Source organism: Opisthocomus hoazin, chromosome 2 (assembly GCF_030867145.1).
Source record: "Opisthocomus hoazin isolate bOpiHoa1 chromosome 2, bOpiHoa1.hap1, whole genome shotgun sequence".
Taxonomy (NCBI): domain Eukaryota; kingdom Metazoa; phylum Chordata; class Aves; order Opisthocomiformes; family Opisthocomidae; genus Opisthocomus; species Opisthocomus hoazin.
In genome coordinates this window covers 79,787,090-80,075,447 of record NC_134415.1, presented here as the reverse complement: position 1 = coordinate 80,075,447, position 288,358 = coordinate 79,787,090, and the positions used below count along the sequence as shown (strand labels likewise).

Genomic DNA, 288,358 nt, shown 5'->3' with positions numbered 1-288,358 from the left:
CACAAAAAAAAAAAATGATATTAATAAAATGCAACACGAGAGCAAAGTGTTGGAGGGGATGGAAATTTTTCTGTTTTGTCACCGTTGTTATTAATGCCGCAGATAAGTTTGCAGGCTTCAAACCAGCCAAATCCCCACTGCTTTGGGAGCAAGATTTGCTCAGTTATGGATTACAGAGTTCTTTGGACTGTGCTCTTTGAAGGGCTTATTTGACAACCTTGAATTTAAAGTTTAATTTAAAGGGTCTTGAATTTTTGTTTAAAACATACAGCTGGTCTGTAGGGCAGCTTAACTTCTGGCCAAAAGCAAGGGAGGATACAACCCTGACAAGCCGTCAGGCAATCCAGAGCAAGGAGCACAAATGGTCTCCCGCCTCCTGTCGCTGCTTCTCCGACTTTTTTGAACCATGGGCCACCGCCAATCTCCAAAATTTTTTTTTTTACATACAAATCTTTTTCGTTGTGTCTTCCACCCCCCTGTGAGCTCTTTTCATCAGTATTCTGATATTTGTCTTTCACCTGTTTTATATCGATTATCTTTCAACCCTTCCCTGTGCCGCTGTTCTCACAGCCTCCTCTCAGCAGGAACCAACCCCAGAAGCGGGAGTGCAGCTTTTGGGGCAGGCGGTGGCACAGCGAGAGGCGTGGGGCCAGGGCTTTGATGACCGGCTGGGAAGCAGCCTGGCACCCAGGGCTTGGACAGGGGTTTTTCAGTGCTGGATTAGCCCCTAGCTCATCCAGTCTCCTGGGTGAAAGGGCTTTGCTTGCCTGCCTCCAGACTAGCTGGGTATTTTTCTATGCCGCATACATAAATTTTACGCTTGGCCACCTGAATTCACATCCGAAATGCCAGCAGCCATGCCAAAGCCCTGCCCCGCTGTCTGCTGGGGGCTCCTCTTCTCCCAACGATGCTGGTTGGGGTTGTGGATGCCCATCGCCATCCATGCAGATTTGGGGAACAGGTGTGGGAACAGCCCTTATCCCCAGGGTAATCTCTGTCACCCCTCGTGGATGCCCGAACACCCCGGAAGAGGGACTGACCCACCAGCTCTTGTCCAACTGCCCCGACCACTTTGGACCGAGGACAAACCCGGCAATGACCTGGGCTCTCCTGGCGAGGGACGAGCATCCTGGAGGGTTGCCACCCACGCAGGAGCGTGCCGGATCCTGACCTCGTGCCATCGCCCCTCCCTGGCACACCCAGCTCTGCAGCCCTGCGTCGGGCAGGCTGGCACACGGCGCTCCACTGCTCCCCATGCACCAACAACGCTAATAAAGTCCCACAGATTGTCATTTTATTTCAGACATTAACCTATAATTTAAATAATTTGATTCTTTAAACAATTACATTCAATTACCTTCAGTTTTCCATGAAATCAGAAAGCATTCAGGGTAAGTGAGAAAGGAAATTAAATATCCCGAAACACCCTAAGTCTGTGCAGCCCTACCTGCTATTTGGGCAGAAGATGAGCGGGGCCGAGGGGTGGGTGGCTTGGAGCACTTCTTTCTCCCACCAGCAAATGCCTGGCTGTGGGGGTGACGTTCACCCTGTCAGTCACCACCGCACAAAAAGCAGCAGCAGGGCTTTCGGGGCAGCTGCCTGCCTGGGTTATGCCCTGTATGCTATTTTTCCCTGCATCTTTATTAGGCATTTCAGTTTAACAAGATTTTTATCAATAAATCTTCCCAGATGCTGAATCAATCTCGTGACACCCGCCCCGACCCTCTTCAACCCCCACCCCGTGCTTGTGTAGACATAGTTGGTTAAGGTATGATGGGGTCTGGTTTAAGGGACTGAATTTAAACAATTACCTTAATTACAAGAGCGGTTTCATCTTTCAAGCAAGCAGGTCTCCAGGGAGGACAGCGGCCAAGAAGTCATTTAGACTCGTGAGCCTTTGAAAGCAGCGGTGAGAGGGGCTGTGACTCCAGCCACCACCACCGCTCCCCACTTGCACCCCAGCTCCTTCCCACTCGCCCGGCGGAGGAGGCGAGGTGGGATGGCAGCGCCTGGGAGAGCAAGGAACCCCCAGGTTGCCGAAGCCCCACACCACCTGCCAGTTGCCCCCTGCCCAGCCCATCCCTGGAGGTCGCCTTTCGTTTAGGCACTCCCAAATAAAAGCCTGGCAGCAGCCTGGATGGGCAAGTGGTGGCAGAGCTGGGTTCCCATTCTGCTCAGACCCCCACCCAGCCCAGTCTGTGCCCACTGGCCACCCCGCAGCCCCCTTTGCCCCCAGGGTGGGCTCCGGACCGGCTCTGCCTCCTCCATCCCCCGGCGTGGTGGCCCCTGCAAGGTCACCCAGCCACCTCCCCGCCCCGATTCCCTGCTCGCTTGAGGACATGATTATTTCCCAAATCACTAAACATCAGGAGTGGCGTTGTAATTTGCTTGGTTCTTTATTACATTTATTGATTTTAAAATATTTTAACGGTTCATTTATTGCTGTGTTAAAGAGCTCAGAAAGGCAATAAAGTCACACGGCATCCTGAGTGATAAAAGAAAGAATCCTTTGAGCTGCAGAAATCGTGCCTTCTCCCTTTCCCTCTGGGTTTCTTTCAAGTAAAAAAAGCAAGAGCGACAGTACCCAAAAAACCGAGTGCCTGGGCAAGATCCCCACACCCACAGCAGGCAGGTAGAATAAGGTGTAATAAGCCCTAGTCAGAACCCTGGAGTAGCAAAGCAACCTGCCGCAGAGAGGAAAAGAAGAAAGCTTATTCATCCCCCTTGGCTGAGACACTTGATACACACGGTCATTTTTCATAGTTTGGTTGATGTGGCTGAGGTGACTGGCCATGGACCATGTCTGTCTGTCCAGTATCGGCAGTGATGCTAGAACAGTGACAGCCCTCCAGGTCCAGCGCAAGGAGGTTGTGTTGATGCCACCTGGGGTGTACCACACTAACTTGCTCATCTGCAATTTTTTTCTTCTGAGACTCCCCTGAGACCCAGCGTACAGTGATCTCCTGGGGCAGCACCAAAGCAGCCAGAGTGCGGGGCTCCTGCTCCATGGTGCTCCAGACGCATGGTGCTGCTCTGGTGCAGCATCTGCACCCCTCAGGGAGGTGGCTCTGGTGCTGGCACAGGCAAAAGCTGTGGGGTGCAGGGGAAGGAGCCCCGTTTTCCCCTCCAGCCCCTGGCTCCACGCCCAGCCTCATGGATGTCTCCCTGTAGGGTAAAAGCCTCGATGGTCAGCATCTGGGTGCAGGCGGCAGCTTCACCCATGGTGCTGGCAGCCTGGCAAACCCTCCTGAGAAAGGAGAGAAGCGGCAGAGGGATGGTCCAGCAGAGACACGATGCCAGCCTAGGCCTCTGCGCTGGCAAACGTCGCTGTACGGCTGGCAGAGCTCCTGCTGACTCCCGAATCGGCATCTCTGGAGGCTGTTCCCAGAACGGACACGCTGCCACGGCATGGCACAGCCCAGCGTCTTCGTTTGTCACTAACTCGGAGATGCTGGGCAGAGGGGCTGGCTGCAGGAACGCTGAGATGGCTGGCAATTACGACGTCTCGTCTACGGAAAGATGAAGGAAGAGTTAGGAGTAGTTTTTGCATGATTTTCTGCTGCTGATTACACGAGAAGTGCCTGACGAGGGTACGGCTGAATGAGAAACTCTTTGCCGAGTACGCACCAGAACTGTTATTTGTGAGGCAGCACATGGAAACACTCGCTCTTTCTCGTAAGAACTACCATAATACTCAGGCAGAGGGTTTTCATGCGGGCAGTGTGTTTCCCCCCTGCCGCAAACACTGTAACCACACCACAGCCGTAACCAGCACCGTGCTCCCTCGGGCTGGCCGGGGCAGACCCAGGAGTGACCTTGCAGCGGACGCAGCCCATCTCCCTCCCTCCCATGCCCGGAACACAGGGCATGGCACGAAAGGTGCTTCTCCTCGCAGCGATGCTCACGGGATGGAGCAGGGAGCTTGGGTGCAATTCGGGCGTGTGTTTTACGGCAGCTTGTACCTTGCAGAGTCCCAGAGGAAAAATTCAATCGTCCTTTTACCACTGTGGAAATCAAAATGCAGCAAAATTCAACAACAACAAAAAAAGCAAAATGCATTTAAAGAACGTTTTGGTTTATCCTAAAAGGATATCTTTCCTAAATGGGTTTTTCTCTGATTCTGGGAAATTTCCAGGAGTTGATTCACCAGCCTATCTCTTACGTTTTGCCTTTTGTGTAGCGAGGGCTTCTGAGCTGGGAAGTGTTATCAGCCGACAAAAGGAATCTATTTTAATAAATACAATATCATAGTACAATAATAAATTCAATGAATAGCTCAATGAAATTATAACGGAAGCAGCAATCTAAACATTTCCTATTTCGAGCATCTTTCTCGAATAACTTGGCTCAAACAGCCTCCACTTTCTGCAGTAGAGATAACTGGTCTGAGCAGTAATTAAAAAAAAATCCTCCAGATGAGGGGCTTTGTTCCTTGGATTACTCTGCTGGTTTCACAGCCGTTTCCATCCCAGGGCCCCCCCCAGGCACTAGGCCAATTAAACCCCTACAGCCCGGCAGCAGCCGGCAGCTCCCCGCTCCGCAGCGGGAGCCTGCAGCCAGCAAAGCTTGTTCCCGCGCGAGGTGCCGCCGGATTCCATCGATCGGGTCCCATTCGGCATGCGGGTGGCGCAGACGCCCGCGCTCCGCTCCCCTGCGTGCCTGGCCCTGCTGCACGGACGCTATTAAACGATGAGCAACGGCACGCCATTTTTTTGGCAGAGGGGAGGATTAAATGGGGCTCTTCTCCCCCTCCAGCATCCGCCACAGTGCATTTTGTGCTGTTGTGTGGGCCCTTCCCCCTCAGATCAGGGCAGGATTGCACTCTCTGCTGCTGCCCCCTTGGGCTTGGAAAACTGCTCTGGCATTAGGAAAGTAGATGTTATTCCCCTCCTGAAAAACACAGCCCTCCTGAGAGCACGTTAGAACAGAAATCAGGGGGGAAATAGCGCTGAAGATGCTAGGCGGGTGATGACAACGGCCGATGCAGGTCACACCTGAGGGGGATGAAGGCCTAGGAAGCCCTTCGCAGCCAGGGATTCAGCCTCAAAATTTTGGTGTCCAAACATTAACGACTGAAGCAGGGAGAATAACCATGCTTCCACCACAGGTCCTGCCCAGCAGCCCCAGCATGGCCACGTCGCACCGAAAGCCTCTCTTCCCCAGACTGAACACTCGCTCGCACACCACGAAGCGAGGGAGACACGGTGCGACGGTGCCGTCGCCTGACCCCAGCATCGCACTAGGTGGGGCGGGCTCAGCCGCCACCCTCCAGCAAAACTCATCAGAGAGAAAGCCATTAGCCACAATGGCACATTATAAAACTTTCTACAAATGTCCAACTCCAGCAGATTTGATTTTTCTCCATAGCTAAAAAAGCAATAAAATATGTCTCTGTATAAGCTGTGTTTGCATACTCATTTTCCTGAAATCAGCAGAAAAAATAAAATCAGTCACTATACAAATTCACTGGAATTATCTCTTTTTTTTCTCTTGGCAAGCGCTATTTTTAGCCAATATGCATGCACAGTCATACTATAGCATAGCCATTTTTTAAAATTACATATGCCAACATAGTTTATAGATTTTAATTAGCCAGGGAGTTGGATAGCCATCAGCAGACAGGAGCTGTATCTTGTTTGCATACAAACTCAGTCGAGAAACTTTCCCACACAGCATCTGCTTGTAGAACCGAGGAGGAGCAGACCCTCTCCAGCAGCCAAACCCTGGCACAGTTTAGAGCCTGTTGAACGGCAATCATGATCCAAGGGCTCACACGCCACAGCTCTTCACTCGGAGGAGAGAAGGAGGGCCTGGGTGACAGAAGGTACTTCAGCGACGAGCATGGGTTTAGGAACCTAAAAGCAAGCACTCCAATTCTCAAAAACCTGATGGATGGGCATGAGGGATGGGTGTCCCTCCTTTATCAGTGTATCAAAATGCCACATCAGACACTGGTCGCAGAGGCCGGTTTCTGCCCAGGGCATGCCATGCATACCCCTAAGCTGGAGCCGATACACAGACGCCTCTCCATAAACACGTTGGCGGTCCCGTGAGAGACGCAGGGAGCCCCAGCACGCTGCCGATGGGTGCGATACCCACCAGCGGAGCCGGGGAGCAGGGCTGCCCTGCTGTCGGACTGAAATGCAGCCGCGCAGCCACCCCGGCTGGCTGCGGCACCAACGCATACGTTCGCCTCACTAACAAACAGACACCAGCTACGTCTCTTGGCCATACGCCACTTCTCTTAAAAGAAAAATACTATCAGAGATCAGAAATACATCAAATTTTCATCATTATTCTAGCTTCTGAGGATCATCTGTATCTGGATTTTATTTTACTGGTAGTGGTGGAAGTACTTTAGTATATTTTAGCCCCAAAGCACCCCAAAGTTGCCTGAAATCCAGATTCCCAGGACAGGCTCTGTTGTCCTAAATCCACATGTAACTCTGCAATGACTTATCAGATCCTGTCATGGGCGAGCAATTAGTTGACCTAGCAAAGCAGGCTTAAACTTTGCAAGTGGCCTCTGCTCTGTGACAGAGATGGGACAAACTTGCTTTCCAGCTGTGGAATAGCTGCCAACAGAAAAAAAGGAAAAAAAAAACAGAACCAAAACATACTTTCCAGTCATTGTATGAGCTGGCTGATTAATTGCTCACATGCTAAACTTCAGATATCATATTGTGGTTATAATAAAACTAATCTAATTTTAGCGGTGATATTTTTTAAATAAAAGGCTTGATTCTAGGGTTTTCGTTCTATTTTGCCTCCTCTGCTGTTTTGACACTTCCATCATTTTTGAGGCTGGCATGATGTGCATACCAAAAAGCCTTGCCTGTGTCTAACAAGCTGAATTGTTTTATTATTGCCTAGCCTACAACCTCACATCTACAGAGACCTGGATTACAAAGGCTGGTGTCAGCCTCTGTGTTGGTGCCATTGTAATATTTAACACTGAGCACTTACATAAAGATTCAAAGCAGCGTGGTGATTAGTTGCCGTCGTTCCTGCGAGTCTCCCCGGCTCACATTTGACCGAGAGGGCCATGCTTCCCTTTTAAGAGATGTCGGGGTTTGAACAATATCGCTCTGTTTTTTGTTTTAATTGGCTTTTAGCAGCGAGTGCGGAAGACGCGGGGCTGGGCAGGGCTGGCTGGGCAGTGTGCGGGCAGCTCACACTGACCTGCGGCTGCAGCCTGGCGCTGACGCCCCAGTGACACCTCGCAGGCACCACTCAAGGCATCTCCATCAATGGTCTTCTGGAAGACAAAGTTAAAGACACGCCAGGCAGGGCTGGCTTTGCGTTGATGCTGCAAGAAGGGAACGGACTGGACAAACTAAGTTGCATTCACCCTGATTATTTCTCTTTTAAGCCCCCTGCTTCTGATTAGCTCATAATGGACATGGTCTCCCTTGCCTCACCACCCAGCCCTCTCTTGACTTCAATGCTTGGCTTTCTCTCATTGCTTACAAGGTGCTCAATGCAGCGCCATGTCTGTTGCTGTGTGCCCGACGTGCCCAGCAGAGCCAGCTCTGGTGTCACCACAGGGGTGACGAACATCATCGGGTGAGGAGCAGCAGTGCCCAGCCATCCCCCATGGACACCCTCTTCCCGAAAGCAACAGCCCTTCAGGTGGTGTGGGCCCATCGTCCTGACGTCCACGGCTACCGGGCAAAAATGTGAACAGGAGAAGAGGTTCTTCACTCGTTCAAAACAGCCCAACCTCCCACTCTGGGACCCAGGGGCAGAGGGTCTCTGGGGGGGACAGGGCAGGGGACAAGCAGGTGACATGAGCCACTTGCACCCCCCTGCGAGGTCTGGCCCCAGCTGCCCTGCCTGATCACCTTCGAGTCTTTTAAGCTTGCTGAGAGATGGGCCAGACGTTTTAAAGGCGGTTTTTGCCAATAAATGAAGAGCCAGTGTATAGAAGTCTCTGTATTTTAAATCACCAGTAACTTTTAGCGTACATACTATATATTAAATGTGAATTTGAATGTAAAATATAATGGGGCAGCTTTTCATCATCTGAATGAATTATTCAGCCCCCATTGCAATGAATGAGGAAAAAAAAAAGGAGGGATCAAATACACCTAACAAATCTACATCAGGAGGGAACCATAAAAAGATACAACCAAGATAAAACCTTATGTGAGGAAGTTAACTGCAAAGAGTAAATCCTCATAGCTTAAGGAAGAAGTACCTGTATGCAGCAGTCCCTTCTGCCACGTGACGTTTAAGAGAAGCTAACGATGTAAATGAAGTTGCTCAGATTGCCTTGTGATGGGAAGCTGCCACCCATGTGCTGGTTAACCATGAGCCAGCAGTGTGCCCTGGTTGCCAAGAAGGCCAATGGGATCCTGGAGTGCATCAAGAAGAGTGTGGCCAGCAGGTCGAGGGAGGTTCTTCTCCCCCCTCTACTCTGCCCTGGTGAGGCTGCATCTGGAGTACTGTGTCCAGTTCTGAGCTCCCCAGTTCAAGAAAGATGAGGAGCTACTGGAGAGAGTCCAGCGGAGGGCTACAAGGATGGTGAGGGGACTGGAACATCTCTCCTACGAGGAAAGGCTGAGGGAGCTGGGCTTGTTCAGCCTGAAGAAGAGAAGGCTGAAAGGGGACCTTATAAATGCCTAAAAATATCTTAAAGGTGGGTGTCAGGAGGATGGGGCCAAGCTCTTTTCAGTGGTGCCCAGTGACAGGACAAGGGGCAACGGGCACAAACTGAGGCACAGGAAGTTCCGTCTGAACATGAGGAAGAACTTCTTCACTTTGAGGGTGACGGAGCACTGGAACAGGCTGCCCAGAGGGGTTGTGGAGTCTCCTTCTCTGGAGATACTCAAGACCCGCCTGGACAAGGTCCTGTGCAGCCTGCTGTAGGCGACCCTGCTTCGGCAGGGGGGTTGGACTAGATGACCCACAGAGGTCCCTTCCAACCCCTACCATTCAGTGATTCTGTGATGTACTGTACATGGGCCCAAGAGAGCCACGGGCTCTCCTGCATCTGAATTGATCTGGAAGGATCTGCACATCTGGGCAGCTCGAGCGGACCAAATGCCCAGTGCAAAACAAAGCAAGAACTATCACATTTCATTTGTTCACTTTAAGCGACCAAAGTGATTGTCACCTGGGCCTCCAAATCTCGCCACCCTGTCATGGACAGTGTATATTTTACAGCCATTATAACCTAATCTCAGCTAATGTGATTTACACATAGTAATTAATGGAGCTTCAGCTGTAAGGAAATTAGTCATTCGATTTGAGTTTAATTTACTGCACACGCATATATTAGAAAGCACAAATTCCATAGCTGTGATCTGGGCATGGAGAAAGGGCTGCGTGCTGGGAAGGAAAAAATAAAACGCCCAATAATACACCACTGGCCTTCCACACCTCCCGCTCTCACGAAGGGTCCCCTCGATGGCACGCATGTAAATCCAGGCATCTCAGTATGGATGCTTGGAGGGATGAAGGCAAAGTCCTGGCTGCCACTGCTATCCTATTTCCCAGCGGTGGGAAACATCAGCCCGGAGTGTTAGTGGGTATGGCCAGATTCCAATCCCTGTGTACGCTTGGGCTGTGTTTCGATCAGAGAGAGCAGAGTGGGTTGGCAGGGTATAATGGTACAAGGTATGAAGGCTACAAAAGATGCTGTATCTGTGGCATACATGTGAACAACTCCAGTTATGGAAAACCATGCCTAAAAGCCAGGACAACCTTTCACAGCAAGAACAGCATTTTATTTTCAGCAACCTTAACAGTAGCCTCATACCAGCCTAGCCTTTGGACCATCTAACAACTGTGCCCAAGCAAAGCCAAAAGCAATGCCTGGGATCCTCACTGGCCCGTGTGAGACCGGGAATGTCCCAGCAGCATCAGGGCTCTCCCAGCCCAGGGACTGCCCTGCAGGAGACACCCACAAGATGTCCAGCTTTTCTAGGATTTCTCCCCAGAGTATATAAATGCCTCCAGCTTTGTGCCATGAAGCATCTAGCTATGTAGCTTGCATAAAAACGAAAGCACTCACACTCTATTTTGAAGTAAAGGTGGACGAGTTAAAAACAATTGCTTAAGGTGATCCACGTCGTCTGCTTTGTGCCATCACATTCCACACATGCAATGTAACTGTAACGTCCTCCCTATCTAATTATTACAGCATATATGTGGAACAGTTATACACAGTGAAAATTTGAAAATGCTTCTTAATTCAGCACACATCTGAAATTAAATTCTAGTTAGAGTACAATCTATTGTGCTAATTAGATTTATTAATAATTTTCATTGCCAGTAACTGTTCCATTATTAAACTGAATGATAAATACAAACAATTTTGGCAGAAGATTATTTCTACCAACTAAATAGTGTCTGTGTGGGCTCAAATTGCATCGCAAAACAAAACATTGACAGGAAAGAAATGAATTGCAAGCTGTGAACATCACCCAGATGTACAGTGTGTACAAACTTGGTATCCCGTCTAGTTCAATACTGAGCACGAGTCACCCAAAGTAATTTCTTCTGACTCGCTAAGGCCCCAACACAGCGCAGCCAGCAAAGCACCTGCTTACCTTACTGAACAGCAATGAATTTAAGCACACGCTCAACCTCTAATCCAGCACCCGGGTGCTCTACCAAGTCTCTTACAAACCCTAAGAAAAGCAAGCGCCATTGCCCTGTGCAGATTTTAAAGATGATACGGCCAGGGGCATCTTTAAACATGTCTCTGCCCAGAATGGAAAATTTGAGGCACGCTGCAGATACAGGCAGCTGCCCACAAGGCACCCCAGGTACCCCAAAAGTCAGCTCTTCGAGGCACGGGCATCCTCACGGCAGAACCACCTAGCACATTTCACTTTGCAGAGCTTAAAAAACAGCTGAATTGCAGATATTTTCACGATGTCCACCTTACATAAACGCTTTTCCAAAAATTAATGCAAAGCAACGCTTAAGGCACAAAATGGACTCATTAACGCTTCAATTCCTGCTACAAAAGGAAGCTCTATCTGCCTTTCTCTGCCAGGTTTTTATTTTTAAATAATTTAGTAATAATAATTTAAATAATTCCAATCTTAAAATGGGTTTCTTTCAGCAGTTTTTAAGTGAAGAGTCAGCGAAGAGTTTGGGGGGGAAAAACCCAAGGATAAACAGATATAAAAACGGGGGGGGAATGCATATGTAACAGCAGAGTTTCTTTAGAAGAAAATCAACCGATAAAAGAAACCTCCGCCTCCGCCTTCCCCCTGCAGAACGCGGGCAGCCCAGCCCAGCCCCGCAGCCGAGAGCCGGCCAGGCGTCGCCGCGGCAAGGCGCGCCCGTGCCTCCCTCTGCCGGAGAAGGCCCCAGCCTTCCCCCCTCGCAAGACGCCTGCAGCTCAGACAGCTCATCGGCGTGCTCCAGGAGTGTAACTTTTCTCGCCATCCTGCAGCAGACCAGAAAAAAAAAAGTGAAGTTTCTTCCAATATTAACCAACCACTGTCAACATTAGGGGGGAGGTGCAGCAGGGTTAAATGATTTCACACAAAAACCAAACCAAACCCTCTTCTATAACTTGTTCCTTTCACCTACGCGTGTCTGCTTCAAATTCATCCCATATTTCAACAAGTGGAGTTTATCTGTCCTAAATCTAATTCCTGGTTAGTTCCATTTGGTAACTACAAGTCACCGCATCCCGTGTCCATACACAGTTGCATCACCCTCCTGCCTCTTCTAGCCAAATTCAGTATTTTTCTCCCCTTGGAAGGGGCTTCTGCAAGCCCTGAAGGTACCTGCAGCATCTCTGCTTGGGTGAACAGTCCAGCTGTGCACACACCTACTCTGATCTAGAACAAAAGGCTACCATATATAGTAGATGTAGTAGTATACATACAGAGTATGACAGCAGAAGCACAAAAATAAACCTACTCACACTGAAATTACACTAGATGCTTCCAAATTATGCTTGGGCCACTACTGCATAGGGCATGCAGCAGCAAAATAGATTTTATTTCTAGGACTTCTCTACTCTTCAGTTGCTATTCCAGAGTTTCAGAGGAGTTAGGTGTAAAATTGGTTGAATTAATTCCTAAACCCCATCAAAAAGCAAGACATACACAACAGCGAACACAAAATGTTGCCTTTTCCTGTAGTTTTACCCATCCTGGTAACTGTTATTCAAGAGGCAGTTACTGAGTCTGTCAATGACAGTTCAAATTGTTCTTCAAAAAAACGGTTTTTAATCGCCACATCACACAACTAACAGTTCAGTAATGTAATAACACTCATGAGCTGTGCATCTGCAGTTGGTGTTTTTAATTGTGTGAAGCTCTTAAACACATCCTCAGCCCCATTTCTGCATCTGTCTTGGAAGGCATTGTAAAATGGTGCAGACCTACATATAGCTGATATTTTTAGGAGAGATTATGAAGATTTCCAGTACCACTGCAATTGTTTTCCTCACATCTTCTGTGAAATTACCTTGACTATTCAGGAGAGGTGTTACACTTAGCCTTTGTTAGCTCAATAGAATTATCCTTGGATTGCAGACTTCCAGTGTCATCCCAGCTGTCAGCTTCCATCTTTGAAAAGAAAACACTTCAGTGTTCAGACCAGGGACATGGACATGATTCTTTTTTTTTTTTTTTTTTTTAAATCACTTCAATGCAGTCACATCTTGCAAGTACACACCTCGACTTTCAACATAAAATTCAGGGATCAGTAGTCAGAGCACTCCCCCCACCCCTCCCATACTCTTATTACCAATTCTATCTCCTAACTATAATCACTTCCCAACTTTTAACAACCTCGGAAGTTCACTATGAATTGTTCTGTCAGAACAATTAAAACTTTAGCATTCATTTTGTCTACCTGATAATAAGGAGTTGGTGACTCTTCCTCAAGCATTTCTCTCATCGGCGCAGTATTTGGCTTGAAAGCCTACGGAATGCAACTAGTGCTTTTTTTAGTGTTGTTTCTCTACTGTAGTTTGCAAACAGCAACTGGAGTTAAAAGGCGTCAAGTGTACAAGCTGTTTAATTTAAAACTAGTCTTCATTCTTGAGTTTGAACGCCTGACCCTGCTTATGCTTTACAAGAGCTTTTCCTGGATGACATGAACTTCAGAAGTACTTCGAAAGATACCATAATCTCATTTAGAACATTTTCAAATTTTATTCGCAACTATTGTCATTACAAAGAATATAACAATGTAAATTTGCATTGAAAGTGACAACCCTTTCTAATAAACAAGGTCACAAATTAGTGTGCAACTATTCTGGGCTTTGGGCAATTCTCATAAGATGGAAATTTTCCCACATGACAATTTGTCATGTTTTACAGCATTGCATTTTCATAGTTCAATATATAGGAACAGAAATACATCTGCTCCTAACTTGCAGAATGTTCGTAAGCATTTCTGAAATATGGAAATACAACTTTTAATTAAATCACTTTCATTTGTTTTATTGAGAGGAAGAAAAGGAAGAATTCACCCATGGCTTTTGTCAAGTCATGCAATACACTAACAGCCCTGATTCTCTCCTCCCTGGAATTATTCTCTAAATAGACTTGTTTATTTAAAAACAGGAGTAGGGATAGAATCACTGTCTTGTTTACAGCCCTGCAGGAGACTGAGGTAAAAAAAAAAAAAACCCACACTCAGAGATGCACACTATTACAAACGCAAACAGCCAAATTGTCCAGTTTATTGATGGGAATTCAAAACTGATACAAAACATGCCCTCTTTGCATGTCGTACTTTACCCTTAAATGTTTCCGACAGTGTCAGGTAGATTGAGAATTAAGAATATACTTCAGCTTTCAACGTGTACCTTTCATAAAGGCATTACGCAAAAGCCACCAACTTATGTAACAGATGGTCCCAAAATTGCTTTCAGACGTTTTGTTTATCAAAAGACTCAGATCTTCCACTGATCTGATGAAATACAGGCTTAAAAATGTTTTAAGCCATTAATAAATATCCTATGGCAGAGTCAAGAAAGTTTATGATTTCCAGTATAATCTTGGGCATAAAAAGGCAACAGTCCTAAAAAAGCAGCCCTCCAGAATATATGGAATGTGGCAATGGATATGATGCCAATTCATAATGATTTCGTTAAGTAAAACAGATTTTTAAAGCTATGAATGATGTGAGCAGTATCACAGCAAAATATTTAATGAATACCACAGAACCAATCAAGTTTAAAAGTTGAGCAGATGTTGTTTCAATCAACAGAGATTTGTAATGTCAAATATACCAAAATGTTTTCTAAAATAAATTCCTAATGCAGAAAAATTGATTTAAAGTTTGCTCCTAGCTAATAGTACCTTTTATTTAAATTGGACCCTAAACTGATCAGACAATACATAGCCCACACTTTCAGACATTTATAATAAAAAAGCTTTTATTTTCAATTGAAACAAACGCACCATCCTGCACTTGAAGGCTATAATGAGCCATAAGCATATTCCAAGGTGTATCAATGGCAACAGATTTGTTTCACCTCCACTGAGAAGTTATATAATGCACTCTTAATTGGTAAAGAAAAATTAAACTCTGCCTTCTCAAAGCTTCTGTACTGTGTTTCTTGATTACTGTACAGTTCCACAGTCAGACCAAGACTTTGCAGTGTGTGCAGATACTGTAGTCAATCAATAGTATTGTTTAATCATCATCTTCCTCCTCTTCCTCTTCCTCCTCAAAACTGTCTTCAAAGCCCTCACTGTCTTCCTGGTCCTCATCACCTTCTATTGCTGTATCCCATTGTGGATGATTTTCTGGCACTGGTTTTGCTTCATGAACTTCCAGCTGTAATTGGATAAAGAAAAAGAAAGAAAAGAAGGGGCAAAAGGGTTACAGACAATACCCACCAATTTGGGGGGGAAAAAAAACCACAACAAAAAAAAAACAGTGACACCACACGGAACTGACAGTATAAAAACAGAAGAAAACAAAACCAACAACTGCTTCCAGAAATAAAGTACACCAGATTTTTCTCATTAACTGGATGTATCTAGGACCAAGGGCAGGGAAATGGCATGCCAGACCTCAAGGTATAAAGCCAGAGCCAACCACACTGCAGAAACTGAATAACTATGAGAAAACATGTATCAAAATATGCAGGCAGTGGAAAGCATCGCAAGCTTCAGTCCCATGTAATCCATCATAAAATTGTCACTACTGTCATCACGCAGAAACTACTTCTAAGTCCCTCCTTGCCACTGTTTTAAAATTAGGACAGCTTGAATTCTTAAAGAGAACACGAATTTTGGGGTTTTAATAGTCATATGAAGTAGCTTTCAATATAATACAAATATATAACGCAATTAAACATCACCTTCAATGGTTTAATCTGGTCCAATCCCATATATGAATCCGATCTTAAATAAACTGTGTACTGATAGTTTCCAGGCTTGCCTGGTGCTGGGAACTTCAGCTCTACCTACAAAACAGAATTCATAACATAAGTTCTTACCGCTTTCAAGTGAGACATTAAAACAAGTACCTGAGCACTCTTATGAGCAATAAATACTACTACAGAATAAAGGGGTTTTTTTCTTGAAAAGTTTGTTTTGTTTTAGAGATTTAAAAAGAATAAAATACCCACAGAAAAGAGACAGAATACCCAAGCACAATACCTTCCATGAAAGACGAATAATCATGGAGTTGCATTTTACTGTGAATTAGACCAAAGTCATTCTACATTAAGTACACAATTTCACCCTGTTGTATGCTTCCGAAATCTCAAAAGCCCAAACAGGTTAAAATATTTAGTCCGCTGAAAATACTGGTTTAACTCTACTGTTATTTGAAATTGAACATAAAATCTGCTTTGAAAGAACAAAATACATCAAATCTCCATTTTTCAGAAAAGCAAAGAACACAGCCAAAGGTTACAGTCTCAGAAAGGTTCATATGAGCTGAGACTAATTAACTTGTCACAGCCTCTGCTTTACAGAAAAAGAACACTTAGTATTTCTCACACATTTGAATAACTTTAAGAATGATCATTGTGTATGAATACTGGTTTTCATCATCTTTTGATATCAGGGGAAAAACACACATTCAGCAAAGAAACTTGAAAAGTCTTCTTGAATCATTTTTTCTGTCTCCATTATCAATTTTCACAGTTAAAATGCTCTTCTCTACTTTTATCAAGACCATAAAATTTGTTTTCCATCTTAAGAGATAAGTATGAAAAAATTAAAATCAAAATTTATTTGCATACCGTGAGATACTTCAGTACAGCTTTGTAACACCCCAAAAGAAAATGCTTCAAGTACTTTACCTCTTCTTTATCTTTTAGTGTACAAACGTGATATGGCATACATATTAGCATCTGCTCCTTCCGATCTGCAATATACAGCCACCACCATTCTTGTTTTTCCTTTCATAAAAAGAAAAAAAAACAACAGGATTATTAAAGTCATATAAAATGATGTCCCTACACTTCGTAACAGGTAATTATGATTCACTGGTCCTTATAATACAAAGGAGGTGGTTTGTGGGGCTTTTGGTGTGCCTTTTTTTTTTTAAATTCTTGGATGTGTATGAAATATATAGTACATACTACATGTTGAACACAAACAGGTTATCACAAGTAGCTGTTGGTCTCCAAAGGCTTCATTCCGTATATTCAGCCGAAGCTACCATGAGAGACATGGAATAATTCAGAAGAATTGTGTCCACTGAGGATTAATGAGCAACTTCATGGAATATAATACTAGCTTAGGTCCTTCAACAGAAATCCAGCCTGGATAAAAAGGTCAGCATATAAAGCAAGGCATGCCACGAGACAGACAAAGTACTCTCTCCAGTAAACAATCTTTTTCAGGAAAGTATGTTTTGCCTCACTTCTCTCCCCCTCCAGAAAGTGGGAATCTCCTTAATGTTGGAATTTGGACATACCAAGCGAGATTTCACTTCACGGGAGCATGAACCGCAGGCAAATACTGGTATTTTTAAAGCACAGCCAACAACTGCTGCCTATCACACGGAGCTTTCCAAATAGCTACAGGTCTCAAAGGTCTTGCCACTGCAGGCACTAAAGCAGAGTTCCTAAACTAAATGAAATTAAATGAGTGCAGTCCTTCAGAAAAGGCAAAAACACTGCACAAAAATAAGTTTATCCCTCAACTGGAATCAGATTCAGGCTGCAGCACAGTTCAGCAGCATAGACAGAACCATTCTCAAATGGGAAAAGACCACAGCTCTTCAACATCAGCTGCTCTTCCTTTAACTACTATTCCTTTTGCTTAACCCTCTGGCACACGTTTTAGGCAAAATCCACTTTGTTTTAGTGGAAGCTGAAACCTTTCTAATGCAAAGAAGTTAGTTTAGAACTGCAAAGCAAGTTTCCGTTCCTTTACCTTCTTAAGTCTTTTCTTAAAAAAAGGGGGGGTAAGGGGGAAAGACAAGACAACTTCATATTTATTTATCAAGAAGTATTTTAGTAGATAGGTAATAGTCATAACAACATAATCCTCCTCTTAGGGAAAAACCCACACCTTTCACACAACCCAAATGTTACACTGTTGAACTGTGTTGCAAAATTTTTACACTCACCCCTGATGGTCTGGTAACTGATCACGTTTATAATGGACTGGAGCCCTAAAAAGTGCATCTTAGTTACAAGTCGAGTTCCAAATCAGGAGGCCAATTTCTATGTATTTACACCAACAAGAATCGGGTAATTGCTTCAGAGCCACATGAAAGTGGCGGTTTCGTTTTGTTTCACTTTTAATCTAACAGCATTAGAAAGACTGAATGAAAGGATCCAGTGGACTTCAACACCACCACTGAGCCCCTTCCAAATTCCACAGGTGGGAAGCAAATGCTATTAACATCTAGAATTTGAAGCACTTCTGTCTCTACTAAAAGAGTCAGAAGTTCAGTAGTTTTGGTGTGCCATTTTGTTTTCTGTTAAACACTTCAGAAGCCAATGTTTGGTGATCTGAAATTTAAATAATGCAAGCTGAAAAATTACAAAAGCTAAATTAACTCATTTTCTCTTTTGAAGTGACTAGTTGTTATCCTAGTAATAATCATCACCATCTCACTGAAATATTCAGCTAACAAACTACAGATTTACAATGGCAAGACACACCAGCAACCAAGGCACCCCAATTACCACTGTTGAGTCCCAGAGCAGAGGAGTGTAAAATTAATGTTATGTTATTAACAGTATGTTAATACCCATTTTATAGCGTATAAAAGTAAAAGCAACTGCATCACAGTAAAACAACAGCATTTCTTCACAGATCTAGAATAATACACTGAGAACAGGACAAAAACCTATTCATATACAATTTAAGACCAGAATTTATAGAATTATAAGAAGTCCTTTTTACATCTATTCCAAGTTATGTTCTTTACGAAAAAACTGTCCCATGTGATTACAAGGCATAAGTTATTTTATCTGCAAGTTTCAACAATAAATATACTGTCAATCTGCTTGACAGCTATAGCAAAGAAGAATCTTATGTAGTCAAAGTGTTTATTTCCTAGCCAAGGGGCCTCTAGGAATAGAAGGATAAACAGTATAAATAGTACAGACGAACAAGAACTACAGAAGCTAGATCTGTTACAGAAATGGCTACTCACCATTCTGGGCCTATAAGGACTCTGACTATAGAAAAAAGGATCTGCATTTGTATCAATACCTTATTTTTGATGTTACCAAAACACTGTGATGACTTACTATACATTATGTATGTTTCCATCACTCTCAATGGCAAGGAATCATTTTTTTTTAGAACAATGATTAAAACCGTCAAATGGATTTCCACAAAAACTGGTAAAAATAACAGCCAAAGGGTGAAAGCAATACCAGAACAAGTGACATTCATTGCTCTAATGCTCAAAGGAATCTACAAAGTAAACTCTTTAGAAGTAAAGCTCCTGACCCCAAAGTACCAATGCTTTTTTATAGAAAAGACAACTGCGCAGGAGTGTCATTTTACTCTCTCTTATTGGGTGGAATTTAAAGTTTATGGCTGTGAGAATCTGGCAAGCTAACAGGCAAGTGGGCAAAATGCCCTTTAACAGATGGGTGCAAGGTTTGGCGTGCCAGGGAACCAGTATGTTCATGAAATTGGAACACCAGCGCCGGTTTCTACCTAAAAATGTCAAAACTACAATCTGTGCAGTTTCTGGATCCATGGATGCAGGAGCAGAAGATAATTATTTAGGAACCTGCACAGATTAAAGATGCATCTCTGGCAGAGTAATCAACTGCCCCAAAACTTAGATGAAACAGTGTTAGGGCTACCTCCTGAGAACGAGTATATTAGGCTCAGCTACACTCAAACATCTGTAAATTCTGGAAATTTTAACTACAGCACTTCATCCTTAACTCTGCATCTCAGAACTGACCATAATCACAATACACATAATACTCTAAATCACAGATGAAAAAAACCACCCAGAGTACTATGGGTTTTGATCTTCAGACACTGCAAATCAACTCCATCTGAACAAACTCCAACTGCAGCTACAGTACCAAGTACAGCTGCATTCAACTTTCAGAAAATCAGCGAAGAGAGGCTGGAGAATTTACATCTGCAGTACCATGAGATAATACATGTGTATCATTCAACTTCAAGCACCGAGTTCAGCCCTAGACTTTTTTTTTTTTTTAGCACAGTGCTGTATTTAGGTCTTACCATCATCAGCTTGACTACACAGCTGAAGCTTAAGCAGCTTTGTACAGGGTAGGTATAAGCAAGCCTCCAAAGGAACCTTCAGTGCAGTAAAAAAGAAGTGTGAATACTTAGCACCCCCATGGCACTGGGCATAGCACGAACTCACTGTCTCCGCTTAGACTGACGATCAAAGCCAGCTGCCTTCACAGCAAGGAGGTATTAAGACTCTGTTGCATATTTGATGTGATCCAAGGCAGCCAGAAGAGCAGAATGCCAGTACACCTTTTTCTGTTATGCTGGTGCACTGCTGGCAGCTCTATGGAGAGATTGGAGGGTACCTAACAACGTCAGCAAAATACAGCCTTAAGATCAGCCATCACAAAACTAGATGTTGTGAGGCCACACAACTCCCAGGCCTTCAGGAAAACAATTCCTTTGGTTTATTGGTACATCTTGTCTGGCTCCTAGGCAACAGGTCTTGCTTCCTATACTTTGCTTTCTAACAATGGCAGAATCAGGTAAAAACAGGAGGAAGAGTATGAGGAGGGCCACGAAGATGATCAGATGGCTGGAGTACCTCTCCTATGAAAACAGGCTGAGAGAGTTGGGGCTGTTCAGCCTGGAGAAGAGAAGGCTCCAGGGTGACTTTACAGCAGCCTTCCAGTACCTGAAGGGGCCTACAGGAAGGACAGAGAGGGGCTTTTCACAAGGGTGTGTTGTGATAGGACAAGGGGGAATGGCTGTAAACTAAAAGAAGGCAGATTTAAATTAGATATTAGGAAGAAATTCTTCACCATGAGGGTGGTGAAACACTGGCCCAGGTTGCCCAGAGAAGCTGTGGCTGCCCCCTCCCTGGCAATGTCCAAGGCCAGGTTGGATGGAGCTCTGAGCAGCCTGGTCTAGTGGAAGATATCCCTGCCCATGGCAGAGGGGGTGGAACCAGATGATCATTAAGGTCCCTTCCAACCCAAACCATTCTATGATCGCAAGTAAGGGGACAGTGGAGTATGTTTTGCACATGCAATAAGCTGTACAGCATATAGACATAAAGAGCCTGGGGGACTGAGAAGGGGGAGCAAATATACACAGTGTCTTGCTTTTTTCTCATGTTTGTTCTTCCCCGTCTCAGTTGTCTCCTTTAAACCATAAGAGAAAGCACAAGCCTTGTGTCCCGCCTCCCTGTTATTGGAGATGGCACGACAATACAGTAGAGGTCCTGAATTTGCTTCCTTGCTGTCTGACTATGGAACTAAGCAAACCCTCTGAAACACTGGCCTGGAAAGAAACTGTGATCAAATACTCCTTCCTCCTCACTCCAGTCTGGTCACCTCCCAAAGACCTAACTACTTTGCTAATAACACAAAACCCACGCTTTGAAATTTCCCATCTTTTTCAAGATTTCATGGCCGCAATAGGTTCTCAGACACCTGTTGAGTGGTTAGCAATTTGTGTAAGTAACAACTGATATATCGGAACATACGGTCAACAACAAAGGCTGCTGTGGAGACACCTCAACCAAACTACTATACTGAGTCACCACTCTCAAATATGTCCCTTTCTGATGCCCATCCATACCTGACCTTGTATTTTTGAGCTCTACAGGAAAGCTTGGCTTCTGCCACCCCCAGACTACACTGTGGTAAAAAGAGACAGCGTTGCCAGTCCTCTCTTTCTTACTCAGCTCCACGCTCTGCTGCCACCACATTTGGCGTTGAGACTTGAAGCCAAGCAGCAAGCCAGAACAATGTGCTGATGCAAATTTGACCCTCAAACTCTCCTGTCACTACTGCTAACACAGGAGGGGTCAGGACCTCCGCCACTCCCAGGCGCATGCAGTTAGATAAAGAGCATGTAATACTCTACCCTTAACTCTATATTAGAGCCACTGCTGTGCTTTCACGTTCTGCAGTAAAAAAAAAAAAAAAGAGAGAGAAAAGGACTATAAATTAGATCCCTATATATATGAAAGGTTTCATTCTGAATCTATCTATCATGTAGCAGATCAGCAGAAAAAAAAAACTTTAGCATTATTGCCATCAAAAAGGAACCTTAAATTCTATACAAGTCTGCAAGTCTCTGGGGACTGGATAGAAAGCAGAATACATTAAAAGTTTGTAGGAAAGTATCAGAGTTTAAGAGGATTTTATAATTTTAAAATGAAGTTTAGCAATTTTCTCAAGTATTAGGCTTACTTTAAAAGCCTAGTATTTGCAGTCAAAATATACAAAGAGCAATTAATTTGTATTATATTAACTCTCATGTTTCACAACTGTAATGTTTTCTATTACTGACCTCAGGAAAAAAAAGACTGTAAACAGGATGCGTTATCTTTGACTTCGTTTCAAGAAGGGCTCGTTCCTTTCTCTGTATACTTTGCTGTAATTCTTGCCACTCCTGTCAAAGGCAAGTTTAAAGAGTTACTGTGCACCAGCCATCTTTTGCATTGAAAAACCCAGACATTTTAGCCCATGGAAATGATACCCATATGACAAGTTCTTGTGCTACACTACACATTATAAAAGGGAAAGACATGTAGAAATTCAGTCATACAGCATGATTAAAAGAAAAAAAAAAATCAAGCAACAGTAAAACTGAAGAGACCATTTATGTAAATATTAAAAAAAAACAACCCCTAACCACAGATCTGCAGGGCTTGCACACATTCTTCAAAACTCACTTCTACAGCACTGCCTACAAACACTCACTACCTGAGCTACAAGAGCCCCAATTACAAGCTTGGTGATCCTTTTCCCATCAGAACTTTTTTCTCACCCTGTACAGGACTTCCAGCTATCATTCTCAAGTTTTCCATGATAAGACCTGTGGTGCAGAAATCATCTACCACCACAATGCCTCATTCTCAATTACAATTACAGTTTTGAATGACTAACTTAATAATTAATGGTTACTAGAGTTTAGTAAGCACATGTGCAAGTTTCATTCAATTACTGCGTGCTTATAGTATGCATTATGCAGTGTGCAACAGCCACTGCATGTAAAGAACAAAGTTCAAAGGAGAGACTTTATCTCACAAGATGTGCAGCAGCTAGTAACCAAATTAAGCTGAAAGAAACATTACAATCTTTCCCTAATGTTATTTTATGTCACGTCTTCAAGTTTTCTGTCTGTGCTGCAAAGACCCTTCATTGCTCTCTCTGAAACAGACTTGCAATGACAAAGCTCTTATGACAGAATGAGATCTTAAAACCTCTGAAGAACTGATATTACTCCCTCATGCTAGTGTTGCCTAGCCTGAGGGGATGCTAGAGGATTAAAATGCATTTTCTCTCAAAACCCCAGAGGCAACATCACCCTTCAAGAAAAAGTAAGGCTTACAGCTTCATCATCTTTGTTTTGCTTCTCATCTTGTTCTTTGTCAGAGTCTCTGTCACTTCCATCATCTTTTTCACTTTGAGAGTCCCTGTTTGTTTCTTCTTCTTCAGACTCACTTCCTTTATCAGAAATCTCCTCCTCCTCTTCCTTCGCAACTACTTCCTAACGGGAAAGAAAAAAAAACAAAAAAACAAAACAACCTCTAACTTAGTTTCTCCACATTACTGCAGCATTCACAGCACCTGTCTTCAGGTCATAGCCCTTATTTCTTATTTTCATCGACACTCTTCTTGTGTCACAGAGTATGGCTACAGTGCAGATTAATGCTTTTCACCTCATGTGCAAAGAGGAGCAGGGAAGCAATTTTCCTTCTCCATACAGCATCCACAACACAACTAGGAGAAAACAGTACTTGATTTTGAGGTCACATTTCAAAAACTCATAAGAAAATTAGAGAAAATACAATATAATACCTACAACATAGCCCATGAGGTGAAGAAAACACCATGCAGTCAGAGCATAAAAGGTACTTAAGCTACTAAACTTACCAGAAGCAAGTCTGATTTCAGTTTTTTCCTTTAAAGGAACAGGAGATTGCACAGAACAACAACAAGAGCTAGTAAGAAGTGACTATGAAGTTAGATGTCTAAAGTAGTTGGGAACAACTTTCAGCAGGCCACTGGAAACATTACTGTGGTGGTTCACTGATTACTTTACTGGTAATTTTTAAATGTAAAGAAAGAAATGCTATTTTAGTAGATATGCTTTACAAAAGCATAGAATGAAATGTAACAAACAGATACAAAAAACCTGTCAGATTAGGAATGATGAGCTGAACACATATAAAAATATCAATGAATCTATGAGCTACCCCATTAGCTTGTTTTTGCTTCTGTTGCTTCGGTGGCTGCAATGAAGGTGGCACAGGTTTCTTTTTCAAGGGTTTCTTTTTCTTTGATTTTGAGGCTTTCTTGGTTCCTTTATTCTTCTGCTGCCATCCTTTGCTCTTGACTTTGTTGGCATCTCCTTGCTGTAGGAAAGCAGTATTACAATATTTATTTTGTTCATTAAATTTCAGACATTCACTGAACTTCAAGCATTTTAAGCTGAGAAACAAAGTTAGAAAGCACAGCTCTAGAGACACTTCAGCAGGCATTTCTGAAAAAAAATAATGCTTGAGAAGCACACAATTAGCAAGTCAAGATCTGAAAGAAAGTTCTCTTCAGCTAGCAGGAGGATCATTCATTCTTCACTTACCCCATCTTCTGTTGGTTGCTCTTCCGCTGTGCATATAGACTGTTCCTTTTCAAACACTTCCTGGGTAGAGAAAGATGTGAAAACTATTAATGCCTCTCTGTACCAAAAGAGCAAATTATTGTTTTATGTTTGAATTTAATCACCTGAATCAGGTCTGAAGGTTTTATTCATTATGGCAAATTCTTTTATCAGTGACAAACACAACAGGGGGTTAACAGATCAAAATTAAACACTATTTCGAACATTTGGTCTATGATTTTTCCATCACTAACATTATAAAGAAATTCAGTAACAATATGTCATCTTGTTCCAAAGAATCTATTTGTTTCATAAAGCATAGAAATCCTGTATCACAAAAGCAAGCAGGAGTAAAATGCAAATTCTATTCCAGTTTCCAGAGCATTAAAAACTTCAACAGCTGCACTGCTACTCAGGGACACAGGACAACAAGTCAAACCAGAAATATGAAACGTTAAGACATAACACAATGTTAGTATTATGTAGACCAGAACATCTCTATGCAAATGGAATTTTTTCATGCATTTCTTTCTTCAAAACTTACTGTATGCCATTTAAAAAAAAAAAAATCACTCATAAGGAGCTGTCACATAAAGATGGCAAATATGAGATATCACCACAAAAAAAGCACCATATAAAAGGCTAGCTCTATTTTTTAGGTCATGTATCTCAACACCAGACTGCCTAGGGGAGTTCACATCGAAAACATATTAAATGAGTTTTCTGTAAGCTGTCAGATGTTTTAATTAATTTCTAAGTACAGTTCATTAAGCTCACAATTTTCGGTTTCCTTCATTTTTAATATCCAGCATAGCGATACGGTGATTTTACTTTCTACCTGCTGCATCCTCAGTTATCACTCGGATGATGCCTTCTGAAATTCCACAGCATGAACGCATGGTACTTGTGTACATACACAGACTGCTTTCTGCTGAACTGGCTTCAACAGCTAGTCTGATCCTCAACCGTAATACTCACACTCGTATGCCTTAGAGGCATAACTCATACCTTCTGTTTACTTAAACAATTATCTGAATAGTACAGATGCAAAAACTGACACTGTAAGCTTTGTTAGGTTATGTTAGGTAAAAGTTTGTTTAGTTTCTGTGCATTAAGTTTTTTGCTCAAAGAAAGTCGTTACTGCTTTTAAGCTAAAAAATATGCACAAACCAGAGGTTTAACTGCTAGGGTGTAGTGTTATTTTGGTTACGCCAACATTGATACCCATTCAGCAGTCCACTTTCTTCATGGGGCACTGGTGTACCTCCTTTATATTAAGTTATGTATATTCTGCATTCTGCTGCACTGAGTTTCTTTCATAAAAATGTCTAAAACGCTCAAGAGATTTGTAACATTATGAGCCCACATAAAGTGAAATCAAACACTGTCCTAAGAACTTGAGTGAATACTTTATTCTAGTTCAAGAACTAAGTTTCTGAATGTTTCTTTTCCTGTTATTTACAAACCTCAGGGCAGTATCACTTGCCATATTCTTTTACTGTTCCCTAGACAACTGCAACGGGTCAGACTGAACTTTGGTTTGATTCCAGGAAAACTTTCTCATTCAGAAACAAAAACATCGGAGAGGATTAAGAGCACAAGTTCTCAATTTCAAATCTTAATTTTACAGTTATATCTACAGAACACTATGCTGGCTTGCAAAGAAGCAATGCCTGTTTATTAGCATATACTTGCAGTTACCCTGAAACAACAAGTATTCTTAATACTTACCGCCATGGTCTGTCTTGTCAGTGTAACCAGAACAGTGACAAGAGAACCTACTGTAATATTGTTGCTGTCTTCATCATCCAAAACTAAAGTAAAAAGAAAAATAGAAAAATCTATTAAACTTCAAGACTTTTTTCCATTAAACATTGTTACGTCTAAATATATGCATACAAATCCCATAATTTTTTAACAAAAAATAATTTCAAAATATTATCTAACAAGTCTCTTACAACCTCAAATATACTATCAGGATGAAGGCTGGTAATTCAGCAAACTATAAAACAGCAACATTGAGTTTGAAATTTTAATTGCATGAAAGTTAGAAAATTCAAAGTTATAGCTGCTGTGGGAACCATAACTCTGTAATATTGCACATTATATATTAAAGCATAAAACTTTGGAAATATGAAATACCACACATGACCAAAGGGACCCTGTTATATTTGCTCTGGGAATCGTAACTTTGATTTTCCTGACTTTCATATGATTAACGACTCAATTTCAATGCCACATTAACAACCATGCATTTAATTCTTTTTTAAGTAGAAGGCAAAGGAAAATAAAAGAACAGCAATGATTATTTTAACTAAAACATCAAACATAAAACTCACAGGAAAGCCACTGAGGAGTTTACATCTCCAGTCTACGAACTGAAGAATGTCCCAGGTTGGGGAGGAATATAATTATAACTCAGTGTAGAAATTTTTACTTATCCCCCCTCCTACCTCCAAGAAGGCAGTTTCACTATTCACTAGTTTTATACGCATGTTTTATCTAACAGTAATACCAAGCTAAACAGAAAAGCGTATGCATTGTTTAATCCTCCATATCACACCTGAGTGCATTTGTGGGACAAATGAAGACTACAGGCAGAAAAGGGCTGCCTGACAAAATATGGGAAGGTACTCCATGACTGAATTTTAAGTAGATTGACAGGACTCCATACAATCCTGTGCTACAATAAGTCTTTTGTTTGTTTGTTTTTAAAAACACACACACAAACAATATTTAGAAATACCAAGCTTAACAGACATGTGCTTCCTTAACAGATATTTCCATTAACACTTGTGCTTCTCGGCGGACTACGCATAAGCCAAACTACAAATTGAGTTACCCAAACAAAATATATCACATTTTGAATTTGATCATTGCAACCACAGTAACAATATAAATTAGAAACAAGCATTAGAACAACCTTTCAAACATCTCCCATGTACTAGCACTGATCTTCTACAAAGGACAGGTGACCACAGAACCGTTTCACTTTCCACTGAAAGGCTGCCTAACAGCAACTGCTTAGCAATGCGCCTCATCTTCAGAGAGGAAGAGCACTATACATTCATTGCAACAGTGCACACAAAAGGTAGCTAAGCACAGCATGGACAACTTCTGCCAGACATAAAAACTGTACAAGGATTATCACAAAGGAACCCATGAATATGTAGTCATTAGGGTCTCCAACTCGAAATCTCCGAAGAACTCTCTATGCTGGAGTCAGCCCAGCACAAATCCTGGAAGAAGCACAACTTTTTAAGATAGCTAATAAAAGTGGTATTTCAACTAGAATTCCACATTGCTCATGAAATATTAAATGAACAGACGAAACAGCAGATAAGCTCCTGTAGGAGAAACTACTGCTGGCTTGGGAGTCTGTGAAATGTTTCAATATACTTTATCTCCTCACGACTATAAATCTCGTGTACAAGAGCCCAGCACTCAAAAAAGCGTGTTATTTCCAGGCCACAAATAACAGTGAGTTGTGTTTCAGCATCCTCCAAAAGCTTACTGCCATCAGACTATCAAAATGTCAGAGAAGCAACATACACAGACCAAAAGGACCTCCCACTCACCCTGTGGTTTTATATCCATAGTGACGTACGGAAAGCTGCCAAGGACAGCCATAACTTCATCGTACTTCTTATCTTCTAGGAAGTGCAGTAAATTGCGACGATCAGAACCTTTCAAACTCACCAAATCCTGAATACTTTTGATTTTATACTGAATTGAGAAAGAAAAGAAAAAAGGAAGTCACACGGCAGCAGAGAACACAGTCTGCAAAAACTCTTGACAATACATCGCTTGTGTCCCCACATTACTAATACATATACATCATGTGATTTGTTCTTATAAAAACCATGTTTTAGGAAACCAGCAAGCATATATTCTGAGAAACAATAAAACAAAGAGGTTGCATGCAAACCTACTAAACAGCACTGCTTTGAACACTGGTGTGTTCCATACTATGGCATCCCTTAGAAACTGAATACATTTCTTATAAAACTATTACTTCAGCCAGCTTTTTCAGAAAGCTGAGCCAAGAAATTTACTAATTGGGTTCTTTATTTAGAGTACTTCACTATTTTGAGATTTACATTAGCAGGAACGAATAAGTTACTTTTTTTTTTCTTTTAATACTGAATTGCAAGTAAATCTAAACTCATACCTTTTAGGATCTGAAGAGCAGAGTGAAAAGGATAAAACAAACACAGATTTGTCTGAATAGCTGATTATTTCAGCCCATTAGAAATTTTATTTCTATTTTATTTATGCGTATTTTATTTAAATCAACTTCATGCATCTAGGTAGACTGATCACACCGCCACTCTAGGGGACTGTATTTTTGAAATGGGAATGCTGTACAAACAAGCCTTATAAACTGGTCTCAACCCTCTTTCAGCGGAAGGACAGGTGGGATTACAAGATTGCCAAATTCTTGATTTCTGTACTTTGTTACACTGCACATGCCAAAAAAATATATCTAAAATTGTGTACTTTTTTTGTATGCTCCCTGTAGTTTAGGGCTAGATAAAGGATAAGTGTTTGATGATACCTACAAGGGAATGATTCTTTTACTTCATCCAAAGGAAAAGACTACTTAATTGATGAACAAGCATCTTCAAAGGAGATTAAAAAAAAAAAAATGCAGTACTGAAGAATTCTTTATCGTCACATTAACACAGAAACATGTAGATGCCACCGAAGGCTGTGGTTAAAGCTAAACAAAACTTCCATTAGATAAAAGAATATTTTTAAGATTGATAAGAATTATCCATTGTAATAAGACTATCACAAAAGTCAACAGCTTCTACTAGCAGATAACTGCTTGTTTCTAACCAGGCATTCTTAGAAGATATACTACAGTCAAACAAGCAAGCAGGTTTGAATACAGTGATACTGTCAGTGCAACAGGAATGAAGACACACATACAGGTATTCAGATGATTCTTTTTTGTCCTTACAATTCTACAAATACCAAACACTTATCCAGCTACAACTACATAGCAATAGCTTTTTAAAGTATCCTCTTTCATGCATAAAGGATCACAAAACCTGAAATACTTCCCACAGTAATTGATTTTTTTATTTTTATGAGCTCCTCTGTGCTACCTTCCCAACAGATTTTAATCAAATAGATTAAGAATGATGTAAAGCCAACCAAAGGAAAAAAAAAAATGTCCCAGTAGGATATTCCAGCTACATTCTGGAGAAATGTTGTTTTAAGTAGGAGATAACACCCTGTAATAAGGAAACTGTTTCTTCTGTTTGCGAGGTCAACGTAAACTGATCTTTTACACTTATAAGATCTCTGATCTTAATTCCCTCCTCTTGAGATGGACTTTAAAGAAACACATATCTAGGAAGTATTGTACTGAATCCCTGAAAAAATAAATATGTTTTTATTCTCTCAGTTAAATCATTACTTTGTGTGCTTCTAGGCCAAGGAAGTAACAGAAAACATTTTAAGTCGTTACCAAGTATCATTCATATTTTTATACCTTTTTGTGATTGGAGACCCGCCTAAGGTTGTCCTCTTCAATGTGAGGCAGCTGCAAAAGGGGAGACTTGAACTGCTGGAGTCCCTGGACAGTCATCTGTGAAAGCTTCATGCAGTTTTCCAAAGATCCCAAAGATGGAGCACGGAACTCCCTTTCTTGGGGAGAACGAAACAGATAACAATTTTAAATTTTTTTTTCTTCTTACTCTTTTACAATGTATACTTACACTATAGACTACAGAAAACCTTGTTTTCAGTCAAGCAAAAGAAAGAGGCATCTTAAAACATTCAGCATAATTAACCAGGCTGCCTTTTTACTCTCACTGCAGTCACATAGCTCAGACATTTTCTCCCCTCTATTTAGGCTATCATAGCTGAACACTAAAAAAGGGAAAGACCTCCACCTAACATTGTCTCGGGGAACAACAGCACAATGTATCTCTGCAATTATTATAGACAAAAACTCCACCAGTTAAGCTTAAAATAAAAAAGGTGGCATCAAAAACTTCTTGTTTTAAATTTGTATATTTTATATATATATGTGTGTGCATATAACATGTTTAGCTCTACTTCGTAACTGTATCATTAAATATAGCCTATCACTAAACATTAATCTTCTAAGACACAATACATTATTTAAGATTTTCATCTTGAGAGATGAACATAAAGGTAGCAGCCTATTACATGCAAGAAAAAAACTGTAAGTATAACTGAAGCTAAGCAGAGCATATATTATGTGAGAAGGCAGTAAGAATAGCTGCAAAAATATCACAGGCATGGGTTTTGTAAGTAAACCTAAAGGTTAAAAAGGGTGTCTGAGCTAACACCTATTTGTCCTTTCTTTCAGAAATTACCTATAATTCGTATAATACTCTAAAGTTCAAAGAGATACCATAATTTTGATTATGTACAGTGTAGAAGATAGAGAAGGATCAAGTCTTAACCAGAAGAGAGCCAAAGGAAAAAAAAGTCATTTAACACTTTTCATTATGTCTGTAAAGAAACTAAAAAGCGCAGCAGACAGGTTTCCACATACTGCTATTTAACTTTGTTAGACAATCATCCATTCATAAACAAGACTTCTCAAAATCCTCTTTAGAAAACTCATTTCAGAATTCCCCTGCAGCTCAAAAGCTGCTGCAAGTCTGGAATTGGCAGTGTTTGGGTCACTCTATCTATACTTTATTGTGAAACAGAAAAATAAGCCATATGCTCTTCAGAGAACCAAGAGGAATTTAAGCTAGTGAAGGCAATTTTAAGTATGTATTACAAAAGGCATCTGTAATTTATGATGCCTGCTATTTCATTTAAGATTCAGTGTTATGTGTTTCCCTATACTTTAAAACCTTTTCTGAGAAACCATCAACCTTTGATTGCCTTGAGTGTTACAGGTATATGCAGGGGGCCCACAAGAAAGCTGGAGAGGGACTTTTTTTACAAGAGCATGTAGTGACAGGACAAGGGATAAAGGCTTCAAGCTGAGAGTGCAGATTTAGATTAAATGTAAGGAAGAAATTCTTTACTCTCTGGGTGCTGAGGTACTGGGACAAGTTGTCTGGAGCAGCTGTGGCTGCCCCCTCCCTGGAAATGTTCTAGATGAAGCTGGATGGGGCTTTGAGCAACCTCGTCTAGCAGAAGGTGTCTTTGCCCATGGCAGGGGGGTTGGAACTAGGTGATCTACAAGGTCCTTTCCAACCCAAACCATTCTGTGATATTCTGCATATGACCATGAAGTATGAAAACAAATATCTGTGTGTGTGCATGCACAATATACTCATATATGTACACAAATACGTATATTTGGTACGGATGTATTTGGCTGGTATCAGTGTATTTGGGACACTACACCAGGGGCACAGAGGCATCTTTCAATAGATGGATTAGACAGATGGTCAGAAGGAATATGCCCACTGCGCTAGGGCTGTGTAATCGACCTTCTCACACTACCAAGGCAATTAAAGATGTGGGTAAAAGCAGATTTACTTACACCTGGGCAAGAAGGCTGACAGGCTGTAACCTCCACCTGACCAAAAGGGTATCAAAGCTAAAATTGCTGAATGTTAAGTGCAAATGGCCGCGTATTTTGATAAAGAGCAAGTTTAAGTTAATTTTGAAACACTTTAGAGAAAATATGAAAGCATAATAAATCTGGCCACAAAACCCCACATTTGGTGTCTTCAGTATGTTTTCTTTCCTTTACATCACTACCTTGCTGCAAATACGCAGCTACTAGGGCATGTTAAATGCACATGGAAGATCACTTCTTCACCTCTGCTCCACCTGCCCCTCTCCCTTCAAATGGCCCCTTTCTTCATAATATTTATAGCTTGATGTAATTAATCAGCTATCAAATCAAATTATATAGCAGAACTTTTTAACTCAGTGTATTAATAAGTACTGTGAAGATTATACACAATGCAAAGAGGAAAAACCCATGTGAATGTAACTATCCAGCCAGACATATTGATAACTAAAAAAGGTGTAACTTCTACCTTAAAAAAAAAAAAAATGGAAGGACTAATCTCCCAACTAAATAGCACAAAAATTACTTTCTATCTTACCTATCTTCCACCTCCCCTGCAATTTTTTTGGCTGCTGCTAAGGGAAGTCATGGGATTTTTTTTAAATAAAAAACCCCACGCTGCAAACCAAGTCAATAAAAGAATCCTAAATATTCTCTGACAAACTGGCTTTTGCAGGAAATTCACCTAGAGCTTTGAGACCACAAAGCACTAGTCAGAGTAGGAATTCTTCTCTTTCTTAAAGCATTGACTCATCATCCATATGACAGTAGAAAAATATTTTAACAAAGTTGGAGAATATTCTTTTGATTTCCTGAAAATAACACAGGACTTTATATTCCCCAAGAGTGGATGTGAGTATAGCTTCTAACACCACCCAAGTGCCCCAGCCACAAAATGAATGTCATTACTGCACATATTTTGACAGCTTCTACTTGTGAAAGTGCACAGGACAAGATGACCTTTAATCTAAGGTCATAAAGTCATCCAAAACATATGACATTAAAGCAGTCAATCACAAATTTAAATGAAAATCCTAGTTGCTTGTGAAGGAGTGGTATGCACCTGGGTGAAACCACAACCTCTATATTACACTGCAGCTTCCAGCCTGAATTAGCAAGCCTACTTCGACCTGACAGCTGAACTGATGCCTAACCTTCCTGCAGATGGTTACTAGAGCACATTCCGTGTTTTCGGCAGCAAACTCCTCACTTGGCAGGGCAGCTATCTACTTACCATACTTAAGAATGATCTCAAAGAAGCCATCATGACAATTTAGACCCCCTGATGACCAATTACCAGTTAATCATCACAAAACAATAGAAGCAAGCACGGGACACCACAGAGCAAAGCACATTTTCAGGGAGCTGCACGTAAAAAGAAAGCCTCACAGACCATGAAGAAAGCATGCAAGAGAGACATTTTATGTAAAGGTAGCTCACAACTGCCACTTTGTGCACCAAACTGGAAAAAGCTCAGCAGTAACTAAAAACTGACTGGACTGAAACAAAGAATAACAATTTTGTTTTTATGAAAGCAAATCAAAACTGTTCCTTGCAAATAACCAACCCAAATAATAATGAATCTAAACTCATCTGCAAAGAACAACAACTCTGTGAAGGATTAAGAAGTAACCATGATCAAATGATTTTTATGCCCAACCTACACTCATTCTTTCATATTGATTGTTTCTAAAGGGGTCTGCTAAGAAAGGCAGTGTCCCATGGCTTTTACGGGGATGCATAAGTAGCTTGAGGTATCACTTTTTACTGTCTAGGGAGGCAAGATGTTTGTCCCTGTGCAGGGCTCAGACAGCAGAACTTCATAAATCTCATTCTGTGATGTGCTGTCCTCGGTGTTGTTCAGTCTTTCTTGCATCTCCTTCAAGAACAGCTGATACTGGACCAACCATTGAATGCTATATAGACATTTTTTAAATTAACTAGGAAAATGAAGTGCCAAGATTCTGAAGATTCATCCAAGGTGCTTTTCGTCAAAAGACTTGATTACAAAGCATGCATAAATGGTTACAGATATTTTTAATCTAGTAGTAATAATAATACAGGATATTTGAAAGACATAAGTGAACGCAATGCAAAATGAGGCTCCCCATCCCACCATCAATGTAGGTTTCACAAAGTAAGATGTGACCACAAAGTATTTCTTCAGATATTAACACACACCATCATCCTTGTATTTTCACATATCAGGACTGCTGAACATCTATGGTTAATTATAGCTTGTGATAGTTTTATGTACCCTGTCAAGGCTGATTTAAGTAAAAATTAGAACTAAAGCCAGAAACATCCGCAGTTACCTTTTAAGCTACTTAAAATTATGTTAAGATGACAAGTACACAAACTTAAGCAAAACAGTCTCTCAAAAATTTCAACACCTATCTTTAAATTTACCCCTACCTTAACAAAAAAAAAAAAAGAAAATAAAAAAAAAAAAACAATGACATCTTTTCAATTTCCAGTTGTTTCCCAACAGTCAGCAGAGGGCAAAATTCTCTCTACCAGCACGATCATCAAAAATAAGGTCAACATTTTAAACTTTCTAAGCAATAAGTAGCAAAACCGGTGATTTTCCTTTAGACCAAAGACCAAAATTCTGAAACAGATTACATTCAAATCCTCAAATTCATTATTGTTGCCCTGATGGACAACTGTTCAGCATCACTTTCCCTTTAATGCTCTGTGCCGAGAGCACGGGCAGTGAGAGCAAATGTTTGGTACAAATTTCTGAACATTGCCATTTTAAAACTTTGGAAATAATTTTGAGAAAACCTGCTAAAGAAATACCAAACAAATACTCAGCTATACCTATGATACACTTCTATTTCCAAATCTATGAAAATAGCTTATACCATACATAATGACAGCTATAAATTTTCAACGACTTTCACAGATTCGTTGAGGTTGGAATAAATCATGATAATCTCTAGAAATCGTTAGTAGTAGAGGTGGTTTAGGTCTGTTTTCTTAATAACCATCACTTCTATTTCACATGCAAATAGAAAATCAGTTTACACTACTGTCTTCCAAAATACTGTTTATTTTAATTTAAGCTAAAATCTAAATCTTCTGGAACTTTAACACAGTTTATTAAATACACTGCATCTATAAGTCATCAATTTACTGTCAAATAAAAAGGTATCTCCATGTACATAGAGAACTAGAGGAGAACAACACAGCTGCCTGGAGGTCATTCAAGTTGCAAAGTGCATCACATACTCTGTTACGTATCTTATTTCAGCTTTTACAAGAGCTATAGGTGTTTGTCATTTTTCAAAGACTTCCAGATCTGTTGCATAAAAAAGCTTCTGGCTGTATTATTCTGTTTCATTTTGCACAAGAGAAAACAACTATTTGCTAGTTGACTAACATATGCGTATGCCATCTTAAAAGACATCTTCCAGAGGTTTGAAATATCGTTACAAAAAACCTATCCAGACTAAAAAAAAACATACACCTACATTTGGCATAAGCAAGGGCTTATAAACAAGTAAAAAGATGTTTTTATTCACGTGTTTTTCATAATTAGCTATAATATGTGGACTTGGTCTGGCTAAGCTAGCAAAACTTAAAAAAAAAAAAAAGAACAACAAAAAACCCCCAAGACCCCCCCCTTCCAAAATAGCTACTTAGCTTTTTATGAAATAAATTATTAAACTAATGAAAGTTTCACAGCGCATATTTGCAACTTTGCCACAGTGCTAGTCTGGAGAATATTCACAAAAACATACCCACAGTGGAGGTCGTGACATTATATTCATTAATAAATATAATCTAATGTTAGGTGAAGTTACTTCTACAATGAAAAATATGGCTACTGTTTACTTCCAGGTTTCAAGTTTTCTCCCCAGCAGTCTCACAGACTAGTAAAGATAGAGTTTGAAAGAGAACTAGAAATACAAAACACCCTTATCTGCTCATGTCCCCTCTCTCGTATTTTATTTGGTTGTAGAACACCAGCATCACTTGCAATAGCACTGGGAAAGATCTTCCCCAAACCCGTTTTTGTTAGGAGGCTATCAATGCTTATTAAAGGAGTTTTGGTCAAGTAAAGATCACCCAGTAAGTAGTATCTGATAGTACACAAAATGGCCACCAGTTCAGCATTAAAAAAATGCCTTGCCTATGTTCGTTGCAATCACAGAATCACAGAATCACAGAATAGTAGGGGTTGGACGGGACCTCTGTGGGTCATCTAGTCCAACCCCCCTGCCGAAGCAGGGTCACCTATAGCAGGCTGCACAGGACCTTGTCCAGGCGGGTCTTGAATATCTCCAGAGCAGGAGACTCCACAACCTCCCTGGGCAGCCTGTTCCAGGGCTCCGTCACCCTCAGAGGGAAGAAGTTCTTCCTCATGTTCAGACGGAACTTCCTGTGCTTCAGTTTGTGCCCATTGCCCCTTGTCCTGTCGCTGGGCACCACTGAAAAGAGTCTGGCCCCATCCTCTTGACACCCACCCTGAAGATATTTATAAGCATTTATTAGGTCCCCTCGCAGCCCTCTCCTTCAGGCTGAACAAGCCCAGCTCCCTCAGCCTCTCCTCGTAGTGGAGATGCTCCAGTCCCCTCACCATCCTTGTAGCCCTCCGCTGGACTCTCTCCAGTAGCTCTTCATCTTTCTTGAACTGGGGAGCCCAGAACTGGACACAGTACTCCAGATGGGGCCTCACTAGGGCAGTGTAGAGGGGAAGGAGAACCTCCCTCGTCCTGCTGGCCACACTCTTCTTGATGCACCCCAGGATCCCATTGGCCTTCTTGGCAGCCAGGGCACACTGCTGGCTCATGGTTAACCTGTCGTCCACCAGGACACCCAGGTCCCTCTCCACAAAGCTGCTCTCCAGCAGGTCCACCCCAAGCCTGTACTGGTGCATGAGGTTGTTCCTCCCCAGGTGCAGGACCCTGCATTTGCCCTTGTTGAACCTCATCAGGTTCCTCTCTGCCCAGCTTTCCAGCCTATCCAGGTCACGCTGAATGGCAGCACAGCCTTCCGGTGTGTCTACCACACCTCTCAGTTTGGTGTCATCAGCAAACTTGCTGAGGGTACATTCTAACTCTTCATCCAGGTCATTGATGAAGAAGTTAAACAAGACTGGGCCCAGTACTGACCCCTGGGGGACACCACTTGTTACCAGCCTCCAACTAGACTCAGCGCCGCTGATGACAACCCTCTGAGTTCTGCCATTCAGCCAGTTCTCAATCCACTTCACCGACCACTCATCCAGCCCACACCTCCTCAGCTTCCCTAGGAGGATATCATGGGAGACTGTGTCGAAAGCCTTGCTGAAGTCAAGGTAGACAACATCCACGGCTCTCCCTTCGTCTACCCAGCCAGTCATGCCATCGTAGAAAGCTATCAGATTGGTCAGGCATGATTTCCCCTTGGTGAATCCATGCTGACTACTCCTGATAACCTTCCTTTCTTCTACTTGCTTGATGATGGCCTCCAGGATAAGCTGCTCCATCACCTTTCCCGGGATGGAGGTGAGGCTGACCGGCCTGTAGTTCCCTGGGTCCTCCTTCTTGCCCTTTTTGAAGACTGGAGTGACACTGGCCTTTCTCCAGTCCTCGGGCACCTCTCCTGTCCTCCAGGACCTCTCAAAGATGATGGAGAGTGGCTCAGCAATGACATCCACCAGCTCTCTCAGCACTCGTGGGTGCATTCCATTGGGGCCCATGGATTTGTGGACATCCAGATCGCTTAAGCGATCCCTCACCCAGTCCTCCTCGACCAAGGGAAAGTCGTCCTCTTTGTAGGCTTCTTCTCTTACCTCCGGGGCCTGGGATGCCTGAGGGCCAGTCTTAGCACTGAAGACTGAAGCAAAGAAGGCATTCAGTAGCTCTGCCTTCTTCGCATCCTCCGTCACCAGGACACCCGCCTCATTCAGCAGCGGCCCCACATTGTCCCTAGCCTTTCTTTTGCTGCTGATGTAGTTGAAGAAGCCCTTCTTGTCGTTTTTGACATCCCTTGCCAGCTTTAATTCCAGGTGGGCCTTGGCCTTCCTCGTCACAATAAAGGAATGAGATCCAAGCCTTTGTTGCTTTACACTGCAAACAACTATCTTCAGCGCAATTGCCTTTTTACAGTAAAAATAAAAAAGCTTAAATATTCCATCTCAATTAAATTGTAATTTCTATAGCAATTGCGGCAAAGCACCTGCCCCTACAAGTCCAGAAAAAACTACAGGCATATGATCCTTTGTGCTAATTGTAGTGACAATTTTTCTCACCACCCGACAACCAATTCGCAGTTGGTCCCCGTGTAGCAACCACAGAATCCATAAATCACGAACTCTGTTATATTCCCCCAAAAATTCGAACCCTCGGACAAGCGAGAATTCGAACTCACCAGAACAAGAGCAGCAGATAGCGTCCTGCCCCCTGGACAACCCCCGTTTATAAACTGAGCACGATGTCCATGGCAAGGAATATTTCCACCGGCCAGCTTCGGCTGGCTGCCTGGCTGCGCTCCCTCCCAGCTCCTGCACACCTCCTCGTTAGCTGAATATGGGCCTAGAGAAAGTCCTTGATTTCAACTAAAAACATCAGTGTTATCAACATTCTTTTTATACTAAATCCAAGACACAGCAGCTACTGGGAGGAAAATTAACTCTATCCCAGCCAATACCAGGACACTAGTTCTAATTCTACAGTTTCTTTTCTTACCTTCCCGACTTCGAGCCATTATTATTAGTTGGCAGATCACATTAATCATTTCTTGAAGTAGTGCAGGACTCTTTTTCAGGATAAACTGCTGATCTGCAAGACATAACTGGCTGCAATTACGCTACACTTCTATTAGGGAAAAAGGAACAGTTTACATGAATTGGACATTTAATGGTGTGGTCTTAATTTCTGTTCATTCTTGTATTCTTGAAAATACCACTTTATTCTCATTGGCACATCCGTCACATTCACTAACAAACCAGGAAAGAGCAAGTACTAAGAGGGAACACAAATTCTGTACACCAGGTAAGCAGCTTCCAACAGTAAATGAAGAAGTATTTCTTAGATTGATCTAAAAAAGCAACAGGATGGCACAGACAACTTACCAGTCTCGTTAAAATAGCATGAATTCTTTAGGTAATCACAGGTTAAAAAAAAAAAATTAATTCTAAGTGAAACACCATTTTTGGGAAAGACATGATATGTAAAATCCTAACTAATTTTGAATACAGATCTGCAAAGCTGTAAGTATAAACAGTAACTAAAGTAGCAAGGAAGCTAAGACATTTTTTGTAATTATTTAAAATTGGTAATTTTTCTTTTGAAAGAAACTGGAAAGTTTGACTCGAAGCATCTTCACTGGTTTGTTGGTGGTTTTTATTTGTTCGGGTTTTTTTATTTACATTAAAATCTAGAATATCAAGTTTTCCAGTCAGCCTCAGAAACCATGAGTTTCAAGGTTGAAACTTAAGAACCAAGCTTAGAAACCTTTCAGTTTGTATATTCACAAGTATGAAAAATTGCAAAACACAAACTAAAGCTCATATGTAACCAATATTTACATTTCTAATCTTGTCATCTTTTCTTCACAGTGGGCTAAGAAACTCCAAAAATAATCATGCATGGAAATGTTAGAGAGCAATATTAAGCTTATCTTGGATTTCTTTACTCTGAAAAGCAAATATACTCACACGTTTAGCTTTTTATTCTATTACAAAGAGAAAAATATTTATCAAAGTCACATTTGCAGCCAAAAAGCACTAAAAAGTAGGATATCAGTATTACACAGCTGTCACGAGAATGAGTAAATGCTAAGTAAACGTTTTAAAGCATCATTAAAGTCAAAAAACTAAGTACACTGCATAAAGATTACTGAGCAGAGCCATGCAACTCTTTAACAGACAAGAATTATGAGTAGTGTAGCATGCAACATGTTGCTCTGTTTCCAACAATATCCAATTAGGTGAGAAGCCATTACCTTCTTCAAGGACCTCAGGAACTTTCATCCTGGCAAGATGAGTCAACAGCAGAACTCTGGCTTTCAGGCTGTAAGGGCAGGTGAGTGGAGGCTCATTCTTCTTTAAATTTATGCCACCAATTTCTCTGATTAGCTAAAATAAAATAGTTAAGCACAAATAGCTGTTTTAGTGCTGAAGAGAAACAAATACAGGAGGAGCAGAGTTTGTCAGTAAAAAAGTATACACTGATAAAAGCAAGCCCTTAAGTAACTTTTCCCTGGAAAGTTCTGTAGAGATGAACATAACCTGTCTTTATTCATAACCCAGGTCCAAAAAGTGTCTTTAAATGCCTTGTTTCAATGTTGGAGTGAGGGGGCAAGTCAAGATTTGCACCCAAGAAACTTGCCTCAAATCGCACTGAGTAAATTTGTGTTAATAGATAAATATTTTAAAAATCTGATTTTATTGCCAAGGTTTACTAGATTCAGTCATATTTCTAAGCTACGTATATTAAACAATACGCACCAGCAACAGCATCACCTTGAGACCTTTCACCCATCTAAGACCCAGCCACCTTCCTCAGAAATAGTCTCAGGTATCACAGGAAGGAGGGTTGTAAGCCTGAAGTCCTTGGTAGGCTGAAGATCAAGTATTTCAACTTGCTGATAAACAGCATCAACTTGAAAAAAAATGGAGTGTTCTTTACTGAGGATGACCTCTCTCGATCCTGACTAGACCAAGACGCACAGTTCAAACAGGTGTCTCTCACCTGAATTTGTTGAAGACCCTGGAGGGAGAAGCTGCAAAGCTGAGTAACAGAAACTCACAGTTTGTAGGAATCAATACGTGGCCCAGAAGCTTCACTTTTTAGGTCAGTAAGTCACCTGAGCAGAGACTGAGTTTCCAAAATCTCCAGCTACAAAGGGAAGTTAGGATATCAACAGCAAGGCTACACTGACCTTTGACCAGTCTTTCCCTACAACTGAAAAAAGATCTTCTAATAAGAAGTTCCTTATAAGCACATTCTGGTATAACACCAGACCAAGAAGAGGAAAACTCTAATAAGAAAACTTTTATAAAAAGTATCTATTATGGGCTTATGATAAAACAGTGAAATAAAAATGGGAACCATGATCATGGCCCCAGAAGCAGGATACATTAAAAAATTATGAACAATACCCTGCTGCATTGATGCTTCGGAGACTTGTACTGCCATATACTTGGGGAAGAAAAAAAAAAAAAAAGAACACAGATGACACTGATTATTGGAGCTTCAGAAATGGAACAAAACTCAATAGTGTAAAATGCAAGGTCATGCACCTGCGTACTAACAAGAGCTGCAGCTCAAAGATGGAAGCTTGTTAGCTGAAAAACAGAGGTATATAAGACAAGAAATACAGAAAATGTAGTGATCCCACACTAGTCGTATTAAACTACCACGTGAAACATTTGTTGAAAACAGCACGCTGAAAGTTATTCCCTACAGAAATATAGGAATAGCAGTGCTGCCGACTAAGTCACTGCTAAGACTTAACATGGAATACTGCGGACAATTACAAGCAGATAAAGTAAAGGATAATGTAAAATTTAGAAATATACCAACTGGGAACAGTGCTCGATTCAGAACGTAGCAGGATGAGGGAAATGAAGAGCCTTTTGGGAAAGAGGGGATTAAGAGACAGCAGCTTTTCTATGTTAGCAAAATAAAGGCAAAAAGACAACAAATGGGCTATTGCTTCTGCCTATAAAATGCATTAAGGATATACACAGCAAGAATCATTTAGATTCAAGAATAAACGATGACAAAAAACACAGATATAAACTAGTCACAAACAAGACTCCTAACCACTAGAACAGCAAGCTCTGGAACAGCTTCTCAGTAGGATATGGTTAAAGGAGGCTTGACTGCCTTTTAAATAAAGAACGACTAAATGTAAAGGGCTTGCACAATGCCAATGCTTGCAACAGCATGGGACAAGAACGGATGATCAAGGTGATGCTTCCTAGTCAGATGCTCTCACTGCTGAAAAAGAAAACTTGCATAACCACAATTCCAGCTCCTCCAAAAGTCCACAAGATAATAAGGAATTTGTAAAAGAGACAAAGACAATTAAGTAAAGAAGTATCTCAGTCTATTTTCTTTATATTTAGGACATGAAAGTATGTTTACAACTTGAAAATTCAATTGTGTGCATGCAAACGTTAAATCTGCGAGACTACTCCCCTCATTTTGCAAACTCAAAACATTTTAATTGGAGCATTTTGTATACTGTGCTTTAAACTTCTTAAACCCAAAGTGTTAGTTTCTAATACATAAGACTTCCTAAAACTCTGCTAGCAATAATTATTTGCCACAGTACGCATCATGGCACCTCTGCTGGGAAGACTGAGTGGAAACAAAAATAAAAAGCAACCAGAGGAGAACTGATATTCACAGAGGAATCTTTATAATATTTAGAGCCATTATTAGTTCAGACATCAGATAATAATTTAATTTCAGTATTAACATATTTAACCAGATCTGTGTTAATGATTTAAAAGAACTTTATCAAACAGTGATGATCTCCTTATATCAATACTCAAAATTTGTCAGGACTGACACTAATTCTTTGTGTAGTTCATCCCTCCCCAAAAACCCAACTGAGCAATCTATATACTAAACTGATTCCATTTAAGCTAAGCATTATCACCAGTTAATGTTATCTTTCTTTAAAAAAAAAATCAAGTGTAGCCTCTCATTCCTATTTATTAAGATGCAGTTGCATTTCAACAAAATTAATGGCTTGAGAACTTCAATTCTGTCAGCTGGTCACCTAGAAGCATCATCTCCTTCTCCCCTTGAAGGGGTCAGTTATTTATAAAACATCTCTTGATGTAACTAACCTGTGGTATCTGGATGTTGTCTGCTGGTCTGCTCGTAGCATCTTTATTGTACTGAGGATCAAATTCGGATGCCCCTGCTAAAACCATGATAAGCCCTGCAAAGATAATTGGAGGCAGACAGAGAAAATGTCAGTAACATTCTATGCCACTGAATGATTTCTTCAGAACCCTCAGCCTTAAAACTTATTCCCAGTCTTCCCCCTACAACCATGAATATCCATGTTCTCTATTTAGTGGATCCGTTACTACCACCACAGGGCAATGGAGGCAAGAACCAATGCTTGGCACAAGAGAAGAGAGATCACTCAAAGCTCCATTCTGCAAGGCATCAAGTCCAGCTTTTGACTCTAAATGTCTTCACAGAGACATAGTTGAGGCTTCTTTAGGAGTGGCAGACGTCACTGCACAGCAGTTTGACTACTTCTGCAGGCTCACAGAACCACTCCTCTCAGCAATTCATGTGCCTGCGGTGGCACCACAATGTGTGTACTGTAGGGGGAGGCAGGAAGGATAAAATTTCAACTCAATTTTCTGTTCAGTCAGCACTGAAAATTCCCCCCAAAAATCTTTTAATTATTAGAAAAGCAGTCCAATAAATACCCCTGCAAGCAAATCTCATGAAGAAAATGGACTGATCTTTTCCTAATCTGATTAGGAAAATCCATACTACCTCAAAATATTCTGTTGTGTAAATAAAATGAAAGACCTACACAACAGGGTATTTTGGCCCCATTATGAGCTTTCTGCTCACTAACATATCAGACCCCACAGACAACAAAAGAAAGCTCACCCCATCATTTGCTCCAGCTACAGTAACTTTTTTTTCCAGCAAATTACTCAAGCTTCTTTTTTAAATTTTGAGCAAGTTCTCTTCTGAGCAAGCTGAAGTTATTTTTGCCTTCTTATAGTGCTCAGTGAATTCCACCTACTAACAATTAGTCTGGTTCCCCAAGCATCAATTCTCATTTCCGTTCTCAATTCTCTATGTACTTCCCGAGCGCAGCATATCGAAGAGTTTCAGACAACTATAAATACTTCCCTATTATTTAAGGACCACAACAGTGAATCATCAAGAAAGTTTATTAAAGTCACTTCTCTTGAAACCTAAAAAATATCTAACACAAGGCAAGTCATGCAGATTTGTCTCACTGTTTCCCTAGCCTGGTTTGGTTACATCTGCCCACGCTTAAGCCTGGAGTTTGGCACTGGTACCTTACACCACTGTGGAATTCACAACCAAGAAAAGCCTTACCTGCTCACTGTGTGGTTTGTCTAAGCCACCTCAGCTGCGCCTCATTTTTCATTCAGACAGCACAACAGACCTCAGGGGAAAAACCTGACCTGCCACTGACCCCAGGACTCCCTGAAAGTGTGAAGGCCTTAAATAAGGCCTCTTAAACTCTGGGTTAATTTTTCAACGAATCTATAGGAGAGAGAAGGCAAGCCTCAAAGCTATGGTTCTGAGTAAGATTCAACATGAAATACTCCACTGTTGACAAGTTTGGAGAAAGAAGAGAACAGGTTTGCAGTGATCCCCTTGAATTTCCAAGTCTCACCTACTCTCCCATTACTCCTTTCTCACCTCTTTGGAGAGGGGAAAAAGCATAACAGTATGACAAGGTGAAGAGTATAAACTGGTCTGAATTAATCCCACACACATAAATCCATGTGTGCTGTGACTAGAATTCAAATGTATTTCCATACTTTTATCTCCTAGACATCTTTATCTCTTATCTGAGAAACATTTCTGTTCAGCAGGAAAGGGATGTATCGAGAGTGGATGCTTCCAGCAACCTTCCAGTAAATCTAAAGCTGAACAACAGTGCAATTCAAAGGAATAAGAGAATATATTTCTGAATCTTTTTAGAGGGTTTTGGTTTTTTTTTTTTCATTCTGCAATTTAGTAAAAAAATCAGTCTAGAACTAACTAGTACCGTGCTAATTCTTCAGGCCCATGACAGCCAAAAGATCCAGTTCTGCACCAACATAATTCATCTACAGATTTCCCAACAAAAAGGGTTTTTTTATTCCTTTAAAAGTGAGCAGACAACAAAAATAAGTGTATCAAAAACTATAAACAAGTAACAAAGTAACATGAAATAGACAAGGAACAAAATTTTTAAACAGAAATTTAGCTATAACATGACAAGTAAGCATAGAGAACCAGAAATGCTATTTCATTCTTTGGTGATAAGACAAATGTTATGACAGCCCCTAGAAAATACAGATAGAGCCTGCACTCCTAGTGGCCATGTAGTAACTCAGGACTACAGGCAGGTCAGGATATTTTTCCAAACATACAACAGCCTTTCTTGTGCCTTTTTTTTTTTTTTTAAACACATAGGTAGACAGACATCAATATAATTCTGTGTAACACCCTCCCCAAAGACTTAAGTCTTCTTATAGAGTACTTGTCACCTGCAGAAAAATGAAGTTTTTAAAAACATTCTAAGAGAACCAGAAACATTATTTTAACCTAACAAAGGTTTACAAAGCAGAAGCATTTTAACATCAGCAGATTGACATTTCCAGATGAAAACATCAACATTTCAAGGTGCCTTTTACTTACGTTTCATGTCCATGTTCCGTGTTTTATAGACAAAGTATGTATATATTTGAGTTGTCCGAATGAGAATCTGATCTCCACTATATCTTATTGATCGGTACCACCAAGAACCCTGAGACATTTAACAAGAACAAACTGATGTTAGCTACGATGCAGCATCAAAACAGCTACATTGGATCACCTCATGTCTGTTCACAACCAGGTAACTCAGCCCAGCTGACTTTACGTTAAGGTCAACTGAATTTCAGAAAGGAGAATGAAACAAAAATCTTTGCCAACAAAATTTTAAAAGCACACCAATATATTAATCTGTGAGAATGTAATGTTAAAATTTTTTACATTATCTCTAGCCTACACAAATCCCCTCAACACATGCACACACGTACACACTGCTTTAATTTTAACATTGTCTTAGTGAATCTGCTAAACAGTAAATCCACTGGATCTACCACTTTCCATATACGTAGTAACTCCTTATTGTGCAACACAGCATTCAAATCAAATTCAGTTTAGGCAGACTGAGGCCAACCCAAGAACAAAATAAGACATTTCTGTCATTATAAGAAAATTTGCAGAAAATAATTCAAGTCATCTAATCAGAACTTGCTTTCAGAAGGGGAATCAGGAGGAGGCCCAGTGCCCTTGCTGCAAATTTGCAGAACTAAGCCATACACCTTCAGGTTGACAGGAAAAGTTTTCCAAACCTTCAGAAACACTCCAATAACTCCCTCATTACAATTACACCAGTGTCTTCAAATCATGGAACTCACTGTGTGGTTATTGTACTCTATAATATATTAAGAAAAACACTGTACTGGGTTATAAACTGCAGTATGCTCATAAAACTCCTTGTAAGCAAAGCCCACTAACATGACAAAAAAAGAAAAATATACATCTCAATCTATTGTAAAGTTTACCATAACTGAAAAGCAACAAGCAGTAAAGTAGTAAGTGATGCTTACCACTATTAATTCAACAGGCAACAGTGTTAATTCCCCTATGACAGCAAGAACTCTAATTTACTTCATTATTTGGTAAACACTGTAGGACTGGCTCCCCACAAACTTTTATTTTTAAAAATAAATTAGGTTTCATTCTTACATGAATAGACGAACCCTGACACAAAATAGTACATAACTCTCTGAGGTATTTCTGGAGAAAAATTTAGATTATAATCCCATAGCTATCAATTTTTTTCTGGAAGAAAAATATAACTACAGCCAGTCCAAATCTACATGAAAGAGGCTGCCCTAACTGCTTTTGCAGATACAGCTCATCTGTCTCACCTTAGGTACAGAACATTATTTAGGTCAGCGGAGGTCTAGGAAGAATTACGTATCAGTATTTTCTTTTTTATTGATCTGGATTCAGAGTGTGGAAACTAGCCTTGCTTTATTTTAGATGCCTATCTCAGATATAGGATGACTACACTGTAGTTAACTTCGTCTTCTTTATTGATGCATAAAAGAGAAACAGGCCCATTAAAGGCATGAATCATCTTGTATGTCTACTTTAGAATGAAATGATAAAATAACTTGCTCCATAAAAATGACTATTCCTCTTCACTGACTATAAAAGAAATTTACAGTGACAAGTCTGAATGCAGAAGTCTACATCTGGTACAGGAGCAAGAGGCAGCAGATTATTTTTTTTTCCTCTGCTCATGACTTTTCTTCATAACAACAGAAAGGATGTTTACTTTCACTTGAGCTATGATAAACCCAGTATAAATCACTAAAAGTACACGTATACAAAAAAGCATCAACAGATGCCAACTGAAACCTAAAAGAAAAGATGGGAAAAATAGGTAGACACTGTACCCTGGATTTTAGGCTTAAGTCAACAACTTGTTGAAATCACCACATCTAGTTTTCTACACTAAATCTTCCATTGTGCAGAAAGACTCCCAAAGAGAAGCGATAATGCCTGCCTGAGCCTCTGCACGCAGAGATGCAAGCAGTTGCCAAGACCCCAGGACACTTTCTCAAATGAAAATCTTCTTCTCAAGGGCATGAAGGTTTCCAGGTGTCAATTTTCCGAGTTTCTCTTCATGCCATACATCAAATGCACAATCACTGGATAAGGGACAGTGTTCAAAAGCAATACTGTAGGGCAAGCCCAAGCCCTGAAACACCACTCACCTAGCCAACTGACTCCTCACACAGTGTGTGGAGTACCAAAGATCAACAAAAACTGAAGTTATGAAAACAAAAGGAGCCAGGAGAAATCAAAGCAACAACCTGTTCCACATGCAGTAATCATTCTGGTACAGCCCTCTCTCTATCATGGCACTGCATTTTGGGGGGAAACTCTACAGCAGCTATGCATTGCCCATAACAAAAAAAAAAAAAAAACCACTTTTTTTTTTTTTAGGGAAAAATAAAGCTTGCTCGCTCCCTCTCTCCATGAAAGGCAAGAATGAGCAACTCATGTCTAAAACAGCTTTGTTTACAGCTTGGTTACAGAGGGTAGAATCTTAATCAGATAATACTTACCACAACAACTGGAAGAATAACCATAAATGCTAACCCGTATACAAGCAAAACCTAGAGAAAAATTATGAAACACAATGCATTAGGCACTTCAGTTATTTAATATCACTCTTGCTTAATCTTTATTCTGAAATACAGTCAAGTAGTATTACCACAAGCCTACTACAAATTAATGCAAGCTTATTGCATATTACTTGTAATTTGTTCTTCAGAAATAATGACAAGTACTATAATCAGCTGGCTAGTGTTTAAATAAGGAGTATCAGTTTAGTGTAATCTTTTACATCATCCACGTTTTGTCTCAGGTGGGTTTCTTTAAAAATTAAGGAGTTGGCAGCTATACTGTGATGCAGTGGAGAGAGGTGACAACCGCATTAAAACAAGTCAAGCGGGTAAGCCAAACACCTTACAGCAACAAACACAACAGAAGGAACACTTAGACACTGTATGACTACAGCATCACTAGCAAACCAAAGGGCACTACAGAAGCCCAGCGAACAAACAGTTCTATATGTGTTTCCTTGCAACCGCAAACACACAATTTGCAGCATGGGTGACTACAGTACCACCTCATTGTCACTGCAATAAGTCTTCCAAGCATACTGATACTTCACTCTCAAAGGTTAGCTTTAAGGTACTCTAACACTTTTGACTCCTGAAATTTGCTTCAAAGATGTACGTTTGGACCAAAATATTATTAACTATGTGTATTGACCAAGATGTGCAGTATTAAGCACAAACATTTTAAGGTGAACACTTGAAAGTTCATGTTAAAATCCTGAGCTAAGCAAGCTGACTCACCAAAATTGAATTTTTCTGATCCACAATCCAAGCTGGCAAAGCTATACCGAAGCTTGTAGCTGTAGAGTGAAAGAAAAGAAAGTCACTATAAAATATTAAGGGTTTGTTTCAAAGTCACATTAAGTCTAACAAACAAAAAACAAAAAAAAAACCCTACCACCCAACAACAAAATCACCAACCCACAAAAAAATCCTCACATTTATCACTTCAAAAAGCAAAATTCTAACAAATTCAGCAAAATCAAAAAACAAATTAGAAATACACTCAAGTATGCAATAAAATAACAAGACCTAAATGCAACACCTGAAATACCAAAGATTTTAGCTTAATATCTTGCAGCAAAGTAGATATGAGTTTTATTTATTTTTATATATATATATATACAAAAGAGATACATATTTCACAGATAGAAAGATTTACAAGCTTTGCCTTGCAGAGTTTTCAGCAGTTTAAATACATATATCAGTAAATACATGAACTGCAAGAAAACTGTCTGAGCAAATGAATTCTATGGAAAAAGTTTTCTTAGTTTGTAACTTTCGGCAAGTGTTCTAAGCCATAAATTAAAAAAACAGAACCCTCTGGCAGTTCAAATTTCTGTGTGATTGGTAAGAAAGAGAAAGGAACACTTTTCAATCCAAAAGGAGTTAGGCTGCAAAAAATAGAAGGCATTCTCTAACAGTAAGAACTATAGTACACAGATCTGAATACAGAGTAGCATAAAATGGCTTGTCTTCAAACACTTTAGCAGTAATAAATTGAACTTTGCAAACGCTACCTATCCCAACACACTAAAAGTTCTAGGAAATCCAGGAAAAAAAAAAGACTACAAATTTCTAGGGCCTGCTTTAAAAAAAAAAAAAAAAAAAACCACCACACAAGCAAACTAGCAGGTATCAGTGAGGAGTACTGCCTTAAATAAGGACAGACCAGGATCCCCTATGCACTTAGATACTACTCGCATACTGTCTCCAACAGACTGCGACAGTCCCCAATTCAGTCAACCAGTTGCTATGCACAAGCCTAACATGACTTCTATGCAGTTAACTTGGAAACTACTATCTGTTGAGACTCAAACGTCTGACCAGATTCACACACCTCAAGCTTAGGAGTTCAACAGAATAACACCCAGTGAATTTACCACATTAAGTTAGGCGAAATGCCCTGCTCTGGAGAAGAGTCAGGAGACACTTCCCGACCTGTTAATGGTTATGGATTTTTAGAAGAATCTACCAAAAATGTTAATATGTCTTTTACTGCTGGTATCAATTTCAGTTTCCCACAATATTTTTAACCCTTAGGACTGTAGCTTCAAACTGTTCCAGAACAGTAGTTGTTCAGTACAATGCTCTTTCTCTTCTGGCCTGAGAGGCTCCTTGCCCCCATCCATCCTGGCCAAGCTGCAGTGCTAGCAAACACCAAGGGGAAAGAGTCTACTAAAACTGCCCTACATTAATAAAGTGTATCTTTTCACTTTCCAGGTCCCCTCATCTGCTTTTAAACACTCTCCAGATGATTTTTCACATTCAGTATTTTACTTTTAGTAATGGAGCAAGTCATGCCGAAGACCAGAAAATCTTGTTTGCCTGTCTCTAACGTCCATGCTGCTCCAGTTGGATAGAGAGGGACACTGCTTGCTGTTCCTCCGCGCTGGGCAGAGGGTGAGAGGTACCTCAACTAACTTGGTTAGACATGTCTAACACCAGATGTGTTTCCTCTCATCCGAGAATATACTTCTATAAGGGACTGTCTCCATTCTTTGACCACACAGAACTAAAGAACTAGAATACATAATTTGGATACACATCTTTACATTGCAAGCATCTAAATTAAAAGAAGGTGAAGTTAACTAAATGAGAAAGCTCGTCACACTTCAATGTGGAACAAGCTTACAGAACAGAGGATGGGAGAGAGAAAATTTTGTGCTGCTTCCCACTCTTCAGATGAAGCAACGATATGACATCTAGAAGCGGAGAACTCCAATTCCACCGTAGTTTGACTTAGGGTTTCAGAACAGCAGAAGGCTTCGCAGTCATAGTACAAACTGCTGCCCTACCAAAGAACCATTTCACTTCACCCTTCAGGAATCCAGAGTCCCTTTTAAGTTTGTGAAAGCTGTCCCTGAGCCAACTGTGCACAAGGATCTTCATGCCTTTAAATCCTCAGCTTTTGACTGAGTTATCTTTTGAAGTCACAGCTTCAGGTCCATTCAAGGACACTAACATACTGCCTAACCCGAAATCCTGTGCCTTGGCAACACTAACTTAATAGCTCATGGATGCCAAAAACAGTTTAGCATCCTAGGAAAGGTCCTAAGAAAGTTATTTGTACATATACCAAGCTTAAATTTACAGTGCCATTTTGCTGATACTGTAACAGCGTTTCTGAAGCAAGACCGTTATCTGCATTTTGCTTCAAGTGGGACAGAGTCCTCCTACTTGCCTGGCCAGCAAACCAAGAGAAGCTAGAAGCTGAAAGTAGTTTGCTATCGCTATAAAACACAGTGGTTAAAGAAACTGAACCACCACCTTAGCCCATCAGAAATGCCTTAGTCAGACTGCGATCTAGTTGGCACAGTTGTGTTTTTGAAAGGAGAGGGAATAATTGTTTCATTGAAATACTGCTTCAGGGGCTGGGGCTTTCTCCCATTTAATATTAATTTCCCATGTTGGATGGCTATATTTCAGAAGAAGAATTTCCAGCACAGAGTTCCCTCATGTCATCCTGTAACTTAATTTTGAAGTTACAAATTCCATTTATTACTTCCAAGCTGCCCTTAACTCATTCCATGTAGACATGCAGTATAACTTAGGGAGAACAAAAAATGTTTTTACAAATACATCAACAATAAAAAGAAGGCCAAGGAGAGTCTCCATTCCTTATTGGATGTGAGGGGGAATATTGTCAACAAGGATGAGAAAAAGGCTGAGGTACTTAATGCCTCCTTTGCCTCAGTCTTTAATAGTCAGACCAGTTATTCCCAAGGTAGTCAGTCCCCAGTGCTGGAAGATAGGGAAGGAGAGTAGAATAAACCTCCCACAATCCAGAAGGAAGCAGTTAATGACCTGCTGTGCCACCTGAACACTTAGTAGTCTATGGGGCCAGATGGGATCCATCCAAGAGTGCTGAGGGAACTGACCGAGGAGCTGGTCAAACCACTCTCCATCATCTGTCAGCAGTCCTGGCTAACAGGGGAGGTCCCAGATGACTGGAGGATCACCAGTGTAACACCCATCTACAAGAAGGGCCAGAAGGAGGATCCCGGGAACTACAGGCCTGTCAAGCTGGACCTCGGCGCTGGGGAAGATTACGCAGCAATTCAACTTGAGTGCTCTGACCGGGCATGTGAAGGACAGCCAGGGGATCAGGCCCAGCCAGCATGGGTTCATGAAAGGCAGGTCCTGCTTGACCAACCTGATCTCCTTCTATGACCAGGTGACCCACCTAGTGGATGAGGGAAAGGCTGTGGGTGTTGTCTATCTGGACTTTAGTAAGGCCTTTGGCACTGTTCCCCACAGCATCCTCCTGGAGAAAGTAGCTGCCCATGGTTCGGATGGGTGTACTCTTCACTGGATAAAGAACTGGCTGAACGGCCGAGCACAGAGAGTGGTGGTGAATGGAGTTAAATCCAGCTGGCAGCAGGTCACAAGTGATGTTCCCCAGGGCTCAGTTTTGGGGCCAGTCTTGTTTAATATCTTTATCAGTGATCTGGATGAGGGGATTGAGTGCTCCCTCAGTAAGTGTGCAGATGACACCAAGCTGGGTGGGAGTATCGATCTGCTTGAGGGTAGGAAGGGTCTGCAGAGCGATCTGGACAGGCTGGATCAATGGGCCAAGGCCAACTGTATGAGGTTCAACAAGGCCAAATGTTGGGTCCTGCACTTCAGTCACAACAGCTCCATGCAACGCTGCAGGCTTGGGGAGGAGTGGCTGGAAAGCTGCCCAGCAGAAAATGACCTTGGGGTGTTGGTTGACAGCCGGCTGAACATGAGCCAGCAGTGTGCCCAGGTGGCCAAGAAGGCCAGCGGCATCCTGGCTTGTGTCAGGAATAGCGTGGCCAGAGGAGTAAGGAGGTGATCGTGCCCCTGTACTCGACACTGGTGAGGCTGCACCTCAAGTACTGTGTTCAGTCTTGGGCCCCTCACTACAAGAAGGACATTGAGGTACTGGAGCGTGTCCAGAGAAGGGCAACGAGGCTGGTGAGGGGTCTAGAGAACAAGTCTTATGAGGAGTGGCTGAAGGAACTGGGGCTGTTTAGTCTGGAGAAGAGGAGACTAGGGGGGGACCTTACCGCTCTCTAACTACATGAAAGAAGGTTGTAGTGAGGCAGGTGTTGGTCTCTTCTCCCAGGTAACTAGCAATAGGACTAGAGGCAATGGCCTCAAGTTGTGTCAGGGGAGGTTTAGATTAGATATTAAGAAAAATTTCTTAACTGAAAGAGTGGTCAGGCATTGGAACAGGCTGCCCAGGGAGGTGGTGGAGTTCCCATCCCTGGAGGTGTTTCACAAATGTGTAGATGTGGCACTTCAGCATATAGTTCAGTAGGCATGGTGTTGTTGGGTGGATGGTTGGACTTGATGATCTCAGAGGTCTTTTCCAACCTACGATTCTATGATTAGTCCCATTAACTGCAGAGCATCAAGAAGGCACTATCTAAAGAGGCCTGTCCTAACAGATGGCAAGTTTTCTTTTTGCATGTAATGAGCATCAGAAGTAGCCAGAAATACACAATATTCTTCCTCACAACTAGTCCACTTAAACAATGGTCACAAAGATGTTATGCAAGTAACTCACGCAACTGTAAATAGGAGCGAACAAACAAACGTATTAGCTTTCAGTCTTAAAATTGTTTTAGTTTGGATCATCTACTGTAAAACTTTACTACACCGTCATCAGGATGATTTCTGTGTAGCTACCTGCCCATGAATAATCTACCAGCATAGGGATTATCACCAGGACTCCTCAAGATGAAGGCAGCACAGAGCTACACTCAAACAGGACTGCTTCCAGCATACGGAACACAGATGTGTATACAGTATTTATTTCAATACATACATACCCTCGTGCACATCACTTCGAAGTGTGTTTACTGCATTATGGCTAGTGGTTAATTTTTCAACATACATCCATAGTATCTGATTCTAAATACCAAAAAGTGTTTAAAATTGGCAAGTTTCTGATGAGTAATAGTCTACTTTTTGCCTATACCTCCTTTTAATATCGGCCAGTCTCTCCAGATACTTACTGAAGCTGACTAATTAAAAAAAACACCCTTCTCTTTTTTTCTCCCCAGTAACAAGTTTGAGAAATATAAAAGCAAACTCTCTTCTGCCTTTTCCTCCCATTGCCACCCCAGAGCCAGTTTCACAGAACTGATCAAACGCACTGTTTCTAATCACAGGAAAAAGATACTCTATATACGTTAAGATCCGAGTGCTTCTCTAATTCTCAGATATCGCACAGCTCAATGCACAGAAGTTACAGGACTTGTATTATTCATAATTGATACCTTGTGGGCCATCTGGATTACCAAATTCTTCCCAATTTTTTCGTGATTCTTCATCAGTTAAGCTAGGTTGAAGAAGAGATATTAAGTTAATACAGAAGTGAAGAAATTTCTCTAAATCATTAACATACCGAAACTTTACAACATGGCATTTACACTGTCCTTCAGCGGTGGTTTGACAAGCTAACAGCTTCTGCTATTGTCTGTATGAAATCTGTTATGAAACAATACTGCTGTATTCCTTCACGATACACTTGCAAATTCTTTTAGCGCTCTGACAGCAGAAGAGATCAGACACAGAAGGTGCACCCTCATATTGGAGATGGAACAATCACATCTCCCTTTTCTTGAGTGACCCATCAGCAAAGAGCACTTCTCAATGCCAGGTTACAGTACAGCAAATTTTGAAAGACAAAGGTTGAAAACAGTATCATTTTTTGGAAGAAAGGTCAATATGCAAAATGAGTTCATACAGCAGAAGTTGTCCATAGGAGCTTATTCTAGATTTTTAGCCTTTGACAGGACGTGTTTGTTTGATTGTTACTTTTTCCTGGAACTCCGCAGTTTCATATGTAATAAGAGAGAAATAAATTAAGACATCATCTCCTCAATCTTACAGTTTCTATGCCTGTTCTGTAATGACAGCTTCTTGGCAATAATATACCACCTCAAACAAAATCCCTGTTACTACAGGGAAGAATACTGCTTTAAGAAACAGAACATTACGCATTCACTATATGGAACATTTTGTCTCACAGAAGAAACCCAGTGAGTCAGACACCTCCTGATCACTTCTAAGTCTCACACTTGTTAACAAGCAGACTCATTGAACAGGTAGCTTTTATCTTCTTTCAAGACAGCATGGCTAAGGAACTTCACCGTCATTTACTTCAAAACATGCCTCTGCCACAGCCCTTGCACTAGGGTTTGAAGTATCAGACTATATCACCAAGCATTTGAGTGCTAGTTTGCAAAGTAAAGACATGAGATGTTTCAGGAGTTCAGAAAGCAATACCAGAATATCCTATGAAAGTCTCTTCAACAGTGATGCAGATGTGTTTAAGCAGAAAGCATAATTTCAAAACTGCTCAGGTAAGCATGGTGTTGGTTCGCCTTCTCACCTGACTCCAAACAGGAATCTCAAATAGCCAGTAGGGTCAATCACATAGACAACTGACTTAAAAGCGGAAATCACCAACTTGCTAGGTTCTCTGATGATGTGACAGACTCAACAAGCCCCTACACTGGAACAAGGCTCAGAGGAGACCGGCAAAGGCGACGTGCTGTGAAACTCAGGCTGACCACAGTGACTCACCGCAGCTGTTGCAAAGACACTGACTATTCACAGCACAAAGGGGACCTCTGTTTTAGATAAACCCCTATCAACAGTTGAGCGGATCAACTGGTGGTATAAAGGTTTCTTCTAGAGTTCATTACAAAAGCATGAATGTCCCCCTGAGTTTGCCAGACCAGCACGGAAGGAGCGTATGCCTCGCTCAGACCAACCGGAGTATAAAAACTAGACAACTAACAAAAGAATTCCGAAGAAAACAATGGACTCAAGCTGGCTTCAACCCACATCTGGCTTCCTGGTGCCTGGGGATGCCCAGCATAGTGACAGTAAGAGTATTAGAGAGACAGGTAATGGGAATCACATGGGTATTGTGATTGAACCGTGTACTGCAATTGCTATATTTTGCTAGGTCTAACTTACAAAATATACTAAAAATACAATACAAATGTACCACTCTGCTAAATCAGAAATCCCATGTATCATCACCTGTCTACAGATAAGCAAATTTGATATTAAACATTACACATTCCACACGTGAAATATCTAGAAGAACCTGGTCAGAGACTCTCATGGACGATCATTGAGAGTAGAAGAGAACATAAAACTGTATCAACATTCCGTGTATGAACAACATTACAAAACCCAAACCCACATCTTGATTATGGAAAAATTCCATAAAAAGGGATTTTCTTTATACAGAATTCTAGTATCACACATCACCTCTCAGATCAAAAAAAACAAAAAAAGCTATAAGCAGAGGTAAGGCCAAAAACTACTGTGGAGGAAAACAGGATTTGACAATTCAGCTTTTAAGAACTACACGGATAATATGATAGTCACCGAGTCAAAAATCAAGACTGCAAGGCAAGTGCAAATGAAAATGCATGTAGGGGAGCCAAGAGAAAACCAAGTCAGAACCAGAACGAAACATCTTTGTCGCTAGATGGGAACCAAATTACAATACTGTGTCTCAATCTTTGGCTTTATCACCAGGTGAAATTCACAGTATATTTTTTTCTCTAAGCAACACTCCAGAATTACTGCAACAGGGGCGGTTGGTTGAAAACCACAACACCCATTTTGTTCTTTGTCATCTTTAAGATTTAGTATGTACCACACTTGGAAACTCTTCCTAGCTGACACGGAAGTTTAATGCAAAGATCTTACAGTATTCTGACAGTTGCTAAACAATTAAGTTATCCTTCCTAACTTGTACAGAGTAAGTATGCACTGAACTGAGACACGTTTTGACTTTCTTTACATATCCAGACAGATTTTCCCTGGCTGCTTAGCTCATCCTTGCTGTTAGCTTAAAGGTTTCCCTCTCCATAATATCAAGATCCCATTTTTTTACAGGAAAACAAAAAAACAAACAAAAAACAACAGCAAAAAAAACTTACGCTGCATAGGCCTTAGCAATCCTCATGAACATAACTTCATCTCCTCCTTTATCTGGATGGTATTTTAGCGATAGTGCACGGTACTGTTTCTTAATTTCCAATACACTTGCTCCCTTAGAAAGGAAAGTTTTCAGTTATTAATAAATACCTTAAATCAACTCTTCTTTATCTATATTCTAAAGCACACTGTGCAATATTTCGCTGAACCATTCATTGAACTAAAGAATTATGATCTAACGTGTGATCATGAAACTACATATGTATTTCATGGAAACATGATTATGTTTTTCTATAACATTTTTATAACCACTATATTTTTAAATCAAGTTAGAAGTCACAGTCTAATAAAGAGACATTCAAATGACTATTATTTTCTTCTGGATTACCTTGTTCACCCAGTCACAGAAAAAAAAAAAAACAAGTTAAGGCCTTCTCATCTGTTTGACAAATCCTGTCTTCTCCTAAACATATTCAAGAATACAAGGAATTCTCACGTGCAATGTTCTTCTATTTAAGTAAGAGTTCATAGATCAAGTGTGATGGTTCACTTGCAGCTTGTAGGTAGAAATAATCTGTCAGCCACCAGAAACAGTGGCTTGCCCTGCCACTTAAGAATGTCTTTAACTGGAATCAACCTACTCATGAATTATTTCAAACTTCTTGAACCAAGGGAATACATCACCTATACCTAAGAAAGAGCTCAATCTTTATTCTACTGCAGCACTTTGTGAAACGCCACCGACACAACCCTCTGTGTATTAACTTTCAGGTTAAACTGTGAACTTCCCTACACAAGAAAATCCACATTATAAAGTTTTTCTAGTGAGCTATCTGCTACGTTTCACAGAACCATGGGAGTTTTCAACATTTCATGGTAGAGAGGCCTAGCATGCTGACCTTAACTGAATAATAAACACACAATAATTTTTTTTTAAAGATGATGGTACAGTTTCAATAGATTTAAACCATAAATTAAACTACCCTGGGGCTTCATTTGCTGTTACTTATCTCTCTTTATACAATGTGTCTTATTTTCCAACACTGTTTTTCAACTGCATGCCTGCCTCATTTAATACACAGGATGAATTTACTCCATAGTAAGTTAGACTTCAAGTAAAACCAGCCATTTTAAGACTAGATGAAGAATGTTAAATGAGCAACAGAAGCTGGGAAGTGGAGGGTGGGGTGGGAAGGAAGCAGAGGCTGGAAAGGAAGAGGTGAGTTTTCATGGCTCACAAGGATGCTGCCCATAACAAGAAAAATACCGCTTTCTTCTCTCTGCCACAGAGGTTGCACATGACTCCTGGTAAGCTGGTAACAAGCTTTCCATCTGTCACTAATTGCTTACTCCTCGTTTTCAAAAGCTAGGCTACAGAGGTTAGGCCTGACTTACAGAAGTGCTTAGCAGCCTAGCACAGTTGGTATCAGTCAGCACTCTGCTTGGAACACAGAACCTCCCTATATTAACTACTTACAGAAAAACATTAAGGCCCCAACTGTCTTACTTAAAGAAACCAAAATTATGATCAGTTTTGAGGTTCATCTTTCTGCCTTGGTTCCCACCTGTAAAATGGCAGTAGGGATACTTACTCAATAAATCAGTAATATTATCTGAGTGCCTTATGTATTAGTGAATTTAAGTGATGCGCTCTAAAAAGAGCTATTCTATGTTCAAAACAAAGTGCTGATACTTTATATAAAATAGGGTGCACGTACACTATCTGATTTCATCCATGTTCTCCTCTGGAGAAAAACACCTCTTGTTATATGCCGATATGCTAACATAAGATATAAAAAACAAAAAAAAATCTTGGCCACAGGGTGGATGTAAAGGAGCAAATCAATTCTTGGCTACCAAAACTTTCAAGTGCTTGTCTGCAACTGTTCAGGTTTTTTAAGCTTGGGGTTTTTTGGGTTTTTTTAACATCAAAATTTCCATTATCTAACAACACTTCAACATCTGTATCGCTTCAACATCAGCAAGGCTGGCAACGACTCCAAGGGCTCCACTTGAACGGTAACAGAAGTAAGCTGTTAACTTTTATGGAGTCCAAACTAAAAGTTTTTCACTGAGATTTAACAGACATCCTGTGATAGCACAGAAATACAAACAATAAACACACTCTGGAATCTTGGACTCTATTTTGAGCCCTACTTCAACTGCTGTATCTTCACGCATCCATCTCTTCATGCCACTCGTAACACCTCTGGCTTTAATTCAACTTGTTCTTACAACAATATGCTCCATCTCTCTATCAGTTCTCAGAGCATTCCCCTATTGCTTTCTTCGCCTGGGTAAGTTGCATGTGTCTTGAGCATGCGTACAAGTTTTAATTAAGAAATGTTAAGTTACAGTTCACTACATACATACTCTTTTCCCCTCAGGACTGTTGACTGTAGAAATTTGCGAAAGACGACAAAAGAAAATCCTCTGATGACCTAATCCCTAGCCGGACTTGTTTAACTAAAGTTAACAGAGATACATGAACATTTAAACTGCACAGTTCCAACAGATACCCTTCAATAGCAAACATTTATCCTGTTCCTGTGCATCAGTGAGAGAAGGCAACTTGGCAATCAAGTCATTGACAGAGGAACTGAGCAGAGGGTGAATTTAAATAACTTGCCTCCACACATGACAGGCGGGTCTTGTTCAACCTGTCTAGCTAGAAGCAGGCTGGAGTCACATATCTGCTATAATGGCTTTCTTTGCATAGAAAAGCATTGCCAGTGATGCCTATCCTTACATGGACAAGCCACGTCACTAACTGAAAGAGATGTAGTAATTAATGATCATATACCTATTAAGCTCTCCCACACTAACAACAGACATCAAGTTTAGTCAAAACAGGTACATTCAAAGTTCTTCCATATTCTTGTGTTGAGCTGTATTCACGCTATGCTTCCTTAGGCTGGAGAGTAAAACTCAGACTTCAGAACTGAAGAGATGACTCTACTGTTACTCAAAAGAGGAGCTTTCTATCAGGAAATCACTACCACAAGCAGAGACCTTGCCTGAGGTATTGTGGTTAATATTAAGAAAAGAGTTTGACAAGACTAAGTAAGAGTTTAAGAGATGTCCAGAAGGTCTATTTGCCTCCTCAGGATATGTAGCTTCTTACATCTATTCTGAATCAGACCTTCAATATAAATAAAACACTGCATCTGTTTTCTAGATAAACACTCTTTTTTTTCCAGTTTAATAAACCGATTGGCTGGTATCACTATTCAGAATTTGTTGTTTGCATTCACAGATGCAACTGAGATTCAAGGTAACCTTAAGTACATCAAAATATGCATCACCAACACCCTTTAGCAAAACCTTTCATTTACAAGAGAAATATTGCTGTACAACTGTAAATGACATGAATCCACATTCTCGTTTATACAGTTTATTCAGCATCTCTAAAAATTACTATTGAGAGGATTTTCACAGGGTGTACAAGGCAGAATGACTTTATTTCCCTGTACCAAGAGAGGAAAACAATACCACAGTAAGATTCAAAATAGATTAAAAACATCTACCTCACTATATTAAGAAAGTCATTAGAATTTTGAAGGAGTTAGACACAAGTTATAAATTAGTACAGATATAAGCAAAGAATATCTAAAGACTGACTTTACAATGAGCAGCAGTAACTTTCAGATGCCAAAAAAGAACAAAACCACTAGATACATTCACTAAAGCTAAAATGTTTAAAAAACAAGTCTTATATTTGACCTCCAGACATAAAATACAGTTACAGTAGTACAGACTAGTGAAAGATGCTACTACTTACAGGATCCAAATGTAAAACCTCATAAGGGTTGTATTCTTGATACTCTCGGTCCGTTTTGGAAACTTTGTATGCAAGAAACAAAAATAACGCCCAGCCAGCAAGGAGGACTATTTTCCTGTTTGGAAGAAAGAACTTTCTAAATGTACAAATCCACTATCTCTAGTATAATACTTCAAATAACCTAAGAAGCCATTTGTTATCAGTCTTGAAGACATAATATTAAAACAGCTAGAAGCACTAAAGCCATTTTAAAGCAGGTATGAATGTTTCAGTTATAACATCACCTTTGACACAAATGAGACAGCCGCTCTGGCTTCTAATTAATTTCTTCACTTTTTTTTTTAATCTCTTTTTAAACACAAGCAAGCCACTATCAAAGACCATTCCGTTCTTTAACTCTCTGTCCTCAGCAGATATACAACAATATTTTCTGTTTTTAAAGGATGACTTTAACCTGATCCTAGACAAAGTCAATGTTAAAAACACAAAAAGCTGAAACAGATGAAAAACTGACAGCAAAATATTTTGAGGTCGGAAGTAATAAATAAAGAACTGAAGGATATAAAACTTCAAACAAACAAATTATTACTACTGCATATTTGAATGTATATGTTTACGTATTAAATGTTTAAATCAAAAGACATTGCTAGCACCACTAATTTCAGTGAGGGAGGAACAAATAAATGCATTGTTTACTGACTTATTAGTTCTGAGGTTCAATGGTTTCATTTAGCACGTATTTTCTGAAGGACAAACAGCATCCATCTTGATTTCAAGACCTACTAGATAATAATGATTAACTACTAATTATTCAGGTACAGCAGATTGCAAATGTCTCTTCTGTGACACAAAAGCCACTATTATATAACTAATTCCAGCCGCTTTGATTACAAAAAAATGTATTTTTATAAAAATAAAAATGTAGGAATTGCATTAATGGAAAGTCATGCAAATCAAACATACTTACTTTACTGTAGGAATTATGTTTTGCTGTGGTTTTAACAGTCGCAAACGATACCACAAGCATCTTCCATATACATTTCTTATATTCTTTAATCGAATTTGCTCTGTAAAAATAAAAAGACAGATTCTGATTAACCAATCTGACAAAAAGCAGAATGATAAACATGCTCACTTCATCCTGGAGTAGGTAGTGCAAGGTCAGTTGGAGGACTAACAAAAGGTCCAGCAACACTGGAGGAAAGAACGTTTTTTTATCCATTAAGTGACACTGCACATCCATAAACACAAATTGGTCAGATTATTCTCAGCTACCTAAAAGGAATCCATTCTATTTTTCACTTGCCAACACAGCAACCACTCATGAACGCAGTTTTTGCCTGGCTCATGTGCACCTGTAAATTTTACTTCTGCCATCTTTTACTCAACTCCAACAAGTCTCCCATTTCAGTATGTCAGCTACTGGGTGCAGGAAAAACAAGCCAACAAAAAAAAACATAAAAAACCCAACCCACATGCAAAACAGTGTTTGTACACAACTAAAGAGTGCAGCTAGAGCAACAGCTGCTTCCTCAATTAAAAACATGATGCATTTTCCCCCTCTTTGCAACATCTGCTTTTTGTAAGCAGATTTAGGTTTTTCCTGTTGAAGGAGAAAAGGAAGGAAGAGTAAGATAATAGCTACCTGTAAGCCATGTAGGTCAGTAGTACGAGCCCTTGACAAGTGAGTATACACCTTAAGGAGAAACTAGCCAACAAGATTTCCTCCCGTGTCCTTCCAGGACAGGATATTCACACTGGCAGCATCACCATGGCAAGGCATGGAAGCTCTCTCTATTAAGAGAGTTTTAGTTGTACTTCAGAGTTAATAAAGACCAACTTAGTCTCGGTCATATAAGTCTTTTATGCCAAGAAAAATATGGTGGAAAGCAATCATCTTGTAGAGAATTTCTGTAAACACTTAAATTATATGTTATCGAGTGACTTCAGTCCTGCTTATCTTTTAAGTAACTTGTCTTTCATAGACTATGCAGTCTGGCCTGCAACACTTCTAACGTGAGGAGGTCACTATAATTACCTTACCTGCAAAAGAAAAAGATCACTTGGCCCTTTTCAGACTAAAGCAGAATGAACTAAGAAGGAAAAAAAAAAAATCATCCTGTCTCAATACATTTAGATATTGCTGGTGAAGAAAGTGACTAAATTTGCCAATTTAAAAGAATTTTGTGAATTATCTAAATGCAAGAATATATTAACAACTTTGATCCAAAGCACACATCAATCACCCTAAAAAAGTCTTAAATCTCAACTTTGCACTTTTAACAAGGCGATGCCCTCATCTTAATTAAAATAGCAGTTATGATACATGGAAACATTTTTCTTTGGCAAATTTCTAAAAGGTGATTGTGGAATACAGTGACGACGCCTGTTTGGTGATTCTGAAGATACTGGGAGGTGGTAGATAGTGCTCAGGGATCTACTTCAACCTCTAAACAAGCAGGAAGTGTGTTCGATGAAACATCTAGAACTTCACTTTGCAGTCACCAAACTATGTGAGGCCGGAAACGCATGACCATAAATGCCAATATTGTGCACCACATCAACCACAAGTTCAGATTTAACCTGGATCAGACGTGAGCACAGGTCGGTATTTCAAACTCTGGTTGATTTGGCAGAAATAGAGAGTAGGAACACAGACGCTACTCAGCCACCCACAAACTAGTAAAGCAGACAAATATCAAAGCTTGCAGAGGACAAGGTACCAGAACAAGGCTATCAGCTTATTCTGAACTACTTAATTCTGTAAAGTATATCTTCCCCAAAACTCAACATGACATTGAACAGCTTGATGCCGAGAAGATGAGATTACTAGTCCATCACCCCCAAAGAGGGAGAGATGGAGATAAGGGAGGATAATTCAATCCCTTACATTTGATGCAACTCTTGCAGGGCTTCAAAACAAGCTTCCAAATTTGCCTCACAATCTTGTGCAACAGATAAACCGCAAAGTATTCTGCGGTTCTCCTGATCTGCAAAGATTGTTCAGGTACTTAAAACAGGTACTAAACATGAAACTTTCTAAACAAAAAGGATATGACTTATATTTGGTTAAGTAACTGCCCACTTAGTTTGACTTGTGTAAGGCTTTAGAAAGCACTGTGAAGGAAAAATTCAGAAGACAATGAAAACAGGGTTAAAATGCAACACTGACTCCCTACGGGTAGAATACAAATTAACTTGGCATTTTCTCTTCGCAATTTTTTTTTCTTTTAAGACAAAAATTGTGGGAGTCCTCTATTGGTTCAGAACTTGATCCACCACAACTAGAAGTGAGCTAATTGTAACTCAGAATTAAACTCCAATTTTTAATGCAAAACTAAGAGAAATTACCAGTATATAAAACTGGCATTTCAAAAAAAGCTGATGACATTTAAGACTAGACAGACAATTAAGTTGCAAGGATGGAAGCACGCTGCTACAGAAACAGGGAAGAAAATGTTCCAGGGGATTTAAAGAGTCACTGGACAACTACGAGCCATAGCATGATGCTTTTACGACAAAGTCACCGATGAACAAATCGGGCACCACAAGCCTCACAGAAGACACACATGCTTATGTTCAGCATAAATCGCTCATTTCAAATATTGTCAAAAAATTCAGCTGTGCAGTGCTGAAGCAAGATGAAGCCAACCCCTAAGTTCAACCCCACCAACCCAGCCCAGGTACCCGATCCAATCCGTACCATGGCCCCACAGACATTTCTGCAGCACAACCAAGGGGCAATGCCATGTGGCAACTGTCTCAACTGACTACACCGCCTAAAGAAATACCTAGAACTAATGTGAAAACAGATTACCGGTGCTCTTGAAACAGAAGGTGACTAAGAGAACTTTGTTTATGTAATCCTGTAAAACTAAGCCTAACAGGATATGACTTCTTTTAGTGTTTTTGCTAGGATGTTTTTAACTAACTGCTGTGCCTTGTCTTTAAAAATCCATGCCATCCTGTGACACAACACCCCAGTTCTCAAACCTGCCTACTGTCCAGCCCTGCAAGCACTAGATCACCCTCTCCTTTCCCCACTCTACATCCTCACTGCATGAACAGCCAATACCCTTCACCTCACCATGCCAAAAAGCTTCCAGAGGGCCCTCAGGGGAAGGCACCACGGAAAAAAGAAAAATAGTTGTGCAAGGTATACTAAAGAGTTGGCATAAGGTCAAATAAAGACTGATCACGGGGGAAAATGAGGCTAGAAAATAAAGGTTTTTTGAAATAACCAGAGAGCTGAGGTTTTGGAACAGCCTTCCAATAACAGCTGCAGGAGCCACATTTTGTGAATAGTCTGACAATAGTACCAAGAAAAAACAAAAAACAAGGCAAGTGGTGTGAGTAAAAATTAAGCCCTTTGTATAGGTAAACAGCACACACCTAAGTCAGTACCAAAGCAAAAGCACCTCATTAATTTTTTTCCAATCTTGGGATGGCAATTGTCTCATTTGATTAACCACCACAAAAGGAAACAGGGCACTAAAAAGATGAATGATTGTTTATAGTTACTTTGTCAGGAACATAAAGAAAGAATTAAATCCTTCACAAGCTGAGGCTAAATTCCAGATATTCAAATTATTCGGAGCTACCCTGCGGCACTTCCTCTGTTACATGTCATCATTAACACATATGAACTTGTGGAATTCAACAACAGGCAGCTACTTGAGAAAAAGGAGGACGACGACAGACATCATCACTCTCACCTTAGGCAGAAAGCCACTGGCAAAACATCACCCCGAGTAGAAAGCTATATTCCTGCTGCATCCAGGAAAAACAGCCTTCCTGTTTACTTACAGACAATGTATGTGATTGCACCAAAGAAAATACTTATCTTGTTAGGAAAAAATTAGTTGCAGGAGGGAAGGAAAAAAACAAAAAAAAAAAAAAAAAAAGGAGAAAAGGCTAGCAAGAGCCAGAATACCAGATAATTACAGGGCTTCACAAAAGCAGCAATGTATTCCTAATGAGCAAGTTGCAGATAAATCGGGTCGTTTTTTGATTTGCCTTCCTCTCCCAAGGAGCTTGCTTTCACACAAGTGGATCTGCTGTGCCACAGACCTGGTACCCTGCCCTTGCAATATCTTGCAGACCCGGAGCATGCAGGAGCAAAAACAGTACATGCTGCTCAGGGTAAAGCTTTGCAGTGAAATGGGAATTGTACTTTCTTTGGATTTTAGCTCCGGAATCCTTGCTCTGTCAGGGAAAGAGGTTCAAAGTCTGAAAAGCAGATGAGAGTTCTCAGTTTCTGCTCGCTCGAGATCACGGCTGCCCATTAAAGCAGGAGCTCTTCAAACACCGCCCTTTGATATGGGATTACAGGGAGCCCGGGGGGTGGGGGGGGGGGGGGTGGGGGGCGGGGAGGTGTAAGCTTTTTCTCTAGTCAAAACAACTTCTCATTTGACAGGTAAACCCCTTAACAATACTGAATCTCTCCTATGGTTTTTAAAATAGGTATTGAACAGCCTTGCAAAGCAAAGGTGTAATGCATCTGTCGGCTTTTGACTTAATCTCACTAACAGTAACCCACGCATCAAGGCATTGTTAAAGCACCCCATCAGGCAAGGACGTAGAGTGCCATTTCATTTCTGTAAATAATCTGGGCCAGCATCCCATGCTTCTTCCATTCCCCCACAAATTGTTATGCATGCATCCACACCTCTTGAGATTCACAAGCAATTTTTCATCAGTACAACTCTCTTATTTTCAGAGGGTTCTGACAAGCGTTTATTATAGTATCTTAACAAATATATACAAAAATCCAGCCAAAACTACATCTTAACACACTATTCAAATTCAAGAAATAAAACAATTACTGGTACAAAAGGAAACGTGAGTGCCAACTCTTTCAATTATTCAGAAAGAGCTAGTCAGGTCCTCCAGCGATACTAGTAGCTATTTTAATGAAATACTGTCTAAAACTTTTAGACAAAATAAAAATCCTGACCCTAGCACAGCTAGGCTATTAAATGGCAACAGAAGTTTATTTGTACACTAATCTGCTTACTACTTTTGGATGAAAGTTAGATAATTGGCAAGTATTGTAGACTTTTGGATCCTTAAAGGTAGCTCTCCATCTGGCTACAGACCTCAAGCAGAGAATGACTAAAGATGACTGCTCTAAGTTTGAGATGCCGTCAACTTTACATTGAATCCAAAGATGTATGCAACATCTGAATGACAAGCTCAAAGCAATTAGTAAAAAAGGATAAAAAATGAAAAAGACGACTATATTTTATCTTTTTTTCTTTTATTTGGCAACAAAAGGTTTTTTCCTTTGTATTTCAGGCAACAATACAGGTATCAGTAGAGAATGCTTAAGTAAACAATTGACTTTTCTTCATCAGAACTCACATATGCCTCTTCAATATCCAAGTCTTTAGAGAGAGCAATTTTAGGATGAACAAGCCAGATGTGCCTGCTTTTTTTGGGTAGGTAACTGAGACCACAGAGTTCTTGGGTATCACAGAACAGCTGAACATTTGAGGTTGGAAGACACCTCTCTGGAGGCCACCTAATCCAACCCTACTGCTCAGAGGAGGGTCAACAAAGCAGGCTGCCCAGGGCTCTGGCTGCAGGCTTTTGAATGCCCTCAAGGACAGAGACCCTGCAGTCTCTCCAAGCAACTTGTTCTAGTCTTTGATAAACCTCACAGGGCAAAAAATGTTTCTCATGTCCGTGATCATTCACCCATCAGACGATGGCCGAGGAACACTGGGCACACAAACACAGAACGAAGCTGATCATAAGGTGTATTCACTGTTTCCACAGATTACATACAACCTGTGGCCTACAATTCAGCCATGCCTGACTTAAGTTTGGGTTTGATGTTCACCGATACCCATACCTTACTTACTGGCACACACACTGCCTTTCTGCACTTCTCCCCTACCCACTCATCATAAGAATAAAAAGTCTTTGGCTTCTGATACAAATAACGTCTTCAAAAACCAAGGCTTTGATAAAATGCAGCGACTGCATGTTGTTTTACCACGCTCCAATCACTACCTGGGCAGTACTACCGATGGCAAGTGAAGCAGACCTGTTTCCACCTGCACGCAAGGAACACAAAGTATGCCGGCAACACGGGCACAGCCAGGCAGCTCAGGAACACAAGCGCTTCTGCTGCCAGAAGAATCTGTGACACACATGCTGGCAGGACTGCACAAAACATGTTAAAAACAGCACCACAGAAAAGAATGAACCACTTCTGTGGGCAGTGACAAGGTTGCACCAGATAACCTGGCTATGACAAGACATCAAAAGAAAGATCTGGGATACAAATCATTTTGGGGTGAACACCATCAAGCAACACAAATATAACAGCACTGGAAGAGTTTTTGTTTCAGTTTTAGTAACCCGTGTAGGATAACCTCATCTAGCCATTACTTCAGACCAACTCCTTTCTGACAGTGAAGCACAAGTGGTCTTCACTGTTCTGCTACCAAAAGTGCTGGAGAAGTCATATATAGCTGTTCCTGAAGGAACAGGAGGATCCATTTTATCCTTAGGAATGCCTGACAAACGATCCCTACCTAGGCCTAACCTTTTTGTTTCAGGTTCTAGAGGGTCCAAAAAGTGCCCTGAAAGAAAACCTAACGGAGATGCTTTTTCATTTTTTACATCCTCCTGAGGAAACAGACAAGATCACACATTTATTGGAGATGGGCAAGTCTGGAAGAGATGGAAAGGAAAGAGGTACACCTGGAATTATACAGAAAAGTTTTAGTCATCAGAATCTTGTTTCAGCTGCAAATAACACAGGTCAGCTTTAAGAACAAATACCACAAAATAAGACTTTAGGTATTAGTACTTTTATCAAAAGTATATAAAAGTTTAAAAAGATCATACAGTCAATTTTTAGGACAACCAAAAACTAACAAAAACCCTAATATCCAGAATAAATGATTTCCATCACTCTACCTCAAACAGCAGGGAAGAACAGAAGTACATTCTAGCCTCCTGCGTCCTTTCCGCCTTCAGGCTACTAAGAAAAGCAAAGGTAGCAAGTCTGAAATACAGCCCCAGCAGATTCTATCAGAAACAGAAGTATGAGGAGGTGCGTATGAATTCAACATTCTTCCCACCAGATGCAGACAATTCACCCAAAGGAGAATGCTGCTTGGTTGCAAAAGAAAGGGACTTCTTTCAGCAAGGAACACGGAGTGACAGAGTTCTGCAGCCTAGGAAATGCCAAGATGACTTTAAAGATAGACTTTCACAAAACTTCCTTGCAGGATGTCATACTCTCTTTACCCGTCATGGAAACTTCTACCTGTGGAACAGATCAAGACATGCAAGTAATACCCCTAGCATGTCAGTCTTGAGTGAAGGTTATGACCCAAGGGTACGGCAGCTCTCAGCATTAAACCTGTTCTGTTACAACTGAGGGCGACAGGCTCAGCTGAAACACCGCTCTTGAGAGTTTCCGATTTCACTGGGGTTTATTCAGAGTTCTATGGTTTTAATCCTCTAAAGCGTGCACTACATAGGCTCCTGTTTCCTTTCAACAGCTTTATATCTGTACATGCGAAAGCTGAAGTCTTGTCCTTTTTCCTACTTCATTAATCAGAAATTAAACAATGGTATGGACAATTTATTTACTGAGGTCTTGAATTGAGGCTCTGAGCAAATTTACTTTTTTAATCACCGAACCATTTCTCAGATAACAGCTGAATACAAGTATGAAAACACTACCCTAATGCCTTACTAGGCCATTTTTGTTTAACTCTGCTGACATTTTCCCTGATAATTATTGCAAAACACACTCCACATGGATATAGTATGGTATCCGGGAATAATCTAAAAATCACAGGATTTAGAGAAAAACTTATGCTTACTTTCAAAAGAAGCCACTGACAAACACTGATAACAGTGTTTTGAAGCAGTAACCCATCTTCCCCAGCAACTAAGAGGCAGGATTCAAACTCGCAGTAACTCACAAAGTCAGCAACTCCTCTGAAGTACTACATAATTTCAAACCTCATCATAACAGGACTGACTTTTGGCGTAAAACCCCAAATTATGAGGCATGAAGCAAATTAAATTGATTTAAAAGCATTCTAAAGTGCAGCTGCTTAAATGCCAAAGCCTTCAAATGACCACTAGCTTTTCAGTGAAGATTACTTTTTTTTTTTTCCAAACCGGAAAGCATTTTTCAGGACTTTCAACTGACAATATCAGTGTAGAATTAGGTGATCTGAATAGATGCTTTCTAATTTTAATGTCTATTACGGTAAGAATTGTCCTCATTAGCCCAAGTTTATCAATAAAGATCAGGTCCAAGTTAGCCTCTCCAGTAAAGTGTTTATAGCTGAATAATCTGATCCTAGTTGTTTTCAAAGAGATTTTTTCTGTCTAGTAAATATTCATAGAAATAATCAAAAAACATCACTAAAAGAGGGTAGATGTAGATTAGATGTGAGAAGGAAATTCTTTACTCTGAGGGTGGTGAGGCACTGGAACAGGCTGCCCGGAGAAGCTGTGGCTGCCCCCTCCCTGGAAGCGTCCAAGGCCAGGTTGGATGGAGCTCTGAGCATCCTGGTCTAGTGGAAGGTGTCCCTGCCCATGGCAGAAGAGTTGGAACTAGACTGTCTACAAGGTCCCTTCCAACCCAAACCATTTTATCATTCCATGATCATGTGTTCTGAGTAACATGTTGTTGTTAACTATTAAAACTCCAAGCAACTAATAAACTACAGAATGTCCTGTGAAAGACCTAAAGAGCAAGGCTGCTTCTTTTCTGGACCGTGTTTTGCATCAACTAGATTAAGCGTGAGAGGGACAAAAAGTAATCTAACTTGTTATTCCCACACTGTTCTACACATATTTGCTGACCAAAAGATAGCATTTGTTATGAACAACTTGAATAGGCAGTAACATAAGGTGATTCAACATCCTGAAAGTTAACTTATTTTCAGAGTTTACTTACTTGGACTTTCTGTTTACAGTCAGCCTCACTGGTCTCGGGGCACAGTTCCACATTACATTACTTCCAATCAAGCCACTTCCAAAACTTCTCCTTCCTATTAGTATGCTGTCTCATTTGTGCTGACAAAACTGTCAGTGGGACTAACCTTACTAACTTTAAAGCTACGTCACCTAAATTATCTAGTTTATATAGTAGGGCTGGACCTACAAGTGCATCGGCAAAACTTTAATGGCATTTGAGAGGAATGAGGAAACTCTATTTTAATATGAAACAACATCCACAAGTCAAGGTTAACACTTTTAGATGACATCAACAACAACTCCCAAGAGTTACACATCCTTAATTACTAGCTTTAGTTTATCAAATTGGCATGGAGAGGAAACCAGAACACATTCAATCCAAAACAAATGCAGACAAAAGCTACTTAGCATTCCAGCAATCACTAAAAATGCCTGTATTCGGTATTGTTCCGACGCACACCCTGAAGCAACTATAATAAAGAACAGAATTAGTGGACACAGGGATAAGCACCATACATCCATTTATCGTATCGAAGAGGAGACCTTACCAACACGCTCTGTGGTGTCCAAACAGCTTTTGAAAGATTTCTCTTAGAAGTCTTTCAGGACAAGCATCTAACTACTGCAAGAACGTGACTAGTAGACAGAGCGAATGGCCAATCCTCACAGCAGAAGGAAATCACCAGGAGTTCTGCACAAATCTTTGTTGGAACTACAACACTCACATTTCACTACTAAGTAAGCTGGTGTCGTGGTTTAGCCTGGCTGGATGCCAGGTGCCCACCAAGACTGCTCTATCACTCCTCCTCCTCAGCTTAACAGGGGAGCAAAAATAGGACGAAAGGCTCATGGGTCAAGATAAGGACAAGCAGAGATCACTCACCAATTACCATCATGGGCAAAACAGACTGAATTTGGGGAAATTAATATAATTTATCATCAATCAAATCGAAGTAGGATAATGAGACAAAACCAACCCCTACAAAACACCTTCCCCCCACCCCTCCATTCTTCCCAGGCTTAATTTCACTCCCGTATTTTCTACCTCCTCCCCTCAAGCAGCACACGGGGATTGGTAATGGGGGTTACGGTCAGTTCATCACACGTTGTCTCTGCCGCTCCTTCCTCCTCAGGAGGACGACTCCTCACATTCCGCCCATGCTCCAGCATCAGGTCCCTCTCCTGGGAGACAGTCCTCCACAAACTTCTTTAACATGAGTCCTTCCCACAGGCTGCAGCTCTTCACAAACTGCCCCAGCGTGGGTCCCTCCCATGGGGTGCAGTCCTTCAGGAACAGGCTGCTCCAGCGTGGGTCCCCCATGGGGTCACAAGCCCTGACAGCAAACTTGCTCGGGCATGGGCTCCTCTCTCCACAGGTCTGCAGATCCTGGAAGGAGCCTGCTCCAGCACGGGGCTTCCCACGGTGTCACAGCCTCCTTCGGGCATCCACCTGGTCCGGCGTGAGGTCCCTTCCACGGGCTACAAGTGGATCTCTGTTCCACCGTGGACCTCCATGGACTGCAGGGCGACAGCCTGCCTCACCATGGTCTTCATCACAGGCTGCAGGGGCACTTCTGCTCCGGTGCCTTGAATACCTCCTCTCCCTCCTTCTCTGACCTTGGTGTCTGCAGAGTTGTTTCTTTCACATCGTCTCACTCCTCTATCCTGCTGCAAATGTCCTTATACAATTTCCCCCCCCCCCCCTTTCGTAAATACCTTATCACAGAGGTGCTACCACCATCGCTGATGGGCTCGGCCTTGGCAAGCAGTGGGTCCACGCTGGAGCCAGCTGGCACTGCCTCTATCGAACATTGGGAAAGTTTCTGTCAGCTTCTCACAGAAATCACCTCTGCAGCCGCAGCCCCAGCTCCAGCTCCACCCCCCACCCCCCCCCAAACCTTGCCATGCAAACCCAACACACCTGGGTAAAGGGGTGAACAGCAAAATAAAGCTTCTGGATAGTATTAACTTATTCTGGGTAATAACGGCAAGTGTATCCTGAAAAACGGTAAAGAGCAAGTAAGTGGACTACAGAATGGCACAAGGAATTCAAGGTATGAAAACGTGAAGAGCAGTGAGGACTACCCTAATAGATACAAGGATGAGCTTGGGGCTAACCATTACCTCTCAGAAGTGTGATCGTGGTGTTGTGAGAAACTGTTCTATGAAAACCTCAGCTGAATGCTTATAACTTATAAAGAGCAAAGCAACTGCTTAGTGCATCCCTGTGACGAAAGGAAGCAAACATTATTCCACCACATAAGCTTAAGGTATGTGCAGCCTTCAGTATGATGCACAGTCCTAGTCACCACCTCTCAAAGATGGGCAACTAGAAAACATTCAATTAGGGTGAACAAGGACCAAACGTATAAGATTTATGGCCAAAATATAACCTACAAATCTTTCAGCTGGGAGAAAGAGAAAAGTGCAAGGAGAGGTAACAGAAGGCTGTAAAAAACCTAAGTCACAGCCAGGACAGAGAGGACTGAATGTTCATTGCCTCTCCCAGTAAAGCAAATAAGGATCATCAAATAAAATCAGAAGCAGATGCGAAACAAAGGTGATTCCTTGCAGTGTGGGCAGCACAGCTGGTGAACTCCTCGCCATAGGATGGTACAGATGCTATGCTAAAAGACAGTCATTGAACTGAAAACCACTGGAACCTGGGAGAATATGCAAAGGACGCATCATTTATGCTTGTCCTGTTACTCCCTCCTTAAGACATACATTTTTGTAATATCATGTAAAGACACCTGAACTGATCCAGGATATACATTTTCATTTCTAAAAACAAAAATTGATATTTGACACTTTATTGGTAAGCCTTTGTAGAAGTCACAATGCTAGCAAATATCCTAGCCTCAAATAGTTCAATCAGACAACCAAGATAAAGGCATCTTTTAAATCTCAAACGTATCACCTCCAACAGAGATGTATTTAGAATGCTTGTAAGTAATTTTCTGTACAAGGGAAATAATGTGAAAATCTAAAATCACCTCTTCAATCTTCTCCATTGTGCACTTGTTTAAAAACTGGTGCAGATACAGATCTTTTTCCTCAGGAAAGAAATGAGGTACCCATTTTGGGCTTCTGCCTACTCTTGATATGGTCCAGCCAGCACAACATCCCTCACCACAAAACAGACACATACGTGGCAGGTCCTGGCTAACAACTGAGGGAAAGGACTACAAATCCCTCAGTGGCAGAAGGCAGCACCGCAGAGTGAAAGGACACAGCAGCAGCCCCAGTCCAGACTTGTTCAAATGGCTGCAGATCTTCACCCTTCTTCACACACATGAATTTAAAGAACAAAACAAAAAAGCTACACCAGAATCCTCCCTTTGTAATCGCTGTTGATCTCATTCCTCATTGTCTACCTTGCTCCTCTGTCAAATTCCTGCTCCTCCAGCAATGATGGTTTTGCATCTCATGAAACCATAACTGAACCATCACACTTTACCCTTGAATATATCAGGTTAAATCACACTAACTTGAATTCTCCAATAGTCAGCCTGTACATCCTGGTAGTTCAGTGTCACCTACATAAGTAGTCCAGATATCCTTGCAGCAAGTAAAAAGTGAAGAACAAGGTATATAATAAAACTTTTACAGCACTGTTTTCATAAGCTTTCACAACAAAGGCTGAATTTAAAAAAAAAAAAATAGAAGCAGCTTTATTTTCATGTACATGTAATGAGATAAAGTTCTTGTAATAGCTTGATCTTCATCTTGCAACAAAAAGCTTTTCAGAATTAAGTGCTCTGGACAGTCTTGAAGCTACTCAACTAATCTCTAATACAGGGTTATTAATTTTATTTTACTGCTATGAGGCTACAATGCTTATCATAAGATTACAATACTTAAAAAATCCATTAAAAGACATGTCTTTCTTCCAAATCACAGAGCAGTTTAGATAACTGTCCAAAAGCTTTGTTTTGAAAAGTATTTTGAGAGATAATTGCTAGGCACTACTAATGACATCTCATGTTTGCCCTTTCTGCAAATGTTTCTGACAAAAAACCCTACTGCTTCAAAACAGCAACATAGCAAAAAATTAACAAAATAGTATTAAGTATCACCACTATATTATATTCTCCCTTTTAATAGCCACCTAAGAAATTGTATTTTTCTGAAATTCAAATGGTTTAAGTTAACCATAGTACATTCAATCTCTGAATACCTCAAAAAAGATCAATTTTGTATGTAATAACAGTTCTTAAAAGCATAACCGAGTTTCACTGACTCTTCTCCCACTTCCTGACACAATGCTCAAAGGTTATATTAACAGGAAAGGATAAACACACACACACCAGCACAAAATGCTTATATTCACAGGTATCAAGTTTTCACACCTGTGCTCATCCACCACATAAGCATCAGTAGCAAGCACGGCACCCTGTGTTTTCATCTTGTCCTTATATCCTGTTCCTTACCAGCATTCTGTACTTTCATCCTGTACTATCAAATGCCAAAATGCTGTGAAATCCTTTTGAGGTACAGTTAATGAGATTTTAACGAGCTGTGAGCAAGGACAAGGGTCACAGTCAACCCACTCCAACCAATCTTATCTCACCAGAGGATTAAAAGCAATACGGAAGAATCTTACCCCAGAGAGGGAGCAGCAGCACGAGGCAGTACCGAGATGGCCTTCCTCTCCTCCCCTAGCTGCTGTAAGGTACAAGTGATCATGACTCCGTTACAAATGAAAACAGAAGAAATGCTGCCTGCACTCTCTACATCAGCTTGAGTCACATCCAAGTTGCAAACTCACTGTTAGTTCTGAAAGAGCCAAATGAACTTTACAGTCTCAGCTCCTCTACTTCCATCTTAAAGCAGGGGATTAACACAGATCTCTGAAGACAGACTCAAAATCTACAGATGAAAAATGCACCAAAACATGACAGAGAAACCTTCATATTTACACTCCTGCATTGCGATACCCAGTAAAGTGGGCAGACATACAGAGAAGTACAGTTCCTAATACAATAAACATTTGCAGACGGACTTTCTCAGGAGGTTTTGAACATGGGTGCCAAGTACTACCTATCTATCGTAGTAGGCAAAAAATCCTACTGCTTCAAAATAGCAATACGGTAAAGAATCAACAAAATAGTATCACCATTATATTCTATGGTCCCTTTTAATAGTCACCTAATAAGCTATATTTTTAAAGTATTTCTGTACTTTGCCCAGCCTCAATACAAAAAGCCTGGACTAGAACAACGGTTCTCAAACTGTCTATGCTCCTTCCTAGAGACACAGTATCTTCAAAGATTAGCAGGGCCTTATTTAAGCAGATTTTAAATTCTTCTTTGGATTAGCCCAGTGTTCTTCAAGAGAATTTTAGCTACATCTCAGAAACAGAAACATGTGAGCGGAGGGTGAAGGGGAAAAAGGTTAGTGAGCAACCCGACAACATATAGCTGGGGGGCAGATGGGACTGACAAAAAAACACCACCACACATTTTATAGGGATTTCTATCACAATGAAACTAAACAGCATTTGTCCACCTCATATCAATATTTTTCCCTAGATACAAAAATGCCATAGCTCATCTTTTTTTTTCTCCATTCATACAGTAGGTTTTTTCTGTTCTTATACTTCAAGAATGAAGAGCTAAGTTCCAAGCAGACTATCTCCTACAGCCTCTTTTCTCTCATAGAAGGGACAGAGAGAAAAATTTCATTAATGTTATCCCTGCATTCACAGCTATTATTCCTTTGGGGTTTTGAACTGTTTTCAACATCTCGTTTTGTTCAAGTTATTGTAAAAGACTTGGGGGAGAGACTTCTATTCTTTCCAGAAGCTTTACAACACATTATGAACACCCAGTGCTCTAAAACAGGGTAATTTGTTTAATGTAGACCTAAATCAACTTAAAAAATGGACAGAACAACAAGCTTTCACAGATATGTGCACTTAACTACAAAGCACACCACAATCTATGACCACCTGTTTCAGCGCAGCTTTATAATGATGTGTCTCAATCCAGCAGCACGGGTATAAGTCAAAACGTACACAAAGATCAGCAAACACATCAGCACTGTGCAACAACTGGCACATTACCCACCTAAATTCATTTACTTCTTGCTCTCCCTTTCCTTTCTAGATGCTGATTTTTAATCCACACAAGCCTACAGTGAAACTGGTCCAAAACAAGTCCAATAACATGAAGATACTTCGATGGGCACTTATCCACCCCTAATTGCCGAGAAAAACACAACTTTTCTTCAACTCTTACAATTAACTTTTTGAAAAACAGCTTAAAAATTCTCCTTTCAGAAAATACTTTTTAGTTAAGAAATGAACATACACTAGAGCAACTTTTTAGCAACCATATTTTCTCTTCCAAATCAAGTCCTTGCAATAGTTTTCCTCACACTAATTATAGTTAAGTTATAACAACATTTACTCAAAACACAAGTAATCCACAAAAAGTATGAACTTGTTTTTTTTAATAATAAAACACATATACACACTTACACATTTTAAAGATAAGAAGTCAAGGATAAACAACATGGCAGTTTCACCACCACCACCACCACATGAAGCCACCACCACCTGAGGAACCAGGCTTCTCCGCTCCCAGCTCAGTCACATCCTGCACCATCCCAGACATTCACAGAGTGAATCCTACCCAGAAACTAATACACATTAAAAGTAATGCATAAAAAAGCACCAAATATTCCTTTCAACTCAACTGAGTTTCTTCCAGTCCCCCACACTGCCCAGGTGCTCTATTTAGCACAGGGGAGGGGGAGAAACACAAGACTTGCTCTATTAGAGCACTGTTACCTTGAAGCAGTTATGAAACTGCAGCCCAAGACACAAAGCTAAACAATTAACCTTTTAGGAGAGCCTTATTAGCTCGACAAGGAACACCAAGGAGATAAAAGCCATTGGGACAAATCCATTCTACAAAGTCAATTACCTGTTTGTTTGGTTTATCAAAGCCAAGGTAATGAAATTATAGGACAGTTCACAGGGTGACTACCACAACACAGCAAAACCCTCCCAAATATAAATATTGATCCCTGCTGCAGGCTGCGGCAAAGCTTCATACAGACTCTCTCCGAATGCCTGGAGAAAGCAGGTTTAGACACCCAGGAAATAAAAGCAGCTCAAATTTTACCCATGACTTGAGAGAGACAACAAGCTAAATCATGCTGTCCTTCAAGACAGCAGTATTGAAAAGGCCTTTGAAAGTTTATTTTAAAAAGTACAAAGAACAAAGTCTTAATGGCTTGCCAAAAAAAACCTATCCTGGTAAAAATCTGACATTAGGTAACACATTTTGAGTTTTCTCAAAGCAGTAAAGCAGTACAGATCTGTTCTTACATTCCAATCTTCATTACAGCAAAAACAAACACCGAACTTTTTTTTTCCTTTAATTTACTCTGTGGGCATTTACTACAAAACTACAGTACAAATCCTAAAATGTTACGGACCATCAGCAATTCCCAGACTTCTGGTGCTAAACCTCACTCAAAGAGAGCTGCGAAACATTTTGCACTCTCGCTCCTCTCCCTCCGCCAGTGCTCTCTAGGGTATCAAGTACCAGCAACCCACAGCAGTGCATCTGCAGAAGGAAGCAGCAGGCACCGAAGGCTCAACCTCCACGCTATCAGCGTTTTGCTCTCGCTTCAGACTAGCTCTAGTCTGCTCTCACAAATCAACGTGGCTGAAGCACATCTTCCAACCTAGCATTTACCAAAAAAGGAATCTGCTCTGTGTCTTTCGGGTGCTCTGGTTCACTTTGCAAAAGGGTCTTAAAGTGAGGACGACAGGCGTATGATTTGCTTCACAAAAGTTTGCTCTGAACCAGTCTTCTCACTCCCAACAGGCTGGAACAGCTACCTAGACCACCTGGACCTCACCATCTCTGCCCAAGGCCACAAAGGCATCACCATGCTGGACTCTCTGGCTCAGATAGGACAAAACACAATTCCAGAACAAAAATGCTAGCTGGTCCTACACGGAGAGGGCAGAGGCTTAGCAGAGCTTATTCGGTCTCACTCTGTACTGTGCCTCACTGGTTGGAAAACCTGCTCTAAATTAGTATCAAACTAAACATCTCTCATCAAAGTCTAGATATTCCTGCTCATTACTAGGAATCAGAAGCTAGTAGTGCTGGAAAATGTCTCTTCTGAAGACACAGGCCTTCTCTAGGCTTCTGAGGTTGTAAGCGTGTTTTTGTTTTGGTTTCTTGGGGTTTTTTTAGTGAACTATTCTGAAAACAAGAAGACATGGCTAAACAATCAGTACTTTGCATCATCGCAAGGTTTTAATTTATTCCTGAAATCCAGTTCAAATGCTAGAACAGGTACGGTCAAATACATATGAAGTTGTGTGAAGACTATTCAGAGGATGTTGCTGGAAACGAGTCATGCAAAAGCCATACATTTAAACAACTACAACAGCACAATGAAGTATGCGGGCACTCCAGCAGTCCTGAAGGGGATCTGCGCAACACCTCAGCTCTTCATGCAAAAAGAGCCTGCAGAACAGAACTCAACCAGGAAACTGCAGGCACACTATTAAACCATTTGCTAAAAAATGGACTATACTCACACTTTAAAATCCATTAAGACAATTATGAGGCAGAAATCATTCTTTCATTTCCATTCATTGCCATGCCTGGTGATTTTCACTTAGTTGACTCATTTTTGTACCAACAGTGTAGTAAGATTTACCTTGTATTTTGGAAAGTAGGATTTCATGCAGCTTTGCAACATTCTAGTACTAATTGCAGATCGATACGCAGCCGGCCCTCCACACACACGAGAACACTGGCAAGAGGGAGAAATGAGTCATGTTTAATGGCAGGCCTACTTGGAAACTGGGTACAATCCATACAGCCATGTAGCCATATTCCAAATTTACTTTTTTTATTTCCTGTCATTCTGTAAGACTAGTAAAGTGTTTCCAAGTTTGACAGCATTTCTGCTGCTTTTACTGCCGCTGTCAGTCCCTTGAAATTGCAAAGTCCACAGCACTGAGTGTCACTGCTGGCCATACCATTCCACACAGCTCAACCAAGTCACAGCAGTTTGCCAAGAAGCAGCTACTAAGGAGGAGGCAAAACATTATTCAAGGGAAAGAGCAGTTTTCTCCCCCATTGCCTCCCACCCTTAACCAGAACTAAAATCTTGAGTTTTGGAGAAAGGTTACAGAAGTAGAGGTATCTCCTCTCTCTGATCCCCTACTCCTCAAAAACTATACAAAGATTACAAAATGTCTTCAACAACAGTAACTCCTCCCTCTTGCAACAGTCAGGACTCAACAAGACAAGGCAGAGAAACCTTTCTTCCCAACAGAAAGAACCAACTCCTCAGCCATACAACAGGTAGTATCCAGAGAGCAGGGACCAGTCCTCCGAAGAGGTTCCCCAGCTAGTGCCCTGTCAGAAGCCCGAGGCATGTTGGTCAGCAACCAAGACTGTAAACAGCTGTGATTTAGCACCAAACCAGCATCTGTTCCACCTTTTTTTTTTTCCTACTTACTCCTTACTAGAGGGTATACGAGTAAGACTTCATTATTCGGTATTTCTTTTATATCTTATAAGTTAAACTGAAGCCATTCAGAATGGCATACAAAAACACTAAATAACCACCAGGTATTGAAAGATGCAGCGAACAAAAGGGATTCTCCTCAGCTTGCAAAGCACCAGTGTTCTTCGAAGGTCAGCAGTTTCAGCGAGGGGAGTCTGCATGTAGCATCCCCAGTTCTAACAAGCATTTACTGTCCTGCCTTTAAGCGCAATTTCTACAGTCTTTTTAATCTCAAAACTGCAGCTGAAATTGTGTTCCTGGCAGCCCAAATACCAACATGCCCTCTCCCTCCAAAAACCAAGGGATGAAGAGAGGACGAAGAGAGAAGTGACTGTGGAAACGAAATTCGGAAGCATTCAGAGAAACTTTCTAACGCTGCTTGAGCCGCCAAACACCACCCCACGGGCAGGCACAGAAACCCAGCGCTCGGGACGCTGCGGGGCTCCCAACGGGAGAAAACTAAAGTCCCCATCTTCCCCCCTCGCCGTGACCCGACGGCACCGCAAAAGCAGAGCCTGGCCACTCCTCCTCTTCGGCCCCGACTCCGAAACAAGCGTTCAACAGTCCGCCCCTTCCCCACGGCGACAACTCAGGCCCCCCGCCCCGAAACACCCCCGGGGAGACAGGAAAAAAAGAAAAAGAAACCCCTGACCCAAGCGCCAGACCCCGGCGCAGCCATGACTCTGCAGGAGCAGCGGCGCCGAGCCCAGCGCGCCTCCGGGGAGGCGGGCTCGGACCCCCCCACCCCCCCGGGGACCGCCAAATGGCCCCCGGGCCCGCGCTCCCCGCAGGGCCGGCCGGCCGCTCCAGGCGGGGCGGGGCGGAGCGGGGACGGTGCGGGCCCGGCGCGGCGGGAGGCACGGCCCGGCCCGGCCCTGCGCGGGGGGTACCGGGGGACGGGTACGCCCGCGGCGGGAGGCGGAGGCGCAGGCCCGGCCCGGACGAGAGGGCCGCTCACCGGCGTGCTGGTCCCGCGGCCACAGGTAGTAGGTGGCGGGGATGACGATGAGCCCGACGAAGCTGGTGAGGAAGTAGAAGAACGTGTTGCCGCTGTCGTCGTACTGGAACTGCTGGCCCGCCATGGCGGCTCGGCTCGGCGCCGCGCCGACCGCCCCAACCCCGCCGCCGGCGGCCCGGTCTCGCCGCCCCGGCTCCCGCGGGGCCGAGCCAGCCGCTCCGGGATCCCGCGAGAACGGGCGCTCGCTCGCCCCCCCGCCTCCCGCCCGGCCGCCGCTGCGGAAGGAGACGTGTCACTCCGCAGCCACCATAGCTATGGTGGCGTCACCGGCGGCGCGCGCGCGCGCCCCCGCCCGGCCGCTGATTGGCCCCGCCGACAGCCCCGCCCCTCGCGTCCACCCGGCGCCGGCGAGAGGCGCCTGAGGGGAGCCGGGGGCGCGCGGGCCCGGCCCGGCCCGGCCCGGCCCCTTCCGTTCCGTTCCGTTCTCTCGCGTCCCCGTCCCGGCCCCCGTTCCCGTCCCCGTCCCCGTCCCGAGGGGTGCCTCGACCGCCGGGAGGGCCTGCGGGGAGCGGGATGCTGACCCCGCCTTTCCCCCGGGGCCGCCGCCTCTTCCCCGCGAGATGGCGCCCGTGCCGCGGGGTAGCGCCCCGACGCCTCCCGCCGTTCCCTGGCCCTCACCCCGACGCCGGGTCGGTGTCACCGGGGGCGGTGCGGCCTGGAGGCGGCGGGCGGGGTCCGTTATCGTGTAAGAACTTGGGTAAGGAAAGTAGTTCAGACACACGAAGTCCTCAGGATTTGGAGGGTGGACACTGAACCGCCGTGTGAGGGCAGATGTTTAAAATGCATCTTAATTCTGAATTCGGTTGCAGGAATGATCGCGCTCTGCAAGAGGATGTGACCCTAAAGGTGTGAAATCAAAAGGCAGATGCTGTGTTGGCATTCACCACACGGTTAATGGCAAGTTCCCTCTCTGAAGCAGAGGAGGCTGCTCATCGTGCTCGTGCATGAGGGCATGCCCATCTCTGCAGCGTCACTGCTCAGTGTACGGCCACTCGGAAGTGCGGCCTCGTAAATCTCAGTTTCAGTACTTGTAAGTTCAGAGTATGGGAAAACATGACACAGAAGGTGTGATGGCGTCACATGCAAGGGAGGCGTGAGGCATACCTTCAGGAGGGGAAGGGAGTGCTGTCCCAACATTAAGGAAGACTCTGATGTGGGACATGGAGAGAAAGATCGTAACCGATGAGTGGCAGCAAATGTCCTGCTGCCATGACATGGTAATCTACAGATGGAAGAAATCTCTTCAGTTTTTCTGGGAAAGGATTTTGTGTTAATTAAAAAGTTATTAAAAAATATATTTTTTTCATTGATGCTCTCTGTAGTTGTTCCCAGTTAGATCCTTCATAGGCAAAGTTTAAGATATTTACTTGTATGTCTTTTGCTATATGCACGGCCTTTGAGTATTGTACCCCCTCCTCAGTGATGACAGCTGTTGCAGTAGCTGTTTTGGAAGATACCTGAATGCATGAAACTCACCTCGCTCTGTGGGTTTCTAGTCCTCAATGTTTCACAGTGAGGCAGTGAAAAGCTTCTGTACAGTAAAAAAGATGCAAGAGAAGTAAAAACTTGCACATGTACTTAGCCCAGCTTTGTAGGCAGAGGAAATGCTCTTTCTGCAACTGTATTCATTGCTGAGTCCATTACTTCTGTCAGATAAAAGGGCAGAGCTCTCAAAGACAACTGTTAAGTTCTTACAGGTTTTGTGAAAGGAACCTGTTAGATGAAGAAGGCTGGTGGGTGCGCCAGCTTGAAGGCCCAGCAGTGGGTGAGCTGAGATCTTACTACACTCTGTAATCCACATGGTAGAGGGTGTAAGTGCCTTGTAGAAGACCTCTGGTCGATGTGTTCAGCCGATCACAGGAGCCGATCAGGAGGAAAGCGGGCATCTCACGTTGCAGACGATGAGACTGCATCTCAATGCTTTTGGTTTGGAGCCCAGTTATGGATTTTCTGTCAGTTGTTGGCACCATCACTCCTTTACCCTGTTGGCTCACGAGGGGGTTGCCTGTGGCATTAACTGACCTGGTGACAGAGTCCTAGAGGGCTTCTCGGCCTCATCCATCTGCGCTCTCCCCCTGCCAACCTGTTCCAGCTGTTAGCCAGGAGCCACTGGAAGGGATGGCCTGAGAAAAACAATTCCTGTCGCCAGCTCTGGTAGTGCTGGGCTCCCCAGACAGGAGGTGGGTTGCCCAGTAATTGAATAGCAGGAGCAGGGGGCATTCTAGCATAAACCCCAACGGTTTATTTGAGTGCCATTCGTTACATACACGATTTCTCATAAACAGTGACGGTGCTCCCTTGCTTCCCAGGGGAAAGGGAGAAGCGATGTTGCTTTTGCCACTCGTGACCTGTCTGGAAGGTCGTCCAGGTAAAACCAGCTCCATGTGACTGGGTTTCAGGGGCAGCTGGGTCCACTGGAGGCAAAGATGGCATTGTAGGAACTCCCCAGTAGATAACCATTCCTAAACTAGAGGAATTTGATCTTCCCAAAATGCTCTCAAAATACTTTAAGAACCCATTGTGTCGACTCACGAAAGCACCCTTTTTTGCGACACAGCACTGTCATGCTACTAGCAGTCGTGGTGGGCCCTTGCACGTGGGCAGGGCCTGCACAAATGGGTTACTGCAGCGGTGGGGGCTGCCCCTGGCATCTCACGGCACACTTCTGCGGTCCGCATGGCTTCGCTGCAGCACCCTGCACCGGGCTCAGATTGCTCGGTGCTGTGCGCGTGGTCATTTGCACAGTGGTTTCATGGTCACCAGTATCTCTCATGCACATCCACTGGTGATGCATCCGGTCTCATGGGAGATTGTCAGCTGCTGACCACTTCTACCAAGCATGCACCTTCAGGCTTTTATCAAGGGGATGTTACAAAATTGCAGCCTGCTGAGTTCAATCCTACCTGAATTCCTAGCCACACAAGCCAGAGACTCAAATTGCTGGCAGGAGAAAGAGTGCTTTGATAAGATCCCACAATCTCTGTGGAAGAAAAGCAACAACAAACCCGGTAAGGTACCACAGATGACAGTCAGACTAGTTTAGCGGGTAGGAATGGTGCAATTTAGAACATTTCGGCTGTAACAGGTAGGTAGGTGCCAAACGGATTTTATGATTGTGAAATGGAAATGACAATCTAGCAGATACGCCTACAGCTGTGGGAACTTGTGTCCCTGGTGGCATGACCTTGCTGATCTCCTGTGAGGGGGTGGACTGCCTTCCCGCAGGTGATGGAGTCTGGAGAGCAGGCATTTCCAGAGGTAGGGACTGGCCGGCAGATGGATTTACGGAAATTACGAGTGCCAGTTGCCATAACACAGTTCGATTAATTTCTGCTGAATCAATAAGCTGAAAAGAGATTATTCGAGAAAGTCCTTTTTATTCATAGCACTACCGCTCGAGCTGCCTGCCTCCGAACACAGAAATCCCTGGGCAATTCCACCCTTGCAATCCAAGTTCCCCACCCCTCCCTCGCGCGGCAGTTCGGACCAATTGTAATATTGAGGTCTGGGGTCTTCTTGATTTTTATGGGGTTGGTTGGCTTGCTGTTTCGTTGGTAAGCGGTTGCTAAGTGGTCATCTTCTGTACAGTGGGGCTATATCCTGTTGCACATCCTCTTAGGTCGGTTTCAGCTAGTTCTGTAGTTAGCTATTCAGCATGTTGTAATACAGTTGTTACAGTTCATGTACCGCAATCTATAGGCTTTGCCTACTCTAGCTATTAATGCTTAAGCTGCTAGCGCTAAGTTTTGGCTAACTTTTTCTACAACAGCCCTCCCTTTCCTTTTGTTAACATTCCTGTTATCATTCGGGAACAGAATATCTGTAGCCTCTACGGTGTGAGCACAGCTGAGTACAGCAAAAGTTACAACACTGAATACAAACAAACAGTATTACAAAGATCATTATAAAAATTAATAACCCATAAAGAATTTGTTTTGCCCAAGCTCCTAAATCTGATACCCAGGAGGTGAGCAAAGACCGTACATTTTGGAATCCTGCTGAAGTATTGTCCAATTGTACTTTATGCATTAATTTTGCTTGTTACAACTTTTAGTTGAATTTTGCTTGTTAGAACTTCCGGACATCATCTGAAATAATTCCAGTCTGTTCAACGTACATGCAGCAACTGGTATAAACAATTGTACATACTCCCCCTTGGGAAGCCAACGAAGTATCTAATGCCATCCTATTTTGCAGTGGCATTTTGGAGAGTTGCAAAACCTCTTCTTGTAATGCCGTGATTGCATCAGCGGTATTATTGCCAAGGGTTTCTGTTGCCGCTGAAATGTTAGCGAAGGACTTTTCTAGTTTGCTTGCTCCCAACCAGGGAAGAAACCATCTAGCGAGGGAGTGGAATGTGGTCAGCCCTTCTGTTATTGGATTACTGTGTTTGATCCTACGAACAAATGTTCATAACCACGATCCTGATTCCCAAGTCACGTTTGAGAACACAGAAATATTAGGAGTAATGGCTCCTAAGGTACAAGTTCCTGACCAACCTCCTGGCAATGTTTTGTGAGCTCTCTTACCACATACCCAAAACCAACCTTTTCCCTCAGGTACAGGCCAAGGTGTATTGGACAAGTCCCCAAGAATTCCCGCTATTCCTATTTTCGTTGTTTGGTTACAGTCGTTAAAGCTGCCCACAAGGGCAGTAGCACTGTATAGGAGCTGAAGGTGACTGGGGAGGGCCTGACGTTTTACACGTGTTGCGTATTTGCTCTTTACTCCTGGGATTACCATCTCGCATTGTTGTGAGTCAATGTGGTCTCGATGGAAAGTAGTTACTTGGTAGAGGGATGCCTCTGGGTGGCTTGGGAGGTGAGTACCTATCCAACAGTTGGTTTTCTTAGTAATTTGGACTATGGTTTGTGACAAGTTAAAACAAAGGTTTTCTCTCCACTTGTAATGGGGCTGTACAGGCTTAGATGTTCCCTTTACCTGTGTAGTAGGCACAGCGAATGTTAGCAGCTTCATCCACAAGATCTCCATAATCTTTGCTATAAGGGTGATATATATATTGTGTCCAGTTCTGGGCTCCCCACTTCAAGAAAGATGAGGAGCTACTGGAGAGAGTCCAGCGGAGGGCTACAAAGATGATGAGGGGACTGGAGCACCTCTCCTACGAGGAGAGGCTGAGGGAGCTGGGCTTGTTCAGCCTGAAGAAGAGAAGGCTGCGAGGGGACCTAATAAATGCTTATAAATATCTGAAGGGTGGGTGTCAGGAGGACGGGACCAGACTCTTTCCAGTGGTGCCCAGCAACAGGACAAGGGGCAACAGGCACAAACTGAGGCATAGGAAGTTCCGTCTGAACATGAGGAAGAACTTCTTCCCTCTGAGGGTGACGGAGCACTGGAACAGGCTGCCCAGGGAGGTTGTGGAGTCTCCTTCTCTGGAGATATTCAAGACCTGCCTGGACAAGGTCCTGTGCAGCCTGCTGTAGGTGACCCTGCTTTGGCAGGGGGGTTGGACTAGATGAGCCACAGAGGTCCCTTCCAACCCCGAACATTCTGTGATATATACCAAGAGGGGTAAAACCCCTTATTAACAGTCTCAGATGGTCCACTTAACCAGGCGTCTGGGGAGTCCTGCGTCCAGGTAGCTCTGGAAAAGAAACAAAAATGACACAAATTCAGAACTCTCTTGTCCTCAGGTAACATGTGAGTGACAGATCCAGGCTTCCTTCCCTGTAACTTTTACAGCAAAGTAAGAACTTAATAAGACAGTATATGACCCCTCCCACCTGGGTTCCTGTTTAGATTTACAGGAAAATACTTTTATTTAAACTTTACCCCCAGGCTGCAAATCGTGTACCTGGGTCTCTGGAGGAGTGGGTTGGTACCACTGAGTATGCTTCCTTTTAATTTTGAAACTTTCTTGTGAATTTAGAACATAGTGTGTTAAACGCTCGTCTCCATTCAGGAGGCTGGTTTTGGCACAGATACAAGCTCTCAGTATAGCTAAATGTCTCCCAAAAAGAGCTTAGGTGGGCGATAGCCCTAAGGGTTGCCTTGGGGCATTCCAAATGCCCCATAAGGCTAAATTTAATGCTTCTGGCCATTTTAGCCCTGTATGTGTGCAATTTTTTGCTGTTCTCTCCTTAATAGTTCCCTTAATTCTTTTTACTTGCCCAGATGCTTGAGGGTGATAAGGAGCGTGCAATCATTTTTCCATCCCTAAACTCTTACAAAGTCAGTTGATCGTTTCTGCACTGAAATGCAACCCTCTGTCTGATGCAGTAGAGTCTGGTCCTCCATACCTAGGAATAATTTCTTTAAGGAGAGCTTTTCTTACTCCTCCGGTATCTGCTTTTCTTGTTGGGAAAGCCTCTACCCATCCTGGTAATTGGTCTGCTATCACTAGCAAATGTTTATGTCCACGCACTGCAGGCATATCAGCATAATCTGTTTGCAGTCTTTGGAATGGGAAAAACGCCCATGGTCAATTTCCTGCTTCGTGCGCAGGTTTTATATTTGAAAATTACTGCCAGGTAGGACAGATGTTAATACTTTTAGCAGCTGCATAGATACCTGGGGCTGCCCGTACTTGCTGTACTTGATTAGCCACTGCTTCCATTCCTCCGTGAGCTTTATCATGGAACCACCTAGTCATAGTCATCAGGTATTTGTTCGGTAAGACAGGTTTTCCCCCCTATTGTCCATATTCCGTCTTCATCTTCCACTGCTTCCCACTTTTTCCACTGTTTCTTTTCTTCACTTGTCACGTCTGATTGGTATAATTCTTTTAGATGGTCAACATCGGGCCATGAGCTCTTCTTCAAAGTAACTGCCATAATCTTTACCACGGTTGACGAGCCGCGGCTTTCGCTGCTGCATCAGCTAAGGCATTCTCTTTGCTGATTGCGGCAGTGTCCCTTGTATGGGCTGGACAGTGAACCACAGCAGTCTCTTTGGGAAGTTGAATTGCATCCAAGAAGTCCCAGATTTCTGGTCCGTTAGCCACAGCTTTTGCCGAGGAGGTGAGAAACCCCCGTTCTTTCCACAATCTACCTGTTGCATGGCATAAGCCAGAAGCACACCTTGAATCTGTATAGGTGGTTACTCGCCTTCCACTTTCCGGGCGAGCTGCCTGCACTAACGGAATTAACTCTGCCCCTTGAGCACGAACCGTTGCTGGAAGGGGTCTGGTGTCTACAAGCTGCTGTTTGTCCGCAATTGCACAGCCAGCCTTTCGTTGCCCGTGTAAATAGCAGGACAATCCATCTGTGAATAAAACAAGATCTGGGTTTTGTAAGGGGAGGTCGGTGAGATCTGCTTTTGGCTTACCAATGTTCTGGATTACTATGTCACATCCAGGACGCTCCTCCCCTTCTCCAGGTATTGGTAGTCCTGTTGCTGCGTTCAATGTATTACACCTATTTAGAGTCACATTGTCTGCATTTAAAAGAGTTCGTTTGCATTGATGTGCACGTTTGGGAGACAAGGCTTGTGTCGCCTGTTGCTTGAGAAGTGATTCAACTTCATGTGGCACATACAGATTGTAATTGGGTGCCCTAATACTAAAGATTTACTTTTTTTCCATAATTGTAGCTGCCTCTGCCACTGGTCTAATGCATGTTGGAGCTCCAGCTGCCACCCGATCCAGCTGAGCAGAATCATATGCCACAGGTCTTTGATGAGGTCCTAATTTCTGCGTTAACACTCTACTAGCCACCCCTTTTCATTTGTGTATATACAGATCGAAAGGTTTTGTGTAGTCTGGAAGTCCTAAAGCTGGAGCCAAAGCCAAGGCCCTTTTATAGCTCTAAAGGCTTTTTCCCGTTCTGACCCCAATGTAATGGGTTCTATTTCTTCTTTTTTTGTTGCCTCTGTCAGAGATTTGGTTAGTTCCCCTAATCCTGGTATCCTCGGTTGGCAACAAACAACTGCACCCAAAAACCCTCGTAGCTGTTTTTTGAAACTGGCCGAGGCGTTTCAGTTACAGCTTTTTCTGGCTCTGTTACCCCAATGTCCTTCCTTCCTTTAAGATGAATCCCAGATATTTCACTTCCTTTTGATGCTGCTGGAGCTTGGATGTAGATGCACGATGTCCCTTGGTTGCTAAGATAGTACACAAATATACAGTATTTTTTAAACAGTTATTACAATTTCTACTAGCTGTTAGTAAATCATCTACATATTGCACTAGAACCGATCTGCCAGGCAGCTCAATATCTTTTCAATCTTCTTTTAATATCCGAGAAAATGTGGTGGGACTCCCAGTAAACCCCTGCGGAAGGCGAGTCCACGTCAACTGTCGTCTCTTCCAAGCAAAAGCAAACAAGAGTTGGCTTTCTTCACCTGTGGGAATACTGGAGAACGCGGCGGTCAGGTCAGTCGCAGCGAAACGCGTTGCCCAGTGTGGTGTTTGTGAGAGGATGGCAGAGGGGTCTGGTGCTGCGGGGCGTGGGACGGTAACGTGGTGGCTAATTGCGCTCGAGTCTTGGACGAATCCTAACTCAGATTCTCCATCTTTACCCGCTCTGTTGTTTCTTCCCGGTAACACGAGGGTGTTGTGTGGGGATTCGCGCATCGTCGAGACCCCTCGTGGGGTCTGTTTTGGGGTGCTCCCCCCCTCCTCCCGGGGCAGGGTGACAGCAGAGGGCGCTCCTCCCCTTGGTTTTACGGATCTCGGTCGTGAGGGACCTTATAAATGCCTAAAAAATATCTTCAGGGTGGGAGTCAAGAGGATGGGGCCAGACTCTTTTCAGTGGTGCCCAGCGACAGGACCAGGGGCAACAGGCACAAACTGAAGCATAGAAAGTTCCAGCTGAACATGAGGAAGAACTTCTTCCCTCTGAGGGTGACGGAGCACTGGAACAGGCTGCCCAGAGGGGTTGTGGAGTCTCCTTCTCTGGAGATATTCAAGACCCGCCTGGACGAGGTCCTGTGCAGCCTGCTGTAGGTGACCCTGCTTTGGCAGGGGGGTTGGACTAGATGAGCCACAGAGGTCCCTTCCAGCCCCTAACATTCTGTGATTCTGTGGTTCTGTGAGGGCGTTGGCGGTCCCCCGTGTGTGCCCCGCTCACCCCACAGCTCCTTGGGCACCGCTTCCAGGGGTCTGGGCATCTCTAGGGTGGGATCCCGGGCTTCAGATACCACACGTGGCCCCTGCGACCATCAGATCAGCACCCCTGGGTGACAGATGTGCGTCCTGGGTTTGGAGGAGATCCCCTCCCAGTAAACAAGCTGGGGGTTCTTCTGCTATTATTACAAATCTTCCCCACACCCCTTTATTTGGTATTGTTAATAGTAATGGTTTATTTAAAACATGTTCTCCTTTTCCCTTCACCCCTTGAATTAATACCTTGTCCTGTGATATGGATCCCTTCAATATAAAATTTAAAGCTGATAGTGTTGCTCCTGTGTCAACTAAAAATTCAACTTCTTTTCCTTCTGTTTTCCCAGTTATATGTGCCTTACGATTCAGCTGAGCTTTCTACATCCCATAGACTCCAATTTCCACAGAATCCTCTGAGTCCTCTGCTTCCAGTTATTGCAGATTACTTCTTGATTCCTGTCGTACACCCCCCATGGCCAGTTCCCTTTGAGGACCCCTCGGATGAAGTGGGCATCCTCTTTGCCCATGACCAGGTTTTCCGCTGTAATGACACCTTTCCTCCCAGTTATTTCCAAGTCTTCTCATTCCTCTTTCAAATTTCTGGTCTGACCTACCTCTTCCCCTGTTTTGTTCCCTTGGAGGGGGGAAATCCTCTTCCTCGCCCTCTTAGTTGTAAACTCTGTGCCAGTGCTGCCACTAAAAGACAAGCTTCTTGCTGCTTTTCCTGTTTCTTTTCCTTCGCAAGTTCAGTTCTATGTTTTTCCTCCCGTCTATTGAACACAAATGCCTCCACAGTGAGGATCTTCTGTAATGTCTCCCTTTGCCACCCAGCCATGTGTTCTTTAAAATATTTCTGTATATCTGGGGCAGCTTGATCAACAAATACACTTGCCACTAGTTCATTGTTGAAGTTCTACATGGTCATTCCTCCATATTTTACTAAAGCTCACTGTAATCATCCCCAGTAGTCGCTAGGGTGTTCATCTAACCTCTGCCTACGTTCCTGTACGTTCGTCCAGTTCACTCCCAATTCTCCACAAGCTCTGATAGCTTCCACTGAATTCCAAATGCTGTCTGACAGTTGGCTCTGTCTCCTGCATTATTATAATCCCAATTTGGATCATTTGCTGGCCAAGGATTCCTGTTTCCCCCAGCCTGTCGCGTCAGTTCTGCATTCTTTTCAGTCTTTTTACCCCTTTTATCAGATCGAAATAACTCCTTCAGTAATATCTGAGTATCCCCCCCATGATGTATTACATCCAGTACAAATGTTTGAAAATAGTTGAGCACACCAATCCGCATCTTCCCTCCATCTAGGCATTTTACTCCTCCACATGGCTAAATTTCCTGGATTCCAGGGTTGATTAGTAAACACACGCAATACCGGTGGAGGAGCATTAGGTCCCCCACTGCAGGCTGGATCGCAGCTGGATTTGGAAGAACATTAGCAGAAGCAGTAGCTGGAGAAGCAGCAGAAGCAGTAGCAAAAGATGGGTGAGAAGAAAGCAGAGAGTGGGGTGCACAGGGAAGAGCAGATTCCACAAGTGTATCTGTTGGATGACTTACAACTGCTGCAGCTGGAGTCATAACTCGGGTTCTCTGTGAACTTTTCTGACCACCTTCTTTGTGGTGGTCATATGCCCAATGGTCCCATACATACCAAAAATCCATTTAATAAGGTTTTTCATCTTCCAGAATATGTCACAGTAAAGTTAATTTCTTTTGGTCAAAGGATCCTTCAGTGGGCCACCCCCCATCCAGTCATCACCGGCCATTCCTCCTGGCACAATGCTGTTGTTTGTTTCTTTGATGGACTTGCAGTGCCATCAATTTTCTAGCACCTCAGCTGAGGGTGTCCCCTTCTCTATGCTGGGTATGTTTCCCACATCTGTATGCCAAATTCATGCGCCTTACGCTGATCAGGCTGTGCACACCTCTCCTAGCACTCTTCTGACCTAGGACTTGAACCCACTCGAACCCAGGGTATCCAGAATTCAATATTTATATTCAGAATTTGAACACTCACCGGCTGGTGCCTCCCCTTCCCAAAGTTCCCGGGAGAACTCACCCGATACCAGCAGCTGGGCATTTGGAGACAAGAGGGTGTGACATCCCACGGTGGTTGCATAGAGTCCCATCTGCATCGCCAGACTGCTATGGAAATTACGAATGCCAGTCGCCATAACAGGGTTCAACTCTAGGTTTCCCCTGAATCAATAAGCCGAAAAGAGATTCTTCTATAAAGTCCTTTTTATTCATAGCATTACAGCCCGAGCTTCCTGCCTCCGAACACAGAAATCCCTGGGCAATTCCACCCTTGCAATGCAAGTTCCCCACCCCTCCCTCGCGCGATGGTTCGGACCAATTGTAATATTGAGGTCTGGGGTCTTCCTGCTTTTTATGGGTTTGATTGGCTTGCTGTTTCGTTACTAAGTGGTTGCTAAGTGGTCATCTTCTTATACAGTGTACAGTGGGCCTATGTCATGTTGCACATCCTCTTAGGTCGGTTTTGACCAGTTCTATATTTAACTTTTCGGCATGTTGTGATACGGTTGTTACAGTTCCATATGCCACAATCTATAGGCTTTGTCTACTCTAACTATTAATGTTCAAGCGGCTAGCGCTAAGTTTTGACTAACTTTTTCTAAGCACTGGCAATCCAGCACAGCGCTGGGAGGTTCTCCAGCTCACGCCGTTGCCAAACAAGTCTGATAAGAAGGTGATGGATTTCCGATGATTTGCCAGTTTTGGAGGTATATTAGTTTCCAGCAAGATGCAATGTGACGTTATATAAGTCTGGCATATCTGGGTCATTAGACCAACGAAGGAAAAAGGCTCTTAGTGTGTGTAGGTGAGAAAGAGAGACGATAACAGATTTGCATGGCATATTTCATTGAGATGGGCATTACTAACAAAATAGCTCTTTGTAAGAGCTTCAGAAGCACCTGTAGCTGTGGAAAAGCTGCAGGCGTGAGAAAAGCAGCAGCATTGGCACTGTGCGTGTAGCTGGGATCCACTCCGGCTGCCCAGCGGCATTGGGTGGCCAGGCAGATCCCTGCCTTGTTCTGCTCCTGGTCCGCTCTGCAGGCAGTGTCACACGAGAGCCTTTGTGTTTGGCCCAGCTGTTTTAGAAATGTTCTTCCTCCGTGTCTGTCTTGTGACACAAGATGGTCCACTCAATTAGTTCCAGCCAGCAGAAGTTGCATGTGACCAACCTGAAGAGCCGTGAACTAAAAAAGACACTCTCATGAAGAGAAATACATGATGGGAGGGAAGGTGCCTGCAGGTGGTTCCACTAGGGCAGGTGAGTGCCTGCACCCACTTCCCTGCAAACACCACTGCCCTTCTCGGCGGCACTTTTTATTGCTGCTATTTTATTTATTTCTAGCAGAGAAACCAGATGCAAATTCATGGCCCAGTGAGGCACCCTGGGACCACAGTGGACCTGTCCTCTTCAGATTTGCATGCTGGTTTTGATGGGAATAAAACTAGCAGTTGCCCAGAGCCGTAGAGGAGTTGAGCTGTACAATACATCCAACATGACCATACAAGGAAGAAAGGTCCCACATTCTCTTCTTGGGGTGCCCAGAAGGGTGTAACTCCCTCTGGTTGGAATTAACCACATTCTTGCATCCCCCAATGTCCAATTTGCTTCCAAACAGAGTAAGAAAAGATATTGAGCATATTCTCCTTGGTGTGCTTCATAACACTTTGGTGTGATTTCCACAAAAACTTCTGTAGTAAGTTGTCTGACACTCCTGACTAGGTGTGAGGATTTGACCAGACCGACAGCAATGGGATGGGGGAGGCGGGGGAGAAGCGCTGAAGGGCAGTGGTGTGGAAATCCGTAGGATGGGGGAACAGAGCTTTCCTGAGCGGTGTGTTGAGTACTGCAGAACTTCACATGTTGGGTAGTTACAGACCACAAGAAATTGTTGGTTTTTTTTTTTTCTGAGAGGTGACAAATTCAGGAAAAAAGTACTAGAGCAAGTTGCTGGCAGATTGTATCTCAGTTGTGTAGAGCTTAGTGGCAGCCCAAAACCCCACAACCCTCCTGAACAAAGTGTGGTGCCCGAAGAGCCAGAGGAGTGGGATGATGAGCTCATCTGTGACATCTGGGCTGTCATTCCCTGGAGTCTTACCCTTAGCAGAAAATCCAACAACGGAGTTACAACAGGAATCGATTGGTTGGCGTTTTGGCCAACGGAGGTGCAAGGGAGTCATCGTAGGGGTGCAATAGTGAAGCTGAGCAGTGCTTTAGGGGTTGAGGTTTTCCACTGACCTAGGTCCAAAATGCTGTCCATTCTCCTCTTTCTTCTTTCTCTTTTCTGATCTTTCTCTCTTCCTCTCTTTCTTTCTCTCTTTCTCTCTCTCCTTTTCTCAACCTTTCCCTCAGCCTCACACGGGGAGCAGCAGTGAGGGTTTTGCCCTTGAGGAGGTGCAGGCTTTGCCGCAGGGCTTCACAGGCACCAGAACAGAGCACTAACACTGGGAATACAAATGATGAAAGCTGGAGCACGGCTGCTGCTTCTCTGGAAATTAATAAGTGTTGCGGTTAAATCCAGCAACTGGGACTCAGGGGTGTTATGAGGATAGGCACAACAAAGATGCAGTAAGTGGATTATCTGAAAAGTCCTTTCCCCCCCCCTGCTTTTTCCTTTGAGTTTTCCATTTCTGTTTAAATTTACTATTTTATGTCATATTTTTAAACATGGCCTAAAAATGATATAATAGCACTGCCTTTAGAAGTGGAAAATAATTTGTGAATTATGCTTACTACTTGGCATTCAGAGCTCTTCGAACAATATCTGTTTTGATAGTTGACCTTGCAAATCGGGGAAGACAGAAGTAAGTCACAAAGATTCCTGCGGGTTTCACTATTTTCCAAGCTGATTAAGAAGCTTAGAGCTCAACTGGTCTTTGCACAGAAACTCACAAAATACCTTTTCTTTTTAAAGGGTTGTCACCACCTAATTCATCTTACCTCTGATTTCGCATTAGAGGTGTTGTTTACTCCTCTGCTGCTCAGAAAATGCTCAGGAAGTGTGATATTATGGTCTGTGCCACAAGCCCGCTCCGAGGTACAGCAGCTCAGCCCAGCGTAACGCTGCCGTCTGTTCGCCATGGCTGGGCTTTGGTAACGAATATTGTTTGAATGTTTAAGAAGGGCTTTCCCTGCCATTTTATTTATTCCTCAATAATCTCAATCATGCTGCCAGTGATCAAGTGAAATTCCCATTGACACCATTGCCTGCCCGCTACCGGTGCAAGATCTGCCCAAGAAATAGCTGCAAACCCGTGAATGCAGTGTTATGCACAGGGGCTTGTGCTGGCTTCCAGAGAGTTTTTATCAGCTTTCACTGATTTATAATTAACTGGAATTCTCCGGTTTACTTTGTCTTTTGCTTATTTTTAAGGGGCAAGAGTGTCTGGGTTTAGATTAAAGTGTCAGAAAGCAAAGGATAAAAATTGTTTTTCATTAAGATTAGAAAGCAATATCAAAGAGAAGTCATGGCAAAAATAAAAGGGACTTTAAAAATAGTACCTACTGGCTGAACTGATCTACACCTCCTGTTTGTGGCTAAGGCAGATGGTATATATGGTATAGATGGTATGGCTCGTTGGTATACACCCTTGATTCAGAAAGTGGAGCTGGAGGAGGCGCAGGGAAGGGCAACTGAAATGGCCAAGGAGATCACCTTACGGTCGGTTGCCTTACAGGGATCGAGGAAGCAGGCTGGGACTCCGCAGAGGAGGTGGCTGAGGAAGGACATATTGGACGTCTACAAAGCTTTGGCAACAGCAGACAAGCAGAAGAGCTGCTTGCAGATATTGCAACATCGGCATGGGGGAAACTGGAAGAAACTAGTAAAATATTGGTTTACCATACAGGCAGTAGTGAACTCTTGTTGCTGGCAGCTGCGTGAGGCTGGGGCAGTCAGACAGTACCACGAAGTTGATAAAGGGGTTAGATGGCCTGTAGATCCATGGCTGGATACTAGAAGGAGTAGGCCAGGACATACCCCTGAACATCCCTACCACAGCAGCACCAGGTACAGCAGAGAACAGGAGCAACGTGCTATTGGAGGTGGCGAGGCTCTGTGCTCCCTCCTGTTTGCCTCTCCTGGTACCGCTGCCCAGTGAAAGTAGCACTGTGTGCTTATGCTTCTGCACACCCACTGACTTCAGCCCACTTCTGGCAGAGAGGTTTCTGTGCTTCAAGAAGCTCCTTTTTTCCATGAACAGCCTTCTTGTCTGCAGTGGAATCAACAACCTCTTGAGTACACGTTGACTTTTGTGATTCTGTGTCAGAAATGTCCAGCCCGAGGCAATTTCCACTTGGTTCCAACCATCCCAGTTGAGACCTTTCCTGCAACAGGAATTGGCTGCAGGATCAGCCTGGCCACACGTGCTTGAACGCTGCTCACAGTGAGAGGTGGGAGTCTACAACAAATGAGGATGGGTTGAAGTCTATTCTGTAAGTGGTGGAGCTCAGGAGCGCTCAGAAACCATCCTGCTGGGTCGCAGCAGCAGCCCAGGCTGTGACGCTCCTGGTACGGGGCAGCTGCAGCGGTGAGATTTACTGGTGAGGAGCTGAGGCAACTTGTGAACAGACAGAACATCAGCAACCTACAGCTGAGCACTTCTGGGCACGGTGAGTGCCCGCCTCAGTTGGGTACCCAGAGCATCAGGAGCAAGACGGCCTTCGGTGCCAGACTCTGATATTCTGCTGGAATAACGATCACGGGTGAGTCAGGCGCAGAAGGCACGGAGCGCAGGTGAGTGTCTCAATCGGAGGGATTCAGCCTGACCTAGGGGGGACAGGGATGCGCACACCTTTGCTATGGCTAGGGCCAAGCCACGGCTCCAGGAGGTCCTGGCCACCAAGTGACCCACGCCAGGTCAGCAGGTACACGGTGGCTTCAGCCCAGCTAACCACGACTCACAGCTGCGATGGGGATGGCATGCCCAGACAACGGGCAGCTTTACTGCTCGGTGGAGGTGTGTTTTCAAGCTTTTTTTTTTAACCTTGATGTCTGCCAACCTGTGTGAAGTAAAGACCTCTAAAAACACCATTATGTGTTTTCATATTTATTTTCCCTTCACTGATTTCCAGTTTGCCTTTTTTATTCCTCCCCCCTCCTTCTTTAACTGTCAGGCTGACAAACACAAAGCTGTTTTCTGTTCTCCATCTTATATGTCAGGCACCAGGTGATACAGCACTGTAAACCAAATGCAGAGGCTGTGCAAGCATAATGAAGGGAATAATGTAATTCTGCAGAGCTTTTATTATCATTCCTCATGAAAGCACTGTACTTCGTGACAGAGATCTGCGACCACAACCTTTTCAAACATGGGCTACTATAAAGAGCTCTTACTTAGATGAGGTGAGGATGTGAGCCTGATTTGTACGATGCCATCATATCGTAATGACATTGATTCCATTACCAGTATTTATTTTCTAAGCTTTTCCATATACAGGTCATTTACCTCTTTAAACTACCATAGCAAATGGAAGGGCTGTGTTCAGTGCCACATCTGCAGCTGGACGTGGGCTCCTCCTTCTCCTCGGCATAGCATGTACCCCGCGCCCTGAACTGCACCGAGCGTTTCACGTTATTCTTTCAGATGTGTAATGCTCTGCATTTTGCTGCAACAAGATAATTTTCTGAATTAGTAAGAGAAATGGAAAATGTGCCCACACATGTTTTTTGTGTGCTCCTAAAACCTACGTAGAATTGATTGAGCGGATTTTTAAAGACCCATGCAAGGACCTTTAGCGCTGTTCTCCAGCTCTGTCAAAGGACTAACAAGAGACCGCCACTATGCTGAGACTTTGTATGATGTTATATTGATTTTTTTTCACAGCTGAGCTATATATTTCCAAACACCAGGGTTTCTAATGCAAATGCTACAGCCTTTCACTGTAGCAACTTAGAGGAGCAATGCTATGATTTTAATAAAGCTGTCAGATTAAGTGACTGCATGGTTACACCGTGATATTAATACACGTTCTTAACTGTCAATTAGTTAACTGGCTAATAGAAAGAGCCTAGCTTATAGGATTTTACTAATGAATATAATGCTTTGTTTCTGGGCAAAACATATGCTTTGGATATATAATTAGAAAAAGCCCCCCCTGCCTCCCCCATCGAGAGAGCATGTGCAGCTGAATAAAGGAGCTCATTATACCTGCGAGGGGTCAAAGTCTGTGGATCTGTAGCTTATGGTATTATGACAGATTACAAAATCACTCTATTATGTTAGTCAATCTGTTTCCAAGCACAAGCTAGCAGGGAGCAGGGCACTAGAACCTCCCGAGCAGGGCGCTCGTTGGCTTTCCGCGGAGGTCTTATGATGGGTCAGCTGGCGGTGACACCACCTCTGACAGCTCACATGTCAGCCCTTCCCTGCCTGACTTCTGCCTTTGTTGTCGCAGAGCCTCTTCACCGACAATCAATCCCTGCTTCAGGTTGCAAAGAGCTCCCAGTAAGAGCTGAAACAAATTTGAAATCCGTGGGTAGCCCTCACTTGTGCTAATGAAAGGGAAAAACAGAGCACTTATGCTCCAGCTGGCCTCTCTCAGGCTCTCTCCTTAAAAAAAAAGATTTAAAAAGTTTGTAAGTAGAGAGGGGAGCAGATAAACAGCAACAGCTGGTAGGGAAAGCATTGGGTTCAGCTTTGGTGCATTTGTCGGTTTAAAAGGAAAAAAGTAATTCGTATGTGGCATAAAGAGATTTCAGACATGATAGAGATCCTAAGAAATATTTGACTTTCTTAATCTTCCAGGGAAATTATCCTGCAGTCTTATTCAGTCAACGCAGCATAAAATTCTTTGGTACCGAGGGGAAAGAAAATCCTCTTGTATTCGAGAAACACATCAGTAGTCAGCACTGTGGGCACACACGTTTTTGATGGATCCTACTGACGGTGGGTGGTTCCACCGCTGCCTTGGGCTGGTTCTTTCACCATCTCACGAGTCTGGCACCAGGGCCAGGAGGGCCCCAGCACACAGAAGGACCGGGAGGTAAACCAGAACCGGCAGGCTGGCTTAGGTAGCCCCCGAGGACTGGAACTAATGAAGCCACATCTGTGCCTGTGGCCAGAGGATGGTGGTGCCCAGGAAGATGCAAAGTCTGACCGAAGCTTTCCCTGCAGCTGGGACTTGCACAGGCTCTGTCGTGTGGGATTTTGTCATGGCTAGCTGACAGCAAGGTCAGGCTGCAGCCTTTCTGAGGGGTAACTTCCAGGTAATTTCTTTTCTCAGCTGCCCTTACCATGAAACTTGTAGGAACTCATTTCTCTTTGCATCGTCTTCCCGCAGGCCAGTTTGATTAAGAGTTGCCAAGAGGTTCAAAAGCTGGGAGGGCACAATCTGCATTCACACCCCGTGAGCACGCAAGTTTGCTTTCCACAGGAAGCCAAGCTTAGAAATGCGCTTGCCCTGTCCTTCATTGAAGGCTTTTTTTGTTGAAATACCATGTTGAGAACACACTTTTGACCATCTCCTGTTTACAATAAGATCCAGGTGTCACACAGCAGCAGCAGCAATAGCAGCAGCAGCTTCTCTCATTGTTAAAAAGGGACCTGAGTTAGGGCTGGCCCCAAAATGGAGGAGTGCTGCCATGCAGGGGCCCCCATGTTCACCTTGGGTTGGAGTCAGCAAGCATTTTAAGGAGCTTTTTGGCTCACCCTGAAGCAGACGCAGGACTTCCAGCTGCTGCACAGCAGACTGCCCAGACCTCCGGGGACCACAGCAGGAGCTTTGACACCAAACCCACACCACTTCCTCCCTGGAGGCACCTGAATTTGGAGCCAGGTGCCACCAGAAATACACTGCAGCAGAGCCACAGCATCAGGAGAAGGAGCCACAGCCACCGGAGGACACAGAGTGGCCAAGAAGATATTTTTGTCGGATGATGTTGGACACCACCGTGTCCCAGCAAGGAGCTGGGCACAGGTTCTGACGCCCAGCAGCTCCTTCTCAGCACCTTCCTGGAGCAGCCAAGTTAACTTTCAGAGGTGCCCCTGCAAAAATGTATAACTGGGAAGTTCAGCGTAAACTCACCATGGGGTGACTGGCTCTACGTGGCCCTGCTTGGGCAGGGCTTGGACCAGATGACCTCCAGAGGTCCCTTCCAACCTCAACTATTCTGTGGTTCTGTGATAGTGTGAGGAGGACCAGCGTATATTTGACGTATATAACAATACTGAGATGTGGATTCATTTCATAGCTTGCATGAAGGGCTACGATTCTGGAATCAAACCACCATTGGAGTGATGATGATGAATCTTCAATGCCACCCCGCAACTCCAGGAGCTGTGCCAGCTGTCCTACCCTGGGCACACATCTGTGAAGGGGTGGACCACTGCTGGGACACCCAGCCCTGAGCAACCCATGCACGGCTCTAAGCTCCTGCTTCCCCGCCACGTGCCTTCCCATTTCAGCAGCAATTTCCTCGGCATCGCGGTTCCCTGGGCTCCTCGGTGGTTCCTGGTCAGCAAGCACCCAGGCTGGTGGTACATAGCCATGCCAAGTGGCTGTGGTTGTTCTGGGGACCAGTAAAACCATCAACGTTAACACCTCCCACCAGCTCCTCCTGGCTGCACCCAAGGAGCTTCCTTGGCTTGTTTGGTGTTCACCAAGTGTCCACGCCAGCCCTGCTCCTGATAATAAACTTCACTGCAGCTGCAAACCACCCTCGTAATTTCAGTGTTGCCTTTTTCAGTATCCTCCAAATCAGCTGGAAAAGCTCTGAAGTAAAACACAGAGTGAAAAAATCAAAGTAGGAAACCTCTTGCCTTCTCTTTGAACCATCGGCTCAGGTGAGGTGGGTAAGAATTTCCCATAACTGAGCTTTGCTGTTATTATAACAAGACTTGAAGGGAACTTCTCCTTTACTGGAGAGCAACCTTCCCTGGCAAACACCAGGAAGTCAGAATCGGAATATTCGAAGCAAAACGAGGTTTTGAATGAAGCTTCCCAGGTTTTTAGAAGGACGTGAGGGGGTTTTTCCTCTTAATCATCTCAAAGATGAACACTCTGACAGCCTCTTTCTCTTTGAGATAATATCTATTTTATTTCAGGAGCTAGCTTTTCTTCTCAAATACATCAACAGATTTTTCAAACGCATTTATTCCATTTCTTTGCAGAAGGTACAGCATTACTGGTCATACGAACATCGTAATCCCCAGAGGCTGAATCCAGGCATGGCGAAAGTCAGTTCATGTCCCTGGAGCTCAGCAGAGGGCCATTAGCTTGCACCGGGCAACAACTTGGCCCGTACACTCTGATGTGTTTTGGCTAGCAGCCACGGAGTTCATGACTTTTATATGTTTCAACAAAAGGCGTTGAAAAGAGCTTTTGATATGGTTATTCGGTGAAAGAGATCAAACGTTTCCCCTTTGCATTAATCCTTTTCATGTTTTCAGTATATAAACTAAATTTTTAAAACCTCATCCTGCAGGTGTTCAGGCACATGATTTGAGAAACAGATATTTGGGGCGTGTGTGCTGCTGGGGCAACTGCAGAAGAGAAATGGCAGAGGTTTAGGAAACCACGACCAGCACAGAGAACGTGAACTGAAAATGACGAGTCCTACCCATTGTGCAAGAACTGGCAGGCACAGTGGCGCCTGGCTCCCGTACTAGAGATAACCCACTATGGCAACCCTTATCTTCTCAATTCGGCTTTGCGCTTAAGCTCATCTCTGTAAAGCTAAGGCTGCCCAGGACGTGTGTTCCAACCACACAAGACATGTATCTTGGGTGGGTGCCTCTGAAACTGGTGGGCACAGGAGGGTATGTCGGAGAGTCGGGAGAGACTGAACTCGTTTACCCACCCTTCAGCACTTGTTTTCCAACCTCTGTGGTCCCTCTGAGAGCCCCAGACAGGGCTGGTTTGGACAAGGACAGCTATTGTACATGTGCAGGGCTTTACTGCTGTTAATGAAAGCTGCCCCCAAAATAAGATTTACTTCTAAGAAATAACAAAACCCAGGCAGGCAGTCATACTCTCTTCATCTTTCCTGTTTTTTTGATTTCGTTTTAAATGACCTCTAAAATATTTTCCCATTAAAGCAAGGTCTATTTTTAAGCTACCAATGTCATTTAGTTAGTCATTTTTCACAAGAGGCACATCTGACTGGAATTTATGCTCTTTTTATCCCCTTTTAGCAGCATATACATTTTTTTCTACCGTTGAGTAAGAACAGGGTCTCTTAGTCTTAGGTCTAACAATTGCTACTTTTTTCCTTTTTTCCTCATCTTGCCCCTCAGATCCTGGAAGCAAGTACACTGTGCACCCCCCATTTCACAGATCATCTGACTCACAGTACAGGAGCTAAGAAGTAATGCGCTCTGAAATCAAGAAGATGCACTTAGCAGAAAAAGAAATACATAAATGTAGATTTTAAAACCTGGTTTAGACATTTATCTGTCACTTCTATACCTGTCCACGTTGTCTTATGCTTATTGTCCCTTGGAATTAGTTTCCAGTGTAAAACTATGAGAATTTCATAGTGTCAGACCATTAAGATATCATACAGCTTAATTTCTGCCCTGATCACATAAAGGATGGTGCTATTCCTTTACTCTGCACTCACAGCTCGGTCAACATAAATTTGGGGGAAAAAATGTGCAGATCGTGAATTGAAACGTTCATAAATACCAGCCAGAGCAGAGAAGAAAACATGGTTTTGCCCAGCTTAAGTCCCTTCAAGACCTTATAGCTATTTCAGAATACTTAGTTCAAACACGGAGCGCATGGGTCACATCCTGGCACCGCCGTGCAGAACAGCACCGGGCATCCGAACTCCCCGTGATGTGGCCACTTTGCTTACAGACTTCCAGATGTGGCAGCAGCCAAACCCTTGAGCAGGTGAGAGGTCAGGCAGAGGCGGAACACATCTGTCTACGCTTTGCTTTTTTCTTGCGGTCACCTATGTATACAGGAGCCCGCTGGCTGTCGTACAGGGAGCTGTGTGCTGCGGGGTGGTCACCTGGCCTGGGGTAAACCCCGAGTCCGAGGGAGAAGCCTGGTCCCCCTCCCAGAGCTGCGGTCACTCCACATTGCCTTTGGAAAGTGGAAAACGCGTGGCTTCACTTCTTACCTCATTATGGGGATTGCTTGTACTCGAGCTAAAGGGAGTGGATGTCTCTGCGGAAGCAGCAGAAAGCTGCCCCGTTACCACTCACTGGGGTCAGCTTTCGAGCACAATCTGCCAAGCAAAGCCAGACAGAAGCTGTTATAAGGGAAACGTGCACGAGAAGCCCCTTCACTTGCTCCGTTTTCGGAGCAGTTCCTCGCTCTCCAGCCATTGCGCGAGACGGCTGCGCGCTCCCCAGCGAGGCTGGCACACACGGGGCGCTGGGCCGAAGCAGCCTCCGCTACACGGCTCTCCATGAGGATGCAGACATTGTACGCGCTGATGGGGCTGCTGCTTGGGACTCTCTAAGCCTCTTCTCAGAGACGCAGAGCCAACCATTACTGTTGCTGTTAGCGCCCTGGATGTCTGCTCACGTGCCAGGACCTCGTCATGCCACGTGCTGCACAACCCATGACGGAAGCCTGGTCCCTGCAACCTCCCTTTATGGATGGGCAGCGGGAGCATTGCTGGCAGCCCCACCAGCAGCCAGGCCACGGGTCCCCGACAGGGAAAGGAGCCTATGGCCCCGCAAACCGCAAAGGGAGGCCCGGTGCTTCCGTGGGGAAAACAAAACCTGTCAGTACCGCTGAAACAGGCATCAGGCAGGAGAGAACAGCCGCCTCGCTCTCTGCTCGGGAAGCGCCGGGTTAAGGATTGCTTGCTAGCTTTGCGGGCAGCTTTTCTTTCCGCCCTGTGCCGCACGAGTGTGTGGGAACAGCCTCCGCTCCCAAAGGGCTCCGGTACCTTGCAGCGCTCTGCGAAGCTCGAGGGTTCGTACTGTTCAGTTACTGGGAACGTGGAGTTACTGTTGAACGTGTTACTGTGAAGAAAATCCCAGTGTTCAGGTGGAAAGGTCTTCTCGAAGCATTTGGGTACCAGTTAGGGATAAGCAACTCTTCCTAATAAGAAGCTACAATCTGCTTGTGCTGCAAAACATCAAGTGTTAAAGTGATTCTGCTGCAAGATGGTCTTCACCCAGCACTGGGGGAGATAGTCTGCATAACTTGCTTCCACCTACAACAGCCTCTCTGGCCCTCTAAGGCTACGGACTGCTCTTTGCGCTCTGACCCATGATGGTGAGTCTCCGCTGTCCCTCGGAGCCGGCTGATGAACGCTTCCCCAGGGAAAGCTGCCATCGTCATCCGCACTATTGTGAGAACCCAGCACCCATCTGGTGGAACCACAGGAGGCTGCAGCCCCCCTGCTTGAATCAAGATTGCAAACGTTGAAGCTCGAGCGGCAACCACAGGGTACAGAAGACATTCTGAGATGGCAAACATTACTCCATCACGTTGCAGCGGCATGGAGCCAGAAAAGTCAGCAACCTTCATGGACTTCAGAGCTGGGAGACGCGACACCAAGACCTGGGAGAACAGGAGAACACCTGAAAGGTGCTGACTGTAGATTTTAAAGCCAGAAGAAACAGTCAGAGAAGCTGAGGGTGGTCTGGTGCAGAACACCAGTCAGGGACGTCAGGATGCTCACCCTTGCGTTAACCCTAACAGCCTGTGGTTCAGTTGGAGCTGCGGTTTTCAACCTCAGGGGTGCCACACGTTGCATGGAACGGCTCCATGGGAGGCAACCAGGAAAAGCAAGTTCACATACCCTGTACAGCAAACTTCGGATAAAGCAAGTTCAAAGCCCCACTAGCAAAAAACCAGAAGACTATCAATTGAAATAAGGTTGACAAACAGGAACTAAAGACCATTTGAATGCTGAACTTGACCAAGTCTTTTCAAAAACACCTTACAGCTGAAAAAGAAGGAATATTATTCAGAAATAGTAATTCTCATAGGAGACCAAGTCCTGCTTTTAGAGTAGCTTGGCTATTGGGATGCTACACTGTACCGTGGCTCAGGGGGTTAGACCACACTTCTGAAGGCTGCATTTAGACTCCCAAGTCACTAATGGGGAAAACAGTTATCACTTTTCCCCTCAGAAGTCCTGCCTGTTCCCCCATGGATACCATAGATGTGGGGACAGCTGTCATAGGGAAAGATGCTTCAAAGCTGCAAGGGTAAAACCAGGCTGCGGGGCTCTGGCAGGGCCTGCCAGCGCATCAGGCTCCAGCAGCTGCCCAGTGCACAAAGGTGCAGCAGCGTTGCTGATGGCAGGCTGAGGCCAAAGGCTCCAGTCCCTCACGTTACCACAAATAAAACTTGAAAAGGCAGAAAGCCCTGAGCTTCGTGGAGAAACTGAGCTCTGACAGGTCCTGCAGCCTTTCAAGCAGCGAGAGACCCATTTTAGTTAGGGAGCTCACAGCTGCTTTTCTAAACTGAAGGGTGTTGTTATATTTACCACATTTTCTTTTCCTCCCCCAGCAGTGCGATCACCAGCAGAGAACAGATACCGTTCTGGTGGGTGGTGGCACTCCTGCCAGTGGCCTTCCCCAGTGAGAAACCGCTGCGGGACCCCAGGGGTGAAGCTGGGTGCACGCTGGGCTGCCATTTGCAGAGTGCAGCCAGCTAAGTATCACAGAAACAAACAGGCGAGGTTGCCTTGGCCATGCCAGCCAGCCAGCAGGCAAGATAAAAAACCAGGAAATTATTCCAGGAAAAAGAAAGAAAAGCTTAATCTTAGTAAAAATATAGTCCCTGAGCACTGGCAGGGTCAGGGTCAGATTGGGTTACGTGTTGTGTAAGCCCCCGTTATACAAGAAAAGGCAGGGCAGAGGCTATTCAATCCTGCTTTCTCTTGCTCGGTTTTGCTGTTAACTCCCTCACTCCTTCCTTCCTTCTCACTGTCCCTTCTCCTCACACTTGCTTGGACATCAAACAGGTCGGTCCAAGCGCTTTCATCGCCGTGATTTAGGAGATCACAAAAATCACTTGGTCTTTAAATAAAATATGAGCGCAGGAGCTTATGAGCGGACCTAAAGTAACTCATGTGAATGGCTGCAAAAAAGGCAGCTCCTTAGATGCTGCTTCTCTGTGTAACAGACAAGAAGCGTGTCCTGCACCGGGGGCAGGGCAGAGCAGCCAAACCCCAGGGGCTCGACACAAGCATCACTTAGATCTGCGCGGTCTGGGCAACACCAGCAAACGGTGCTGAGGGGGCTCCTGATAACAGAGGAAAAAAGCACCACGTGCACACTTCACAGAAAGAACGTGGCTGTTATTATTCATCCCCTGACCAACTCTGCAACAAACACAACTTGCTTCTTAATCAGCAAGAAGGGAAGGTAATTATCCAAAGCAGTCTTCTCATGGCAGAGAGAAAGAACAAAACAGTCACCGAAACCCACTGACCTTAGAGATGCCCAGCTGAGGCTTGCCCCTTGGAGCAGGAAGAGAAGAACGCAGAGTTTTAGCTGGAAACCCGACAGCTGAAACTTTTCAAACCTGGCCAGTATTATGCAATAGAACAGACTTTCTATTACACATTATACAATACCGGACAGGTATAAAATACCTGTATCAACTCATATTTCCCTGCCCCCTTCTGTAGACTCCTTTGAAAAACTTCGGTCTTACCACAGCTATCTTAGGACTCCTCCTTGCAAAACCAAGATGCCTGCTCCTTGCCGTCTGTTTTTCCTGAAGCACAGTAAATTGCCACTGTTTCAAATGCTTGGGAAAAAAAAAAAAAATTTGAATGAAGTCCAAAGGAATATTCTGATTGCCAGTGGCTGTTCTCGCTGTCTTAACCTAGATCAGTTTGACATAAGCCATTTACTTCATGGTTAACCCCGGCAAAATCCTGCAGGGAACATAAATTCATGCATTAATCCTCCTCACCAGTTTGGTTCCACATAGGTTTGGATGAAGGAGGTGCCGCGTTGCAACCCTGACTCAAATTTACTGCTTCGAATGCTTGAACAAAACGCCACTCTGGAGCCCTTTGTGATCCTCACACGAACTCTTTATTGCAGAGGAGAGAAAGAGACAACACTGTAAGGGCTGAGCGTTACAATGAAACATAAAGCAGCACTAAAGTTGCTGCGTGCTTAATGCTGCGGTTTAAGCAGCTAATCTTGTTTCGGTTGAATGGCATGTTCATTACAGCAAATAAATCAGTAACGTGTAGGATTATTGAAGAGGAAAGACATATTAAACCAGTTTAGGACATCATATTGATTTGATTTTTTTTTTAGTGTCCAATTTAGCTTTTCAACAGTCAGTTCTAATAAACGCTTGTACAGTGCAGATTAAGCAGGTGGGAATGCTGCCCAGAAAGAGTATTATGAATAACTTAAGGCACTGGTTTAATTGCAGCAATCCATGATACTTACTGTGCTGGCACAGGAGGGGAATTTTCAGTATTAAAAGTTAAAACTTCAACTGAGCTACTAGCGAGTGTGTCTCTCATTAAATATTTGAAAGAGCTTTCCAATATTTTCACCTGAGATGGGAGTAGGGGAAGATTTCCGAGTTCATTTAACTATTCAACTTATTTCCACCACAACTCATTATTTTCTAAAAATAATTAGCAGTTTACTTGATGCACCTTTGCATCTCTGACTCTGCAAAACACTGCAGCAGCATCCTTGCCATCCTGCCACCCCATCGGTCCTGCTCTGCCCTGTCCCACGTGTACGGAGGATGCACAGAAGCGAAAAAGCCCAAACCCAGCTCACGCTTCAAGCAGCGGGCTCCTCTCAAAGCTATACTACGCTATAGAGTATTCCCATATTCCCTCCCCACAGCGCCAGCTCCCTGGCGCTAGCCTTGCCACAGCCCAGGGAAATGAGCAGGAGCAACTTGATCCAACTTTGGAGCTGGTCCTGCTTGAGCAAGGGACTTGGACTAGGTGACTTCCAGGGGTCTCAAAGAAGGGCTGACAGGAGGAGAAGAAACACAGGTAAAGTTTAGGTGAAAGCAAAGTGCTCCCCAGTGCCAAACGGCCTCCCTTCAGCCTCGGCAATGTCTGTGTCCATGCAGAGCGGAGACTCCCTGTAAAATACCAACGACACCTGCGGTAAGCAAGCTCCCATCCCACACACCATACACCAACACATCAAAGCAAGGATTCCGCAGGAAACAGGGGTGGGGAAGTTGTTTTATCGGAGGGAAAAAAACACAGCTTTTTCTTCTCTGTGTAAGGCTGAAAGTAACAAAATCTCCCTGCAAAACAAAAACCTCCCTGTGGTGGTTTTGGCTGGGATAGAGTTCATTTTCCTCCCAGTAGCTGCTGTGTCTTGGATTTAGTAGAAGAACATTGATAAGGCACTGATGTTTTTAGTCCCCAGGAAATCAAGGACCTTCTCTAGGCCCACATTCAGCTAACGAGCAGGTGTGCAGGAGCTGGAAGGGAGCGCAGCCAGGCAGCCAGCCCAAGCTGGCCAAAAGAAATATTCCATACCATGAACGTCAAGCTCAGTTTATAAATGGGGGTTGGCTGGGGGCAGGAATCCTCTCAATTCCTCTTTTTCCAGGAGTTTGGTCTTCTCCAGGAGTTTTGTGAAATTTGCAAGTTCCAGGTTCCACAATCACTGCTTGGGAACCGGCTGTGAATTGCTCACTGGGTCATGAGAAAATTTTATTGTGTATAGTTTGGTTTGCATATTCATTATTAGTAGTAGTATTTTCTTTGTTGTCTTCTCAAACTGTCTTTACCTCAACCCACAAGTTTCCCCTTTTGTCAATTTCTCCTCCCCATCCCGAAGGGGCGGAAGGGGAGGAGTGAGTGAGCGGCTGTCTGGTGCTTCGTTGTGGGCTGCAGCATTAAACCATGACACTCCCTCTTCCCCCACCTCTAACCTGTGCGAGGTAGGAAGGTCCATCTTAGCCCATGGTGCCTCTGGAAAAGCGTGCATGCTCATGGGTGCTCCCACATGCTCCCGTCAGCCAGCACAAACCAGAAGTGCCCCAGGTGGCTGCTCTGGCCCTGGAGCAGATTCTGGGGGAAACCAGTTTGGACCAGCACTATCTCTCAAACAGAGCAGATGCAGAGTGTTGAAGCTGTGTGCCGCAGCAGAAGATGCTGGTCAGACAGCTCCCGAAGCCCACACCCAGTCCCAGGTACAGACCACACCAGAAGCCCTCCCGATGGCCAGCAGAGAAGCTGGTATCTCTGTATTGAACAACTGCATTTGGAAAAGGTTACCACACAACTGACTCTGGTCATCAATCGCATCACCTCCTGTTTTCTTCCTTTACATGTTATTTTTGCCTTAGGTTAGACTAGAGTCGCCACAATAGCAACAGCATTTCAACTCTCGGCACAACACAAGGCTGCTAGGCGCACATAAATCACCCTGGCTGACTCCAGCAAGTCGCAACAGACACAGATCACAGTGCCGGGAGAAGAAACGCTTCAGAGAAGCTGCAGAACTTCCTGGCTCTGCTCTTACACTGGTAAAAATACAGAAGGTGCATCCTGCACAAACTTCATGAAGATTGGGCTAAAAATGCTTACACCAGTCCCAGAAGGAAAATTGACACTAAAATATGAATAAAAATTGGTAAGTTACCCATATGTTCCGAGTAGGAGCGCAGTGACTTTGCTGATCACACAGCTTAGCATTCCAGAGAAACACTATATTCAGGGCATGAATTAGCAGAAACGCAAGCAGATTTGATGCTACATGATTAACTGGACAGTAAGCACCAGAAACGAAACATCAGGAAACTGAAGCCGTTTTGTGATTGTAGCAGACATTTAATAAAGATTGGGAAAAAAAACCCAGCCATTACACAAAACCCAAGTACTTTTGGTTTGTTTTAAAGAAAAAAGGCCCCTGTTTAGTGCTAAACAGGAACCCTCACTCAGCCTGAAATAAAACAGGAGCCTTTGAAGCAGGATTACTTCAACACCATCCACAGCACCACACAGTTCAGGTAGCCTCCCCGAAGAAAGCAGCTGCTTTTAAGTAACTCGGAAGCAAGTCCCTGTTGCCATCCCACTCCTTGCTCCTGTTCCTGACCTGCGCCAGCAGCTCACCTCCCTCTCCCTGCTACCAGTCCCCAACACGACCTCCACCAAGCAGCCAGAGCCTCCCCTCTCCAGCTCAGCTGCAGCCAAGGCCCCATTTGCACCCTCTTTTCTCAGGGTCTTCCAACCACCTGTGAACTTTCACAGCCTCTCGCTCCAGAACACCATTCTGAATGTGCTTACAGACCCTCACTGCCACCCTCAATTACTCTGACCCTCTGCTGCACTCGCAGAGTAAATCCCCCACTCCCCACTTGCCCTTCTGCTGTGCTTACTCTCCCCCCCAAGCACACAGGCAACCAGAACTGTTCCTAGCTTTCCAGCCAAAGCCATACCTCACCGGCATTACAACTTTCCCAGCCTTTCAGGAAGTCCCTTGCAAGTGACACACTAAGATTTATATTTGCCTTTGAGATACTCACATCCTACTACAGGTGCACAGGCCCACAACTGCCAGGCAAGACGCCCGCCTCTCTCCGTGGCGAGGCACTGTGTTGCCATTTTTGAAGAACTCTTCCAGCTCAACAGCAATCCAGCACCGCGCCTGCTGAAGCCGAGAGAGTGGCCGGTGCTGGCAACCAAAAGCCTCCCCAGCAGGACCACGAACCACCCCCACTAGCCTTACCCCCGCACAACCACCCAAGCAGCTCTGCTGCGACTAACCGGAGCCTTTCTGTGTACCTCAGCGGGCTCTGACCGAGCCGAAACTCCACCCTTTCTCAGCAGTTGCAGTTCATTTGTTCTGGAATTCAGCGCAGCACTGCTGAACACATCCTTCTGATGCTGTTTACCTGCAAATGGCATAACGGAGAATAATAAGCAAGTTCTTCTGAACACAAACCCAGAACAGCAGGAGTGTAACACTATTAAAATGAAGCAATTAAGCAACCACACTGTTTATTTTTTATTGACATTCTTTATTAAAGCTGATTTTCCGTGTTTAGAGGTTTCCTAGTAAGTATAAATATGAATCAAAGTGCTACCCCACATTAAGAAATCTTTATATGCACAAAAAGATACAAACAACTGGTATTTCAAAGTTTATCCTATTTAGTACATATAATATCAAAAAGGCAAAAAATAAACCAAGATGAAAGAGTAGCAGCAAAAAGAATTCTAGCTCTCATTCAACACAGTCTGTGTGCTTCCACATTTCTCTAGGAAATAGAGTATAAAGAGAATTCAATCAATTTATATATGAAACATCCTACCAAAAAATACAACACTGTGTAAAGAAAGTTAGTAGTACAAAGTTGGGGGAGGGGAAGGGAAAAAGGAGAAAATAGTAGATGTAATATTAAAAATTTCAAGTGTAAACTTTACTGCTGCTTTAAAATAAAAAACAACAAAAGTCACATGAGTATCTCCGTTTGGCTTAGCAGCCAGCAAAATAAGAAAAGCTGATTTTTTTTTTTTAAAGTGCTTAACCACCATATCCAAAAGTAATGACTTTCAGACCTACTTAACATGAATGTGCTCAAAAAGCCACTGCTTACCGTATAAAAGCTGTCATTCTGAAATGCTGCACATACAAACTGGCTTTATCTGCATGAATGAAAGATTGCTTTGAACAGCTCTCAATCATATGATGTCCCAAATCAATGTAATGCTATTAGAGCAGGCAAGCAGGCAGCTGAATAAGTCCCAGAAAGTTGAAGTTTAAGAATAAGAGATATAAAAAAAAAAATATCCTTTTTTTTTAAAGGCAGCATGCCTCTCCCTACTGCAAGAAGGTAACGGTAGGTAATCAGCAAGAGAAACACAGTTTTAAGTTATTGTTATAAACTACATAGAACAAACCAAGCGTTGACCTGGTAATTTGCATGTTTAACAGAGGGCAATAAATACTTCTTACAGATAAAACACAAACAGGCAATCATCTGGGTGGGACCAATTGCTAACACAATATTTTACTTACTATTAAACATACTGTCAACTTGACTTTAAAACCCACAGTATGTCCTAACTCAGAAAACCACAAAAAATAACAAGAAAACCAATAACTTGAAGGGCTTTCAGACTGTTTTCCTACATTATTATATATTTATTTGAGCCTTAGTGCAAAGGAAAAAACTAACATTCTAGGCTCCAAAGCAAGTCAAATACAGAAGACTACTTCATGGGTTTTTTTGACAGACATCAGACACACAGACTCCATGAGAAATTTAATTTTTTAGCTGTAATGGGCATTCGATTTTATCCCAAGGTTAGAAAACACATTTGAAAATGGGAGCACTCATTCATCTCAAACTTGTTTCCACCCCACCACTCTCCCAGATCAGGACTATCATAACCAAACTGCACCGCCGGGACTGCTGCAGCCGTTGCATTGTGCTGTCAGTAACACCATCCATCCCCGCAGTTATCGTACAAATTTCCCCATCAGCTTTGGAATCCTGCAAGCTGGAATTTGCTTACATTCACCTATTTCACAGGCCTAGTTTTTTAAACTCTTTCTTGAAAGTCATCAATTCCCAACACAGTATCTTCACTGTCCTCCAGGACAGTTTTTAAGTTAAGAGAACCCTCTGGTTCATTTACCACTAAAATACGTATTATCTAGAAAAGGTAACCTTTCCCCTACTAAGTTCCTGTAAACACCTCTGTATTAAGCCATAGCAAGCTCTAGACCAGGAAATTCAGCACCTCCAGTGACTTGACTTTACCTCATACCTCCTCTACAAAAACAACAACAAAAAAACCAACTAAAACTCTTTATAATTAAAAGGAAAGGAAATAACACAATTAACAGACAAACACTGAAGCATTCAGTTACCCAAGAAGACATCTAAAATAAGCCTCTGAAAATGTAACATTTGAAAAGCAATTATTTTAGTGGTCAAAGTGTGCAAATAACTAAATATGCCGCCTGTTTCAGAGATAACTGAATACTGTAGTCATCAATGATTACTATTCAAGTCTAGCACTGTTCTGTTCCTTTTGTTGCTGGCTTTGGACATTATATATTATCACTTTCTCTGCATATTTCATGCTTTTTTTTAACAGATACCAGCAGCACGACTTCAGAGCGCCACAGGAAAGATGGGAACTTTTTCTTTTTTACAAGTTTCCTGTCCATCCTGAACCTTGCAAGACTGAACATTATGTGGAATTAAACATAGTCTTTCAAGCAGGAACATCAAATATTATTTCAAGTTTTGTCTGTCTACAAAAATCAGCTCAAAAAGATTCAGAATCTCATGTTTCTGTGAAACAAATACAATAAACATGGAAAAATACCATGCAAGTAAAGAGTAGCTGTTCTATTGATGAGTACAAAAGCTTAGAAACAGAAAAACAACAGCTTCAGCCCGAGACTGAAAAAAAAAACCACCACAGATTGTTCAAAGCCAGAGTCCATACAGTGTCACACAGCCCTGTCTTGTCATGTTTGTTAATATCCTTGCTTAGAAGTCAGACAGCATTTTGTTTAACTTGTGTTGCTCTGTATCATTACACTAAACCATAATTAACTCCTCTTTTGTGCCGGCCTCATTCCAACACAATTGTACCCACTGTATACCAGCAGCAGTTCTCAGGTTTTGTTTTGCAGCTCAGCTGTATTTTTCTTGGATGTTCACAAGACTGGCATTTGACTGGATGCGCTTGGCTAGAAAGGGAAAAATTACATGAAAATTAAACACAAAGAATTCCACAAAACTAGTCTCTCCACTCCCTCTATTTATCTGACACAGACTTGCAAACAGCTTTCTGCTCACGTCCAGAAACTTTAATGAAAAGATATGGCTGAAGCTCTTTACTACCCTTCTTCAGGGGACAGCAGCAGACTAATAGTCGCTATTAGCGCCGTCAGCACAGCTGCAGGCAGATCTGGCTGGGCCCCCTCTCCCACAAGAGCCAAGCCAGTCCCTGGCACCACCCAACTCTAGCAGCGAAATGCCAGCACCACCACTTACGCAAAATGAGTATCCGTTTCTTCTGCTTCGAGTGAAGGAAGCTACTAAGGTAAAAAACAATAGGCAGGAAGAGAATAAAGGATGAAACCGCAATCACTGGGACGGTATCACTGCAGGGAACAGAACAGTTGAAAGTCCTGCTCCAAAGCTTCCGAGTGATGTTCATCTACAAGAAAAACATCAAGCACATGGGTTTTTGCTGTGCAGCATGGCAAACAGTCAGGCCTCAAGACATCCAAGCGTTCAAATACGACCTCGGAAAACACCACTTGAACAGATCTCCCCCCAAGAGCAAGCAAATCCTTGAAAATGTAGAAACGCACAATTTAAACGCAGCCAAGATTTCACTCCAAAACTTTTACAAGCTTCAAAACCAGACTGCGCTCAGATACACTGCAGACATTGCCACATGCCTGTTTCCCAGAGAATTCGGTGACAGCCTGCGGGGACAAGGCTAACCCCATACTTTCAACAGCACTCCTTTTGCCCAACCACTTAAAACCCCACAATATAACAAAGCTTTCTCCAAACACGTCGCCAACGCTGAGGACCCCTAGAAACAGCTGCTGTAATAAGGAATCAATTATTACCCTGGCTAGAACAATAGCAGTGAAGCTTCACATTAAAAGCCAGAAGATTAAGAGATATTTTTTTTTTTTTTTTTAAATCCATCCCCTTCGCCGTAACAAGAAATTAAAGTGCAGCTACTCAAACTGGAACGCACTCAGGTGATCGGGAGCTTCAGTCACGCTCCTGCTGCGCTGACTGAGGACAAGACTGAGCAAGGGAGCCTCACCAAGCCATTTTCCCCTCACGGGACACGGGGCTGCTGCCCGCATTGACCCACATCGAGCGGGAAAAGGCAATCCCTAGCAAGACAAGCACAAATAATAAAGACCTCCGTGACAAGCTGTCCCTGATGAGCGTTAATAAATACTTACTGCATCTTCCACGTCGATACACAAGTGCGCGGAGTGCCCAGACTCACCACCTTGCCTGTTGATCCTTTGCAAGTTGTTATACAGGTCATTCAACATCTTGTAGGTTTCATTGCAGTTTTTACACACTTCCGTGTAGTTATTTGGTGACAGATAGACGGCTTGTCCCTAGGGTTATAAAACAGCATTCATGCAGAGTTTTAATGCATTAATAAAAAAAATAAAAAAAATTAAAAACTAGAGTCAAGTTTGAACCAAATCCAGATTTCTAGCATCCTAGATTGATTAGAGGCCCAGACAGACAACTCACAGGAGAATGCAGGAGGAAAAGGGACCAACTAACTCACTAGGGACAGGATCCATTTCCTGCAGATTATGCATCTCAAACTGCTCCCTGAACTAGCAGCTTTTTAAAACAAAACAAAAAACCATTTATTTTTAAAGTACCAGTTCCCAGAAGGAGCAAAAAAAATACTAGCAATTAAGTGTTACTCTGGAGCCAGGGATCAGGTTTCTTAATAGTGTGGTTTGTTTTTTGTTTGCCCATACCTAACAAGTAATGGTTGTTACTGCTGAGCTGCACTGACAGGGACAGACTTTGCTGTAGTAAGCAAACCTTTTCAGGGGTGGTGAAGGCCGCAGGTGAATGCAATACGATACACTTGAGAACAAAACTACTGTCTCTAAAGATATTCCAGCCCAGTAATGGCTGTGTCAGCTACCCTCCGACCACTGGGTTAAGTTCTAGTTCAGACGCTTGAACTGATCAATCGGCCAGTCCACACCGCTCCTGGCCAAGGCCTATGAAGGCACAATTCCTACAAATCACTAACAATAAAAAAGCAGAGAGTTTCCTCAGAGTTTGTCTCATACCCATTGTCTCCCACTGAATGATGCCAGAACTTGGCCAGTTTCCGAATGAAGTGGAATACATGCAGTTTCTTAGGCTATTTAGGGCATTTTCTTTGAGGACAATTATCACATTTATTTCACTAAGTGAATTACACTGCCTTTGCAATATGGACAATCTTTTTCTACCCATAATTTTACTAGTCAAAAGAATTATTACACTGATCTTAGAATCATTAAGGTTGGAAAAGACCTCTAAGATCATCAGATACAACCACCCACCCAACAACACTATGCCTGCTAACCATGTCCCGAAATGCCATATCTACACATTTTTTAAACACCTCCAGGGATGGGAACTCCACCAGTTCCCTAGGCAGCCTATTCCAATGTCTGACCACTCTGAGTAAAGAAATTTTTCCTAATATCTAATCTAAACCTCCCCTGACGCAACTTGAGGCCATTGCCTCTCGTCCTATCGCTAGTTACCTGGGAGAAGAGACCAACACCTGCCTCACTACAACCTCCTTTCAGGTAGTTGTAGAGAGCAATAAGGACCCCTCTCAGCCTCCTTTTCTTCAGATTAAACAACCCCAGTTCCCTTAGCTGCTCCTTATAAGACTTGTTCTCTAGACTCTTCACCAGCCTCATTGCTCTTCTTTGGACACAATATGATTTAAGGTTCTGGTCTTTCTGGACTAGTCTATATTATCAAAAGGCTACTTAAAGATTGAATTGTTAAGTCAGAAGACAACAGTTTTCCTAAGAGGTAGAAAAAGAGAGACTTGCAGCATGCAGACATGATGTTTCTCACTACATAATTATCAACTATTGTGAATCCAGAAATTCTGATGTGAAGTAGCGTTGCAATTACATACAAAATGAAGTCAAGGTGAATATCAATTAGAATTAATTTTAGGTTCTCAATCTGTAAACATCTGCATTTTTCAGACCATTGCTTTATCTGCCTAAAATTCAGAAACTCACCAGCAGTTTACTTGCCTAACATGGATCTGCAGTTTACTTGGCATAAATAAGATTTTGCTAGCAATTAGAGCATTTAGTGCTTTTCTTAAATACACAGCATAAATACCTGAAGGTTATGTTCAAAACATGTCAGAGATTTATTGAATAAATCCAGGAATTCTACAGTAGCATTTGATAGTCCCTCACTGCTGTTCTTTAAACAATCTGTCAAAGAGAAAGAAAAACATCAGGATATTCTAATTTCTAACATTTCCATAGCCGACAAGCCCCACACACTCCACTCCTGCATAAAGAGCTCTCGACTATAAAAGACAGGTCTAGTCAACACTGTGGTTTCCTTATCTGCCTGCCACTGAAGTCTCAGACCTCCTGACCTAACTCTTCATAGAGAACATATTTCAGAATTAATTGGCCTTGATTAAGTGAAAGATGAAGACTATCATCAAGGGCTTTCTGAAGAGGGGGTCTGAATTATCTTTGCACTTTAAGATAAAACAAGACATTACTTTTTATTTTCTACCCTGCAAATCTGGCTTTTTCCAGCAACTAACAGCCATTACACGACAGCAGAAGCAACAGCAGCAGAGATGAAATGGAGAGCATCCAGCAACAGCTAGACCACGAACACAACAGCAGAATCAAGAGTACAGGTTTTTACTGTTTAAGAAAAGAGCTGACCATCGCACCAGCTTGAGGGGAGCTCTGGGGCTTTCCTCTCAGTCATAGGCTCAACCCCACCATGTTACTGCTTCCACCCATCCCACTCCAGGTGCTCTAGCCAGACAGACCCTTGAAAACAACAGAAATCTGGGAATTTAAATGTTCAGCAACAGCGCCGTGAGAGCAAGCCAACATCTGAGAAAAGTATCCGCAAAGGAGGAAGCGCTATCAGTGCTGAGGGCGAGCATTCAGCTGGACACTGGGCAGGCAGCACACGGGTCACAAGCTAAGCACAGCAGGACGGCACAGACCGCAAAGCTCCTCCCGTGCTGCCTTCCAGCCCTCACACAGCCCAGACTCACAAATGGAAACAAACTCTTCTCGGCTCTCAAGGGGCTCTGCAACAAACCCACCACCTGTAACACTCAGCTCCACAGTGTTATTCTCTCTCTGTTTTCTCACACACCTAGAGCCCCGCTTCCCATACCAGTGGAAGGGCCAAAAGCCATAGCTGAGCTGTGAGCATGACACAGCACCATCAGCACAGGGACAATGAGATACAGGGATAGACCTGGACACCCTCCACCCATAAAATTAAACAAAAAGCATGGCTGTGGAGGCAGATACCGTTCAACTTGTAAGCATCCCAGCGTTACTGACTGTATTAGCAAACACGGAAAAGTTTCTCATGTAAGCTTTTAAAAAAAATGGGAAGACTGAGAAAAACAGAAGAAACAACAATGAAGCTAAGCAAAGTCTCCAGCAAGGTCTGTAGAACACAAAGAAAACTATCAACACTAACTTTTGAAAGAACAGCCTAAAAGAAATATTTATATAGTAACTAGGTTTTCCAACAGACTAGTGCCCTCAGATTTTGACAGTATCCCTTACAGAATAAAAAGCTCTTGCACCCTTCATTGGAGTGGCCCTAGTTTAGGATTTTTGTGTTATCTACCGACTGTGTTTAAATACACACAATTCTGACCTGTGCAGACTGTAGGGGCTAAGTCATAACAGTAGCATGAAAGCTACAGAACAAGTCACATACTTGCACAGTTGGCTGCCTCCCAGGTTTCGTTAAAGAACTCCGACAGGGTCACAACGATCTGCAGCCTGTCTGAGGTCAAGATACTTTTGGCACAATTGTGGCTCTCAGTAGAGTTCTAGAAGAAAAAGAAGACAACAAAAAAAGCAATCAAATGTTAAAAATGCAAAGGGGAAATTTTGAAATGTATTTTAGGTGAGCACGGTAAACAACCACAACGCATCACATCGGTATTCTAGAATAGGCAGAGCAGAACTGACGGAACAATAAAAATCTTCTGATCCTCCAAATTCATACTATGAGCAACCAGCTTACTGCACATGGTCTTTGAAGACCTACCAGGACTGCATGCAAGTCACTCAAAACCACACAACTGAAAAAAAACTAAAGCAAGCAGAGAGACAGGGCCTCCTCCACCAGGTAGCTGACATCCATCCATTTCTGGGTGGCTGCCGCAGGAGCCAGCTCAAGGCATGAGCCGTCAGAGAGGAGGACAGGGTCGTTCTGCTTAGGCAGAAGGAATATTTGAAGGAGCTGAACCAACAGACTGGCCTCAAGACAAACCAAACCCAAACAACAGAAAACAACATCCAAAACCGCTGTACCAACGTTCTGTATCAGCAGTAAACTTGCCCCCAACACAGCAACACCAGGAACACAGTCCTCTGTGAAGCAGCGCCTGCAGCTGCTCCCCCAAGCCCATGAGCAGGTCAGGCTCCCGTCCTCCCCAGATATAGGTACCAATTTCACCTGGTCTTAGCGAGCCACCCAATTAACCCCATCCTCAAAGCGGGCACTGCCACAACTCTTACAGCAACTTATTCTCTGGACCAAGCGCACAAAAAAATGCAGAGCGACTATGAAAGCAGTTACAGAGTAAACAGGAAGTATCCCCATCAGAATTCAGAACAACGCTTTTCTCATTCAAAGATTTATTTTTTCCCCTCGAATCGCTGATATGAAACCATGACCTCCAGTCAGCTGACTCCGGCGCTCTGGCTTCTGGTTTCTGGCTGCTAAATTGACTCAAGCACTTCTCAAAATTGCCAAAGCTGCCAAAAGCTTGTTTGATAAGTGAGGTGGGACCTGCAAGAAAACAATCCCTTTAACGAGAAACATGTTCCTTGCAGAGCTTTAGAAGAGATCCAGTTTCCGCCTCTCATTTCAAAAATAAACCTATTTTAACAAAGACATTTCCCTTGACTGCATTAGTCAAATATTGCCACATCTGGTAACTCCTACGTTCATCCACTTTCATTTCTACTAACTTGCAAACAGATATGCAAGAAAGTTGCTCCTGCGGGAAACTCTCTGGTTGCTTCATGAAGACCTTTAACTGTGAAACCTCCTCATCAGCTGGACTCGTAAGCGGGAAAAAGCACTTTACATCCAAAATTGAATCAAGTAGACCTATAGTAGGCTTAAACAGGTTTGCCTAATTTATTCTGTAATTAGCCTAGTGAAGAGGATTTTACAATTCAGAGATGTCCAAAACTTAACTCGTCTGCTTCTTTCACGTTGCACTGCTGCAGCACGGCAGAAATAAATCATCAGATATCTGATTAGTTGTGATCACGGATTGAGGTTGCAAGAGGTCACTTCCTTTACTTATCTGTTTAGTCAATCCACGCACAGAAGCAAAGCCAAATGCTCTCCAATACAGATGCGTCTTCCAGACCACACAGTGGACCAGCCCCCCCAGGCTGCCAGTACTCAGGCACAGCAGCTGCAATGAGCTCATATTCCAAGTACTGAGATACATTTGGCAACCTAATCCCAGCCAAAACATCATGCTGAAAATACCCGAGAGCACTACATACTCCTCACTTTCACATTACCTAGTCACTGGTATGAAACATCTTCCATATGAGAAACAAATAGACAGACCACAGGTTTGCAAAGCAAAACAAGAGACCAACTGGCTAGATATTTGCCCCGGGGAGGACAATTATCAAACGAACATCCATGCATTTTTCCAGTGCAAGCACTGGGGTGGTAAGGGAAACGGGCAGACAACGCATCCAAACCAGAAAGTGACGCTTCTTCACACGACAGGTAATGAAGCTATGGAACAGTTTGCAGAAGGACACTGCGGCACCAGAAGTTCACCCGAGTTTAGGGCGCAACAGAACTTTCTTGCCAATGACGATACTCAATACAGATTCAGAAATCCTAAGACTGGAAAGCACAATCCAGGGGACACACTGCTATACGCTTGCTCTCTGCTTGCACTCTTACCAGGGCACCCACTTCGAGCCACCATCAGAAAACAGACCAGGGTCCTTTGGTCTGATCCACCACTGCTGTCTTCGCATTATCCCAGGGACTAACTTTAACAAATGGACAAACTAGACAAGTCCATGCAAAACTAGTCATGAACCACCTCCAACACCAAGAAATAAAGAAAAAAAGATGATCAAGAATCCGGAGGATGCAAAGAGAAGACCCAGCTTCGGTCAAGGTTTCCCACTGGTGGGGTCCATGGACTCCAGCCAGCGCCCAGGACTTCCGGTTTGCTGCCACACGCTCCCATCAGCGTCGGAGCCAAGCACACCGTGACAGGGCTTCCCACAGACGACGTGCACCACTCGCCACCGCTTCGGAGCCTTTTCCTCTCGCAGAGGGGAGCGAAGCTTCGTTCCGCAGCTGGGGCTACCCGCCCCTGGCCACAGCGCCGGGCAGCGGCAGGCAGCCGGGCTTCCCGCACGCCCCCAGCCCCTGCCGAACCGCCCCGCGCCCCGGTGCGGCTCACAGCGTGCGGACGGGCCCCCGCAGGCCCGCTCCGGGGCCACGGCTCGCGCCGCCGGCCGAGCCCAGGCCCTGCCCGAGGCCCCACCCGAGGCCGATGTGGGGAGCGCCGCGGCCTGGCAGCCCCCCCGCCCGGCCCCGCGGACGCACCCCGACGGCGCGGGCGATGTCGCCGTACAGCGCGACGAGGCGGCGGTAGTGGCGGTGGCAGGCCTGGCAGAGCCGCACCGGGCGGGCGCGGCTGCCCAGGCAGGCGGTCAGCGCCGCGCTGCCCTCCGCGAAGTCAGCGAGGAGGCGGCGGCACTCGGGCTCCAGCTCGGGCAGGTCGCCGGGCAGCCCCGCTCCCCACAGCTCCTCCGACAGCTCCTCCGCTTCGCCCAGCGCCTCCTCCAGCGCCCGGGGCCGCGGCCCCTGCCCGCCGCCGGGGCCGGGGCCCAGGGCGAGCGCCAGCACCGCCAGCACCCAGCCGGCCGGCGCCATGGCGGACTCGCCGAGGAACCGGAAGCGCCGCGCCGGGAAACGGCCCGCCTCCGCCTCGGGGAGCCGCCGCTCATTGGACCGAGGCGGGGAGGGGGCGGGGAAAGGGGCGGGGAAAGGGGCGGGGAGAGGCGGGGCCTACTCCCGGGGCGTGCCCGTGGGGGCGTCCCTGGGCCCGGGCAGGGGCTGAGCACCGGGGGCCGAGGCCGGGGCCGGGCTGCTCCCGTCGGACGAGGCGGCCGTTTCAGTGGGCTGTTGGCCGGGTTCCTTAGTGCTCCGGTCAGGTACGGGTCAGAAGGGCGGAGCAGAGCCCGGCGCCTCCCGACCGCAGTGCCTTCGGGGACGGCAGAGCCGGGCGGGAACGGCCCCGTCCGTTCCTCGGGGGCGATTCGGCTCCGAATTCGGCTCCAGCCGACGGGAGCTCAGCGCCGCCGGCACCGGCTCCCCCCCGGGCGCGGCCGTGCCCAGCGCCGCGTCCCCCGGCCCGCGTCCCCCGGCCCGCGTCGCGTTAGCTTGTGCCGAGATGTGACAGCGCGGAACGGCCGGGGCGGGTTTGTGCTGCCGGGGGGAGCAGGGCAGCGCAGGTGGCGGTGAAGGTGACTGACCGCTCCGGGGCTGTCCAGCCTGGAGAGCAGAGGGCTCCGGGGAGAGCTCCTCGCAGCCCTCCGGTGCCTGAAGGGGCCTGTAGGAAAGGTGGGGAAATACTGACAGCGGGGCTTGCTGCGGCAGGACGAGGGGTAACGGCTTTAAACTAAGGGAGGGCAGATTTACACTGGGTATAAGACAGAGATTTTTTACCATGAGGGTGGTGGAACACTGGAACGCGTTGCCCGGAGAAGCTGTGGCTGCTCCGCCCCTGGAAACACTGCAGGCCAGGCTGGACGGGGCTCTGAGCATCGTGGTCCGGCTGCAGATGCCCCTGCTCGCCGCGGGGCGCTGGGCGGGATGGCCCCTAAAGGTCCCCTCCAACCCGGGCCGTCTGTGACTCTCCGAGGGGGCTGGGCACCCCATCTCCGAAGCAGCGGCTTCCAAAGCGATGGATGAAAACAAACCAAGGCCACGCCGCGAGTCTGACGCGGAGAAACGACGGCGCGGGGTCCGCAGCGCGCCGGACCGCCCGTGCCTGCGGAGGGATCGGGGCGAGGGCCCCGGCTGGGGCGCCGGGCCTGCTCGTCTCCCTCGCAGGGCTGCGGCCCGAGCGCCGAGACACTGCGGGGCAGCCGCAGTCCTCGGCCGGGCCGGGGGCCGCAGAGCCGCCCTCGCCCGGTGCTCGGGGACGGAGCGGCCCCGCACCGCGCCGCGCCGGGCCTGCCCGCCCGCATCGCCCCAGGAGAGGGCAGCAGCACCCCCGCGCATCGCCCCGCCGAGGGGCACCGCGGGGTCGGGACGGGGCCCGCGGCGCGTCCCGCACCGCCCGCACCCCCGGGGAAGCGGCGGGAAGGCGGGCCCGGAGCCGCCGCTCGCCCTACCGGCCGGGGCTCGCCCTGCCGCGGGCCGGCACCGGCACCGGGGGCGGGGGGCAGAGCGGCGTCTTCGGCTTCGCGGGTCGAGGGGGATGCGTTTCCCCACGTCTCGAGGGAGCTCAAGATCCTCCTGCGAGAGAATGCTTGCGTCTGCGGGTGGAAAGCTGATCTCGGGGGAAACGGGAAGAAAAAAAAAAAAAAAAGAACAAAGGGGGAAAAGAAAAGAAAAGAGAAAGAGGAAAGAGAAGAAAAGAAAAGAAAGAGGAAAGAGAAGGAAAGAAGTAAAAAATAAAAAAGGAGGTGAAAATAAAAGGAAAAAGGAACCTCTGTAGAGTTTCAGATTGAATCTCTGAGGCATGACCAGAATATAAATGTTTCTAGCATCCATAAATGCGTTCCTGCAGACCTGTAAGGAAGACGTCTGGTCTTATGTACATATCATTTTTATAATAACAAACATGACATTACAAAGCAAACTCACTAACTTTTTCAGCTGTGATTCAGAAACAGGGCCTGAGGAAGGCGTGGACCTCCTCTCTGATGTTAACAGATGAATTTTGCTGCCAGGCAGAAATCGGCATTTACCCTAACTGACAACTCGACTGTTGAGCAAACTTGGTTAGTTTTCTTACACAAGCGGTGCCGTTACCTTGCTGCTCAGCCTCATCAGAAGGGCTGTACTTGCGACTAAAGCAAGCAGGATTTGGCCGTGGCCAGGAAATCTCCGAGATAACTCGAAGAATATCGGAAATCTTGTATGGGTATGTAGTCCCAGTTATTCTTGACAACACATCCGTGTATTTCCCTGACTGCAGGAAAAAGCAAGTATCATTCAGCAGGAGGGTCTTACCTTAACAACGAAGAAACAGAACACAGCAAATGAATATTGATTTCCTATGCCATCTTGCTGGATCTGTGGAGATGGCAGCGCGAACCGGGGAAAATGAGCGGTTTGAAGCTGTGAGCCTGGTTTTCCTCTCTGTTTGTCTCCCTGCTGTCTTCAGCGCTCTTTTTCCTGATTTACGCCGCTGTGAGCTGAGAACCGAACCCTTTTTTCATGTTTTCTTGTCATCTTCGGAGGAAGATGGCTTGCATAAAGCCTTTTAACCAAAGGGCTGGAAAAGGAGGAACAGACTGTAAATGTCAAGGCAGTGCCAGAGTATTAAGTAATATCCTGAACGTGAGGAATAAAGGTGGAAAGAAGTCAGGGAGGCCTGGGAGGCTGGGTGCTTGGGGAGTGGGACGGCTTTGGGAAGGGAGACCGGGGCAGGCAGTGGCTCGGAGGGCAGGAGGAAAGGGGAGAAGGGGCTCTGCCCCCCGAGCCGAAACTGCTGCCCAGGAGACAGAGAGCTCCTCGCCTGAGACAGGGGCCGGGGAGAGCAGGGAGGTGTGAGGGCTGTCCACGGAGAGGGGTCTCTCGGGTTGCGAAAATGGAAATCTTTTTCTTTTGTCAATCGTGGCTGATTTCGTTATGAAGATAGCAAAGCTCGATGTGGGCAAAGGATCAGCTTACTCGGTTTTCTTTGCACAGCCATCCCCTGCCTATGGAAAACTTTTCTTTATTCCCGATCTCCATTACAGCCCTGCATGTCCCTGTTAAGTCACAGGCCGACGCAGGCTCCCTCGTGTGCTGGTCGTGGCTGAAGTTGAAGCCTGACAGTGGGTCACCCGACTCAGTGACCGTTTTCCAGGCTCCACAGAGCATCAGAGGGCAGTCAAGAAGGCAGCTGCACAAAAGCAATAGATTAAGGGCACACACACATCTCCGTCACACCCAAGAAAATTAGCTTGTGAGGAAATAAATATGTTAAATAAACTGTTGGCATGTTTTTGGTTAGTTGCAAGTGAAAATCATCCCGGCGATACTGTATAATGGTCTGAGCCAATTATTATTTTCAAAAGATTCTGTGAGCTTTGTTTAAAAATGATTGACAAATACTTGCCTAGCTGCACTATTTCTGACCAGCCTGAGCCACCGTGCCTGTATAGCACAGTCCTATTGGAGCATTATTTTTCTGTGTGTAGCAAAGAATACGAAAGCATTTTCACTCAGTGCAAGAAGACAGAGTCACATCTGCACTCAACCACAAAGAACGAACTTAATAACAAGTCAGCGGAAAAAAAGCAGCTGATTTGCAATTATTTCAGTCTTTAATTCAGAAGAACCCCAATATTTATCCATGGCTTTGCAAATCAGGTGCCAAATCCTGTCTTGCAGACATGAGTACTGGGGAGCAATAACGCTGCGTCGGCTACTTGGGAATCAGGGGAAGTCAGGCACACTCAGGAGCATCGTTCTCTAGGCGAGTACAAGAAACTGCTATCGCCAACTGAAACTTCAGGCATTTTAGACTTACAGGAAACAGGTGACAGTGCCTCATACAGAACGCTTTTTTAGGGACCCTCTGCAAATTCAGGTTGATTTCCTGAAATTACCAAGTGAAACGAGGAAGCACTAATAGTAGTGGGGACTTCCAAAGAGCCGTTGGCTAGATTTACTCTCTCTGACTGGCCAGCTTGACCAGGATCTGCAGTGGGTTTGTCTTGGTCAATTAGATGGCAAATTGTGAGCAGAGGGTTTACTTACCCTAATCCAAACCACCACGTTCTCGCTTTGGAGAATCATGAACCTCCTCCACATCAGAGTAAGCTTTAATCAGAATTAGATGCCACCTTGTTCATCCAACTCCTCCTTTGGGCTAGGTGGTTCATTTGGGGGGGGGCTGAACACCCACCCACCATCCTCCAGGGATCAGAGGTCACTTTTCTGACCACCACTGTCCACAGAGACCTGCCCAGGATGTATCTGCATTTCTTCGCAGCCACCTGAAGCCTGTGGCTGTTGTAGCCTCTGGTGGATACTCAGGCCACCTCAGCCAGAACAAGCTGCGTGGAGGAGTCTTGGGCACTGCCCTGTCCCCGAGGCTAAGGTATCAGAAGGAACTGAAGTGACCTGAGATGGTGAGCCAGAAAGCCAGCATTAATGTTCCCGTTTCTAACCCGATCTAAGGAGAACACCGACACTGGCCATCCATCAGGTAACTCTCTTCCCTGTTTAGCACCATCATGCTTCTGAAGAGGGAAAACATCTCCACGTCTTCGTTTGAAGGTTTTTGTTTTCTGCAAGCATACAACACTGCAATAGCTTGAGAAATCATAGAGAGTGCCATATGATCTTTGCTTAGACCTTAAGTGTTTGCGTATAATACTCTCTACCAATCCAACGCACAGAGAAATGTCATTTCCATGCACCTGTCAGAATTTTTGCTGGGGTGAAAAAAAAAAGGTACCTTATCTTTTTAGAATCATGACTAGAAAACAATTAATTGTCGGTAGGCAATCATGCTAGTCTGAAAAGATCCAGCTTGAAATAAGTTTCTGGAGGTTTTTTTGTTTGCTTATTTTTTTTTCCCCACGATGCTGCACTTGAGCAATTGAATGATACTACGTTTAAGGTCCTGGGTGGCATGCCATTTCCTTACTCATATGCATATAATTAAGTCTTAATTGTGCCATTCGTTATGAAATGCAAGAAGAGCTGTTAGACTGGATATCTTTCGTGACAGTAAAACAGGATGATACTGATGACATAGCTACTGTTTACAAAAAGAATGAAAGTATGCGGGGAGGGGGGAAGAATTATGAAGATAATGATATTTCAAACACAGCAGAAACATTAGAAGCAGCATAATCGTGAAATTACCACAGACAACTTCTCAATCAACACAAATAGGATCAATGGTACATTCTTTTAATAGCTCACTGAAGTATAGATGACTGTCCACGCTCAGAAATACCCAGTGAGCCAAATTCTGCTGGTAGTCACCCTGATGTCGGTGTGGCATGATCCCAGGCTCCTCTTCAGAAGGAAGCAATCCAAAGCCGTGCTTCTGTTTTGCACAGATTGTTTCTTGCTACTCGTATGTCTCCGCTGAAATTCACCGAGTTCCTGAAGCACAGGCCTAAAACGCAGCTCGTAAGGGAAGTGACGGGTCAGGCTTCGTCAGAGGTTGGGTTCCCTTCTGCACCCGTCAAGTTTCACTCCTTCGACTTGCAGCAGCCCCAGGCGGGCCGGTGGAGGACACCCCGCAGCAGTCCCACAGAAGCAGGAGTCCTTCCGCCCCGCTCACACATGGCTGGGATTAGAGCAATGGTGCAGGAACAGATGTGAACATGTGAACTTATCGCCTCAGCTAAGGGGGAACTGTTTTACAGGTGTCTCCAAACGTACCTGCCCTGGTGAGTTCTTCACTTTACACCTCTTCTTTGCATTGCACCTAGGTACTTCCTTTTACACTTAGTAGCAGAAAATTATCTATTTGCTAAGATAAACTTTTCACTAGTAAAAGCTGTTCCTTTCCTCTCTGAATAGAGGATCACAGCAAGATGAGCCGGGATAGCAGAGTGGTCCTAAACATGATGGATTATGTCAGCACAGGTCTCCTCAGAATGTAAGGACTGATTATCCTACAGAGCTGCAACCTTACCCGGAGTACTCCTCATCTATGTTGATCGTGGGGAAAAAAAAAGCAAAAAAAAGGACCTTTGGCACAATTTCAGGTTATTGTAACATCAAGATGCCTGCTGGTGAGGAGTCAGCAGAGACACTGCCAGAGGGGACAGCCTGGGGTGCGGTGGGTGAAGTCCACCACGGCTGCCTCCCACCCGGCCTCAGCCACCCGCAGCCACTGCACCCCAAAACAGGCCGGGGGTCTGAGCCCCACACCACAGAAGAGCTGTGGGCTGGCCGGGCTGGGGCTGTTGGGAGCTGTGAGGGACTTGGGAAGAGCCACGGGTAGTTCCTGCCCAGGGTATGTCACCGGCGTTGGTCTGTTGCAGTTTCCACAAAGGGCCAAACCTCAGCTGTGCTGTGAATTTGCAAATCTGCTCAGCAGAGATCACCGAGGTTGGGTGCATGCGAGAAAGGGAGCGTGCTCTGGTCAAGAGGGTATAAACAGAATATTGAATACCAGATGGCTTTCCTTATGCTAGCAAGAGCCAACAGGCACTTCCAAAAGGCTACAGGCAGTTGAAGACTCCTGATAAAATGTCGTCAGCTGTTGCCATCACACCTCGCTGTGTTCATTGCCGTGTTTCAGCCCTGGGCCCTCTGCTGCGACCTGAAAGTTACTTCCTCTCTTCAAGGGTTCATGATGAATTCGTTTTTACAAAAAACAAACAACTAAATAGTATCTCAAATCTAAATACCACAAGTAGTGAATGCATCTTCTACTGCTGGGATGATATTTATGGATGTTTTATTTTTAATAGCTTCTTTTTCATATTCCTTTTTTCCATTTAGAGTGCTTTCATTGAAAAAAAAAAAGTTCCCCCCCCCCAAAAAAAAAATCCAACCAACAACAACAGAAAAAAACCCCATTCCCGGTCTTAAAACTGACTTAACACTGCGTACTCGATCTTTCTCTGCTGGGAGGAGCTGCACCAGGCTACCTGCAGAGCCAGCGCAGGCAACCTGGCTGCCCTGGCTGCCGCACGCCCCTGGCATCTCCGGCTGCCAGGACTCGGCCCTGTTCCGTGTTCCGGGGACAGTCACACTGGCTGCTGCCAGGGGTGGGGGACCGCAGGCAAACCATCCTATCGAGAAGTTTCAGCGGATAGAGGAGAAGCCAGGATGTGGGAGCCGAGAAAATGATGATACTTGGCTTTCCTACTCTTCCTAGGCTGTATTAATTGAAGTGTTCGAAAGAGAGGAGTTACTCATTCAGCGAGAACCCGTAAATTCTTCAGCCGCTCGGGCAAGCCTTGCTCAGCAGCGAAGGAACGGGTTTGGGAAGGTCTTGGGCTCTCTGGCGTGAACTGGTGCCCCACCATCTTCCAGCTGTTCAGAGCCTGCCCGTCTGTGCCCACGAATGATTAAAAAAAGAAGGAACGGGTGATCCCGGGGATTTCCCACGGGGTTTTCAACATCTTCGCTCCCGGTGGAAGCCGGGGGGGGGTGGGGGGGTGGTACGCGACTGGCGGGTCCCCGGCCCCAGCTGGGGCCAGCCCCCCCTTTCCGTGGGCTCCACGGGCAGGCGGACGGACAGACTTCAGGTGTCAGGCTCCGCTCGGCGAGGACGGTGCCAGAGCAGCCCCCCTCGACCCCCTGCCCGCGGCTGACTCCCCGCACCCCTCCGGAGAGCTGCCGGGGTTTTGTATTTTCCTTCGGAGCGCGGAAATCAGGAGACGGGATTTGGGGCTCTTTGGGGTTTTTTCGACGCCGGGTGTTCCCCTCCTCGCCCCAAACCCTGAGGTTGCCGCGGGGGAGGGTTCAACAGCTCGGCAAAGGGCGAGAGCCGGTGGAACCCCCACGCACACGGGTGGGGAGCTCGGAGCCCCCGGTACGCGGGAACGGGGCGCAGAGGGGAGCGGGGCTGAGCCTGCCCGGGGCCGGGGACGGCTTCCCACCCCCCCAAAACCAACCCACCCCGAGCAAGGGCGGCAGGCAGGGGCTGGGGGGGGCGGGGGCTCACCAGCTGCCGTGTGGGGGGCCCTGGATGTGCCCGGGATGTTCTGCGCCCCCCGGGGAGCGGGGCTTGGGGGGGGGGGTGTCTGGGGACAAGCCGTGACCCCCGGTCAGCCCCAGAGGGAGAGTGGTGAGTGGTGGCTTCGGGGTTTTAGGGGTTTATTTTGCACGGGGAGGGGGGTGTTTGGAGAAGGGGCGGCGCTTGCGGTGCCGGCGGTGGCTTTGGGAGCGATGCCGGGCTCCCGCCCCGGTCCCCGTCCCCCCCCCCTCCCCGGGGTCGCCTCCCCTGCCCGGGGCCGCGGTGGGACTCGGCTTTTTGTTATTTTCGCGGAGCAGATATTAATTAAAAGAAATACATGATTAAAAAGTAATGAGTTGAATAAAAATTATCTCCGCTCATTTTCTGATTATGTTAATTGTTAAAAACCCTTCAATCACGCCGTTGCAGTCAATGGGTTTTAATGTGAAATTAGTGGGCTCTTGATAACTTACAGTCCAGAATAATCCTGGAGGTTTAGTCATCATTCCTAATAACGAGATGTTACTGAGAACGGAGATTTTACATGATTTTGCCACATTCAGCCCTTCCCCCACGGAAGGGTCTGCCTTTGTGGCACACAACTTCAATTTTCACGCCTACGGCTACTTTGTTAGTCTTACCCTGTACACCGCTCCCTTAGACGCCAATTATATATTTTCTGTGTCTGCGTGTCGTCTGAATATAAAAAAAACCTGCGTGAATATTAAAAAAATACATAGTATCCGATAGAAGGATAGAAAAACAGTTTTGTCCCTCGTGGATTTTATTTTTCGCGTCCAACTCATCTTGAATCTCGCGACGGTTTCTCTGCTCTGACTAATTATCTCCCTAAGAGATAAGCACAGGTTCATACTGAAAGTGTTCAAAGTAATTAAACTGTGAGGGGGGGAGAAAAAAATGTATATTTGCTGGAGGAGCTGGTACGCCACGGACAGGCTGAAGGACTTACGGGGGGAAAATAAAAGGGGAGAGTTTCTCCGATGGGTGATCACCAAGAGCCGGGGGATTTAAATAACTTCAGCCTCGCGGTTTGGAAGCGCTGTGAAATTCCCTCTGCCAGAGGGACCAAGCGGTGGCCCCCAGAGCACTCTCACTTCAGGCAGCGCGTTTCTTCCCTGGAAATTCGTTGCAGAGAGGTTTCATTGTCACGCAGAAAACTAAACGCATCCTTTTCCGTTTTCCAGCCTCGAAAATTTGCGTCTAAACCCCGCTCCTCGCACCCACCTCACCGCTTAGCCAAAATCTCGACCGCTGACGGCTGGAGGGAGCGGGGGGGGGGGGGTGGGGATGTAGCCGCCCGGCCCCTTCGATTCCACTCTTTTTGGTTAAAAAGGAGGGGGGGGGGGGGGGAGGAAAGGAAGGAAAAAAAAAAAAACATAAAAAAAGAGGGGGTGAGAAAAGGCAGCGGCCAAAGCGGCGCTGGCTGTTTGTGCGCGCACACCCGCGTATTGCCCCCCCCCCCCCCCGGGACAAAGCGCTGGTGCTGCGCTCCCCCTGTCACCGCAGGGATGTCTAATCGCTGCCGACAGACGCGGCAAGGACCGGGGGGGCTGCAGCTGCGGGCGGGGGTTCCGGCCAGCCCTGCACGGACGGGGCTGGGGAGAAGCCCCAGCCGCGGCGACGAGAGCTACCGCCGGTCCAACGCCGGGCCAGGGTCGGGGGGGGTCAGGCCCTTGGGGCGGTCTCCCCCTCCGGGAAGCGGGGGGCCGGGGGCGGCAGCCCCTCGCTCCCCGCCCCCCCCCGGGGCAGCTCCCGGGGCCGCCGGGCCTCGGGTGGGAGGGGGACGGCTATGTCCTTAATTTGTTGTTCGGGGTTTTTTTTGGGCAGGTTTTATTTTATTATTATATATTTTTTTTTTACACTCGCACTTCTGGTGGAAAAGAGCCGTTTGTTTACCAAGCCCCGCTGCCCCCCCCCGAGCCCACCTCCGGCAGAGGTCCCTAAAGGGGAGGGGGGGTGTCCCCCCCGCCGCGCCGGGGCCCCTCGCCGCCCCGTTTCCCTATTTGCACCCGCTGTTAGCTGAAGATCATTTTAATAAATAACAATGAAAGGGGAGCGCATCTCGAGGGCTTGTCGGCAACATTCAAAAGCCAATAGAGTTTATAATTCTACTCTATCATTTCTTATTGATTAGAGTAATCAAGATAAAAAGCTAGCCGGGCTCCGAGAAGTTCAGCGGCATATCATTAAAGATAAGAGTCAGTTAATTCTGGCGCAGGGGTAATGGTGCCGCCGATGAAGAGTTCATTTGCATGAGATGCTGAGCCCCGTAACAAGAGGACAAAAATCACTAATTAGGACCGCAGAGTGTCTCGAGTTCTTCAAGCACCCTTTCGAGATGAGGGATGATGCAAAGAGACGGCGCTTTTATGTAAATCCAGGGCAGGACACCGCGACCGGGGTGCTGCTCCCCGGCATGGAGCGGGGCCGGGCCGGGTCCCCGGGGCCGCCCCGAGCCTGCGGGACACCGGCAGCCCCGGGCGGCCCGGGGAGAGCGAGAAGAAGAGGGCCGGGCTTGCCCGGAGGACGGCGGAGTGGGGGACACGGCGAGAAGGGGGAAACAAAATAAATAAAAGAAAAAAGAAAAAAAGGAAAGGGGGAAAAAAAAAAAAAGAATGTTTATTCGTCGAGTGTTAGGAAAACGGAGTGAAAAGTAAGCCTCGCACCGATGAAAAATAACGAGCCGCCAGCCCGCGGGCAGCTGCGAGTTGCGAAAAATTCGGGGCAGCGCTGCGCGGCAGCGCGGGGGCAGAGCCCGCACCTCGGCGGGCAGCAGGGAGCGCCCGGGGGGAGGCGGGACGGGACGGGGTCGGGACCCGCCTCTGCCTCCCGCTGCCCGCGGGACCCTTCCCCGCGAGGCACGAGTGGGACCAGATCTCTCTCCGTCTTCCCCCCCCGTCCCCCCTCGTCTCGCACCCTCCCCTCCCGCACGGGCGGACCCAAAGCCGAGCAAAGCCCCTCGGCTTCTGGCAGACCTTCGGGGAGGCAGGACACGCGTGGGGATTTCGGGAAGCGCCCCGCCCCTCCCCGCAAAAGGCGGGGTGCGCAGCAGCGGGCTGGCGGCTCCAAAGGCCGGGGAGCGGGGGGCTGCACGCCCCAGCGCGCTGGTATGCGCGGACACCACCGCCTCCCCTGCGAGCTCACCTGCCCTCAGGCAGACAGACAGACAGAGAGACAGACAGACACCCCGCTTCCCAAACACCCCCCCCCAAGTCCCCCGCAGACCCCGACCCGGGGCCGGTGCGGAGGCGGGCGGCGGGTCTCCCTCTCCTCCCCGGTCCCCGGCCCTTTGGACTTTTTGTCTGGCTCCGTGGCTGGGGGCTCCGTTCCCCTTGTTCTTCCCATAGAGAATAAAGTCAGTCTGTATTTAATGGTTATGGCGGATGCGGGGAGGATTTGGCAAATGAAGAGGCCTTTTGCTCTAAAATATTGTTCCTGACGTCGTGTGAGTCTACCAACCCACCACGACCCCATATTCTTCTCCGGGTGTCTGACTCGAATGACAAACGAGCTGATTTTTTCAGTACATCGCTGGGAAATGTAGTGAGTGATAATAGAGATTTCTCTTTCATTTTTTACGCTTGACTTGGTTATTGTTGCTTTTCTTTTCCCGTGATTCCTTCTGAGGATTAGCTCTGACTTCCCCACTATTGGCGGTCAAAGTGGCCCAAACTCTGGATGACAATTGATGGGGATCAGGGGATTGCCCATTCTGTGCCTGTAAGAACTGATTTGTGCCAGAGAAACTCATCAAGTATAGGCGAAGAATAAAAAGCATTTGGGGGTAAATGTATTCATTGAGAAGGGTTCTCCCAAATTGCTTCTAAGTTTTCTTAATGAAAAGTAACGCTTGCAGCAATCAACGGCTTTTTGACGGATTACAAACCTGGGTAGGACTATGGGGCTGCATTTAAAAGTGCCCCGGCCCTAGCATGGGGGCAACTCGCTCACAAAAGTGGAGGAACGAGGGTCAGGCCGCGAAATACAAAGCTGAGGTTTGATGCCTGTAGGAGCAATGAAAGGTGCATTAATTTATTAACATGGTGCGCGCAGGAAAAGTGAAAGAACAGCCCGGTGTAAGAAGAATCATTAACTCTCTACCCCAGGGACCCACCCAAGGCTCGCCATTTACATCAAAATAGTTATTGTATCTTTAGAGAGAGAGAGAGAGAGAGAGAGAAATCCCGCAGCAGCAACAGTCCGCGTAAGAGGTGGAGGACAGGAGAAAAGAAAAGAAAAGAAAAGAAAAGAAAAGAAAAGAAAAGAAAAGAAAAGAAAAGAAAAGAAAAGAAAAGAAAAGAAAAGAAAAGAAAAGAAAAGAAAAGAAAAGAAAAGAAAAGAAAAGAAAAGAAAAGAAAAGAAAAGAAAAGAAAAGAAAAGAAAAGAAAAAGGGAGAAGAGGAAGCAGAAGAGAAGAAGATAAGGAGAACAGAAGTGAAGGAGAAGGAGAGGAGAATAGAAGCGAAGGAGAAGGAGGTGTCAGGGGAGACAGAGGGCCGGAGGGAAGGGACAGGGGAGCAGCGGCCCGGCCCCAGCCCCGGCCCCGCCGAGCCGCTTGGCCCCCGCTGCCGCCGGTCTCCCCAGGGCGGCGGGCGCGGTGCGGGCGGGGAGCGGTGGAAGTGGCGGGGCCGGTCCCGGTCCCCATTCCCGCCCGGGTCCCCATCCCCATCCCGGTCCCGCCGCGGGGCGTTGGGCAGCGCAGGGGTCCGGCCCCCTCGCCGCGACCTCCCCCCGAAGTGCGGCTTCGGGCGTTTAAACATCGATTTTGTCAATTAGTGTAATCATGAAGGGCCGGGGAAAGCGGCCCGGGCGGGAGGCGGCATTCGGCGGGGAGGGAAGGCTTTGTCCCGGGCTGGGGTCGGGCTCCGCCGGCCCGGCCCGGCGCAGCCCGCATTTCGCTTCTCGCGGGGCTTTTTTTCTTTTTTTTTTTTCCTTTCGTCTTTTTCTTCAGCAGCCGGAGGACACAATGAGAAGGGCCCCGAAGTGGCAAGGGTGAGACCGGGAAGGGGAGCCGGAGGCATCTCCGGCCCTTCCCCGCCTTCCCTTCACACCCCAAAGGCTGGAATATTAACTTTTTTCCCCCTGCATCTTGTCAATGCTATCATGGCTTTGATGGGAGGGTCTTCAAGGTGGCACATTTCTGAACTTAACCCCTTTTCAAACTAACTCCCTACCTCCCTTGTTAGTGCCCAGCTCTGAACTTCTGAAGAGTATTTTTGTGTGAGTCAGGGTTCATTCACTCGGGGGCTTTTGTAGGACTTTCTTCCTTTCAGCCCTCAGTGTGTTACACCAATTAAAGGACGACGTGCTGTAAATGTAATGGGCCGAGCAGTGATTGTTTTTGACAAGCAACAAAACACATAGATCCACCCCTTAGATTAGGCCGTTGAAGGGAGGTTCATGCCGGTCAGTTTACTGAATAGTTCATGAACTGTAATTCTGAGGGCTTGTGTGAAAGAAAATGTCTCTCTCCCTTTCTTTTTTTTTCTTTTTTTTTTTTTTTTTCTCCTCTAAAAAGAAGAAACACCAAGCATCTAGGGGGAAGGGGATGGCTGGGAGGGTGAGGGGAGCTGGGGGAGAGCAGAGGTGGCTTTGTCTTGTCATTTAGAAAGAAAAAAAAATAAAAAAGAAGCTAACAGTCAAGCCACTCTCTGTCACTAAACATGTCAGCCTCCTGTGCAGAGATGCTCACCTCCGTACACCTTCATCGGCAGCCTCCAGCTAACAACCTGCTGACTGCTCCCATCCACGCAGCGTTTCTGTCCGGCCCAGAGCTCCTTTGTAGCTGGACCAGAAGACTTGGTAATTCTGACTTCGTTTCACAGGAGGAAGGAAATGTGGATTAGAGTTGGACCTTTGAGGAGCAGAAAGCACAAGAAATATATCACGGGCATGATCCTGTTCCTCTTCAGCTCAGTGGGGGGAATGAAAGGGGGAAAATCCTCTATAACTTGAACAGAAGCTGAGTCAAAGGGGCTTGGGAAATGGAAAATGATCCATGCCCAAGGGCCGAGGGAGTGCTGGACTTGTCATTTTGGTCAAAGCAAAGTGGACATTCCCAGGGAAGGGGTAGGCACAGTTACAGGTTGTGGAAAGAGCGGGAAGAAAGAGACGGATGTTTCTTCTTGAAAAGAAGTGAGTTCCTTCAGCCTTCCCGATGAAGATTATCCTGGGCACGTCACACTCCCTTCAATCCCAGAGGCATCTGTGGTCCTGCAGCTGCACGGGTACCACGTGCGGGTTTCTGCAGGGAACCACAACAGTGCAACTCCGTCGAGACAGGGTGGGAGCAGATGCGGCGCAGAAATGCCTTCCGAGCCCTTTGGGAGAGGGGTGTGCCTTAGCGGGGGACCCCAAAAGCCGGCCTGCAGGTCGATCTCTGGGAAGGAAGCTACCTCAGGAGCTCCTGCTGAAGAAACCCAAGGTGATCTGCTCTCCGCTTTCACCTGGGCATCGTTTCACTCCTGAACTGATAAGTTAAATAAAAAATCTGTCTTGCTCTCGGGTGTGCTGTTTCTCTAGGCATTTTTTAGCGACTCCCAGGGTTTGCTAAATCCCTGTTAATTCCTGCAGGACCTCAGCAAACCCCAGTGACACTTGCGGAAACGGTGGGGCTAGCCCTCTCTCGAAGATCCAGGATCACTGACGTGCAATAAGAAGACAGCAGACGTCTGGGCCAAGACAGCAGTGCACAGCGATTTTTTTCTAACTCTTCTTCCCTTCAGTTCAATACAATGGGACCTAATTCCTGCAACACTTTTTTTGGATGCAGCAAGTTATTTACGCTGGTAATAAGCGTACTGTATGCGCAGTAAAATTTGTACTTGTTACCGCAGGAGATTAATGAATATGTGAATCACAGCTGAGGAGTTTAACTCTCATTGACTTCATTATGCGGAAGGTATCAGGAAACAAAAAGACACGTGTGCTAACTCATAAACAGAAGTACATGGCTAATTCCAGCCTGCAGGCCCCGCTACAGCAGACTTTATATCTGCTCCCCAAAAAGGACTGTTGGCCACTCGCGCTGCCACACCGACTGCGGTCCTGTGAGGCTGCAAATGCCACGGGAGATGGGGACGCTGCGTGGACGACGGGCAGATGTCAAAAGGGAGCTGTCTGACTCGGGGGGAGGGGTGAAATCCGCTCCTGAGGGAGGTAGGTGGACCCAGGCCGATGAGGACCGAGAGATGCCGCACACTGGGCGCCCTTGCAAAGGAGAAGATCACCGTCTGATCTGCATTTCATTGATAACACCGCAAAACGCTGCAAAATACTGTGGTACGCACAGAAATACATGAAGGAGCCCCTTCCTCTATTTCCCACCCTTCTCAGCAGCAGGGGGGAGAAAGCTCCACCTGGCAAAATGATGTGGAGGTGTTTCTGCAGACAGAGACTTGCCGAAGAATTTCTTCTTCTTTTTGCTTTCTAACTAAATCTTCCTGAAAGACTTAGGCCAGGAAAGCTAAGGAAATCCTCTTTTTCAGGTTGAGACAGAATATCCAAAGCAGCCAAGTAAAACAAGTTATTAATTTGTAAACACTTCTGTCACGCAAGCGGCCCGTTCTGGTTGCATAGCAGTAGGGCAATTCTCATTTAGGAGAGAAAGCATAACCCAGGCAGGGGTTGCCAGTCGTACGTAATGTAGCCGTCCTCAGCCTGTGCCAAGCAACCTTTCTGCTATGCCAAACCATCCCAGATTTTGTGTAAATTTATTACACCAAGCACACAGCAGCTGTTTAATTGCAGAGAATTTAGGACAGGAAGTGAAGAATAAATCTGCATCCAATTGAATCCGCAGCATGTAATTATCTGGAGCACAAATGGGTAAATAACTAAAACTAATGTGTCTAGGAAAATAAAAGCACACATATAGACACATATTTGTGTGGGGAATGGAAGTGTGTTTCATTCAAGTAAAATGACTCACTCGCAGTGCTCCCTTGATCTGGCTCCAAGTGTTCGCAGCGTGCCTTGCGATTCTCGCCTGAAGAGTGCTACATGACTTCAAAGATCGGTAACTTTTTTTCCAGGTGTTACAGAGTAGTTTACAGCAGCAGATCTCATGATCTGACGACTCGGAATAGTAGGCAGGAGAAAATTAGCCTGTAAACACATCTCAGAAGTTAGTGGGGATTTGTGTGGTATCAGGCTGGCTGTACTCTCTTCCAAGGGATGTACAGGAATGAGAAAAGGCACCCACTTCTGTCAGTGAAGAAATGGCTGTGTTTGTGGCTTCCTCAGAACCAGAGAAAACGAGGAGCGAGAGGGATTCATTTTTATGTATCCTCTCTCAGACAGAAGTACAGTATTTTTTACACTTTCCACAATTCTGAGCTTTTCCAAAGGAGAACAGAGAAGAAGGAGTGCGGGTGTGTTTTATCTGATGAGATTTTAATTTTTACTGATTGCTGTGAAAATTAGTATTTGAGAAAGGATCAGTGAAAAAGTGTGCACTCAGTGAGGGTGAACAGGCTGCAGTAAGCTGCCCCAAAAAACCGTGGGGAGAATCTTCTGGCTAGTAGATAGATGATTGGCAAGTAATGTAATCTCCTGGGGAGATGGTTTTCAGATCTCCTCCCCGAATAGATGTCGAAAGCACCGTCCTTCTTATCCAAGTTAATACGGTGTGAATACAGCGCTGGGTAGCTGCATGCAGCAGGACAGCTGTAGTCTCAAAAATCTGTAACCGAGATTTACTCGTAAATGCAGTATCCACAAAGAGTGCCTTCTAATCCGCTCCCGGCATTTTCCCTCTTTTCCTCTACGTAATTTTGCACAGCTTGCATAACCATTTGGACACTCGTGGTAACGTTGTATACCCGTTCTCAAAGCTATGATCCAGTGTTTCAGCCTTTTTAGCTCCCAGGTTTCTCAAGCAACCCACTGCAGGGGAAAAAAAAATTCTACTGAACTAATCAGACACATTCTTTTCGGTGGCAGAGTTTATTAAAGATTTAATTTTTTTTTTTAAACTGAGATTTTTTTTGGAGATGAAGAAAATGGAGAGGATCAAAGCAATTTTTCATTACTGGGTGGCTGAACGATGGTTAGTGAGACTAGAGGAGATTGACTGTTTTGTAGGGAGATTAGCAGAATTCACATGGCTGCTGAATGAAAGGTGGAGGAGGCAGAAACCCTAAACAAGTGAATTCAATTACTTCTGAAAGGAATAGGGTAAATGAGGATTCTCTCTTTGGGTTTGCTCCAGGAAATATTTCTGAAAAGTTTGTTGAAGAATACCAGTCATCCAAACCCTAATTTTGCCATTATGTAAAGTCTCCTTGCTCCGTGGCAGCGCGCGATTTGGAAACGCGTCCCTTGTTTTGTGTACACCCTCAGCGTGTCACCTCTTCATTTGATTTCGCTCTCAAATTACACCACCCAGTGCAACTTGTTTGCACGTGTGGCAAGGGTATCGAAAGGAATATAAACCTGATCCCAAGCCCACCGGAGTTAAAGAACAGAGCCTCCTTGGCTTCCCTGGACAACAGCCCCGGCGGAGGGAGCCCTGAGCCGCCGCTGCAGGCTGCGGGCTCTCGGCAGGGCCGTACGTTGGGGTGTGATGGCTGGCGCTGGCAGGGGTGCTGCGCTCTGAGCTTTGCTGTGCGCTGACACAGCCTGCGACAGCCGAAGAGTTCGTGACCTGGAAAGTTTGGATTTTTAGGTTATTAGCTACGTGGCAATTTTGTAAGCAATATGGCATGGTAGGAAGTAACGTTTTGTTCCACAGGCTGCTAGAGCAAGGATCGCTGGTTAAGAAGCAGCGCGTTCTCGTTGCCAGCCTGTGTCTCTGATGGGTCTCCCTGGCACAGGAGAGCTCCCGCAGGCACGCAGGGCTCTCCTCTCTTTCCCGCTGCATTTGAGGGTGTTGGGCACAGAAAGCCTCCCAGCTCACTTGGGACCACCAGGCACTGCCAGCGCAAGGACTAGCAGGGCTAGGTAAGGAGGAGGTACCCCAGGGGCACCCCTCTCCTCTTCCTGACGTGCCAGAGACGCTGCTGAACAGACACAGAGCAGGGAGCTGCTGACTTGCAGATGTTGCTTCCAAGCGGAGATTTCTCCTCTCCCCACCTGCCAGACCCCTGCCATCCCTAGCATGGTCTCTTAGCGCTGCAAACCTGACGTACCTCCAGTTCCTTCCTACCTCCCACCCTGCCTCAACCTGTACCTGCCAACGTCTGTTTGCTCCAGGCCTCCTCTGTGGGTGCCACTGCCTCTTGCAGGTCCCACCATCTCACAGGACACAGCTCCATATCTCTGGTCCTACCAGACCCCGCTCCTCTGTCCTGGTCACCACAGCTAAGCCTCACAGTCCCTCAGCAGTCAGAGTCACTGGGTGAGGTGCTGTACAGAATGCAGGGCGAAAACTGGTCTCTGCCCTTCACTGTCTCCTAGGTCATGTCCTTCACTTGTCCTATCTCCTCCCAGTCTTCCCCCTCACCTTTTCCCACTGCAGCAGGTGGGGTTACATTTTATTCATTCTGACGTTGGTTCTGCATTTTGGCTGCGTATTCTGGATATGTAAACAGCGACTTACATGGATCAGAACAAGGTAACCTCTGAGGATCCATCTCAGCTTTTTTCCCACCCTGTCTGAAAAAGTACACAAAATTTCCTTCTTCCCCAAACTGAGTTTAATGTCCTACACACACTGCACAGCTGGTAGGAGTCAGGAAGGCAGCTCCTCTCTGCTGTAGAGTGTAAGAGAACTGCCCTAACTGAGCATGGTGGGTTGACCTCGGATGCAGGAGAAGGTGGTAAATGGGTGGCTGTGTAACAAGCTATCTTCCCAACTGTTTCCAAGGTCCGCTCTTGGAGGATGTATCTTGCTCTTCTGCCAATCCCCACAGCAAAAAGCAACACCCAGAAAACCAAGTAGTTGGGAAAAAGAGCTCACTTAGTGGAGCAGAAGACCACAGAGGAGCCAAATCTGCAGCTGGGGAGAACGAATGTTGTTCCATGAAAGTAAATGAAGCTATGCTGATTTCTCCCAGCTGATGACATGACCTGCAGTCCTTAGCTGTATAATATGTGCTGTATATTTGTGCTGTGTACAATCATGTGGAAGACTCTCTCCCTCATCTGAGATGTTTCTGATTGTAGGAGGAGCTCAGGAGACCTAAAGAAAGTCTTGGGCTTGCTTTCTGCTTCCCTTCTCTAATAAATCCTTAACCACCTTCTTCCTTACTCTTGTGTGTCTAGTCTATCCCAACAGCTTTATTATTGCAAAGAGCTAATTTCTTCCCAGATTTCATATGCTTTTTTCTAGTGCTTTACTTGGCACAAATCCTCGAATAGCTTGCCTAAGATTTTTTGCATTCTCCTAATATCTGGCAGTTTCAAAGCTCTTCTGTAGCTCAGAACTGAGTTATGAGGTACTTCAGATCATCAGCTTGTACCAGAACCATCACCGGGTAAGTTTTCCTGTGTTTAACATAATTTTCTCTTTAATCTCTTTGTCACAATGACAGTTCTGCTCATGGACTCGTGGATGGGTACATTTGCCAATAGATTTTCTAGTTACTCAATGTGCTGTATCCAAGGCAGAGTCTTTGGGAAGTATCTACATTTCTCTGGCATATCTGATCCTGTGCCTGGTAGCATCCAGGGCACCCACCAGAAGCCTTTACACCTGAACACATTATGTAAGCGGAGAGACAATCTTCTGTTCTACTGTATCTCTTCTGAGCAATCTGGCTCAGGGCAACATTTGCAACTGACTTCCACCAGGCAGCTGGGACAAGATGTCTTTAGTGCCATTCTTATTTTGGGACATGGGCGTGAGTACAAAACTCCACCACTTCTCCCATTTCCAGGGAAACTGCCTCACTGAACTCCTGTTTACAAAGTTTCTGGACTATGTAGACCATTGCTGATATTAGATCTTCAACTTTATAAATTAAAGATTAAATCTTCAACTTCGTAAATCCCTTATGTTCTTATTTCAGAGCAGCCTCCAGTCTACAGGGACCAGCATCTGGGCCTACATGAAAGGGTTTTAACATTGGATCTACCAAGACAAAAGCAACTCTAATTCTGAAAGTGGTGAAGTCTTACATGCCACTGCAGTTGGTGTCTCTTTCTCACCCGGTCTGTGTCGTGCCTCTGCAATACTGGCAAATCCACTAATAAGCCCTTCGTAGTAAATTCCAAGCCCCACAGAACTCTGCACATCTGTGACTGCCTGGGAAATTGCCCAGTCCTGTTCACAGCCATATTTTTCTTTTTGTTAGAGAAAACTCTCTCTCATGGGGTTGTGTGTCCATGAGAAGGTGCCTCTTTTCAGAGCAACTCTCATTTCAGGAAGCCCAAGTTCAGTGGCAGCCTTGATCTGATCCCCGGCCGGTTGTAAATGCAGTCTTTCTTACCAGCAGGCTCCGTGTGTGCCCAGAACCATCTCGCCACAGCAGACAGGCTGAGAGGGAACGATTTTTCAGTGACCGCTTCCAAGATCACTCAGTGTCAGCCAGAAGCCGGCACTTTCAAGTGCTGCTTACTGACGCAGTAGAAATGCTGTCTCCTGCCCTTCACCCCTGCTCTTTGCTTCCACTGCCGCTTGCCACTGCTGCTTAAAACCGAGTATGGAAACCAGACTGAAATGCTGCAATTATCTAAGGTGTTCTCCTCTCATGACAGCAACTGCACCTACTATGGCATTATTTCTTTCAGCATGTTCTACATTGTACTGAGGCAGGCACTATCGTGTCCCTTAGCCAGACCTGTGGATGACATCCAAGTCACTGCTGAAGGCACCTTTAGGTCTTCAGTGGTCTGTACAACGCCTTCTCCCCGGACAGTGTGGAGCAGTTTAGTGGGTCAGTGCCTCTAAAGACGGGCCTTAAGTCTTCACTATGAAGTAAAACCAGTGACTTCAGGTCTCAGAGTAACCATCCTTGAACCCTTACCAGAAGCACAGCTCCACATTCTTTTTCATTAACTAAAGCCATTGCAAGATGTCCTGACCCAGTGCTCACCTCTTCTCTGTTTGCTGCCCATAACTCACAACAGCACAGTTACCATGTCCTCTGGCTGCAACCATGTTAGCAAGCACTTTGGCTCAACAGAGGACTGAAACAATTGTTGGCCTCCAAATCTACACTGCGTGCACCCTGAGAGGTTTCCTTCACAGAACATTTAGTGAGCTTCTCTGGACCAAACACCCCACCACACAAGTGGATGGGATGCTTGGAGTGCATTTTGTGAGCATCTGAGCTTCCCAAATAGTGTTCTCCGACAGGAGATGAGCTTACACTCACTACAGCTGCTCTGTCACTGAGCCAGCCTGCAGCAAGCAGGGGTCATTATGGGATTACCTTCAACGCTGCACTGCTGCTCCAAAGCAACCTGCTTATGCCTCTGAGGTTTCCCAGACCTCAAGGCACATCGTAGATCATTCCCATCTTTCTTCTACTAGCAGAGTACAGGCTGTGTTATGACACCTTCTTCTCCAACAAGCAAGGCCACTCGTGTCCTACAGATCAGGTGCTTTCAGCTCATCTACTTCAACCAAGCAACATCTGCAAGGGCATCAGTCCACTCTCATTGGAGGAAGACCCCACTATCTGGAGACTGGCCTTTCACAACAAGCAGCAGAGCAGGCTGCACGGTCACCACCATGGTCTCTCCTCACTTCAGTCCGTGCTCATGCAATGGCCTGTGTGCTCAGCTCTGCCCACTGTTCCCCAGAGCCAGTAATGCCTCACATGTTTGGCCGCAACCAGTCCACCTGCCTCAGATGGCTAGGTCAGCAGCTCTGACCCATGTAATTCCAAACTTTGACTTTTAGGTCAATGAGCTGCAACTTCTCCCTTTCAAAGCTGAGCAGAGGCTTTTGCTGGATACCACCAGTTACTCTGTTTTGCCAACACTCCTCATTGTCCTTAACGTGGTGCTTCCCTACCTGCCTCTCTTAAACGAGCAGTTAACAGGGCTGCTTCCCGTAGCAACCATTTTCCTCATCGCTCAGACTGATTGTATAATTTCTTCTACTCACGCAGAAGTGCCATCGGGAGGATTCTCATCCCCCGTATCAGGCTCTGGCCCATACTCACCATGTCCACAGCACTGGGCTCCTGTCTGTCTCCCGCAGCGATGTCCCCTTTTGGCGTACAGCTGCACCCAAGCCCCGTGGCAAATTCCAGCACCTCTCACAATGGCTCTGGCCTCCTTTCGCTCATATTTGCAGGCCAGGCCAAGTCCAGCTGAGTCCCTCTAAACTGGGCCATTGCCAAAGCATCTTGGCAGCCTTTGCTGGAGAGGTGCCAGGAGGGACGGCTCCTCAGGTTCCCCCCCCAGCTTAGGTAGATTCTTCCCTTCTTTTCTCTGAGATCCCTGCTGGGCCCCAGCCTACCGGGCTGGTTTCTGTCTTCGGACTGTGTGCCCCAGGTCAGAAATAGAGTCGACGACTGAGTCTTGTTTTGCTGCGTGTAACCCTTCAGACCTGTTTGGTTCCTGGGAAACACTGTTGCTGTCCATCTTCTCTGCCATTGATTTGGTCTACACACTAAATGCTAACAAAAAGGTTCTGGGCTTACCTCCTCAGATCATTCACTGTAATTTTTTTGGCAGTTTCTTATATATTGGGATAGTTTATTTGACTTCTTCCCTTCCAGTTTCTGCAGTCATGACGGTGCTAGGTAAGGTTAGGCAATAAAGTCCTCTGACAGCCTTAATTCCACATCAGGTTTCTGACTTCTGTAACTTTCTGATTTCCTTGTGCTGTTGGTATTTTTAGCTTTTTAAATCCTCACTCCCGTCCTGCTCAGTTAGTAACCTCCAAGCTTGCCAAAGATTCCTTGGCCTCCCCTGTCCCCGGAAAAGCTGCTGGTCCTCAGCCATCTGGTTACTGGTTCCTTATTCATCTATTTTGAACTCCTTCCAGCTTCTGCTCCCCTCAAAAAATATTACCTCCAGTCTCAGGCCATCTCCCAAGCCTTTCAGCAAAGCCTTCAGATGTTGCTTTAATCCCTTCTGCAAAGTCTTATGTCTTTTCTTGGGTCTTTAGACCTTATTTAGTCACTTGTGATATACCCCATTTCTGCAGGTTTTGTTCACAGGATTTCACAGGAAGTCTCAGTGCATGGCAGAGCACAGCATTCCTGTTTTTCTTTTTCTACTGGAAACAGCTCATTTGATATAACCTAGAACTGCATTTGCCTTCTTGGCAACCCTATGACTTTAATGTCTCATGCTCAGAGTGTGGTCAGTAACAGAACGATGCCGCTTTTTGTGTTCCTTTTGCATTTCTACGTAATGCACTTCTGGCTTCAAGCAGAAATCCTTCCAATCCATCCATAAGGACATTTTACATGACTAAAAATCTCTCCATTCTATTTGTAAAGGCCATCAGCTCTTCCTGTTCGATATTCCTGTCCTCTGTGTAGCTGCTGCTGCTGCTTTGCACCCAGATATTTATTAAAAAAATAAATCGGGCACCCTCTTGAGAAACTCCAGGAGGGATTTTCCTTGATCTGGCAGCTCCCCTTTCAGCACAGCCAACTGTCTCCTCTTCTCTAGGCAGCTCCTTTTCCACCTCATAGCTCTCCAGTGGTTCTCCATTCCTCCTGTCTAGCTCGTGACATCCCAGAAGGTGTTACACTGAAATCTAGATATGCTGGTGTCCCTTCACTAGAAAATGCTTCTGGTTTAGCTACAGTGCTGAATTTCAAAGTCGAACCTAACTCAGATGAAACTGTTGTCCAGGTCCCCTTTGTACTCCAAGGAGGCGAATAGGCATGTTGAGGGCACAGCTCATCTCATCTTGACATGGGAGTCTGAAGCAGGTCAAAAAACCCAAGTTTTACAAGTCCTCTTACTCTGTCCCCCTTGAATAGAAAAAGACATTCAGGGCACTAAAGTAGGACTGGATGCCTAAAGCTGGGTGGAATTATCTACCCTCTAGATACCCAGACTTCCCCAGAAAACCCTTCCATGATGCTTTTAGAGAAGACTGTAGGGGGAGAAAAGGCACAAGCAGCCAAAACCAGGCTCCTAGACATCCAGAGAACTTCCTGCAGTTTTGACTGGGCTTCTTTTGCCTTGTCTCCTGTACTGATTCCTTCTTGTGCCATTTTAGAAAATTTAAAAATAAGTGGATTAAAAAAAAAAACCCAAACCACTTCCCCCTTCTCAGTCACTCGGTGCTGCTCTATTAAACGTAGTAAAAAAGTGATACTACTGTGCACCCTTTACCAGCCTTTTCAAAACTGTATTAACTACATCCCTGTCAAACTGTTTGCAATGATTTGTGTTTGCTTTGCTCCCAGTCACAGCCACCAAGTGAAAAAAAAATCATGCGAAAAATCCATTAAAGTTCCATAACAAGGATACAAAGTTGGGTTGCAACTCCAGGAGCATCAGCTGAGGCAAAACAATCTGTAAGTCACCTTCTCACCATTCACATGCTTCTTATAGCTACAGCTACAAGAATCTTGTCCCGTCCTTGCTATTTCATCCTGTCCGTACTCTCAACAACATGTCCATTAGCAATGCGCTGCTTACCGGGGGCTTTGTACAAGTGCTGTTCAATATTGCCAGGAAATTTGTTGCAGGAGTGCTAAAGTTAACAATGACACCAGCTCTCCACCATTGCATATATTTTAGTATGCAAACCACAGTGATACAAAAATATGTCTGAGCAACAGTGTTCACCCGCCCGTGATTTCCAAAACCTCCCAAAGATGCCACCTTAAATTTAGGAACCCTCCTCTAGTCAGAGACCAAAGCTCTCAAAACCACAGGACTGCTACTAGAAGACAAAAGGCGGAGGAAAACATATAAAAATCCAGAGTAACTCTTGAACAGCCACTGCTGCTCCATAATAAAAGAATAATAGTGTGTGGCCCTCTTATAGCACTTTATCTGGGGATCTCAGTGGCTACACAATGAGTGAGTTAGTTTGTCTCTTAGCCTAAAGGAGAAAAAGGTCCAAAACAGAGCTGTGGGAACACAACGCCTCTCCAGGTCAAATCACAATTCTCTGGGAGCTCTTCAAAGCACGGAGAGAGCCTTACTCATGAAGTATACCTTGCTCCCTCTCCCTTTTGACACGAGAAGAAGGACACAGAAAAGCCAAGGGTTGCATGGAGCATATTGGAAGCAGCTTGGTATTTCTTTGCTACTGTTTCTATGCTGATACTTGCATTCGATGACATATTTTCTATACTAAAAATAATAAGTAAGCTTGGATTATTTTATGGGAAGGTTTGAATTATTGGCTATATCTAAAATAAAGTACTATCTATCTACTGCAGTGTACAGAAAGATATAGGATAGAAGGCAGATGTGTGCCCTGTACATATCAACACTTGTTTCTAAAATGTTGAAATTTTTTCTTGGTATTTCACATTTGAATTCTTTTCGGTAGAGAAATTCATGCTAACATGAAGAAGCTTTTTACCAGAATATGAGGTACAAGAATAAGTACAAGATTTTTTTAGTAGCTTGTTGGTCTTTAGTGGCCTGGAACTGTGTATAATTTGTCCTGGAGAAGACCAGTCAATTAAAGCATTTTTCATCCAATTTTTTAAATTTTTCTAAGACATTTTGTACCATGTGTTGCATAGGATGTAGTCCTCTAGCTATCCAAACAGCTCTTGATTCCACATTTTTTAAAACTCTCAAACCAATGGCTCCAGGCAATAGGTTCCAGAATACCAGAGCTGGGACAGCATTGCTTCAACATAAACATCCTAGATTGCAGTAAGCCTTCGTCTTTGCCTTCCTCCCCTGGAAGGTGATGGCTTCCCACATTCAGACAAAACACTTGTTCAACACTAAGTCACTTGGTTACAACACTGAACAGGCCGGACTTGATGTAATCACCGTCCTTGACATAGCTTATTCAATGTGTAGGGAAAAATGTCAAAATTAAACCAGTAAAGACCTCCACCGAGCCAGTTGTCCCAGTAGGTTAAAAAATATACAAGTTAAAATGCCAGGACTGTCTAACGTTTCACTGGAAATTCTCCATAGCAACACCACTTTGGTACTGTAGTGGGAAAAAAAGAGTAAAAACAAAAAAATCTGAGGTCTTCAAAAAGGCCCTTCAACTTTAAAGTGAATGTGTTAGTGGAGAAATGAAGGGTCTGTTGTGCAGGTGGCTGTTTGGCTCTCATTGCTAGAAGCAGACAGTCTTCGGCTGGGAGGGAAGGGGAGTCAGATAGCGTATTACCATGCAAAAGCAGCAAGCTCTGCCTATGATGACTGCAATATTAACTCCCAGGGCTTCCTGCGGCTGAGAGGCAGCAGCAGCGGCAGCAGCAGCAGCGAGTTTCACTTGCCCCCTGCCCCCCACCCCCAAGCTTCCAGGTTCAATAAAGATTACATCATGGAAAAAGTATGCCATGTAAGCCTGAGAATCAAAGCCGTCACAATTGGCGGCTGTTTAACTGTAATGTCGCTGAAACACATACTCCCACTACGCGCACACACACTTTCCCCTTCACCCCTCCCATCCCACCCCAAACCCTCCACGTCTCCTACGATTAAGGGCAGTATTATTGGGGAGAGGAAAATCTGATCAAAACTGTCGACCGCCAACTGCCGATTTTCTATGGATTCAATAAAGGCCACCTTAACGATTTCCCTAATTAATGGATGACATCTTTGGCTGGAGGAGAGGCGCTGTATTCTACTCTGCCTTAGTCTTTGTTAACCTTCTAATTAACTTTCGTAGGTCACTCAGGTCTCCCAAACCTAAAAGTGAAGAGAGCCATTGTGCTAGAAGCAGTAAACTTACTTTTTCTGCCTGGGTACTTAAAAGAGAGAACGATTATAGCCAGGGAAAAATAACTCCATTTAAACTCTTTGTGACTGTGGAGAATGCATAGGTCCCTGCCTTAGAAAATAATTGAAACACCTTTTATACCAATATTTGCATGCATAATAAACCAAATTAGCAAATATGCATCTAAATTCAGCTGCGGTTCCAAATTGGTTAGGGATTTGGAGGGGGTTTTGGTCTCTCTTTTTTTTTTTTTTTGGAATGTGAACTTCAGTGGATCAACAAAAGGAATTGGATTTCTTGAGCAAATTGCAACTGCAGCAGCTATCAGCTTTTACACGGCATGATCTCCAGCAAAGAGTCTGGGCTAATAGTACACACACACGCATTCTAATACTATAATATTAGGCCACATTAATCCCTGTGGTAAGACCATTGAAGTCAATGGAATTGTATCAGAGATGAATTTGGTTCACTGCCTTTTGTGGAATCTAATATGAATTGACCATTGAGCTAAGGCATCAAAGATGATAAATGCAGCCCTCTTTCAAACAGTCTGATGCAACCCAAAAAAGGGCAGGCACAAGGCATTTAGGATGGGTGGCCTTTTCTTCTGTCTACAGCTTTCTCAGGGAATTTCTGCCCTCATTCACACCCATTGACTGAAGTCAATTAAATTATTTTAATAAATTGTAATTAAAATTCACAGTGTACAATGAAAGACTGAAATTTCATAGCACAACTTGACTAATAAACCTGAAGTTAATTGCTTCTTGAAAGTAAAGATTGAGAGTGCTTCTCTGGCTTATGGAAAAGACATGAAAATAATTGTTCCTAGTTTTCTCTACTCAGCAGAGAACAACAGAGCAGGGTAGAAGAGAGTAGTAATTGCTCCCCACTATAAACATACAGATGTACATCCCAGCACAAATATCTGACTGTGCAACCCATGTTCTTTGACAGAATGTACTGAGATTAAAATTTACATTGCATGAAAAAAAAGGGGGAGGAAAAATATAGAATAGTTTGGAGATTTTTTTGAGTAACTAAGGAGGAAGCATGATATGGTAATTAAAAACTTGAAAACCAGGCTTTCTCTGTCATTGGTTCGCAGTAGAAAATGGTGGCTTTGACCTTGATTCAGATTCTCCATCTTTAGAGGAGTTATGTGTCACTGAAGCAGCATTTAAAAAAAAGGCCTTGAACTGATCAGGTGTGAAAGCTGTAGACATGTAAAATGTAAATGCCAAACCAAAAGTCTGAGTTCTCAAATAGCCAAATTCTTTTTTTGATGGTTCAATCCTGCCACCATGTAAACATTTTCTAATGGAATAATTGGTGTGTAAGATGGCATCTACTGCTTCTTTACTTTATTCTGCAATCAAGCAGTGCAAAGTATATTAATCATCCTCCCAAGTGCCCCTTGTATGTCCTAGGAACAGCCTGGCATTGGATACATAACTCAGGAAATTTGAACTGGGCCACTTTTCAAAAATATCTTCAGTTAAACGTGCTTTCTACGTTTCTGCCTGCAAGGTCCCGTAGGAGGTTTGGTGTCATGTGGGTTTGGTTGCTGAGGAAAGACAGTCAAATGGTATGTACGGGATCAAGATACAGAAATGAAGTACACCTTCCCTTCCTGTGGAAGTCACTGCCACCGGACAGTTGGAGGACAAACAGAGGCCCAGAGCTCTACCCTGCTCTTACCAAATACTGCAGCCAGGCAATGTTTCACCTGACTGTTCAGAGGACAGACATTTCTGCAGACTAGTGGTCCCACTTCAAAGGTTAGGTATTGTCCTTTATAGCTCAGTGAAAGCTTTCAGGGTCCCCAGCGTCAGACTCTGCCTCAGAAGGAGTATTTGCGACAAAGCAAGAGGTCTTTGGAGAAGGGCATCACCGTTAAGGTTCTCAGGAAAACTGGTTTCACCCTCAGGCACCAACACACAAGTCCCATGCGACATGGAGCCGGGGTGGATTCACCTCACCTGACTTTTAAGATCCATGTGAAGCCATCTACATCTGAGCCATGTGCGACTGGATGCCTTGAGAGTCAGTGGAAGGAAAGACATCGTATAACTACCAACCCAGAGGCGCCTGTTTTGGATGTCTGGTACAGGAAGGATGAAATGTGCCCCAGTAGGGTTTTCTCCCAATGACTATGAAAAGTCCACATACCAAACTGGAACACTTGCAGTTAGTACTTCTTACACACCAATTTGTTGTTAGTACTGCAAATGTCTGTTGTGCGGTCGTATGAATCCCACCTTCAGTCCCTCTACACTTCTGTTCTCTATTTGTGAGAAGGAGGTAATGGTATTTCTGTTCTATCTTTTGCCCTTTTTGCCCTCTTGGACAGTAAGGTCCTCAAAGACCTGTCTGGGATTCACCTGGAGGAGAGTAGACAGCTGCTTTTAGGACGTCTACTAAATTGGTACTTTAACGATGCAATTAATTTCATCCAAAATTCGAAATCTAAAATAGACCTGAGGGATACATCATAAAAATGCCTTTTTCTCAGCATAAAGATAGATAGAGATGACCAATACTGCAATTCAGATTTCTAAAGTTCACTAAAATTAATCTCCTCTGTTCATACAATACCAAGCACAGATGAGGGCTCTGATATGAAAATAGTTTAGGTGTCTTGTAATACTGTTGTAACTGCTTTTGCATATTACATATTTAAATGACTAAATAATTGGGAAAACCAGGTTGACAGTAGAATAAAGCATAAGATGTTTTCCTCAGTAATGAATATAACAGACTCTTTAAATCTTGTTATTCCAAACTAAATAAATGATCCATGGAAATATTTCACAGCAACGGAGACATTCATTACCTCTCTTCTTGACACAACTCACAGGGTGTGTGTACCCAGAACTTGACTTAACTTTCTGACTCAGACATTAAAGTCAGATTTCACAGTCTGTGAAAGAGGCAGCAGATAGAAGGTGATGCCTTCCTCCAGCTCAGCCTACCCTTTTCCAGAAGAAATCAATTATTTTTACCAGATAGCCTTGCAGAACATGGTAGTGTGCAGTTAAACTAAATTCTGCTCAGTTGTCATCCAGAAACAACAACAATTTCATACAAATAACCATAAAAAGAAGTTACAGGCAGAGCGTGTAAACCAGGGCTCCTGAAAAGGATTTAATTTGTCTTCTCACAACACAAAAATGATCTTTTTCAGGTCAAACTGGTAGCAAAGTCCTGGGCACACAGCTCATTGAGTCCAACTGCCTTGGCAAGACTGGAGTTGGACCTCGGGAACTGCAGATGTTCCAACTACAGTATTACGGCCTGGACTAGAAATTCCAGCTGGCCACCTTCTTGGCCCTGAGGGGTGTGATGAGCTGGCTTCCCAGCTCGTATGGGCTTTCTCCACCCTCTGAACTTTTCTGTGGAGGAGAAGCCCATGGACTCAACAGAAAGAGAGATGTCAGACCTTGTCCTTCGCAACATTAGAGTGAGCTCAACTTCCAAAAGTGACCTTATAAAAAGCGAAGCAAGGCTGCACATTTGTTGCCTCTTGGTGGTTTCAGTACCAAACGTTTAATTTACACGAAGAAAAGATAGCACCTCTTTCCCTGCTTGGCACTCTGGCAGAGGCAGCCTGGGCTCTGAGCAGCAGGAGGTTCGGTCACGTCTGATCGTCCTCGGTCAACTGCAGCAGCCTTGCCTTCACACTCAACTGTCCCTACACTGATGATGTTTCTGGTGTTTACCCAAGGAGACTGAGAAGATGGCCCTGCCTGGGGTGAGCAGGGTTCGGCCCAGTGCAGCTGGCACCCTGGCATGTGCTATGGCATCTGCATGTCTGTTTGACATAAAAAATCAACTCTACGCTGCCGCCTAACTTGTGCCAGCAAACATAGTGCCCAATGCAAGGATCACTTCAGTAAAGGTGCAATAGGCCTGCTTCTCCTGGAAGCCAAGAGCCAACCATACAGTTACTGTGATGTAAAAAAGCACAACTCATGTTCTTATCTCTCTGCAGGCCCCTTCGCATTGCCAGAGCTTTGTGGATGAGCTGGACTTGCAAAGCAGTCTTAGGCACAGGAGGGGTGGCTGAGCTGCTCAGCATTGCCCAGTAGTTGAGAAGTAGGGAAAGCAAAGGCTTTATCTCCAAAATCAGGTATTTTAAGCACCTCCAGGTTGATACAGGCACCTGTATGTTGATCATGGGCACTGAAGAGAAAACCAGGAGTGAAAGGAAAGCACTTTGCTCAGCCCTAGCAGGAGAGCCACTTGCAGAACACTAAACTCTCCAGGTAGGGAGCAACAATGACAGGCTCAGGTGGCAGGGCCACCTGTCCAAGATATCTGAGAAGTTCTGAGGATTCCAAGGGTTCTATATGAATGAAAAAGAAAACAAGAGAATCCATAGATTCTTCCCTGGCTGCTGTTATTTTATTTGAAGAGTGTCCCTTATATTTCCCAACTACACCAACTGACGCGGGACTACAGGCTGTGGAAACCCTTATGGCCACACCTGAAACTAGATTAATATGTCAAAATCCCTTGTACATAATGGCACTGCTGTCTCCCCAGTTCTCTTTGCCTCACGGTGAACTACGTTATGTCTGTCAGCTGTGGTGCTGGTCCCTTTCTCCCCTGTTTTCGTAGCTGTTGCCTTATAGTGTGTTCCTGGTAACCACTCCTTCTTCTCCTCACTGTTACTGATTGGGTTTCTCTTATTGATTTTTGCCACTCGAGTCCGATGTTAAGAGCTTCAGGTTTCAGCTTCCAGCTCAACAGAGCGCTACTGACCTCACTGCATAGCTGTTTCTGCCTTTTACACCTTGTGCACTCTCCAGTTACCTTTTGGCTGCTCTGATTTTTTTGTCTTTCTTTGTCCTCCCTTTAGCCCATCAGTCTAGTGATAATTACCCATAACTCTCCTCTCAGCTTCCGTTGTTGCCCTTCCATGCACACTAACTACTAACTCTGCCAGCCTCTACACTGCCTTATTTCATCCAGGCTCATGGTCTGGTGAATGCCTCGGGAGCCTCGTGTTCATCCTCTGCATCTTTGCATTTATCCTTTGAAAAAAAAAAATCCTTTCTTCACCCACTCCCTGTCAGGGTCCCTTCAGCCTCCTCCCATCCTTACTCATTCTTTGATTAGCACTTTCCTTCTCCAGACTCACCAGCATAGTCTTTCTATGGATCGCCCTCTTCATCTGTTTTCAAATAAGCCTCTGAAGTCTCTGCAAAAACAACCCTCCTCTACATACCATTATGCCTTTCTCATCTCCTTTACCTCTTATCCTTTCAAATGACTAGTTTACTCCCATTCTCTTGAACTCACCTCTCTGACACTCAGCAGTCTGGTTTTCAGCCACTTCACTCTGCAGGAATTGCTCTCTCTAAAATCACTAATGATGTCCTTCTAGTCAATTCTAACCGCCTCTTCTCCAGCCTCTTTCCCTTTGATTTTTCCAACACCTTTGACATATCAGACCATTCCTTCCCTTGGAGTTCCCCACAACTCAGCTGCTCTACTGAAAATTGCCATCTTTAGTTTTAGGAGAGCTTGGTAGCTAAGAGCCAGAAGCGTAGGAATAGGGGCACGATGAAAAGGATATTTCTTTGTATTGTCTTCTGCACGCTACTCAAGCTCCTCTTAGGAAACCATGAAGATTTTAAGGGCAAACCCAACAGTAAGGAAAATCCCAGTACAGGATCTGTCTGCTTCCTATAGACCTCTATGCTGGGCTTAACATACAATATGAGAAATTATCTTCATAGTTTACTTGGTGGATTCTTGTAAGGACAAAGAAAAGGGAGAATAATGAAACCAATAATTTCACCTTTTTACGGATTTGTTGTTTCATGGCTCTCTCTGTTTACTGTTAAAATCAGAGATGGGTTGATTCTGAACTATATATATATGTACAAAATACAGACAGCAAGCGGATCAGGCTGGGAAGATGGAGGAGTCTTCCTAGTGTCAGCTTAGCCAAAAGCCAAAGGACGCTGTACAGGGTGAAAAGAAAGGCAGTGGCGTAGCGAAGGTCACAGTCAAAGGTGCTGGGGGGGAGAGAGGGTTGTGTGTGTTAAATCCTATAGCTCAGAAATTAAGCCAGAGGCTCTTTTCAAGTTAGGCTATACTTGCAGAGAGCTACATGGTTAACGTGTACAGATGTTCCTACTGTTTGACTCTCACTGTACCCATTTTTACAAAGACAGCTCTACTTGAAAAGTGGACAGAATAAAATCCTTAATCACTTTATGTGGACCTTAAAAAGTCAGAAATTCGTGTGCAGAGTGCACACAGACGTAACACATGAGAATGATCATGAACTTCAAATCAAACTGCCGCACTCTGTACCCTTCTACCTTAGCTTCAAGCTCTGTTTGCCTGCCATATAGTCTGCAGCAAAGCCGTGGATGACAAAACACATTGTGTTTCCTGTTAAAGAATAGGTTGCAGAAAATGATATTTCAAAATCAGGGAAATTAACTGTTGGATGCACTACTCCCTCCCGTGTGTGTCAAAGCAATTACAGAGAGTCAGATCAAAGGACCCACTCTGCAGAAAAGGGAGAAATAGAATCCAATGTGAAATGTCCCCCTGCAAAGACAAAATACATGCAAATAAATTGCAGGTAACTAGGAGATCTGATACTATACCACCGCCAGGAGGAGAGGGTCAGCAGTTACACCTGATAATAGCCTTTCTCTTTTATTTGGGGATCACTATTTTCCAAAAGAAAAGCTAAATATTGATTAAGTGATATCTCAAATACCACAAGCTTATCAAGCCAATTACAGGGATTAACATCCCAAAATGCTCCAGTATAACCTCAGCTGCAGAAACTGTGCCAGCTTGGTAATGGCAATTAACATCTGTTGTATGCACAAGAGTAATCCCCTGGTTTTGTTTCTTTTTTCCTTTGTCTTTCTCTGATTGCTTCTATATATATCATAGTTTTTCGGAGTGCACAGGATGTACCGCTTGGGAACCTTGTTCTGCATTACATGGTGGGACCTGCTTAGAGTCAGAGGAAGTCAAAGGTTATTCAAGGAGGACACAAGACATCTAGTTGTGTTGTCCACTTTCACATGAGAAAACCTTCCTTGTTAGCAGAGTGCAGGAGACTTTGCCAGTCATGAAGTCCTATATGGATATGCTGACTTTGATCACACTAACTCAGTCTCATTCCCTGATAGCACTGTCTATCTAAGGATTAAATGTGCTGCAGGCACCTTTGAGAACAGCATCAGATGGCTGGAGATGTTTATCTCCACTAAATGAGAACTCCAGCTGAGCCTCCAGCACGGCCACAGAGCCCAGGCTGTTTGGTAGCTCTCTGTTCCCAGAGCCCACTCTCACGTTCACGCTGATGAGGACGGCTCACTTTTGCTTCCATTTTTCCCCCCTCACTCTTCTCTTAGGGGGAGAAGCAACTTTAAAGCATGGGAGAGACAGACAGAGAGAGCATGACGCCCTATAATCCAACAAGTCAACTTCCCGAGCTCAAACATGAACTGATTTTTTTTTTCTTCCCTCGCCTTATAAAAAAGAAATTGACTTTTGTTTGGAGTTTGTGAAAAGTGGGACTCGGGGCCCAGTCAATGGGGCTCCCCGCAGCGCGGGCTGAGTGGAGCCATCTCGAACCAGTCAGCCGCGGCACCAATTAATCCGCTCTTTGTCACAGCCCCGGCCTCAGCAGCAGCGGCAGCAGTAGCAGCAACACATTTGGCCATTGTTCAGACCTTCATGCAACGGGATTTACCCTTTCAAAGAGGCAGTTTTGTCCCAAAGAGTTCGAGCGGAAGTTTCTCACTGACAATTTGCCCCAAATAGATAGATTTGTCAGCAGCAACCTTTAAAAGCAAAAAGCCATGGAGGAAAAAGGGGAGAAAAAGAAGTGTGAGGGGAAAAGCAAGTGCATCCTTGTCCGTCTGTCTGTCTGGGGGTCTGTCCTGAGCAGGTGGGGTTGGCGCAAGGCCTGCGGTACGGAAGGGCAAAATGGTAGTGATGGGGGTTCTTGTTCATCTCAAGGCAGATGTAGCAAGGGAGCTAACAAGCTCCCAGGCTGTTGTATAGCTGCTCTGACTTCTGAAAGCCTTGCAGGGAACTTTTTTTACATGGCATTGTCATGCCTGCTACACAGCACTGCGCTGGGCTGGCCGGGGTTTCCCAGCCTCAAACGCTCCACCGGCAGCTCAACCCTGAGAGCAGCAGGCCTCATTCTCTGTGGCCTTGCCACCAGAATCTACATTTAAACCAACACGAGCAGTTTTTTTGCAAACAGGCTGGTGCAGCTTTTCCCATGCGCTGTGCACTGGGGCCCGTATCCCAGGCAGAAAAAGGTGGAACAAACCCACAGGCACTCCCTGCCCCAACACCAGTGCTGCTGTGCTCCTGACGGGCACACTCCCCTGCGGACTTGCAGGGCTGTTCGCACGAACAGCGCGTCGAACCCGCTTGGTTGCAGGCTGCAGCTATTCACACGCGCTGCTGCTGCTCCCACCCTCGGATGGTAGCACTGTCCCATGTCCCTGGCTCACCCGTGGGACCTGCCACTCCCCACAGCACCCCCCTACATACTCCAAAACCAGAAAGGGAGAAAGCGCCGTAAACTCTCTCCCCAGCTTGGGCTCCAGCAGATCCAGGCCCATATACACACAGCCTCTCCTGGCAGCATGGAGACAGCCCTGCTCTCACATCAGAGGGCAGCAAGTGGGAAGTCATCAAGCCTGTCAGACTAACCTCTCTTAATAGCACAAGTTTGGGGAAAAAATGGAAAAAAATATGCCAACTCTCACCTGTGACTCCACTTTCTGTTATGCCTGCTTGGGCGGGCGGTGAGGGGGTGGCTAGCAGATTTCTGTGAGCACTATGGTGATGAAAACTAGAGCCCTGCTTTTTCCTAGGAAAGGCTGGAAGGGGTTGTTCAGCCCGACATAGGTTGCCCCTCTCATACAAGAATCTATCATCTCATCACCCGGACAGCAAGTATAGACTGCCCTGCTCCAGAGGCCTTTAGACAGAGAAGAAGCCAAATTCACAGGAGAACAAGTAGTTCTGCTGTAGTCACGGTGCATATCTAGTGCTATTCAGGCAGTCTGGCTTCCCAAACAAAGCTGAAGAAACCCAACTCGCTGAAGTAGATCCGCTGCAGCTATCGGACCAAAAGGAGGGGCATGAGAAATGGATGCAAGGCAGCTATACAGCCCTAAAACTTTGCAATGAACTCTGGAAATTCCATTGCTGGGTGACAGCCGGTCCAGCTCTTCTGTCAGACTACTTTGTCTCGCTGTATCTTAAATGGGTTTGATCTACACTACTCAAAGAACCTCATTGTTTGAGTGTTGCCCAGCCCACTGGTGTTTATGTGATGGCCTTCCCAAGACATTTCCTGAAAGACACAAGAAAAATGAAGGCCAAGCTCAAACTGACATAAGAAATGTCACCCAACTTCTCTACACCCACCAGGTTCCCCTAACCCTGCTTATACTTGCTCTTGGAAAGGGGAAAGGGTACAAGTGGCTGTAACCTAATTATAAACCAGCCAGGAGCAGGGGTTGTTTACAATTAGGTTAGGGCTACTCCAAGTGAATCAGTTCACAGCAAAACTAGAACATGTTGAGCTAAAACAGAAACGTTGGGCTCCGTGCTTGAAGACGCCAGTGGGCATCACATGTTCCAGGTGGCCCTCAACACAGGGGACAAAGAGTTCAACAAACAACTGCAGAGCAGCAATGTCCTCAGTTGCAGCAGACGGGTGACATGAGACCTAAGACCTTCCGCATCTGCAGAGGAGTTTTAAGAGACCATAAGGGCAGGGAATTAAGGATAGACATGTCTTGCAACGGTGCAAGGCACTGACGTGGGCTGAAAATGAAGCGATACAGTTGCAAACATGTTCAAATACAGTTTTCTCCAGGAAGTCCAGGAGAGAGAGATGCCCATGTGGCATCTCTCCTGTGGAGGCTTCACTCATTCAACTCTCCCGGGAATGCACAAGTTCTTCTCCCTGGCATGGGAAGAACACTAGTACCAGGGTCAATGGTACTGCCTAGGAAGCTTAGCTGTCCCACTCTTTATTCCCTTAGCATGACTGGCCCTGGTCGTCAATCAAACGCATGGGGGTCCCAAGACCAAAACGCTGCTTCCTCCTCGAGTAATGGTTTTGCTTATGATTTTCAATAGAAGAAAAAATCCGGCTACTGGATATGACAGAAAACACTCTACCAGAAACAGGCTGTTTACCATGTGCACAGAAAAAGGAACAGGAGAAGAACCCAGCTACTCTGTCTGTCGGGTGCTAAATCATGTCAACCTCGCACCAGAAAAAGTGCTAGGTGGATTTGAGCAGCATCAGCCAACACTGACTGCAATGTCAATATGTTGAAAATGTCAGTAATAATCAAATAAATGCTCCTGACAGTACAAAACTTGTTAATTAACCATACAGTAGATTTTAAACAACTTCCCATGCATATTTGCAGCCAGACTACAGCATTTGGGGTTACCTAAACATTGCAATTTAATATGCAGTATAGTGTCTGTGCTTGTAATTAGAATAAAAGCATTGTTGAGCAATAACCTGCACGTTGGACTTCTACTAAGCGATCTGCCACACAACTTTGCTTACCATTGTCAGCACTGCCATAAAACAGAGTAGTTATGAAAAGCAGTTAATGTAAGCATTGCTAGTCATTATTACTCCACATGTACTGCTCCATGCTGGATCGCCATCCATGCCAGTCCTCAGAGTTTTAGATTCAGTGCTTCAACACTTTCCGCTCTGCATTGCAGCACAATGAACTAAGTCACAAGATAAAGCTCTGTCTTGGGATTCCCATCACACATTGCTCTGATTTCGATTTCTTTGTAGGAGCCATTCCTCATGGAAAAGAGGGACAGAGTTACTGGATCACATCTCACCAATAAGATCTCCTCTCCCACATCCAAGCACCTGTAATTCCCTAATATTTATGGTGATACAATTTTCAGGTGACAATCGCAGCAAAACTGCATCTGGCAAAACCGCATGAGGACATGAGTGAAAATAGCTGAAGTCTCTTAAGAGCACTTAGAGCTTGGAATCACTGAGGCGGTAAAATGTAGTTGCCCCACGCTGCAGAAAGCACTCCAGGCACTTGGGTTTGCAAACCACAAAATACATTGCCATTTCAAGGATGTGCATCGTATTCAAATGGCGAAATTTCAGTTGAGGACTGACAGGACTCTTCAGGTCAGATGGGCTGCTTAAAGTTTTGATTGTTCATGCCAGATTCCACAGATCTTGTGCACACCGGCAATGCTGTCGAAGCCCATTAAACTACTGCCTATTTCATATTTACAATGGAAGACTGCAGGACCAGAATCTGCCTCAGTGGTATGTTTTCACTGGACTGCATTTTCTGTTCAGGTAGAAGAAGTGCAAATAGCTGCAGGAATTAAATGATTTTACAGAGGAACATGGCAGACCTCTGCTTTCCTCTTTTCTTAGAGGTAAGAGTGCTAGATTTTGTTACACAGGCTCAGGACACTGGTTAATCAAGCTCACCATCCTGGCCTCATCTATGTCTGAAATCTCAAAAGGCAGAAAACCCACATGAACCTTGTAATACAACTATCTAGTTGCAGAGGTGATGCATACCGTGCTCTTCTCTGCTTGGACTTGCCAGTAATTGCTTTACCTGCAAAGACATTCTGTGACCTATATTTTATGAAGCAAGAGATAAAGCAAGCACATCTATAAATGTCATAGACAGTTATAAAACTATTCATCTCTTCTTAAAAATCTATCTGCACCAACTGACTCAATACTTGCAAGCAGCACTGAATGTGATATGCTGACTCAATGCTGCATCTGGAAGTATTTATTTTTGTTGATTCTAAATTCGCTTCCTGAAATAGATTCCACAGATCTGGTCTCCAGCCAATATCAAGAGATATAGCTAAATTGAAGTCAACGGAGCTGGGCCGTTACATTGCCAGACAGAAATATGGCCCTTCCTAAGAGCATTCTTTGCTGCCACTACACAGTATTTTGTGCAATTGCTTCAAAGGTCAGCTTGTTAACAGGCTTCTACAGCAAAATTTGGGAGGCTAATCTACCAGAGAAATTATTATGTTCAAAGTGCAATCAGTCAGGGTCATAGCTGAGGCAACCCTTTCCTACGTACACACAAGTGCTTAGGACGTAACCAGAGCTATTCGTTTAACACATTGGCAAAATTATTTTTAAATGTCACAGCATAGCTCCAAGATGCATTTATTCCTTGTGGTCAGCGTTCTTTTGTTGGCAATTTAAAACTGTTGAAGTATAGACCCAATCTTATTTTAAGTTTTCTTTGACTGAGATAATAATGTATTTGCCCTTGTATTCGGACCTTTCACTAGTTTTATACAGCTGTGTCCCTACTGGCTTCAGTATTGATACTGTCTTTTGTGTTCATGTCAGGAAAACTAAAATGAGGCTGTTTCTCTCTAAATTAGATTGCAGCTGCTGCTACATCATTGGCTTATTACGACACTTTGATTTATATCTAACTAGCAAACTAACAAATAAGTCAAGTTCCTAACTAGAGCCGCTTTGTTCAGCGCTTGTCTCGCATTGTCTAGATGGGATCAGGTACCAATGTAGGCGTATAAGCCAAGCCTGACATATCCCTTTCAAAGGCATACGTGATTAATGGGGCATTTCATTGCTGCAAGTGAACTCCGGCTTGTTCCACCCCTGAATGCGAGTATTCAGAAGGAGTGCCATGACTTACGGAGATACTCTTTTCTCAGCTATCTTCCTTGGGTATAATTTTCCCCGCTCTTACACGCAAGGTGGCTTCGTGAACGCACCCTCGTCAGATGCACGTGTGGAAATAGAGCTACACGGTCACTGTTTTCATGCAGTCATTAACTTCTTTAACCAAGCATGCACACGCACAAGAGAGAAACTTACCACTTTTTCACTGGCATCTGCGGGGAAAGCAGGTCTTCCCCAAGTTTTTGCTGGACGGGTTACTCAAGGTGGAGGACAGGCTGTGAGTAACTCAAGCCCAAAAACCACCAGGGGCAACTGGTACCTTCACTGGGACACATCAGCGTGCAAAAAGGCATCCCCGGCTCCAGCGGAAAGGTGGCTTCACTTTACAGAGGATACATCAACAGGAGGAGATCCCTCTCACGCCGGGAGAGGGGGAGCGTTCACAGGACAGTCTTTTCACTGGGTCATCTTTCTGTGCCTTGGATTGCCACATTTTGGAAAAAAGCCTTTTCTTGCCCCACCTGAAGAAAACTCACGGCACGAAACTGCGATGTTTTGTTTTTTCAATCAGTCAGCCGGGGCTCTCAGCAGGGCCCTGCAGCCCTGGAAGGCGCCCAGCCCCGGGACACCACGAGGAGGCACTAAGATGGCCAGGCAGCCCCCGGGGCCAGCCGTGTTGGGCGCCACGGCCCAGGCAAGGAGTGGGGAAGGCCAGCGCCGCCTTCGCTGGGTGTGCGGAGCCGGGCCCTCCAGGGAAGGTGTTCATGAGGCAGGGGCTTCTCAAGGAAGACTCAGCACCACAAAAGAGCTCGTTAGGTGCGTTTCCACCACCCGCACGGGGAGCAGCCTGAGCGGGGCATCAGGCACAGCCACATCACGGGCCAGGAGCACAGCGGGGCAGGCGAGGAGCGGCACGGTCCCTTCAGCGGCCACTGCCCGTCCGTCTGCCTGCAGGTGGACGCAGAAAGGGGTTCATGGCAGCGCTGCAACAAGATGGGCTGTGGCCTACAAAGCAGGGAAGGCGCCTTGGACTGCTAGGGGGCATTTAGCAACCCAGAACTAAACCCAGCAGTTATTCGCGCTGCGAGGGTGCTGCCATGCTCACTGCCCTGCATGGGGCTGCCTGGGGCACCGAGGGATGCCGGCGGCTCTTCCCTGGCACGTGCACCAAAGGAGGGGAGCGGACATAGCTTCCCCCCAGAGCAACAGCAGCTCCTCCTCCCAGGAGAAAATAATTCTACCCCTTCCTGCCTTCTCTCCTCTCCAAGAAAAGGCATATGTTAGATTTGCCTGATCTTACCCACCCACTTCCCAATGAGAGAAACGCATGAAAACAGCAAATCTGTATGTTCTGCTGCCACATCCATACACCCCTGCCAGCTCGAATTTTTCCCTCGCCTGACCTCCTTCACTTTTTTCTTTTTTCCTTTTTTTTGTTGGCTGAAGACCTTTTGGCTCCCCGTCCAAAGAGCAGAGAAGACGAGCAAGGTAAAGGCAGAAGGAGCGGTGCACTTGAAGACGGATCGCGCGATGGATTTGTCTTGCTGCTGAGACTCCAACAGAAGAAAAGATACCTGGCAAGAGGCGGTGGCACAATGCTGAGAAATGTCACTGTGTAATTGCAGCCATAGTCCAGAGTCCTGGAGGAGATACAGCGAAAAGGGAACACAAGCCAGCTTCTATAGCAGGGTTGATCACTGTTTGTACTTTCAAGGCATTATGAGGAGACAGTAAATGTCATTACTGTATTAGCATCTCCTGTATATGTTGGACTGCCTAATAAACAAAAAGCTAAATATAATGGTAAATGCTAAATGGTGATAATGGTAATAATGGTAATAATGATAAATACGAAATGCTAACTATAATTTCCTGCCTTGTTGGAGTTGGACTACTTTTCCACCAAATGACCATGGAAACAGCATTGGCAGCAGATGCAGTGAAAAGCTGGAGTGGGGAGAGAGCCCTTCCCATGCTCTTGGAGGGTGCATCCTGCCTTCACTTTCAGGGCTGAGACATCTCTGTCCATCATGGAAACCACAGGAAAGGCTCTGAGGGGGCAGAGGACAAACCTCAGCAGGTGTGGGATTGCAAAGCAACACCAGGCACAGCCCAGGGGACGGGGAAGGGCTGATGGTTTGCTGCCTCCTCAGCGACTCACAGCCCCAGCCCACGCGCAGAGCCAGCTTTGGATGTCAGGGTCGTGTTGGTGGAGTTCTGGGTAGTTTGAGCTCCTCTTCTTTTTCTCCCTCGGCAGAGCCTGGTGCTGCACACGGTAGGGAAAGCCCCTCTCAGGTTCAGAGCAGCCCATCTCAGGTGTAGCTGGAGCCTGTGGACACAGTTTGACCAGCCTTTGCAGTGGTTTTCAGGTGGCTTTGAGTTTACGGGGCAAAGAACTGTGGCTGCCGTAGCACCAGAGATCTGCCTCACTAGCACAGGAGATGCCCAGGGCCAGGTTAGGGCCCTGCTGCCATTTAATCCTCTCCCTTTGTTTTGGCCTCCAGGCCCTGCTAACATAGTGTGGTCATCTCCTTCCCTGCCACTTTGAACATTGCTCAAAGAGATGAACTTCTCCCTGCCTCCCTGGAAGCAAATTCGGAGTGAAAAATCCTTCTGCTCTCCCTGACCCGACAGCTTCTTTGCTTTCTGTGATCACCCTGAGCAACTTCCCAGCGCTCTGGACAGTGTCCCTCAGCATTAGGCAGGACCGGGCTTGTCCTGATTCAAGGCTCCCTTCTGTGCCGTGGACGCGCTGGTCCCACGGGGAGCAAAGAGCAGAAAATCACTGGGATCCCAGTGCTGCCCAGAGTCGCGCAGCCCTGCGACACGGGTACAGGCACAAGAGGAATCACCCACGACTTGCGACAGAAGGATGGAAGGATGAAATGCGAAGTGCAGAAGGACAGGGGCAGCGTGTTCGGGGCTGGGCTGAGCACCGCGTTCACCCGGGATCGCAACCAGCAAGGGGGAAGGCAGCTACGCTGCGATGAACACCTCACTCCAGCGGCAGGGACGAGAAAGCAGTGACCGAGGGACACCCGAGGGGTCCACCAGCTCCTCGGCAGCCGCTGGCCCTGCTCTCCTGTGCCGCTGCCCGCCCCAGCCTGCATCCGCGGGGGAGATGCTCTTTCCCCCCTCCCCAGACGCGCACCTCTCCCCCTCCCCGGGCTGCTCCGCCGGCTCCCGCGTCGCAGGGAGTTTCCAGCGGGAGCGGGAGAGCTCGGCGGAAGCAGCGCTGCTGAGCTGGGGAGGGGGGTCCCAGCCGGGAGGGGTCCCACCCCCGGCCCCTCGCCCCCCGGGTCCACTCCGGCCGCGGACGCTGGGAGAAGCGGAGTTTTTTCCAGGCTGGGGCAGAGCGGAGTGTGCTCCCCGCTCACTCCCGAAGGAGAAAAGGGCCCTCCCGCCCCGCTCCCCCCGCACAGCCTCGGCTCCCGTCCCGCTCCCCTCCCGCCGCCCGGCCCGGGGTAAGGGCAAGGGCAAGGGCAGGGGCGAGCGGCGGGCGGGCCCCACCTCGCCACGGGAAAACGCGAAAGCAACGGGATCTCGGTCCGTTCTTTCTGCTTTTCTTTTGTCTCCTCTTTTTTTTCCTTCTTGTCTTCTCCCCCCCCCGCCTTGTTTTTTTTTTGGGGGGGTGGGGGGTGTCCCTTTTTATGGCAGCGAGGGCACAAGGCGAGCGAGGAGGAGGCATCGTCTCGGCGAGCCGCCGCGTTTTGTGTGGAAGCCGCTCGGGGGGCGGGGGGGGGGGGGGCGTTCATTAATATCATTAGCATTTAACCCCCTCCCGGCCCCCCTCCCCATTCCCAGCGCCGGGTGACGTCACGCGGCGGCAGGAGCTGGGGGGGAGCGGGGAAGCTCAGTGGGCAAGGGGCGTCCCTCTCCCCTCCCCGCCGCCGCCTGTCACAGCCCCTCCGACCATATCACCGGGGCCGAAGCCCGGAGCTCAAAGCGCGAAGTCAAGCCGGTGCAATGAACTTCTGGAAACCTTTCCCTTTTTATACCATTCAGTTTCCGAGAGGCAGAGACGGCCTCCTCTGACGCCTTTTCCCCCCTTCCATTATTTTTTTTTGTGTGGGTTTTTTTTTTTTTCCTTCCCCCCCCCAGGCTCTGAGCTCCCTGCTCGCTGCACCGAGGCGCAAAGCCCCGCTCCCCGTCCTACCTTCTCCTCCTCCTCCTCATTGTCGTCCCGCCGGCGGTGGCTCTCGCTTGCCTTCCAGGAGCGCGGTGGCGAGCCCACCCGCACCCCCCCGCACCCTCCCGGGGTCCCGAGAGCACCTCCTCGCAGGGGGGCAGAGAGCCGCCCCCGACTTTGGGTCATTTCGTTTCTTTTCTTTTTGGTGGTTATTTTTTTTTTCTTTTTTTTCTCCTTTTTTTTTTTTTTTCTATTTTTTCCTCTCCCCTCCCCGTCCCTCGCCGCGTCCCCGCCGCGTGTCCCCGTCCCTCGGGAGGACATCGCCGGGGAGCGGGGCAGCGGCGAGGATGTGCCGGCCCCCGCGGCGGAGCCAGCAGTGAGCGGCCGAGGGGAACGGGGGCGGAGGGGTCGGGGGGGGGGGGCTGGCGGTGGGGGGGCACCGCCTCGCCCCGGCGCCGACGCTTCGCCCCGAGTTTAACGATTCCCGGGGGCTTCGAGCATGAGCAAGCCGGCGGGATCAACAAGTGGGTAATAACGCGGCGGAGGAAGCCTCTCCGAAACAGGCTGCAGCCCGGCCTGGGGGGCGAGAGGTGGAGGGGAGGGAGAGGAAGGGGAGGCGGGGGGGTCGTGGTTTGGGTTTGCATCCCTCCCCCCCCCCCCCCCCCCCGAATTAAAAAAGAAGCGAATATTTCCATCCGGAGTGGCAACGAATATACAGGCTTGGAGTTGCCCCGATGGAGTTTGGGCCCGGGGCTTACGAAAAGCCGCTTCCCAGCTGCCCGCACCGGCTTTCCGCGTCGGGAACCGGGGCAGGAGCCCGGGGGCAGCGAGGCCCGGGGGATGGGGGGGGGGGGGGGGGGGGGGGGGCTCGCCCCGGGCGGCTGCCTGCAGGTCGCCGGTACCGGCGCGGAGAGGGGGGAAGGTTTGGGTTTAAAGGGCATTAGGGGAGCTGAAAAGTGCTGCTTTTTCTCGCGGACTTTATGCAATCTTCTGCAACATAATAATTTCTTTTTAAGAGTTTGAAACTCCGGCCACTCAGTTACAGGGAATCGCGTAAGCAACTCTATTGAAGGAGGATTTAAACGCGGTGCTTTGCACACCATTTCCAGTTACAGCAAATAATCCTGCAACGAGGGAAGCAGAAACAACTTAAAAGTCACATTTTCCCTAATCCTAAATCCGCGCCCCTCATAACTGGGGAATTTAAAGCATGACTGACCGCGCTTACCGAGCGGCTCAGTCCCTATGAACCCGATGGGACTTGCGGAGTTTGTAATAGGGACAGAGTCGGTAACAAAGGGGGGGGGGGGAATTCCCAATCCAATTTACTGTCTGACAAGTGATGGGTCGGACAGTGATTTCCCCCGCGCTCCGGCGGGCTCCCGAGGCTGCGGGGCGAAGGAAAAACGCGGGCAGAGCCGGGAGGGAGCCGCCGCCGGCCCCGCGGCCTTCTCCCCGCCGCTGCCCTCCCTTATTTTTTTTTAGGGGGGGGTGGGAACGGTGGTGGGGCCGCGGCGGAGGCGATAACCGGCGGAGGGGAAGGGGGCAGCGGCTAAAAATTCCGCGTCGGCCGGGTCCGCTCCCCGCCGGCTGCGCTGCCCGAGCTGCCCGGGGGAGCCGCAGCGGGATCGGGCCCGCGGGCAGCCGCGCCGGGACGTTGTCGGGGGTCCCGGCAGATTTCGGAGCGTCGGGGAAGGGGGAAGGAGGGATCGGGGGAGCTTCGTCCCCGAACGGACGGCAGAACTTCTGCCGGAGATGTTTTGCGGGGGAGAAAACCCGCAAGGCTGAGGCTGGATCGCGCCTCCGGCCGTAAGGCGCCGGGCGACCCACGGCCACCGCCGCCGCTTTCCCTGCTGACCCTGACCCCCCCCCCCCCCCCCCGGCCCCAGGACCCCCGGGACCGCCCGAAAGGGACCCGCAGGCCCGACCCGGCCAGGTCCCGAGGGGATGGGGGCACGCGGGGACGGCTCCGGGGCCGCGGCCCTAGCCCGGCCGGCTTCGGCAGCCCATGCGAAGCCCGGACCCACCGTCCCGGGGGTCCCGGGGGGGCTCCCAGGCAAGGGGGTCTCGGCCTGGCTTTTGTGCCGGCCGGGGGGCGGCTGGCGATGTCAGCTACCGCCTCTGCCTGGGTGGTAACGAGACCCCATCCCGCCGCCCCCCGAGCCCAGGCTAACTTCTTTCAACAGCCCCTGATGGTAATTACAGTAATCGGGGCTGCCATATATCCTGTAAGCAATTATGACAGGCAAAAAAAAAACCCGCCCCCCCAAGGACCCCGTGTCGTGGGATGTTCAGAACAGTTTCCCAGCAGAACAGAAATGCCGTTTTCTTGGCGCTGAACTTCCGAGGCGAAGCGGTACCTCGGGAACCGGAGCGCTTTTAAACAGAGTTAATCAGTTATCTCATGACGCCGTGTCAAGCTTCTGTTTTTCTCTTCCCACCCCCCGCTCCACTTATATCATATTTTGCCCTGTACCAAAGTTTTCTCCCAGCCGGCTCCGCGGGGCGGGGACGGGGGGCGGCGGGGTGCCGAGGGTGCGGGACGGGCCGGCCCCGCAACCCTTTCGGGCGGGGGGCTCCGCCGCTGCCGCCGCCCGCTCCCCCCGCCTCGTCGGGGCCCGCGGAGCCGATGGGACCGGCTGGGCCGAGACGCTCCGGCGGGTGGAAACGCCGTTATCCGGGTTTGGCGAGGCGCTCCAGGTGCTCGGGCTTTGTAGGTGGAATTTGTGGAGGTGGAATGAATACATGGAACGTAGATTTAGGTGCATCGTGTGGCTATCTGTATATATATACACATATATAAAATATATGTATATATGTGTAGCCCATGGTTTCTTTAAAGCGGGTCCCAAGCTTAAAACCCTCAAGGTAAAAACATTTCTGTAAACCCTTCCCAAGTTCCCTCCGTGCCCGCCGCCCGCCCCGGGGGGAGCGGGGACCCCCCGGCTGCGGCCGAGGGACGGGGGAGAGGCGGCGGTGCCCGAGGGCGCGGGGGGGGGCTGCGCGGCGGTGCGGGGCTCCGCGCCGGGATGAGCCTCCGCTGCAGGGACCTCTTCGGTGTCTCTCCCCCCACCCCCAGCCTGCCCCTCCTCCTCCTCCTCCTCCTCCTCCTCCTCCTTTGTGTGCGTGCGTGCGGACCCCCGCTCTCCCCGCGGATGCCGAGGGCCGGCGAGGGAAGCCGAGCGCTTTCCCCCGTTGGCATTGTGCGATATCCGAATTCCCATGCTACACTTTTTGACGGGTCACTGGTGCCCCAATAGGCAGGTGGCAAGGAGGGCTTGTAATTACACGCTCCCAGAAGCCGTGCCTTGGCCTCGGCCCTCCTCACGGGCGCCTACCTGCAGCTCCAACGCCGCGGCTTGCTGGGTGGGGGCTGCCTTTAGCTGCGCTCCTTCTTAATTGCGTAAAAAGTTTTCTATTCTTTAACCTTCCCTCCCTCTCTCCCTGCCCTCGCCACCCCCCCCCCTCGCAGTCCCTAACCTAATCCCCGTCCCTCTCGCCGCGTTGTGTATAGCAGCTGTCGGGTTTCATTTAGGGGAGAAGCTGGCAGCTTGTGCTCACTGGAGGCAGTCAAACGAGTTTCAATGGGCAAAATCATTAAGTTAACACTTTATCTAATGTCCCTATTGTCTGCCAGCAGGCATTGTCTTCGAGCCTTAGCGTAGACATGTCTGAAAGTATCTCGGGCTCCTAAATTCTCTAGGGAGAGAATTCCCGCCCGCCTCCCCAGCACCGCACCGCACCGCACCGCACCGCAGGCTGCCGCCTGCCCCCTTCCAGCCCCCCCCTCACCCACCCGCAGCCGGGGCTCTCCCTGAGCCACTTCCAAAGACAGCGGGCCCGAGCGCTCGCCGTTGGGGTCTGGAGACCAAGGTTTGGGGAGAGGGACTCAATCTCCAGTGTAAGTTGTGGTAGGAAGGAAGAAGGCTGTTTCAGGCAGAGGAAAAGAAACGAAAGAAAGACAATCGAAGAGACTCGAAGGAAAAAGAAAAGGGAAAGGAAAGGAAAGGAAAGGAAAGGAAAGGAAAGGAAAGGAAAGGAAAGGAAAGGAAAGGAAAGGAAAGGAAAGGAAAGGAAAGGAAAGGAAAGGAAAGGAAAGGAAAGGAAAGGAAAGGAAAGGAAAGGAAAGGAAAGGAAAGGAAAGGAAAGGAAAGGAAAGGAAAGGAAAGGACAAAAAGAAAGAAGAAGAAAAAGAAGAAGAAAACGAAGAAGAAACTGAAGAGGAAAAAGAAAAAAAAATGAAAGGAAAGAAAAGAAAAAAGAAAAGAAAAGAAAAGAAAAGAAAAGAAAAGAAAAGAAAAGAAAAGAAAAGAAAAGAAAAGAAAAGAAAAGAAAAGAAAAGAAAAGAAAAGAAAAGAAATCATGAAAACATATCGTGAAAACAAATCATGAAAAGAAATCATGAAAACAAATAATAAAAAGAAAGAAGAAGAAAACGAAGAAGCAAAAGGAAAAAGAAAAAGAAAAAGGAAAAGAAAGGGGGAAAGGAAGGGGAAAAGAAAAAGAAAGGGGGAAAGAAGGGGATAAAAAAGAAAAGAGAAGAGCAAAACCGGAGAACAGGCAGAAGCCGAGCGGGATTTTGGCGGGTTTCTTGACCCACGCTGCAACAGTCTCTGTACGATTTTTGAAATCACCCTCAGAGCATTTGCAATTCCAGTCAAGGCCGGCGCGAAAGCAGCGCCCGGCGGAGCGGGGCTGCGGGCGGCGGGGCGCGGAGAGGAGCGGCGGGCCGGTGCGGATCGGTGCGGGTCGGTGCGGATCGGTGCCCGCCCGGCAGCCCCGCACCCCGGCCGCCGCGGCCCGCAGCCCCGCTCCGCGCACAAAGGCGAGGCGGAAAGTTTTGCTGCAGGTTTTGGGGTGAAGAAAGCGGCACGGCTCGCCCGCGGCAGGGACCGGCCCCCTTTCCCCGGGCGTGCTGGTGGGAAGGGAAGGTTGCTCCGCTCCCCGGTCGTTTTATTTTGTTTTGGTTTATTCTGTGCCTCGGTCTCCCGACCGCTCTCCCGCCCGGGGAAAGAGCCGTCCTCTGCCAGAAAGCGAGGGGAACGCCCCCCTATACCCCCCCCCCCAAGTCCCCCCTCCGGCATCCCCGCTTGTAGCAGGCAAGCCTGCTGCTCCCGCTGCTGTAATCTTCCCTTCCAAAATGGGCCTTGGCGATTATAGAAGATCCAAATAAACGTAGCGGGGCATGAATAATGCTCATTGTGGAAAACTGACACTTGCTCAAGGAAAAGAAAGTTGGCTATAAAATCACTTCATTATTTGCTTGTGCGGCGGCTCCGGGGCTAATCCCTCCCGGAGGTCAGACCGCTGAGCGCTCGCTCCCCCCCTCTCTCCCTTCTCTGCTTTCAGGTCGCATTTTAGACATCCCGTGCAAAGTGTGCGGGGACCGCAGCTCCGGGAAACACTACGGGGTTTACGCCTGCGATGGGTGCTCGGGGTTTTTCAAGCGGAGCATCAGGAGGAATAGGACCTATGTCTGCAAATCGGGAAATCAGGTACCCCGCTGCCGCCTGCGCCCCTTACTCTGCCCTTCCCCAGGCCCCCCCCCCCCTTCACCGCCCCCCAGCGCAGCCCACCGGAGAGGATGGGGGGGGGGGGGACGCGCAAGGAGGGAGCGGGCAGGACGGCGGAGGGGGGCGAGGAAAGAGAGGGGCAGCCCCCTTGGTGACCGGCGGGGCGGGAGGGGGCACCGGGGACCGGGCGGGGGGGGGGGGGGGGGGGAGGCACTGGGGAGCCCCGAGGGGGCGGAGCCGCCGTCGCTGTCTCGGGTGCTGAAGGCGGCCCCGCCCCGCCCCGCCCCGCCGCGGGGCCGAGCACCCCGGCCCGGCCCCCCCGCAGCCCCGCTCCCCGCGTCCCGACGGCTGGCTGTATCGCAGGGAGGCTGCCCGGTGGACAAGACGCACAGGAACCAGTGCCGGGCCTGCCGGCTGAAGAAGTGCTTGGAGGTCAACATGAACAAAGACGGTACCGGCTCCCCCCCCCTCCTCTCCCGGGGCCGGGGGGCGGCGGGAGGGCCCAGCCGGGCACGGCGGGGTAGCCGGTGCGGGACCCCGCCGTGACTCCCCTCCCCCCTCCCGCCTCTCCTCGTCGCCCCGCAGCGGTGCAGCACGAGCGGGGCCCGCGGACGTCGACGATACGGAAGCAGGTGGCCCTCTACTTCCGCGGGCACAAGGAAGAGGGCGGCGGCGCCCCGCACTTCCCCGCCGCCGCCGCCGCCGCCGCCGCCGCCGCCGCCGCCCTGCCGGCCCCCGCCTTCTTCACCGCCGTCTCCCAGCTGGAGCCCCACGGCCTGGAGCTGGCTGCCGTCGCCGGCACCCCCGAGAGGCAGGCGCTGGTGGGCCTGGCGCAGCCCACCCCGAAGGTCAGCCGCCGCGCCCCGGCCCGCGCCTCGCTGCTGGGGGAGGGGGGGGTCTGCGACCCGGGGGAGATGTGGCAAAGAGGCGTGGGTGGTGGTGGTGGGGCTCTTGTCACCTCCCTAAAAGCTCTGCAGGTACGGGGGGCACGGGGGAAGAGGCCCTCTGCGGAAAGGACACGCAGGAGGACTCACCCGTAGCCTGCCCCTGCATCTCCTGCGTCCTCACGCTCTCACGGTCACAGAACTGCTCCTCCTGCCCGGAGCCCATCTGTAAGTCAGTGTTAAACCTGGTTTCTAATAAATGTTTAGAAATATCTCAAGGATGGGTGTCAGGAGGATGGGGCCAGACTCTTTTCAGTGGTGCCCAGCGACAGGACAAGGGGCAATGGGCACAAACTGAAGCACAGGAAGTTCCGTCTGAACGTGAGGAAGAACTTCTTCCCTCTGAGGGTGACGGAGCACTGGAACAGGCTGTCCAGGGAGGTTGTGGCGTCTCCTTCTCTGGAGATATTCAAGACCCGCCTGGATGAGGTCCTGTGCAGCCTGCTGTAGGAGACCCTGCTTTGGCAGGGGGTTTGGACTAGATGACCCACAGAGGTCCCTTCCAACCCCGAACATTCTGTGATTCTGTGATTCTGCGATTCATGGGGATGAGCTCTAGTCCCTGAGTTTTCCTCAGCAAAATGCCTGCCTCCGTAGCAGTGTAGTCCAAGAAGTACTGTGTACTGGCCAAAGCCTGCAGCTTGTCCACAGGCGTGTCGAAGCTGGCTCTGTGCTTCTTGGCTGTGACATTTCCTAAGCAGCCCAGTGGAAGCACTGCCATGGCCTCAGCTGCACAGGAACTAGCCACAAGGCGATGTTATTCATTAACCTGTTTGCAATGGAATTTTGCATATTTACAGCACCTAGGAAATCAAAGAAAAGACAACTTAAATGGTTCTCCACTTCCAGAGTTGGTAGCTTGGGAGAATCCATCACGAACATGACCACAACACATAGTTTTATATTATAATACTGAAAAGTACTGAATCAGAAATTATTTAGCAAGAAAACAAAGCACATGCTTGAAAACATAACTCCATTCCAACACAACACACCCTTTAGGTAGTTCTGCTTAGCTCTACACATCTGCTTCAGCCTCATGCAGCCAGGGAGCGAGATGAAGGGTGAAGGCTAAACAAGTACTTAACTGCCCTGCTGAACAAGGCTGGAGTGCTAAAGCAGCTTCCGAAGCACAGGTTACAAACCACAAATTTTTAACCAAATTTGTATTCTTGTAACTCTGCTACCAAGCAGAGTGTGACAGGGTAAAGGATGACACTACATTTTGGTGATGATGATACCCCTGATGTAATAATTTCATCCTCCCTTCAATGTCCTCCAGAGAACCGTTTTCTGTTGATGCCCAGGGATGAGCAGCAGCGAGTGGTTTGGAGTGGGCCCACTGAAAGCAATGCCCTCTGCTTGCGGAATAGGAGGGTGCACACTCTGTACTGGGCATGAGCATGACGCACTGAATGGCAGCTGTGGGGGGAGAGGAAGACCAGGCTGCCTCGGTGACACTGTATGAAGTTGCTTTATTTTCTTTTTGACCTTAGTATCCGCATGAAGTCAACGGCACCCCTATGTATCTCTACGAAGTGGCCACCGAATCCGTCTGCGAGTCAGCAGCCAGACTTCTGTTCATGAGCATCAAATGGGCCAAGAGTGTCCCAGCCTTCTCCACCTTGTCCTTACAAGACCAGGTAAGGCACCTGCTGTGGGAGTAGTGTTGGGCCTGCTGTTATAGGAGGCTCAAAGCTCACATTGGCTCCTGAACCTTCAGCCCTAGGCCTTTAAATCCATTAAGGACTTCAGCAGTTCCGAAGTTCAGGGCAGAGTTTTGGTCTGTCCCTAAAAAACAGGCAGTGATTTAGAAACTGCTTTCCTCCAATTGCTATTTCATGAAGCATGGGAAAATCAAGCCAGAGGAAAATCTGATTTAAAGTGAATATTATGGAAGGACAAGTTCTAGAGAAAATGTCACCAGGCTGCAGACAAAAATCAGTGTGCCAAAACTGCTCCTCTAATTGTGGGTCAACTTTCCCCTCCATAAAATGGGGAACAGCATCTTACTTTGCTGTTTTGGCTTGAGAAGTGTTTAGTTAAGCATATGGTCCAGGATTTGAGTGAAGTGATTTCTGAAGACCATTTCTCCTGCTCTCTCCTCTCCTCTCCTCTCCTCTCCTCTCCTCTCCTCTCCTCTCCTCTCCTCTCCTCTCCTCTCCTCTCCTCTCCTCTCCTCTCCTCTCCTCTCCTCTCCTCTCCTCTCCCACAGCCAAATATTTTTTTCTTATTCACGTTGGCTTCAGTGAAGTTACAATTACACCAATATGGTGGAAGCAGAATTTGGCCAGCCTCCAATATTTTTCACCATTAATTAAAGTCTTCCTTGATTTGTCTTGTTTTGCTCTATGACAATTTGCCTTTGCCTCATCTAAATCATACGTGAACCATACGAGCTGAAGCAATTTCTTAATGACTTGATTCTTGATGAGGACTCAGTGTGCTTTTTATAATGCACTATTTAAAAAAAAGTAATCAGATAATTATAAAATGGAAGGGTGGAAATCTACACAAAGCTCCAATCATAAAAGACTTCTCATACTTTGATATGATTGAGCTAATTTCCCAAAATTGCAACTAGAAACATTGTACCTTAGATTTTACATAGTAGTCATCAGAGGATGCTTGCTGCAAGTGCTGCAGTTGACACGCAAATACGCATTTTGAACTGAAAGGAAAAAGCTGCTTAGGAAACCAACAGTGTTTTCTACCTAAAGGTAAATCGTGATGGTCATGATGTGACATAAAGCTAAGGTACATCGAAACATTCCTTTTTCTAGCACCAGACCCACGTTTTGAAACCCCTGTTACGAAATTAGGCAAAAGGGGATGCCGCTCAGCTCTGGCTGCGGTAGTGCTACGGGCTGAGCGTGTGGGCAGCGATGAGATAGGGCCCGGGAGGTTACAAACACCACGAGAAGACAGCAGTCCCAGTGCAGCACGCTGTGCTCTAACGTTGTCTTCTGCTGCCGCTACTCCTGTGGAGTGCTGGGTCTGTCACCAAAGAAACAGGCCCAAATATCAGGGACGAGCAGCAAGGGTGCTGCTTCAGCAGAAGCCTCAGCGTGTGGGAAGAGGCTGGGTCCATCTCCAGACCAGTGATGTCCACAGGAGGCTCGTTAGGTGAAGGCTTCTTTTGACATCACATGGATGCATTTCGCACACGGCCATCTCTGTTCGTGTGCGGAAGAGGGGGCAGCAAGGTTTGGGAGCAAGGGAAGTCTCCATTGCACATGACCAAGCACGCCGCAAACAGCAAGGCCTGCTCATCTACCACAGACACCAGAGTGTTCCCATTATCTTTAAATAAACCCACTGCCTCTTTCACTTTCATATCAGGGACTAACATTAGTGAATTACATATTAAAACCCCAGCTGTTCCTTAACATAGCTTTGACTTGCTGCACCTCAAAGCAAGCCAGCTTCCTCAAAACTCAGAGCTACTCAGCTCTGAAGCTTTGGCCTGGGCCTCTTTCTGCACGATTCCCCTGTCATATTCAGGAGAGCTGGAGAAGAAATAACTCAGATTTTAATCACCTTATTTCATGAATAATCAGACTGTTGATTTTTCTAATAGTGCCATTGCATTATTTAATTTCACAATGGCCCAGCTGTAAATGTTTGAATTTCTCTGTTTGTATCCCTCACATCTGCCTGAGTAGACCATAAAACCTTTTCCTGGATTCTGCTTTCATTTGTGCTCTTCCAAAAAGGCAAGCACATTGCGACTCTGGGACTCTGTGACGGTTTCATCTCGAAGGCAAGGAAATACGTAGAAACCAATTTGCTGACCAAACACGAGTCCGAGGACTGCTGTGCTACTGCCCTTGGTAAAACAGAGGCTGTGTCCCTTCCCCAGCTCCGCAGAGTTAATGCCGTTGTGGGCTGGAAGCCACACAACAAAAACGCCCTGCTTCAGGTTCTGCTGGCCTGCACACCTGCTCAGCTTGTCCGTAAGACAGGCTGGCCCAATGCAGGTCACCGACAAAAGGTCATACTAACGGGATGGGGCTGATTAAGAAGCAAAACCCAGTCCTTCAGAAAGCCTGGTATTTCTTGTTTCTTTGAAGAAGGAGGGCTGAGTATGACTTCAGCATGAATTATTTTAATTGGTGGTTTTACAGACTTCTGCATAGGCATGAAGAAAGCTTCAGCTATTTGAATAGTCTCTTATTTCTAAAGTCTTCTGACTTTGAAAACTTAGTGGGAAAGAACATATGAAATTGATATCTTCCAGGAACCACCATTCATTACCATTGTATCTGCATGAATGAATGACAAAAAAAGTTTTACAAAAGCAAATGAAAGGCTGGAGAATCATTTCCTATGTCATACAGAAACCTGCACACCCATCAGGCAGGATTACCCGGAGGAGGGGCTGGCTTCACAGGCAGCAGCAGTTAGGAGACTTAAGAGCAGGTTCAGCTGCTCTCAGAACAGAGCTGAGATGGGCGCTGCACCCCCGACCCCCTTCCCCTCCGTATTTCATACAATAATCTGGGCAGCTTCCAGTACTGTAACATCCAATGTAATTGCTTCAAACAGTAACTATATGCAGAGACAGAAATACTCTCCCATCACAATTTCTTTAGTCAAGCCATATAGAAGTTCTGCAAAGCACGCAGCGCAAAAATGCACAAAATGGGCGTAAGCCTGCAGTGACAAGCTGAGAGCAAGGACTCTGAGAGCTCCTCCTCCCATTTTGGTTGGAACAGAGTGGTTTAAAACTCCTAATACTGTTAAGAGCCAGCACATAGATAAAGGATTCACTCTGATTGCATGCTTTCTGTATCATCTATTACTTTCACATATCTGTTTCCAAGGAAATCATAATTCACTTGGTAAGACATATTTTTCTACTTTATTCTTTCTTTTACAGCATCTTTACAGCCTTAAAATACCCTCCTTCTTATTTTCCTAAGAAGCTAAGCCGCTGATGCTTTCAGAGACCGTAGCAATATTAATGCTTGTGGTTTGCTTTTTTTCGGCTGCATGAGTTTTGAGCAATCCATTCTCACTGCACGGAGCAACCAGATGATCCTTCCTGAGTCCACTGTAGTCCTCGCCCCTCCAAATCTCTCCCACCCTACCGAGAGACATGAGGTCCCAGCAATGCCTATGCACCACAGCATATCCTTTGGGCCATGAACTTCAGCTGAACCAGGGGTCCTCCAAATCCCTCTTACGAGCTGGTCCAGGCCAACAACCCACAGATGCCCCCAAGACTAAACACGTCTGTTCTGGCTTTGCCAGCCTGCATTAAGCAGGAGTCGTGTCTCCTCTTCAGATGCACCACTGCCTCTCCACGGAAATCACAGGCATTGCCTCCAAAAGGGAAAAGCACATCCTCCATCAAACGGGGCAATGTACAAAAATTGCACAGAACTAGCAATGCTGTCAGCGTAGGTGCTTGGATACTCAGCTCTCTGAAAGGAAACAGCTCTTAGGGCCTGGAATTTCTGAGTAATTTTAAGGAAAAAACAGGGAAACAGGCGACACTGAGAAACCATATGTGTGTCCAAATGCTGTGCTTGAAAGAGCTAAAGACTTGCTTAGCAAGGAAGGGGTTAAAGATAAATACGTGATCTCGAGCAGTGCTCCCTACCGACTGATGCAATTTCAGGACGTTGTGCAGGCTTTTCTTCACAAATCCTGCCTTCCAGAGGGAAAGGAGGGTAATCCCTAGAGAGCAACGGGAGAGCACTCTTCCAGCTTGTCCTAGGACAGCCACGTGTGCCCAGGGAGAGGAGAAGAGAGCCCGTGCTGTGCTGACAAACACAGGCGAGTGCTCGCGTTGTGTGCGAGCTCTCTGGGGCGGGAGTTCTCACTCTCCTTTTCTCTTTCTCCTCCCTTTTGGTTCACAACATGGTGCACAGTGAGCCAGCCCTCGGTGTTTTTCTACAATGCATATAGACTTCTTTCTAGACACCTTCTCAAAAAGCTAAGAGAAGAGCTAATGAATGCTGTGGGGAAAATACCATGACAGGCATTTAAAGTAGTTTTTAAAATAACAGAAATTTACATATTTAAATTGTTTATAAATCTATAAATTATACACTATGTTATATTGTACATCTATTGTATGACAGCTGATGCTTTTGGAAGATGCTTGGAGAGAACTGTTTGTTCTAGGAATAGCACAATGGGCCATTCCAGTTGATGCTAACACTCTACTGGCTGTATCTGGTAAGAATTGCACAATTTAATGACTTTGTTACAAAAATTACCATAAAAATACATTACTGAAAAAAGAACAACATGTAAAGAATAACAAATTCCTACTGAACAATAGAGCATACCTGTCATTTATAAATCTATATTTAAATGCAAATAATGTTGTTTTGTTGTATTCATGACTGCTTGCATTGTCATTTAAATGCAAATTACTGTGTTTGTTATCATCCAAGAGAAGATTTTATATTAACTTTCATACAATATAGTCAGTTTACATGGAACCAGATAGACAAGTGTGACAATAGAGTGGATATTGATATAGAGGATTTTGTCAGAAATCAATATAAAATAAAGCAAATGCCTTTAATATTATTTATTTCATCTGTTTCTGTTTTAGGCATGAACGGTGACAATACAGATTCTCAGAAGCTGAATAAAATTATTTCAGAAATACAGGCTTTACAGGAGGTTGTGGCTAGATTTAGACAACTTCGGCTAGATGCTACCGAATTTGCCTGTCTCAAATGCATTGTCACTTTTAAAGCTGGTAAGCGGAAAGAATCTCATGCTCGTCTGCTCTGATAACTTTGAGGTTGCTACTTTCAAGCAAAAATGATGTTCTAAACCAGCCATAGCATTATATTATCCAACAGGTTTCCCGGTACTGAATTCCAATAGTCAGTGAGTGTTGCATTTTGAAAGGCTGACAGTGGAGTGCTGGGGAACTGATGGGAACGTTTAATTTCCAGTGATAGCACTAGCTGAACTGTTTTGACCCACCCAAGGCTCAAGCTGAACTAGTAACCGGTCTGCTTTCCAGTGCCTACACACAGTGGTTCCGAACTGAGGAGCTTCCGAAACGCTGCCGCCATAGCAGCCCTTCAAGACGAAGCCCAGCTCACTCTGAACAGCTACATCCATACCAGGTGAGCGGTGTCTGCCCTCAATACTTCTTGCAGGTGTAGGGGTAAAATCCCACTCCCACCGCAGCGAAAGTGACATTTCCACTGGCTGAAGTCGGGACGGGGCTGTTAGGGCGAGTACGAGCTGGCTGTCAGCCTGCCGGGATTCGGCATTTCCTGATGAAATGGGGAACGTGGGATTTATGCAGCCAAGTGGAAAAGCGGTAAAAGGAGAGATCTTCCCCTGGGACGTGATACCTGCCATGGAACGCTTTGCAGTTCAGAAGGCTACATCTTCCTCCACATTTTATTCCATTAATTACTGCTAATAGTGATGCTCAAAACAATACCACATCTTCCAGCATCTTTTCATCCAAGATCTCCGATCCCTATATAAATTCCCCCATTTTGCAGACACGGAAGTCAGGACCGAAGGGAGCTAAACGGGTCTTCCAAGACTCTACCTGAAGCCTGTTCTCAGATTGAAATGAAAAATCCAGAAATTGTGAATCCCACTTTGGTGCCGCAGCAGAGTGATGAGAATCATTGTTCGGGAAGAAAATAGTCCCCCCCCATCTCATTCAGGTTAAGTCCCACGGGATACAGAAATCTTAACACCTGCTGTAAAAGCTGTCGCTGTCATCCCACAAAGTGGCAGGAGTGAGCTCAGGAAAGCACAAAACGTCCTGTGCAAAACACAACCCCACATTCTAGAACAGCTGGCTATGAACAGATCAGTAGCCTCGTGCTATGGACCACTTCAGGGTGGTGGGACATGGCAGGAGCCAGAGGAGTACACCTAACATCTTCTGCAACAGCTGCTCTGGCTGGTTCAGGACTTCTGAGGAGAGCTGCGACAGGTCTTGTAAAGTCCATGTCTCAGTCCTTTAGCTGCAGTGGGGGTCCATGAGACTAGCACAGTGGGAGAGCGGTGGAAGAGGAACTTTTATACCATTTTTTGCTTCTGAAACTTTGATCTGCTCTCATAATAGCTCTGTCTAGCAGAAGTCTACTCAGTCTTAGAGATGAGATAGCAGCAGTCTCTGAAGCACTTCTGCTTAGCTGAAAGGGAATGGCCTGCTCTAGGAATGGGAGCAAAAATGCAAATACCATCCTGTTAAGGCTAGTTCAGAGCAAAAAGAATAACCGCTGCGTAGCAACTTCTTCCTGTTCTTACGGAAGGCCTTGCCCATGAAGATTGCTCCCTGGAGACTGTGCGTGAGCCAGGGCCTGTTGGAGGGAGAAGCCAGAGAGCAATGGTTTTAAGTGGCCATGGTTTCCAGGCATGGCGACTTTTCCATTGCATTTCTGCACTGCTGGAAATATTTAGCTACTGGGCTAAACAGTATCTGTTGCCAAAGATACCCTTTTACAAGGAACAAAAGTGCAGTCCGCTGACAGGACTGTCACGTTGACTCCAATGGGATAGGGCTTTCAGCTTGCATTTCGTCCTCAGGCTTGAATTTACCTTCCTGCCAGTGTTAGGGCAGTATCAGCCCTTTAATCTCACTGAAGTTGCTCCCAACAGGACACAAGGGAGGGCAGACCGGAGAAGCAGAACGCTTCTCCAAACGACCTACTCCTCCTTTCAGGGAGACCACTGTAAGCAGAGGTTTGAGAATGCCACTGGTATAAAGTCAGCGTAAGCACAACTAAAATACATATCCTATGTTGTGCTGGCTTCAAAAGCTGGGAGAAAGGAAGGAAAATATCCTATGATGCAAATACATTACCTGGGGATAAAACACAGCTTCTTCAATACAAAAAATTTCTTTCCAATTGGTATTCAATGTATAAGGTGACCAAAGGGGAGCAAAATGATTACCATGACAATCCATGTTTAAATTGCACTTTAAATGACAAGGTATTTATTACAGGTCAAGCTCTTCCCTAACTGCATCAAAATCATAGTCGTTGTCTGAGGGACAAGTCAGAGCAGATCCTGTCCCTGTATTGCTGCGGTTTGGAGGGAATAAACAAAGGAGCTAATCAGAAGTCAGAGACATTGGTCTATATTCTGCTAACCTACATTAAGAGAGCTTTCCTTGGGGTCAACCTTTTTTCTCCTGTGAGTACAAAACACAGGCTTTTAGCACAGGTAGCACCCATCTACACAATTTGCTGAATATTGGTCTTTTCTGTAAAGCACAAGGTTTTCTTTGGAAAAATATCTAAAAAATTCAACATGTTTTTGTCTCTCTGCCCCTCAGGTATCCCACACAACCCTGTCGTTTTGGAAAACTTCTATTGCTTTTACCAGCTTTACGTTCCATTAGTCCATCTACAATAGAAGAAGTGTTTTTCAAAAAGACCATTGGGAATGTACCAATTACAAGACTGCTTTCAGATATGTACAAATCCAGTGACATATAAATTACCTTAAAATAAACAATCAGGATGGACAGTTTGAGAAGAACTTTTATCCATGAAGAATAAGCCTCAACTAACAAAATCTACAGGAAGCATAAGCCTGGGAATGTTTAGCCTTTAAACCCATTGACAAAAAAAAAAACACACCCAGTAGATATGATTCTGCTGCTCTGAACAGAGTGATTTAGATCATGGAGAGAATGCTTTGTTCTACAGAAAAAGTGAAAGTGGTTGGAATTTGGCTGCTATTCCTGTTACTACAGGATGGAGGCAATTCAGATGCCAGTCATAGTTAACAAAGACTCCGCTATTCTCTCATTTAACTGGCAGATCTGAGAGAAAATGTGAAAGAAGGTACTTTCGTTTGTTCAGTATTTGGAACTGGGTGACCAAACTTGGCTTCTGTTGTAACATGAGAGGCGGTGGCTTTCAGAACTGTTTTAAGAGTAGCCTATGTTGGGAAAATGTTTTTAATATGATATAGGCAACATTTAAGACCAGGTTACCAAAACATTGCTTCTGCTATAATACATCATGAAGTGGCCTTCAGAACTGATGAAAAAGTAACTTATGACGACAGCTCCATTCTTCCCGCAAAATCAACTGGCAATCTTTGATGCGGATGTCACCACGATTTGCCCGGTTAACATCTCAGACAGAAGAGCTTTATACACTTCCTCCCCGACCTTGTCTCCTCCTTCTTCCCCACACACAGACACACATTCACACACACACCTGAAAAGATACCAGTCAAGAAAGGAAGGCTGAAACAGCAAAACCAAATACAATGGAGATGACCGACCGCTTCAGTGACCTGCTGGCCGTCCCGTTGGCACAGTGCTGAAACCAAAGGCAACGGTGGCCAAACTCTTTGTCAGTGAGATGTGCGGAGAAGTGAAATGACTACAAAACAAAATCAATGGAAGGAACTTTATTTCAAAGAAATAAAGGTTGTTGACTGATACAATGCTAACAATTTCCAAAAGTCTCCAATGCCTTTTTAGAAAACTCCAGGTTCTAATTTTGAAGCCTTGTTCGCCTACACCCTCTCACACACAAAAACGTTATAAGCTGCTTACTTGATGTATGAAAAATGTAGAAAAAACATTTAAAAGATAGCTGCTGTACTTTTCAAAATTTGATTTGTTATTAGGAACTAGCACTGAGAAAAATCAGCACTTGGACTATCATAGAATGAGTAAAACTTTTCCTGTACAAAGTGGATTAACTGATTTGTGAAGTTAAAAAGTTGTACTCATTGTATTTACAAAGAATAAAAATATATTGAATTTAAATTACTTTCCACTGTTCTTTCAACACTTGTCCTCCTAACTTCTGGATTAGTTTCTTCCACTGCACCCTGCTTACCAGAGTACAGAAATATTCTCTACTAAAATGGATTGCCTTGGATGCTGTAGAGTCTCCGCCATCAGAGGTTTTAAGAAACAGGTTAGATAAACATTCAAGGAGTAGCTTCGGTGATCCTACCTTGGGGCAAAGGGACTTTGAGGTCCTGCCTGGAGCTGTTTTCTACAATTCAAATATACACCTGCTGCAAGGTTTCCTTCCCAAGGAGCTGACACATAGCTTTTTCTAGGACACAATACTAAACAGATCAGAAGTCTAACCTAGTACAAGTCTTCTGTTTCATGTTACTACAATTTTTAATATCAGTCAATTGTGCATCTAACAAGGGGTGATAAGTACAAAAACACTGCTTCAATTAAAAAGATTTTGAGGTTTTAAGGTGTCTAATTGTGTAATTACACCAAAAAAAGATGTAAGCAACTCCCAGTGCACAAGAACAAGCTGGCAATAGAAGAAGGGAAATACAACATACTGTTCACATGGCAATGAGTGAGCGAAGAGCCATGCACCCTAAAATGACAGGTGGAAGTGTACAGTGTAGATCAATGGCTCATTGGTTTTCAGTATCAAGAAATGCAGATCATAAGTGACATCTCAGCTCCACTGACTCCAAGCACAAAAACCTCATGCGTTTCAGAGGTCAAAGTTTTCAGTCTAGCTCTCTTCTATCTGTGCAGTTTGCTAGGTCCCACGTTCTGCCCTTTCCAAGGCAGCCAGACCATAAAGTATTTGAGACCAGTCTTTTGATGAGTAGGGTAAGACAAAGCATGGACTATGGGACTTTGAAACTTCTTCCATACAAACCAGCATGGAGCCCTTCAGCATGCATTTACCACAGGGCATAGCACATTCTTAGAAACAAATCAACAAACACTTGATGAAGTGTTCTTACTGCACCTTAATAACCTTCAACCATTTTCTGCTCTCTACATTAAAAAGAACTGGACATGGCAGAAAATCAGTCGTGGCTCTCCACTCTGGTACAACTCAGTCTGAGCTAAAGAAATTGAACCTGCTGCTGTGCAGAACGCTCATTTCAGTAAGATTCATGCTGCTGTCTCAGAGCAGCAATAAACATGAATGGCATCCATGCCACGAGGCAACCATGCTCTGCAGTGTGCTGTAGTCCCAGCCCCTAGATCCCCCAGGCTAGAGGGTGCAACAGAACATACTGGCTTTCTCCCAGTTGCAAAGCAGGCAGGGCAATAGGTACACACCTTTATCTCACCCTCTTACCTGCAGGACCTAGCCCAGCTGCAGAGCAGGCTCTGCAGAGCAGACTCACAAGCTGGGAACAACGCCCAAATCCCTGTGGTTTAGGCACAGGTCTGAGAGGTGATTCAATCTCAGACCACATCTTCTTCCCAGTACTGCAGACTGCACAGAAGCAGAACCAGTCATGCTACACTGGAATTAGAGTCTCTAGTTAGCCTTGAAGGACTGAAGCCCAGGTGAAATCCCAGAGTCCAGTGCAGACGTTCCATCAGCCTCAGATGTTAACACTCAAAAATCTTTGCCTTGGAAATAATACTTTGACACCAAACATACAGCTCTTTCCTCTTCAGCTCAATCCTCTTTTCCCCCAGCAGACTATACAGATCGCACCATCATCTTTCAGGGATAAAATGGGGCATTTACTTTGATTTCTGAAAGAAGCTTTTTTCAGAAAAGAACATTTGAGAAAAGAAAACCACCTTACTACATATCTAAACCTAAATAAAACTTCATATACATTCAGCCCTTCTTTCCCCATTCCCAAGAGTAACTCAGCTTTTAAGCATGATTCAACAGGCACAGGGAGTTTTAGAATTGATTTTGCATTATCTGAATTTCTTGAAGAGCTAGAATGTGTTGAAAAGTTAGACAGTTCTGAGCTATAAGTGGACTGTGTCAGTTTTGGTGCCTGGCTTCATTAATAGGACTGTTGGAGATTCACAGTCTAAGTATGGGTGGGAAAGAGCAATTACTTGAGCATCTATTCAGTCTAGCTAGTCACTAGTATTAAATATAATCCAGTCAGCCACCACTTTTGTCAGTTCCATCTTTTAGATCCAGATTCCCATAAGTGAGCTCAATGGTATTATTTAAAAGAAACTAATAACTTTACCAGTAAGTTTGTAGGATGTTCTCAACAGTGGTAAGTAGTATTATAAGGAAAAAGCAGCAGAGCCAAGCCTAAGCCAACATGTACTGTTACCAAATAGCACAAAATACTGTATCAGATCACTACTAGTGTTGTTGAATCTGTTTAAGAGCATCTGGATAGGTAACTCCGATGTCACATTTGGAAGCATATAGAGGGAAAGCAGACTTCAGCAGTGTTGCCTGCAAACTGGCATCAACCACCTGCAGCTCACCAGCAGTCATACAAGCACAATGCTACAGCTTCCCCTTCTTTTAGTGTTCAGGGAAGTGGTCTATGATCACATTTTATGGCAGGCTTGTATGCCTTATGTTCCTAATAGTATTTGTTGAGCAGAGCTACTTTAATCTAGGACTGAAGCTATAACATATTACAGGTTATGTCAACATTGCTTTCTCTGTAGGATGGCATAATTTCCACTGACTAGTTGAAGCTAAACTGATGCTTCTCATGCCAAGTAGAAGACTACTCTTTTCCCAAACTTACTGAAGCCACAGATCTGTTGACTGCCTACCAGGAACGGGGTTCCAGCTTTGGCTCCACAACACAGGATCAGCTTTCAACACCTTTATATGTTCCTTAACACCTGAGTGGCGAGTGCCAGCATCTGTGGATATTTAGCACTGGCTGTTAGTAACACAAGACTACATTGCAGAAGAGCATCAGAGACTGAAACACCAGTTCACTTCGTATAGCCAAGCCCTGCTTCTCAGAAAGCGTGAGACACCCCACACTCAAGGTCAAGAGTGACAAAACATTTGAAGTGTATTTTCACTTTTATTTCAAAACTTTAGACAAGTTACTTTAGTATATAAATTTGATTTTTTTTCCTCTTACAGAATATAAAGATAATTCCCTCATTACTTCAGTATAAAGTGTTTTACAAGCTTGACGACAATTGCATAAGTGTTTTCTCACACAGGGTATCAGAAGTAAAGCAGTCTTTCTACAGAAGTTCAGATCGATGACTACCTCAGAAACAGCATAGCAGTTGAGTCAAATACAAGTGAACACGTGACACTACAACTGTGCAAGTTCAAGTAAGGCCAAGTCAGTAAACATTGTTAAGTCATTGCAAGTAAGAGTCAAAAGGTTTGTGAGACATTGCAAGGGGTGGATGGTCTCATACTATAATACTCTTAAATCAAGGATTCAGAGGGATTTAGTTAGAAGACAAGTGAGTTCTTTAATGCTATAAAGCATATGCAAAGACCAAGCAGTGTACTGATGTTAGTGGAGACTTCGTGCCTGTTTATCCTCAGCATGCTAAGACAAACTACAACCTCTTAAAACCAAGCATAAGAACCACTAATGTTTAAGAAGGTGGTTTCAGAACTCAAGTATGCCTTATTTTGGATGGTGTGTAGTTTTTGTCTATTACTTCATCTTGTAAGAACATGTGAAGACAGCGCTCGTTCTGTGCCAGTGGGTGGCCTGCAACCCTGGAGAGGAAAAAACAAGCATTAGTGCTAACAAATCAAATCTACTTGCAGCTAGCCAGTAGAGCAAGGTTTTACACCAATAACCCACGGTTCTGCACTTAAGCATAGATCCCACTTCCAGTTCACTGTTGGTGACTAGAATGATGTTGCTGGCAGCAAGATTTGCCATTCTCCCCTGAATGAAGTTAGTCCATAGGAACTCTGAGTCATCTGGAAGCATGTTACGCCATCACCTGTCACCTGCAATTGAGGGGACAACTAGAGTGCCCATCCTAGCATTAGTAAATCTGGAGGTAAGCAAGCCAAGTGGATTTTTGCAGATCTTGATGCCTTTGACACAAGGCAGCTTAATGCCTCAGTTCTCATCCTAATTCAACAGCAGTTAGCCCCAGCAGAGTTAAAGACTTACTCCACTGGGGGTTTGAAGGTCTTCTGGAGGCTCTGACACTGTCAGGAGCAGCAGCTTACCTTGGTCACTACTACTAGCATGCACAAGCAGCACTGATGCACAGCCAAGGGTTACTGGCCATTCTGTTAATTGCAGATGTCTTTAGATATGAAACATAGGAGACGGAGCTTTTCCGCACTACTGCAGATTTAGTTTTGGTCCACATAGAGACTGAGACACCATCCTTTTAACAGTAAAGGAGCTGAAATTGAATTAGAAGACACTCCCAAGCTTGGAAGAAAGCCACAAGGTATTGCATTCAAACCCTTCAGACTTCTGTGTAGGTAAAAATCCAAGAGAATCAGAATCCCTGGAAATTAATCTCTTATGGATATGAAAACCTAAAGCAGTTTGGTTTGAAGTTACATCCAGTTCGGTCAATCACGACACACTTCTTCCTTTAAGGGGGAAACCCCCTCATCCTCCCTAGGACAGTTTGTGTCAGCCTTATGGCCTCCATATCTGCCAGAACACCAACTCTAAATGGAAGCTATCTAGTTGAAAGTGTGTAATGCATAGTCAACTCCAGTGGCTCAGCATTAGTACTTCCAAGCACTTTTGCTCATCTTCTCCAAATGTATCTCCTAGCACTTATTCCACCACAGGGCAGATTCACTTGTCACTACTACCCACTGAGGGTGTCCTTTAATGAAGAAGCTGAGCAATCCTATTCAGCATTGATAGATTATTCCAAATGCAGTCATAAAAATTTATCAGTTTTGCCAGGTTCTAGTAAATAAGCTGCAGGCCCAAGCACTAGTTCACAAAGAAAACAGTCTGGAATAACCAGTCTGAGTTTCTTGCCCCCATCAAATTGAAGCTGCTGGCCTTGAACTTCAAGAGAGACATACAGCAGAAGATGAGGCAGCAACATATTCCTTCTGCCTTTCAGGAAGGCTTGCAAATTGGTAGCCGAACTACAAGACTAGATATGATCTCTCAGATTCAGCTCTTGGATTCACGTGAATACCTTGCTCTGCATTGGCTTTTCTTCCATATTCTTCTCTAAAGTGACCCTTACACAGAGCAGCTGCTACTTCAAAAACTTTCATGTATCCCAAAGTCAGGTTCAGACAGACAAGCATGTTGTAACCCAGCTACCCCTGTGAATGCCGTTGTAGGCAGTACTGATGATGCTGCCAGCAAGCTGGCCTGAGAGCGCTGATTGAAGCTGTACAGTGATTTAGTCCCTCTCAATTTTACATGTAGAGGGACAGAGCTTCTCAACAACATCCTGAGTATCAGGAACTGACATGGGTGCATCAAGACCTTTTTTCAATACAGTGATGTCAGTTATCTGAGGGACTCTTCTTTAGTTCCAGGAGCAAAGACTGGCTTTGAGAATGCAGTTATGTGAACATATTACGCAAATTAACTTCAGGACTAATTTCACTAGTATCCAGAGTACTTTGTAGAAGTTTTAAAGCTCCTACATGGTTCAAAATTTTAATTAGTAATATTTGCTTAATGAGCCATTAGAATAAATTGATGAGGTTGAATAGCTAGGAGTTCTGCCTGAAGAATCTTGTTCTAGCTGTACTCCAGCCTGCCACTACATCAATATCTACATTAACAGCCTGTTTTTAGGTTTCAAATGTGGAAAAATTGACCAAGAAGTTCTACACTTCTGTAAGATCCATGTATTACTTGATGTAGGACTGAACAAGTGATACCAGTAAACCAGCCACTCCATTTCTGTCAGCTATATTGAGTTTTTCAGAGATTCCAGTTAAGATGACTGTTTTGCTATCAGCTGCTTCAGAACATAAACAGCCCTCTTCCTCCACATGTTGTTAGACTCAGCATACAAAACTTTCAGTAAGTGTATTTCTTCTGCATCTAATGTAGAGTCTCAAGCCTACATGATCACAGTTGTACTTTAGTCATGACTGCCTTGATTGTACAGCCTTAGAAAACACATATTCCATCTTACGATAAGCACATATGCCTTCATGTAGTGTGAATGCAAAACCAGATACCTTGGAAATTCCTTCCACTAGTCTTTGAACAGAGACAAGAGCGTTCTGAAGCATTATACCTGTTCAGAATCATTAGCAATACCTCTAAATTGAGCTAACAAGCAACTATGGAAAAAAAACACTTGAGAGATTTCATAGTCACACTGAGCTTACTTGCACAGGAAAGTTTTAGTGAACTAGTGTCTCAACTACAAGCCAGGTGCCTGAACTGACTAGCAGTAACTGACAAGCAGATGAAGTTCTGGCTGAACTCAGACATCCTCTATCCTTGTTGAACAGCGTTACTATTGAACAAGATTAAAATGCCAGTGGAACTGACAAGCTTGAATACTTAAAGAGAGCAGTCCCAAATCCAGCTGGGTCTGAACAGTGTTGGCTCTAGGGACCAGCAGAGCTGGCTGACAGTATTCGTTCTTACCCACTGTTTGGATCCACATCATTAAAGAGATTAAAGTAGCTCTTCAGGTCACTATATGGAGAGCAGTGAGTAGTGTCAGATAGTAGAAAGAATCCTAAGACTTTGTTACTGTAATTTCTGCTCACCCCTTGAAAGACAGTGCCAAAACCACAAGTGTCTATTTCAAACTATGTATGTGCATACCTCAGGTAGTGTTTTCACATTTCAGAAAGATGCTCATGATGATTAGAGAAAATATGCATTATTATACAAGCTGATAATACCTCACATCTGCAATCAAAGTAAACTGCTGTAAGCCCATTGTAAGCTCCATTGTTCACCCAATGGAGGATACCTTTTCAGAAACGAAAAAGTAAAACTATTTTGAATGCTATAATTTTAGTAGTAATTTGCATAAATTAACAACAACACTAACATTGACCTCAGCTGTTCAGGTAAGCATTAAGATATCCAAACTATACACCAGATAAGCAGTGTTAATATGTCCTACTGCAAGATTATGTGAAAGTTATTATTTTGAACCTAGTGCAGCTACCATAGTTAGAGAATTGGCAGCTTTAGTTCAATCTTCCGGAGCAGAGTTCTGGATTTGTCTCCAGATAATTAGACCCAACACTTACTTGTTTATGAATTGTTCGAGAGCCTGCTTCCTTTCCTCTATGAAGGAATCATCAAATATGCCATCATCTCCTCGGAAGGGGAGCTGACGGAGAAGAGCTTTTCCTGGTAGAGGTGGTACCACAACCTGAAAGATTTAGAAAAGCATCTTTAAATGCAGCCTGTGAGCAAGTTTAAACACCTCCTGTGCCACCTCTTCCTCCTAGAGGACCCAATTCATCAACCACATCCCTAGTGAAGTAATAAAACACGACCAGAGAAGAACAGTGTGCACCATACAAGTTGAATTCAGGTAGTTTAACTCTGAATTAACTCAAAACCATTAAATAACCTCTAGCATAGTACAACTGAGGTTTGCTGAAAGACAGTGTTTTACTTCTGGACGTTTTCAACCACAATATCTGATATATATAACTACTATATGATATCTAAGGTTTATGTCTATGAAGACTTGTATTTTCCTTTCATTTTACCCACCTTGCTTTCTCTTTCTAGCTCATTCCTTAGCCATTCAAAGTCACTGTATCTTCTTCTGACTGTAGATTCTTTCAATTTGAAGATAGGTAGATTTGTCTGAAAACAAGAACATAAGCTATTGATTAGACAAATTAGAAGTTTTGATAAGCAGAAGCAAGCAACCAGCTATTAATTTACACATTAGTTCCATTTCAGCAACAACAACAGTACTGAGAAACACTGAAGACACAAACACAGATAAAAAAAATCTAAGCTACATGAGTAAGCTGTACCTCAAACTGCTTAACTGTGGGCCTCATTTATATGTCATCCTAACTGCTGGTATTTTGCCACCATATCACCCAGCAGAATAGCAGATTTTCTGGTCACACGAGGAGATGTTCCTAATGTTGTACAAGCATCTGCTATTCTTACTGTCTCAGGAGCTGGATTCCAAATGCCAATATACATACAACATCACAGGGCAGAGGAGGAGAGAAGGGAGGGGGGAGAAGAAAAAAAGTCATCTTAATCCACACAGGTTGCTCTTCTTGCATTCAAGGGAATGTTTCAGGTACCAGCACAGGACATTAACCAAGCTTCCTGTACTTCTCAGCTACCTGGTACAACACTGCCTCCAACATCTTTAAAAGCAAAACCAGTAAGTCCTACAATGAACACATTCAGGCCAGATGAAGCTGAAGATTTGCTTGTACAAGCTGCCAAGTTCAGATAGCTCCAAAGAAGCCAACAAGGTTGAGATGCAAAAAAGTTCAGTGCTGATGAGATCAGACTGGTTTGCTACGAGGTTAAATCAAGCAGAGCTTAATGAGGCAGAGCTTTCCAGCCAAGGCCAGGAGTCAGCATCCAGCTCAAACACCCTTGAAAGGGACATCAGGTGGGGGCCAAGCTATAATGTTGTACAAAACCATGTTAAATACGTAAGCATTTTGGTAGGTGTCCTTACGCTAACTTCCATAAGAGCTGTATTACTTCTATGTGTTCTTGGGGTGCAGGGTTACCCCATTACTGTAATCCAACTTGCACATTATTTTAAGAGTAGGCATTGAGAGAGCACTCTAATGACATCCCCAGAATGGAAAGGTCCAAGACCACAATCCAAAGTTTACATGCCATTGAGATAGCAAACTGGCTGGAGTGTTACAAAAATATCTGTGGGAGTTACGACCTACTAAAAGCAAGACCAAGAGTCTGTAATTGCCATACACAACCAGTGCTAACAGAATAAAGCTTACTGTTGTCCTGCATATTCACTGTCTTATACATCATGAAAGAAGACTCCTGAGGAATACCCTAGGAAGCTGATGTTCACAAGGAATTAGAGTTATCCCCACTTTTCCTGCTGGCAGAAGCACAGTAGTCATTCTCAGCTAGTGCCTTCTGGTTTTTGTTGTTTATTTTTTAAGTCATAAGCCATCTCACTTAGCTTCTGGTCCCAGTTTGAGTTGATATCTCTGTACAATACCATTTGTGTGCTGTTACGCTTAAGCTACGATGGAGTGATAGTTTTGGCTGCCCAAAACAGGTTTAATGGCAGAGACACTTCCCTGCATTAGTCAGGCCTACAACTACAGGCCATTGTATTACTGCCAGCCAATAACAAGATTTTGGCTGTCACAGTTCAAAAGTACTTGAGAAGTTAGTTGTGTACTTGCACATTATGCTATTTAGTCCATTATTTATAGATGATAAAGTACAGAACAGTATTTTGTTACAAAACCTTATTGCTAAATGTTTAAGAGCATTCAAGCTCTCCTTCCCAAGTAAATCGTTGTTGATTGTACTAGTGACTAATAATAAAATTGCACTTAAGACTATTATGTCAGAAGTCCGGCTTTATAAATAAACACTCTCATCTTGAGGATAAGAATACTCTAGTCGAGAGTGAATAAAGCTAGGTCCCCCAGAGTGCATGAAGGAGATTCCCAGAAGTGAAATATTGGATTACTTTTCTCTGATTTCAGCTATTGGCTTTTTAACCTAGTTCAGCCTTCCACATTACAACATCAACGCTTTGTCCGTGTCTCCGGTAGAAAGTCGTTTATCATATTTAACATATAGGCTCTCACCTGCAGAAAATATTCCATTCTCCTCTCAAGTTACTTACAAGAGGGATTAGAACAGAATAAAAACAGTTCAGAAACAATGAGTTCCCAGGTTTTCAGAAACTCTTTTCATGCTTTTGGGCATGAAGTCTATAAAGTTAATCTCTAAACAACATATCAGGCTTACAGGTTCAATGTGGGGTTGGAAGTGCCAGTTGAGCTCATTTTACCATCTACATTCCCTTTTGAACTTTTGACATGCTAGTCCAGCTAGCAAGTTGGAGAAAAGGCCAGTTAAGAGTACTTATTTTCCCTTTGAGCTGAAAAATCTTCTTCTCCAATTCGGTCATAAGCACTGAAAACATTCAAACTGAAGTGTATGCTAGAAGGCTCCCATTTAAGTGGCTTACAAGTCAAAACTTGACAACTACATGCTAAAGCAAAGTTGTGTACCCTATCCTTTAGTCTGGATATTAATTACATCTATTTATTGAGATCAACTTCTAAACCTTATGTTCCTTAAAACCCAGAAACAGCAGCAATTCTCCTTCCTCCAGAAATTAGTACTGATAGAGCAGCATTCTTCAGATACGCAGCTGTTAGAAAGCATCTATTCAAAAAAAGCAATTTGAGAGTCCTGTTCTATTCCGCTTAAATCTTAGGTCCTTATTTTTAACTCGGGATAGATTCACACCTGAAGTTACTATATGCCTTTCTGATGAAGGATTATTACCCTGTTTGAGGAGACCACCTTTTCCTTCAGTAGGAAGGGTTTCTGCACGTCCTACTGCCTCCATCTGCCACTGGTAGATGGTTCTCATTAGGCAAGCCAGACAGCTGATGAAGCATGGGCTATCATTGGGCAAGAATGTGGTTGCAGGAGACAACCCTAAGGTGTCAACAGAAGCTTCCAATGTCTACTGAAGTGTCACTTCAAGACCACACAGCACACCGAAGTTATTCTCAGCTTCACGGTTTATGTTGAGAGTTATCCTTGTTCAGCCACTGAGATGCCAGTAGCTATTCTGAACACTTAGTGCTTTGTTTGCTTGCTGGAACAGATATGAGACTAAGGCACAAAACTCGAAGTCAGGCTAGTTTCATTTTTACAAACATTTCTCCCCATGCTCATTCAGCATTAGAGCATCAGTTTTCTGGCCTGATGATCTGCTAAGCCTACTGTCATGAAACTCATGACCCAGTTCGGCACAGCCCCTGGAACATGCTCATTCCTCTGATAAATTCAGCATAATTACTGCAGCAATTGTTTCTTCTACAGCGTAATAATTAGTCTCATTTTTATCAAAAGCATTTTCAACAACTTCCTAGTCTGAAATCACGCCTCCTAGCAGTGTGAATGCAAGTCCTCAACCTGAAAGGATTATACATTACCTAAGACACTAGACAACCAAAATTCACTAGTCAGAACTGCAGATAAAGCATTATTCCAGAAGGACCAATAAACCAGCTCTACAGAAGTCCTACACAGCCCAAAATCCTAAGCGCAGAAAGATACTAAGACAAGACAGATTCTGTCTCGCCTCTATCAAACTGTATGTATACACCCACTAGGCTTTCGCTGACTACTGTCAAACTAAGTCTGTGTTCTGCTGGGTGAGTTAATGGCCAAGCCAGTACACTGGAATAAACATTGTCAGAACTGGTGCCAAGTTAAATTAAATAGTTTAACAGCAGATGATAAACCCAGACCCTTGGTCACCCCTGCATTCCTCCACTCAGATGCCAAATGAGTTTCTATGGTCATTTGGCTAGTGTTCCACAAAGTCGTAATGGGAAGCAGTGGTTGCCTGCTAATAGATTTCAGGGCAAAACCTGTATTGACATTATTCACGCTTTCACATGACTCGTCAGCTACATTTATGTTATTATGACATATCCAAACTACAAGTCCAATGCTAAGCTCAGGAGGTTCCCAATTCACCTCAGAAGCAAATGATAGTCCTAAGGCAGTAACCTGGATAACCAGATACCAACCTTCCAGCTGTTACTACAGTCAATTCCCAAGCTATATCCAGTTAGAAGTCCATTAAATTGTTTATGTATACAAGTATGGAGACTTTCACTGACAGAATGCAAGCAGTTTGTGTACTAGTCAATACTGTGCACTTGGCTTCAGGCACTCGGCTCTCCAATGCAGCCATTCTGTTGTACAAGTTGCCTTAAACACAGGAGGAAAACTAGAGTACTTTATTCAAAATACATTAGTTTATGATTCTAAGTAATTTTAAGTGTTCTGTCATCTACACCAATTTATCCAGTGAGTGGACAAAGCCTTGCAAATAGCAAGACAGTTCCTACAGATTTATTTCCAGATATAAATTCAATGCAAATAGCAGTTGGGTTTCTTCAAAGTGTGCTGACACTCCAGAAGACTGACTCTAAATGTCACTGCAGCCCAGTCCACCCCCACAACTGTAGAAACTTTACAGCTGTAGCTGTCCAGGATAATTTGCAGTAAAAGTTAATTAATTTCCTCATCTGCCAATGTAACAGTAGCAGCACTGCATTGCCCATGTCTCCCACTCATAACAGGCTGAGAATAAAGCCGCACTGTTGCCATAGCACCTGCTTTGATGTTGTCTTTTCAAGTAGGTAATGGTAGCCTTGATACAACTCTATTTCCATTAAAATAGAGTGAAAGAAAGCACTCAGGTCACTTTGATAGAAGTTTGCAGCCTTGACTTTCAGAAGCTAAATTCAAGGTTCTTACTATCTCTTCATACAAGCTGTAATCTTTGTCAAGAGACTACACCCTTGGGCTATGTTTACAGTCAGCCAAAGGGAGCTCAGGGGGTATTACAGTAAGTAGCATTCAGGGTGGATAAAAAAGTACTATGGGTTTCTTAACGCAAGAACCTGCTGTCCTTTAGTACAAGAGACTAGTTCCAGCAGTCCACTATTATTGCAGAAACCTTGCTAGTGGTTTGTTTCCTTCCCAACTTCATACAAGCCGCTACCTTCCCATTTCCTACAATTATAAAAAGCAAGAAGGAAGGCAAATATGCTCTAAACTTCAGTTGCTAGAAGTTTAGATTTTTGCTGTGTACTTCACCGAAGGAAAGCCTCTTTCCACACTACCAAAGGTCAAATAAGAGGTTGTTATATTTCTCAGTTTCAGTCTTTTTGATCAAAGCAGAGTTCTACCTCCCCCTCTACCCACCTGGTGTTCAGGTCTACTGAAGGTACGCTACATGCAAAAAATCTAAATTTAATAGAACACTGGAAAATCTGACTACATGCATACACCCAAGTTTTAAACAATGCCGACTTAAGCTATACAAAGAACTATAGAGCTTCCCATTCCACAGTACTGAGGCATGGAGCTAGGAGGTTTTCCATCTTAAAGACTACCGAGTGAAATCCTAATAGCAACACCATGACAAACACTACCAGTCTTTAGAGAAGAGTTAACCTTTGTCAAGTCCAACACCTTGAGTCCAGAGCTGCTCTATGAAAATTAACGTAGATGTGTCTGGGTTTTTGCCAAGCAGCATCTATCATCACCTGACCAAGTTCACCAACGTCATGAACAGCACAACAGGTCAAAAGGCTCAAAGCAGGGTAAGTCTAGAAAAACAGATTTAGTGATTCTTTGTTCTTCAGTTTCCATGCTCAGCAGTCAAAGGTAAAAACAGGAGCCCACTAAGAAGGACATATTCAGACAAAGGCTTTTAAAACACCCAGAGTTAGGAACTCCAGATAATTATTTCAGCATTAACAAGCCAAAGCCTCCTTTGAAATACCAAATATTCCTTTTAAAGAGAATGGATTGCTACTTTTACACAATAGCAAGGTATAACTGCCATACACTCTGGTTTGGCTTACTGTAATGTTACCATTCATTCCTCATTGAGAATGACTGAAGAGGGGATCACATTAAGTTGATGCTTTAGTATCATCAGCTGACATCTACCAGCTACAGTCAAATGGGACCAACAAAATTGCAGTGAATTGCTGCAATTGATAGTTTTTATCAGGAACAGAAGTTTTAACATATTTTGCAAGCTAAAGACAGTCCAGTATGTCTACATTTCACAAACACACAAGAAACAAGAGATAACTAGTATACAAGTATACTAAGTGGCAAAAAATTATCTTCATATTTCCAGCCTTATTGGAGCAGTAACATTCACATTCTGAAGCAGCCACCTAACAGTTGCAGGAAGACTGATAGTTCCTGCTTGTTAATTTGTAGTGTATCTTCATGCTTAGGAGGTGCTGCAGCTTAGGGTCCATAGAAATAGTCTCTAAAGCTGTATTTCCAAGTATAGAGGTGGCTTTAAACCACTTAAGATACAGCTTCATTTTCTTCTGGATTTTAGAGTAAAGTTGCTATACACTAACTTATAGGTATACTTTCAAGACTGCCTTCATGGCCAACACAAACTATACTGTCACATGCCCCAGAAGATCCTCCCATGACAGAAGCTTTGAGCTGGATTCTCAGAAAATAGCCACAGAAGGAATATGTTCATGGACCTATCTTTAGTTGGTAAAATAATTGGTTTTATACCTTGACCAGAAGGTTAGAGTTTCTCCATCCTTCTCACATCAAAAAAGTTACAGCAGCAACAGCAAATTCAGACCCTTCAATCAGTGCTATAGTTCTGTAGGGCATTCGGATTACATGCTTGCTAAAAAAAAAAGTCTTCAGTAGTGCAACCGGCACTGCATTACCAAGTGAGAAAACTTTAAAGAAAACTCTTCTCCTACAGCTGGGAGCTCATAAATCTACACTGCGTTATTTACTTCCCCAGATGAAAAACAGTAGAGACCTGACTGCTCTAAAATTCAAGCTGACACTTTTTTGGCAAGCCACCTAAAAATAAAGATGTATCAAAATACTCCGGCATCATATGCCTACCTGGATCACAGCCATCTGTCCTACAAAGATCAGTCATTGTTCCATTTGGTTTGGTCTGTTCAGCACTGTACTAGAGTGCGCTCTTAGTACATGACAATCAAGGCCCACGTTGTATGCACAAAAATAAAACAAGTCCAAGTCATCAGTTAAACTAATATACTAATAAGCAGCACTATTCAGAGACTTGGTTATTCTATTTACACAGTAACAGACATCAACACCAAACCAGTACCTTTGGACTAGACTCCTGAAGCTAGTTTAATCAAAAACCTCTACAGAAAAACCAGCTGCTCAGAGCAAATACATACAATAGACTCGTAAATCCACTCTCCTTGCTTCGGAAGCTTTTCATCCAAGCCGTTCCATTTCTCTGTCTCTCTAGTCTGTGTCCTCGGAAGTTCTTAGCCTTCCAGCTACCCTTCTCTGAATCACTGCTTGAGAGAACAGTTAATGTCTGTAAAGGTGCAGTATCTAGACTACAGAATAGAAAAATTAAGAAACCTGAATCAGCACATTTTTATTCTTTGAAGGCAAGTCTAAAAATATCTAACTGGTAGCAGTGTCTAGAACAGCCTATTAAAATAGTAATTAAGTACAGTTAGAGCAGACTTGCAGTGTGATGCAAGATTTGCAGTGTAGAGAAACAGAGAATTAGTGCTGATTATGCATCCCTAAACATATCCATACTGAGTCAGTGTTTAGTCATTACTCCACCACAAGCTTCACTGACTATGAAACTGAACAACGCTGAAGTCAACTACATGTACCAGCAGATTTGATTCTTCTCATGGTGGGAGAAGAGTCTGCAACTTCAAACTCTGCCAAACACATGAAGGACAGGAAATCTGGCACCATTCAAGGACAGAGCATTTCAAAGACACATTCACCAGATCAAGAGCGTCACTTTGCAAAACCATGGCACGGACAAGTGCTTTTTGAGCAAGTTATATTTTCAGTTCATTTACCATCTTATTCTGACTTGATTTGATCACAGAAGTCAGACTCAAATCAGTCACTCAACTCACACTACCATAAATATGCCGAAATGCAAATGCTGTATCGAAGTTAGGTTTTGAAAAAATGGGTTAAGAACAGACTTTCAAAAGCAGCTCAAGTTTAGCAGCACTTTGATACACTTCCCCAATCCTTTGAGACCAATACTATTCTTAACACTGCAGGCACTTCATAGCCTGTGTGTTCATTTCCTTCCCCACACAGGGTCTACGTAGTCAAGTACCTCTGCAGGTCTACACAATTCTTTCTGCAGAAGATACAGGAAAGGCGACTGCTGCCTTGAAGAGTATTGGCACCACCCAAGTCATGCATTTCACAACATCTGGAAGCACAGCAGCAAGGCATTACCTTTCTACACCTCAAGACAAGCCACAGAGCTGTGGAACCTTGCAAAGCTAAGGTGCACCTTAGTGCTGAGTTTCATCACACTGACTAGAGGCAACAGGCCATTCCTTGTTAAAGAACAGAATTAAGATTACAAAGGCTTTTGTTTAACTTTGGTTTGACTAAATAGAATTATTTAACTACTTGGACTAGCAGCTCCCGTAACAGGTATTTTATTTTAGTTCTACCTGCCAGTTTGACTATTAATGACTTCTCTGCAAGTTCTCACTAACCATACACAGATAATTTAACCTTTTTAGTCTAGGTGACAAACCCAGCTAAAATAGGCAGCACAGAAATCACTTAGACAGGAAAAGAAGAGATCAAATGGTGTTAACAAAGGGACATTTTTCCAAATGTAGCAAGTTCCTGGATATCCGTATGCTTTGTTGACAGTATTCCAACCAGCGTGCTTATCTCCTATGGCACTGCTTTTACAGTGGGTGTATGGCTCTTAAGTGTGTCACCAGTTGCTGGGATTGGAGTTCGCTTGTAAAGATTAAGTCTTGTCTCCTTAAAGGATTTAGCAACTGAAGCTGTTGCACATAACCTGTTTGAGCAAAGATGCTCCCATTGACCCACTTATCAGGAAAACTATTTGTCTCACCTACAGTAAAAATCAAACGATACCTGGAACTGGATTGAGGACTGCAGACGTGTTGTAGGGTGATAGTGTGAAAACTCATTTGTTCCGCACTTGCTTCCTGGAATTCAGGGAAATTACAGCCTTACAGCCCATTAGTAACAGGTATTCACACAGCCTTGTTGAAGAGTGTTGACATGCACAAGCCCACCCTGAAAAGGTGTCACAAATAGGAGGGAATCACTGGTTCCCGAGTGAACAGCTACTAAGACTCATGAGAAACAGCATACAGCATGCAAGGGTATTTACACTGAGAACTTAACTGTTGGTTCACGCTCCTCCTCAAGAGGTAAGGGTAGTTTCTTGTATTGCTTTAGCAGGCAGTGTAGTTGATTATGTTAGTTTTAACCACTTCGCAGTCACCATACTGTGATCTAAGTACCTTTAGATGAGATGACTACTTTATCAAGCTTTATTTCACAAGAAAAAGCACTTGGAGCTTTATACCCTACTGCATTCTACTCCTTTTTAGCTCACCCTAAGCCTCCTCAGTGGAGCCCAGTGACAGGACAAGGGGCAATGGGCAGAAACTGAGGCACAGGAAGTTCCGTCTGAACATGAGGAAGAACTTCTTCCCTCTGAGGGTGACGGAGCACTGGAACAGGCTGCCCAGGGAGGTTGTGGAGTCTCCTTCTCTGGAGATATTCAAGACCCGCCTGGACAAGGTCCTGTGCAGCCTGCTGTAGGTGACCCTGCTTCGGCAGGGGGGTTGGACTAGATGACCCACAGAGGTCCCTTCCAACCCCTACTATTCTGTGATTCTGTGATTCTGTGACACAAAGGCTGCCTCAGAATGGTACAAACTCACTGTCTAATGCTGCCGATGGAAAACAAATTTTCAAGTATGCTGTCAAGAACATGAACCAGCTTAAATCTGCTATTTTAGTACTTCAGGATGGCATTTTCTATAATTTACCATTACTGAACAAGACATTTGATTTCCATTGCCAAGCTGCACAGTAGTGGCATACTGCGACATTGTGTGCCTTACACCGGTTGCTACAGTGGAAAGCTCTCTGTCATCACCTTGTGCAGTTTGCTGAGAACAGAATGTTATTTAATGCAAGTTCAGGCTCAGAAAGTCAACACTTTGGCCAACTGACTGCCTGTGAAGCAAGCTGCCCTGCTAGAAGTGCTATATAGGTTCTACCTGCAGCACACTTGGAGAGCTTAACTACTCGTTAAAGTACCACACGCTTACAACAATCCACAGCCATCCTACCAGCCTGCACAGAGATATATGCTATGAAAAATTTCCCTAAGTACTGAAATACAATTTACTTGCTTACCCAGTAATATACTGCTGAGCAGTCCACCCCAAACTTTTGAATTCCTATTAGGCTTTCCAAGTTCCACCAGAAGTTGATGAGTACAGCAATACAAGAACTAAAGCATGACGTTGTTTCACTTGTTGCTTTCTGAGCAACAGATATGCTTCAGCTGCAATACCAGTAGAAAGCTTGCCAATAAAAGCTTTGGGGGAACCCTTCAGTATTTCATAAGTACTTACTGCAAGATATTAGTTATCAGACATCAGTTCAAGAGCATGCTAACAAGCTCAGTCTTCCCCAAAAAGCTAAGCTTTGAAATTCAGACACAGCAATAAAGATAGAATTACCCTTCAGCTGAGTTTGTAAACACCATGACAATGGTACAAGTCTAATTGCTTCAACACAAACTTGAATCTCAGTGTCCTCTCTGACAAAGTTTCTGGCTTAGCATGATCTCCAGCCATAACATGAGGCTGTCCAACAGCTTTTACCAGAACTTGGCAGCAGTTAAGTCATCCATTTCTGCACCACTTAACATTTTAATGTTGGTGTTAGCTGAAGACACAGCTTTTCAGGTATGACACAGGTAACTCCATCTTCTCAGGTTTGTTCTGCTGCCAGTATTAGCACTGCTGGGGGAAACTGCAAATATCAGTTGCTACTTTCTGTGACCACAGGCAGCTGTCAAACCACAGAGGCTAGCTGGTGGCTATTGTCTGCCACACTCCAACAAGCAGCTTATGGTACAAGGCCTACCTTTTAGAAATACAATACTACAGGAACTCGAATTTGAACTCTTCTGCCATGCCGAAACTTGCATATTAGCACCACGGTCTGTATTCTGCTGAGAAGTGGTTAATTGATACAAGTTTAGACAGTGAACGTAATTCTGCATGACTTGTATTACCTGCTCTGTAGCCTTCCAGCATAGAGAGGCATAAAACTCAATTTTACAGTGCACAACAACTATGAATGTGTACAGCTAGGATGCACTATGTGTACAGTACTGCACAACTGGAAAGGGATGATCATGTACTTTAAGAGATAGTCCTGTAAACAGGCACGCACAGATGCAAGTAAGGAGGGAGGAGGAAGCAATGTTTATACATTAGTCAGACTGGGAGGAAGAACAGAGGAAGGTCACAGTACTACCACAGTGTATGTTTGTTCAAGTCACTTCTAGGTCTTCATTACAACAGGAATCCACAATTTTCTACCCCAAACAGCACACGCGCCAAGAGTAACCTGTTCTGCTTTCCTTTCTGCTGAAGAACTTCAGTAGGGGATTTTTAAAAAATACTATCATTTTTTAATCCCAACAGATTTGGTCTCATTCCCAAGGCCACACCATGGCTAAGTCCCTTTTGTATCATCTTCCCTGGATCTAGCAATTCCAAATGCTCAGTCTCATGGAAAGAAAAGTCATCAGGAACTTAAGGCACAAACATTTCCCAGCAAGGCAGAGTTACCTCTTCCTGCTAAGTGGACAGCTAGTGTCCCTATAAGGGCAACGTAATGCAACACAAGTTGGCAAGTTCTAGTTTGTCCTCGCACAGAGGCCAAAACACAGGCTACAGTTGTCTTAGTTTATTCTTCCTGCCCTATGGACATATCCAGAAACATGAGAATAGCTACTGGATATGACAATTTAGGAGCATCAGAATTAAAGAAGTATCCTCCCTAGTAGCTTTAGATCTCGGTCGATTTTGCTTTTTTAAGTAAAGTTACACTAAGCTGAGAACTTCGACTTTTAATACCAGAAAATCCACACAGGGTTTTAGTCCTGTCTGAAGAACTTCAGCAACCAAGGCAGCAGCCATCAGCTGAGGCCTTCCCTGCCATGCAGGCACGTGCACTCCATGGTGTCCAGTGAAAGAAGAAGCCACACTGCAGAGAAACGCATGCAGAGGGTCAGTGGGGCTTCTTTCCCCTCTATTACTGCCTGTAATAACTGACCAGGTTCAATCAGCTGTGACAGAGTAAAGCTATACAAGGTAATAGACTCAACCACAAGCTAACAAATAAAAATTGTATGAGGCCATCTTTCTCAACCTAACATACCCCTGGCAGCGTATACTAAAAGGGCACCCTGCCTCAAGACCCTACCAGACACAGGCAAGGGCCATGCCGTAGATACTGCATTTTTCTGTCCACTCCTCCAGGCTCTGGTTATGAAACTAGAAAGACCAGGGAACATAGCAATGACTTCACATAGCTTCTCAAGCTCAAGATTACAAGCCTTTGGGGCAAGTTGGTGAACATGGCCCCTCCAGCTAAGGAGTCTAGTGCTATTAAGAAAAAGTATTTGACAACACATGGTGAGATACAGTCCTATTTATTAGGTACTCAATTTGTATTTCGGGCAGCAATGAAAACAGGAACCCATCCTCACATACACTCACTTCAGCTAGCTTTGATTTTGGAACAGGCTGCCCAGGGAAGTAGTGGAGTCACCATCCCTGGAGGTGTTCTAAAGAACATGCAGACATTGCACTTTGGGACATGGCTTAGTAGGCATGGTGGTGTTGGGTTGACGGTTGGACTTTATAATCTTAGAGGTCTCTTCCAACCTGAATGATTCTATGACCTAGCGCATGTGCCCACTAGACTTATTTACACATTCTCTACCATTTTTGAGGCTGCTAGAATCCTGAACTTGACCTTCTGTTTACTTAGACACAGACAACCAACTGCTCACAGCGCAGCAGTATTTCAGTCTAGCGGCAGCTGTGCGCAGCAACACCGAAAAAGCATTTGTCCTTTGGTTATCTTAACCGATACGTGTTGTCCTAGCTACCACCAGACCACGAGAGACACCAGCTCCAGTCACTCGCAGAAGCTGGGGCCTGCTCTCCGGCCGAGGACGAAGCCCACCGCCGCTCAGCCGTCACCTCCCCGCCTGCCAAGCGGGCCCTGAAGGACAGGAGAGCCACGGTCCCTCACCGCCACCCCCAGGGACACCCCTCCCGACTGCACCAGAGCCGGCCGGAGCCCCAGCAGCGACACGCAGGCCCCGCGCTCGTCTCCTCTCGCCGCCGAGCCGGGCCGGGCCGTGCCGTGCCCTCACCTTGACGCGGATCTCGTAGGTGGTGAAGCGGCCGCGGCCCACCCCCACCGTCTGCGGGTTGCCCACGTCGATCTCCAGGAAGTTGCTGGGCGGCCCGTAGGCGTCGTTCAGGTTCTGCGGCTTGCTGATCAGCCGCCGGGTGTCCGCGATCGTCTCGGCCATGGCGGAGCGGGCGCCTTCCCCGAGCCGGACGGACGCGAGCGAGCACTGAACGCCGCCGCCCCGCGCCGCCCGCCCTCTTATCGCCCCGCGGCCAGCTGACTGCCCAGCAACGCGCACCCACGCCGCCGCCCGCGGATGCGCCCACCGCCCGCGCGCAAGGCAGGCCGGGAGTTGTAGTCCTTCAGGGGCGGCTCCGATAGCTACGCCCGGCGCGGCCGCCCGCCCTCCGAACTACAGGTCCCGGCGTGCGCGGGAGACGTGGTGCGGTCGTGGGAGAGCTGGTTTCTCGAGCCCGCCCGCTCGGCTGTGGGGCTAGGCCTGGCTCCGGCCGGTGGCGGGGGGGCGGCCCGCGTCTTCCCGCTGATTCCTCGCGTCGGGGCCCACGGCGAGTCCCCTTCTCGCCCAGGGAAGGAGCTCTTATGCGGCGCTGTGCGGCGCGGCGCGGGCGGCCTCGGGAGGCCGCGCCGTGAGGCGACCCCGGGCTGTCTCGTCTGTGCCTGGCCCGCCGTGATGCGGAGGCGGGAGCGGCCTGGTGCGGTAGCAGCACAGGTCGGGAGGGCAGAGGGACAGCGGCGGCGCGACTCAGTGCGGCAGCAATGTAACGGGCATTTTTTTTTTAAACCCAAGAAGGTTTTAACAACACAGGACAATAACAATGCGCTGCAGCTTTCCACCCGCGGCCCTGAAAGGGTGCAGACAGGAGGGGCTGCTGGTCGTTACAGGTGGAGGGTCCCAGGTAGGTTAGGCTGGCGTCTTGGCCGGGAACATAACCCAGGCCTTGGTGTAAGAGAAGAATTGATTTTTGCAACGGTGTTGTCAATGGACACGAACAAAGCTGTACGTATCCCGAGCAGGCCAAGGATGAAAAGGCTGGGTAGGAAATCCTGTGTGCGCAACATGTCAGGTGAAAGGAATAGGCCAGGTACAAATACAGGCTGGAGGAGATGCCTACCAAAAGCTATGTGTGGAAAACAGTGTAGGTGATTGACCCAAGCTGCAAGCAAGGTGGCAATGTTGTCTGTTGTAGCATTAAAGCTTTTAAAGTCTTGAATTTTCACAAATGATAGGCATTTAAAAGCAGTATAACCAATTGGCCCAGGTTTTATATCCTCATAGCTTACAAAGATTAAGAATTTGTTCACATTTCATTCATAAAAGGATAGGAAAAGAAAGGAAAATTGTGTTTACAGAATAATTAAAAAGATATTTCAATGACTTGAAGAGAGAAGAAAAAAAGAATGAGAGAAAGGGAGAAGGTGAGCTGATGGCATGTTCCTTTCTAAGGCATGAGGTTGTTCATTCTTCAGTAGCTTATTCAAGTAGACAGTGTGTTATGGTAAAAGAAACGTTGACGAAAGAAGTGGAATGTTTGCCTGCTTGATCCACCTAGGACATCAGTGAATAGAAATAATGTTAATCCACTGATAATATTTCTGAATGTCTCTATGCGTAATCTTAGATGTGTTCCAGATTTTTTTAGTATTTGTTAACAGTACCTCTCCAATGATTAAATACGTATATAATTTTCCTTCCTTCCTTATGAATGAGTTCTGGTGATGCTCCATTACTATCCAGGTAGAATGAGACTGTAGGAAAACTAATAATATTTCTTCTGAAAAATTTGTGTCTAGACAGTAGGCCAAATGGCAGGCTGCCCACAGAGCACATCCGAGACTCAAAGTTAACATCTGGCAAGTTTGGTCAGCAGTTGTCTATATTAATAAAAACATAATCAGAAAGCAGAGATGAACCCAGGGTATAAAAGTAGCCCATCCACATAACCAGTATGCCCGTAGGTGGTTTGATTGGTAACTTTTCTGTGAATTACCTGCTCATCGCTCCTCCAGTATTATTTCTCCCCCTTACTAGTGCACCTTCACGACTTCCTTTGTTTCTGCTGATAGCTGCCAACTATTCACTTCATAATTCTAAACAGAAATTAAGCTGACAAGAGTTTTACAAAGTGGGAGTGAAAGGGAGCCTTACTTGAATTATACTAGTTATCAAACTGGTCTTGCAGCAACGCAAGAAAAAGCTCATTAATTCCCCTGAGATTATATATGCACACATCTGGATAAGCTTTTTGTTTGTTAGACAACCTGTGCTACCACATCTGACTGCAAATGTGGAAAATACAGCAGAGCACTGGTAGTGTCTCAAGTATAATATATTGTCTGCCTCCTGGCAAAGGCTGGTTTCATTACCTATTCCAACAAAACAAAAAAAGTGCCTGATACTGTACATTTGGGAAGTTGGTGAGCCTATGATGAATCAAGAATATAATTTGTTCTCGCTCTGGGTAAATACTAAGAGTGAGGCTTAGGCTGAATGCTTTTCTCACAGCACACTGTCTTAGCACCGTTGTTGTGTCTGCTCTTCCTAAGAGATAACTGGCAGTGGAGAGCTGTACGGAGGCAGGCTACAGGGAGTGGATGTTTTAGCGCCTGTGTGTCAATAGCATTGGTAAGTAAGGAGGTGACGGTGATTTGGTAAGGTCTCATATCTCTGTTTTTTTTCACTGAGGTCAGATACAAATCCTCTGGCCTGGGGGACAAAGGGGAGGATGCTCTGCTTGGTGACTAGCCCCCCCCTTACATCACATGAAAGCATGCGTGCCACACTGGCTAATGAGGCAAAGAGAAGGAATGAAGGTGCAGGAGAATCAGAGTCCTGCGAGCCTCCTTGTTTCCTTCCAACCCTCAGAAAATGCATTTGTTTATTTTGAATTGTGTTTCAGATTTTTTTTTTGCGATCCAGAAGACTGGAGTTACACTACCTGTAGTGATTACTGCTTGCTGGAAAGGTTCTTCTCTCAGGATGAAGGTGAGCATAAATTCGGTAAAGAAAGCTTTAATTCTATTTCTGATCTGAACTTTGGGCCAAGTTTCAGATCTGGAGGGAGAGAAGTCAGCTATGTTTGTAGGTCCAAAGATTAGATGCAAGAAATCAAGGGTTTAGAGTAACAATCAAGAGATTAGGTACTCATGGATTGGTTAATACACATTATTTATTCAGCTATGACACAAAGGTTTTCTGGCATAACTTCAAGTGGCAATATGAATACCAGAGTCTCATAGCATGTACACACAGAAGCGGGTATTAATGGATGATTAATTGTTAAATTTGGTATAGTAATACCTCTCAAGTATTTTTTTGTTTGTTTATTTCTTTTTAAAAGAGAAAAGTCACATTTAACTGGAAAGGAAACAAAATCTCTGTATTATCCAGTTAGGATTCTCCAGCCTTCTGACGAGTGCCCAGGTTAACTCATTTTGAGTCGACACAGGCGTATTTTGCCAAAACCTGTGGGGAATGCTGACTCAGGATAAGGCAAAACCCACAAGGCATTGAACTAATTGTGCAATGCTTTATGTGGAAAACTGACTTCCTGATTCCTGCATTAGCTACCAGTGCTTTGAAGCATGGTGTTTGAATGTTTGCATTGTATACTTATCATCCAGATAAAAATATTAAATGTATAAGTTGTTATGTCCGCATATTATATACATACATTCAGATTTAACTGTTGTATTCAGTTCCTCTTCTCCCTTTTTACACTGTATGATCAATCCGTTTCAAAAGGGATGATTCTCATATACACTTCTGGATTCCTTAGTGTTTGAAATGTCATCCACCAGCTCACAGGCATTCATTTCTACTGTGAACCCCTTGTTCTGAGAGATGCTGAGTAGTGGCTGTGTAGCTGGAAAACTGTGCAATGAATTTCTAGCACACTGAGCTGTTTGAGCTGACTGAAATGCAAGCTGTAAATGTATAGTGCAAGTGGCTGCAAGTCCGTAAGTTTGGGAACGTTTCTGCAGCTTTATTAATCTGAGGCTTTACAAGCAGCGTAGACCATTAATAGCATGTTTGATTGTCTCAAAATAGATGAGGTTAATACCAAGTTTACCTCTGAGGGTTTTGACATAATCCCAGGAAAATGGCTTCTGATGGAAACTGCGTTGATGAAAACTAGCCACAAAATCCAAAAATTCCAAAATCCAAAATTCGTAGAGTAGGATGAACGGTCAGTCCTAGATCAAAAGTACATTTATGTATGGGAGCCAAAGGTGTTTTCCCATGGTGGGAATATCTTGGAGTCTTGCAGGCTGGTAGACCCTGCCCTCCTTCTGCAGAAGCTTAGAGAAGGTCTGACAGAGGCCCCAAGACCCTTGGACTCGTATAACCCCACAGTGTTCAGCACATCAGGATTTCTAAAAGGAGTGCATTTTATACCACTAAAGGCCAGAGAGGGCCTCTGAAGGGGTTTTATTATACCCCTGACTTTTATTCCTGTTAAAGGCTACCTATACTTTTGACTAGCTGGCAGACTGATAATGCAGCTGGGTTGAACAAGTGTCACTTTAATTTTTACACAGTTGCAGTGTCATATATGTGGAGGTGAGCAAAAGCACAGGTACAGGGAATGAAGTATACAAACCTACCACAGAATGGGTCTGTATCTGTTACAGGACATTAAACATGCTAAGCTACAGAAGTATACTTGAAAGTCCGGTTCGTTTAGGTTAACACCAAAACATGGTTTTGCCAGGTGCTTACAGCCAATGCAGATTCAGTTCCTGGGGTGTGCAATACAGTGTACGGTGGCATTTCAGAGTTTGCCAGTGTATAGAAGGGTCGTAGCATTGCAGAAGGTTTATTCACTTAGGTAGAACATGTCAGAAGAGACCCAAATGGGAAGTTTTTCTATGCTGCCTCGGATAACAAGGTTAAGAAAAAAAGTGACAATTTAAATAAATCAGATGTTTTTACTGAAGATTATGCTGTCATTTTCTCCAATTATTCTTGACATTTCACCCTTTCGTATTGTGATCCGAGTTAATAATGGAAGAAAAACCATCTCTTGTTGCCGTGTTTATTCTTTGTTCTCAAGGAGATAAGCTGTTTGTAAAGATAAGTTATTTGTTATTTAAATCACTTTTACTGAAGTTGTTTGTTTCCTTGTTTGGGTTTCTAAAAATATTGCAACAATTGCGATGCATCTTTGAGATGTCTATTCAATTCCCTATGATTTGTACTGGAATTCATTCCTAAATGGGCACAGGTGTTGATAGCTATAACATGCTAGAATGAGTCAAAACCAATATATGCTCAATAAAGGAAAGATGAAAGAAAATGCACTGAAAACAGCTCTTTTAAGATGTGATAAATTGGCACTTCAGTTCACTACTTAATTAGGTATATAGCACTGAAGATGTGTCTGGAGCAGCTACGTATTTTAAAGCAGCTGAACATGTTAGAACATAACTTCAGTCACTGCTAATATTTTCAAGATCATAAACATTATTTTTAAAATTAGCAATACTATTCAGGATACAATCAACTTCTGTTTGCAAGCTGATCCGTAGTGCCCTGAGGCAACACTTTGCTATACTCTTATAAAAAATAAGTTGACTAATAGTCTATGAAAATTACTTGCTCGCTTTCTCATGTTGCGCAGAAATTTAATGCTAGAATATGACATAGGAATTCGGACGTTGCGAACCCAGAAGTCCGTTAAAGCATTTCTTTTGCGCTTTTACCATGAGCGGACAATTTGTTCCCTATTCCTCACACAGCGCGCTCCGTAGGCAGCATCTTTTGAAGCCCCATCCTGACCTTTGGCCGCTTCGCTGAGGGGAACGGAAGGCCAGCCGGCGAACAGGTGAGTATTACGGCTAGCGATTCCCAGGCGCCGGTGCCCTTCCGCTGGAGCGTGGGCTGTTGTGCCTTGCGCCTTTCTGCCAGAAGGCAGGAGGTGGTGGGATAGGGCCGGTGGGTACCTACCAAGCGAGGCAGGCGGCTGGCGTTTGTTCTCCCGAGGAGCTCTCAGGAGAACCGAGAACTTGATGCTGTCAAGGACGAGGCTTACTGTGCGCTGAGCACACACCGGCCGTACGGGGCCGCGTCGGCCTCTGAGGTTCTGCATTGTCTGCAGGGGAATTGCCTTTACGTTAGCCTGTCTTGCCGTCGTGGTTTACACGTACACTCGCAGGCGTAAGAGTGGCCGTACTGCCAGCGTGCAGATAGGCTGTGACTCCGGCCAGGAACAGCTGCCCCGAATATTTGATGGTCCACGCTTTTAAAGATAAACAACACAAGCCAGAAGTCATTGACAAACGCAACTTCAGCTGCCGCAGCCCCTCAGTGCCGGCCCGGCTGGCCGGAAAGCTGCTGCGCCGGGCACAGCCGCGGTGCCACTGGTGACACGCCAGCTCTCTGGGAAACCCGAGTGCGTGGGTACGAGCGGCGAGGCACCACCAACGGCACCAGCGTGGCACCGGGGCTCTGCCCAGCGCCGAGCTGTGCCGAGCGGAGCCCGGCGCTGCCTCCTCTGCTCGCTGCCCGGGGGCCGCCTCGCAGCCTGCGACTCGGTCTGGGGGGCTCGGGGAGGAAGAGGAAGTGGGGTCCCCGCCAGCGCGGCTCGCCCGGCAGCGGCCGAGCCCCGGCCCCTCCGAAGGCCCGCGGCCGTGGCCCCGGGGGGGCGGCTGGACTCCGTTTCCCAGCACGCCCCGCGCCTCCGCCGCAGAGGCCGGGCCGGGAAGATGGCGGCGGCCCTGTCGCCCTTGGTTACTGCGCGCTGCCTGCTGCGGGCTTCGGCGCGCCGCGCCGCCCACCTGCTGCCGGCGCGGGCCACCGGCCTGCGGAGAGGTCAGTACCGCCGCGGGAGGGGCCCGCCGGCCCCGCGCCCTGCCCGCAGCCGGACGAAGGGAGGGCGAGCGATCCGCGGCCGGGGCACCGGGCAGGGAGGCAGGCAGTGCACCGCGGAGCGCCCGCGGGTTCCCCCTCCGGCGGAGGGGGGGGACGGGCCGAAGGGAGGGGGCTCGCCGGTGCCGTGCTCTGTCCGCGTCCTCACGGTCCCCCGCCTGGGCAGGCCGGGCCGGCCCGGTCTGTGCGCGGATCCAGCCCCGGAGGGGCCCCGCGGCCGGGGGCCGGCGCCGAGAGTCGGCCCCCCGGGAGCGGCGGGGGATCCGCGGGCGGCCGTGCGGTTTCTCGGGTTAATGATGCCGCTTTCCCCCTGGTAAACAGGGCTGCGGTTCGCTGCGGCGCAGCGGGAGCGGTACCGCCTGCCGAGGCTGCCCCCGGGCTGTGGGCCGTCTCGGGGACTCTGTCTCCGCAGGGATCCTCCGGTGCGTGGAGCTGAGCTCCGGCAGCCTCACCTAAGGAGCCTGGGCCCTACACAGGTTGCTGGGCAACCAGGTGTGGTTAACGTGAGGGTTAGGTTAGAAGCGGAGGTCTCTTTGCTTTAGCGAGAGCTGTTCTTCCTCCGACGGTCGGAGCGTGGGGCTTCGGGTGGGTCCCAGAGGTCTGAAGGGCAGCCGGCAGACCTGGGGGGGTTGGGAAATGTTCGCAGGCACACATTATGTTGCGATTGTGCAGTATTTATCCGTCCTAAGGAAAATAGGCAAGCACTGCAGTTAGTGCTATAGCTGTATGTGTTTTATTTCATACTGGTCTAACACTTCGTGTAGATTGTTTTTTATAACCAAGAGATTACCATTTTAAAAAAGTCAGCAGAGCAAGTCCAGTGGCTTTAGGTATATTCTTTCAGTTTCCATGTTAAAGGGAAGGTACTCCTTGTTGGAGGACATCTGCAGGGGTGGGCAGCCATCACTGGATTGATTTATAATCTTGTTTTTATGGTCACTGGTTTGTAGTCGTTTATTTGTTCTTGTGATTTGCTTTCCACACTTTTGTACCTCTTCCTTGATGAAAAGACTTCACAAGTAGTATTTGTGTAAAGTTGCAATTTCACTGATAAACTCCTATTTTTCTACTTTCGTCTGTAGAAATTGCCAATTTTTAAGTGGGGTGTGCGTGAAAATAGTACAAGCAATCTTATTTCAGAATAATGTCACGGACACATATGCAAAAGAAGTAGAATTCTAGTTCCAACTCGTATGTTTCTCTAGATGAAATACTGCTTCACATCCTGCCCGACAGAATGGGCTGTGAGAAGGCTAAGTAGGGGTTCAGTGATTCATCTCGGGTCATAGAGTGAGACAAAGATGGGAGGACAGTCCCAGTCCATGCTCTTGTAGCTTAGCTGCAAACTGCCTCATCTGATTTGAACTGCTTGTTTCAGAGAACATTAGTACTATCTACAGGTACTAACATGCAAAAAAATTGTCTTTTCTGATCTTTTGCTACCTTCGCTCCTATTCTACTGCAGGGAGATAACCCCTTTGGAGCTACATGACTGTACCGTTGCCCTTCCCCATCACTGTGGTATCATCTAAGAAGGAAAGATTTTGCAGTAGTTCTGTTATCAGCTTAATTATGAGTTTAGCGAGGTCTCCAATACCATCATCTGCATGTTCATAAAAGTGCCTCTGACTTCAAAGTCTTTGTATTCTGTCCTGGTGGCTGTATTTCATAGGCAATTTTAGCAGCTTTACATTAAGGATTTGAAGCAGTTTGGCTTCATTGTGACCCAAACTAATGTTCTGAAGTTGAGCTGAGATTGTTGAAAACAGGACAGTTTTTAAAAGTTGCTTTCTATTACCTTTTTTTGTTCCCTTTTGTCCCCCCCATACAAATTCCAGTGTTTGTGAAGAACTCTCAAGGCAGAATTCTGTCTGCGGAGCGGTAATGAAACAGATGTGATTCCTCTATGTTGCCTTAACACTGGTTTAGCAGAAGCTGTTCCAGCTGCTTGTGACTGTCAGCAAAGGTGGCAGTTGGGGTGACTTTGGGATCCATAACTTTGGTGCAGTTGTAACCTCCATGAGCTTGGTTTAGATACAGTTCTTAAATAACTATTAGTTGGAAGTATTTTTGGTCTTTAAGACAAACTAATTAACCGTTACAACACAGTGTCATAGGAAATGGTTAATTCTCCATCTGTTATGTTTTCAGAATATATTTTCTTCAAAATACGCTGTAATGAAGCACAATTCTTGAGCATAGTTCAGGATAAATTAGATAAATTTACCTTCCCTTATACTTTGAAAGGTCAACATTGTCTTCCAGCCTGAATCTCCATGAATGAAAACTTTGTCTGATCATTCCCACGAGGGAGTGGTTTGAAGCATACCTATAGCACAAGGGTTAAAGGTGATTTTTTTTTTTTCATCGTCAGTCCCCAGAAGTGCTGATTTCAGCTTTGTTTCCAGAATTAGTAATACGCATTTTCACATGTCCTGTATGTGAGTGACCCTCTAGTGAGGTGAATATTGTAGTGTGAAGCATGACTTACCTTTTGCAATAAAAAGAGTTCAGTTCCATTTGTTTGATTTTTGCTTCTTTAGCTGGATATTCTCTATCTGTCATGGGTTTTCTTTTTCATCTCATTCAAGGTCTACAATTCTAATCCTGTGTTTAAAAGATGTTTAGTCTGAGGGCGATAAGAGATGCTGCAGACCAAATTCAAATTAATCTGTGGAAATATAATACTTTTTCTCTCCCAGAAGTGAATAATCTTCTTAAATTCACATGAAGTCTTTTTGCGTTACTTGAAAACTTGCAGTTTAAAGGTGTCAGTTTCTGCAGTCATGGAAAGATAGCAAAGATGAAATTCATGTCAGGGAAGCCCAGGTTCTTTTCCTAGGCTCGGGGTAGGGCGAGACAAGGACCTGCTAAGATTTTTGTCGTGGGAATTATTATCTTCTGGCAGATTTTAGACATCACAGTTAAAAACCTTAAAATGAAATCAAACTACTAGGAAAAAAAAAGGGTTACCAGGATGAGTGGTGTTTACTCTGTTACCCTTCTGTGCTCACAGCCTCCTGGCTGCTGTCAAGATCAGTTTTTGATATGCCACAACCTAGCTTCCATTTCAGATTGTCTTCTGACATAAAAAACTAGTGCCTGCCTCAGCAGTGACTGCTGCTTTCATAAGCAGTGTCATTGAAACTCGCATGCTTTTTTCCTGTGTCATCTCAGACATCAGTTCTAAGTGGCAGTAGAAAAACTCCACAACATACTGATTAGTTTTTCAATTTACTGCTCTTCCAGAGCAGAAGGTCCCTGAAGTTAAGAACACTTTTTATATTTTTATGTAGGCGCTTACCTTTGCAGTGGTAAATTAATGCCAGTTTACTGAAGATGTCTTAAGTTCCCCACTTCAAAGGAAATTTTTATAATTTCAGATTGGTATTTTCATTAGACCTTTATACACTAATAAGTGTTTTTTGGCATTGGTGAGTTTTTCCCCTCGGATTTCTCCAAGGCAGGACCTTTTTGTATGTATCACAGTAGATTTTCACTGCAGCTTGGTCTGTGATCATTGGATAGGCAAGCAGAAAGGCAAACACAAGCAGCTAATTTTATGGCTTGAAATAAAGTGAGTTTACACTTAAATATGTATGTTTTAGGAACAAGAATTTAATAAAAAGTTGCAACTTGGTGCCAACTCTTAAAGAAGCAGGGAATGTCAGGCCAAATGTGGTAACATCCTGTCACTATCCTGTACCGTGAAGGTGGGAAAGGTAGGTTATGGATAAATGAATGTCTGTATTTTTACCTTGTTTTACATAAAACTAAGGGAATAATGAATTGATGCTACATTTTTCTGTAGTCATATCTAGAACACTCCATAGCGATAGAAACTGCTTTTTCTGTGTGTGACACAAAGATTTCAGAAGGGAGCTAATAAAAATCGAGTAACAGTTTATGTAATAGAAAAATCAGATAATGAAACAGGAATAGATAAACGAAACCCTTTTGCAATATGGAGGAGAAGGCTGTAGGACTATGATTAATGTGCTGAATCGTAGGTGATTCCTATTGGAACGGTAGTTTCCTTGATGTAAAATTATGTAAGGTAATTGCCTTGTATTCCTCTGCTATGTATTAACATTTCTAAAGTTTCCTTTTTTTTATCAGTTCAGGAATAGATTAGTATAGAAGCATAGTTGTGTGAATGGTTTTGCAATGCATCACACAAAATGCAGGTTAGAATGGAAGACCCATGTTTTTATCTGTTTCGTAGGATAGTTTATCACTTGAATAGCTGTCTTCTGTTGACAGCTCTAAAACCCCTACACACTTTTTAAGAGCATATGCTTTTTTTTTTTTTTTAGTTTAGCAGCTGCAAGTTGGAGTTTATCACTTAACCAGCAACTGGGTGTCTCCTGGTAGTGTATTATAGTGTACCCCCATCATATTTAAATCCCAGCATTCAATATTATTTTAGGAGAACAGTGAGTAATTTGTTCCATGACACCCTCTGTCATCGCTTGCGCATACTCTCCATCTCTGTCATCTGTAAATAACAAAGTATTTTCTTCCACTCCTGGGAGGATTAGCTGTAAGTAGACGTAATCTGAGACAAAAAACGTGCTTCTGAGCAGTCCTACTGCTGTGCTTTGTCCATGGCTAGGACAGTCATGAGCCGCAAACCCTTTCTTATCCCTATATCAGCCTTTTTTTTTTCTCCTCCAATCTTGTGGTAAGCAGTATGAACTGGTGGCTTTATTGGTGTAATGGGACACTGGCTGTCCCTCACAATGGAGCTTCTTGGAGCTGTCAAGCTCTGCCTGTGGCGAAGGCACAGATAGTTTAGAGGTGCGGATCACAGGACTGAAGTTGACTTTATTTGGGAGTGGAATGGTTGAAAAACAAGATGAAAAAACTTTGAGCAATTATCTGTGCTTTTACCCCTTCCCTTTGGAGGTGGGTAAGGTATTGCTGACCTGTTCCTGACAGATTTTTGTCAAATTTGTTTTCAAAATTCATTCCCTGTCAATGAAGGTTTACAACTTCTAGACTATTCATTGATTTCACTGTCTTAATTGCAGTTATTAAGGTAACTGTATAAATACAGTTTATTTCCTGTTCTCAGTACCCTGTCTGTGTCTGGAGATGGCTGTGTGCTTTTCTTTAGTCTCTCTAAAGGTTTTACTCAAGTTCTTGCAATAACAGACTTTGAACTCAATTCTCTTTATATGATCACTTTAGCTGGGGATGAGCTAATTACTTTGAATTCACAGCAGTAACTCACTTCCTTCAGGGCAGGAGGATTTGATGTAATTATTGGCTGCAGATGTAAACAGTGACTGTCTTGCTTCGGAGACACCAAGGTGTTACTTGCAATAAATAAACATAATTTGATCTAACTGTTCAGTTTTATCCTTCTCTTGTATAACTATATGCATTTTATGTTTCTGATAACATTTGAAAACTCTTCTTGTGCCTCTTACACCTTCTCTGTGGGTTGTGACCCATGGTTTAACAAATAGTCCTTTAAATCATCATCATCTTTCCCATTTAGTTCATACCTGTCATGAAATATGATGTGAAAATTGAAAAGTGTGTTTCAGGGCAGACTATACCAGTGTTGAATACAACAGCTTTTTTTTCATGTGTGCTTATATAGCCCATCATATATATGCATCACAGTACTTGCATTTTTTAATTTAATTTCTTTTTCCTCTAATAGTGTTATGATGGTGTCTCACTGTCCATTTGTGATCCATTGTGGATCCTTTTCTGCAGAGCTGCTCTTCAGCTGGTCATTCTCCATCTCTTCAGGTCTTTATTTCCCCTAAGCACCATACTTTGTCCCTGTCCATTTTGCATCCTGTTTGTATTAGATTCTTTGTCCAGTTTGTCAGAATTGCCTTGCCTTCCAGGCTGTTCACAGCCCCCTTCTGGTTTGCTGGTTACCTGTGTTTCCACTCCATGTACTTCATTTTGCTATATACAGACCAAGAATGGAAATTCTGGATTGCACCAAGCTGAGATTCTGAGCCCTTTCTGAAACTCTACTGCAGGCATGCACCTAGTTTAACTGAAGTAATTCTTTATTACATGTAGTTTTTCTAGCTGTTTTTGTACCGGCTCAGAAATGATTTCATTTGCAACTTACTTTCCCACTTCATATATGAGAATGCTATGTGACCCCATGACAAAAGTGTTACTGCAATTAAGATGTTTTTCCTCTACCCACCAAGCATGTTACCTGATCAGGAAAACTTGTTGATGTCATGCTGTTCCTGAGGAGCTGGTGTTGCCTTTTGTTTGCTATGTTGTTAACTTGTTAAGTGCTTTATTTAAAAAAAAATCTGCTTGTACCTGCCAATATTTTTGAGTGTTTTGAAGTTGTGTTGACTGACCTAAGAATTTCTGAATTTGCCTTTCTCTCCTTTTTAAAGACAGAAATTGTTCCATTTTCCTAGTGTTTTGGAACCTCACCTGCCTTCAGTGAGGCCTCAGAGAAAGCTGTCAGAGGCCATCGCGTTGCTTAAGAAACTTAGCTAAAGCATCTAGAGATTAATTTCCTTAGATCTGACAATGTGTGAAATATTTAACTGTGTAGTCTGTGATAGTGTTTTTCCTACTCAAATCTACTTCTTTTATCATTGCTACAAATCGTGTTACTCATGATTATACTTAACCTTTTAAATGACAATGGAACCAAAGAAGATATTAAACACCTTTTCAGTGTATTCCATTGTTAAGTATCCGATCTTACTGATTTAGCAAGACTTCTTTGTAATCCTGTATGTTCTTCCCTTTCCTGGTTATATCTCTGTTTATGTCTAGTAATTTTGACTTTTTAAAAAAAAAAAACCCACCAGAATTTCTGCTTGGGAACAGCCCTGTCTCGTCTAGGCAGAGGGTAATGGCAGCAGAGCAGGCTGTGGCATTGTAGGGCTTCACAGCTATTGCCTTTCTTACTGTGGTCTTTGACTCTTTCAGCTTGCTTACAGAACTCCTGTTTTGGTCTCCTGTTTGCTGGCTTTTAAATTCTTTCTGTCTAGTTCAGCCCACCTCTCCAAAGAAATCATCTATTCAGAGAAATGCACTTTGATGGAGTTTTTAAATGGTTTTGCCCCAATTTGAAAAGAAAAAACAGAAGGTCAAAACGTCCCTTGCAACAGCTCATCCAAATCTTACTGACTCTCCAGCTGGACTTTTTAGTGTGTGTGTTTGTTAATAATAAAAAAAAGTCTTAAAACGTACTGCTAAAGGTGTTTACTGCTGAAGTTAGAAGTTAATGTAGTGAAAAATGGGGTAACATACTCTAGTGGTTGTCTAGGTAGTTAATATACATGTCTTTGCATAAACTGTTAATAAAGTGTTGTTTATGAATATAAGAGAATGCTTTTCAGAACAGCTCTGTTAATAATTTACTTTTCATTTTACAGCATACACAGCTCAGGCAGATGAGAAGACAATCCCTGGTACTCCTACAGATGCTAATGCCAGAGCCTTGTTGGTTTGCAGTGGACCTTTAGAACACTATGACTTTCTGATTAAGCAAGAAGAGCTGAGGAATGATGAGCAACAAAGAAGAGTAGTGCAGCACCTGCAGAAGTTGCACGAGAGCCTTAAAGGCTACACCATCAGTTCAAAAAATCTCCTCTCAAAGGTGAGGTTTATAATGATATTTTTTTGCATTTATATTTGCTCATAAGAATGTGTTTAAAATATATAAATTTCTATCATTAGCATGAGTTTTACTTTTGCAGCTGGGTCTTTGCAGATAGATCATTGTGTTTGGATCTCTGTTCTATCTTTTTTGGTTTGTGAAATTCCAGTGGCACTCTAGAAGCAACCAAATTAAATATTATTGAAATAATTCTGTAAGAAAATCTGATATAATTTTGGTTGTGTCCACTGCCTGTCTTTCCCAAAATGTCATTTGGCTATAGGAGAGAGGGGCCTAGAGCAGGTTTTAACTCTGAAGCACTGGTATAAAACACATGTGTTTGTGTTACACATACTGAACACTGATGTTTTGTATTCTAACAGATCTTCCATGAAGATAAGTGAAATTAGCCAGCAGAGTCTAAATAATCCAAGCTAAATCATTTAGCTTTACAAAACTTTGTAAGATAGATCAGACATGACTTTTGGAAAAAAAAAAAAAAAAAAAGTCCATTCTTTCCAGTGATGTTAGTCTTCAGCTGAAGTAAGGAAAGAAGGCAGAGATGTGATCTGCGCCCCAGTTATGTTTTGGGGGGCTTTACAGCTCCTTTTCAAAGTATTAACAAAAATTCGGACATATCACTGTTGCACAGTGCCTTAGCAACCTTAGAGCCTTAGCATCAGTAATGCTAATAGGCTGCAGTTGTAGCTCTGTAACTTTTCCCCTGAAGCTGTTGACACAGTGTTTTCCAGAGCCTCTGTAGCAGTATTTTTCATGCCATGTTCTTATGCTGTTATTCTCAGATTGTTGTTCTTGTGGCCTTGCACCTGCAAATCTTGATAGTGTTGTTATGGCAGGTTCTTGTGGGAAGCAGCTAGAACCAGTGTGAGAATCCCCCCTCAGCTTTCCTTGCCTCTTGTTTTGTAGGTTTGAGTTTATATCCCAGAAGACCAAACATAGTGCCCAGCAAAGTAGATAATAGTAATTTAAATACTTGGCAAACATTAGGCAATCATAGATGTGCACAGAAGCTGAACAACCAGTGAATATGCTTTATTTGCACCTGAGTAACATACTCCAGTCAGCACAAATAGTCATAAACATGCTGCGGGGAAGCAGCAACAACAGGGCATTTGACTGAGTCTGATGATAAAAGTATAGTGCTGGGAAAAAAGTATGGCAAAATATTCATTGCTATCATCATGTTCACTTTTCCTGCCTGCACTGGAGAGACACCTCCCTGCCCCTAAGAGGAGTATGTCTGGATGCTGCCACTGCTCTTCTCAGCCAGCCACTGAGTGTTTTTCTTTCTTGCACCACTTCTGTTTTTAATTTTCATCAGAAGTAACTTTCACATTTACAGTCAGTGTATGCCATCGGCTGCAGACCTTGCTAATAAATCTCCGTGTCAGCCTTTCTCAGCATCCGTTATGCAACACACCTCATCTCATGGGCGTACATCCAAATATCTAACTCTGTTGAGCTTGTTACCTAACTGTATACTCCCCATTGCAACTCCAAATTCTCCTATTACCTGGCACAAATTCTGTATTTTATTTGCATGGCAAGCCTAAATGATGTAGCGTGAGGTCAGCGGAGCCAAAGCCTACAAGTGCCTCTAAATGGCATACTGTCCCCTGCCCTTTAGGCACCAAATGACAAGTTACCGTTCTGAGGCTCTGATGATTAGGTACAAGGCATGAAAAAAGTTGAGAAGAGAACATTGGTATGAGAACAAGTATTATACCTGTAAATGGCCTGTGTTATACCTCAAATGTGCTTGTTTCAAGTAGGCAAGTGTGGCAGGGTGCAGAGCATCGGGACGCATGCTTGCTTATCAGGCTGCCTTCAACATCCCTTGAATGCTTTAAACTCATAATGTAGCTGGAAGTCACATATTTGCTAATCATATTACATACTTGACTGGAAATGCTGTAAGTGTCTTCCCATCTCCTGACGAAAGGAAGCAGACTAAACACCTAGGAAAGAGCTCTTTTTTACTGAGACAGAGTGAGAAGAAACCTGAATGGGAAATAATTCCACAGAGCAGAAGTCAGATGCTCTGGAAGGAAAAACATGAGAGTTGTGAAGTACAAGAAGCAAAGTGCTAAGGCGAGGCTACTCCTAGAGGGCAATGAGAGTGTCTGTGGAAGTTCTGTCTGGAAGCAGTTGGCCCGATCATCCGTATGGGTCCCTTCCAACTTCACATATTCTGTGACCAGCTTTAAACAGGGCGTTTGGCTGCATGATCCCCTGAAGTCCCTGCCAACATGAATAGTTCAGTGATTCCAACTCTGATGTGGGAATTGGAGCTGAACAGTGGTTTGGAGTGTGTTTGTGCCTGCTCTGGCTTGTGGGTCATCATGCTACTTAGCTTTGTACTTTCAGAATTTTTTAAATCAAAATTATTAAAAACATAAACAGTGTAAAAGTATAGTCTGAAAACTGTATATTTATGGTATTTTAGAACACTTCCTTATATTGTGTGTGGGTGCGTGCCTGTGGATCCATGTTCTCTTCATGATTTTGTAGGCTAACTCTTGAGTCTAAACCAGCCTCCTAATTCAGTGTGGGCAAATACCAAATAAAAAATGGAAATTTGGTCTTTCAAAAATGGTTATTGCTTATCTTTGGTATCCAAAGCAATATGGCAGTGTGGCTGGAAGAGAACTGTTTTTGCGTAAGTGAAAGGAGATCAAGCTGGATTCAGCTTGCCAAACTATTTCTCTAAGTGTAATTTGGCAGGCCAGAGTTTTGTACCTTGAGGGTGGTGATGTGAAAAGTTTTCTGTTTATTTTTTTTATCTATCTGGACTTTTTTTTAAGCTTTGGTGTTGGGCCCATAATCTTTTAAATTGCCTGTTTCAAAATAGTCTTTAGACACTGTACCTGGGCTGTAAAAGAGGAAGTCGCTCAAAAGGAAGCCAGTTATCTGGCTTGGTCCTACGTTATCTTTTGGACATACTGCCAGACTTCCCCATTTTAATTCTTTAGAAAAAATGTTACCATGAAGGTGGTGGTCTTACTGTGAAACCTGAGGATCAGTAGGCTAAAGCGTTTTTGTCTTTTCTGGTAAACTGTTTTTGACATTAGGATATTCTGTTCTAAAAGCGCTGACTTTGAGAATAGTTTTGAGAGCTGACTTGTGTTAACTGGAGTGCCCTGAATCATTACAGTTGTTAGAGCAGGTGTCTTGTAATGGCTTCGTAGGTCAAGCTTTATGTGGGTTTGTTATTTACTGTTTCTTTGATTGGGAAGCATGAATGGAGAAGACAGTCTCTATTGCAGAGAACAAGTACTAATCTTACTCTATTTAGGAAACTGTGATCCTACTTTGTCCCCGTATAACAGAGCTAATAACGGTAAAGCCGGACTGGCTGACACCTTCTTAAAAGGAAGAAGTCAAATGCCATTTTTTAGGTTGAGAATGTGGTTATCGCTAGTTCCTTTAAAGCCCTCCTCGCTTTCATTTAACAATGCTTCCAGGCTTTAATTTTAAACCAGCTTTTAAAAATTGTTGAATGGCTCTCTGATACCTGGGAACTAATGTCACCATCAGTAAGAATTATCTGTAGAAACAGTTGCTATTGGGATAAGTGCTGTTGCAGTTTGAGCTTTTTCTTCTAGAGCTCGATATCTCTGTGGAAGTCTTAAGCAGGATTGATAACCAGGTTGAGCACTATGGTGCTGTGCTGTACATCAGAGCCACAGAAAAGGAGAACAGTGAGTTTTGTGTAAATCTGCTAGCTTGTGTAATTAAATCATGATTCATGATGGAGAATAAGAAGTTGTAACATACTTGTTTCTCTTCTGCCATCTTGGAGGAAGTTATTTGCTAGTTAAAACAGAGCTCCTTTTGAGATAAAATGAAGTATTAAGCCAAATAGAGTATGGTTTAAATTCTAGTACAGGCCAGGTTTTGCATCATGTTGTAATCAACATCCTTGATGAAGGTTTTCTATAGAATAAGTCACGGCTATGAACAGGTAGTGGGTAAAATCATAGCCATCAAGCACTGTACCAGCTGTAGATGCTTGTGAGATGTCTGCATCTGTCAAGGAGTTTTCTAAGTAAACAAAATATATGTTTTTCTATCATGGATTTTCAGGGTAAGGATGCTGTTGCAGACCTGGTTCAGTTTTGAAGAGTAGAACTAAGGCTTTTTGGGCTAGGAAGAGGTGGTGAGTACTGCTGTCTGGAATCGACCTGGGTTTAGTAGGATTTGTGTAGGCTTAGGAGTGGAAGTAGTTCATGTAACTAGTAGAGGGTGTCTCCAGGAAGTGCTAATGATACAGGGCACAGGTAAATCCTATTGTCGTGATTAGCTCCTTGGCACTCTCCTCCTATGAGGAGTTACTTTGTAACTTTACATATGCTACGAAGTAAAAGGTAAACCTTACATATAGGCATTAAATGGTTGTTTTTATGATAAAACGATTGGCATTGGTTTTGCTTGATGGTTTGTACTTAATGGGTTTTAACAGCTGTAAATGAAACAAATTGATGTCTTTTAAATAAATCAAACACTTTAATCAGTTACACATAGTAGTTTGTAGACTGACTTTTTGCTTTTTCAGGAGGTTTCTAGCAACTTGACTAACCTATGTTTAGTATGAAATCTCCTGTGTTGAAAAGAATCTACTGGCAGTTTTTCAGAAATAAGAAATAATTGTCCTCAGCGTTTCAAGCATGCTCATTTTTCCTGTCTCTGTCATTGAAGAGACTGTGGTTGAGAGATTGCAGTGAAGAAAAGGTAGGGGAGAGAGGGAGACAGAAGCCTGTCTCTGCCAGCCGCTTCTGTGGTCTGCTGTTCCTTATTTTATTGCCTGATTTCTGCTGTTATAGAATTGCAGAAGCCTCTTCAAAAATAACAGTTATTGCAGAAATAGAAACTTCTTGCACTTCTGAACCATTATGAGAATAGTGTGCTTGGTTTTTAGTTTTATTCTTCATTTGTCACTTTTTATCTAAATAGTTTTATTCACTAAAAATATGGTAAAAGTAGGATTAGGGAACAAATATGAGATACAATGGAAGCATTTCAATGCTTATCTGGGAGACTTGCATTAACTCACAGACCAGAGCTTTCTGGAATCAGTAGTTTGTGGGGGGAGGGACACAACACCAGCCATTTCCTTTATGATAATAAAACTGTGGTTTTTTACGGTGTAGGTTTTTTGGGGCATCAGCTTAGAATGAATTTGAAGTGAAAAAAACCCAATTAGTCTTGCTGCAAACCAGTAGGCTTCTGTTTTTCAAAGTTATTGCTCAAATTTGAACAATTACTTTGATCTTCAACTTGGTGAAAGCATGGCCTTGTATGTTGAGATATTTTGAGATCCTCTGAATTGAAGTTCAAGGCCATAAGAGTTTGCAAAGACGTTTCAGATCTCCGGCTTTACAAAATAATACCGATTGGGACATCTTAAGAGTTGTTGAGTTGCTGTACTAATTACTTGAAATAAGCTCAATTATAAGTGAGGTCGTGTTTTGAAAAGAGGTATGAACAATAGTAAACACCATTCAAGACCTTGACAATGTCTCCAGCTACAACAACAACCAAAAAGGAGGCCTGAAAGAGTGGGAGAAAGAGGCAGTTCTGTTAGTGTTTAAACAAAAAACAAATCTGCTCTTTAGAGACTTGTCTCTTGAATTTTGCGTATTTTAATTAACCATCTTAGTACTGACATGCATTTTCACTAAAATTTTTCAAATCGGAGTGTAAATATTCCCAGGAAATGAGCTACTTGCTTCTGGCATGTGAGGAAGAGACCATAGGAGAAGGTGGGAAGACATTGCACATTATTAAAGATATTTAAGAAAGAATAGGAAGTTGTCAGAATGAAGGAGGTGTTTTGACCAATAGAATTCCTTAGATGAGACAGAATATTGATCGATTAAAGTGAAGTTTAAACAAAAACGAAAAATCTGATGGGATATAATCAAAGCAAGGCATGCAGTTTTGAAACAGAAATGTGGAAAACATTTTTGATAGTAGAGGAGACATTTCTGTAAATCTGGGCTCACTAACGTATGTGTCGTCTTGTGGAACTGTAAATATTTTAGCATATGAATTATTTTCAAATAGAAGTCTGAGTCAACAGATCTATGAAAGGAAAAAAGGCTCCTGCTGTAGCATGTCCTGTTGATAATGAAACTTGCTGAAGCTCTTAAGTTATGCTTTCTTAAGTTATTGCAAAGAATGTTGTGTGAATTAAGAAACTTGGAGGACTCGAGGGATTTGACACATTTGTGGGGGTGCCCTGATTTAAAAGGGTGTGATGAGCATTCAAAATGTACGTCTAAGGATTTAAAAATTCTCCCCTTCAAACCCAAATTTTGTACATCCCTCAATATCTTTGGTTTTGTATATTTTAAATATTACCTTTAACATCCTTAAATCTTATCATTGTTGCAAAAGCAAATTTAATGTCAACCTATTGAACATTATTATACTGAGACCCCAAATATACCTCAAGATAATAGGGAAGTAAGGAGCGAGGAGAAGCTCATTCATTTAATTTGTCTTCCCACATCTCCCGCTTTTCTCCCTTCCCTCCTGGACATAAACAAGACCACTCTTATTTTAGGGTAACTGGAGGATCTTCTGCGTTAGATCTACCCCCTCCTTCTTTTGGAGTGTCTGTTTCAATAGAATGAAGATCAGTCTTCTGCTTTCTTCACCCCACGTACCACTGACTTTCTTGGCTGCTTGCTGTGCTCTAAATTGAACCAACAACATTGATTGGATTTTATCAGAAATCCTACTGGAAGTTGCTCTTTTTCGTATACAGCTTCCAAGCTTTAGAATATGCATGAGAATAATTTAAAATAATAATAGTTAAAAAAAAAAAAAAAGATCATGCAGAGTACCTTGAGACAAGTAGGATGTCTGCGTTTTAGTATTACAAGTCTACTGATTGTGTTTGCTTTTTTAAAATAAAATATATGTTAGAAAATTAAAAAACAACCCAAGATTATACAAATAAATTCTTAGTGTTATGCCATACCTGACAGGATTGAGGAAGTGAGTATCCTAAAAGTGTCAAGAGTGTCACTTCCGGCGGAATTATAGGTAAAATATTTCCTACAAATTTTTTTAATTGCTCAAAGAGGATAAGAGTTTTTCTGGCATTTGATTTGCTTTTAGAGATTATGAGCTTCAGCAAATGTGTTTGGATCTGCCACAGTACCCATCCTTTTATTTTTTTTAAGCAATTAGATATCGCTCAAAAATTGCTGCCTTCACAAAGAAATTAATTCAATTTTTTAAATCAACCGGAAGTTGATTTAGAGTTTTATGGAGCCCTAGCCATTATATTTGTTTCCTTTAGCCAAAAAAACCCTTTTTCTGTAACATATTTTCTGGAAATTCTAAGTACTGGAGTGAGAATAAAATATGCCTAAAAACACGAACTTCAGGATGGTTAAATGTAATTAATAAACACTCTACAATGAAAAAAATGGTATAAAAATGTAGGCATTATTACTTGCTGTGGTTATACAACCTTTACAAAGATATGTAATGCAGTACTCTAAACACTGAGTTGTTTTCCTAGGTTTGTGTCATTCCTTATGAAACTGCAAAGCACATTAATACAGCCTTTTAATGTAATAAATTTATGTGATAGTCTTTTATCTTGTTAAAATGACTGTTGTTAATCTCACAGTAAAAATAAAGAAATTCTTAGGAATATATCTCTCCTTCAGTTTTTTTCCGTTTCTCCTTTCTTCGCTGTGTAACTTTAAACACCAGTAGTTTTAATGAGTGCAAGCTCTTAAAAATACACACTGAAAAATGTTTGTCAATTAAATTGTCTTGCAGTGCTTTCAAAGCACTAGCAAATAGTTGCAGCCTTGTTTATTAATGGAACGGTTTCAGAACATCTGAAACCCTCTTCAGCCACAGATTGATGATACAAACTTTTTGTTATCCTATTAATACAGCTCTAAATTAAATCTATAAGTGGGTCTTATGTAAGAGCTATGCTTGCATTTTTTCGGAATAAACTGGTACTGTAGGCCTGAGACATTATCTTTCTACCTCTTGGTCATATATTTTCTTTCATATTTAATTAGTGTTTTGCTACTGCCCCCCAATTTCTTTAACATGGCACTGTATTTTGAAAAGTGCTTTAGATTCAAGTTGTTTAGCAATTACCCAGCTCCAAATGAGACCACAAGGTCGCATTTTTAATTTTCCTCTGTTTTGGCTCGGCTCATAGAACTCTGAAGTGGAGCACTTTGAAATAGCCAAATAATCTTCTGCAGTGTTTTTGTGGATGTCAATTCAGTTTCATGGATTTGATAAGAATTTTGTTAAGATTTCCATTTTTTTAGAAACTGTTTCTTTTTAGAATTATACTTGGAGATGGCTATGCACAATAGTGGGAGGGGAGGTCTGTTTCAAATTGAAAGTCTCGATGTTGTTGCAAGTTTTTCCATAAAAATACATATTTGAGTAAAATAGAATAAACCATCAGGTGTCATAAGGTATGTCCTGAGTAATATTAAGAGATAAAAAATTCTTAGGCAGTATTCGTTTAAGATAAACATAACTCACTTGAGAAAATTATTAGTAAAAGGCATGCTTTGAAAATAGCCTTTTTTATATATATATACACATATGCAAGTGCATGCACATGTATATAGGTACGTATTTTTACTGCAACTCCATTGATTTTAGTCATATGTAAATCAGAGGTGGATCTGCATTTAAGATTCAAAGCAGAGAGAAAGGGGACCTACAATGCTCACTGGCTTTGCAATACTAATTTTCTGAATCTTAATGATTTATATCTCAAGCAGAGATGCTTTAATAGGTATATGGTGCATGTATCTATGAATACTACAACACTGCTTAATTTTATATCCTTATTCCTAGGACTGTGCAAATAGCTTAATGAGGAAAAGAATTTGTTTTGATGATGATGGATTTGGAAACATTTAATCATTTTTGTATGTGTTCTGGTAAAAAGGCATGTGTGCTAGGACTGGGGATGGGGATATTTTCACAATGATCTAAAAAAACCCTAACAAACCCTGCATGTGTGTTTGGCCTCTTTTATAGAATTCACACAAATACAACATTAAGATTGCTTGCCAATTCTGATCTAATAGTTTATTCAGGTTACACTTTGCTAGCTAGTGCTACTTTGATGGTTAAGTGTAGCTAATTTCTTACTTTACCACAGCAATGTGCTTGCTTTTTTTTTACCTGGTATTTGTATTTATTCTTTTTCCCTTGATTTGCAGCTCTTTGCAAAAAACAAACCCCCAAAAGGTCTTTATGTCTATGGAGATGTTGGTAAGTTTCAGTTGCATCAATTCCAATAGAATTTTCCCTAAATGCACGTTTATTCAAATTCTGATATGTCTAAAAACTTTATGCTTATGTAGCGTTACTGCTTTAATGAATTTTCCAGGATTAGTTTTTTCAATGTTATGATGTTATTTAATACAATTACACTCAATTCTGGAAGCTGTTGGATTGGACTACATTACCACATGTAGTATTTTTCAACATTACCCAGTCACTAATATTTAAGAATGCAATTTAAGGATTTGGGAAGTAATTGAGGGGGCCACGGAGGGAATTTGTATTCTAATTGTAACAATGCAGCATGAAAACATACTGGCTTTTCGAAAGGGAGTACTGAGGATGTATTCTGAATGCATATGGAGCCATTTGTGCAACCTTTGAGCCCTCTCTGTATGCATCAAAATTTTAAAACAGGAAAATAAAAATGCAGTTGTTCCAAGTTTTAGAACAGAAAATGTAACTGTTCTTCACAAACAATCTGGTCTTGTACTTATTCTGTGGAAGAGTATAGTTTCATTAGTTCGAAGCTAATGAACAATCATTATTGTAATCAGTACATACTGTTCTTAAATTAACTACCTGTTGGGTGGGGTTTTGTGTTTTTTATTTGAAGGCACAGGAAAGACAATGGTGATGGACATATTCTATTCTCACTTAGAAGTTGAAAGGAAAAAGAGAGTACATTTTCATGGCTTCATGCTAGATGTACATCAGAGTAAGTGCAGACATAGGTATTTACAAGAATTTTATGAAACACAGTATCTATAAAAACACCTGTTTCATTCTCATATTCATATTAATTAACATAACTTTATTTGAATAATGTTTTAACAAAAAAAGTAAAAAATGGGAGAGAAATTAAAGGATTTTAACATTGTCTGTCATACCAGAGTAGATATTAAGTGCATATTCTTTCTCAGGTATCTTTTGTCAGAGATTCTGTGTACCTGATTGTATAGAAAACTTGGTTCTATATTTAGGATTAAATCTTTAACTAAATGTTTTCCAGTTACCAATTAGCTTACATGCAATCTGAAGAAGGCAATTGCTAAAACTAAAACAGTAAATGTTAAATTCAGTCTGCATTTTGAAGAAGCGATATCTAAATCAGATACAAATAAATGCCGAGGGGAATGAGAACTGTTCTGGTTGGCAAACTTAGTAATACTGTCAGTCATTTAGAGGAAAGAATAATAGAAGTAAGTTCGTGCGAAGTGTCAGAGAATTTTCTGACAGGGTGAATAAGGCACTTTGTTTTGATGGAGATAAGGAGATACTGTTTAAAATATTTTAAAATTTGCTTCTGTTTCAGAATTCTGTGACCTTAAAATATAGTGAAATTGTTGAATAATGCTGTGATTTACAAGTATCGTGACAGCTGCATTTTTCTTGCGAAGCTTTCATTGGTGTAGACGACTTCTGCCGCTTTTAATGCCTTCGTTTCTATCGTTGTTGGGTCACTGTTGAGATTTTCTGTCTCCATTTCTAGTCATTTGTGCTTAATCTTAACACCAGTAGCATCTTACTGCAGGGTCTTTGTTTTCTGAATGTTTGTTTGTAGTCAGATGGAATACAGTCCATGAGACAGTGAAGTGTGGATGTAATAATCTTACTTTGTGCCAGTATCGTCTTTATGTTGTAAAATGTAACTGTATCAGTACTTCTAAGTTCTTGTAACTAAATGCATTCCAAGTATACCTTCAGAGCATGCAATGCACAGAGCTGTGCCGTGGATTTGTAAACACCGTGAGGGTTTTTCGTACTCAGAGAGAAGTTAAGACAGAAAATGCCAAATTACAAAGCAAAGCTGAAACTAAGGTCGTGAATTGGAGCAAGATAAAACTGTAATTTGTATCAATTTCTAAAAGATAAGATATAGGTGCATAGCACTCAAGAGTTCTTTAATTCTTGTTTTACATATTTCTGAACAAGAAAAGATGAATCATAGAATCTGTGAGCTTTTAATAGTTGCCTGGATGTGGTTGAAAACAGTTTTGCACTCTTGAAATTGGACTAAATTTAAAACTTTCTTATTTTTACTGGACTGGGTTACGTTTTGTTTGGTAGCTAAATAATTTTGTTCACCCTGTCTTAGAAAAAGAAATAAGAAATATTTGTTCTTTTCTGTTTTATCAACCGAGGAATACATCGCCTTAAGCAGAGCTTGCCAAAAAGAAAGGCAGGATTTATGGCCAAATCATATGACCCAATTGCACCAGTAGCAGAGGAAATAAGCGAAGAGGCTGCTCTCTTGTGTTTTGATGAATTTCAGGTAAGAAGTCAGAGATATTACTCTTTAGCTTCAAGGGAAACTGCATAAAATTACTTTTGATCTTAAACTGTGGCACTTGTTACTGCTAGTACAGTGTTTGAATCATTGGCCAGTAGTGGACTGTAGAAGTTGAGGAGTAGAAGTCATTTCACGGTTTTGAGGGTGGTGTTTGGTTGTTTTATTTTTTTCCCCAGGAGGTAGGATGCAAGTTGGCGATGTAAATTCCCTGATAGTGCTTGCATTTACCAGTCTAGTTATTGGGCATACGAGGGGGCATTAGAGTTTAATGAGAGGCTCAGGAGTACTTCAGGGCAGGGACCATCATCCTCTACTGAGTTTGTACAGTGCCCAGGAGAGTAGCCACCTGATACTTGCTTGGCATGACTGGTCGTTGCTGTAGTTCATATAATGCAAGAAAATTGTCTCAGTGTGATTAAGGGCATGGAAATAACATGTCAACTTCAACCTAAATTCTTTCCTAGAGTTACTGGAGCCTTTGGCATGGCAGTGTCAGATTATATCAATGTAACTAATATTTGAAGAAACTTTTATTGAATTAAATGTGAAAATTAAATTATTTCATTTCATTCAGCTTGTGAATTTTGTTTTAAGGGAATGTCACAAATTTTAGTATAGAATTGCTTTATAAAAATTATTAGGAGGGAGGCACGAGGTATTTGGCAGCTCTAATCAGCTGAGATTTTTTTTAATTCAGAGTGAAAATGCAAAGCAAGAGAAGAACATATCTGTGTTAGGTCACAGATCACCAATAGTAAAAGAATCCTCTATTAACTGTAGAATGTCTGTGTTATGCTCTTAAATTAATACATTACTGAAATCGATAGAGCAATTTATATCTCCTAGCTGTTATTTTACAAGTCTGTGCACCCGAGAAAGTAACTGGTTTATGGTCAGCTCCCGTGAAGCGGATTTGTGTAGCTGTAAAATAGTAGGTGTTCTTTAAAGTTACGCTTGCATTTTTCGTCAAAGTGTAGTCCTTTGATCGATGGTTTCAGAATGTGTGGGATCATTGCAATTGCTGCTGTCTGATCATGTAAATTGTGCTTTTATCTAGTGAATATGAACGCTAGGCTTCCAAAACTTGCGCTATAAAATTTAAATACAGAGACGGTTGTATTTACACTGTGAAGAAATGGGAAGGTTTGGAGAGGGCAGGGAGGAGTAACTGTCATGACATCAAATGCTCACCTGGTAGAAAGAGGCATCCTTGTTGTGCCGTGTATTAGTGTAAATATCTGCTTTTCTGTATAAATGCCTGCTGCTTCGATATCCCGGTGTTGCAGTGTTTCCAGACAGTCATGTTTCCACATTTTAAAGAGACTCTGGTATTTTTGTTTCCGAATTGATTGCCTGCTCCCCCTGCTGACTTGCTTGAGGTACATCAGTCACTTTGGTTGTTAAAAACACGTTTCTGTCAGTGGGTCACAGGTGGGAAGGTAATACAAGAGCTATACTTTCAAGTGTATATCTAAGACTTTGCATTCGTATGTGAATTTTAAAAATCTACTTGTTCTAGGTGTGCTAATGTTCTGAATTCACAAATTTCTGAACAGCTGGATTTCTTGACTGATTTTCCGTAGCACAGAATGCTATGCAGGCTTCATCTGCTGAAGAGGAGTCCCAGCTTTCTGAAATTTTGCGGAAGGCATTGAATTTGGGATAAGAAACCTTCTGCTTAAATAGCCATAAAGTAGTGCAGTGACTGGAAGAGCAGCTCACATGGTGACACAATTAACATTGATAATAAGGAGCCATACCTAATTCAGGATGTTTGCAGCTCATTTCCCTGTAGAGGTAATGGCTAGATTTCGCTGCAGTCTGATTCACTCATATTTAAAGAAATGCTGGATTAAAATGAAGCTGGAAAGAGCTGGAGACTCAGAACATACTGCTCTGACTTGCAGACAAAGCTACTGTCTATTTCGACAGATGGAAAGTCAAGTTAGGTCTATACTACTTCGGCGAAATACTTGTGTGAGGAGGAAACATCAGAGAACTATTGAGATTTGCTTGAAATACTTCAGGTTACTTTCAAATACCTGTTGGAAAAAAAGGAGAATAAGCTGAATTTTATTTCTTTATCTTAATATCAGACACATGGACAAGTGAGAGGGACAGCACTGTAAGAGGGACAGCAAAAAGTGTTGTTAATGCTCATATTTCAGAGGAAACCAAATGCAGAACTTCAAAAGACAGAAGGATTGCTGAGGTTGCACGTTCCTCTGACAGTGGGCTAAAGCAAAACAGAAGTACTCTGAAGTGAATCTTCTTGCAGAGCCTAGAGAACTGTTGAACAAGTGGAGAGTCAATTAATTGATGTAGAAAAATATTTCAGTACTTTAAAAAGTAGTTTTATGTGTTCCAAAATATTGTCTTATTAAAAAAAATAATTACTACGTCTTAAACAGGTTTTTTTTTGCAGATACTGTGTGATAGCCAGGACTTTAGTGATGGCACTAAGCTTCTGACTTTGTCCATTCTGAAGCAGGTTTTTTGTCGGCATTTGCCTGAACCACAAGCTCTCATATTATTAAAGTATTGCTGTTTCTTACTCATCTTTGTCATACAGTTTACTGTAGGTATTAGTCTTTTTTTTTTTTTTTTAAACACGGAAGTCTGAAGCCATTCTAAAAATGTGTCCTCATTTTGAAGAGAAACCCTGAATTAAGCTGTTTGTAGTTATGATTTTGATGTTTCAGTACAGAGGTTGGCCAATAAAAAGAGACTAGTTATTGTTTAGCGATCAAATAACTGTATGCAGGTAATTAGAAGCTCTAATTTTGGTGTGTGACTGTAACCTATGTTAGTATTGATAATGAAAACAATCCCTATTTCTTGGTAAGCTGGATGATCATACAGTGTTAGTCTTTATATATACCATGGCTACTACTTGGAGTTAAAGCAGACTACAATTTAAGGAGTTTTGACTAACCTGCATGCTATTAAAAGCCTCTAATAAAAATTAGGCTCTTATTTTTGTGCTAATACTAATTACTGGTAATACATGCTTATGTTTGTCATTCATTACGTGGAACTGTACCAATCAGTGGATGACTGAGTCTCAGGCACTTACACATGTAAATTAACTATTAGTCTAGTGGTTTTTCCTTTTTTTTTTTCTTTTTTTTTTTTTAACATGAGTCATAATGGAAAGCAGCACTAGGTCATAAAAATCTTTTCTCTTAAATGCTAATGAAATTTCTCCATTCTCTCCATTAGCAGGCTCTCCCTATTGGTAATTTGTAGCCTTTGCTTTTGTTCCCCGTTGCAATGAAAGCTGGATACAGTAAAAAACGTGAGAAATGACAATGCTGTAGTTACTGTCTTCTACCTGCTTTACCTTGTAGGAATTTTCTGTCTTTCCCAAGCTGTGTTAGATTAAAAGAGCTCATATTTGCATCCCTGTTCTCAAAATGGCTCTTGCGTTTTCACAGAACTTTCGAGAGTTACTGTTTTTTTTGTAATGGAATGGAAAATATCAGAAATCTGCATCAAGTAACAGTTCTCGTTAATAACAGAGTGTTATTGCTTTCTTTTATGTGAGCATAGTATTTATAAGCAAAAAGTTTGTATCGAAATGTTTATATAATACATTTTAAAAACTTGGCTATTAGGTATGCTTTGTGAGACAAGAAATTCAGCTACCCATAAAATGCACATGTATAGTGTGATTCCTTGTGTGTCTTGTTTTTTAGGAACATGGAAAGTTCCTAAATTTTAGTATTTGGAAGAAAAAAATTATCGATAGGTGCGTGCATAAGCAGATATGTTAGACATATAGTACAGTAGTGAATTACTGCATGCTTTTTGGAATATTGGATCTTAGTGATCAGAGATGTGCAAGTCTGGGGGATGCGTTACTGATTGTGTAACAGTTTGGTTTTGTAAAAGGAAAAAAATTTTATATTAATGCATTCCATAGAGCTTACTAGAAAGCTTTTCCTTTAGAAGGAAACTGGTGTTTATATATGGTTCCTTATGAACGTTTTTGCTTCCAAACTAGCTGTCAGAAATATAACCAATGTCTTTCACTGTCTCTAGTGTAGAATTAAATTTTTATGCTGCCCAGAAAGGTAATTTAGAAGTGAATGGGGGAATGATGGCGAGTTGGGTAGAAAAGCAAGGAAAAAAAAATCATACTGGTTAAAGTCTTTTTGTAGATGTATTGCTGTCACATCATACACATCTAGGCTGGCAAAGCATAGCAATCTCTGCTGTACAAGGAGTGCCTAGAACTCTCAGCATGCCACCGCTTTGTTTCCTCAGAGCTGGGGTCTGTTCTGGTAAGTCAAAATGCAACAAGTGACTGTACAATAATCAAAAGGAATGCAGGAGAAACAGGTGTAATGATAATAAGTTGGTTTACTTATTAAGATTGCCGATCTCAGCTCGTGAACTCCTGTGAAGTATAAATTGCTGTTGTAACAATGTGGGCTTTTTGTTCATTAAAAAACTATTAATTTTTTTCATTTGTACAGGATGGTTTCTGTTTTGCATTGCTTTTATTTCTTGGTACTCTAAAGCAAGTTAGTTAAGCTAAACGTAGATATTTAAAGAAATTTTACTTTTTGGCTTATTTTTTAGTCTTTTTTTCTTTTTTCTTTTTTTTTTTCCCCCCCTCCCCAATATCACTTGGCCCACTCGTTTTTATTTTTTGTTAGTGTTTTGTGCCTGGAGGTTAGAAGAGGCTGACTGTGCTGGAAGTGACTGCCGTGCCTTTTGATTATTCATGGACAGTAATAGAAGGCACTTAAAAAGAACAATGAAATTGCTTATTTTTGTGATGGGCCATCTGTTGAATTGTTTTTTTCAACAATCACACAATAGTATCTATGTCATATCGTTCTATTTTCAACAGCAGCTGATTGTGTATAGTTGGCTACTTGTCTTTATTTCTGAAGTCCCATGACCATTTAGCTCCACCTCTGCAAACCTTTGCCTCAAAGGTAATAGAAATGTAAAACAGCCGGTGTGTATTTTCTTTGTCTTCTGTTTTTTTCATGTTGTGTCTAATTAATTAGGCCTCTTAATGTTTAGGTCGGTTTTCTGTGTCTCCCACCTGTAGTTTTATAGTAGAAGTTAACATGGAATCGTTTAGCAGTTGGTAAAGTAATGGTGGAGTTCCTCAATAAAGAGCGGGCAAGTTTTGAAAGACCGTGGTACATTCACTGCTTATTAATTATCCCTTTTATTTTTTTTCCTCACCAAGCAATAATTTGAATCTTTCTCCACGGCTTTCACTAACAAGCATTTTTCCTAGCTATAAAGCCACTTGCAGATCTATTGCGGCAGAAGCTAAAAGCAAGATAAAACAAATGTGTTGTCTTCCACAGGTCACCGACATTGCTGATGCCATGATTCTGAAGCAGCTTTTTGAAAATCTGTTCCAAAATGGCGTTGTCGTTGTGGCAACATCTAACAGGCCGCCAGAAGGTAAAAACAAATGTGCTGTTAGTATTATCCAAATACAAGTAATGTCAGTATCTTACGAAACAGTCAAATTAATATAGTATTTAATACTAATAAACTCTCTAGTCTTCAAGAATCTGAGACACTCAGTTTGTCCCGTTTTTCATGTTCTTAAGGAAAAAAGGTTTTTCACTAAGTCTTACTCCTCTCTTCTCTCAAACTCAAGGTGTTTATCCCCCTGCCTTCCCCCAAATCCTTCTGTGTTCTCTGATCTTCTCTACTCTGTCCAAACCAGTGGGAAGGTATCTGGGGACAGGGGGAGTTGAGGAGGGGTGAAACGTTGCCTCTGTGTTGGTGTTGGGTGTATTCCAGGATAGGAAAAGATAATATTCTGCAGAAGAGAGGGGAAATGAAAGTGCGCTCCTTCCTGCTTTCTGACTCAGAAACTTGCAGACTTGATCCACCAGCTCAGAGGAGAAGATGCTGTTCTCACAGCTTGGTTTGAGGTCACTCATTGGGAATTACTTAGGTGGAGAGTTGGTCCCATTTGTAACAATGTTTTTAGATAGAGAGTGACTAGGTAGGTGGATCCTTCTACAAGGTCCCCAAATCTGTGTGAGTTTTAACCAAGCAGCAAATGTAATTTTTTGTAGAGGAGAAAGATGTTCGTTACAGTGTGGCATTAGCAGTTAGCATAATGCATGCTTTCTATGCAACTTTTATGACACTTCAGATTAATTAATTTCAAATGTTTGTGAATAATACTGAAGTGTTAACGGCATTAACTGTAAATGCCAGTTAATTTTTCTACCCAAATTAATTGAGAAGAGAATCACTAAAGAGTTACAGTACAGTTTAGCTTAAAAAAAAAAAGAGAAAAAAAACATTAATGTTTTTATTAGAGGGACCCGTTGGTTTATTTTTTTTGTTTGAACAAACAAGATGAAATCGTAATTACTGTAGTTGGTTTAACTACAGATAAACTGGACACTGATGCCTTACACTACTCTATAAAGTTCAGGAGAGACTTTTATTGTAACTTGGGGATTGTATCCCACATCTTAAATTGAGATGTCAGTTTATGACCATTATTGTCATATAGGGTTTTTTAATACATATTAAGTCACGGTGTCAACCTGAAAGACATCCATGTGTACTAGCTACCCAACAGAGAATGTCAAGAACGGCATCTCCAGAACTGAGCGATGCTGCAGTCCAGACACTGGTCAATGCCTGTTTCCCCTTCTTGCTACTCCTGCGTACTCACGATGTGGGTCCGAAATCCTCCCACAGGAGAGAGAGCTGGGTTAGAGCAGTATGCTGCATCAAGGTTTAAGACTGAATTGAGAGATCCGTTTCTTGCGGATACGGAGGGAAAAAGTGGCTGTTTCATTAGAGAGCAGAAGTACCCAGCTATTGACCGTTAGTGATATGCTTAACCTTGTTAAACTTCTGCCCCAGGGAAATACGAAGGGAAATACTCAGGTGCAGTGTTTGAGGAATCGTGGCTTCATTTCTCCACTGAAATTACGGTTTATTTTTCTCATCCTCACAGAACAGAGATCTAATACAAAAGTCACAGCCTTATTAACTAGAAGAACTAACAGAAGTAGCTGTCTTACAGTACTGTTACATGTTTACTAATTTTTGCGAGTAAATATGCAGTTGGTTGCTGTTTTAACCAATATATAGCTATTGTGATTAGCAGAGTTATGAATGAGAGAAAATAACCTGGCATGATCTTTGCAGAGTATTCTCTTATTTATTCCTCCTGTCAGTCTTAGGTGCTGTGTTGCGTTTTAACAAGGCTTCCTAATATTAATTAGAAAAAGCAGCCCATCATACAGTTTAAGTGATAACATTTTCAGTGAACAAGTCATTCTGTTATGAGCATGTTGGGCAGTTGGATAGTTTCCATGGAAGCGCACTCTATGCTGTATAAAATATATAGAGAAATAAGATATAAAATCCTGCTTTGCAGTTTGTTTTTATAATTTGTCTTTACTTTCAGTGAAGATTTGCATTTCGTTACATAACATTCTATTTTTTTAATTCAGTTGTATTTTTAGCAACTTTGCATAAATTTACTTTTTTTTTTTGCCTTAGGGATGACCCTTTTTCTTGCTTTGCAAAAGGGACTGTACCTTGTAGAATTGCTAGAAGATAAAGTGTACCACAGTGCACCAAATAAGAATGATACTAACTTTGTAAAATCAAATAGCTTATTTTAAGTTAAAGTTGTGTTTTTTCCCTCTTCCAAATACTTGGGACTTAGCAGTTGCATAGTTTTTGCCTTACAGTCAGATCAATGTATACCCAGCATTACAAATCCTGTTTTATATCCTTACTTTAAAACAGATGCTGGTCTTATTTCTTCTGCTAAAATCAGTTATATATCATTAGAGATTTAAGTCGTCTTTCACTCCCTGCCTTTTTCACTTTCTCAGGATGTTCCTTTCTTCCTTAAGAATATAGTGAATTTTCATACAGCAAAAGAAAAGAAATCAATTTCAGATCTCCTTTTCCGCCTTTTGTTCCTCCTCTCTCTAGCGACACTGAGTTTTATTTGCCAGACTAAAAGACGAGCTGACATTGTTATTAAGACTAAGCAGCAAAATGGTACTGATTTCCTTTCTTTCAGATCTCTATAAAAATGGTCTTCAGAGAGCTAATTTTGTACCATTCATTGCAGTGCTGAAGGTAAGGAGAGTCACTTGTTAAATGCTTTTCAATTTTGCCTGCTGTATTAATAAATTAGAGATTTGTGTGGAATTGCTTTGACCATAGAATCACTTAGGTTGGAAAAGACCCTTAAGATGATCAAGTCCAACCGTTAGCCTAGCACTGCCAAGTCCACCACTAAACCATGTCCCTAAGCACCAAGTCTACATGTCTTTTAAATGCCTTCAGGGATGACGACTCCGTCACTTCCTTGGGCAGCCTCTTCCAATGCTTGATAACCCTTTCAGTGAAGAAATTTTTCATAATATCCAGTCTAAACCTCGCCTGACGCAACTTGAGGCTATTTCCTCTCGTCCTATCGCTAGTTACTTGGGAGTAGAGACCATCACCTGCCTCGTTACAACTGCCTTTTGGGTAGTTGTAGAGAGCAATAAGGTCGCCCCTCAGCCTCCTCTTCTCCAGACTAAACAGCCCCAGTTCCTTCAGTTGCTCCTTGTAAGACTTATTCTCTAGACCTCTCACCAGCCTCGTTGCCCTTCTCTGGACACACTCCAGCCTCTCAATGTCCTGCTTGTAGTGAGGGGCCAAGTACAGGGGCACGATCACCTCCCTACTCCTGCTGGCCACACTATTCCCAGTAGGAGGCAGGATGCTGCTGGCCTTCTTGGCCACCTGGGCACACTGCTGGCTCGTGTTCAGCTGGCTGTCGACCAACACCCCGAGGTCTTATTCTGCCAGACAGCTTTCCAGCCACAGTATATTGATACTAGTTTTCACATAAGGTGTATATGCTTTAACTTCTTGGGGAAAAAATAATTGAAGGTAAGGCAGAAAGGAACTCATCCTTTTTAGAATTAACATATCTTGAAAGCTGTATATTTTATAGTGTGACAAAAAATTACCTATTTGACTAAGGTAGAAGATTTTGGTTGTTTGAATAGGATTTTCTTACTGGTTTGTATATGCTGTGTGATACAGTATTCCTCTAACAGTTAAACTTTGTGGTACTGAGGACATCTTACATTTATTACGCTACAAAAACTTGTTGTTCCTTTGTTGTAAGCAAAGCAATGTTTGGTATGTACCCCTCAATTACCTTGTTTGTGGGTTTTTCTTGTGTGTAAGTGGTTTTCTGAGTGGGTATTTGGGAGGCTTCACATAGTGTTCAACATGCAGCAGTTCTGAAGCAAGCATCCCGGAGTCTGCATGTTGTGGTGTGGCAGGCCGTACTTCATTTAGATTAAAAAATGTAGCATCCTTTTTCAACGTGAAGAATACAGTCAGTGCTTATTTTACTGTTAAAAAGAACGTGTACTGAACTCACTTTGAAGTTCTGGCCAAGTTGTAGATATTTTTAATTCACAAGCTATGATTGTAGTGTTACGTTGTTGGGGGCTAGCATACAGCTCTTGTGTCCTGCTCCTCCTCGATTGACAGGAGATGTAAAATGGAAATAACAGCACTTCCCTACCTCACAACAGTATTGTCAGCATAAATACCTAAATAATGTTAGCTATGTCAATATCTAAGATAAAAGAAAGGTAAGGTAGACTTTGGGGTAGGTTTGGCTTAGTGAGAAGAATTTTGGAATTGCGGAATAGATACATTGGTTGGAAGTTTCTGTTAAGTGGTCAGCAGTAAAGCAGTGATATACTCTCCTGTGTATCTCAGAATGGCTTCGTATAAAGTCAGGGAGGTTACCAGTGAAAGTGGTTCTTACCTGGATGGCTTTAGAAAAGTAAGAAACGTGAAAATAAATGAACAACCATTTCCACTTCAGATTCTTGAAAAGGGTTAATTCTGTAGCTGGCTGCATTGGATGCAGAAGGGGTCCTGATCACAGAGTGTTTTCAAGATCAGTAGTACTTTCATGTGCATTTGCTTTTTCAAATGCAGCATCCATGGCAAATCTTTCTTTTCTATATATTTTTCCTTGTTTGACTCTTATTTTTATTTCTTTATAAATGTAAGGCTCTTGCATTTCATTGGTGATCAGACTTAAAGATTATATATCATATATGCTTATTTGTAGTTTCCTTTTTTCTCTTTTTGGCTAGCTGAAAAAAAAAGTGAAATGTAGTTTATGCATACAGAGCACCTCAACAGGACTGGGAAAATAATCTAAATTTTTAGAAGGGACCGTGTAGATAAAACACAAAGAGAAGCTGTAAAAGTGGATTGGTTTAGAGCTGTGACAGGGGATGGAGTAGTGCAAAAAGAAACAAGTAGCACAACCCAGACTAGAGGTAGATGAACATTATCATAATAACGAATGAACAGAGAAAAAGGTTTCATTCAACGCTCTATTCACAAGGTCCTTTCTATAATGCTGGATTATGTCTCGTTGTTTTTTCCCCTGCATCTTTGTGTTTTAATGCTGCTTTAAGTATATCTGCCTTTAATGTCAGTTTAATAAATGTTACCAGTATAATATGGTTCTTTCCCAAAAACATAGTGCCTGAAAGGTGGATCAGAGGAAGCTTAACAAATGCTTCTCTCAGTTGGAAAGTGGAAGGGTAATGGCAAAGTATGAAGAATAATAATGAAAAAATTTCCAAATCTACATTTTGAATTCAACACCTCAGAAGTGGTCATTAAAAAAACCACAATGGAATGTGTTTTAAAGTAAGATTTTAACAAGTGGCCATTGCAAGGGTGTGGCTAGAACTAAATTGATATTCTGGCTGTGGTGGTTTGAGAAATGCAGATTTAGGCCTCCCCAACATGTCCCATGGCATCCCTGTATTTTTTCTCGTGTCAGTAGCATTAATGGTTGGAATAGCTTCTGCATCAGCTGTTTATAATTCCACATATGAGTTTAGGAAATTATATCTTCCAGGGTTTTGCATGGAAATAAGATGGAAAAAATACTGCATTGTGTGCTTGCAAATGTGGTTTACTGTCTTCTGTACCTTCACCTGATTTCACATGCTGTGTGTGTCAGTCTCATCTACCCTGTCCCTGGCGGTGGCTTTGACAGCTTGGACTGACTTCTGTCTTGGTTTTCTCTGGACTCAGAGCCTTCTGTTGGGCTTTAGTTTGGGGTTTGGTGAATGGGGGATTGGTTTTGTTTGTTTGTGAAACTATTTTTTATGATCATAAATCTTCAAATAAGGCTTTAGCACTAGAAGTAGTTCATGTTCGACACAGGAGCTTCAAATTCCTTTAAGCATTCTTGGAAAGATGGGATGGCTGGAAAGTATTGACAGTACGTTTCTGGGAAGAGATGCTTCACTTGATACAGATTTCAGGCTGTTTCCATTCCCTGTAAATGGAACTCATAGTTCCTAGCTACTCTGGTAACTGTTACACTAAAATCTTTCCCTTCAAATGGTCAAAAGAAATTGTTTCTTTCCCACATCTAGAATTACCCATGTTCATCATTGATTTTGTTGTTATTTTTGTTTTCTTCAGGTTATGTAATTCCAGTAGGTGTTTCTGGGTTCCTATTGCTTACAAAGATAGCTACAAACCAATTTTTGTGGAATAAGCAAAAAGGCGAAACAGCACGCTAGGGAAGATACAGTTGTTTTACAGAGTTGGCCTGTATTGCCTTGCTAGGTGGTAGATTACGGAGGACAGGGGACTGCTGAATGCCTGCAGTGGGAGGTGCAATTGAGAAGTTCCACTTTTTAGGTCCACATAAAAGCTCCAGGTCCTACAACTGGTGGTCAGATAAAAGCTCCAGGTCTGTGTAGCTGGGCAGGCCAGTAAGACTGCTGGCAGCAATTCCTGCCCTGCATGTGTCCCCTGCCCAGTTCTGAACCTATCCCAGTGTTCTGATCTTTTGAAATCTTAAATAGTTTGAGATCTAATTTGTCAGTGATTCTTTAATCCTGTAACTTAAAGGGGTAGTTTTCATAAACAGGGAAAAACTCTCAATTGAGCAGTTTGTCGTTGTGGCTAAAATTCTTTGGGACACAATATTCTATATGGAAGGGCTTGTTTCTGCAAAAGATAAGAGTGCTTCTTCAGTCCATGAAATTTTATAGAGATAAAGAGAGTTACAGAGATAAGAAGTATTAGGAAGGAAAATCTTCTAATTCTGTAATTGCAATTAGACGATTAGATTCAGTCCCTTCTGATTGAGCTTTTAATCTTGCAGCATCTCTTACCGAGCATTTTAAAGTGCACAGAACTCCAAAGTGATATTTTTTTTTTTCCAAAGGCAGTTCTTGAGAAGAAAAACATTCATTGCTCGCAGTTACTTTGTTCAAATGCTTAGAGGAGGAACACTCCAAAAATTGTTAACCTAAACTGATAAGAGATACAAAAAATTTTTGAACGTTTTAGTACAGGTTTACAAAAAGCTGTGTATCTTCAACAACTTGATGGAGGATCTGAAGTGAGGCGCTTCAAAAAAAGAGAAAGAATGCTTTAATTTACTGGTTTGGCTGTAATTTTGGCAACATTTTAATTTTTGCAGACATTTAATGAAGACAGTTACCTCAACCCTTCACTGTTTTGGAATCCTAATTCTAATGCAGTGACTGGTTCAATGCTTCATTCTTCGGACAATCAGGAAGGAAAGCTCCTGGAATAGTTTCTTGTGTAGAGTCTATAACTGAAGTGAGCAGTTCGTGAGCTTCCAAAGGTTTCCTGGAACCGTAGTGTGAAGTTTTAAAACGCCAAGCTGAGTTGAAATACCAGATATGTAACTTCTGCATTTTGTCAGGTTTTAGTCATGCAGTAGACCTGCACTGCACTAATTCTAACTGCAAGTCAGGAATTTTTAGAGTCTTTTGTAGCCTGAGTATAGTATGTAGAAGGTACAGTTTTAAAATTAAATATTTGGCTTTGGTGACTTGCATTTTGCTTATACTAAAGAATCAACTAGAAACCTGTTGTCAGTAGGATGTGAAATTACCATAAGCTTACTATAATAATTTTTTTTTTTTTTATTCTGCTATTAGGGACCAAATCGTTATTTATTTTAAAACTACTTGGTTAAAATGACTCTTCGACAGTAAGCATTGTACACTCCTCTCAAATAGAAAGCAATGTATTTTTATATGCTGTATTGTTCACTGTCTTTCTTGAAATCAGTTAATGATTATTGACATTATTGCATACTCCAGTTGGTTTTAATTAAAATATACCCTTTCTTTCAAAGCAAGAAATGGAGGAGTTTGAAACTGTTTTCATGTTTCAAGAACATAGTTTGAATATGCAAAAAATATTTGTTGAAAATATTTAGAGCTGTCCCTAAAGAAATTGTGGGAGTTAGTTTTGTACAAAGGCATTTGGTAGATAGAAAATGTCTTTGATGGTGTGCTCAGCTTTTGTCCAACCACCTGTGTGAGAAATGCGGGGATTTGTTGATTGGCGGATCTGCCTCTTTCCCCGCCAAAAAAAGTCATCTCCTTGATGAAATTGATTTGTCAGTTTGTTCCAGTCTAATGGTGTGATAGCCCAGCAGCTTTCAGCGTGTTGAATAGTTAAAACCTGCTTTTGAGGTCAGTGTCAGCCACTCTGACCCCTGTGAACTGTCACCTGAGTCAGAATTGCAGGGATTAGGCCTTTGATATTGTGATGGCTTCGCCTATCAATTGACTTTTTCATTACTGAAGATGTTGGGCCTTTTGTTTCCCTTCTTAGTATGTAACCAAGCAAACTCCTAAGTAGAAAGAGCATTTGTTCTTGTTCTCTCTCTCTCTGCAAGTAATAGAAGTGCTCATCTTTTGTGAAGCATACCTAATTAAACAGAGAAAAAAATTAAAAATAGAAAATATAGCGTGATTGCAAGTATTCTTGTGCTGAGCATCAATATTGTTTCTGGGTAACTTTAGTTTGGCAAATTTGTAAGACTGTGAACTAACAAAATGTTGTATTTAAAAAGCAAGGTGTCAGATTAGAAGTTTGCAGCTCTTTCTGCGTTCATCCTTCTAAGCCTGTGTGTGTGTGCAATTTAACAGAAGGATTATTTCCATTCCGTAGTTCACAGCACTTAACTGTTACAATCTTCTGTAATGTACCTGTAGTTTCAGTGTTTTCTCTAGATATTAAGCTGTTCAGTTTGTTTACCTTCTATGTCTGTCTTACACACACGCACTTGCTCACAGTTTGTTTAGATGCAGATCAAAAGTTTTTCTAAGGATGAAGTAGTTGCTACTGTAGCTCAGTGTCGGGCTCACTGCCTTCTCTCACTTGCTTTAATTGTTAGGATTTGCTGAGTTCTTGCTTGGTTTGTTTACTTCTTGATTAAAATGTGTAAATCGAAACATATCATAGATATGGAATAGTTGATTCCTGCTGTATCAGGGTAAATTAGCCTAATTACACGTGGCAGTTTTATTTGCTTGTGATGTAATGTGAAATGAGGTCCTGCCTCCCCCCAAAAAGCCCGAGCCAATTAATAAAGCTTTTAAGCTCTTTGTCACAGGCCACCGTGGAGGTCTGCGGAGAAGAACTTTAATCCAATAAACATTTCATTTAGATCATGAAAAGAAAGCATGAGGAGAAGCTCCTACAAGAGAGGGTGTTACCAGCAATTCCAGCCATGAAGAGATGTGAGGAATTTGTCAAATTAACCAAGAGGCCTTCATATTTAACACATAAATGTGTCAAAACTAATAATAGAATAATTTAATGTGAGTTGAACCTTATATTGTTAAAATTCTAAGAAGCCACAACTGTTTTCTTCAAAGACTTTACTGTTGAGCTGGATGGACAGGGCAAGGGGAGGTTGTGAGAAACCCAGATAGCAAATAACACTGGCCGAAGCTGGTGGGGGGAAAAAAAAGGAATAGATAATTAGGTGTAATTAGCGTGTATGAATTGTTGTCTCCCTGCCCTTGGCTTGAATAAATTTCGTAGAAAAAAACCCCTAGTGGTGAAAACGCTTTGATGTAAGAAGAGTCATTGTGGTTTGGCAGCATAAAGGCAGTGTTTTATGCTTCTTACATAATGGTTGTGATACAGAGAGAGTGAATGGACCCTGCGCCCCCCAGCCTGCTTTACAGCAAGGACTTCTGGATTCCCTTGAAACAAAATGCATCAGAAGTTTTTGGTTGTTGGTAATGAGGTAGTGGACCTCATCAGAGCTAAGCGTAAGCCATCTTTAGCCTTTGTTTAAATCTTAAACGCATTTTTTTTTTAATTCTGGGAAATCCAATTTCGTAAATCAATACTACTAGGGTTTTTTCTTTTTTTTTTTTCCCCTGCCTGCCAACAGTTCTGGCAGGAGCGAAGGCTAATACTGGGAAAAGAAATACAAATCAAGTGTTAGAAAGAAAAACAATGGCAAAAAAGAAAGCTAGACAAATAACTTCATCCGGGTATAATTCCAGTGAAGTACATGTATTAGGGGTGAATTTGACCCTTAGCTTACGAAACATGATGTTGTAAGTTCGGAGTGAACTATTGGCATTTGTTTTTCACAGAACACCACAGCTCGTTTATCAGGAGATTGAAAGTTACAGTCATTATTGGTTCTTTAGCAAAGCTGAATATCATACGGTGGTTTGTGGGTTGGTTTTGGGTTGGTTGTGTGGGCTTTTTTTATTAATACTTACTCTACAAGGAAGACTTTTTGCTAAGTGATGTGAAATGAGGAGAGCTGTTCAGTGTAATTCTTGTTGCATGGAAGTGTACTCTGCCATTCTTCTGCTCCCTGACTGGAAAAAGGAGAGGCTACTTGTCTCCTGCCCAGCACAGCCACATCTGTACCTCCTGAATTCTTTCACTTTTGTCTGGATATCTGAAATACTATTCACAGAACAGTACATTTTAAGAGTCTCTGTCTTCATTCATGCACCAGTATTTTACAAGTTAATTGTCTATTTTTCCTCTTCTTAGGGGGTAGCTGATCTGTAGCTAGACATTAAAATAGGTTACTGAAAGGTTGTACAATAGATCGTGTGTTCCGTGTGGCAGCAAGAATAGTGGGGTTTCTTAGTTGTTAAAGTTTTGAAGGCTGTAATGTAAACTTCTGCAACTTCCATTGAATTAATTTTACCTCTAAATTTATCTCTGCTAAACTCTTCTTTTTAAAGTTTAAAGTGTTCTTGTCACAAGTATAAGACAAAGATTCGTTTTAAAAACTGTATTTGGCAGTATTTGACTTCCCAGATTTCTGTGCTCTAAGTCCTTTTAAAAATAATTCACAAATAAAATGTTTGTCATCCAAAATTAACCTGAGCATTATTAGTCTCATTGATATTATGCTGTATACTTGGATGACATTTTGAAAATTTTCTTCAAAATTTGTTTGTGGGGTTTTTTGTACATTTAAAACTGGAACAAGCAGGAAGTGTCTCAGGCTATTGTAGCAATTTCCTGTATTTTGTTACTGCAAGTAATAAAGAATATGGGGAAAAAGACCATTAAAAAATTAGTTAACCCCTTAAAGCATAGCACTACTTGGTAGAACAAATAGCCTTTTGTACTTGAAGTTGATTTGATCTGTGAAAGGCAACACCTGAATATCATGCAAGACTAAGTAATTATGTCTGATTGGAAGGGTTTTTTTTCAGGTATAGGTCACAGGAAATTCAGTTAGGGTAGAGTAAGTAAAGCTAAGAAATATGCAGATTTTCTGTTGTAAGATTGTGTAAAAATTATTTACAGTTAATACTTGCATAAAGGTTAGAAAGGTTGATGAAGTGATATTTAGTTTTGCTTTACTATTCACTGCATGTCAGAATGTAATTATGACTGATTCATGAAACTGTCTTAGCAATGAACCATCTTTATTAAAATGCTGATCAAGACAAGAGCTGACAGTAATAAAGAATAGAACATTTTAGTCTTGTTGCTTTTGAATGATTGCTAATTACCCCAGAGGTCATGTATAGTGCTTATGAAGATACATTGACATTTTCTTTAAAGTCTACTGTTTCAACAACATCTGAACAGGGAGACAAAAACTGTGTGCACACCCAAGAACGCTTGGACCAAGTTTTTATCCACCACCAAATACCTGATGATTCCCTTTCTCCTTCTCTTCCCCTGAGTACATCTCATTCCCAGGGTTCTGTGTAGCAGAAAGTTAGGAGTGTTGCAAACTTGATTTACTATCTTCTTTTTTTGTTTGTTTTTTGTTTGTTCATTTGGTTTTTTTGTGTTGTTTTTAATAAGGCTAATTTTAAGCATGGATAAAAGGAGCAGCCCTGTGAAGGTGCTGCACCTATACCATGCTTACTCATGACTTAATGGTCTGGTTGATCTCATTTTAGAGCTGCACCACAGAGGAAGCGCTGCGCTGAACTTCATATGCTTCTTTCTGCAGGCTGTGGACAGAGCTGCCCGGCTCGTGAGTCCCGGCTGGACTGGTTTCACGTTCTGAAACGTGCTGGTGACTGTCGCTTGCTGATGTCTTTGAGAGTAGCCCAAAGTTAAAACCTGTGGGTATGCTTTGTAGGTCAGGAATAATTTTTTCGTGACACACTGTGTTTTGGCTTGAGAGGATGTTTGTTCTGCCACCATTATGAATCATTTGGGAAAATGCCACTTGTAATGGTATCCTTTGGATGGAGAAACCTTTTCTTGAAATTGCTTAAGAAGGAATTTTAGGAAAAAAAGAAATAAAATTGTAGTTGATAATCTAACACTACATGCAGTCAAATAACGAAAAAATAAAAATGGTGAAGTCTAGTGAGCTCTGTTTGCCTGAGGAACTCATCCTCTGCTGCTGGCTGAGGGTTCTTATCATGTGTCTACGTGTTGTGTGACACAAGAGAATTTTTCTATCTTAGGCTGGATGCAAATGTAGGAGAAGTAGTATTGTCAGTGAACAATCTTGTTTTTTTCTGAATTGCTGGAGGGCAGGAATATTAGTGATCCAGTGTATTGTTAATTGAGACCAAATCAGCAGGACAGGCATGGGGTATTTTTTAGTGAGGTGGGTTGGATTTTTTTTGGATATGAGCTAATACAAAGAATTAGATGCTGAGGATGCATTTGGAAAGGGAAAATGATACATATGTGGAAATGATGATACCTTTTGCTCAGAAAGAGTGGTTAGGAGTTGCACTTCTCAGAAAGGCATGGCTTGGTTATTAACAGTAGGTGTTCTAAGGTGCTTGTTAAGAACTGCACCAGAGGCCAAGAGTATTAATTATACAGCTTTGCATGCCTGGGGACAGGACTATACTCTTCTTTGCTCATACGGAGAGCATATTTGATACGGCAGATCACACAGAATCACAGAATGTTAGGGGTTGGAAGGGACCTCTGTGGATCATCTAGTCCAACCCGCCTGCCGAAGCAGGGTCACCTACAGCAGGCTGCACAGGACCTTGTCCAGGAGGGTCTTGAATATGTCCATGGAATGTGGAAAGAGGGGCAGGCCACTTGGGAAGAGTACAGGAACGTGGTCAGAGCGTGCAGGGATGCGACGAGGAAGGCCAAGGCCCACCTGGAATTGAATCTGGCAAGGGATGTCAAAAACAACAAGAAGGGCTTCTTCAACTACATCAGCAGCAAAAGGAAGGCTAGGGACAATGTGGGGCCACTGCTGAATGAGGCGGGTGTTCTGGTGACGGAGGATGCAGAGAAGGCAGAGCTACTGAAGGCCTTCTTTGCTTCAGTCTTCAGTGCCAAGGCAGGCCCTCAGGAATCCCAGGCCCTGGAGTTAAGAGAAGAAGCCTACAGAGAGGATGACTTTCCCTTGGTCGAGGAGGACTGTGTGAGGGATCGCTTAAGCGATCTGGATGTCCACAAATCCATGGGCCCCAATGGAATGCACCCACGAGTGCTGAGAGAGCTGGTGGATGTCATTGCTGAGCCACTCTCCATCATCTTTGAGAGGTCCTGGAGGACAGGAGAGGTGCCCAAGGACTGGAGAAAGGCCAGCGTCACTCCAATCTTCAAAAAGGGCAAGAAGGAGGACCCAGGGAACTACAGGCCGGTCAGCCTCACCTCCATCCCGGGAAAGGTGATGGAGCAGCTTATCCTGGAGGCCATCATCAAGCAAGTGGAAGAAAAGAAAGTTATCAGGAGTAGTCAGCATGGATTCACCAAGGGGAAATCATGCCTGACCAATCTGATAGCTTTCTACGATGACATGACTGTCTGGGTAGATGAGGGGAGAGCCGTGGATGTTTTCTACCTCGACTTCAGCAAGGCTTTCGACACAGTCTCCTATAATATCCTCCTAGGGAAGCTCAGGAAGTGTGGGCTGGATGAGTGGTCGGTGAGGTGGATTGAGAACTGGCTGAATGGCAGAACTCAGAGGGTTGTCATCAGCGGCGCAGAGTCTAGTTGGAGGCTGGTAACTAGTGGTGTCCCCCAGGGGTCAGTACTGGGCCCAGTCTTGTTTAACTTCTTCATCAATGACCTGGATGAAGAGTTAGAATGTACCCTCAGCAAGTTTGCTGATGACACCAAACTGGGAGGAGTGGTAGACATACCGGAAGGCTGTGCTGCCATTCAGCATGACCTGGATAGGCTGGAGAGTTGGGCAGAGAGGAACCTGATGAGGTTCAACAAGGGCAAATGCAGGGTCCTGCACCTGGGGAGGAACAGCCCCATGCATCAGTACAGGCTTGGGGTGGACCTACTGGAGAGCACCTTTGTGGAGAGGGACCTGGGTGTCCTGGTGGACGACAGGTTAACCATGAGCCAGCAGTGTGCCCTGGCTGCCAAGAAGGCCAATGGGATCCTGGGGTGCATTAGGAGGAGTGTGTCCAGCAGGTTGAGGGAGGTTCTCCTTCCCCTCTACACTGCCCTAGTGAGGCCTCATCTGGAGTACTGCGTCCAGTTCTGGGCTCCCCAGTTCAAGAAAGATGAAGAGCTACTGGAGAGAGTCCAGCGGAGGGCTACAAGGATGGTGAGGGGACTGGAGCATCTCTCCTGCGAGGAGAGGCTGAGGGAGCTGGGCTTGTTCAGCCTGAAGAAGAGAAGGCTGCGAGGGGACCTAATAAATGCTAATAAATATCTGAAGGGTGGGTGTCAGGAGAATGGGGCCAGACTCTTTTCAGTGGAGCCCAGCGACAGGACAAGGGGCAATGGGCACAAACTGAAGCACAGGAAGTTCCATCTGAACATGAGGAAGAACTTCTTCCCTCTGAGGGTGACGGAGCACTGGAACAGGCTGCCCAGGGAGGTTGTGGAGTCTCCTTCTCTGGAGATATTCAAGACCCGCCTGGACAAGGTCCTGTGCAGCCTGCTGTAGGTGACCCTGCTTCAGCAGGAGGGTTGGACTAGATGACCCACAGAGGTCCTTTCCAACCCCTACTATTCTGTGATTCTGTGAATATTTCCAGAGAAGGAGAATCCACAACCTCCCTGGGCAGCCTGTTCCAGTGCTCTGTCACCCTGAGAGGGAGGAAGTTCTTCCTCATGTTCAGATGGAACTTCCTATGCTTCAGTTTGTGCCCATTGCCCCTTGTCCTGTTGCTGGGCACCACTGAAAAGATGCACTGCTACCACTGCCTTTGCAGATGTCTGGTTTGATCTGAGTATGAAAGGCTGAAGAAACTCAGGAGGTGTGGGAATTAGGTAGTAATCATCCCAAGGTAAAGCACTGTACAGTGGACAACAGGGCCATCTGTTAGCATTTCAGGGTTTTTTGTGACACGTTGGAAACACACATCTTGAACTTGCAGGTTATCCAGTTACCTTTGACTCCCTTTTGAATTTTTCTGAAACCTTTGTTCCTCTACTTAACGATCTATCATGTTATGTACTTTAATTTCCTGAGCAGTAAACATTTTAATATCTACCATTCTTGATTACAGCAACAAAGGAATATTAGAGGTGCTTACAGGAAGAAAAATGTATTTATATTAGTCTGTATTTAATAACTTTCTGCAGTAGGTATACTGAAAGCCTAATTTTATCTATTCTATCTGAAGATTGTCATTTTAGGTGTTCTGTCTCGAGTTCAGCCATGGGGCTTTGTCTTTTTTCCTTCTGGAATGAAAAGTTTTTCTGCCACTTCAGTGGAAACGAGTGCATGATTGTGCTGTATTTTTAACTTACTAATTGTGTTTTCAATTCTGTAATTGTATTTGTTCTTTGTATACATAAATACATAAATGACTTCAAAATAAATTGTATAACTAATTAATTTTATGCATTTGAATTGAATAGAGTAAGTCAGACTTGAAATCTCAATAGACTAGAAAATCTGTTGGAAACTGTAGATGGTTCCACAAGAACGGACTAGACTAACTGTAGCTTCTACTTTAAGGATTTATTTCAAAAGGAAAGTAGAAGTTTAGCCCAAAGGAAATGAAATTTGAGAGCTTAAATCTCCATCTTAAAAAATGGAAACCGATAGTTACAGTCATGGTTTTGACAATTAAGTACTAACAATCTGAGCACTCCGGTTAGTTTTTTGGCTGTTGATTAGGATTCCGTGGTGGTGATTAGCGAGTGTGAGGATGCAATCACATCTGTAGGGTTTAATCAGTCCAGCGCTGGAGAAGTTCGTCCAAACATGGAGAGAGAAACTAGAACTTCTGTATGTAATCCTAATAGGGTTTTTCCCCATGCTGCAGGAAGATTAAGGGTAAAAAGTAGAGAAGCCTGTCATTTGTTTTATTCCTCCCTGCCTGGAATTTGCAGGGTTTGTAAATGATAGTATTGACTTTCTAGTTCCGTGAGGCAGGAGTATAATGTCGTTGGCAGCTGTGAGGGGGTGAGGAGATGCGTGGCAGTACTCACATATGCAGCCTCTCAGTGGTTCAGTAACTCAGTTCTTACAGTTGTGAGCAGTATTTATTTTTCCATACTGTGTAACTGTGTATCTGGTTTTCATTTTTCTAAATCTAGTATTTTAATTGTTTAGCTTGGACATATACAGTATTTTTGATGTGCTTTATTTTCTTCTATTATGTGTTCTGATTATATGCTCTCTTTTTAGCATTTAAAACATTTCTCTTGAAAAAAATATTTACAAATATGAACATTTTGCCCTCTGTGCTCCTCTGAGGCAGATAAGTGGATGTTTATGCGTGTAGAAACAAAGAACCACAGTGGGTACCCTTGTCTACAAACGAAACACCAAAAGTAAAAACTTATGGATCTCTGCTCAGCGCATAGCTTCTCCGTGACCTTTCTGACTCTGGCTTTGAGTGATGGTGACCGTGTGCTGCTTCGCCCTTTAGAACTCTCTCTACCAGTAGATTCTTAACTTGGAGGAGAAAGAGGGGGGTGTGTGTGTGTGCAAGCAATCCTCCCGTTACCACCCTTCAGTGCTCCGGTACTGCTGTCACACCCGTTCTCTGCTCAGTAGAGCTCAGTTTGTGTAAATAACGTTGCCTGTGCCAGTGCACGTTTGTGTGCTGTTATGTTGGCACTAATTTCTTCCACATTGTCATTTAATGATTGGTTTCTTTATTCACACTTCTGTTTGATTTTTTTTGTTGTTGTTGTTATGTTATTTTCCCATAGCACCTATAGATCTGTACTCCACTGTCATAAATTCACGTAAGAAGTTTGTTCCTACTCTGCAAAGTTTGTAATCTAACAGCAGCGATCATGTTTTAAAGGAATGTTTTCTGGGGGCATGTTGCTACACAGATGATAATGTTTTGTTTTAATGGCAGGGGCTATCCATTTTATGTATATTTATACAGTGCCGAACAGAATAGGTGTGAGTGAACTTTGAAGTGTCTCAGTAAAAATAATTAGTGACGAACAGTGGTAGATACTCACGTGAACCTGTAGAAGGGTAAGGAAATACTTGCGGCTGTTTTAATTTTGTTTAGAACATGGGCTCTAGATGGCTGGAGTACCTTCCTGAACAGAGCTTCAGTCTGGAGAGGACAAAAATGGGAAGACACTGGCTCTGAGGTCCAAGTCAGTGGTTCCTGAGACAGTAATGGGTGAAAAAATATGCTAGAGATTCAAAGTGAAATGTAAACCAGAATATGACTGAGAATGCTGGTTTCATAAATAGGAGACAGATCTGTATGTGAGAGATAGGACAGAAGTAAGCAAAGAAAAAACAACCTAAACAAAAACCAATACCCCCAAACCAAAACCAGAAATTAAGTAGGAACATGCAAGGATTAGGATAATAAAATGCCAAAAATTTTCCAAAGTACAAAGTATCTCTCTGTTCCCATTAACTGGCCTCTACTTCTATGCTTCTATCGTGTGTTACAGAAAATTGTTGTATATCAATTCTGGTTTTCCGTGTTGTTGATGTTTGGTTCAGTTGACCTTTTCATCCTTAGGAAGCAAAAAATCAGTAGGACTGCAATAACTGTATCTTATATATCTCTGAACAGGATGCTGCTATTGCCTTTTTGGCTGAAAGGTCCTATAGCTCAGAATATTTAACACATGTTTTTTAAATAAACATGTAATGTTGTATCACATTAGAATCAATAGTAGTACATTATTGTAGACATACAAGACAAGCAAGGTTCATAGGGAAAAGAAATATCTTTCGTTCAGGCAACTGTTTGTAGCTTAAAAAGGGCCCAAACACATAAATAAGCCTTTGATCACGGAAGCTCTTCTTAACTAGTGTCACTAATGACAGCAGTTTTTCCTGAACAGAGATAATACTAATGATTTTGAAAAAAGAAAAAAGGGAAGACAGAACAAATGCATCTACTTCTTAGCTCTGTGGGTAGTATTTACATGTACGGTGTTTACTTCTGGAATTCATTCACTGTAGTGTTAAATCATTAAGTCATAAAGGACTGTCAGCGCATTTAAGGAGCGAGAAGTGTAAGCAGAACACAAGTGGACTAAAATGCTGTAGCACCGAGTGCTGATTTATATTTCAGCAAGGCACAGTGAGCTGCGTAGTCTAGCCTGGCATCAGTTGGTCTGTGAGTGCGCAGAATGTCTGCTTTACTTAGCAGTCAGTAGCAGCTGAGCCACAAGCGCCGCTGTAAATATCAGCACAATAAATTTACACTAGCTATGGTGTTTAAGTGCACTTTCTTCTTCTTTCCCCCTACCATAACCATCCCACACTCTTAAGTATATGTGGTTCTGTGTTCACTCTTCTCTCTGTGTGCAGCACAACACCCTGAGAGAGCGGTAGAGTTTGTAAACCCATCTTGAAGGCCAAAGAGATGAGGCCAAATTAATGCAAAATTTCCTATCTGTGTTTTCCAGAAACAAAACCCCAAATGATAAACAGCATTACTAAATATCCAACTATCTAAAGTTAATCTGAATAATCTCATAGTCCGCATAGCTGTAGTAGTAATGTGGGGTGGGTTTTTTTCCTAGTAATGTGAAGAAAATAGTACTTGAGCTAATCTACTCCTTCAGAAAAATAAAAATCAAGTGGAAAGATGCTGAGCGTCAGTGCCTGGCAAAGAAAAGCTAAGTACAGCAGCTTTGCTGTGAAATTTCAGGAATCTTCCTTCTAGCCTTGACTGCCAGATTGATGCTGAAGAAAAGCTTAAGCATCCTCGCTCCCTTGTGCATATTATTACGTGCCTCTGGAACTTTTTTCTTCTGCTCAGTTATTCTCTTTCTTTTCATGAAAGCTTACAAAGAAAGGGAATAGATTATAATAATATTGTAGCACCAATGCTATTGTGTTTGCAGTAGCCTTAGCCCAAGATAATGATTTGATTAGCATGGCTTCTTCACTTACCAGAATTAAAAATACATGGATTTTCCTGGGATTCTGTGCAATCAGGACGATTTTTTTTCACCTTCTTTCTTCAGCTGTGTATCTTTGCGGAGTAGTTGGAGGTTTAAAATAGGTATAGAGTCTTCAGTATAAGCTAAGGGCAAAAAATGAGTGCAGTGAGTCATCACAGTCGCTCCTGAAGATATCTGTAAAGTGTAAGTCCTATGCAATGTGTTTGTTCAAAAGGGCCATTGTTCCTGAAATCACTGGTGAGAGTTCTTCTAAATTTTAAGGAGTTTTTTTTCTTGCAATTTCGTTGCTATAAATGAGATTTGACATTTCCAATTTTGATATTTGAATGGCCTCAGGGTGGCTTTGGAAAAATTGACACACAGAATATGAAATGCTTAACAAGAGCATTAAAGATAAACTAATAGTTCATAGTGCAGTGAAGGAGCAGAGTGATTTAGTGGATTCTAGCAATCCAAAGAATTTTGATGGTGTTGAATTACCTACAAAACCCCCAAGTTTTATTGCTTTAATTAAATTGTTGATAGAGGTATGCTTTCTAAAGTATTAAAACTTTTTCTCCCTTTCTTTATGGCTTTTGCTTCTAGCTGTATAACACAGAGAAGTTGTGTATGTTGGCAGATAAGTAGAACTATTCCCTTTGCCAGAGGGTGTAAAATGTTGATCCCACTGAGGTTAGTGAGAACTTTGCTCTCGGCCTCAGGCCTTGAATACAAAAAAAGCACCCTTTAGTACAGCTGGTTTTGAGTTTTCTAACAGAAGCCGTTGTGACTACTCAGGAACATCTATATCACGCTTGGAATCTTACAGGTTGTTTAAAGGGGAAAAAAAAAAGAAGATGCTTTTCTGCATCAATTCAGACCTAACAAAAATGAAACAAAGTCTTTCTGATATAGAGCTTTGATTATTCTCCTTTATGCTTCGGTCCATTTTGCAGCAAGACTTGGCGTGATTTGTATATTTGATGTCTGACTCATAAAATTTTTAATCTTCTTAGTAGAAGGTAAAGATAAAAATACTTACAATGTAGCTTATAACGTAGAAATGGTTTCGGTTGTTTCTATTGCTAGAATTTGATTGTAGTCTGTTAAACTTTTATTTCTCCTAATTTTCTGTTTCTAAATGTATATTCTTTAATGTGAAAATAATTGTTTTTACACCCCTCCCCATCAAAGCATTACCCAGAGCGAACAAGTGATGTCCACCCTCATTTCATTCCCTGAACTTCCAGTCTTTATTAATTTTCTAGTTGATGGACTTTTGAAAATGTTTTTTTTGTGTTCTTCTTTTGAATATGTGAATGATTTTGAGCTTATTTCTTTGCTTCAATAATTGTAAAAGAGACTTCCATATTGTGATCTTGAATTTCAGTTTTGCAGATGGTATTCATGCTGATAGTTTATCACAGCGGTATGGCTTCTCTCTAACATGGACAATCATGAATACAGCTTTGGCTTGAGGGAAGGTGTTCTCTTTTTTTTGTCTCTGTAGAAATACTGCAGCACAGTCCAGCTTGATTCTGGAACAGACTACAGGAAACGAGTGCTTCCTGCTGCTGGAAAACTTTACTACCTGTAAGTTTATCTATGACATGGTATTTGCCCTCTTTTTGCTTCTTATTAGCCGTTAATTTCCTAGTCAACGGGAAATGAAAAATGTGGAGTAGAATTAGCAGAGTGTGACTTTTCCTTTCTTTGCCTTCTGGTCCATTTTGTTCAGCAAACCGCCTTCCATTCTGCCTTGATATTAACTTCATTAAACTACATTTTCAGTATCCACACTAGCATCATTTATAATGTGTGACTGAATAAAAACTAATTAGATTTTTTTGGGGAGGTGTGGTGTTTGGAGAACTGAAGTGACAGATGGTTAGAAAGTAATGAATATCCTCTTGTAAGAGATTGCACAATTCTCTTATAATAGAAGAACATCCTTATTGTATTTAAGTAATTAAGTATTTATAGAAATCTAGTGACAAGGATTCATTTAATGTTGGGTGTTTCTAGTGCTGTGGATTAAAAAAACCCAACACCCTCCTATTTTGACAGCTTGTTTCTGTTTATAATGACAATTTCTTTAGCACTTTATATTTGCAAATAAATATATTTTAAAATATGTTCACAGTTGTGCTTATGGTTGCGGCATGTATCTGCCTAATAGAAACATCCTCTCTTTTTTCTAAAATACTTTAAAACCTTTGCATTGCAGACATTTTTCTGTCTCGTATTTGCTCTTACAGTATTTAATCAATGACAACCTGAACAAGGCAGACAAAGATAGCTTAAAATGAGATTTATAACCATTGTAGTTTTCAACACAATATTCAATGTTGATTTAAAAATCATGTTTCCATGAAGAAAGGTGCAGTATTTTCATTGATGTGACAGGTATTTGAAACAAAGAATGTCCATATCACTTTATAGTAAAGCTAGAAGTTGTAGTTGTTTGTCTGGAAGGAGGAGTACTGCTTAGTAGAACTACAACTAACTCTTTCTGCTTCTGGAAGCAAATGACAGAATTTGGTGTAAGGAAAATGGGTCAAATGCAGGTTCTGTATTTTCAAACAAAGCGTGACTGTATGAACTCAAGAAAAGTAACTCTTGTTCTGTATTCTTGCCTGGCTCCACTTTAAGTTTGCGGTGTCTGCTCAGAAGTACTGTCTGAAGCCGCTGCTGTTCTCTCAGCGTTACTCATCGTGGCTCTTGTTCTGATGGCTGTGTAGCTGTCCCTGCTTACGGCTCTGCTTATTGTGCCCGTTGCGTTCCATGACTTTCATTTTGTTAATTGTGGAGAGCACCTCCCATATTCTTTTCTCACCGTCCGTACTCTGAAGAAAGGAAGAGTATGTATGTGATTTCTAGCCAGTAACAGGCTAAACGTGGTGCCTGTGGCAGCGGCTCTCAGAGGAGAAGAAACAACGAACAAGTCCCAGGAGTGGTACCAAGCTGAAGTATTTCTTGGTGTTCTGCTGTAAAGCTTGTGAGCAAGTGAATGGCAGAGGTTGGTGAGAAGTCTGTCTCGTGTTCTTTCCGTGGAAGGATGTTGGTTACCTCTAGAACTCGGTGTGTAAATCATTAGGAAGCAGTGGGGGAAAAACAATTCATTGGAGCTTTCAACCCTGCACAACTAGCTTAGTATGTGGGGATTTTTTTGTTTGTTTTAAAATTAGGTACTATACAATATTTTGCTACAAATTTTTGAAATTTAGTTAGCAGTCTTGCCCCCAGAAGAAAATATTCTTGTCCAACATTTACATTTCCTATTAATGGTTATAGTATCATCATTATATTTTTTTTTAAATCCTCTTGATGCTTCATAATTTGTGTAGTCTTGTCCTCATCTAAAATACGCAACTGAGGATTGCTTAAAGCTGTTTCATGCTCATCTGAAAGCAATCAGAGTAACACAAGATTCCTGATCAAAGCAACTTTCTTGATCTCAGTCTCAGGTGTCTATTTCCAAAACAGACTTTCTTGGCGATTAGGTGCAAATATGCACCTAGGCATCATATTTGGCTGTTTCTTCTTGTACCCTTTACATCAAACTTTTTGATAGTTATGTGCATACGTATGTGCATATTGTCTGATATATATGCACTCTGTCCCCCCTTTTGTGGCTTTTTTCTGGTTTTGTCTGTTCCTTTTCATTTGTCATTTTGTCAGAGGAAAGCAGCACAGAAATATCAGTGTTGAGAAAAACTTCTTTTTTTGAAGTTACAGTTTTATGTAATCTCCTAGTCAGAAAAGGTTTTTTAAAGTGTTTGAAATGGCACTTGCAGAAGTTTGTGGGGTTTATTCCCAAATTCTTTGTATCTACAAGGTTTGCTGTCGTTAAGCTTGAGATAAAAAGTAGTTACTTCAGTTCTGCTGTTAGCATTTGTAAGGTGCCTAAGGCCTCATGAACAGGAAAGTAACTGTGTAACATGCTGATCATCACTTCTCATTTAGAGGAGGTCTAGAACTGGGTGAAGAAATGCAATGTGAGTGCTTCCACGATCAATAAAAGCAGACTTTTCACACCAGATGAGATTATACAGACTTCAGTGAAGCATTAATTTACTATTCTCAGCTTTCAAACTCAGCTAGAAATATTATGTCTTTCTGAATGAAACACAGAATGGTTGGTCCTCTAACCCACTCAGTGACAAAAAATATTCTCAGATCAGACTGATTTATAATTCTTGTAGCAACCAGAAGGTGAATACAAACTTTGCTTCAGCTCTCAGCACGGATATTTTGCATTTTCACTGTCTACGGTTGATCTTTTCCCAAATAGTATTTGGGCCAGAGGGGGAAACTGAGAAAATTACTAATGCTGGGATCATGCTGGTATTTTAAATTTCATGGTTTAATTCTGCAAATTGTTTGATCAATAGAATCAGTTGACTTGATTCCCCCCCCCAAAAAAAAAGCTGCTCCAATATTTAATTTCACAAAGTCCCCTCTCAGAAATTTCAAAGGATACTTCTTTAGGTGCTTGACTGCCTTGCCTTGTCTGTCTGCTCTTATTTTGCATGCAAGATAGAGCCAGAAGCCTTTTTTCTCATTGTGTACACATAGCGTTAATGGATCTGCTCTGCCTGTATTGCCTCATTACTGGAAACAGCTCAAAACACAGAAGTCTTTCAGTGTATGCAAATAAGGCAGAATCATCTACCTGAGAGTTAATATTCTCTACTTTTAAGTGTATTCTAAATCTAATGTTTGTATTTAGAGCATAACATCCTGTTCTCTTTTTTTATGGGCAAAAAGCTAAGCAGGCTCAGGCAGCTGTTTGATGTTGGCTTCAAGTGTTATTAATTTCATATTCTATTATTCTTTTCACTGTAGCACAAGTGAAGCTGATGTGGAGGCTGTCATGGATAAGTTGTTTGATGAGCTGGCTCAGAAACAAAATGATTGTACGTAAGTTAATTTCTCTTGAAAGAGAATACATTTAGAACACAATGCCCAATCTCCACTGACCAATTAATAAGTTCCATTGCTGTATATGGGTTGATGCCACACTCAAGTGGCAGTCATTGTATCAGCATTTTGTCTAATTTATGTGTTGAATCATGTGCTATTATTCATCAAGCTATGCATTTCCTATCTGTAAGAGATGAATTTTATAGTAATTATCCAGAGAAGATTGAGTCTTTGTTCATGTTCCCATAGTAACTAGACCAAGGATTCTAAAAGTGCAAGGCAGAGAGCTGAGGCTGAATAAAGCGTGTGGAACCATTGCAGACTTCACGTTTGAAGAGCTGTGCGACAGAGTGAGTACCCAGTGAAATCTAGATCAGTTAATGCTCAGACTTTTCACAGTTTAAAAGAAATCTGAAACACAAAAACTTGCTGTTTTCCCAAACTGTACTAAATTAAAAGGGCTTTTATTAACTTGGCAGAAAGATTTTGAATTTAATGGGTGGGGGGGGGAACACGGCACGATGACATGACCTCCTAAAAGAATAATAATAATTTTCTTTTTAATGATACAGTAAATTCACTCTGAAGTATATCACAGATTGGCTTCAAAAATCCTAATACTGTGTGTACCTGGGCTAACATCGTTGCTGGAATATTAGTAGTCATAACATATCAATATGTAAATAGCATTCAAATACAGTTTTCAAAATCTGGGGTTTCAGTTGATACTCAAGCAAAGGAATAGTAACCCTGGCACCACTAGAGTAAAGCTGTTGTTGCATGCCTTAGTTGTGACTAGCTGTACAAGGGCTGTTTAGTCCCAGGCCTTCTCAAAATTTGCCAAATTTTGCTAAATACTGCCAAATTCTCTGCTAAACATGCCGAGTGTGATTCCTGAAAAACTCTGTCTGTGGATGATCTCCAGTGGGTTTGAAGGCAGTCGCCTAGAAGTTGTGTTGTACTTCAGTGACCTCTCTGCTGACACCTGAAGTTGTTAAGTGATCATGACTCTAAACTGGGACGATAGCACCTTTGGTCAGTCTTTTGATATAAGGTTATGTTTTCACTTCCTTGTAGCTACCAAGTTGATAACTATTTGGACAGAAATTTCACTGATTATGTTTCAGACTGGAGGTTTTAGGCTTTGTTGGTTTGTAGTTTCAGACAAAAGCAGTTAACTGTTTGTGAGAGTTGGAGGTATGTCATGGGTAAAACAGCTTGCTTTTCACTACAAGTTTTGAGACTTTTTCTTCATTGTGCCTCTTAATGTATCAGGAAGCTATGTTGTCAGCAAACACGTGTAAAATTCTGTAGTCCAGTAAATGCCTTATGTACTTAAATGGGGTGATAAATTGCTTCTAAGGAGAAGTGTTCTGGTAGCTCAGGTGGCAGTGGCCATTACTTCGGGTCTGAAGGTTCTGATCCTGTTGAAGGATTACGTGGGGTTCGGACCGTCTTGGTGTAACAGAGCTGAGGTGCTGGGTTTGCGCTCAGAGCAAGTAAAGATAATCCTTATGAAATGTTAAACACCATGTAACAGTATTGTTATTACGGTGATCACCCAGGACTTGGGAAGAATGCTGCCTCAATTCAGATACCCTTTGCAGATGTGTTATGATAGTCTCTAATGGAATAATCACATGCATAAAACTAAAACAACATGGCAGACGATAAATGTTTTTCACAGAATCACAGAATCACAGAATAGTAGGGGTTGGAAGGGACCTCTGTGGGTCATCTAGTCCAACCCCCCCGCCGAAGCAGGGTCACCTACAGCAGGCTGCACAGGACCTTGTCCAGGCGGGTCTTGAATATCTCCAGAGAAGGAGACTCCACAACCTCCCTGGGCAGCCTGTTCCAGTGCTCCGTCACCCTCAGAGGGAAGAAGTTCCTCCTCATGTTCAGACGGAACTTCCTGTGCCTCAGTTTGTGCCCATTACCCCTTGTCCTGTCACTGGGCACCACTGAAAAGAGCTTGGCCCCATCCTCCTGACACCCACCCTTCAGATATTTGTAGGCATTTATAAGGTCCCCTCGCAGCCTTCTCTTCTTCAGGCTGAACAAGCCCAGTTCCCTCAACCTCTCCTCGTAGGGGAGATGTTCCAGTCCCCTCACCATCCTTGTAGCCCTCCGCTGGACTCTCTCCAGTAGCTCTTCATCCTTCTTGAACTGGGGAGCCCAGAACTGGACACAGTACTCCAGATGAGGCCTCACCAGGGTAGTGTAGAGGGGAAGGAGAACCTCCCTCGTCCTGCTGGCCACACTCTTCTTGATGCACCCCAGGATCCCATTGGCCTTCTTGGCAGCCAGGGCACACTGCTGGCTCATAGTTAACCTGTCGTCCACCAGGACACCCAGGTCCCTCTCCACAGAGCTGCTCTCCAGCAGGTCCACCCCAAGCCTGTACTGATGCATGAGGTTGTTCCTCCCCAGGTGCAGGACCCTGCACTTGCCCTTGTTGAACCTCATCAGGTTCCTCTCTGCCCAGCTCTCCAGCCTATCCAGGTCACGCTGAATGGCAGCACAGCCTTCTGGTGTATCTACCACACCTCCCAGTTTGGTGTCGTCAGCAAACTTGCTGAGGGTACATTCTAACTCTTCATCCAGGTCGTTGATGAAGAAGTTAAACAAGACTGGGCCCAGTACTGACCCCTGAGGGACACCACTTGTCACCAGCCTCCAACTAGACTCAGCGCCGCTGATGACAACCCTCTGAGTTCTGCCATTCAGCCAGTTCTCTATCCACTTCACCGACCACTCATCCAGCCCACACTTCCTCAGCTTCCCCAGGAGGATATCATGGGAGATATCATGGGGATATCATTTTCGTAACGGCTTCCTTGGTCATCACGTATTTTCTTTGCATATGCCTCCATTTGTTTCTGCCTTTAACTTTTCTACACAATTATTTATTTTGCTATGATTTTTCTCTTCAGATCCCTGGTGTACCTTCCTAAATATTACATTAGTGTATTGGTAAGGTAGTATCACTGTGCCACTTCATAGGTGGAGAAGTATAGTTATGAACTTCAGAATTGTCCATTAAAATTGAATGAATGGCTTGAGTTGCCTCTAATACAATCTTTTTTCACAAATGTAAACTTTTATAGCGCTTTATAGCAATAATAAAAAATTCCCATTGGTACAAGGTGCATTTAAGACCTTGCCTGCCCTGTTGCCTTGGAAATCCGTTAAAAGGCAAAAGAAAAATTCAGTTGTCAAACCATGAAACCATGTTCCTTTTACTCATGAAATCTTTTAACTCTTCAATGTAAAGATTTATACATGCAGTATCTTTTTTTGACAGTCAGTATGGGAAGATGTTCCCACTGATGCCACAGAAGAAAAGGAAAAATAGGTAGGATCCGGAAGAGTGCACTGGTGGTTTTGTAGCTAAAAAAAAACAACCCTCAGTGTCAGGATTCAACATGACAGGAAGTGTAAAGTCATCCATGTATATATTCAAGTATGCTGGCTAATAGTGGGAACTATTTGTGGAGGGATAGAGCTGAAATCCATAGGAGACACAGCTACAAGGTATTTGGTACTGCTTGTGGTCCCAAATGGTAGATAAGTTGACAGGCATCATGAGTGCAACTTTTAAGAAAAACGAAACTAAGAGGCTGAAAAAGATGTAATGGCAAGGAAGATCCACAAGACAAAAAATACTGGAGGGGAATTTGTTGGATTTGGCTAGAGTGAATCTGCAGGTTTCTTTGTGCAGGACATAGGGATGAAGTCCCATGGGAAGGCAGGTTGTGTGAAGGGACGCGGGGCCGGGAATCTTCCTATCTGGAGCCTGTGGCAACCAGGAAAGGCCTTAACTGACAGCCAGAGCAAAGCATCCTAGGCAGATAAATTGAATTTAAAGTTGGGGTCATAGGAGCCAATTAAACTTACAACGGAATGAAAACAAGATTTGCAGTTGAATTTATATCAGTGATAAGACCTAGTGACAAGCACGATAAATGGGAAATTCTCATTAATGGGGGAAAGTGAAGTATAATTGATATTATTGAAACCTTGTGAGACAATTCATAAGGTAAGAGCGTGAAATCAGTGCTTACAGCCTACTTAAGGACAGAGTGGCTAAAAGAGGTGAAGGGCAGTATGCAACGTTAAAGACACTGATACCTGCTGTAAAGTTAATTAATACAAAGATCTTGAATACGTATCAGTACTAATTAACAAACCAAGAGGGTGGTACTCATAGGGGTCTGTTGCAAATGAAGGATGAGGTGCATTGCTTGTTGAGCACTTGGCTGTAAAAAGCATATGAAGAAAAAATACTGTTGTATGGGAAGCTTATGCTGTAGATGAAATGCAGAAAATGGTGAAATGTAATTAGCCTGAAAATTGCAAATGATAATTTTCTAGCATAAAATGTACTGCATCCAGTACAAGGTCATTTGGTCTGAGCAGCTTTATAGGTGCTTAGAGTGATGAATTCATCTAGAAATTTGTGTTGCGTGGGTACAGTCTTCTCCATAATTTTCTAACCTTCAGTGTAACCAAAAGATAGTTCCAAACAGTGGAATTACTGTTCATGAAGTTCATGAAGAGTAATTTTCAAAACCAAAAGGGAAGCATGACCAAAACTAACTGCAAAGGAAAGTGTGAAGCAACCACAACAAAAAAGAACAAGAAGGACTTTTTGAAGAAGAAGATAGCATGTCCTGTGTTACTGTCGAGACAGAATCAAATAATACAGAATAAATGGCAACTAGTTATGAAGTGCAGGAAAATTAAAGTAAAACTAAAGGTTGTAGGCAAATATAGTGTCTGCTCAGCTATAAGACTATTTGTGGTTGTTAAGTAAAATGAGAGTTTTGATATAGTTTGTATTATCTGAATGTTATTGGCTTATTCTTAGTTGGAGATGGATGGACTTTTAATAAAAGATGCGGAAAAAGGAATAGGGTTTGCAAAAAATACTTGTTCTGGGTGAAGCAGAGTGAAATATTTGTTTCACTGACGGACAGCAAAGTAACTTTGAGTCTGTTAATAGTTAGCATATGTGAAAAATAGCCTGCAAATACATTTTGAATCACTGGAGTCCCAGAAGACTAGGCTGAGATCTCTTGACTAGCTTTTTATTTTTGATAAATGTTGGAGTGCAAGAGAAATTCCACAGGACTAGAATAATGCTACCATGTGCCGATAGTAAAAAATAAACAAGCAAAATCCACACAAGCATGATGACTGGTGTAACTGCAGGCTGTCAGACAGATTTGAGTCCAGAAAGGGTGATGGAGAAGCTGATTCTAGATTCACGCAGTGGATAACTAAAGAATGGAAATGAAATGAATTCCAGTCTCCCTCATTTTCTGGAAAAGGTTGAGTTTTGTCGATGCTGTTCTTACTAAGAAAATTGTCATTATGCGGCATCAAGAAAGTATTTGTTAAGTGGATTGATAAGTTAGTTAACTAACATATAAAAATAACTGTTACTGAAGGACTGTTGTTGAGCGTAGCATTTCTAATGAGCATTTTTTTATACTAAGTCCAATACAATAGTTTTTTTACCCAGCAGTTTTGAATATAACGTAAATGTTACGATGTTATAATACAAATACGCTCTAAATACAGGGGGGTGCGGAGCAGTGAAAATGAGGATGTTGTGTGCAATTTGTTTCTCAGCAGAACTGAGATTTTGTGGAGGAGGGAGAGGGTTTGTTTCAGTTTGGCTTTCTTAAATCTAAGCTAACACAAAATTTTACGTCTAGAAATTTGGAACACAAATCATACCTACAGGAGGAGGAGACTGTCCTAGGTGTAGTGACTTGGAAATAGAGTTAAGGGTTGTAATGGATGAGCAGCTCAAAAGGAGCTTCTGGTCCAGTGTTAGAGCATTTAGACCAAATTTCATCGGGGGTGGCTAGAGTAGAAACAAGCAGGAGGGTAGAAAAATTATTTTAATTTTGAAACATCTCAGATTGATGGCAGAATGTTAGGTGTGGTTTTGACATCAGAATTTTAGAAAAGACATTGAAAAACCTGAAGAGGCTGTTGAAAAAGCCACAAATCATTTGAACTGGAGAATTTGTGCCCTCAGCTGACAGACTTCCAGTTCAATTTATTCAGCTTATCAAAAAGAGGACTGAAAGATGATTTTCTGATGTACAGCTGTTTTCACCGGAAAAAAAAAAACAGGTGTTAATGTGCTCCTAAATCTAGCAGGAGAAGGCACAGTGAAAACCAGAGACTACGGAGAGATTCGGATTTAAAAAAAAAGAAAAGAAAGGAAGAAAGAGCACTCGTTCACACATCTGAAACGGTGAAGGAAGTGGCAGAGCCTCTTTGTCCTGTGTTTCAGGTCACAACTGGGTGTCATTTTAGGAAGAGGTGTTTGAGCTAAGTACTAGTTCTTAGGCTTGGCTGTATCTGCAGTTCAGGAAACCGGAGGATTTCATGATCTCTTCTGTCCTGAAACAGTTGGGAAGCAGGGACGTGAGAGGGTCAGGGTCCCCACTATGCCTGATGGCAGTCTGACTGGAGGAGCAAGGTCTGTAATAGCCTTACTCTCAGAAGTCCAGTAATTGACTGAAACTTTTACAAATAAATACTCATTCACACACACAGATACATGTCCATATGAAGCCACTTTGACATAACCATTCTGAATGGGAAAGTTTTAAGATTAAAACTATTTTTTTAATGAAGGTGGATATCAACTCCATTTAGACTTCTGTTTACGTTTCCCATCTAGTAAATAGAAGATAGCAAGACTTTTTTAGTGTGTGAAAAAGTTTACATTGTCAGCATCTTCTGATGGAAAAACTCAAAGTATCATATAATTTGATTTAGTTAATGCAATTAACTTTGGTTAAACTTATTTCCTCTGCTACATTTGGTTCATAATTACAAAATCATTATTTAATTTAAGGTAGAGGGATAAGTGAGTGTAACGAAGGGAATCGGTTGTTTTGGGAAGTTTTTTATTACACTGGATTGTTGCAATATTATCTTGGAAGATTTTTTTTTTTTTTTTGAGTTTTCTGAAACTGGCATATACCACTGCTCATGTGGTTCTCAATAATCACTGTGGCAGAGCAGACAACATTGGACTCAGAACTTGGAGAATTGTTTCCTTTGGCTGTCCATAACCCTTAATGGTTCCAGAAAGAAGCATTTAAGTTTTGCAAGAGTCAAGGTGTGAAAGGGTGGGTGCTTTGTTATGTTGGAGAAATAGCTTATCGGCCAAATGACTCTGCTTTTGCGTCGTTGCAACAATATGTCTTCTGGTCTGGTCTTGGATAACTGTTACAGTGCAGTCCAGAGGGATAAACAAACATTCAGACCTAAAGCTTTATTTACATTTGTTGGTGTGGGATTAAGGAGATGTGTTTTGAAATTGCTCAGATGATGACTTCTTTAGACAGCAACTTTTGTAATACGATACTGCATCTGAGCAGTCTGTAAAACTTTTTCAAATTCAGTGAAGCTTCCTTTGAAATAAAATAAAAATTCTGTTTTAAAGGGAAATACTAAAACATTTTCCACTTTGGTATCATGTGATTTCATGAAATGTCAGCCAGTACATAATAGATGAAAATAGCAAATCAGCAATTGGTAAGCTCATACTATGTGAAATATCTTCTAGCTTTAAGTGGAATTTTCAGAATTGCTGCTTTTGTAATATAGTAACCGAAGACCTTGGGAGATAGAGTTGGTGCCCTTGTAGTATTATAGTCTTTCTCTTCTTGTTTCATGCATTAGCATCAATTTTTTTTTGTGTCAAGAATATAAGGAGTGATTTCTGTCTAAAATAATGCAGCAGACATTGGTAATTAGCAGTTGTCCGTTAAAGTTTATAACAATAAAATACAGAGAATATATTGTGTGCAATGATGATGAGACATGCAGTTGACTTGTTAGAAAGCATCTTGTTACATTGTGTGCGTCAATTTTTAAATCATAGTTTCCCAGTTGAGGAAAATTACAAGATTTAGTTAATTTAGTTAAGATCAAATCCATACACTTAACCCTTTTGCTTACTGGCTTATGTGAACATGTGGAAAACTAAAAAGTGTGGGGTGAGAGTATCTTGAACTATTTTAGTTGCTTTGAAGCAAAATGAGCAGCAGTTTTTCAGATCTGACACACCAGGGGTTATGTGGCAGTATGGCACACAGTAGCATTTGTCATGGCTTGAAAGTAGTTACCTGCTCACTAGAGTGGAGTCTTGTAAGTGTGCTTCTCTAGTGTAATCATTCAGGAGAACTATGGTTGTTTTCTATCAAAATGTTTGTTATCATACCGTCTTTCGTCAGGCCCCATGAAATGAACAAATGTAGTCAGAAGAGACTGCCTGGGAGAGGCAGGCGCCAAGCAGAATACCGACATATAGTTCCGAAATTTTAATGTTAACTCCCCCCATTCTTTGTGGCCTTTAATTGATTTCTTCCTGTCAGTTTCCCCACCTATACAATGAGGGATACATTTACCAATGGCCTTAAATTGTTGCAAGACATAATTAGGTTTTTTATTGATTTTAGTGTGTGAATAAAAGATTGCCACAACAGTGGATTCTAAGGAGCTGGTGCTTGACACATAAATACAGTTTATAATTGTCCTTGACAAATTCTAAAAGGCATTTTGTATGGTGAAGTCTGTTAACTTGAACTCAACAACACGTGTATAAAAACTTCTTTTCCATTTTCTTGGCAGTTCTATGTATATCCAAAGTTCAGATGAAAATACTTTTTAAAATAAAATGTACAGATTAACTTGATTTTAAAATCTCAGTATCCTAAACTAGCAATCATGCAAATGCAAGTTTTACTACCCCATCAGAGTGGTTTCATTTCTCTGTGTTTAAAAAGTCAGCGTTCATTATACCGTAGGAAAAAATCACGCTCTGCCAGTCCTCTTCCCTCAATTCCCTTTTAAAATTTTGCTTGAAAACTGGTAATTCTGACAGTTTGGCTTGAACCTTGATCTGGTAGCAATAATTTAGACAACTGTCTACCGTATACGTAATCTTCCAAGGTCCTAAGGGGGTAAGGAGATACAGCCTTCCTCACAGTATCATCTTTTCAAGTCTTCCTCTCATTTGCGCGTAGCAGCTGCTGCCCTCTGCTGGGAATACTGACTTCGTGGTGTACTTAAACCCATTTCAGCCTTTTCTTTACCACAGTTGAATAACTTTATTTCGTGGGTCCTATAGTCTTTTTTTATTAGGTAAATTAAATATACCCTCTCATCCAGCTGCCAAATACCAATGAACACAGTGTCTTAAGATGATAGGAAAGTATATCTGTAAAACTTTTTTTGTGGATGGGTAAACTAAAGAACAGTCGTGTTAAATACAAAAGGTTTAGTGGAGAAATGCATGGAAGTTCATAAACAGCAAGTCACCGGTACCTGGGAAGGTATATCAGCTGTATTGCCAGGTGCATATCCTATTCGTATATTCACCCTGGACAACTGCTTCTGGCCACTATTAGAGGATATGAGGCTAGATGAGTCTATGGGGTTTATTATTTTTGAAGTAATTTAAATAAGGTCATGTTTTCAGTTTAAGCTGGAAAACAGAGCAAGGGAATTTGGGTTACTAGCCATTAGCAAACATACTGCAGCATAACAAAGCTAAGAAAATAAATTTAACAGTTGTATTGTAAAAGGTTATCTTACTGTGATCTTTTTTTTTCTAGAGGTTGTTCAGCATTTCTGTAATTGGCAAAATACTGTATTTGTGTAGAATAACACAACAAAGAAGTGGCAATTTCTATTAGGTTGCTGTTCCTTTGCAGTAGGCGCACTCTGCAGACCAGGAGGAAGATGCGGTTTCTAACTGAAATAGCTTGCACTTCAAAATGAAAGGTGTAACTAAGCTTTAAAAAAAAAAAAAAGTCACTATTTCCAAAGGGAACAGCCAGTGAGTTAGGAATGCATCTGTCTGTAAGTCAATTGGATGTCTCCCTTATGTGATGACACAACTCAGCTGCATTCGCAGTGTAATGGTTCTGAATCATTTTGAGGGAATTACCTTCATTAAAAACTGTTAAATATATCCTCTGTATAATTTGGTGCCATCTTTAGGATTGTTGGTTGTAGTTGTAAATAAACATACCATGGATTTGTTCTGACGTCAGCAGTATTTTCAGTAACTTTTTAGAATCGTAGTTTTCCTTAGCTTGATTTTGATCTTAGTTTTGTTCCCAGCAGGAGATGAGCTTTTACAGCTTAAGCTCTGGACTGAAAGTCTATCTTTCATTAGCTACATTTATGTTAAGAATTTAATCAGTTTTTGTACCCCTCAAAAAAAGTTGCCTTATCTAACTCACAAGTATGTTTTATAAAATACATTTAAGAAACTTATTTCAGGTGGAAGTACTGTAATGTAGTAATATTGTTAGTCAAACCTCCTTTCTGTTTGATACCTTATTTTGTGTGTATCGGGGCTTAATTTTAGAAAGCACTCCCTTCAGTGAAAGCTGCATAAACCTGGGTTTTAGATCCTATTCTTTATAAACCAGGGAATACACAAAGACAAGATTTTTAAAGCTGATTGTAGTTTTAAGGGTTTGCCTTTTTAATTCAGTCTTTTGTTTCTTAAATGACTGAATGTACTATTTTAAAAAAAAAGGCTTTGTTGACCATGGTTTTGAAATAGTAACAGTAAGTGCCAATATTGAAATAGACCCAGAAATAGAATGACCTATAAACCTAATTTTCATAGTTTCTAGATTCTTTTGAAAACTTAAAATATCACAGGATTGCTTGAATTATGATCTAGTAGCTTTTTTAAGGGAAACTTACATGTAATTTTGATGTATATACACTTCTTTCTTATGGCCTTTTGTGTTTTACGTGCTTATACCTGTTGAAATTGTTTGTAGGCGTGTCTGCTTACTGTACAAAGCAACAGAAACCTTTTTTTTTAAGCCTTTATTATTTTTGGAGACCTTTTCATTGGCAAATGCCATACTCTTTGAGGTTGGAACTGGATATGGGGCAGTGAGGGCTTTGGGAGCAGAAACATGCCTTTTGCTGTTCTGCCAGTTGGTAGCCAGCTTTGACCAGCTGGTAAGTCTGAGACATCTCGATTCTTGTAGGGTCAGCATGGATGTCTGTTGCTGTTTAGGAGATAAGCTCTTCTAAGGCAGGAGTGATTGTGCTGAATGATGAACGAACATGGGAGCGTGCTCTGGTGACACTGACTCAATTGGAATAGAATGGGGAAATGGGCAAATCATAGAATCATAGGTCGGAAAAGACCTCTAAGATCATCAAGTCCAACCATCCGCCCAACAACACCACACCTACTAAACCATATCCCACAGTGCCATATCTACACGTTTTTTGAACACCTCCAGGGATGGGGACTCAGCCACCTCCAGCTTGGTGGCAGCTTGTTCCAATGTCTGACCACTCTTTTCAGTAAAGAAATTTTTCTTAATATCTAATCTAAACCTCCCCTGATGCAACTTGAGGCCATTGCCTCTCATCGTATCACTAGTTACCTGGGAGAAGAGACCAACACCTGCCTCACTACAACCTCCTTTCAGGCAGTTGTAGAAAGTGATAAGGACCCCCTCAGCCTCCTCTTCTCCAGGCTAAACAACCCCAGTTCCCTCAGCCGTTCCTCATAAGACTTGATCTCTAGACCCCTCACCAGCCTCGTTTGCCCTTCTCTGGACACGCTCCAGCCCCTCAATGTCCTTCTTGTAGTGCGGGGCCCAAGACTGAACGCAGTACTCCAGGTGCAGCCTCACCAGTGCCGAGTACAGGGGCACACCAACGACTAAAGCAGTATTTGTCTGTGTGCAGGAAAATGAACTCAAGCAGCAGATGCAGAAAAGGTGTACTTGGGAGAGTGTATGCTAGAATGGCATGCATGTTCCCACGAGGGGGGAAGAAATGTGAGAACCTCATCCACATCAGTCACCCCAAATAAAGATCAAGAACAGAAAAGCACTATTTCAGTTAGTCAATAGCACTATGATACCTGAATATCAAGTTGTTTATGAATACAAAAAAAAAAAGCTGGAAGTTACAAGCATCTTTTTAATCAGCAGAAGGGCAAAGGTCTGAAACAACTTTCCGCTATGAGAAACGTGACTGAAAAACTTCTGCTCTAAGATCAAGTAAAATCAGTTCGTAACAAGATTCTGTGATAAGGTAACCTGAGATAGCAGGGGGCTGTACTTAATCCAGAAGATACCATCTACCCCAGGGTTTATAGTTCCCTGGAAACATTGAATCCCGGGTTGGATGGGGCTCTGAGCACAGAATCACAGAATCACAGAATCACAGAATAGTAGGGGTTGGAAGGGACCTCTGTGGGTCATCTAGTCCAACCCCCCCGCCGAAGCAGGGTCACCTACAGCAGGCTGCACAGGACCTTGTCCAGGCGGGTCTTGAATATCTCCAGAGAAGGAGACTCCAGCAGGAGCAGCCTGGTCTAGTGGAAGATGTCCCTGCTCACTGCAGAGGGGTTGGACTACATGACCTTTAAAGGTCCCTTCAAACCCAAGACATTCTATGATCTCAGGTTCCTGCTCTGCTGATCATCCGTGTGGATGTCAAAGCTGGAAAACAGCTTACACAAAGGATGTGCAGTAGGTATAAGATAAGGTGCTATCCGTACCAAAATAGAGTCAGGAAATTCCAGAATGACTGTTGCTTGTTTTCTGAGTTTGTCCCTTCTTCTGCATAGGCACTACAGTAATAATCATTGCTATGTGATATTGTAATTACATGATCACATACAGCTGAATGCTGCCTTGCATAATTGGCTTCTGTCACAGTCTGCACTAGAGTTAGTGCGTGATACTATTCTTATTTAAAAAAAAACACCCCAAAAAACAAACAACAACAACAGAAAAAACAGAAACAAAACAAAACAAAAAAAACACCAGAAAAACCCAACCAAAACCCCACCTTTTCACTATTGACAATTGTCATCTTAAATTTTCTGGACAGTCTTGAGGCACTGAGTCCTAGACTGCCGCGGTCATGGCTCTAACAGAAGTCAGTGGGCATTGTACTTTGAACTGGCAGCATTTCATGAAACTGAAAAATCAACTCTCAAAGGTCCTTAACCTGGCATCAAGAGCTCACTTATGCTTTTAACTTTAATTTCTCTGTCCTCTGTTTGTAAAATGGAGATAGTATCGCTTTCTTGATTCACAGCCATAGTTGTGGAGATAAATTCATTACTGCAGGTGAACTACCTAGCTGTTGTTGTAACAAAAGCCCATGAAGAAATGCATAATTCTTCTTCCACACAAGCATTTGAAAAGTCCACGAAAAATGAGATCTCGTGACACACCAGAAGTGAGGACAAAACACTTATTGCCAAGTGTGCTTTATATGAGAACAAGTGTTATGGATGCTGGTACGCCAGGTGCCCTGGGAAAGGGGGAAGCATCAGTTAATGTAAATCAAGACTATAACATATATCCAAGAGATAAAGATTAAGGGTGCACAGGCAACTGCTGTCTAACATCTGTGTCTGACTTTTCAGCGTCAATAATGTTTTATAAATGTAGCTTTCATTTGTGCGATTACTGCTGGAAACATTGGTCTCTTTATTTTTGGTGTCTTCCCTCTTATTAACTAAAACATACATTAAAGAATACTTTAAAAGAAAGAACAATGAATCAGTTAGTGAATATTTTAACAAACAAGTTGTATAGCCTCACATCAAGTAGTGTTCAAACAAGGTAAAACAATGATTTTGAAGTTGCAGGCCAACTCATAGTGCTTATTTAGGAAGGTCTAAAACAGAACTGCATGTTATTGTAATCTTTCCCCTTAGTATACCCTCTGATGTAATATTTAGTTAAACAATGACATGCCTTTTTTTTTTTTGCTACCAGAAACCTTTACTAATACTTGATAAGAAATAGCCTGCTTAATTAAATTCTCAATTTATTAATAATAGTTCAAATTAACTTCTCATCTTTGCCTGTAACTTTTACAGAGCTTTCCAACAGAATTGCATGTCCATCAGTGTCTTTAATTTTTTTAACCAAGTTATCCATGCCCTAACTATCTTAAGTTTTTATTTAAATTTCAGTATGCAGCAGTGTCACAGATCATGCCTTAGGTTTTTCTGTTCCTTTCTTGCATTGTGATCTTGAAATACTACCTCAGTGCTCTATTTTATCAGCCCTACTAGTGATAAAGTGTGACTCCTTTGGAAACAACAGAAAGAGCTCTATAATTTTTTGTTATTGCTTAATGTCTAAGTTGTAAATATTATCTAGTCTTAAACTGTATTTTGGTTTTAGGAAAGTGTTGGAGTGTCTGCACTAAATTATAGTTATTGTCAATCTCAACTCTTCAGGATGTTATTGGAACTGGCCCTGGAATATCTTCCAACATAAAAATAAATTTTCTCTTGAGATGAAATATCTTTTTCTAACATATGTAAAGTGTTCTGAATTCTTCAGACAATCTCTAAAAGATGAGCTACTTTGTCATTGATGAGTCAACAAAGAAGAAGGATGCTTTATACTTTAATTAAATGGAATATATAATAGAAACAAGAGACAACTAACTCTTAAAACAGTCCACAGAGAGCTCCAAATAATAAACATCCTACTTGAACTGAGATGATGATAGCTGAAAATGCATTAAGTAGTCAGAGAAACAAAAACAAATGAAGGTGAGAACTCGGTCAAGCAGGCTGAAGTGGAGTAAACACTTTGTCAGGAGGTTAGCCCATGTTAGTGCTAATGCGTTTTGCATTAGTACGATGCCTATAAAATACTGACTCCTGGCATCAGAGTTAATGACAAAAATCTACAACAATTTTACCTTACATACACATGCAGGAACAATAATACCATAAGAAAGATCCTTATCTGTGAATGCTTTTCCAAAAAATAAAAAATACTGTAGCATGTGAAAGAGCTGGTAACAAATAGTGACAATTGTTACATAAATGTGTTATGGTTCTAAAATTGAGTTTTGATCGATAGTTGATGAAACAAAGAAAGATCATACAGTACCAGAAACACACACCAAATCAAGGTGTTATTTTTAGAATGTTGTTCAGAGAACTAGATTAGTCAGGCTAAACTTTTAATGAGGCTTACCTATATATGTGTCAATATTAGGATGATTTATAGCTTCATTAGCAACTTCAGAGGAAGTAGTACCTTCGTGCATGCTACTCACTAAAATGGAATACTGTCTGGGACTGGCTGAGGTTCCTAAAATAAATGTCAGCCCTGGAGGGTTATGCAGAGACCAGTGCTTAAGTGTCTGAGATTGTGGGATTGAGTGCACCCTCAGCAAGTTTGCCAATGACACCAAGCTGAGTGGTGAAGTCAACATGCTGGAGGGAGGGGATGCCACGGGAGAGACCTGGACAGGCTTGAGAGGTGGGCTGGTGCAAACCTCATCAAGTTAAACACAGGCAAGTGCAAGGTGCTGCACATGGGTCAGGGCAATCCCAAGCACCAATATAGGCTGGGCAGAGAATGGGTTGAGAGCAGCCCTGAGGAGAAGGACTTGGGGGTGCTGACCAACATGTGACCTGGCAGTGTGCACTTGGAGCCCAGAAGGCCATCGGTATCCTGGGCTGCATCCAGAGCAGCATGGCCAGCAGGTCAAGGGAGATGATTCTGCCCCTCTGCTCCGCTCAGGTGAGACCCCACCTGGAGTCCTGCATCCAGCTCTGGAGCCCTCAGCATAGGAAAGACAGGGACCTGTTGGAGCGGGGCCAGAGGAGGGCCACAGAAGTGATCCGAGGGATGGAACACCTCTCCTGTGAGGAAGGGCAGAGAGAGCTGGGGCTGTTCAGCCTGGAGAAGAGAAGGCTTCAGGGAGACCTTATTGTGGCCTTCCAGTACCTGAAGGGGCTTGCAAGAAAGCTGGAGATGGACTTTTTACAAGGGCATGTAGTGATAGGACAAGAGGCAGTGGCTCCAAGCTGAAAGAGGGTAGATTTAGATTAGATATAAGGAAGAAATTCTTTACTATAAGTGTGATGAGGCACTGGACCAGGTTGCCTGGAGGAGCTGTGGCTGCCCCCTCCCTGGAGTGTTCAAGGCCAGGTTGGATGTGGCGTTGAGCAACCTGGCCTAGTGGAAGGTGTCCCTGCCCATGGCAGTGGGGTTGGAAGTAGGTGGTCTATAAGGTCCCTTTCAACCCAAACCATTCTATGATTTGCCACTAGTCTTGTCATCTTGTCCCAAGCCTGTATTGTTGGCAGTCAGGACCCAGCCAGTGCTTGCTGCAAGGTGAGGAAAAGGGGCTGGTAAGAAAGACTGTTGGGAGAGCAGAGGTGTTGGCTGCTGAAACAGCAGGAACTTGCTTCTCAGTGGAGCTTCTGTATATGGACTGTACATCCAGAATCTCTAGCAGTGCTGTGATCTGGACTTGAACCCATTTTCCCTGGCTCTTTTTCCTGGGTGGCACAGAGCTGGTACATGGGTGCTTGTGCCAGCTCATGCCAATTTTGCAACAGCCACAGGGCAGTGAGAATGTGACTCAAGAAGCTGTCAGGGTGTCCCTGCATCATGGTATCCTGCATTTGGAGCGTCTTGAGTGTAGCTGGTGAGTTAGAAAAGCTTTGAAGCAATTACATGCAGCATGGAAATCAGGCCAATACCAAGGTTAGAGGAACGCAAAATGGACTTTAAACCGTCCCCGGAGCGTTTGCAAATTTGCTGGTTGTTCCTTCTTTTTACAGTAAGTAGAGTGAGGCAGAAGGAATCACAGATCACAGAATCACAGAATGGCAGGGGTTGGAAGGGACCTCTGTGGGTCACCTAGTCCAACCCCCTTGCCGAAGCAGGGTCACCTACAGCAAGCTGCACAGGACCTTGTCCAGGCGGGTCTTGAATATCTCCAGAGAAGGAGACTCCACAACCTCCCTGGGCAACCCGTTCCAGTGCTCCGTCACCCTCAGAGGGAAGAAGTTCTTCCTCATGTTCAGACGGAACTTCCTGTGCTTCAGTTTGTGCCCACTGCCCCTTGTCCTGTTGCTGGGCACCACTGAAAAGAGTTTGGCCCCATCCTCCTGACACCCACCCTTCAGATATTTGTAAGTATATATTAGGTCCCCTCACAGCCTTCTCTTCTCCAGGCTGAACAAGCCCAGCTCGCTCAGCCTCTCCTCGTAGGAGAGATGTTCCAGTCCCCTCACCATCCTCGTAGCCCTCCGCTGGACTCTCTCCAGTAGCTCTTCATCCTTCTTGAAGTGGGGAGCCCAGAACTGCACACAGTACTCCAGATGGGGCCTCACTAGGGCAGTGTAGAGGGGAAGGAGAACCTCCCTCAACCTGCTGGACACACTCTTTGAGAACAAGAGTAAAAGCTTTGTCTTCATCTCCAGGGTTATGTCTTTCTAAACTTTAAAAGGAGAGGGTTTGAGAGGCCTTCTATGTAAGGAACTGCAGCCGGTGCCACCTGAGCCGTATACAACAACTGACTGGCTGACTTGGGGTTTCAGTTGTGTCTCACCAGACTTGGGTCTTGGCAGGGAGGTACAAACTTACTCTGTTAAAATGCTCGTGACTGCTAGGCTCAGATCTTTCTGATCATAAGATTTTGGAGTGTCCAATGGCACATTTCTGCCAACATTTTGCAGAATATTGTCACTTAGTGCTGGTGTAGGTGTTTCAGAAGTTCTTGTTAAACAGCTCAAAATGATACGCCTTTTATGTCCTTAATTAGATGAATTGCCTGCTTTTGGACTGCTGAAACAGATCAAATTCTTGTTTGACGGTGATAAAGAAGCATATTGTAACCCTCCATGAAGTGTGGTTTTATGTCTGTATAAAGTATTTCATCTTCCTTTCTTCCCATTTGAAATGCTTTAGCCTTATTTTTGTCATCCGTTTCCTCCCTCGGACTCCCCAGGTTTTTCATTTTCCTATCTGGATGTCCACCAAGGTACCCACCAAGTTCTCAGATGTATAGCTCAGCAGCTGGGCGCTTCAGTTTGCAGATTTTGCAAGAGTCTGAAGCCTTTATTTTTAATTTATTTATTTATTTTAGGAATCAGCTTTTAATATTTGATACTTTAATATTTGATACTTTATATTTGCAATGAGGAGAGTGTATTCGTATGGTTTGGGTGAGAAAGTATATCACATTGGGGCAAGATGGAATAATTTGTCAGAGTTTTGGGCTTCAGCAGAAGAGTGCTCTTCATGTGATAAAAGAATGAACGCGAATAGCAGTGATGCCTGTAATTTCCTACCTAAAGAAAGACATGAGAAATTATTTCCTTTCTCACATGCAGTTAGATCACTGCTGTTGTCCCTTTCGGGTACTCAGCACACAGGTGTGCTTTATCTCCTTGGTACTTAACAGTACTTCAGTCCTAAGCAGGGAACAAAAATTACTGTTACCGAAACTGTTTCCTTACCACCAATGTTAAAATTTCCAGCAACATCCAAGTATCTGTTGCTTTTGGTGCTTCCATTGTTTTCTTTTGCACTTAATGTGACTGTTGTCCACCTGGCTATTACTTGTGTCTGCTGGTGAGGTATGTGGTGGTCTAGCTCTGTAACGTTTCCATTCACCAGTTCTTTTCACTTCCTTTAACCTTTTTGTGCTTTATTTCATCTAAACATTTCAAGTTCAGCTCCTCTTGGCCCAGGTGAGATTTTTTTCTGAGGTGATGCATGAAGCTGTTGCTGGTGACCCTCATGATAATCAGTTTCTTGGTTTCTCGTGAAGAAGTTCATAATAGCGGCTGGGAGACTGAAATGGAGGGAGAAAATAAATGGTGTATGTAACTTTGAGGAGAGGACATAGTATATACTGCTCTTAAACACTGCTAAGAAGGGGTTTTGTTATAATTCTTTTCCATAGATGCCACAGGGAAGTTGTGTGGTTGTGAACGGGAAAGCAGGGTGATTCATGAGACTGCAAATGAGAGAACTGGCTTAGAGTCAGAGGCTCCCCTGCCTGGGGGGTTAGCTGGTGAGAAGGTCTAGCTTGTTCCCATTAATTTTCAGAAGAATTTTTGGAATGCCATTGGGACTTCACTCTCCTGTACTTGCATATGGATCATTCCTACAGGTTTTTCATTCCTGTGTCTAAATAAAACCCAAAGTCCTGGGTTAATTAATAATAAGCCATTAATAATCGCTTAAAATAACTACTTGCAGAAGGGTTCTAGTTAAGCGGTTATGCTTGGCCTACAGCACATTTGTCTAGCAGTTTCAGTTAGAGAAAATATTTTTTACTTCCTGTTTTTAAGATATTAGCAGTATTGGAGTGCTTTGTACTATACTGTTAGTACAGCACATTTCATTAGCTGTGAAGAGAGTTGTGACATTATCATGCAAAATGCTTCTGAGCTCGCTCTGTGGAATAGTAGCGTCGAAGATACTTGTCCTGGGTTTGGCCAGGACAGGGTTAATTTTCACCAGACTCCAGGAAGGGGCACAGCCGGGCGGGCTGACCCCACCTGGCCAAACAGAGCCCGGTACTCCATACCATGTGCCGTCACGCTGGGTTCCGGGGGGTGGGGGTGGCGGCGGGAACTCACTCGCAGCTCGGGAGTGCACGGCGCCGGTCCTGTCCGGGAGAGCGGGTCTGTGGCTTGTGCGGTTCGTTGTTGTGTTTTCTCCTTATCTGTACCATTGTTGTTGCTGTTCCCTCTGTTTGCTGTTCTGTTAAACTGCCCTTATCCCGACCCACCAGTTTCTGCCTGTTTCTTTCCATTTTCCTCCACACCCCGGTGGGGGGAGGGGCGGCTGCGTGGCACTTTTGTTGCCGGCTGCAGCCGAAAGCAGAACAATACTGAAGTACTCAGACAAGTAGAGCTAATGGGATGAGTTTCAGGAGTACGTTTTTCTCCTAAATACGATGACTTAATAGCTCAAGATAAAGTACTGCCTGCAGTACTGATAGGGTAGATCTTGCAGAAAAAATTACCTTCCATGTAATGAAAAAGTAATTTTAAATAAATGTATTTAAATGTGTGCTTGATGGAGCTATAGAAACTGAACAGTTCCTATTAAAGACTTTTATTTGATCATTACAGGTGAAACCATGAACAAAAGAACTGCTACAGAAATGTGGTTTTGCCTGTTTCCAGTTGCTTTCAGTACTTAGAACATAAGATTTCAATTCAGTCTGGGTTAGTCTTGGGTGAACTAAATGCAGGTCTACTGCTGATACGGTAACCAGCCTATGCATTTGCGTTTAAAAATCTTGCTGCTGGCAAGCATCCTAATAGGTTTTCAGATTATTTATGCTTTAGGTTGACTTCATAGCTTAACCATCTATTTTTTTTTTCCTTCTGTGGATTATGGTTTATAGTGATTATTTTGTTTGAGGTTGTCAGAGAGATCGTAACATTCTCAGGATGCAGAAGAGCCATGTTTTTAACTATCGAACACTGTTCAGGTAAAGCCAACAGTATGAGTGAACACCCATACATACCTAAGGGCAAACGTGCGTTCCTGAACTCCAGCTTTTCATGGCATCATTTCATATGAAAAAAAGAAAAATAAGAATATGATCAGGACTTTACACACTCTCTTCTGTAATTGTAGTATTTCAAGATACAGTGTGTATGTATCATTCTGTCATGGGTTTCCATTTCTTACGGTTTGTTTTGTTTCAGCCTCTTGGAGCCAGTGACTATTTGGAAATATCAAAGCATTTTGACACAGTCTTTGTTCATGACATACCACCGCTTACGATGGCAAAAAGGACACAAGCCCGTCGTTTCATTACTCTTATCGATACCTTTTATGAGCATAAGGTGAGAACCAAGCCTGTCCTACATGTAGAGGAATAATACTGGGAGCCCTAAAACCTGACTGTTACAATTGGTTTGAAGTAAGGCTTTCTGTAGTAATGATTTGGAAAGCATAAGCAGAGTGAACCAGCACAGCAAAGAAACATCATTCCAGCTTCACAAAAAAGGCCCCATTGCAATAAAGGCAAATAAGCAGGTGTGGTTCTTCTAATTTCTGTGAGTATTAAGCACGACCGTAAATATAAGCCTGAGCTTATTTGCCTGTCTCGGATAAGGATGTTATTTCTTTCCTAACCCAGGAAAACCACAGACAACATGACATCATCTTAATAGTGGAAGATTGTGCTGCCAACTGTGCTGGAGTTAAATTTAAATTTTAAAAATTTTAATCTGTACAGGCAGTTGTTCAGGAATCAGTGCCTTCCTGAACAGGGTTCTGAGGAGTTCATAGCGTAGTTACGTTATTAAGTTTAAAGGAAACAGTCACTGTAGGCTTTACATTAGGTTGCAGAACTGCTAATGGAATAGTAATGATAAATGCAGCACTTCATGTGGATTTACAGAGGTTTCAATCATGGAAGCAAAATCAGTGCTACTAAAACAAAGAGAAGTTCATGTTTAAGATGATTTTTTTAAAAGTAATACAAGATATGAAACTCTGTCTTATGTATGATCATGTATGCACACACATAAATATTTGTGCAATCAGGAAATATCGACAGAGATTTTCTTTTTTTCCAAGAATGTCCTGGCAAGTTGATCAGAAAGGCCCTGATTCAGCGAGGTATTGAACTAAGCATATGAGCAGTCTCATATAAGTTAGGCAGATTCTTTGTGCTTTATGATTTGGAAATGGGTAGTTTCTCAGAGGATATGCTAACATTTATAAACTAACAAACAGAGGAGGGAGAGAGTGGTGTGATCTGCTCTATGTGCTGCCATTAAAAACTGTAAGCAAACAGCCACTTTTATTACTTCCCCCACAGGGAAAACACAAGTGTTAAACTCCCCTCACAAGCAGCTGTTTGGAAAAACTACCTGAGAGAACGTATTTGTAGAGACCTGTCCGCAGCGCAAACATTTTCCCTGCACGCTCTCAACAAGTGTCTCCTTCTTAATAATACTTCAGCCTGACTTTACTGCAGCCCCCCAGAGACACCGTGTCTGACTGCACATTGTATCTCCTCCCAGCAGATGTGGAAATAGCATCATTATTGTTATTAGCAAATAATGTGTGCTTGAGTAGCACAGGTGAAAGCAAGAGTCGCTCAACTCAGCCTTCGGGGAAGTTTGGAATTTAAACATTCTTTAGATGGAAGTATGTGTGCAGTGCGCTTACCTACTGAGAGGAATCTAACTACGGGGGGAAAGCAGGCATTGGTTACTAGTACTTTATAGTGTTATTTTAGAAAGTAAACTTGATTGTGAACTCATTGCCTGGATAGCAGATACTCTGAGTATTTAATAGCAGTTACGCTGTTCTCTGAGTAAGTAACATGAGTTGCTATTGAGAAAAAGGTCCTGTAAGGATAGTATTCCAAATGACTTGAGTCAGGTAAATCTGTAACAGCAGTGCTAATAAGAGAAAGGAAAAACACCTGGAAAAAAACCCAAGGTCATAATTTGAAGTTTGCTTTTCATAAAATATGTATTTTATCCCTTTTCTGTAGGGCCCAAGTGATGATATTGTTGCTTGTTTTCCTTCTCTCAGGTGCGTATTATTTGTTCTGCAGTGACTCCTCTCCAAAGCTTGTTCCTGGTAGAACATGACAATGGTGAGCTAGAGGACAACAGAGTGTTGATGGATGATTTGGACTTGAGCCAGGTACATGATATTAACATCGTCTCCCTTTTGTAACAAAATTGGTTCTGGTCTCATAATTACAGGAGCATTTTAGGAAGAGGAATCAAGTAAACGTTTAACTAGTGATTTGCTGCTTTTTCTGCAGTGTATCTGTCGCTCTCATAATTGTATGTTACGTTATTTATTCATAGTCAAAGAAAATGTCACAATATATAGAATCATTTTGCTTAAGTTGTAGGGTCATTTTGATTGTTAATTGTCATATCTGTTCAATCATGTATGAAAATACTGATTTAAGTTTTGCTCCTGCATTCAAAATAAAGAAATAAAAGATGTCTGTTATACCTCTTCCTAAACTATATAGGGCTGCCTCACGAACAGTACTATTTTGCATGTTGTTTATTCTGTTTTTCCTTTTCCCTATAACCCAGTTATTGTTAATGAATTTTTAAATAATTTGTCTAAATCGGCATACAATTAGTCAACAGAAGACTGAAAATAGATGGTTAACATGTCATCATGTTGTTTTAAATCCAAATTATTGTTTTGCTGTGTTACTTCAGAGTATTACCTAGCTGAAATAGGTGTTTTAATTGTTGGATGTTCGGTTTATTTTTTTGGTGCCGTGCTGCTGTCTTGTATTGTCAAAGCCTGTAACGCACTCAGCCTTAGGAGTCAGCTAGGATGCACTGCAGTACAGCTATGTCTCTCACAGTTTTGTGGTGCTGTTTTTGTGTATCAATGTAGGAATCTGCCAAAGGACTCTCCATGTTTACAGGAGAAGAGGAAGCCTTTGCCTTTCAGCGTACTGTCTCACGGCTTACAGAAATGCAAACTGAACAGTACTGGAAAGATGGGGACAGAAGCAAAAAAAAGTTATAATTAAAAGTTGAATAAAATCACCAAGAAATAAAATTGCAGAATTGGAAAGCTTTTTAGCACAAGTGAAATAATAATTGCACTTTATCATCTGGACCACGTTTTCTCTCATCAGTTTTTTTTTGTGCTTAAGACGTGAGGACTCGGTTATTTTTCTGTACCACCAATGCGTGGACATGTGAAATTTTGCCTTCATTTTCTTTTCTGTAAAATACAACTTTGATGTTCAGGAAGTTTAATGGGATTAGAATTTTTCTGGAGAATTGGTCTAGAGACAACGTTAATGGGCCGTGCAGGGTTCACAGTAGATGTAGAATGTCACGTGAAGAGGACACTGTGGTTCATGCACTGCTTCTGTCATGTACAATGCAGTTTGCACAAAGGAAAAATCAAATGCTTTTTTTATGAAACTCCTGATATTGTATAGCTCCCTGCTAGAATCCTGGAACTCTTCTGTAGTGTATTCTGGGGTTTTTTTAAACTCTTTTCTGTGTGTAGCCATCTGCTTACTTCCAGGCTCTAAGAGTTTTTGTAAGCAGAATGTTGCTCAGTCTGGTTCATTGAAAACTGATGGTTTGAACCCAGAGAGAGGCCTGAGGAGGAGCTTGAAGGTCCTTGAAACCGCACAGGATTAAGATCCAAGTAATCATGGATGGGAAAAGAAACTACAATAAGACAGGATATACTGTAACATTTAAGTTGAAGTTAATACTCCTCCTAAGTTTTGTGGTTCTTGCAAGCCTGGATATGCTGACTCTACAGCAGTGACATATGTCTACCCTGAATTTTCTCAGGCTTCATCTGTACCAAACCTTCCGTTGCTGCTATCACACCTGCTCCGATCTGGGGGGGGTAGTACGTGGTGCTGCGGAGGCCATTCATCATGTTGCAATAGGGAAGTGTTTCATGGAAAAGAAGGGATATTAACTGATTCCCCAGAACACATCACCCATCCTTATGTTTGTATTTGGAAACTTTCTTTTAATTAAAAAATGCAGTTGTATAATTCTTGGTTTTGATGAAACAAAATATGGTATTGCGCGTATTGGTTTATACTGTACTTTTATAAAAAGTCATTTTAAGAACGTATTTAGAAACCCTGAATAGGGAAAAATATTATGTGGATGGACTGCAAAGGTTGCCCTGATTTCTTAGGGAGGAGATACATAACACACTGTCCCCAAATTTGAGGAGTTTTCATGGATTTCGCAACATGACCTTTTTCTTGTACTGTATCTGTTATCAAAAATATTATTCTCTGCCTTTGTTAAGTCCAATTAAATTGTTTCAATCATATCCTCCATCACAATTACAGAAAGCTTTTAAAAGGGACTTTAGGGGGGCGGGGAGGACTGGAGAGGTCCTGTGCACTTGCATGTGTTATGGCAATACAGATCATGGAATCACAGAATCATAGAATGGTTTGGGTTGGAAGGGACCTTAAACCTCATCTGGTTCCAACCCTCCTGCCATGAGCAGGGACATCTTCCACTAGACCAGGTTGCTCAGAGCTCCATCCAACCTGGCCTTGAACCTGGCCAGATGTTGTGGAGTCATGTGCTCAGGTCTGGTTTTCTGTTCTGATCACTTCTGTTTGTCCTGGAAGTTACTTACACTGGCTATACCTGTTCTTCAAAGCATTTTTAAGGCCTGTATTTATATTTTACAACTTATACAACTATGTTGTTATTCCCACAAGGGTGACTACCACCGAGAATTTTAATGCATATTTATGAAAAAAAACAATGAGAATACATTGCTTGTACTTCAGAATATCCGAATAATTGATGTATATTTTCAGGGATTTTTTTTTAGGTTTCTCAACGGAGGGACTATTGAGATTCATGCATGTGTTTCTGTGTATACACATGGATATGTATACTTAATTGATACATATATATAAATATAGATTAATATATATAATTTAAGTGGTTCTATATTTATACATGGCAGTCTACTCATCAGCCTGGGCCTGATAACTCTCCTGAAGCTTCATCCTTGCCTTTTTTCCAGTAGCATTCAGATGCCTGCTGCCGTGTCTGCATCAGAATGTATTGTGGGAGAATGGGAGGTGGTGGTAGATACCCTAAAGCATCTTGCATCTGGATCTTTATTTGCATTATTTTAAAAACTGTTCATATGTTTAGCCTGTATGTCTTCTGTCGTGTGCTACAGGGGAAATGCATAATCTTGCAGAACGCAGGTGAGATGTCTGGGACGTGTGAGAGGGGAGGTTCTGGCAGGTTCTGCCAACCCACCGAGAATGTCTCGGGCCAGGGAAGTGACGTGTTTCTCTACGGTCTGTGTGGGTGATGACTGACCTCCTTTAAGCCAGGGCTCCCTGGAGCCCCCTGGGCAGACCTGTTTGTGTTCAAGCTGGTGCAGCGTTGCCTCTTGGTATTTGAGGCTTTTCTGCAATCTGAGCGCCCACCCCAAACTCAGATAGCCCAGTTTTTTTGGAAGCTCCCAAATGCAGTGGGATTCAGGAATCATTGTAAGTCTCTTGGGATGTAGGTGAGCTCTGTCAAGCCACGGGAGAGAAGTTCCCCAAAGCTTCCAGAGCCAGTGCTGCTTCCAGGGCATATTGCTAAATAAAACTATGGTGCAGTCTTCCTTGGCCATGGATGAAACTGGGTCTGTCCCGGCACTGGGTCTCCTGCACTCCCAGCAGTCCAGTCTCCTGCTGCCTGGCCTGCCTCTTGCTGCTGTCGGACAGTAGCGGTCCCTGGCTTTTTATCCCCACATTAGGATGTTTCAGTTGCCAAAACCTGAACAGTGAGATGCCTGTGAATAAATTACATTGTATACATCCAATTTCACCTTGGAACAAGTCGTTCGTGGAGGTCGTCTGTAGTACATCAGTTATTGACGATTTATGGTATGTTTCTTCATACCAAGAAGAGATTAAATTTTGTTCTTATCACGTTCTTTCCGAGGAGTTTTTGGAGGAAAGTTTTCCTTGCTGCTGTGCTGGAAAGCTCTGGAAGGATCACAACGCTGAATGCCCTGGACTGCGTTCAGTTGCTCCTGGAGATCTCTGTTGGTTTGCTTTTCTTTCGCTAGCAACACACGCAGTTTTGAGACATCCTGCTTTAGGTGGGCATTCTCTTTCTTCAACTTCATTACATGCTTAGTTTTTTGCTTCTGGTTCTGGTGGCCAAGGAGTTTAGCGTACGCATCACTTAGTTTTTTCAGTTCTTCTTGGGCAGCACCATGCTCAGGTGAGAGCGCATTCTTCTCTGCTTCAAGTGCATCTAGTTGTTGCTGAAACGGCTTGGTTTTGTTATTCAAGTCTTCATACAGATTCCGCTAGGTCTCCACCTCTTCTTCTAAGCTGGAGGTCACATCTTCATTTATGATCTTCCTTGCGCATTCTTCTTCCACTTTCTTTTTAGTGTATTCTGCTTCCTGAAGCAGCTGTAGATTCTCTTGACCTATTTTTTTGGGGCTGGCAGCTTCTTCTCTCAGAGAGGCGTTCTCCAGTGTAAGGCTGCTTATTTCTTCAGCTGTTCTCTTCTTGTAGCTTTCAAACTCAGCAACCCTCTCCCCGAGCTCACGCAACGTGTTGCTGTGCTCTTCTTGGATTTGTAGAACAGTGTTGCCGTGCCTTTCATGGATTTGCTCCAACTCGGCATTCTTCCTTTTCAACTCCACTTCCTGGAAAGCTGGGCAGAGAGGAACCTGATGAGGGCAAGTGCAGAGTCCTGCACCTGGGGAGGAACAACCCCATGCATCGGTACAGGCTTGGGGTGGACCTGCTGGAGAGCAGCTCTGTGGAGAGGGACCTGGGTGTCCTGGTGGACGATAGGTTGACTATGAGCCAGCAGTGTGCCCTGGCTGCTAAGAAGGCCAATGGGATCCTGGGGTGCATTAGGAGGAGTGTGTCCAGCAGGTTGAGGGAGGTTCTCCTTCCCCTCTACACTGCCCTGGTGAGGCCTCATCTGGAGTACTGTGTGCAGTTCTGGGCTCCCCAGTTCAAGAAAGACGAGGAACTACTGGAGAGAGTCCAGCAGAGGGCTACGAGGATGGTGAGGGGACTGGAACATCTCTCCTACGAGGAGAGGCTGAGGGAGCTGGGCTTGTTCAGCCTGGAGAAGGCTGTGAGGGGACCTAATATATACTTACAAATATCTGAAGGGTGGGTGTCAGGAGGATGGGGCCAAACTCTTTTCAGTGGAGCCCAGCAACAGGACAAGGGGCAGTGGGCACAAACTGAAGCATAGGAAGTTCCGTCTGAACATGAGGAAGAACTTCTTCCCTCTGAGGGTGACGGAGCACTGGAACGGGTTGCCCAGGGAGGTTGTGGAGTCTCCTTCTCTGGAGATATTCAAGACCCGCCTGGACAAGGTCCTGTGCAGCCTGCTGTAGGTGACCCTGCTTCGGCAGGGGGGTTGGACTAGGTGACCCACAGAGGTCCCTTCCAACCCCTACCATTCTGTGATTCTGTGAAATTATGCACACTCCCTAGTGGCCTTTAAATTGCTGGATTTATGCTGGCTCCTAAGTTCAAGTATTGGCTTTTTAGGCTTTTCTTAACTTTCAAATTCTTGTCATCTCAGATCTGCAATATGTTATTATCTCCCTTTTAGTCATTCGGCAAACATCGCTGAGTTATTTTTAGAGGTCTTTTGGAGTAATCTTATTGATGTGGTCTGGTATTTTGCTGTCACAGGAAGTAAAATTCTTCTGATTACAGATCATGTGAACATTTCGTGTTGGTTTATAGAGGCCATGTCCTGGCTGAGAATCTCTCAGATAACTTGTTTCAAGTACTTGATTGATGAAGGGGAATGTTCTCAATGCCCAAAAATTTAAATTACAGCTTCCATGAGCATATTTACTCTATCTATATATACATTTTATCTTTAAAGCTGTATTTTTGTTTCGCATTCTTGTACAGTAGCTCTTACTTTTTTTTTTAATAAATAATGCAATTCTGTCTTTCAAAGCTACTGGATTTCTGTATTTACCTTTGCACAAATCAAGGGAACAATTGCAGTATTTTAGGTATAATGACACAGCCTTCCAAAGGTCTGTGGAGGGTTTGAAGATGCACTTCTTCCTGTTGTTGTTTTTTGGTCTGAAAAGGAAAACCATTAATGGCCTTTTTTGAGTAAAGGTGATCAGCTGGAGATAGATGTCACCTATTTCGCAGCAATTTAAACATGAAAAAAAACCTGACCAGGTTTCAAACAGTGCTCAGCACGGTCACCAGCAGTCTAAGAAGGAGGAAGAACAGTCTCTCCATCAAGACCTGTCTAAGAGGATCAAGATCCAAGAGTTTTCTTTCTGCCATTACCTGGATCTGAATAATGCCAGTGCCTCAGTTTCCCTATTGCTAAAATGGGAATGCTTTTACTTTCTTATTTGCTAACACTGGAGTGCTGCCAGGCTTCACTCATTAATATTCTAAGATGCTTGCTGAGGCTCTGGGATGAAAATACTTCAGTAAAGTATGTAAATAGTGCAAAAAATAATTTAACTACTCAAAGTGGATTAGTATCCTTGTTTGGGTTACAGAATTAATGCCATCAACTAACCACCGTGTGCCTCTCTGTAGTGATTTTTTTTTGTATAATGCATTTATTTTAAAGAAAATAAATTCTGAGGTTTGTGATAAAAATCCTAGCCAATTCATGTAATTTTTCTTCTACCTGTAATGACAGATTTCCTGTATGATTCATTACAACCTTAGCTCCTGTACTTGTGAACTACAGTGGCTTTGTAAATTCTATTAGGATTTTCCTTGTATTATATACTGAGAATTTTTTTTAAAAATATGTAATTTTGAGTCTAATATATAACCAACTGAACACTGTTAAATCCTTCTGTTATTTGAGAATAATTTATGTTGCAACAAAGAAAAATTAATAAATCCAGATTTTATAAACATTTCACTTATTCACGCTATTTTTAGGTCTGTTGTTCCGAATAGATAGGCCTTCTGTTACTTACTTAGTGAGATTATTCTTTTTTCTCTCTGTCTTCAGGGGGCAACCCCGGAGTTGGAGCACTGGCAGTCTCTCTGGGCGCTTGCTTGCCTGGATGAGCCATAGCACCACAGGCCATTGCCCTACACGTGGCTCAGCTTTAGGCAGGTG

The 288,358-nt window shown here is 43.6% G+C and overlaps 5 protein-coding genes across 7 annotated transcripts; 2 read left to right on the top strand and 3 right to left on the bottom strand.

The window, feature by feature from the left end:
• Positions 1-13,110: 13,110 nt before the first annotated feature.
• SEC63 (SEC63 protein translocation regulator) lies at positions 13,111-81,049 on the bottom strand. The gene is made up of 21 exons (XM_075414275.1): positions 80,845-81,049; positions 61,342-61,441; positions 60,375-60,489; positions 56,596-56,708; positions 53,905-53,966; positions 48,395-48,453; positions 47,597-47,647; positions 45,105-45,213; positions 42,536-42,630; positions 39,673-39,805; positions 38,415-38,507; positions 29,716-29,870; positions 27,791-27,938; positions 25,944-26,026; positions 24,195-24,254; positions 23,809-23,967; positions 22,941-23,099; positions 21,897-21,998; positions 16,250-16,348; positions 15,299-15,403; positions 13,111-14,769 (listed from the first exon to the last, which is right to left on the bottom strand). Exons 1-21 carry the CDS (start codon positions 80,966-80,968, stop codon positions 14,626-14,628), a joined length of 2,268 nt encoding a protein of 755 aa, XP_075270390.1. The 5' UTR covers positions 80,969-81,049; the 3' UTR covers positions 13,111-14,625.
• A 29,833-nt stretch (positions 81,050-110,882) lies between these two features.
• On the bottom strand, positions 110,883-121,610 carry OSTM1 (osteoclastogenesis associated transmembrane protein 1). Its single transcript, XM_075414272.1, has 6 exons — positions 121,281-121,610; positions 118,386-118,500; positions 116,784-116,881; positions 114,845-115,009; positions 113,904-114,069; positions 110,883-113,596 (listed from the first exon to the last, which is right to left on the bottom strand). Exons 1-6 carry the CDS (start codon positions 121,608-121,610, stop codon positions 113,541-113,543), a joined length of 930 nt encoding a protein of 309 aa, XP_075270387.1. The 3' UTR covers positions 110,883-113,540.
• Positions 121,611-165,598: 43,988 nt separating this feature from the next.
• NR2E1 (nuclear receptor subfamily 2 group E member 1) lies at positions 165,599-181,990 on the top strand. The gene is made up of 9 exons (XM_075414269.1): positions 165,599-165,685; positions 170,511-170,656; positions 171,038-171,125; positions 171,260-171,522; positions 173,115-173,261; positions 177,711-177,807; positions 178,193-178,342; positions 178,616-178,721; positions 180,908-181,990. Exons 1-9 carry the CDS (start codon positions 165,661-165,663, stop codon positions 181,068-181,070), a joined length of 1,185 nt encoding a protein of 394 aa, XP_075270384.1. The 5' UTR covers positions 165,599-165,660; the 3' UTR covers positions 181,071-181,990.
• SNX3 (sorting nexin 3) lies at positions 181,984-203,590 on the bottom strand. Of its 2 annotated transcripts, XM_075414270.1 has the most exons (4): positions 203,270-203,576; positions 189,961-190,056; positions 189,486-189,610; positions 181,984-186,020 (listed from the first exon to the last, which is right to left on the bottom strand). In XM_075414270.1, the coding sequence occupies exons 1-4, from the start codon at positions 203,429-203,431 to the stop codon at positions 185,915-185,917; spliced, it is 489 nt and encodes a 162-aa protein (XP_075270385.1). In that variant the 5' UTR covers positions 203,432-203,576; the 3' UTR covers positions 181,984-185,914. The 2 variants fall into 2 exon arrangements, with proteins under 2 accessions (XP_075270385.1, XP_075270386.1); XM_075414271.1 differs by lacking the exon at positions 189,486-189,610 and having other exon boundaries at positions 203,270-203,590.
• A 6,382-nt stretch (positions 203,591-209,972) lies between these two features.
• Positions 209,973-288,131, top strand: AFG1L (AFG1 like ATPase). Of its 2 annotated transcripts, XM_075414267.1 has the most exons (13): positions 209,973-210,082; positions 217,525-217,748; positions 227,003-227,054; positions 227,683-227,784; positions 229,211-229,341; positions 234,696-234,795; positions 237,413-237,471; positions 255,470-255,552; positions 258,808-258,878; positions 259,135-259,235; positions 279,437-279,577; positions 281,286-281,399; positions 282,126-288,131. In XM_075414267.1, the coding sequence occupies exons 1-13, from the start codon at positions 209,977-209,979 to the stop codon at positions 282,258-282,260; spliced, it is 1,419 nt and encodes a 472-aa protein (XP_075270382.1). In that variant the 5' UTR covers positions 209,973-209,976; the 3' UTR covers positions 282,261-288,131. The 2 variants fall into 2 exon arrangements, with proteins under 2 accessions (XP_075270382.1, XP_075270383.1); XM_075414268.1 differs by lacking the exon at positions 227,683-227,784.
• Positions 288,132-288,358: the final 227 nt, after the last annotated feature.

What these genes read in the sequence shown, in the direction of transcription:
- NR2E1 (XM_075414269.1), top strand. Translation starts at nt 165,661, where the DNA reads ATGAGCAAGCCGGCGGGATCAACAA. An exon ending in CAAGCCGGCGGGATCAACAA is followed by an intron (nt 165,686 to 170,510) that starts GTGGGTAATAAC and finishes CTCTGCTTTCAG; the next exon opens with GTCGCATTTTAGACATCCCG. An exon ending in TCTGCAAATCGGGAAATCAG is followed by an intron (nt 170,657 to 171,037) that starts GTACCCCGCTGC and finishes GCTGTATCGCAG; the next exon opens with GGAGGCTGCCCGGTGGACAA.
- SEC63 (XM_075414275.1), bottom strand. Translation starts at nt 80,968, where the DNA reads ATGGCGGGCCAGCAGTTCCAGTACGACGACAGCGGCAACACGTTCTTC. An exon ending in ATTGCTAAGGCCTATGCAGC is followed by an intron (nt 53,967 to 56,595) that starts GTAAGTTTTTTT and finishes TCTTCAACCTAG; the next exon opens with CTTAACTGATGAAGAATCAC. An exon ending in TTATTCTTCCAGTTGTTGTG is followed by an intron (nt 45,214 to 47,596) that starts GTAAGTATTATC and finishes TAAATGTCTCAG; the next exon opens with GGTTCTTGGTGGTACCGATC.
- AFG1L (XM_075414267.1), top strand. Translation starts at nt 209,977, where the DNA reads ATGGCGGCGGCCCTGTCGCCCTTGGTTACTGCGCGCTGCCTGCTGCGG. An exon ending in GGCCACCGGCCTGCGGAGAG is followed by an intron (nt 210,083 to 217,524) that starts GTCAGTACCGCC and finishes TTCATTTTACAG; the next exon opens with CATACACAGCTCAGGCAGAT. An exon ending in TTGAAGAGCTGTGCGACAGA is followed by an intron (nt 259,236 to 279,436) that starts GTGAGTACCCAG and finishes GTTTTGTTTCAG; the next exon opens with CCTCTTGGAGCCAGTGACTA.
- SNX3 (XM_075414270.1), bottom strand. Translation starts at nt 203,431, where the DNA reads ATGGCCGAGACGATCGCGGACACCCGGCGGCTGATCAGCAAGCCGCAG. An exon ending in CCTACGAGATCCGCGTCAAG is followed by an intron (nt 190,057 to 203,269) that starts GTGAGGGCACGG and finishes TCTTGTTTTCAG; the next exon opens with ACAAATCTACCTATCTTCAA. An exon ending in AGCTAGAAAGAGAAAGCAAG is followed by an intron (nt 189,611 to 189,960) that starts GTGGGTAAAATG and finishes TAAATCTTTCAG; the next exon opens with GTTGTGGTACCACCTCTACC.
- OSTM1 (XM_075414272.1), bottom strand. Translation starts at nt 121,610, where the DNA reads ATGGCGCCGGCCGGCTGGGTGCTGGCGGTGCTGGCGCTCGCCCTGGGC. An exon ending in GTTTTGAACATAACCTTCAG is followed by an intron (nt 115,010 to 116,783) that starts GTATTTATGCTG and finishes TTATAACCCTAG; the next exon opens with GGACAAGCCGTCTATCTGTC. An exon ending in GTATCGACGTGGAAGATGCA is followed by an intron (nt 114,070 to 114,844) that starts GTAAGTATTTAT and finishes TTTTTCTTGTAG; the next exon opens with ATGAACATCACTCGGAAGCT.